Here is a 272,703-nt window from a genome sequence, read left to right as displayed (position 1 = left end):
CCAGGGATCAAACCCACATCTTCTGTGTCTCCTGCATTTCAGGTGGATTCTTTACCTGCTGAGCCATCAGGGAAGCCCCTAGAAACACTGTGTGCATGTCAAGTTGCTTCAATCGTGTCCTACTCTTTGCAACCCTATGGGCCCTGGCCCACCAGGTTTCTCTGTCCATGGGATTCTCTAGGCCAGAATACTGGAATGGGTTGCCATGCCCTTCTCCAGGGGTATCAGTATCTTAATTGCAGTGGAGGTGATAGTCTGGGCAAGGTGGGGAGGAGGAGACAGGAATCAGGGCCCCACCTCCAGACACAGAGCAGGGCGAGGTCGCCATCACCCAGAGCATGCAAGCTATGTGCCTTCTCCTATTAGATCATTCATTCCATCCCCCACATCATTCTCACACATGTTTTTACATTAAATATTCAGACTACACTACCTAAATAATGAGTGTCTAAAAGAAATCCCATGGATACAGAGGAGCCTGGCAGCCTACAGTCCATGAAAGTCATACACGACTTAGCAACTAAGCAACAATGTGAAGTATCGACCTTAGAGAGTCCCTGCACTGACTGCATTCATGGCATTAATTAGCACAGATTGATACCACTGAATGATGGGGGAAGGACGGGGGAAGCTGGGATGTGTCTTATGGGCAAAGGACTTCAGGATTTTCAAGGGAAGGAAACAGTTTCTGCTGAGGATGTCATTAGAGGATTTAGAATTGCCTTCTCTTCTGCTCCAGTCCCCTGGATGGCAGCTGAACAGCTCAGATCTACAAAGGAGGTTAACAAAAAGATTCCTCACTTAAACCATTCCAAAAGGATAAAACCGCTCTCTGGGGCTTTGATTTAAGACAAGAAAGTTGTGGGAGCCAGGGCAACCCTGATGTGTAGAGGCATCTCGCTGGTCTGACTCTGTGGCCCGCCTGTGGTGATCAGGCATGACTTAGGCTGGTCCAGCTGCTCTGACAAACATACCACGGACCGGGTGGCTTAAACAACAGACATTTATTTCTCACAGTTTTGTAGTCTGGGGAGTCCAAGATCAAGGCTCCAGGAGATGTGGTGTCTGGTGAGAGGCTGCTTCCTGGTTCACAGACAGCTGTGTTCTCACTATATCTTCTCATGGAAGGGGCGAGGGTGCTCCTCAGGGTCTCTTTGATAAGAGCATTTGTGTCATTACTGAGGGTTTCACCCTCATGACCTGTTGTTCAGTCGCCCATTCGTGTCCAACTCTGTGAGCCCATGGACTGCAGCAGGCCAGGCCTCCCTGTCCCTCACCATCTCCTGAAGTCTGTCCAAGTTCATGTCCATTGCATCTGTGATGCTATCCAGCCATCTCATCCTCTGTTTCCCTCTTCTTCTGCTCTCAAGCTTCCCCAGCATCAGGGTCTTTTCCAATGATTCAGATGACCAAAACACTGGAGCTTCAGCTTCAGCATCCATCCTTCCAATGAGTATTCAGTGTTGATTTCCCTTAGGATTGACTGGTTTTATCTCTTTGCTGTCCAAGAGACTCTCAGGAGTCTTCTCCAGCATCACAGTTCAAAGGCATCGATTCTATGGTGCTCTGCTTCTTTACGGACCCTCATGACCTAGTCAGCTCCAAAGGCCCTACTTCCTAGCACCATCACATTAAGGGTTAGGATTGCAACATATGAATCTGGAGTGGACACAAATATTCAGTTTGTAACAAAGCACAAGCAGATTAGTGCGTGTGACCGAGACAAAAGCAAGTGCAGGGCCTCTAAATTAACCCTGGGTAAAAGCACCCGGTGAGACTGAGGCTGAGACGGCCTTGTGGTGATGGTGTGACATAAAACACACACACAAAAGTCAGGAAGTCCTGGGAACCATTGGCTGTTGGCCTGTGGGGATATCTCTTCACTGGGGATCGTACTGTAAATATTGTTCGCATCAGAAGGGAAACTGCAGGACTCCCCTGGTGGCTCAGTGGATAAGAATCTGCCTGCCAATGCAGGGGATGCAGGTTTGATCCCTGGCCCGGGATGATTCCACATGCCCAAAATCCCTAGAACCTGTGCTCCACAAGAAAAGAAGCCGCCATGATGAGAAGCCAACGCATCGCAGCAAGAGAGCAGCCCCCACTCACCGCAAGTAGAGAAAACCCTGAGCAAAAGCAGCAAAGACCCAGCACAACCCAAAATAAATAATTTAAAAACTCCAAGTCAGGTGGGGCAAGAACCTTCAGTAGACACATTTGCCACTCACAGCTTGGATTACAATTTGGGGAAGGAGGACTACACACCCGTTTCTAGTAAAAAGCAAAAATCTGAACATTATGCTCCAAAAACTCACCTTTGTTTAGAAGGTTCAGGCTTTGCTTGTACCAGTCAGAGCAGCAGTGTGAGATGTGTGCCCGCGCATCCCTTTAGTCCCTTAGGCCAGCCATAAAGGGTTCTGGGTTCCTGACGGCAGATCAGTGTCAAGAAAGGAGTTTCAGAAACAGAAACATTTTTCTCTAAGGAACTGAGAGAAAAGACTTTTTCTTTTAGGAACTATTTCACTTTCACTGAGAAGCTGCTGGTATAATAACCTGGATTCCCTTAGAGGAGACAAACATCGGAAATCTCAAGGGAGGAATTAATGAGGGTTGGGTACACGGTACTTGGAGCATCACTGGTCTATCCAGTGCAACAGTGTAAGTGGAGAAATCCAGGGATGATGGGTGAGGCTGCTGGTCGTAAGAACGTGGTTGATAAGTACATGCATTAAGGATCCCTTTGCACGCACACTCCAAATGTCGTGTTCACATTCCAAATCTCCTCTTAAATAACCATGCCCATGGATCATGTGGCATTTCTATTTTTAGTTTTCAAAGGCACTTCCACAGCCATTCTCCATAGTGGCTCTACCAATTTACATTTGCACCAACAGTGTAGGAGGGTCCCCTTTTCTCCACACCGTCACCAACATTTGTTTGTAGATTATTTTTTCACATCTTTTTTTTTTTGGCTGCCGTGCTCCATGGCTTATGGGATCTCAGTTCCCTGACCAGGGATTGAACCCAGGGCCACAGCAGTGAAAGTGTCAAATCCTAACCACTAGATCACTTGTTGGTAGACTTTTTGGTCATTCTGACCAGTGAAGTGATACTTCGTTGTAGTTTTGATTTGCATTTTTCTAATAATTAGCCATGTTGAGCATCTTTTGGCATTTACACACTACTATATGCAAAATACGGCTTCCTTGGTAGCTCAGTTGGCAAAGAATCTCCCTGCAGTGCAGGAGACCTGGATTGGATCCCTGGGTTGGGAATATCTCCTGGCGAAGGAAATGGCAAACCACTCCAGCATCCTTGCCTGGAAAATCCCATGGACAGAGGACCCTGGTGAGCTGTAGTCCATGGGGTCGCAAAGAGTCGGGCATGACTGAGTGAGTAACACTACATATATAAAAATAGAGAGCTAATAAGGATCTACTGTATAGCACAGGGAACTCTGCTCAATGCTCTGTAATGACCTAAATGGGAAAAGAATCTGAAAGAGTGGAGATGTAGATATGTATAACTGATTCACTTTGCTGTACGCTTGAAACTAACACCACATTGTAGATCAACTCTATGCCAATAATTTTTTTTTAAAAAAAGGAAAGTTAAAAAAAATTTAAAACTAAAAAGTATTAACCCCACTCACAGATGCAGTCAGCCCTGTGTGATGTGACCCTTCTCAGCAGTGACCGCTTTTTCTCCTAAGCTGAGGAGGCAATCAGCCGTGGTCATTTAGGAATTCACCCACCATCTGTCTGCTCACAGAGGAAGAGTCCAGCTGGGTCTGGCCCACAGAGACAGATGGGAACCAGGGGAAGGATGTTTGCCGAACGCAGATGTACCTGATGGGCAGAAACCTGGCTGCTTACCTGCCTGCGGCTCCCATTCGGGGACAGCGCGGGTTCAGCCTCCTTCTCTTCAGGGTAAGTGCCAGATGAGAACTCTGCCTTGCGGACATGCCCTACCTTCAGGGGTCCCAGTGGCCTTTCCACTAGGAAAGAAGAGAATCCCGTGGAGGAGCTGTTCTTCTCCACAAGCCTCCCCGAGTACCAGTGGGTCCACAAGAGCAGGAAAATCTGGACCCAGGTCCATCCTGACCACTCCCTCCAGGCTCCGTGGAGGTGTGCTAGGCATTCCAACACCATCTCATCGGTTAGAGGTTAAAAACTATGCATCAGGGCTTCTCTGGTGGCTCAGTGGTAAAGAATCCTCCTGCCAATGCCAGACACACACGTTTGATCCCTGGTCCAGGGTTAGACCCCACATGCTGAGGGACTGAAGGAGGAAACAGACAGAGCTGGACTCCATTTTAGGCCAGGCTGTGAACATTAGGCTACATGCATGGTCATCCTCCCAATGGACTCTGAATTTTGTGCCCAGTGTCTACAGAAATGGCATATCAATGGAAAACCAGACCCCCCGGATAAAAGAGCCTCAGGACTTGTACTTGGACTCTCTGTCGCCTAAAAGAATATGCTAATTACCTCTGTAACAGAACAAAGTCATAAATTCCATTATGTTTATCGGGATATGACCACAGGCCTATTGATAAATGTCCACTGTTTAACCATCTAGGCTTATGACACATGAATCATGGGTTAACTTTGGTCGTATTTCTCTTTTACCTTGTCCAGACTAGTTTCAAGGAATTTGGGGAGGTGGGTTTGAGCACGTACACTTAGGGTATATAAAAGGTTTTCACAAAAACTGGTTGGGGTCCTTGGCTAAGAGGAGACTCTGCCTCGGGCCCACCGGTGTAATAAACCGCACTCCATCATCTGCATTGTCTTTCTGAGTGAGTTTGTTTCCCGGAACGTGGCTACCGCAAGACAACTAAGCCCAGCCCATGCACTACAACCACTGAGCCCACCCCTAGAGCCCTTGGCCCGCAACAAGAGGAGCACCACAGCTAGAGAGTTAGCCCTGCTCCTCTCAACTACAGAAAGCTCGCGCGCAGCATCGAAGACCCAGCACAGCCAAACATAAAAAAACAAATAAATAATTTTTGAAAAAAGAGAACATGAAGAAAGTCGTCCTCCTGCATGGCCCTGTCCTTGAGCTCTTCCCATTCATCTCACGCACACAGCAGGCTCTCTTCTCTGCAACATTTGCAGGTAGCATCCGAAAGGGAAAACTTGCCTCTTTTCAAAGCCTTTAAAGTTTCCACTTTAAAGAAGGAAATTTCACTCCGTAAAGGGCTGCTCGCGTGCATGAAATGCGTGCAACACCTCAGAAACTGGCATGTGTGACGCCCACAGAAACCTGGCTCTCACTCTCTCCAGATCCCTCCCCTCTGCAGGCTCTCCTTCCCCAGTTTCAAACCTGAATACAGAGACGCCCACCCTCTGCCCACCCTCCCCACCCCCTTCCATAGTTGCTCCCTAGATTTGTTTCTCTAAAGGCTCCTCCAAGGATATTAGGCCCCAGGTTAAACTTACTTCCTTCTCTGCCTATGATGATTCCGATAACTTTGCATTTAAAACAGCAACTAAACTGAAACCTTTACAGATGAAAGGGTTTAGGAGATGCTTCTATACTAGTGGAATTCGGATATCCCCAGAAGTCTTTCTAGGCATCCTTTCAGGCCAGACACAATTCATAATCACTTCTTCCTATGAGCACCTCCTATGTTCTGAGCATCCTGCCAGGAACTAGCTTCTGCCCTTTAGAAACCCACAGCCAAGTTAAATGGAAGTTGCTCTCAGATTCATCTCACTGACCACTCATCTCAAATCTGTTTATAGACACAGAAATGCCCATGTTGGTAACTAGAGGAAAGGACGAGGTGAAATATATGAACACATTCATGAAAAATTATCGAAAGACTCCAAATGCAGGAGTTGGCTATAAAATTAGTGATTTGCCATCAAATGAGTATTAATGATTTAGCACATGTAGAATATGCTATTAAAAGGCATTCCATGCCAAACCTTCATACCCTCCACACCGATCACTTTCAGATCATGGTCACTGTCTTCAGTTTATTCTATAAGGAACAAGTCTGAGTATTGGGATTTTTCTTGGCTTCCGCCAGGCTAACACATTGGCATGGACTGGATCCGTGCACCTCTTCTTCTGATGTTATGATTGTGAGCACAGTTTCTAGGTTGTTTTTGATTCTACAAGTGAAAACAGGAATGACAGCCTTTCCTCTACAGACCAGAAAAAGCTCTGGCCACCCTGCTCCCTGCCTTGCAGCCTCTCTCCTTCACATCCCTGAGGACGGCCAGAGGGAGGCAGTGTTTCCCAACAGGAACCTCAAGGCCACAGAGGGAGCCAGTCCTCTCACACACCCAGACTTGAGCAAACTCCACTGAGCACCCGTACCAGGCAGTGAGGACACCGTGGACCTAGCACGGCACTCAAGGCTGGAGTCTCCACACTGTGCAAGAGACACAACTTTTGTCTTCAAGGAGCTTCCATTCCAGCAGAGAGGCAGGCACTCATCCAATGAGTTCACACAAAGTGTGACTCTTTTGTCTGTCCTGTGTATATGCTGCAATCAAATAATAAAAACATATGCCAGGGGATCTTCTCTGGTTGGCAGAAGCAGCATTTGAGCTGAGATCTGAAGCATGAGAAGGACTTAATCAGGAAGAGTCAGTGAAGAAAAGCCCTCAGGGCGGGATTGCTTTGAGGAAGACTCACACTGTGAAGAGAGAAAAATGTTCTGGAAGACCTAAAGGGAAGGCGGAGGGCATTGTCTGGGGCAGAGGGAAGGTGCTGGGAGTCGGCAGCTGGAGGGTGGCAGGATCTGGGCTGAACAAGGCTCCATGGTGATGCAGATAACAGTGTTGCTGGGAAAAGCCAATTCTGACTCCAAACAGTTGGAACTGTTTCTTTGTTGCTGTTGTTAGTATAACCACACATAATCAATGCAAAGAAATAGAGGAAAACAATAGAATGGGAAAGACCAGAGATCTCTTAAAGAAAATTAGAGATACCAAGGGAACATTTCATGCAAAGATAGGCACAATAAAGGACAGAAATGGCATGGACCTAACAGAAGCAGAAGATGTTAAGAAGAGGTGGCAAGAATACATAGAAGAACTATACAAAAAAGACCTTCATGACCCAGATAACCACCATGGTGTGATCCTTTACCTAGAGCCAGACATCCTGGAATGCGAAGTCAAGTGGGCCTTAGGAAACATCACTATGAACAAAGCTAGTGGAGGTGCTGGAATTCCAGTTGAGCTATTTCAAATCCTAAAAGATGATGCTGTGAAAGTGCTGCACTCAATATGCCAGCAAATTTGGAAAACTCAGCAGTGGCCACAGGACTGGAAAAGGTGTTTTCATTCTAATCCCAAAGAAAGCCAATGCCAAAGAATGTTCAAACTACCACACACTTGTGCTTATTTCACACGTTAGCAAAGTAATGCTCAAAATTCTCCAAGCCAGGCTCCAATAGTACGTGAACTGAGAACATCCAGATGTTCAAGCTGGATTAGAAAAGGCAAAGGAAACAGAGATCAAATCACCAACATCCGTTGGATCATCGAAAAAGCAAGAGAGTTCCAGAAACATATGTACTTCTGCTTTATTGACTATGCTGAAGTCTTTGACTGTGTGGATCACAACAAACTGTGGAAAATTCTTAAAGAGATGGGAATACCAGACCGCCTGACCTGCCTCCTAAGAAATCTGTATGCAGGTCAAGAAGCAACAGTTAGAACTGGACTTGGAACAACAGACTGTCTCCAAATTGGGAAAGGAGTACGTTAAAGGCTGTATATTGTCACCCTGCTTATTTAACTTATATGCAGAGTACATCATGCAAAATGCCGGCTGGATGAAGCACAAGCTGGAATCAAGATTGCCAGGAGAAATACCAATAACCTCAGATATGTGGACAACACCACCCTCATGGCAGAAAGTGAATAAGAACTAAAGAGCCTCTTGATGAAAGTGAAAGAGGAGAGTGAAAAAGTTGGTTTAAAACTCAACATTCAGAAAGCAAAGATCATGGCATCTGGTCCCATCACTCATGGCAAATAGATGGGGAAACAATGGAAGCAGTGAAAGACTATTTTTGGGGGGTCTCCAAAATCACTGCAGATGGTGAGTGCAGCCATGAAATTAAAAGATGCTTGCTCTTTGGAAGAAAAGTTATGACCAACCTAGACAGCATATTAAAAAGCAAAGACATTACTTTGCCAACAAAGATCCGTCTAGACAAAGCTATGGTTTTTCCAGTAGTCATGTATGGATGTGAGAGTTGGACTATAAAGAAAGCTGAGTACCGAAGAATTGATGCTTTTGAACAGTGGTGTTGGAAAAGACTCTTGAGAGTCTTCTCAAGGAGCAGTTGAACTGCAAGGAGAGCCAATCAGTCAATCCTAAAGGAAATCAGTCCTGAATATTCATTGGAAGGACTGAATTTGAAGCTAAAGCTCCAATACTTTGGCCACTTGATGCGGAGAGCTGACTCATTAGAAAAGACCCTGATGCTGGGAAAGCTTGAAGAAGGGAAGAGAAGGGGATGATAGAGGATGAGATGGTTGGATGGCGTTACCGACTCGATGGACATGAATTTGAATAAGCTCTGGAAGTTGGTGATTTTCAGGTGGCCTGGCGTGCTGTAGTCCATGGGGTCATAAAGAGTTGGAGATGACTAAGCGACTGAACTGAACTGTTATAATGGCCTGCCTCATAGTACCCTGCCCCTCTGCCTGACTGCTAAACTAAAGCGCCTTTGTTCAGAACCCTGTCCACCTGTAGATGGCAGGAAGAAAGAAATGAACACATCTCCTACCCGAGGCTTGTCATTCCAGGAGATATTGTTGTTGTTCAGTTGCCAAGTTGTATCCGACTCTTTGCAGCTCCAAGGACTGTAGCATGCTAGGCCCTACCTATCTGTAAGAGATATTTGCAAGAATAATGGCCTTTTTGCTTTGTTTCCTCATCTCCTCTCATCTCTGATCTACAAAAGAACCTGGCATCGAGACCCCAATAAGATGGCTATTTTGAGACATTTGTCTGCCATCTTCTCAGTCAGCTGGCTCTGAGAATAAAGTCATATTCCTCGCCTCAACACCTCGTCTCCAATTCATTGTCATGTAGTGAGCAGAGTGAACTTAGACTCCATAACAACACTATCAAAAGATGATCAGTTTTAGAGTAATTACTCTTGATTAAGAGTGGAGAGTAGCAAGAGGATGTATTAGGAAGCCAGTGGGGTGAGAAATGGTGGTGCCTTGAACTAACAAGGCAGCAGAGGGTCTGAAACAATGTAAGTGGACTTGAGAAAACACAAGAGGAATAGTGAACAGAAGGCTGGGACCCGGGGGAGACGGAGGTTAGGAAGGAGCCCTAGGCCTCTGGCTTTCAGAGTCAACTAATCTGGGTAGTGGTGGAAAGGGACAGATGAATAGGAGTTTAGACCAAACCACTACATTTGTGCCTTTGCCTTTTTTGAGGCATATTTGTGTGTGTTATTCACTCAGCCACGTCCAACTCTTTGCAACCCCATGAACTGTAGCCTGCCAGGCTTCTCTGTCGTGGAATTCTCCAGGAAAGAATACTGGAGTGGATTGCCATTCCCTTCTCCAGAGGATCTTCCCAACCCAGGGATCGAACTCTGGTCTCCTGCATTGCAGGCACATTCTTTACTGTTTGAGCTACAGGGAAGTTCGAGGCATGTTTGAGGACACTCAAAATTAGCCATTTGAACATATACGTTTGGAGCCCAGAGAACAGTAGATTCTGTCAGCATAAAGGTGGGAGTTGGAGCTGGGTTCACAGATGAGATTGTCCTTGAAGCAAGAAGAGGTAGAAAGAAAAGCAGGTGGAAGCCTGCTCCTTGAGGCCCCTTGCGGGACTTTGCATCGTGTCGAAAATCCCCATGAGCCATTTGGTTCATACCAGAAGGTCCTTGAAATTCAGTCTTATCTAAACGTTCATGAGCACATAGGGTCCATGCCAAATGGTTTTGGATGGGACTGAGAAATGAAATATTTCCTGCCATAGCAGTAAGCACGGATACCACAGTCATCTGTGTGAGCTGGTCAACCCTGAGGAAACTCAGAATATTGGCCCCAGATAGGTGAGGTGCATATCAAACGAATGATTTCAATGAGCCCAGACTCAGATGGTCCAACCCCAGGTGGCACTAGTGGTAAAGAATCTGTCTGCCAATGCAGGAAACTCAAGTGATGTGAGTTCGATCCCTGGGTTGGGAAGATCCCCTGGAATAGGAAATGGCAACCCATTCCAGTATTCTTGCATGGAAACTCCCATGGACAGGGGAGCCGGAAGGGCTACAGTTCATGGGGTCACAAAGAGTTGGACACAGCTGAGCGTGCGTGCACACACACACACGCACAGACTCTTACATCTTCCCATACATATAAAAATGCTAAATTTCCTAACTTGACATATCCGGTTTCTTTGATTAATGGTAATCTTTTGATGTTCTTGACTACCTACGCTTTGTTCCAAAACTCCTATATTTTCCCTCTTTTTTTCAGAGGTGTGGGTATAGATGTGACACATATATACAGTGGAATATTACTCAGCTATTAAAAAGGAACAAAATTATGCCATTTGCAGATCCATCCACATGGATGGATCTAGAGACTGTCACAGGTGAAGTAAGTCAGAAAGAGAAAAACAAATATTGTATATTAACACATATATGTGGAATCTAGGAAAATTGTACAAATGATGTGTTTGCAAAGCTGATAACCTCTTCTTTTCCCTCTGAATCTGGCCTGTTATTCTTTCTTTCCTGTGTGTCACATGATGTAGATTGCTCTGAATTTCTCTCCTAATTACTTCTTCTTCACACTATAGCTTTGCAACTTCTTTTGATTTCCACTGCCCATTTAAATGCCCTATTTTCATTTTTGAAGCATCCTTTTAAGCTCCATGTCACCTCTCTGCTTTCTATTGTGATGTCTGACATGTAGCTAGCTTAAAAGAGTGAATTTCCATATTCTCCTGACAGATTTGCATTTTTCACATCAACTGGAGAAAAGATCCTTGAATTCTTTGAAATAGCTGGTGGGCAGAAAGGTGCATTGAATGAAACAATGGGCTACTCTTGCAGTCTGAGACCTCAGAGAAGAAAACCTAAGAAATTAACTAGGGGTGGAGAACTTGATCAATACATCATCTAAAATTCGATTCCTACATTACTGCCCCTCATTTTACCCCATCTCTTAATTTATAATCACTATACCTAGAATAGCCTGCTCTGGAAGGTTAAACCCGAAGAACCCTTGGTTGCAATTCAATGAACTGTCCCAAAGAGTTCCATTTTATTTGTTTTATTCAGTTAAAGATGGTCTTCTTGTGTCATGAGTCACGCTTTTCGTTTCCAGGGTGACCACCCATCATTACACTTCCATTTCCATGACATTTGTGCTTCAAATTTCTGTAGCAAAATCCTTCAGGCATATTTTAGAAAAAATCCCAATAGGTAGTGAGAAATGGAATATTTCCCGCCATATCCTGAACAAGGATGTCACAGTCACAGTGATGGCAGCCACCACAGAAGGTGAGCTGGTGAGCCCGGAGGGAACTTAGGAGGAAGAAGAATACCTGCCATCTAGTGGCCATCAGATTTCAGCCACTCCCTACGGCGAGCGCTGAGGAACTCAGGGTGTGAAAACACAGGATACTTGCCCCAGATGGATGAGGTGCATATCAAGAGAACAATTTCAGTGAGCCCAGACTCTTGCATCTTCCCATACATAGAAAAACGCTAAATTCCTTACCTTGGGTTATCCAGTTTTCTTTAATTAACAATCTTTTGTTGTTCAGATTACCTGCCTTTTGTTGCAAAACTTTTATATCAACTGGCTCCTCACCTCTCCTCGGAGTGGGTCACTTGAGATGCTGTCTCCCAGGCTTAAGGTCCTAAAAATTCCCCACCTAGTAAAATATAACTCTCAACTCTTAGGTTGTGGATATTTTTTCAAGTCCACCATGGTGACTTTTTCACTCACCATTTACAACACAGATCCGCAAAACATACACCCCTCCAAGATCTGTAGCCATAATTCTTTGGCTCACTTTTTCCTTCCTGACCTCTGAGTTGATTATAATAAGCATCGCCTTACTCACTGATTCCAGTGAGAGCTATAAATAGAAAAAAAGCCATGCACGAACGTTAATATCCTGTGGTTACATTAATACCTCACCATTATCTTTAAATGCCACACGGCCGAGGAGCAGGAGGTGCGAATGCAGGAAGCATCTCTGTCTGAACTTGGAGTGTGCACACCATCCTGGGAATAGAAAAGCCTTTTCATCCAGATTAAGCCTCCACATCTTTTTCCCTGCTGGAGAAGAGTGATAACCACCTCCTGGAATGTCACAGAATTCTATGAGATTTCCTGGGAAGAGCCTCATTCAAAGTGGCATCTCTGTAAAGACTGGCTCCTCTCCCTGGAAATCACAGGCCAGCTGCAGAGAAGGGAACCTTCTTTGTCCAACCTCCTATCCCCTCTGGTTTGCCCTTCCTTGAGCTAGCCTCCCATCCTAGCCTCCCCCACCGTTCACTCACTCCCTTCTCTTTCCTCGTCCTTTACTTCCCCATCTCGGTGTTCTCCACCCAATAACTGGCCTTCCAAGAACCTCTTGGGCCAAGGTACCTTTGGCTTCTGCACCTGAGGGCCTTGTTTCATGGCTGTCTCTCTGAGCAGGGCTGTCCCTGACTGTGAGGGCCTTCCACTTCCCCTGTCTGCTTCCTCCTTCTTTGCAACTGATCTCAGCCTTTTCTTCATTCCCTAATTCTCCTCGGATGTACGGAGCACATGCCCGGCACTGTGCAAGGTCTTTGCTCAGGGTTTGGGGTGGGGTTATGAGACACAACCCAGCCGTGCTTCATACCCATGCTCTGGCATAGGGCAGCCAGGCAGGGGCCCCTCCTGGTCCACAGGGTTCAGGTCCCTTTTGCTCCTGAGCACAGGGCAACAGGTCCAAGGGAGGGCTTAATTCAGAGGCCAGCCATGCTCAGAGCCCCATTGGGTCTGTCCGACTTCCTTGCTTGTTCAGCCACCACCATCAGTTGATCTTGGAGGGGAGGGATCCCCTACCCTACCACTTGGACAGGGCAGCCAGAGGGTGAATGCAAAAGGCGTGTGTACACACACACACACACACACACACACACACACACGCGGGGCTTCCCAGGTGGCGTGAGTGGTAAAGAATCTGCCTGTTAATGCAGGAGATGCAAGAGACACAGTTTCGATCCCTGGGTCGGGAAGATCCCCTGGAGTCGGAAGTGGCATCCCATTCCAGCACTCTTGCCTGGAAAAATCTCATGGGCAGAGGAGACTGGTGTGTCACAGTCCATGGGGCTGCAGAGTTGGACAGGACTCAGCTACTGAGCACATGCACATATATACACCTATATACAATATATTGTGAATATACTAATGCAACATACTTTGTGTGTTGTATGTATATGCGGCGGGGCTGGGTTGAAGGAAGAGGATCATATTGTCTTGCAAGACAAATGCCTCAGGGGAGGCCATCACACTTCCTCCAAGCAATGCAGGGTGACTCCCTTCAGATGGGGGTGGAAAGACTGACTCCCCGGGGATGAGGATTCTATTGCTGCTGGGGGTGGGGAGTTCTCTTTCACTGGAAAAGATGACCTGAAGTCCCAGCTTCAGGAAGACCTCCTCCACTCCAACTCCTGATCCTTTTCTTCCCCGACCAACGCCCTTACCTTGACAGCAGAGACTCCCAGGAGGCTGGGAGTTCTGCTTAGGGAGTAAGTCAGCAGGACGAGATCTGAATTGGACGCCCAGCTGTCTCTGCCCTGCAGCTCCAGGAGCTGAGGTTCTCATCAGGGCACACCCACACACTCTCAGGTTTACCTGTGGCACTGAAGCTGGGAATTCAAAGCCCTGAGCTCATCCTTTTCTTTTTCCTTTGTCTAGTGATGTTAAGAGCAGCCAGATGAGGTTATTATATTCATTTCCAGAAATGTTTTCCAAAATGTTCAAAAGTGTCATAGACACAGTGTCCTGTATCTTACTCGACTGTGCTGTGCTTATTCGCTCAGTTGTGTCTGACCCTTTGCGACCCCATGGACTATAGCCCTCTCCATGGGGACTCTCCAGGCAAGAATACTGGAGTGGGTTGTCATCCCCTTCTCCGGGAGATCTTCCCAACCCAGGGATCTTCCCAACCCAGGTCTCCCTCATTGCAGGTGGATTCTTTATGGTCTGAGCCAGTGACTAGGAGTATCCAATGCAGATGCTTCGCACATCTGTGTAAACAGTTCATATCATGAACTATCATGATGCTGTCTCTCTACTTCTGGAAATAGAGTGATTAGCATTTTAAATTCTAATCAAATTAGACAACCAATTCCAGAAACCCACAACCAATTCAGAAAACTCATCCTTCAAACTGTTTCTTTACCACCACTGTCAGAACCCACATCTGTATTAGTCAGGGTTCTCCAGAGGAATAGACCCAGCAGGGGACGTGTGTGTGTGTGTGTGTGTGTGTGTAATTGGCTCATGTGATTATGAAGGCTGAGCAGCCCCATGACCTGCCATCTGCTGGTGATATTAATATGATTCAGTCTGAGTCCACTGTTTGGGAAGCCAAGGGAGCCAGTGGCATCAACCCCAGTCCCAGAGCAGGAGAGGATGATGTGGGAGGTCCCAGGTCATCAATGAGGCAGGAAAAATGGGTAGATTCCTCCTGTCTCTGCCTTTTGCTCTATTCAAGCCCTCACTGGACTGGAGGATGTCCGTTCACACAGGGGACGGCAGTCTACTTTATGGAGTCTGGTAGTTCACATGCCTATTTCATACCCGGAAACAATGCTTACTCTGGACTTTCTGTAGCTAGTCAAGTGGACACACAAAATTAACCATCACTATAAAAAATGGACAGCTTCCGGAGATATTTAAGAGTTAAACTAGCAGGACCTGGTAAGGAATGAGAGAAGTGGACAGACTATTGAGGGATGTAAAAACTGACTCCCTCTTTTGGGGCTTGAGCTACTGGATGAAAGTGGTAACTAGGGCAGTGGGGGTCTGGAGAGAAAAGGAGTGGAGGCAGACAGTTTAAGAGTTTTGATTTGTGTGCTGCTGTTTTAAAGATAATAGAGACTCAGCATGCTTAAATGCTGATGAGAAACATCAACCAAAGAAGAGAAAGCAGAGGACGCCCACCATTGAAGGGATCGTCAGAGGACCCCAGAAAAAAAGGGGAGGGTAGGATACTTAGTCGGAGAAGGCGATGGCACCCCACTCCAGTACTCTTGCCTGGAAAATCCCATGGACAGAGGAGCCTGGAAAGCTGCAGTCCATGGGATCACTAAGAGTCAGACATGACTGAGTGACTTCACTTTCACTTTTCACTTTCATGCATTGGAGAAGGAAATGGCAACCCACTCCAGTGTTCTTGCCTGGAGAACCCCAGGGACGGGGGAGCCTGGTGGGCTGCCGTCTATGGGGTCGCACAGAATCGGACACGACTGAAGTGACTTAGCAGCAGCAGCAGCAGGATGCTTAGTCGGAAAAGGCAATGGCACCCCACTCCAGTACTCTTGCCTGGAAAATCCCATGGATGGAGGAGCCTGGTAGGCTGCAGTCCATGGGGTCACGAAGAGTCGGACACGACTGAGCGACTTCACTTTCACTTTTCACTTTCCTGCATTGGAGAAGGAAATGGCAACCCACTCCAGTGTTCTTGCCTGGAGAATCCCAGGGACGGGGGAGCCTGGTGGGCTGCCGTCTATGGGGTCGCACAGTAGCAGCAGGATGCTTAGTACAGTGGAGAAGCCCTCTTCACAGGACATTTGACTCTTTCCAGATTTTTCCCATTGCCTTCTTCTCCCTTCCCTTCACCCCTATAAAATCTGTTCATCCTTCGTTGCCCAGATGAAAGGCAATTTCCTTTTTTTCCCCCCAAACCGGACCTCCATCCTCCTCATCCCACTTAATGGGCAGGGGCTTTGTGGCACTCATCACTCACACCAAATGATGGCTTTGTTCTCTGGATGTGCTGAATATCTACCAGCTGGCCTGTCCATCAAGGCAGCATTTCCTCTCCTTTGTTGTGATTCCCTCAACACAAAACTCTGGTCTGATGTGAAAGATAAAGGGGTTTTATGGCAGAAACGAACCCATACAGAAGTCAAGGTAAGGAGAACACCTCACAGCTCCCCTATGCACAACAGGACTCCAGCCTTTAAGTGATGTTCAGAGATGGAAGTCCTGCAAACAAGGTCCTCATTTCTCAGAAGGATGGTAGAGCTGAGCTACTGGCAATTAAGAAGTGCAGAAATTCCCCTAGTGGTCCAGTGGTTAGGAATCCACGCTTTCACTGCCAAGGGCACGGGTTCAATCCCTGGTCAGGAAACTAAGATCTCACAAGCCACACAACACAGTCAAAAAAAAAAAAAAGTGCAAAACTAGAAAGCAGGATGGTGGACCTTGGAGACCCAGGGATGTTGACAGCATCCCTGGTTCCTGTCAACGTCCCCACTCCTCATTAAATGTGGCAAACTAAGATAGGAGCTAATCTCAGGAGCCATTAGAAGGTGCAAAGAAGGGACGAGGTGAGAACACCATGGAGTGGGCATGCCTGCCCTGCACAGGCATTAATCAGTTGCTCAGTGAAAATAGCAGGAAAGAAGCTTGGCAGGAGGGAGAGAGATAACTAGCCCCAGGAAGCAAAGAGCCCTCCCCTGGCCATGCCCAGGCAATGCTGACAGCAGGCATTTCTCACCTCCAGATGACTTGTTTTTCACATCCATCTTTGGAATTCTAGGAGCAGATTAGGAAATTGAGTTAATTTAGAAAGTTAATATATGTAAAGTGCTTAGAACAGTGTCTGAAACAAAGTAAGCATTGGTGTTTAATATAATAATGCAATAGCAAGCAGTAAACACTACTAGAACCCTTGACAAGCAAGAGCTAGAGTCAGAGAAACCTGGCTTGAATGAGGCAACTTCTAGTATCCCAGAGGTATCCACTAATAAGACACTTAGCCTCAGATTCTTTTTCATTTGAAAAATGAAGTTATTCCTGCCTACTGTGCAGGATTGTTGTGGAGATTACAGAAGAGACTACTGTGAAATCTCCTGAGCCCATCAGGAATTCACAAAGGAGGAGGCGTGTTCTCTCCATGGAAAGGATGGTCTTTAATAAACGCAGACCCTTCACTCTAAAAATCTTCCCCATAAGTCTCTGCAATAGTGAATTTATATATTAACTTGGTTGGGCTAAGGCACCCAGATATTGGGTCAAACATTATTCTGGATGTTTCTGTGAGGCTGTTTTTTATGAAATTGACATTTAAATCAGCAGACTTTGGTGTTTGGTTGTTGCTGTGTTTTTTCAGCTGAGCTGTGCTGCATGTGGGATCTTAATTTCCTAACCAGGGATCTAACTTGTGCCCCTTGCAGTGGCAGAGCAGAGTCTTAACCACTGGACCACCAGGGAAGTCCCATAAACCATGGCTTTTGAGCAAAGCAGATTGCCCTTTATAACGTGGGTGGGCCTCTCCAGTCAGCTGAAGCACTGAACAGAGCAAGACTGACCTTTCCCAAGCAAGGAATTCTGCAGCAAACTTGAGCTGGAATATTGTCTTCTTCCTGGGGCTCCAGCCTGCTAACCTACTCTGCAGATTTTGGATTTGCCAGCCAGGTAATCCCATGAGCAATTCTCTAAAATAAACCTACGCATACCTCCTATTGGTTCTGTTTACCTGAAGAACTCTAACACAGACAGAACTCCCTCTGGTTGTCAGATGGTGCAGACTGAGATTCCTTATCTCCCCAGCATTGCAGAACCAGCTGGAATGTCTGTCCTGAGGGCCAAGGAGTAGGAAAGGGGATGACTGCATTTCGAGTATCAGCGCTATCTGTCTGCCTGAGTTGGGCCCACACTGACGGTAACAATGGCAAACCTTTCATTACTAGGGCTCCAGGAAGAAAAGACCTCGAGAGAATTTATTTAGTCTTTGCAAAAGTATATGGTGTCCTCATTATTGACCAGACACTGTGCTAGAGATGAGATCTTAAAAAGGATTATAATAAATTTAATGGAATCTGAAACACAATCCATTATAGGTACACAATAATTTATATTCCCAGAAAACAGAAAAAAAAACCCTTCAGACTTCAGAGATATAAAAATGGGAAAAAATGCATCTCAGAATGAATAAAGTAGGATAATTATGATAATAATAAGATGGCTAAGGCTTGCCATGTACAGGTACTGTTTTGAGCATTTTGTGTGTATTAATTCTTTTAATACAGTCACTTATAAGATAGAAACCATCATCATCCCATTTAATGGATGAGGACACTGAGAATCAGACAGGGTAGGTGCCCTGCCCAGGTTCCTAAGTGGCGGAGCCAGGATTTGAACTCAGGCAGACAGGCTCCAGAATCCGTGCTCTCAACTACTCTGCAAGAACCATGGTTAGGAGATGGCTCATTTTGAATCTGTCCCATTGTCTAGGGACCTGCTGAGCAGCCCATGGCTCATTCCAGAAAGTCCAGTGCCTGTCAATCAATTTGACTGTAAGTGACCACTCTTAAACATACCACTAGCTTTTTTTGAGAATTTCAGGTAAAATGTATCTACAGCCGCTCATGACTCTGTCACGAATCACTTGGCCAGAGGGCAATTTGAGGAGAGGACAGGCCTTAAGGCATCACATGTGGTTGTCTGAATTTATTTGTGGTGCTCAGTCACTCAGTTGTGTCCCACTCTTTGTGACCCCATGGACTGTAGCCCACTAGGCTCCTCTGTCCATGGGGGTTTTGCAGGCAAGAATACTGGAGTGGGTTGCCATTTCCTTCTCCAGTGGATCTTCCTGACTCGGGGATCAAATCCACGCCTCCTGCATTGGCAGGCAGATTCTTTAACACTGTGCCACCTGGGAAGCCCTTGGATTTATTGAGAGGATATCAAATGACTTCATCTTCTCATGATCCTCACCCAGGAATTCACGGAGTAAGTGATTATCACACCAACCAGGAGCAGAACAGATGCTAAGGATCAAAGATCTGGACAAAATGCCCATTCCCGGCGGGCTCCCTGAACTTGAGGACACAAAATGAAAGACCTAACCCAGGAGATGTCGGAAGCAGAATATCAGGAAATGCCTTGCGGGGTACTTTCTGAGATGGTATATTCTTCTCTGATCGTTTTCTCCTGGGTATTCACGGCATCCTGGGGGCATCTCACCTCAGCGGAATGATGATGCTGCCATTCCGGTTCCCATGGAAACCAAACTGGGACAGAAGGAACAGAAGGCTCTTCAAGGTCATCAGAGCAAGGAGAGTGGAGACAAGGACAGCAAGGAACGGAGGTTCTTCCTCCCTCTCTTCCCTGAAACAGGTGGCTCTGTCAGCAACACGACCTTGGGGCCCCAGGCAGCAGTGCACAGTGGCCCAGGACAGGGGTGGGGGTGGGGGCTGCTCCTCCTGCCTCTGCTCCAGCCCTGCATCTGGTTTCCAGGAGACAGGAGATGTGTACTGCAAGTTTGGGGGATGAATGATCATCCTCGTGTGCCCCCCTACACCCTGACTCAGAGCCACTGAGTTTCCAGCACCATATTCATTATCAGCTTCAGGAAGAGGTCCTGGACTCCAGGACTGCCACTCTGAGGATCCCCTGGTCAGAAAACTCAGGGACCACAAGGATGCTGAACCATCTTCCTCCCGTCCGCCTTTCTCCCTAAGCTTCCCCACATGTCTGTCTGCTGCAGAACTCCCTCAGCCCTTCCTTGCTTAACATCCCCGCCCAAAACTTCTCCTTCCTTCTAAAAGCCTTAACAAAAGAACTTTCTGTCTCCCAGTCGCCCAGGCTTCAGAGCAAGGCTGGCCATTCCCCTGGAGCTGTTTATCAGGTCTGGACACCCCCAGATCTGTCCAGGCCCAGAGTTGGGGAGTGGGGGAACAGGTCACCAAATGTGAGTACCCTGTCCTCGAGTCACGTGAGGCTGGGCATCCAGGTACAGAATTCAGAGACCCAATGACTTAATGGGGACAGAGTTTTCTGGCAGTGACCGGCAAAGACAAGTCCATGCAGTCACTGCTCATTTTCACCAGGCTCCAGATTGTGCTGGGCGCCTGCGGCATCACCGTGGGGCTCTGGGTCTCCCATCAGCCCAGGCACTACCTCCAGACCCCATTGTCTGAAGCCTGAGCATCTCTGAACTTCCCTGGGAGATCCTTTCTGCTGAAATAGGCTTCTCCTCATTTGCCAGTTCTTAGGAGGTTAGAAAAAGTGCAGGATACAAACAGAAGGGGTGGTGGAAGCACAAGGGCAATAACGGTTATTATTGTTAGAGTTGGTTTATTCCCTCTACAGTTTTCCTTAGCTCACAGGGGGAAGAGGTCTATCCACTCAGAGTGAAATTGCAGGGCTGGGCTATTCTCACTCGTCTAGGAGATGCATTTACAAACTCAAAAGCTTAAAAAGGGTTTAGGAGAAGGGCTTGGGGTGGTGGGACTAGCAGTCAGCAACGAGCCGACCAGCCCTGTGACTTTAGGGACAGCAGGAGCCCGCTATTTCCACAATTGTAACTTGTGGGTTATCACAATTCTCTAAGGCTGCTTCCAGCTGTAAAATCTTATGCTTCTCTGGAAAGAAATTATATTAATGATTAACATTCACTTCTTCATCAGGGCCCAGGCTTAGAGCTGAAAGCTGCCAGCCTGAACCTAAACTCCCTGCACATCTACCCAGAGACCACGTGTCAGCTGCCCAGATGGAGAGCTGCGGAGGGAGCCTCCTGGGGGCTAAAGCAGGGGAAATTCAGGAGGAGGAGGGGACGGTGGGGAAAGAGATGTGGAAGGAGGGGGAGAGGGAGGAAGGGCAGGGGGAGGATATAAGGGAGGAGGAGGGAGAGCAGGGGGAGGGGAGAGGAGATGGCGGGGTGGTAACAATTTTGTGCCCATTTCACAGATGAGGAAAGTGAGGCCTAGAGAAGTGATGGGGGACCTAGAATCATAGCTAGGAGGATGGAGACATGATTTTGATGTCAACAGTTTGGCTTCTGAGTCCACCCTAAGAGGGCCTGCCTAGCCCTGTGGAGTCCCAGCGGGAAACAGACCACACCTTCCAACAGGGTGATTAGGGGATTTGGGTGACAGGGGAGCCCCCAGCATGGCACAGTCTCTGGAGCTGGGTGGGAGTTGGGGGGTCAGGGTGAGGGCAAGGTTACCCAACCCTGGGTGTGGGATGCAGCCGCCCGACCCTTGTGCAGGGAGGGTGCCTTCATCCCGCCATCAGGCACCCAAATAAAGAAAGAAATAAAAATGTTTTTAAAAGTTAAAAATAACAAAAATAAAAACTGGAGACAAGACAAGTGATTGCTGTAATACTCCAGGTGAGGAATGATGAGACTCTGAACTGAGCTACAAGCAGTGGGGCTACAGCTGTATAAGCAGGTGAACTCTGGAGTTTCCCACTTGAGTGATTCAGTTCATAAAGGATAATAAGGGTATTTCAAGGGAAATACAATTTGGAGAGGAAGAGTCTTAGTCACTTTAGACATGCTGAATTTGAGGAGCTTGTATGATACCCCACGGGGAACAGTCCAGCGGGAAGCTGGATGGAAGTTTGGACTCAGAAGGAAATTCTGAACAAAAGATACAGAGTAGTGGGGAAGGAAATCCTTGGCATGGATGTGATTTCTTAGGAAGAAAGTGAGGGCAAATAAAAAACCTGAGGACAAAATGTTTAGAAATATCAACATCAAAGTCGAGGCAGAAGAAAAGTTGCTTGATGAATGGGACTTTAAATTAGGGAAAGTAAAAAATAAAATTTTTTTAATGAAAAAATAAAATTAGAAATAGTAATTTTTTAATGTCCATTTTAGACCAATTTAAGGAGACCCTGGTTTGATTCCTGGCTTGGAAAGTTCCCCTAGAGAAGGGATAGGCTACCCACTCCAGTATTCTTGGGCTCCTCTGGTGGCTCAGACAGTAAAAAATCTGCCTACAATGTGAGAGACCTGGGTTTGATCCCTGGGTTGGGGAGATTCCCTGGAGGAGGGCATGGCAACTCACTCCAGTATTCTTGCCTGAGAATCCCATGGACAGAGGAGCCTGGCAGCCTAACAGTCCATAGGGTCATAGAGTTGGACATGACTGAGGGACTAAGCACAACACACATTTTAACAAGATGGAATGTTGGGGTAGATAGTGCTCAGTCACTCAGCTGCGTCAGACTTTTTGTGACCCCACAGATTGCAGCCCACCAGGTTCCTCCATTCATGGGATTTTCTGGGAGAGAAAACCGGAGTGGGTTGCTATTTCCTTCTCCAATAATTGGTACATATCAATACAATTCTATTCAAGTACTATCCCAGGCTATTTAATAAATGTAGTCAGATGAATGCAATAAGCAGAGTTAAATGTTGCAGTTAGGTGTAGGAGGAGAGGCCTGAGGATTGAGCTGTTGGGAGTACAGCGTATGACCAAGAACAGTTCAGGTGATGCGGACACAGCTGAACCCTCTTCATTAAGGCTGGACACAAAGTGAAAGGCTTTCGGTAAAACCGCCTTCAGTAAGAAATGCCACCAGCCAATTCTTTCAGCCTTGAGTGTAAGAAAAATCAAACATATTTTGTAAGGAGAAAATGGAAACTGCTTTTCTATACCTCACATGCGAGTGGGGGCTGGAAGGATATTGGTTTAAGTGTCTCTTGGCTGGGAGCAAAATGGATTTTCCCCTTTCCTTTTTTATGTGTATGTGTTAGGCACTCAGTCGTGTCCGACTCTTTGTGACCCCCATGGACTATAGACCACCAGGCTCCTCTATCCATGAAATTCTCCAGGCAAGCATAGTGGAGTGGGTTGCCATTTCCTTTTCCATTTATGTGTATGTTGTTGCTAATAATTCACAAAGTATTTTCCTGTTTATACCTCAGTTCCCCCAAGTAAATGATTAACCATGATTACACATCAAGAAAACTAAGAACTTAAGCTTGAGAGCTTTACCATGTCCCAGAATTGGTTCTTAGTGCATTATTTTTTATTTTTTCAAAGTTTTAGGCCGCTTCTCCGACCACCGCGCCGCCGCTGCTGCCGAAAGAGCCGCAGTAGCTGAAACACGGGAAAAGCTCCCTCCAACGAACGACCAAACCGCTCTGCGCCAGTGCATTATTTTTTAAAAAAATGTTTTTGTGTTTATCGATTTGGCTGCCTCGGGTCCTAGTTGCAGCATGCTGGATCTTTGTTGCGGTGCACGGACTCTCAGTTGTGGTATGAAGGTTTAGTTGCTCCGAGGCATGTGGGATCTTAGTTTTCTGACCAGGGATCAAACCCACGATTCCTGCATTGCAAGGTGGATTCTTACCCACTGGACCACCAGGGAAGTCCCCTCAGTGCTTGATCGATCTCAACTCATTTGTTCTGCACAAGCATGTTATAAACTAGGAACACTCATCCTTACTTTATAGAAGAGTGAACAGAAGGCTAGGGAGGTCCATGGACTTAACGAGAGTCATCCAATGAAGACACCAACGTAAGAACTCATGCCCAGGCAGTCTATGTCCCGTGTCTGTCCCCTTGTCTAGCATTTTATACCACTTCTAGTTCATAGGTCCCAGTGACTGTTAATAAATAGAAGCCACTTAGATTACACAGTTACTTTTGACTTTCTCAGAGGGAATCCAAGGTAATCAACAACTAGGAATTGCCATGAGGGTTTCTGATAAATAATCAGTGAAACAGAATAACTCATAAATGTTCTCTCTTGCTGTTAGGCTCTATAATATATGTACATTTCATTACATGACCCTATGCATATTTATCACTTTAGATGGTTTTCACCTCTCTGGTTTTAGCTAGATTATAAATTCTCTGAGGCTAAAAGTACAGACTCCTAATATTCAGAGCCTAGCCCAGGAAAGCAGTGAAAATCTATTGATGCATTTTAAATGAATGATTCAGGTAATGAAGGGGAGCTTGAAAGAGCTTCTTTCAGTCACATAAATATTTTTCAGTTGTTTTCCAAATAGCCCGAGTTTGGAAGTCAAAATCTAAAATATGTTTTAGGGCTTGGTATTTTTTAGAAGATATTTTAAATACATTATTTATGACTTCAAGAGAAATGTATCCATAAAGACATAATTCATTTTGAAAGGACCCCATGGAAACTATAGTATTAAGAACTTTTTTAAAAAAAGAAAAGAATAAAATTTCTTACTTGAGCTAGTTCCTAAATCAAAGAGCTACAAGTGAAGGCTGCCTGTGGTCCAAAGTTACCCCAGACTCTTGAACCAGCATACTGAATGCTCCTCTCTTTCTTTCCATCAAGGATATACTCGAGTACAACCCCTGCCTACTGGAAATATCTGATGTGAGATGTTAAAGAATAAACACTGGTGACTGGAGCCACTCTGCTGAAAGTCCTAAGAGGGCTTCTGCTCTTGGTAAAGGAGAGCCAGTAGTTTAGAAGAACAGTCCAGCTGAGAACAAACATGAAAGATAGACAAAAATCTTAAAAAAGCAAGCTTCTCTCATATCAGAAACCCGACACACTGCTGGCAAGAATGTAATGTGGTACAGCTACTTTGGAAAGGCATGACAGTTCTTCAGAAAGTTCAGCACCAGGTCACCATGTGACCCAGTGATTTCCACTCCCCAAAGAAGTGAGAAGGTGTGTCCTTAGTAACATTATTCATAATAGCCAAGAGGTGAACATGACCCAAATGTCCATCAAGAATGTATAAACAAAATGTAGTATTTCCATACCACGTACTCTCATTTGGCCACAACAAGGAATCAAAGACTGATAGATGCTCCAACATGGATGAACTTTATAAGCATGCTATGAAGCTAGAGACAAAGATCTTGTATTATGTGATCCCACTTATATGAAATGTCATAATAAGCATTTCATAGAGACATAAAGTAGATTAATGGATGCTTAGGATCAAGGGAATTGGTAGGTGAGAAAGGATACAGGGCTTCTTTCTGAGGTGGTGAAAATAGTCTAAAATTTATTGTGGTAATAGGTGCATAATTCTATGAATATAGTAAAAACCACTGAATCGTACTCTTTAAATGGGTGAATTGTATTACATGTGAATTGTATCTCAATAAAGGTATTAACAGAAAAAACAAAGAAAAAAACTGCTCTCAAAGGCACTGTTAGCTGTTGGTAGTAAGTTAACAAGATCATGATAAGTTACTGGGAGAAGACCTAGGACAGAGAGCGGAAGCCCAGAGAGGTAAGCGTGGCATTTGGGGCCACTTCCCCTTTCGGAGTATGTGTTGGTTCTACAGGAGCTGGTGAACGGCACATCGCATATTGCAGGTGGCACATTGCTGGGCTTACTGCCCCTGAGTGGGAGTGTGAGCTCATCAGAGCAGGGATGAACTGCATCTAGGAGAGTGACCTGATGAAGCCAGATCTCCTTGGGCTGGGAAAGTCTGCCCTAGGAGCAAACTTAACATACCAGGTTGTTCTCAGGGGGACTTCAGTTCAGCTTCAAGCTCTCTCCATGTCTGGAGCTGGATTCGGAAACTTCAATTGTTGGCATCCCTAGATACATAGCAGAAATGAGCATAAATCCCTTCTGGAGGAAGGTGATATCATTCAAGTCCTCAAGTTATTCTAGCAAACAATTTTTCAAAAAAGAATCAGTTCAGTTCAGTTGCTCAGTTGTGTCTGACTCTTTGCAACCCCATGGACTGTAGCATACCAGACTTCCCTGTCCATCACCAACTCCTGGAGCTTGCTTAAACTCGTATCCATCAAGTCTGTGATAACAAGAAATAACTAGCACACAATAAGAAAATAAGCTAAGAGAAAAAAAGTAGGCTGTAGAAACAGACCTAGAGGGACTACAGAAATAGGAGTTATTAGATACAGACTTTAAAATATCTATGCCTGTGACCCAGCAATCCCATGATGTGGCACACGAACAGAGAAAACCATGACTCAAAAAGACACAGGCACCGCAATGTTCGCTGCAGCACTATTTACAATACTGAGGATATGGAAGCAACCTAAATGTCCGTTGACAGATGACTGGATAAAGAAGATGTGGTACATATATATATAATGGAATATTATGCAGCCATAAAAACGAACAAAACTCATTTGTAGAGACAGGGATAGACCTAGAGACCATCATACAGAGCGAAGTAAGTCAGAAAGAGAAAAACAAATTTCATATATTAACACATATATGTGAAATCTAGAAAAATGGCACAGATCATCTTATTTGCAAAGCAAAAGTAGAGACACAGACAGAGAGAACAAATGTGTGGATACTAGGAGGCAAAGGGGTAGGTAGTGGTGGAAGGAATAGAGAGACTGGAACTGATACATATTCACTATTGATACCATGTGTAAAATATATAGGAGCTTCTCTGGTGGATCAGATAGTAAAGAATATGCCTGCAGAGAAGAGGGATCCAAGTGGTGGGACTGACGCCGTGGCCACGAGACATGAAGTCCTCCTCGCCGTGCCCCCCAACCCCCCGCCAGCCCCCGGGGTCCAGGTTCGACCTCGCTGTCCGCTCCCCCGGCCCCTATGGAGAAGACGGAGCTGATCCAGAAGGTCAAGCTGGCCGAGCAGGCCGAGCACTACGACGACATGGCCACCTGCATGAAGGCCATGACGGAGCAGGGCGCCGAGCCGTCCAACGAGGAGCGCAACCTGCTGTCGGTGGCCTACAAGGTGGTCGGGGGCCGCCGGTCCGCCTGGAGGGTCATCTCCAGCTTCGAGCAGAAGACCGACACCTCGGACAAGAAGTTACAGCTGATCAAGGACTATTGGGAAAAAGTGGAGTCCAAGCTGAGGTCCATCTGCACCACGGTCCTGGAATTGTTGGATAAGTATTTAACAGCCAATGCAACTAATCCAGAGAGTGTCTTCTATCTGAAAATGAAGGGAGATTACTTCCGGTACCTTGCTGAAGTTGCTTGTGATGATGATCAGAAGCAAACAATAGATAATTCCCAAGGAGCTTACCAAGAGGCTTTCCATATAAGCAAGAAAGAGATGCAACCCACACACCCCATCGGGCTGGGGCTGGCTCTTAACTTTTCTGTGCTCTACTATGAGATCCTCAATAACCCAGAACTGGCCTGCACACTGGCTAAAACGGCTTTTGATGAGGCTCTTGCAGAACTCGACACACTGAATGAAGACTCATGCAAAGACAGCACCCTCATCATGCAGCTGCTGAGAGACAACCTCGCATTATGGACATCAGACAGTGCAGGAGAATAACGTGATGTGGCAGAAGGGGCAGAAAACTAAGTGCATACAGGGTGTCATCTTTCTTCCCTTTGAAACCTTTTTACTAAAACATCTCCATTCTTTATTCCATTTGGATTTCCTATAGCAAAGAAACACACTCATGTGTATGGAATCAACTGTTTATAGTCTTTTCACACTGCAGCTTTGGGAAAACTCCATTCCTAGATTTGTGTTTGTCTTAGCCTTCCTGCTGTGCAGTTACTGCTGTAGAAAAGTATTAATAGCTTCATTTCACACAAACATAAGTAACTTCCAAACACTTATGTAGAAGACTAAAAATGTATCTGGTATTGAAGTAATCTGAACCAGTTCTGCAAGTGACTGTGTTTTGTACTGTGAAGGTCTGAAAATGTAGCTAGTTACAATTTAAAGAGTGTTCTACATAACTTCCGGAGAAGGCAATGACACCCCACTCCAGTACTCTTGCCTGGAAAATCCCATGGATGGAGGAGCCTGGAAGGCTGCAGTTCATGGGGTTGCTGAGGGTCGGACACAACTGAGTGACTTCACTTTCACTTTTCACTTTCATGCGTTGGAGTAGGAAATGGCAACCCACTCCAGTGTTCTTGCCTGGAGAATCCCAGGGACGGGGGAGCCTGGTGGGCTGCCATCTATGGGGTCGCAAAGAGTCGGACACGACTGAAGTGACTTAGCAGCAGCAGCTACATAACTTCTTAATTTCCCTTACTCTTCTTCAGAGATTTCCTTTCAGTAAGCAACTTTTCCATCCCCTTAATGTATTCCTTTTTAGTAGGAATCCAGAAGTATTAGATTGAATGGACAAGCATTTGACTTTTGGGGGCTGGGGGATCACAAATTAAAATGCCTCCTGTATCATATGTGATGGAGGTCTTGTGTATCTGTGACAACAGGGAGTTTCCTTATTCATTCTTCATTTGCTGCTGTTTAAGTTGACAACTTCCCTTCCCAATAAAAACTTACTTACACCTCCTGCCTTTGTAGTTCTGGTATTCACTTTACTATGTAATAGAAGTAGCATGTTGCTGCCAGAATACAACTGTTGCTTTTGGCAAATTAAAGTGCATGTCATTTCTTAATACACTAGAAAGGGGGAAAAAGGCACACAGTCCAATGTAAAACATTAGTACTTTTCCATGCAGATTTGTGCACATGTGAGAAGGTGTCCAGTTTGTCTAGTGATTGTTATTTAGAGAGTTGGACCACTGTTGTATGCTGCTAATCATTGACTGTAGTCCCAAAAAAGCCTTGTGAAAATGTTATGCCCTATGTAACAGCAGAGTAACATAAAATAAAATTACATTTTATAAACCAAAAAAAGAAAAAAAAAAGAATATGCCTGCAATGCAGGAGCCCCAGGCTGGATCCCTGGATCAGGAAGATCCCCTAGAGAAGGGAAGAGAGGGCTGTCTGCTCCAGTATTCTTGCCTGGAGAATTCTACAGATGAAGGAGCCAGTGAACTACAGTCCTTGGGGTCACAGAGTCGGACCCGGCTGACTGAACAACTAACACCCACAAAAAATAGGTAACTAATGAGAAGCAATTCAACTCAATGCTCTGTGGTGACACAAACAGGAAGGAAATTCAAAAAAGAGGGCATATATGTATATGTATAGCTGATTTTTCTCCGGTGGCTCAGTGGTTTAGAATCTGCCTGCCAATGCAGGAGATGTGCTTTCCATACCTGGGCCATGAAGATCGCCTGGAGGAGGAAATGGCAACCCACTCCAGTATGCTTGCCTGGAAAAATCCCATGGATAGAGGAGCTTGGCGGGCTACAGTCCATGGGGTCACAGAGTCAGACACAACTGAGCATGCACACAGGCTACACAGCTGATTGCTTACAGTAGAAATTAACTCAGTATTGTAAAGCAACTGTGAAAGTGAAAGTCGCTCAGTTGTGTCCGACTCTTTGCAACCCCATGGACTATACAGTCCATGGAATTCTCCAGGCCAGGATACTGGAGCGGGTAGCCATTCCCTTCTCCAAGGGATCTTCCCAACCCAGGGGTCGAACCCAGGTCTCCCAATTTGCAGGTGGGTTCTTTACCAGCTAAGCCGCTAGAGAAGACCAAGAATACCAGAGTGGGTAGCCTATCCCTTCTGTAGCTGATCTTCCTGAGCCAGGAATTGAACTGGGGTCTCCTGCATTGCAGGCAAATTCTTTACTACTACTACGAAGTCACTTCAGTCGTGGCCGACTCTGTGCAACCCCATAGATGGCAGCCCACCAGGCTCCCCCATCCCTGGGATTCTCCAGGCAAGAACACTGGAGTGGGTTGCCATTTCCTTCTCCAATGCATGAAAGTGAAAAGTGAAAGTGAAGTCACTCAGTCATGTCCGACCCTCATCGACTGCATGGACCGCAGCCTTCCAGGCTGCTCCGTCCATGGGATTTTCCAGGCAAGAGTACTGGAGTGGGGTGCCATTGCCTTCTCGGGGCAAATTCTTTACCAGCTGACTTATCAGGGAAGCCAAAAAAGTAACTATACTCCAATAAAAATTAAGAAAATAAATAAAATTTAAAAAGATCCCACGTAGAAGTTCAAAGATATAGTAATAAATGAGCAATGAAAATGATAAATGAGTGAATCTAAATGACTATCCAAACGTTTGATTTATAATAAATACAGAATTGATGAACTTTAGGAACAGGAAAATTTTCTTAATAATTGGTGTTAGACAATTATATCCATATAGAAAAAAAAAAGCTAAACTGACCCCATATCAAATTATATGGAAAAATCAATTCAGCTATATTGTGAGTTAGAGTATAAAAGGTAAAACAATAAAATTTCTAAATTTGCGACCTCATGGTACGGAATGACTTTTTAAATAGGACATAAAATTCACCAACCATAAATGAAAAATTGATAAACCTGACTACACAAAATTAAGACTTTATTCCTCAAACTGTATCATTAAGAGAGTGAAACAAGCCACAGGCATGGCTCTTGGCCCCACGGAACTGTTGGGCTTGGGAAAACTAGAACTACCTGTTCTAGATCACACTTATGTTTCCAGCCCTTTGTAAACCTAAAAGCTCAATTCAGGATGGGAAAGTCTGCAAACTTTGTTCCCCTAATCCAAACCAAAGAAGCCTGGGAATATATGGGGGGTTAAGTTAGGGGCTGCTCAGTATCTCAGTTTGGAGGCTGTCTTTTCACTCAGGCTAAGAGAAACAGTGAAGGAGGCTGCACACGTGTGGATTGTAAAGGGCCCTTGCTTTTTCCTTCCCTGTGAGGCTAGATGAGCTCCCGACAGGCCAGGAAGTGGTGGTCAGAGAGCGTTGGTTCTAGAATGAGCCTGGGGGATGACACCTAAGAACAATGGTGTCTAAATCATGGATGAAACTGATTCTTCTGGGGAGTTCCTTTTAAAAATACAGGTTCTTACGGTTGCCAGCAGAGGTGGTGGGAAGGATGAGGGAAGGGATAGGTAGGGAGTTTGGAATGGACATGTACACGCTGCTATATTTAAAATGGATAACAAACAAGGCCCTACTATATAGCACTGGGAACTCTGCTCAATGCTTTGTGGTAACCCAGATGGAAGAGGGGTTTGGAAAGAATGGATCCATGTATATATATGGCTGAGTCCCTTCACTGTTCACCTGAAACCATAACAACATTGTTAATCAGCTATTGCTGTTGTTCAGTCACTAAGTCACGTCCAACTCTGTGGCCCCATGGACAGCAACACGCCAGGCCCCTCTGTCCTCCACTATCTCCCAGAATTTACTAAAACTCATGTCCATTAAGTCGGTGATGCCATCCAACCATCTCATCCTCTATCACCCTTCTCCTCCTGCCCTCAATCTTTCCCAGCTTCAGGGGCTTTCCCATTATACCCCAGTAAAAAATAAAAAGTTTTTTTTTTAAAAAAGTTCTCTGGCCATCAAAGAGACAATTCATTTAGTGGTGCATAGAAATTTATATTAAAAAAAAAAAAAACTCGGCAGGGAATTCTGATGTGGTGTCTAGGTTTGGAAACTCTGCTGAAGCTCAGAAACCCTTCCAGGACTCAGCCTATGAAAATGGAGACGTCTGTCTCCAAGCGTTTATGCCATTTCCTAAAAATAGCAATAAACAATATCTGAGGATTGAAAACCACAAAATCATCCTTAGAAATTATCAAGTCTCCTAATGAAAGCAACCTCTCCCTAGCGTTTTTGGGACAGAGGTTTCATCCAGGTGTCACAGCTCCAGTCTCACCCTCCTATTCTCATGGCTGGCTCTTCATATCAGCTCGCCAGTCTCTGAGGCCGGGTCCGTGCCCTTGTGGAAGTGGGTGAGAAGAGCGAGAAAGCAGCCCAGGGAGCATCCAGAGGTCCCAGCCGCCCTGGCCCACACACAGGACACTTTCGAGGAATCAGCGCGTCACCAGCGCCATCTGGTGGCTTCTTTGAAATCCTGCTCTCCAGGCCGTAGGAAGATCAGGTCTCAGCGTCTAGAGATGCCTACTGATTACAAAGGCAGCTCTTCCCCGCAGGACTGTGCGTGGCCAAAACAGGAGTTTTGTAGAGTTATTGTTTCTATGACCCCTTTCTTTCTTTTTTTAAATTTGATTTTAATTGAAGGATAATTTCTTTAGAAGGTTGTGTATGTTTCTGCTGTACAATAACATGAATCAGTTGTAAGTATATGTATGTCCCCTCCCTCTTGAATCTCCCTCCCTCCCTCCATCCCACCCACCTAAGTCATCACAGAGCATTGAGCTTAGCTCCCTGGGTTATATAGCAGCTTCTTATTAGCTATTTTACACACGGTGGTGTGTATGTCTCAATGCTACTCTCTCAATTCGTCCCACCTGCTCCTTCCCCTGCTGTGCCCATGTCTGTTCTCTATGTCTGCATCTCTATTCCTGCCCTGTAAATAAGTTTATCGGTATTATTTTTCTAGATCATAATATATATGTGCGTTCATATACAATATTTATTTTTCTCTGACTTACTTCACTCTGTATAGCAGACTCTAGTTTCACCCACCTCAGTTCAACTGACTCAAATTCATTCCTTTTAAAGGCTGAATAATATTCCACCATGGCTTCCCTGATAGCTCAGTTGGTAAAGAATCTGCCTGCAATGCAAGAGACCCTGGTTTGATTCCTGGGTTGGGAAGATCTGCTGGAGCAGGGATAGGCTACCCACTCCAGTATTCTTGGGCTTCCCTTGTGGCTCAGCTGGTAAAGAATCCGCCTGCAATGCGGGAGACCTGGGTTCAATTCCTGGGTTGGGATGATCCCCTGGAGAAGGAATCGGCTACCCACTCCAGTATTCTGGCCTGGAGAATTCCATGGACTGTATAGTCCGTGGGGTCTCGAAGAGTCGGACACGACTGAGCGACTTTCACTTTTCCACCATATATCTGTACCACAACTTCTTTAACCCTTCATCTGTGGATGGACATGTAGGTTGCTGCCAAGTCCTGGCTAATGTACGTAGTGCTGCAATAAACACTGGGACACATGTGTCTTTTTGAATTGTGGTTTTCTTAGGGTACATGCCCAGTAGTGGGATTGCTGGGTCATATGGTAGTCTTTTTCTTTAACAATTTTCATTCATTCATTCAACAAGCCTATTTGCATCCATACTGTGTGTCAAGGAATCGTAGGGCTTAGAAATCAGTGAAGGGATGCAGACAATTAATAGGCAAAAACTACAAACCTTTTCTGAATAAGTGCTATTTAGAGAATTAAGAGAATGAGTGGATCAAGTGGTCTTGAACTGAGTCATCAAGGAAGGCTCTCTGCTGGAGTGAGAACCCGGTGAAGAGAAATGGCCTCCTGTGAGAAGGGCATCCTTGGCTGAGTGTACGGCTTGGTCAGGGAACCTGGGCTCGGGACAGAAAGCAAGGGCTTTCTGCACTACCCGTCTCCCTCTGAAGTTTCCTTTTAACCACCAAATAATGTCTTGCATCTATCTCTACCGGTCAAGATTCTCTTCCTGCAAGATACATGTCAATTATGTGAAACCCTCCAGTTTTATAGAAAGGTTGACCCAACTGATTAAATTCTTAGTGATATAGTTCTATAACAGAACCCTCTCTTCCTTAATTCTGCACAATCTTGCACCATCTTATAATACAAAGCCTGGACCACTTTTACTGGGTACTTGCTCTCCTGCTCTGCCCTTTAGGGATATTATCTACTTTAGTTCTCACAGCAACCCCAAGTGGTAGGTACTATTATTATTATTCCCATTTTAGAGATGAGAAAGCCATGGCTTAGTATGAATTTTAGAAAGGCTTAGTAGTTAAGGGTTTTAGAATTTGTAGCCGTTAGGATTCAATTACTCAACTCTAAAGTCTTTTATTCGAGCATAAGCTTGTCAGGAGTACCCGGGTCTGACTCTCAGCTCCCTCACTCTTCACTAGCTGTATAGTAGTGGTGACGGGTTTAACCTCGGTGCGCTTTGGCTTCATCTGTAAACTAATGGGGAACAGATGAGTTCATAGCCGCACAAGGCTTACAGCAGCGACTGGTCCTGTGCTATGTGGTAATAAGCACAGTGGCACCATGGGCTGTTCGAAACACTTCTGTATTATTGCCCGCAGTTGATAAAATACACAAAACCGAAGAGTCAAGTATGTGACTTATGTGCTGGTAGTTCTTGTACATGTTTTGATGAGAAAGGCAGGCAGATCACTTGGTTCAAAGTGTTATTTCTGTTATCCCTTAATACGGTATTTGAGTTGACTGTGTGAATAGCAATACGCATGAACTGCACTTCCTAACAGCTTGAATGTTTCACAACTGAGACCTGACTATGTAACCGTATGATAGGAGACAATGGTATAGACCCTGCCTGTGTAAGTGTATAATGGGAGGCAATGGTACAGACCTTGACCATGTAGGTGTATAATAGGAGACAGTGTTATCATCAGTCATGAGCATCTTACCAGTTTTAGAGAATGCTTTTTTTTCTGTATTGCTTGTCAGGTCAATTAGACCTAATTTTTCTATCTTTCATTGCTATAAATAATTGAACCTGGGCTTAATATTTATTCACAGGGATACAGAAATTAATGATAAACTTCTGGAATCACTAAAGAGATGGGGAACCATGGTGTGAATGAGAAAAAGTGGCAAAGCTCTAGAAACTAGAACCGGTTTCCCTCTGACAGGGGCCCATTCCATCTGCTGTCAAGTACGTCTCCACCACCTGTGCTAGAATCAGCCAATGGTGGCTAAAACTGTAGATTCCTGGATCCAACCCCAGACCCACCAGACTGTCTGGTGGTTGCCTAAGGAGTCTTACATTTAACTGCCCTCCAGCTGATTTATACGGAGTCTAAAGTTTGAGAAGTATCTGCCCAGTTTAAAGCATGAACATGTGACTGAGAACTCTCAGGATGTTTTGCAAGATGTTTTTAGGAAATGGGAAAAAGGGCATTAACTGAATGGCTGTGTGACAACTTAAGTTTTATGTGCCTGGCACTCCTTTCTCTCTTCCCCCTGAGTTCATGGAGGAGCTGGATGTCTTCTGTGGGTTAGCATTCCTCTCTGCGGAGCTGTTAGCGTGGAAAATGCCATTGTGTCTAATCATATTGCGTTCTCACAAAAGGTCAAATGTAGGGAGAACTCTTAAGTCTGTTTTATTCTCCCTTCTAAGCATCTTACACAATAATCTCATCTTCCGAAACCTGGCTACCCAAGTACCTTATTAGGAGAAAAGAATCAGAGGCTCTAGGTAATGAAATACAGATGATGCAAAGCCCCAATCTTTCAGAATTTTGCTCACCATTTTGACAAGCTTATTTATTTTGAATGGTTATTTAGAGGAAGTCTGACAGGTAGCATGTAGACAGTGGCAGGAAGTAACGTCAGAAAGGAGGATTTAGGAAATAAAAAAAAAACTACAAGACCATGATAGGACTCTTTTATGTATAGACTGGCATGACAGAACATTTGGTATGCGTAGAAGCAAACACTTTTTATCTCAGTGTGTCCTGACCACATCACTATCTTATGGGACAGTGATCCACAGGTGTAAATGATGAGTCCTTAGGCATACTAACAGCAAAAGAAGTTTGTGGCTTGAAATATACTCTGAAAATACTATAATTAAATATTTAAAATAACAAATCTCAATTTTCTTTTTAAGATACACATTCTTAATTATGCAATTATGTGAGAAACATGGCAACTAAAATGTCTTATTTCAGGTGGTTGCAGGTACTCGAAGTTTTAATGCAACAAGGAGTCAATATTACTATAGTGTGCCCTTTTCCCGTAGAACCACAAAAGAAAATTTCAAACACCACCAATGTATTTACCACTGATTTCTCAGTGATAAGTAAATATACATTTTAAGAGGAGGGTACTCTATTTTCATCAGCATGAAGGACTTTTGATAATAGTTGGTATGGAAATGAGAACTTCAGAAAATTAAGGACAGTGGAAGACCCAGTGGAGATGTCATCTATGTCTTTTATCCCCTCTGAGCAGCAGTCTCCATGGGAACATGTGTTCAGGCTGGGCGTGTTTACTGGAAGCAGATGTCACACCTTGCTTCCGGTGTGCAGTGTGGTAGCAGGTAGACAGAACATGGTGGGGACGCCAGGGTCACCTGTATGCAACAGGTGACTTTCCTTCTGTATGACTGGCAAAAAAGTGACAGGCCCTAATATTTTAGGATGAAGAGTGATTTGTAATTTATCATTCCTAGTAGGAAAACTAGAATTTCAATAGCTTGCTACTGGGTTTGTTTTTTCCTTCAAAATTTTCTGGTTGATATAGAAGCATTTGAGAACTTTGGCACAGGAATGCGTCTGGACCCCCATCTGGCAGCTGGGTGACTGACCGCATTTGACACATTGGAATGCTTCATCTTTACGCACACACCAGCTGGAAACAGGTGTAGGAGATTCTTGTCTGGTCATTTCACTCCACAAAGTACACAGGATGCTTTGTGGGAATCTTGAGAAATATGGCTGTATACAGAACCCCCTTCTGGAGAACCCTAAGAAGCTAGTTCACCCTCCTGTGCACCCTAAGCTTAGGAGCCCCAAGGCAGCCCAGTGCACAGATGCCTGCAGGCAGCCTGACCAGCAGCAGGTCTGCTCAGACCCTGCAGCGCAGGCCAAGGTCTGCAGTTCCAAAGAGACTGTCTGCCCTGGGGAAAAACTGACAGGAGATATTAAACCCCTTCCCTCAAATAAAGTACCTTTTTGGTATAAGAATTTGTGTCATACAAACACTCATCTTTTGGCCAGAATAGCCCCGATTACCCCTGATTACCATCTACTTTGTTATAACTCACATTAGGTTTAGAAAGCAAACACGTACACAGGAAGTGTGTTTTAACCTGAAATAATTTTCTTGATATTTGAATTGCTTTCAGTGGGACATTTGCTTTAAACCACAAGATATCTCCGTCTGGATTATCAGAATACAAAATCCCTTCTCTCCCCACCCCCCACCCCAACCAAAACAAACAAAGGAACAAACGAACAAAACCCCAAACCCACAACTCAGCTTCAAATAAGCTTTGAAGAAATGAGACTCTAAATATTTACATATGAGTCAAGAAATAAATCACAAACTATTTACAAAAATACACAAGCTTATATGCATTAACAATTTACACCAGTTCACAAAAATATTAAAACATAAAAAAAAACACTATATAAATTAAAGTTAAGAACTCAGAAGTATGAGCTAAGACTTCCTAGGATGCTTCTCTCATGCAGGTCATGGTTGAAAAATCAGATTTTGCTATCTTGGAATCTAAACTGTAAAACAACCATTTTTATTCTTTGAACACTAACAGCACTAATCAAAAAAGGAAAAAAAGACCCTCTGTGCACACCAACATTATCTTGCACACAGTTAAAATATACCATTCCTGACATTCCGTTAACACACAGTACTAAAAGTCACATGCCTCTAACCATTTGGAAGTAACTTTCTGACATACTTTTGCTTTCATGATTACTCCTTACACACACTGCTCAGACGATACTCTGCCAACATATTGGATGGGTGACTGACGGGGCTGGAAACAGATAAATGGACTTCGCAGGCTCCTTTTTTTTAAACTAAAGGGCGGATTTCAAATTTACACTGTATACATCTATTGCTGCTTCAGGTGTGGTAATGACCTAGTTTATCTCCGCTCACATTAATGGTCCCTCTTCTTTACAGGATCATTCCTAGCTATTTCAACCCGACCCTTTTAAAAAATGCTTTGCCATTATATAAATGTGCAGGCCTTGTCTTTGGGACCGTCCCAAGGACTTTCATGGTTTTAGAAGGGAACTGAAGATGGTGAGCTGTCGATAAGGCTCAGATGAAATCTACTGAAAGGAGGCGGCATCTCTGGGGCTGTCAGCAGAGTCCCTGACGAGACATCCAGGGAATATTTATTTCAATCAAACCAAGCTGTGGCATCAGAATTTTGCCAAAAAAGGATAAAATCTGGAGACATGGCTGTGAAAATACCAACAGAATTAAAATTCTGGGTTTCACAAGTAAGGCAGCTCCGTTTACTTGATCGTAGGCTCCATGTCAAAGAGTAAAAGTGCTGACACTTGGTTGCTCAATCTGCGACGTCATATACCAACAAGGTGGCTGTGCTGAGGTAAGCTGGCTCGCGGTGACCTGCCGTCTACCCGCGATAACCAGGAAGGGAAGGATGCACGCGAAGCCCCTCAGGAACTCTGCACCCGAAGTTAAGGCTGCATCTACACTCGTGAGACAGCGCTAGACTGCAGAGTTCACGTTTCACACTTTCACCAGGAATTTGAGTCATTTTTCTGTATTCAAAATATGTACCTGATATTTCCAATCTCATAGGACATTAATAAAGTAACCGCTTTAAAGAATTAACCTTAGTGTTTATAAAATAGACCTTAGTTTCAGGAGTAAACAGTGTGTGTGACCAATCCACAGATATGAACACTGCACAGACTTCAGCCACATCTTTCTAGGCTCTCAGCTCCTAAAGCCATCTGTGTCTCGGGGCCACACCAGCTCCTCTCTCTAATCTCTGGGCTGCCTATGAGAGCTCAGATGGCTTGTCTTCCTTCAAAGCGGCCATTGGTCGCCTACTGACAAAAAGATGGTAATGGTTGGAAAAAAAAAATTAGTGCTGTATATTCACCAAAGAGCAAATTCCTGCACGGAGCTCCTGATGTGTGTGCTAAAAGGAAGTATCCTATCAGGCTCCCTAGCACTGTGACTACAGACCAGGTGGGTCTGTACTGAGGCCTGAATTTCACAGACCTTTTCTATAATTTCAGGATTTCCTCCATGATCTTTATTGAATCTCTTCGATCAATTCCGGGGGAACAAAAGAACACCTAACAGAGTATTTCCACATATATTAATAAGTAAATGTGTTGCTCTTAAAACTTTATTTTCTTTTTCTAAATATAAACCCTTAAAATGCAAGCACATGATTTTTTAGATTTAAAAAAACTGGCATGAATCCTAATCTTTATACAATTTCACAGCAATAATAGCAGCATCAATTTAGCCTCTTAAAAGATTTTTCTTTGCTCTAAATAAACGTTAGTTCCAAGTTTTAAAAAGCCAGAGCAGCAACCATCCAGGAAATGGAATGGAATTCTCCTAGTGTCTTCTACAAACTTGAGCATTTAAAACATGTGAATGTATAAAAATCAAGTATTATTAAGAGTTATGGAATGACATGATTATCTCAACTCGTTTTATAAATACAGGACTGCCTTCTGGTCTGGCGTTCGTGGTGGGGTGGGTTGAGAGAATGGAATGCAAACTTTCAAAAGAAAGTCCTGGGTATGGAACATGTTTAACATGTCTGCAGTGTTGTGAAGACTAAACCTGAAATGCTGGTGTGGATGGCAATTACAGTTCAGACTGCAATCACCCAGGGACAGAGGGAAGACACAACACGGTAATTCCTTGGGACCTTAAGGGTTGCTGCCCAGAATTCCAGCAGGTCAAATGGGCTGTGCTAAGTGTTATTGCAGGAACACTCAGTTTACTAACGGATAATAATAACCTGTAGCTACTGTAAGAATTCCCAGGACACCTGGTTTAGAAACTAATATGCAAATTTACAATCATGTGACATTATGTGTGTTTATCCAGGCAAACCATGCTGGTTTTTCATTGTTTTTTAAATGAGGGGGAAAAAAAAACTGCTTTAGGAAAACAAATAGTATGAAATGCTTCACTAGGATCACAATTTATCAAATACTATTGAGAAAAAAAAAGAACTGAAGACAGGCAGCAGCTTAGAACCACTGATGTAGTTTTCTGGTGCTAACGAAGGTCACAGACTTCCACCTAAGAAGTTTCTTTAATTGTAACTTCGAAACCCCTCTGCAGTGGGATAAGCCTGTTCACTGAAGTGTGTGGAGCAACCAGGAGAAGAGCATGGTTCAGCCTGGATCTAATGGGTCTGACATTTTGTAATGACTATTAAATGCTTATTCCTTTTTGGGGGTTATAATTTGTTAAATATCCAATAATAGTCTTATGTGAAGGCTCAGGGAGAAGTTTCTCCCCACTCTAATTTAATACACAGCCCCTTCTAAGACAGGGGGTATGACCTGACAAAGAAAACAGGTGACCCTCTGGGCAAGGCCGTGGCTACTGGGAAAGCAAGTGGGGACAGGACAGGACAGGGCACATAAGACCTTCAAGAAGTGAGTGTCAGCTGCTCTGAAGGACGCAGCAAACGCTAGGAAGGACGAGGTCAAACTCAAATTCCATTAAAGGCAGTCCTCAGGCTCTTACAAATCAGCCCTATGTGGCAAGTACGGTCTGTAACAAATTACTAGATTTTCAACACAGTGCTTCACAATCGTTCAAATCTTTAAATGACAAAAATGACAACAGTCTGTAGGTGGAAGAGGTGGTGATGAAGCTGGGAAGAGGGAAAAAGATGGTGATTTTTCTTCTTATTTTTTTAATGTGGTGGTTGGGGGGGCGGTTTGTAGCTTTTTTTTTTTTTTTTGGTTACTGAAAAAAATAGAACAGTCCACTGTCCAGCAGAGGCTGCGTCAACTCTATTGCTCCCGGGGCTCATTCTGCATGGACCTGCGTTTCAGGAGGCTGCAAGGCCAGCTCTGTGGGCAGGAAGGCGCCCTGCCCCAGAGCTGTGGCGTATGTCCTGCTCTGGGGATGGGGGAAGCCGGGGGGCATGTACGGGCCCATTGCTGCTGCTCCGAAGCCCCCTCGCTGGTGCTGGGGCGGGGAGTGGTAGCCCTCCAGGTTATCGTACTGCGGCCCGGCAGTCCCCCGGCCCGGGCGCTTGCCGTGGGTGTGGTAGTGGTACAGCACGCCGGGGTCCCTGTCCGCGCTCTGAGGGTGGTGCAGTTTGAGGCTGTGACTCCTCTCTGGCTTAGGGGGCGGGAGCGCGGACTGCGACAGGTGCTCCTCCTCCTTGTAGCAGTCTCTGGGGTGCTTCTCTGCAGCCGGAGGCTGCCGGGCCCGGGGCCGCTCCAGCTCCTTGGGGAGCCGCACCTCTTTGTGGCTCGGTCTTAAAGACTCCGGCCCTGACGGCACGTATTTCCCTCCAGAGTTAAGGTAGCTGACAGGCTCGGCAGGGTCTGGAAGCCCTTTGGGCCCGTAGTCTAGCGGGCCAGCTCCCTGGGGGAAAGGGGGCCCGTTCTTCGGGTCACACAGCTGCCTATGGCTTGCTTCCTGATGCGGCCTATGCTCGGGGAGGCTGCAGCCCGCGTCGTGCAGCTTTCGGTTCCTGATGCTGCTCTGCTTCTGGGGGAGGCACGGCTTCTCCGGCTGCCCATTGCCGTACCCGCCCTGGTGGTGGGGTGCGCGCTCCAGCTCCGGCTCTGCGTGCTTCCGGTAGAAGCGGTCCTCCCCCTCGGGGCTCAGGGCCTTGGCTGGGTGCCGCCCCTCCTTGCCCTCGGCCACCGAGAGGAGTCCAGTTTTCCCAGGATCCGACTTGCTGCGCAAGTGGATGACATAGATGCCGCCCAGGTCGTCCGGTGCGCCGGCCGGGCTCATGTTGTCGTACTGGGACACGACGGGCCCCTTGGCCTTCTGCCGCGCACGGCTCTCCCTGCGGATGGACTGCAGGCGGTATTTCTCCAGGTCCTCCAGGTCCCACGAGGCATATGCGTGCTTCGCGTCGGCCACCGGGGGCATGTGGACCACGTTGTGGTCATTGGCCGGGAAGTAGCTGGCCACGCTGGGCCGGGGGCGCGAGGCCGCACCCCCGGCGAACGCGTACACATTCTTGCCCTGCAGCCGCGGGGCGAGGAAGGCCAGGTCGCGGCCGGGCAGGCGGTGCAGGGGCCGCAGCTGCACCGTGCCGTAGGCGTCCACGTCGCACAGAGCGCCGTCGGGGCTGTAGTAGGAACCGGCCGAGCTGGCGTAGGGGCTGTACCGGTAGTGCACCCGGCCATTCTCGAAGTAAGGCTGCAGCTGAGTGACGTGGTAGTCCGAGCGGGCCTGGGATGACTGATATGGCTTATACTGGTACAGGGGTCGTGGGCAGTAGGCGGGCTCCTCATCTGGGGGCACCTCTGTCCTAGAGATGGGGACAGAGCGGATCATGGAGGACGGAGGCACGTGCAGAGATTGCACCCGGCGGATGGTGGGGTACGGCGGCATGTCCTCGGGGTAGCAGCCACCCCTGACGGACGAGCTCAGTGAGGACACATACTCTGCCCGGCTACACAGCTTCGGGTGGTGTCCAGACACGCTTCTCCCCGGGGCCACGTACGTGTTGTACCGGGGGCCTGTGGAGGCTGGTGGCTCCGACCTGGATGCATACACTGGGTGTGGCTCTGCTTTCCCGTGATGGGGTGGCACGCTCTGGGGGCGGAACTGGCAGTTTGGGGTCATACTGAAATGCAGACAGCTTTCTGGACCGAAGGGCTCCGTGGTGAGGTCGGGCCTGGCGAACGTGGGGTAAGCAGTCTTAAGAGGGCCGTGCTTGGCTTGTGGGACAGGGAGGGGCAAAGGCAAGGCCTCTTCCGCGGAGGCAGCGGCAACGAAGGAGTGGTACCCGGCGCTGCCCGCCCCGTCGGCGCTGCCCGAGTGGAGGGCCGCGGCCAGTCTGCTCTCCATGGTCCTGGCGGGGGGCGCCGGGGTGGGGAAGCCACAGGAAGCGTGCGCGGGCACAGACTCGGCGCGCAGGTGCAGCGCGGGTGCCCTGGCGCCTTCCCGCACCTTTTCAGGAAGGACGGGCTGGGGAGCTGGAGCGGAGGCTGGGCACTGTGCAGCGGCCCCGCCATCCCCAACCAGGACAGGTGCAGGGTCACCCATGCCCCTGGGTTCAGGCGGCCTCTCCGGAGCCGGAACTGCTCCTTGAACCTGTTGAAAGATGATAGTACTGTGAGTGTTTTTTAATGCTTCTCTCTACGGAATCAAACATTACTGAATTCATAACTCACAAGCTGAGGCCATGTGGGCAGCAGCTGGAAATTTCCCAAGCTTTGCAGAGGTGCTGGACAGGGCAGAGGCCTACCTGTCCCTACAGTCAGGAAAAGAAGGCAGGCCTGTTTGGCCACCTGGTGTGGCAGCCAGCCCATCTTTGGAGAGCTGTTCTCATTTAGGATGGGTTTTCAAGAGATGGAGTGGACCATGACAGATCTGATTTGCTTAAAAGACCACTAGGCTTGAAACCACATGCCCGGTTTATCTGTGCAGCTCAGTCTCAACACCAAGAACATTCTGTTAAACAAGCAGTGCTAATTCTACCTGAAGAGTGTTTTGAAGTGACACCCACTACCCAGTGGGCAGTTTTCAGCCCCCAGGCCAGGGAGGGACAGGAAGGGACATGTCCAGGTGGCGTTCAACACAGCCTCCGCCTCTCCCTCCCACTCCAGTGTGTCTGTGGCATCAGAGGACAAACATGGTTCTCACTGCAAGGCTGCACACATACTGCCCTTGACAAACAAGTGGCTGGAAATAGCATCTTCCATAGAGGACTAGATAGTGAAGTCCTTTTAGTCCAAGGCGACGACAAAAAAACTTCACAGTCTGCATATAACATTGTCTCATCAAAATAGGTGCTTGACTATTTAACAATCTGATGGCTAATGCTGAAAAAACAAAAAGTCCTAAGACGCTGTCATTTCTGATATTTCTAGAAAGTTGGTAAGACATAAAGTCTTCCAAATGTCCTGAGACTACAGCACTTTGGTCATGCACATGTGAAAACCTGGCAGAGATGGTTGGACAACTTGCCCAGAGTCACACTGAGTCAGTGAGGGAGCTGGGAAAACCCCACAACTCTGACAGCCAATGGCCAGGTGGACTCCTGAGCTTATAATCTCTTTGTAGAGGGAGAGGGTATAGTTAAACCACAGCCATGGAGAAGCTGCTCCTTTTTCAGAGAAAAGCCAGCATCAAGATAAAGGCAGATCCCAATCTCAACCAGGAAGTGTTTCATGGAAATAGGCCATAGGACTTAAAAAGAGATGTCAGATCTCACTCATAGTAACGGCACACACTGATGGAGAGTGGCACACCTTTGGAAAAACACTGCATGCCAATGACCCGCCCCACTTCTTACCTTATGGGGATTGGTTAGTCCTATACTGGCTGTGGTCTGTACCTGCCCCAGGACTGGGGGCTGCTCTGCAGGTCTCTGGGAAGGAGGTAGGGGTAGGGGACGGCTGGCTCTTTGAGCACGCTGAAGGGTGGCGGTTACATACTCCACTGCGCTGGGCTGTTCCGCCACGTCCCAACTGGCTTCGCTGGCACTTGCTATGGCCGCTGCTGGAGCATGCGTCATGTATGCCAGGGGGGCTGTGCTGGTGTTCTCTTCAGGGGACTCGGAAGGAGGGCAGATTTTGTCCCTAGGCAAATGAGAAGGGGCAGGACTTCTGTCTGGAAGTTCTGAAGGGTGATGGGGCTTATCCATGCTTGCACCAAGGTAAGAAGGAGGCTCATCTCCACTGTAGAAATGGAGCTGACCGTGGTCCACAAAGGAGACGGTCGGCACACTGGTCTTCACAGACTGGTCTTCAGGGAAAGTGATGAGATCATCAGACTTTGAGTCTGTCAAGGGAACGGAAGTGACTCTGGCCTTCTCTGGGTCCCCAGATAAATAGATTCGATGTGGCTGATCGCCTGGTAAGTCTGCTGGGGGGGATTGCCCTGTGGAGTCAGTGGTGCTGGAATGGGTATAGTCCCCGGCAGCTGCTGTGTCTGGCACTGGCTGGTCACCATGCCCAGGGCCCTTGTTCTGGAGGTGGGGCTGCTCTGCTGGCCTGTCGGTTTGGAAATAGGCTTTCTCGAGAGTAACGCTAGAGTAGGGAGCAGGCGGTCTGTCCTCGGCTGCAGCCACCGCCGCGTCCCCACAGTGTGCACAGGCAGCCGGGGATGTGCCTGGTCTCTTCAGTGGCTGGGTGGAGGCCTGCTGTGCAGACTCTGCCAACGCCAGCGCCAGCAGGCGTGCCGCGTTTTTCGGAGGCGGTGGCGGTGGGATAAGAGAGACTGAGCTTACAGGAACGGAATCCTGAGGGGGGTCATGTGTGTCTGCTCCTGGGGGGAAATTAGGAAAAAAGAAAGTGAAAAGGTAGCTTGTGTTATCCTACATGGAAAGCCAAACATTCCCCTATTTGATCACTAAAAAAAAAAAGTGCCTTCCGTATTTCAAAATGGCCATCCGCAATCTTCTATCCCACATGCAAACACTGCAGAAAACACATCTGGTTCAGAAGGAAAACTAAACCAGAGTGTTTAAGACTGCAATCTCCTCCTGGGTTGCTACAGAGATGGGCGAGGCAGGGAGCCAGTCCCTCATCCGGCTCAGGAAAGATTGCTTAGAAAACAAGCTTCAAGTGCTTGCAGAATGTTATTAAGAATACTTTTTACATTTGATGGTGTAGGCTGGCTAGTTAATGTGTAAGGCTATAATACAGATAATTTTATCAGAAGAGAAAACAGAATCAAGAGCTATGAAGCTGTGCAAAAATTATCCAGGAATTCTGATTGGACAAGGGGACTTTATCAAGATCTGAAGTAGGACCGCTGGCCCTTTGGGGGATGTTTTGGTTGACTTTAATTTAGGGCTTTGAGCCATCAGCACCACCTAGAAAAAACATTCTCTTTGATAAAAGGCTAGCTGTGGAGTAAACTTCTCTCCTAAAAGGCACAGTTGGTGGAAGATCCCTCTTAGCTTAAAGCAAGAATGGAGGAAAACAAATGGTACCTGTCTGAGTCTGTCCAGAAGGCACAGCCTTACTCTGACTGCTTGAGGCAGGCTCCTCCTTCCCTGGTGAGCCTACGTCTGCGGCAGCCCCCTGGTCCGGGGGCTGGGCTTCACACTCACACCCTTCCTGGGCCTCTCTCTCGTTTGCTTTTCTCTTTACTACCTGGGTGGGGGATCTATTTATGACATCACTTTCTTCGCTACTTTTGTTCCAGGCTGCAGAAGGTGCGTTCTGAGCTGCCGTGGTTGCGACGGGGCTGATGACTTCTGACACCCGGGCGGGAAGGGTCACTGAAATGGGCTCGGATATGTTCAGAGAGGGTGATTTGCTTATCTTCCGTCCGATCTTTGGAGAGAAAGCATAGACAACCTTTTCGGTGAACGAGGATGGCTTCGATGCTTTCTCTTCAGTGGGGCTCAAGTCCAGGGTGAAGAATGGACTCAGCTTCTCCTGAAGAGGAGACACAGGTTCAGAACTTGCAGTGCTTCCTGGAGTCTGTGACTGGCTACCGCCTGTTTCCATATCCTTCTTATCGGTACTCTGTTTATCCTTGGAGTAGCCCAAGGAGTCTAAGAAGGAAGCCCCGCTCTCCAGACATTCTGATTCAGGCTTAGGAGGACTGCACTGAAATGACATCGGATCAAAATCCAGGCTGGCTACTCCGATGTCTGGTGGGCTCAAGTCAACGTCCTCAGCCGAGTGCGGAGACACGAGAGCCGGAATGTGCAACAGCCCGACTTCCTCCTCGCTTCCGTTGTCGTGGGGCAGGTTGTCATAGGAGTTGCAGCGGTTCCCCAGCATCTCGCCATTAAACGAGGCGCTCAGGGCATCACTGCTAGATCTGGGTCTTCTGGGTCGGAACAGCTTGGAGTCACCTGGCAAAAATGGGTAGCAGTGTCAGAATATGAATGTCCCAGGACACACAGTGCCCTATGAGTCAGCTACTTAGTACAGCAGAGATGCGCTACATACAGGAAGGAAACGCAACCGTCTCTTGGGGAGCACAGATGGAACCCCCAAAGCAAACGCTCAATAACAGATTCACTTGGTACCATTGGAGGCAGGATGCACTGGATGGTTTCCATAAGAAAGAGGACTCGGAACTCTTAGATTCTATTACTATTGCAACATGGACTCTTGTGACTTTGGGCAAGTTTTTCACTTCTTTTTGTCTTGTTTTATCACTGACTTCACACATGACTTGTGAGGTACAACTACTCACTTTAAACGGTACTTCAGATAGGCAATAGAAAGAGGGCCTTTTTTTTTTTTTGGCTTTATTCTTTTGTTTTTGTGGGGAAATATCCTCATACCCAAAACTGAACTTCTCAAAAAAAGTATTTATATTTAGTAAAGTATAATTTTATATTTAGTAATATATCCCTTTCAGATATTTAAAAATAATTTTATTTTTTTTCTTCAACAAGAACAGGCTTTAAGTTTGTCAGGCAGAAGCCTTAAGAGTGATGATAGTATTACCTTATTTTATGATATTACTAAACATCCAACTGGTAAGAGAAGTCCTCTATCTCATTCTCATTATTCTGTTACAGTGATGAGCCATAGTGACGAAGTACCATAAAGAGACATTGTCTTAACACAAATACATCCACTAATGTGTTGACCACTTATAAAATTAATCCCTACTCAAATTTTATTTTCACCTTACTATAAGCACTTAGCCAGTCCACTGCACTATTTTGAGAACCACTCTCAACTGCAGTGAAATGGAAAATCCCGGAAAATCAGGAAGATGGCAGACACCCCACTGACATGAAAGGCAGGGATTTGTTGAATCCCAAGTACAGCCATGGGTCAATGAGGACCTGGCAGTTAGAAGTTATAAATGAGGATGAGAAAGTTGACCAGGAGGAGGACACCTCCGGGAAACTTCAGAAGAGCACAATTTGAAAACCAACGGATTAAGAGAAGTCTGGAGGAAATCAATGCAGCTCTCAATCATTTCTGCAACAAAGCCTTCTTCCCTATCCCCCCCCACAATCCAGTCTTGATGTGGGGGAAGTCCTATCTGCTGCTACCTGTTTTTGTCAAAGAAGTTCTGCCTCCTTCCAGGTCAGCACCGATGTAACCTTTGTTCATTCTGGAAGTTAGTACAGAACTGCAACTGTAACCCGACTTACACTAAATGGAAGCTTAAAAAGTTATTTTCAACATTTTTAGTTTTGTCCAAGTTGCAATCTAATCTTTTTGTACTATTAACCATAACATGTTGGTCCCCATTTTAAGCAGATTCACTTTCAGTTGCCTTCTCCTGGTAGAAAATCATCCTCAGATAATGAGGGCTATCTCTAACCAGTGATATATGAGATTTAAAGTTACGTTAAATTTGCAAGACAAAAGGTCACTGATCTGAACATCAATACTGCTTAATTTCATACTCTGTGACAAGCACTGTGCTCTCATTTTGAAATTTAAAGAAACACTATTAAAACCATCTTTTTTGGGCATTAATAAATATAAATGGTTAACTTAAAACACTTCACCTACTTTTACATAAATTGAATCACAACCATGTCAAAAGTGAAGAAATTAAAGACTAGTACCATATTAAAGCATCAATGGACAATACTAAGTAGATACCAGTATTTTGAGGCTTCCCTGGTGCTCAGTGGTTAAGAACCTGTCTGCTAATACAGGACACATGAGTTCGATCCTTGGGTCAGGAAGATCCCCTGGAGAAGGAAATGAAAACCCACTCCAGTATTCTTGCCTGGGAAAGCCCATGGACAGAGGAGCCTGATGGACTACAGTCCATGGGGTTGCAAAAAGTTGGACATGACGTAGTGACTGAACAACAACAACTAGTATTTTTAGGAAATTATAATCTACAGCCTATTTATTAAGCAGTATATCTTTTAATGAAATATATTCTAGAATAAAACAACTGATGCTTTAGTCTTACCATCAGCTGCATGGAGAGAAGTAAGAGACTCTTCACTTTTAGCTGAGCGGAGGGTGCCTTCTGCCCTGCCACCTGCAGAATCAAAACCAAACAACGTGGTGTTTTATTCACTCTTACATATGCAGTGAAACAGGACAGTGTTTTTCTGTACATGTATTTAAACTTTCAAGAATGATTAGATTTTTACAACTGTATTCAATTTTGCATTTTATATAATGTGTTGTACTCATCTCAAGTGGTTTCCTATGTGAAAAATCTCTTTTCTAGAAAAATAATAAACTTCAGAATAGAGATGAATTTTAAAACTTGCTTTTATATTTCCTAAAGACTGGTATATCTTGAGATGATCTTGTACTGAATTTAGAGTGAGCCCTAAATCCAATGACTGGTATCCTTTTAACAAGAGAAGCTGCAGAGAGACAGAGGAGAAGCCATGTGAAGACAGAGCAGAGACTGGAGTGGTACCACCACCAGCCAGGAACACAGGTGTCCCCAAAGCTGGGAGAGGCCAGGAAGGATTCTCTGGATCCTTCAGAGGGAACATGGCCCTCTGACACCTGGATTTCAGTTTTTAGCCTCCAGAACTGTGAGGAAATGAATTCCTGTTGTTTTTAGCCAATCTGTCTCAGTTGGTGACAATTTGCTATGGTAGCCCTAGGAAACTAACAGAGGTCATTTAATTAATTACAAGTGTTGAATTTATTTGTGAAATATCCTCATCCTCTTTCAATCTCTTAGCAGAGCTCAATGCTGCTGACATTTCCCTATAAAGCCCTTCCTTCATGAATACTCATTGGAAGGACTGATGCTAAAGCTGAAGCTCCAGTACTTTGGCCACCTGACGTGAAGAGCCGACTCACTGGAAAAGATCCTGCTGCTGGGAAAGACTGACGGCACGAGGAAAAGGGGATCACAGAGGATGAGATGGTCGGATGGTATCACCGACTCAATGCACATGAGTTTGAACAAACTCTGGGAGATGGTGAAGGACAGGGAAGCCTGGCTTGCTGCAGTCCACGCCAACATGCAGTCCATGGGGTCGCAAAGAGTCGAATACGACTTAGTGACTGCACAACAACCACCGTGTCTTCTGTCCCTGCTGAGGGACCATTTCTTCTCACTCTCCTTCGTGATAGCTCTGCTTCCTCCACCCTCTAAACACTGCTTTTCTCCAGGATTCAGCCTCCAACCTACTTCTCTCACTCAGCAGGCTCTCCTTTGGCCATAAAAAAATATCCCTAGGGTTCTCACCCTTGGTTTGCTGACGAGTTTCAAATCTGTATTTCCAGTCAGATTAAAGTCCTTTATTGAATTCCAGGTCCCTAGTACTCATCATCTTTTGGGCAGGTCCAACTCACTACGTCCAAAATTAACACGTCATTTTTCTTCCCAAACTCACTACTCTCTTCAGTGATGATAGCCACTCCCTGACCATTTAATCAACACCTGACAATTACCTTTCGCATCTTTCTCAACCATTTTTCTGCCCACCCTGTTGATTCTGCCTCATAAATACCTCTCAAATCTATTTCCCACTCCCACAGCCACTGCTTATTGCAGATGCTCTTCGTTTCCTGCCTGCACAGCTATAACTGTCTCCTGACTTACTGTCCAGACTCCAGGCTTACCCTCTTCCTAGACATTACCCACATTGCTGCCAAAGTCATTCTTCTTAAACCCAAACCTGATCATGTTACATGCTGCAGCTATTCGGTGATACCCAAGGAATGCAGGACAAAACCACACCCCAGGCAAGCACCTTGGGCCCCTGAGAACTGAACCCCTGTGCGTACCATCCCACCCGAACATTCTTCATGCTTCCTGCTCCACACGCCAACACACACTCTGCTACCACTTCCCGAAACACCTTTCTCGGTCCCTTGTTGGTCAGGTGAATCCCTACTTATCCTTCAAAACCCGAGTCACAGGTTCTATTTCCTGACCACCCACCTCTCTCCCATAGGAATTGACCACTCCTGCCATAAATGCCTCACATAAGCCTCAATTTCAATAGCTATGATTCTGCATGAAATTTATTTTCTTACACGCGTATGTCCCAAGTAAGACATGAAGGTTGGGAGCAGTGTCTTAATTTTCTTTTCTTTCTGTAGAGGCTGCTATCAAAATATCTAGCCCATACTTAGTACATGACTGCAAAATGAAAGAATGATGAATTAAATGAATCAAACACTGTATTTCTAGCATTGCCTGAGAAGTAAGCACTAACAGATTCAGAACCTGTTAATAGCAGTAGATTTAAATGATTTTTAAAAGAGCAGTACTTTCAAAAACACAGAAATAGATTTATCTATCCAGTAAGATACTCTCACTTCAACGTATCATCTAGGAAAAAGACACCTTTCTTTGGTTATAAGATTTAAAACTCTGACAGACATGTCAAAACCTGATTTTGTCATTTTGTGAAAAATCTGTAAATATATAAGATTAATAAGTTTAAATACCACAGCAGTTACTTTTTATTACCAACCATATACAAACTATATTACAAGTATGTTATGAATTTTTAAACACACTGACCCTATATATAATCTGTATAGTTCAAAGAAACTGGGAACTTCTATGCACTTATATATACTATGTATCTGGGGATAAAGCACTGGTAGAAGACAGTTCACACAAAACAGCACAAGGACACACACTGTTGGCGCCTGTGACAACAGCGTGCTGAGTGTATGTCCTGGTAAGAGAAGAGCTGTGTGCCAGGACGGGAGGTGCAGCCCCCATGCAGCCGCTCCTGGGCGCAGAGGGAAGGGAAGGCGTGAACACTCACCTTTCAGAGCCATGGCTTTCATCTCGGAGGGCTCACTCTCATTACGCTGCAACTTCCGTTTAGAAACAGAGGACGATTTCCCCAAGTTGAAAAAGGAACGCCAGCTCCCCACGGGAGATTTTTTCATTTTATTTTGAGGCCTCCTCCTAGGAGAGAGAAAATGGTCCGCATTAAGGCATCCAAGAGGCTACCTTTACTCACTGAAGATGAACAAATGACGGAAAGAGGCAAGCAGCCTGCAGAGGCGCGGCGGACACAGGCAACACCCGCCTTCCACAGAGCGCGCGCCGCACAGTACGGCCGAGCGCCGCTGAAGCAGGAAATGGAGATTAAATGCACGCGTGTTAACAGTTGTAATTAGTCTCACAAAGATAACTTAACCAGATTTTCATATTGAGAGCTAATCTCACTATCTGTGAAAAAAGTGAGAATAAGACATATTTAGGAAGAGGAAATACTAAATCTCCAAAAATAAAATAGAGTTGAAGAAAATGATTCTAGGTGTGTGTAAAGAGAATTAAGCCCCCAAATAAGCAAAGCACTAAGAAAAGTAACTAATATATACTGAATGCCAAGCACTGTGCTAACTGGTATACACGGTATCTCATTTAAGTTACATAAAACCATTTGAGGTAGGTACTATTATTATCATTTTAAGTACTATTATCATTGTACAGCTGAGGAAGTAAGAAGAAGAAGTTTAATGTTGTAAAACTAGTAAATGATGGAGTCAAGGTTGGAACCCAGGTCCACCCAGCGTTGACACTCTTGATTACTATTCTATAAAGAGGTTTTTGAGGAAATTATAGAGTAAAAAATTCAAGAAGCTGAAGACAAACTCAGAATGACAAAGTAAAAGAGTATTTCAGTTGACGGAAATGAAAATAATTTAGAAAGGTATACTAACATATGGAAATGAATGTCTATTAGTACTACCCAGTCCAGGGAGTTGAAATCCTGACATTCTTATGGAGCAGCCAGAGGAGTGACCTGAGATCAAAATTAACTTATAGACATTAGTCTTCTCACAATCAGTTAGTAAAGAAGTTACGGAAACCATGTTATTATCATTTCTTTAGAGAAAAACAGAATCAGAGCTGGAGAGGACACCGAGAACGTGAACAGCAGTGGTTCTCAGACTTTGTCAGTGTCCTCCCAGCTCTGATTCTCTGTTTCTCCTAAGATATGATGCAATGCTTTTTGATAACCATTTGCTTCAGTTCCCATGAAGTAACATCCACAGTCGAATGAACAGGTTTTTCTGGGACTGACAGAATCAATATAATAATACTAAAATACCAGAGTGAAAGAAAAGAAAATAACAAATAGTCATGAAATGCACATTTTTAAGGAGGACTAAATGAATTTTACCTTTCAAGTGGGAACTCGATTATGGTATGAAATTTCCCCTGGAGTGCAGCAGGTCCTTCTCCTACTTCAATGTATTTATTTTCAGTCACAATTGGAGAAGTGACCTGAGCCTGTGTTCGTGCCTGGGCTTCCTCCAGTGTCAGCAGCTTGGTAGATGGAGACGAGACCAGCAGGGACTTGGGTCTTGATAGAGAAGCTTTGAAAAGAAAAAAAAAAAGCAACGACAAGACTCAAACTTTCTGACTTGGGGGAAAAATATAAATATCCGTGACTGTGTGTGTATAACAATCTGATTACCTGTCTATCTATCTATCTATCATTCTGTGTTGTTTTAAATTTTCTTTATTAAATTTTTTAAATGACAAAGGAACAGAGTCTTATACTGAGGAATAGAAAATGACATACTAGGTTATTAACAGTAATAGATACAAGTATAAAATTCCTTAAGTATTTAACTAATAATTTAACTACTATTAAATAGTTTAATAATTAATTTAACTAATACTTTAACTAATTTAACTAATAATTTAACTATTTTCCTTTCTTAAAGGATTGCAGACAAGGCCTAGAATCAGTCAAGCATTTTTAGTTCTAGGAGTTTTTCTTCTGCTGCTCTGTATTACACTTTCACACACATCAGTAATAGGCGACACGATACACTTTTTATGTTCCCTGAACTTAGATCATGGTAGGTCTAATATTTAGTATTCACTAAAAACACATAACAGAACTGTTAAATTGTGAGTTTTGGGAAGCAGATATAAATTAGCTGCTTTCTTTGGAGACAGATTTATTAAACTGAGATAAGAGATGCTGTTCACTGAAGTGGTGGGGGTTTAAAGATACGTTCCCAGTGGGGAAGAGCATCCACGTGGGCCTACCTGCCCCTTCCTGAATGACTGCGTTGATCTTCCCACTGAAGAGCACGTCGACGTGGTTGAGGATGAACTCCACGACCACGGACTGAATCCTCACTTCCATGAAAGCTGCCGTCCCGCTGAAGCAGGCAGATTCTATCTGCTTTGATCTGTGGGGTAAACGGCACTACCATCAGAGGGTCCCCAGAACAGCAGTCTTGAAGAGCATTATCTTTCGGTTTGTGCGTAGATCACAAGTGAACCAGAGGAAGAAAGCACACTTTTGACAGTGCATTGGCTAAACCTCGACCGCCTGTTTTAAGGAAAACGCTCATAAAAACAACAGATCAGCTTTACTTTTAAAAATTATCCTTGGGACTTCCCTGGTGGTCCAGCGGCTGAGACTCTGCGCTTCCAAGGCAGAGGGCCTGGGTTCAGTCCCTGGTCAGGAAACTAGGTCCCACATGCTGCTACTAAGACTCTGCAGGCCACAACTAAAGATCCCGCAGGCTGTAGGTAAGACCCAGCACAGTCAAATAAATAAACATTTTTAAAGTAAATAAATAAATTAAAATTCTCCTTAAGAGAACACTGAAGAATTAGACTGTTAGTTGATTGTTTCTACTTTAGGTCATGAGTCAAATGCAACTTACCTTAGCAGGTTTGGAGCCCAAACGATGGCTAGGTTTTTTGCATGCATATTTGTGATGGAGCAATAGTCAGCTAAAAGAGACAAGTGTCTCATTAGGAACTCCAGTGTTCTGGAAAATGAAATGCAACATATTAACACAAAGAAACATCAGGGAGTAGTATAGAGCAGAAAAGCTCCACTAATTAATCTCTAAGTTTTCAATGGAAAAATGGAAAAAGAAACCCTATAGATCCCATCGAGGTTTTCTGTTGCCTATAAGATTTAAATATTATTTCTATAGAACTCTCAGAGTAGTATGGATTTTATATATAGTAATTACATCCATGGAATATTGAGAAAAAATTGTCTAAGGCAGTAAGAAATGAAAGTTTTTGATAGGATTGGCTCAGAAAATGAAACAGCTTAGTTTTAAAGAAATCTTTAGTAACATTTGCCTGTTATACATCTAGTTACAGAGACATCAGTGAAGTAAATCCTCTAAAAGTCAGTTTCCAGACAAACGCTATCATGAAGTCATGGTATTCTATTTGCAGCAGATATGCTAACAAGAGAGAATTTAGATTTTTCTTTTATAAAAGAAAATGACAATATTTCACAAGCCTAAAAAGAGTTAAAAGAAAAATTCCAGCAGGTACCAATGGGCAGACTATTTGAGCAAATAACATGCTCTTGGAACAGAAAGCTTACTCTAAATCCTAATTCCTGGTTTATCTTATGTATTCTCAAGTATGATTCATGTAAACAATTTTTTATATATAGATTTAACAATAGGGCAGAGTATCTTGGAAAATAAAGAATGATGAGCTTAAATGTAAGTTAAGTTAGATAAACACAAGATACTACCTATACATCTCTCAAAGTGTCCTTACCTTATAGGGATTAAAACTATTAAAGACAATAAATGGAAGATAGAAGTTTAAGAGTATTATTTGAACAGCAATGAAAGTTAAATTGTGGTCAACGTACGAGTCTTCAGGATTCAGGTGAGCCTGACAGAGACTCGAGAAGAAAAGGAAGATAAGCCGCCACATTAGGAAGAAACAAATACCATGGTAAGGAGAGAACAATTTAAAACAAACCCAAATCTATGATTACTGGTAATATTTTCACAGAGAGAAGAGATTATACACATGAAACAAAAATAGAAAAGCATGCTATAAAGTAGAAACATTCAGAGAAATGAGAAAGAGAGGGAGGAAAGGCAGTTAGTTCTTAGAATTAAGTGTTCTTATCATGAGATGGTTTGGAGAAAATCCATATGTGGAAACTGACAAAGAAAAGGTAAGAAACTCAAAAGAGTTTAGTTCAGTAGATAAAAACAATTCTAGAAAGAGAATAAAGAAAAGGGATGAGGTGTAAGCTGCTCTGAGAACCATCAAGGAAATAACACAAGAAATTTCTCAGACGTTTCCAGAGGGAGAAAGCCCAATGAGTGCCCAGAGCAAAGAATGAAAAAGAGCCTGCTCCAAGATGAGTCACCATGGAGACGAACCACTAGGCAGGTTCTAAATTTAAAAGCATCCAAAAGGATTTAAACAACACAAAATAGGTCATACTAAAAAAGTGGCACTCTAACTGGTATCAGACTTTGCGGCAGCATTTTTGCTTAGATGCCAGTGGTGTAATACCATCAGAATAATGGGAAAATACTATTTACAGATTAAAATTCTATAGCCAACTGTCAGTCAAAAGTATGAGGAGAATAAGAGCATTTTCATATCAAAGTCTCCAAACATTCACCTCCCACACAACTTTTCTCAGGAAGTTACCAAAGACGGACACTAGGAAAGCAGGGAGTGGACACAGGGAAGGTGACAGGCAGAGGTCCAGAGGAGAAGGGGTCTAAGTCAGGAAAAAAGTGATGAAGGGAGGTTCCAGGAGGGTAAGAGCTGGTGATGATGGAGGAGAGCTGGACGGACAGTGCAATTTTAGGCACCACAAAGGGTGTTTTCATGGGGAAATGTTTCTTTTAAACGGTACCTTGATATGTTTAAACACAACTGAGATCTTCACGACCAAGATAATCAGGATGGTGTGATCACTGACCTAGAGCCAGACATCCTGGAATGTGAAGTCAAGTCGGCCTTGGAAAGCATCACTATGAACAAAGCTGGTGGAGGTGATGTAATTCCAGTTGAGCTATTTCAAATCCTGAAAGATGATGCTGTGAAAGTGCTGCACTCAATATGCCAGCAAGTTTGGAAAACTCAGCAGTGGCCAGAGGACTGGAAAAGGTCAGTTTTCATTCCAATCCCAAAGAAAGGCAATGCCAAAGAATGCTCAAACTACTGCACCATTGCACTCATCTCACAGGCTAGAAAAGCAGTGCTCAAAATTCTTCAAGCCAGGCTTCAGCAGTATGTGAACTGAGAACTTGCAGATGTTCAAGCTGGATTTAGAAATGGCAGAGGAACCAGAGATCAAATTGCCAACTTCCGCTGGATCATGGAAAAAAGCAAGAGAGTTCCAGAAAAACATCTATTTCTGCTTTATTGACTATGCCAAAGCCTTTGACTGTGTGGATCACAATAAACTGTGGGAAATTCTGAAAGAGATGGGAATATCACCTGATCTGCCTCTTGAGAAACCTGTATGCAGGTCAGGAAGCAACAGTTAGAACTGGACACGAACAACAGACTGGTTACAAACAGGAAACGGAGTATGTCAAGGCTGTATATTGTCACCCTGCTTATTTAACTTATATGCAGAGTACATCATGAGACACGCTGGGCTGGAGGAAGCACAAGCTGGAATCAAGATTGCCAGGAGGAATATCAATCACCTCAGATATGCAGATGACACCACCCTTATGGCAGAAAGCGAAGAACTAAAAAGCCTCTTGATGAAAGTGAAAGACGAGAGTGAAAAAGTTGGCTTAAAGCTCCACATTCAGAAAACGAAGATCATGGCATCCGGTCCCATCACTTCATGGCAAATAGATGGGGAAACAGCGGAAACAGTGGCTGACTATTTTTCGGGGCTCCAAAATCACTGCAGATGGTGACTGCAGCCATGAAATTAAAAGATGCTTCCTCCTTGGAAGGAAAGTTATGACCAACCTAGATAGCATATTCAAAAGCAGAGACATTATTTTGCCAACAAAGGTCCGTCTAGTCAAGGCTATGGTTTTTCCTGTGGTCATGTATGGATGTGAGAGCTGGACCGTGAAGAAGGCTGAGTGCCGAAGAATTGATGCTTTGGAACTGTGGTGTTGGAGAAGACTCTTGAGAGTCCCTTGGACTGCCAGGAGATCCAACCAGTCCATTCTGAAGGAGATCAGCCCTAGGATTTCTTTGGAAGGAATGATGCTAAGGCTGAAACTCCAGTACTTTGGCCACCTCATGTGAAGCGTTGACTCATTGGAAAAGACTCTGATGCTGGGAGGGATTGGGGGCAGGAGGAGAAGGGAACGACAGAGGATGAGATGGCTGGATGGCATCACTGACTCGATGGACGTGGGTCTGGGTGAACTCCAGGAGTTGGTGATGGACAGGGAGGCCTGGCGTGCTGCGATTCATGGGGTTGCAAAGAGTCGGACATGACTGAGCGACTGAACTGAACTGAACTGAGGTCAGGATGCAACAGTTAAAACTGGACATGGAACAACAGACTGGTTCCAAATAGGAAAAGGAGTGCGTCAAGGCTGTATATTGTCATCCTGCTTATTTAACTTATATGCAGAGTATATCATGAGAAACGCTGGGCTGGAGGAAGCACAAGCTTGAATCAAGATTGCCAGGAGAAATATGAATCACCTCAGATATGCAGATGACACCACCCTTATGGCAGAAAGCGAAGAAGAACTAAAGAACCTCTTGATGAAAGTGAAAGTGGAGAGTAAAAAAGCTGGCTTAAAGTTCAACATTCAGAAAACTAAGATCATGGCATCCGGTCCCATCACTTCATGGCAAATAGACAGGGAAACAGTGGAAACAGTGGCTGACTTTATTTTTCTGGGCTCCAAAATCACTGCAGATGGTGATTGCAGCCATGAAATTAAAAGACGCTTCCTCCTTGGAAGGAAAGTTATGACTAACCTAGATAGCATATTCAAAAGCAGAGACATTATTTTGCCAACAAAGGTCCGTCTAGTCAAGGCTATGGTTTTTTCACTGGTCATGTATGGATGTGAGAGTTGGACTATAAAGAAAGCTGAGTGCCAAAGAACTGATGCTTTTGAACTGTGGTGCTGGAGAAGACTCTTGCGGAAGGAGATCCAACCAGTCCATCCTAAAAGAGATCAGTCCTGGGAGTTTATTGGAAGCACTGATGTTGAAGCTGAAACTCCAATACTTTGGCCACCTGATGCGAAGAGCTGATTCACTTGAAAAGACCCTGATGCTGGGAAAGATTGAGGGCAGGAGGAGAAGGGGACCACAGAGGATGAGATGGATGGATGGCATCACCGACTTGATGGACATTGGTTTGGGTGGACTCTGGGAGTTGGTAATGGACAGGGAGGCCTGGCGTGAAAGTCAGACACGACTGAGCGACTGACCTGAACTGAGAGAATACCCATCATTCTGTGACAGAGTCAGGAGACAAGCTAGCGATAAAAAGAAACTCAGCAAACCCCAAACAGGCCATCACTCCATGAAACAAACACGGTTACCCCAGAAAGGGGGAAAAAAATTCTGGTATACTATTAGATTGGGCTTCCCTGGTGGCGCAGCAGTAAAGAATATGCATGCCAATGCAGGAGACATGGGTTCAATCCCTTGGTCGGGAAGATCCTCTGGAGGAGGAAACGACAACCCACTCCAGTATTCTTGCCTGGGAAACCCCAAGCACAGAGGAGGATAAAGGAGCCTGGCAGGCTACAGCCCATGGGGTCACAAAAGAGTTGGACATGATTGAGCATGCACGCACACATGCATACTATTAGATGTAGTTTGTAAATAACAGTTACACAGATACAGCAGTGTAGAAAATCAACACCGAGCACTCACACAACCACTCTAGGAAGATGAGAGAAGGGGCCGTGTGTGGTTGTGTGCTGGTGGGGGAGAGGAAAGTTACAACTAAATCCTCCAAACTACTTCCAAGAGTCCAAGCTAACATACAAATTAATCTGGGCTGTAAAAGTAAGCAACAGAAGAGAGGGCTCCAGGGTGCCTGCTGGATGCCAAGCACTGTGCCCAGACCCTGGGAATACAAAGACAAATGTAAATACAAATGTATGGAAAAACAGAAATTTAAACAGTCAGAACTCCAAGGAAATTTAAACAGTTAGAAACCCCAGGAGCCCATGTTCACACAATTGACTTCTGGCATTTTTGGCTGGCATTTTACAGAGCGTGGTTTACCTGTAGTGTGGAGGAGGGAGTTGCTGGATGACATCATGAATTTTTATCAGCCTTTCTTCATCTGTTGCTGCTGAAACAGCATCCTGGAACAACCATAATGCAAAATAAACTAGTAAGCTTTGTTGGTAAAAATGAAAGTTCTTCACTTACAATTCAGTTTCACTTTGAGATTCATTGACCTTACTCTTCGGTGCTGAACGATGAGGGAAAACCATGTAGTACCACGGAAGCAAACTTTGTTCACACACTATGTGGATGCCGAAATCTAATACAAGATAGTATTTTTAAAACTTTACAATAACCAACACATAACCAAGGGTTATAGTAAGATTAGTGGCTCAAAGTGAGAGACCCTGAAAAGGGGCAAACAGTGAAGACGGTGGACCAACTAGCAGTAAGTGTTCTTTATCAATATTTTCTCTTTAAAGGAGCTCTTTTACTCATATAACTATTTCTTTCATGGAGAAATCAACTTTTTCAGGTTTTGAACAAAACCACAGCAAAACTGCTAACAGAACTTGATTTAAATGTGACTGGTACTCACAGAAAATTTCTCATATAGCTGGTAGGTGAGCAGAGGGTTTGGGAGCTCTCGGAAGTACAGCTTACACAGGGAGCCCACGGAATGGATGTCTTGGACATAGGGTTCTTTTGTCAGGTCGGGAACATGTTCAGAGTCAAATTCATGGCTAAAAAGATAGAAGAGAGACAACAAAACTAATTTTTTTCAAAGAAAAGCAAATATGACTTTAAAACAGAAAGAAAAGGTCCAAAGTATTAACCTCCAGCTCAGTGAGCAAATATGTACTTCAAATGACTGTATTTCACAGAAGTTATTCAGCAGTAATTGAATGTCTGACTATGAGACAAGTGTTTTTCTAAATAGAAATTCAGGGGATAGCTTTAATATTAAAATGGACAGAAATCTCTGAAACCTGTGTGAAAGAGCAGGTCTTACCACAGATTGAAACAAAGGACTTCTACTTCCTAACTGTTTAAATGCCCAATATTTTGGCAGTTCTGAAAACTAGAGTTGAATGGCAGCTGGTCCATGAAAAACTATGTGCAGAAATTCCTCAGATGCAAGAAGTACAGTTCAAGAATATGTTATGATAGAGGGATAAGGAAGCCAGAAACAATTATAAACCAATTCTCCACCAACACAGAAAGTAAATCTGCAGCATTTAGTGAGTGAAATAAAAATCGTGCTCAGAACACAAAGGCAGATTAAGCTTATTCTCCAGGAGGTTGACTAATATTAATCTACAGACCAGAGGCCACTAGTCAACCTAGAGGATTAATCTGAATACGAGATCTGCTGCATCTGAAGTCAAAGACTGTACTGTTTTCAGTACCAGAATCAATTTAAGTATTACAAACATGTATTCTGAAAATAGAAATCAACTCTGTGGTCAATTTAGAATATTAAAATCCTTATAGAATAATGGCAATTACCATGTACCACAGTGAAAAATAAAAGATAATAACATGTTAAGAATAGACAGGAATCTAAGAGATTAAGAAAAAGTTAAAATTTCTGTTGGTGGTATAAAGGATACCACTATTTTTGTCTCTGGGGGTCTAATGGGAAAGGATGGGGAATATGTGACACACACCCACTTGAGCACATGCTACAGAACTTGGGTGAAAGAAGATTAGAAAAAGCTTCACTCTAATTAAAAAGAATAATAAACAGGTCCACTCTTGTCCATTTTAGTTAAAGAATAATTCTATTATAATGTAAATTTTCATCTATCATAGTTGTCATCGGTTCAAATTCAATTTTTAAAAATCTTCAAATATTGCAGAGAAAATAAAAGTATTGAGATTAGAGGCCGAGGTTTTCTGACACTACAAATGAAGAAATGTCGAAAACATACACACAGAACAATATAGCTAGTTTTCTACTTTATCTAAACTATCTTACAGAAAATAAAGATTATCAATACAAGTGACTTAATTCTGAAACAGTTTCATTTTAATGAATTACAGTAGGAACAAAAAAGAAAAAGCCATGTTGGGTTTTACCGTAGTCTCTGGATATTGGAGGCGACACCAGAGAGACGATATATCCCATCCACGATGCCATATCTCTCGATGAACGCTGTGCAGCTTTGAAGAACCTGGGGCACTAGAGAGCATTTTTGAAGACATGGATTACATTGAGAGTATTCAATGGAAACAAAGTCACAAAAAACAAGAACGTTTTAGCAAAATGAAAGTTGCAAATTAAAGCTGTAAGGGGTGGAGATTAATCTGCCACAAAAAATGATAACAGCATATTTACCTAATTTCACATCTAAACTAGATTCCTGAATAATCAAGACTGCCTCTATGTTGTTACACTGAGGTAAGTGGAAGAGTTCATTAATTATTGGGATACTTTCCCGAAGATCTTCTGCAACAGACTTGTTTAGATAGTTACAACAGCAAGGTGAACTGTTTAGTTCTAACATCATTCTAGATTAAAAAAAAAAAACACAGTTACTCACCTGAATTTCATACTCAGCAAATGGATATGCAAACTTCAATGTTTATTCCAACATGATAATTACCTACTCTAAGTGCTTCAATTTTTTACTTTTAAAAGTTTCTTTTATTCTTTTCATAGTTATGCTAATTCTAATTATATTCAGTAAACATCAACATAATGCAAAGGTCAAAGTAATTTCAAGTAAGTGAAATCTTTAATTTCCTGCCTATCTTTATATTAAAATTACTGACTTTCGACTCGATATTATCAGCTGGTCATGAAACGCACTTCAACAAAAAGCAGGAAGAAAAGAAAAAGAAAGGCTCTCTGGTTACGTCTCTGAACAACTAACACAACCAACCAGCCACTCTGGGCCCACGGTCTAGAACAGAACATTTGAAGTTTATGAGAAAACGGTCTTCTAACCAAATATCTACAGTAACTGAAATTTGAACTTCATTTATATTGCATTGCAGACTGATGAATTCACAGGCTTCAGTAACTACATTCATTTCATCATTTTCGGTTACGATCCATGAGAAGAATAGCTTGAAAGAACATTATTTGGTCTGCAAAAGACTACTCTATTAGGGATGAAAGAGTGGTGAATGAAACAACTAAGATACTTTAATAAGATAATTTTATCTACTGCATTTCATTTAAATGTATATATCATTCCTTTATTATTACAAAAGGTTTTTCCTTGGTTTTTCTGCCTTGTGTTGTACTTCCTTCATCCTGTCTTTTAAATTCTGTCAGATCCTGTAACTTATATTTAAAACACAAACTCCTTAGCTTTGAATAATTTTATTAGAAAGCAGGTATATTACTGAGCAAGCAAAAGATGCCAGACTAAGTGCTTTACAACAGATACTCTTATTTACTTTTCAGAGAAATTCTATCATTATCTCCCTTTTCAGAGAGGAAACTGAATCTTAAGAGTGATGAAATTTTACACATAAGGACAAGCAGCAAACAAATGGCACAAATGAGGATCAAACTCAAGCTGTCCAAGCACAGAGTCACACTTTAACTGCCGGGATTTTAAGGTCCTTCCCCATTTGCACTTATTTTAGTATTACCATATTTCTGTATTTCACAACTCTAGGCCAAGTTAAGTCTCATCTTTTACCAAACAAACCAGCCATGCTCTAAGTCCATCAATTTCCAGGTAAAGGAAGCCTGTTTCCTCTGCCTGGATTCTCCTTCTGCTACCATCTTCTTATAGAAAACTCTTGGCTGTTGTTCAAAACCCAACTGAACTCTTCTTACTCTAAGGCAAGCTTTCTTTGAATATACCCCTAAGCAGAGGTAGCTATACTAGGTTCTAGATGCCAACAGAACTATGTCATTTTGAATTAATATTTGTTTATACCATGATTACTCCTTCTTGAGTGCATGCCTGCTCAGTCACCTCCTTCTTTGTGACCCCATGGACTGTAGCCCACCAGGCTCCTCTCCCATAGGATTTCCCAGGCAAGAATACTGGAGTGGGCTGCCATTTCCCTCTCTAGGGGATCTTCATGACCCAAGGAGACATGGGTTCAATGCCTGGGAAATCCCACGGACAGAGGAGCCTGGCAGGCTACCGTCCAAGGGGTTGCCAAGTGTCAGCCGTGACTTAGTGACAAAATAGCAACAGCAACCCACAAGAAAGCATACCTACTCTTTATATACAGGCAGACCTCAGATATACTGCAGTTTCCGTTTCAGACCGCCAGAATAAAGCAAGCATCACAATAAAGGAAGTCACACAAATTTTTGGTTTCCCAGTGCATATCAATTATGTTCATACTATAGTATAGTCTAATAAGTGTGCCATAGCATCGTGTCTGAAAAACAATGTACATACATTTAATTAGAAAAATACTTTATTGCTAAAAAAATGCTAACTATGATCTGAGCCTGCAATGAGTTGTAATCTTTTTGCTGGTGGAGGGTTTAACTACCGTGTGTCACAGAGACACGACTGAGCAAACACTTGGAAAAATGGTACCAACGGACTTGCTCAATACAGGGTGGCCACATACCTTCAGTTCATTAGAAAAGCACAGTGTCTGCAAAAAGCAATAAAGCAAGAAAAACATAACACCTTTGAAATTCTATACTGTATTCAAATTTACAGTTTGAATAGCTTCTTAATTTATGCAGCAATTTCCCTAAAAGTTGAGTATTCAATTTTTTGGCTTTCATACATAATACTATAATGAACATTTTTATTTTTGTTGGATTATAGCCTTAGGATAACCCTGAGAGAGAACTGCTACAAGAAAGGAATACTGTAAGGTCTCTTGCTCTGGAGTGCCAAAATGTTTTTCAAAAAGGCAGTAATTCCCAGAGTTACCCGTAACCAACATTTTTCACCTGCGGGTAAAAATCTCTGCTGTTTTTAATGGCACTGGATATCATAATCTAGAAAAGCAGCTTTGTTATATCAGTAGTGTTTACTTATATAAAATGGTGTCTCAAAATTGCTTTGATACATTTTCCATGATTGCAAATAAGCATAGAGACTTTTTTTCTTTTTGCATTTTTTGTTTACTATTTAGTTCCTTGTCAAAATTGTATGTTTATAGCTTTTTTCTATTCTTCTACTCAGGGGCTTAATTTTCTCACAAACCTGAATGACATTTTCATTTACTATATTAGGAGCACAATTTCATCATACCCAAGAAAAAAGGACTTTCCCAGTCTATGGCACCTTCCCTTTACATTTGTAGTAAGTTCCCTACATTTGAACCTTCAAGTTGTGAACTTTCAAAGATGTGAACATGCATTCACACGTCCAAACACACGTTAGTTCACGTGTCTGGCATACCGTCAGGTGCCTGCATCCTCTGCAAGCGGCTGTGCTTTCCCGTGCTTCACTGCACAGCACTACACAGAGTGCAGGAGAACAGCAGCATCTTTCTCTCAAGCCCAGGCTGTCTGGAAGCAAACGCCAAAGCGGCGGTGATGCAGCTGGTACCGCTAGGGAGCTCCAGCTGTTGTACCACAGTATTGTACTGTTCAAGGTACTGTACTGTAAGATTAAAAATGTTCTCTTTTTTGTTTTTTAAATGCATTACTTGTGTGAAAAGTACTATACACCTACTACAGTACAGTACTACATAGCCGACTGTGTTAGTCGGATACCTAAGTAACTTTGTTGGATTAACAGACAAACTCAACTTAGGAATGTGCTCTCAGAATAGAACTTCTTCGTATGTAGGGGACTTACTCTATATGGAAGCTACTTGTTTGGAATCACCTCTTCATTCATGGTTTTTTCCCTCATTGATCTCAAAACAAAATCATTTTGTATTAACACTTTTATGAGTTAAAAATAGTTAACCCTTTCATACATTTGAAACTTTTAGGGTCATAAAGCAAGAATTAAGCTTTTCAAAATTGCTATTTCATGTTTCTGTATGTATTTATAATGAACTCCTCCCCATGAGCTGGTTTTTTAAAAACACTTTATCAGCATGGATTCGTATCTAGAACAACTACTTCTAAACATTCTGGGCTATTTCATTCATTAGTTGTATCTCATCCTCTACACCAGTAACATTCTAGTTTTGAATACTGTTTTAATATTGGTAAAGTTAGATGTCTCCTATCCCTGATTTCCCTCCCCATAATGTTCTGTGATCTTCTCATTGGCTTATTATTCCATGTGCATTTTGACTAGTTGCAAAAATAATCCTCAGGGTTTTGGTTTGTCTGTTTGTTTTTTCTTTAATTTTCAATAACTGCCATAAGTTGATATTAGTTTGGGACTAACACCTATTTAAAGTAATACTGTGTCTTCTCCCGCAAGAAACATGGTATAGTTTGTATTAAATCCATATTATAAGTATATTGGTATTCTTTAGGCAATGAGTAAGGCCTTAATTTGAACTTGATATTCATTGATATTTACACTAACTTTCACTAGTGGTCTTCTTAAAAAGCATATAATGGGTGTTTCCCATCAAGATTCAGAATTTCACAAATCACCTATTTCTGTTATCAAAATTATAGTTAAGGACTTCCTTAATATTCTAGCATCTAAAAGAGATGGTAGAGAAAAGTGCTATTTTTTAAAAAAAATCAAAGAAAAACTCCATTTTTCCTTTCTGTTTATCCATTCAGCCCCTCCATCCATTCTTCCAAGCACTGAATTCTTGAATAAGAATTTAATTTATAGAGAAAGGAATTTAGATTTTTAGCTATAAAAGTTGGGAGGCTGGTCTTGGTAATACACGATCTCAAAAGTATGACTTTTTTCCAAAAAAGAAATCAACACTTCAGAATAAACTGCGAGAAGGAAAAGTGAGGCAGTTATCTGGAGAGACATGAAAATAATGCAAACCAGCAGAGCTATTGTACCCTTGGTGAGAATGTCTTCATCTTTCTGAACAGATCACAAGCATCTCTTATGCCAAAGTGCATGCCGAGACCCCTCATGATTCTCAGTTACCCCGAAGTCAGGCGAGTACCTGAGAGCATTCGGTATGTGCTGCTGAACTCCAGTGGAACAGGTGCTGCTTGCCGTATCTAACTGATTACAGGAGATCAACAGGGAGAGGTTAGAAACTGAAATTATGAGATTATAAATTTCATGTTTACCTTCAAAACCAGAATTCAGAAGGTGCTCCCCTAGGTCACAGCCAAACACTCTTTCTTTCAAGATCCCACGCTGCTTCAATTTCTGTTTTGTTGGACGAGACTTCATGAATGTGCGTAAAAAAGTAATGAGCTTGCCGTGCTTTTTAGATACTAAAAAACAATAATAAAGAGAAAATACCTTAGTTGTAGCAAGAGGAAATGAAGTGCAGATCTCAACAGAATAACTACAAAATAATCTAAGTATACCATATATTCTGTAGGAAATTTTTAGCACAAGTTGAAGAAGGAGTTGGTTTATAAATAAAAGCATGGTTTTGCATGTTCTTCTCACCAGCCTGTGGTCTTATTTGATGAAACTGTGTGCAAACTGAAGTATTATAATTCATGACTTTTAAGTTAAGCATGGTAAACCAGCCAAGTTCCCAATGCTACCTAAGCATGCTACAGGATTATAACTCGGATTTGAGTTTTACTCTAATATATTGCTTTTAGAGATCTTCATGATAAGTAAGACTTAACATGGTAGAAATTTAAGAAACTGCATTTCTAGGTAATTTCTAAAGTATTTTATTTAGTGTTAGAAATTTTCATGGCATTTATAATCTGGAAAATAAAACTTGAAACAACTCTCTCTTTCTCATTTTATAAAGAGGACAATCCCATTATGAAATAGCACACAATTATCAAACTACAGGCTATATTAAGTACGACACACACACCCATAAAAAAGTATTAGATCTTTATTAACATTCATCTATCACATACTACATCACCTTAACGGCCTTTGTAGATCAAAGAGATAAGCAAATTGTATACAGTAAGATATTTCCACTGACTTATATATGTTAGAAAGACAACAGGGAAAGATCTGAAAACAAACAAATCCTTAGAAAAATGATTTTTGCTGAGAAGTGCATCCTGCAGGGGAAATTATTCTGGAAGTCAACATACAACAAATTACTGTAAGCTCAGAGATTAGCTGCAGGATAGAAGACTAAGCCACATGGCCCCAATCCTCCTGCTTGGTCCGCAGATGATTACAGGTCTTACTGAACCCCACTAGTTTCTTGAGCGAACCCAAATCCTAAAGCCCATGAACTGATGAATCCTCCTGTGGGAATTCTGTGCACTGAGATTAACTTGTGGCCCAAATGGACCACTAGATGGGTTACTCAGACCAAATTAAACATTTTCTTTACATTTTATGGGAAACACTACTTCCAGACTTAAGCATCTTTTCTATGAACTGTACAAATGTGATCAACTGTAAGTGGCTTGCCCATAACTGAGAGGGTTCCCTGGGACACGAAATCTTCAGTGCTAAAATCAGGAAAGTCCTGAGCGAACTGGGATGAGGTTGTCACCCTTGTACATAGATTAAAGAGGAAATTTATTTTTTCTATACCAACCCCTTAAAGTTTACCCAGAATCATCAGTATAATTTTGATGCCATCATTAACATGCTGTGTGACACTCTGGGGAAATTACAGCCTCACTTGTATCTGAGATTCTTGCTATAAAATTAAATGATATGCTCTCTTATCTGCTAATGAGACATTTGTAGCACACTGGGGTAACTTAGAAGATGTTACATGTATCATATTAGTATATTAAAAATTACTGAACTTGTATGTGTTTTATTCTCCCCAGTTTCTAGTAGACTGTTATGAATCTTTGTTCTTAAAGTGTGGCCATCAAACCATTTCTGTATAAGATTAACACATAAAAACAAGCAAATTTACATTACAGTACCATAACATTATATATTTGGGAGAATTTTAATTTCTGTTATATTCAGTATTTCTACCTGGAAATAGGGCCTGTCATAATGTTTCTAAAGTTTTAAATCTTGCAGCAAAGTTTTCTAATTCTCTTTATGAAAAGACACATTCCACATACTTCTTGTTAGGGATATTGTTCGCTGCTTCTGGAGAATAACAGTTTTCTTCATTTATCGTAGTTGCTAAAATAGTAGGTATATTAGAAAATGATTTCTTTATGTATGGCTCAAATCTGATCATTTTCTAAAATCTCTACAATTTAAGACGGATTTTAGTTGATCCTTTCGGATTTCATGGATATGTAATTGTGTCAGAGCAAATACAGTAATTCCATTCTGTTTCTGAAAGGAATAATTTCTGATTTCTTTTCCAGATTTTAATAATTGGCCAGAATATCCAAGATACATGTTAAAAAGTAGGCGTTTGTATTTTGATGGTGAATTTGGTGAAAATATCTGTTGACTCTGACAACTGCATACGATGTATATGAGAAAGAATTCTTTTAGTCTCAGACTTCCAGGAATGTTTCAAAGGGATGGGAACTGAATTTTAACTTGTATTCATTTAGCAACAAGCACGTGAATGCCTACCACATCTCAGGAACTGTTCTCAGCCCTGAGAGTACGGCGGGGAACAGGTGAGGCCAGCTCCTTGCTGTTGGAGCTCACTGAGGAGAGGAGTACAAATAAATAATAATACCGATATTATTATTTGGTTATATTATTATTAATATACTGAACAAATAATACAGATACAGCCGGCATTTATTTTATGATTAGTTACATGCCAGCAACTGCGTAAGAATTTATATTTATTAACCATTCGTTTCTCACGAGACCTTATAAGGAAAACACTATTACCCCCTCTTTTAGAGGAAGAAACTCAGGCACAGAGTGTTTAGTAACATGTCTAAGGTCATGGAATCAGGATTAAAAATCAGGTGGTCTGTGTAAGATCTAATAAATACTTGCAAATATAAATGTCTCTTCACATTAATTTTTTCTTCACTTTATATTTCCTTCCCATTTCTTAGATAATAAAATGGCTAAAAGAAGTTTCTTTTGAATACTGCACTGCCCCCACCCATTTTCTTATAACAAACTAGTAAGTGAAAGTGAAAGTGTTAGCTGCTCAGTTGGGTCTGATTTTTGCAACCCCATGGACTGCAGCCCACCAGGCTCCTCTGTCCATGGGATTCTCCAGGCAAGAATACTGCAGTGGGTAGCTGCTCCTTTCTCCAGGGCATCTTCCTGACCCAGGGATCGAACCCAGGTCTCCCACATTGCATAAACAATGACATTTCCACAGAAAAAATGCATAAAAAATAAAAAACAAAAGCAAATCATACCACCATCTGTTCAAATTCCCTGTAAATGTCAAAGTGTGAGTTGCTTAGTCGTGTCTGACTCTTTGTGATCCCACAGACTGTAGCCTGCCAGGCTCCTGTCCACGGTATTCTCCAGGCAAGAATACTGGAGTGAGTTGCCATTCCCTTCCCCAGGGATAGAACCTGGCTCTCCTGCACTGTAGGCAGATTCTTTACCATCTGAGCCACCATTCCCTAGTTAAGAGTTAAAATGCAGCATGTGCCACAGGCTATCTTCTTCCATATCATTTAGACATGATTTCACACTGCATTCTTCTTTCAAGACTTGACACAAACCCAACCCAACCAGTCCTTCCAGTAGTTAAAAGTTTTGCAGTATTTATTTTAGTATCTCCAAGGTAAAGCTTATGATACCGACAATCAGCTCATAGGGGCTCAGGAAACCTTGACACAGAGAGGCGGGGCACCAGATGTTTTAAACTACACAAGTTAAAATTTTCTCCAGCAAATCCTAAAAAATCTTCTTTTCTCATAATATTTCACTTAAATCAGAGTTCTCTGAATTGGGTCTCAGGAATCTTCTAGACCGATAGGAGAGAAGTCTGAGCTTGAAGGAATTTCTCAGGAAATTAAAGGAAGACGATTTGTGCCAGATAAGGGGCTCTGCATTAGGTTTATTTGCTTATATGCCCCAAGTTCTAAGATTTGTAATGAGTTCAGTTGGCCAAGCAGACAAAGTTAGAGGTGGGATGCATAATTCTGAGAGAATGTCTCTGGCACTCATGCTGAGGAGGATGACTGGACTGTACAGCATGTTACTTTTCAACCATGTTTCAGCTTTGCTAAAATATTCTCTAGAACAATTTACCAACATAATATTCCCATAGGACATACTTACATTTTTCACTCTTCATTTCTTTGTTCTATTCAGTTCTAGCAGATATTTTCATTTTTGTTAATCTCATCAGTATGACATGTTATATTCCACTTGAAAGTGCATTTCTGTGCTTACTAATAAGGTTAGGCACTGTTCCATGTCCACTGGTCATTCAGTCTTCCTAATCAGTGAAATAACTGTTTACATTCTTGGCCATTTTACTATCTGGCTGTCTTTCTCTTACTGATGGGCAAGAGATCATTATACAATCTGTAAATGAATCCCCTGTCGGTTACTTTTTGTCAAGAACATGTTTCCCAGTCTTTGGCTTGTACTGTATAAATTTCTAATCACGTCTTTGTGTATGGTTTCTTTAAAATCTCTTTCCTTATCCGAGATCATAAACATACAGTCCTATTTCTTTTAAACCTTTTATTTCCTAAACTTTTTCACTTTTTAAAGGTTTTTAAACTGATTTTAAACTTTTTTGTATGTTTGCTGCTGCTGCTGCTGCTAAGTCGCTTCCGTCGTGTCCGACTCTGTGCGACCCCATAGACAGCAGCCCACCAGGCTCCGCCATCCCTGAGATTCTCCAGGCAAGAATACTGGAGTGGGTTGCCATGCCCTTCTCCAGGGGATCAAACCCGCATCTCTTAAGTCTCCTGCATTGGTAGGTGGGTTCTTTACCACTAGCACCACCTGGGAAATGCAAAAAAGAAAAAAATCTAATAACTGATTACTGGACGAGATAGTTGGATGGCATCACCGACTCAGTGGACATGAGTTTGAGCACACTCCGGGAGATGGTGAAGGACAGGGAAGCCTGGCATACTGCAGTCCATGGAGTGACAAAGAGTCAGATACAACTGAGTGACTGAACAGCACTGACAAAACAGAAACACATGTATCAGGGTGTGTCAGATTACTAGGGTTCCAACCACATCTCTGCAGCTTCCAGCTGTATGACTGTGGACAAGGTACCCAATTCTCAGACCTTCATTTCCCTCTTCTATGAAAAACATTAAAAATAGTAAGGACCTAACAGGATTGTTTTGAGAATTAAATATAAAGGTTTTTTTATTTTCTGCTGAACAAAAAAAAAATTTTAATTTAGGTGCTACCGTTGTCATTGTATTAATTTATCTTTCATTCAGCAACCGTGCTCAACTCTGTTATTACTTCTAATAATTTGACAGGAGATTCTTCTGGATTTGTAGACAATCATCTGTAAGTAACGCAGATTTATTTCTTCCTTTCCACTTATTTCTTTTTGTTTAATTTTACTGAACCTTGAATAAATGATGATCTTGTTCTTGATCTAAATAGATTGCTTATATCTCACCATTAAGAATAAAATTTTCTTGGGTTTTTGGATAGAAACATTAAACAGATTTTTAAAAAACTCCCTATTTTTAATTGTCAAAATATATAAAATGAACAAGTATTGACTTTTATCAAATTATTTCTCTGTATCTATGAAGATAATAATTTAGTTTGCCTTGTTCAATTTTTAAGTTTTTTTTTATATTTTATTTTATTTTTTAACTTTACAATATTCTATTGGTTTTGCCATATATCAAAATGAATCCGCCACAGGTATACATGTGCTCAATTTTTAAGTTTTGAATGTGACAACCATCCTGTTTGTGTTACGTCGCTTCAGTCATGTCAGACTCTTTGTGACCCCTATGGACTATAGCCCACCAGTTTCCTCTGTCCATAGGATTCTCCAGGCAAGAATACTGGAGTGGGTTGCCATGCCCTTCTCCAGGGGATCTTTCCAACCTAGGGATTGAACCCGAGGTTCCTGCCACATCTCCTGCATTGAAGGCAGACTCTTTATCACCGAGCCACTGGGGACAACTGTAGGTACGTTTAAAGTTCTGCTTTTATACTCATGTGATAAACCTCCTGTGCTCCTGCTTGCCTCGCATCTGTTGCAGGGATGTAAATGAGTACATCAGACTGGAGAGGCAAGTGGCAATATCGAAAACTAAAGCCTTAAGCCGAGGCAAAATTCTCCCTTAGAAACTGTAATAAACATAGGAATCCTGTAAACACATCAGCAGTGGCTTTCAATAAAAAACTCAAACATAAAAGAATTCTACAGGGTACAAGTGTACATAAAGAATTCTAAAAATAAAAAAACTGTATTAGGTTGCTACTGTCTTAAATAGAAGCAAAGAAACATGCCATATCTTTCCTGTGACAGTCTTAAATAGCTGAGGTGAACTATGCTACTTAGTATTTTCAAATTTACTAAAAGGGATATTGGGAAGAGTTGTCAAAATCAACTTATTTTTAGCAGGCACTGTCATATGTCCTGAAAGGATCTGTGGGCAACTCAGAAACATAACTTTTGAACCAGTTAAGTCAGCACTCATGCTGGAAAAAATATGACATAATTCTTACTTAGTTTATACCTTTGAGTATATCAATTAATTTTACACTAAACCAAAAAAGTTTTTATTTGAAAATAAATGGACTTGGAAATTAAACTGATTCACTAGAGTAATAATTTGACAAGCTTTTAAAGAAAAAATTCTGGATGAGCTAGATTATATGTGACTCAAATATTAAATAAACTGAACTAAAAAAAAAAAAAACACTTTTTCCGGTACCTGAGGTATAGAACCTCTTCTAACTTTTCTTTTTTCATAATATAGAAGAGCTTTAATATAAATAAAGAGATGAATAATGATATAAAAGAACTTCTTTAATCCAATGACTGAAAATGTTGTATCTTTTTGTCTTACAAAAAACACCCTCTGAGAGTTTCTTGCAAACCAAACTCAAAGTAGGTTTTCATGTGATGGAATAAGGACGCATCTAAGAAATTCTGTCACTGACTCTATTTTTATCTCTGTACATTTTCTGGTCTTGTTAGACCTGCCATCTCACTGGCCTGTTCCCAGTCCTACAAAGGGAAGAGAAAGAAAAAGACAAACTGAACCCTAAACCTAATCTCCAATGAAACCTGAAGGAAAACTCAGAAATTAGAGTAATATCATAACATTACAGAATAGTTAACATGTACTGAGGGTCTACTATGCTTCAGTGCTTTATATGAGCTAATTTAAATTCAGTTTCAGTTAGCCTCACACTCTAAATGATTTAAATTCAAATACAAACCAGTATCTGATCATTCAAATTTTCTATCTGTCAGATGAGGCATGCTAAATAAAATCTAATTCATCTCCCATTACATTAAAAATAATAAATATAATAAGGTTATCAGAATAATGATACTTCATACCTTTTCTTTCTATACCTTTATACCTTTCCTGTATCCAGCTCTAATTATTAAGATGACCTAATCTCATAATTCAATTCCTTTTCTTTAGTTTATTTGGTGCTATTCTATAATATCTAAATATATAGCTTTTGTACGTGGTAAAAATATTCAGCAAGGATAAAATGTTAGCAATCCTATTTGAAGATTTAGAAACCATACTAAATCAACAGCTCAGAAACTGAAAGCTTTTAGGTCTTTCTAATAATAAAACAAGGACTTCCCTGGTGGCTCAGAAGGTAAGTGTCTGCCTACAATGTAGGAGACCCGGGTTCAATCCCTGAGTTGGGGAGATCCTCTGGAGAAGGAAATGGCAACCCATTCTAGTACTCTTGCCTGGAAAATCCCATGGACGGAGGAGCCTGGTAGCCTACAGTCTGTGGCATTGCAAAGAGTCGGACATGACTAAGCGACTAAACTTTCAACTTTCAATAATAAAATGGTCCAATGAAGGCTGCCCATCCAAACATGCCTATTATTGGGCAGGCAAGAGCAAGTGGAAGCATACTGGACCAGGAATGCAGAGATGTAGTTTAAGTCCTGATTTGGCCGATAAATTGCTGCAAACTTTGAGACAAGGTAAGTAGCTAGTTTAGATCTCAGTTTAATAATATTAAGCATGAGAAGTTTAACTAGGCAATTTATGAATTCTAGATTTCAATGGAAATACTTGAGGAATCAAGAAACACTCTGAGAAAGTATAAAGTTAGAAAAGCAGAGAAAGCTCTAGAGTCTGTGGGAAATGTCTTTGCTTTAGGAAAATTTATCAGGAGGAAAAAAGGACATAATTTAAAATTCCACTGGACAGCTATATAACAAAATACATTGAGCTTTCTAAATTATCTTGGAAAAGGTGCTATAAAAATTTAAAATAGGAAGACCATTGTTAAATGTTATTATTTCAAGCATAGTATATTAAGTTTAGTTTTTTAAAGTTGAATTGGTTTAATTATTTTATTTTTCTCCATGAAAATTTAGAAATAAGGAGTCCTTACATACATCATTTATACAACATACTTATAACTATTTCCAGAACTTGAAGCACAAGCATACAGTCTTTAATTGTTAAAAATATTCCCAGTTGTTGATCATGCCATATGATATACTGTTTCTCTGATCTGTTAGCAAGTCCCTGGTGAACACTACAATGGCCATTTATAATACTCTTTGTACTAGAAAAAGTGCCATATATTTTATAAAGATTAATTTTTGAACTAAGTTTCAGGAATTCACTATAGTAAGAGAAAAAAAAGTGAGTATTTTCTAAATATCCTGAATTTCTGAAAATATATTCTATCAGGTTGATATTCAAAATGTAAAATATTTGCTGTCTCTCTAGGAACTACTGAGTTTCCTGCTAGTTTTTAAAGCAAGAATAAAGCAATTTCAGCCTTGGGATTCACTGGCCTCCATCCATCCCAAAGCAGATGTCCAAGAAAATATGTAGATAAATTTGAGTATTAAATCTTAACATACTGTTGCAGTTATTATGGAATAAGAAAGTACAGAATCATAAACAATTTTGGAAATAAGAGAAAAAACACAGTTCTCAGACTGATGTGTGTGACAGCTGCTGGGGTAACATCGGGGACCAGCCCAGGCCAGGGATGAGGTTCTGGAATGTGGCCGCTGGAAGGGTTCTGGCATCTGTACATTCCAACCTCAAAGGAGGAAACCAGGTATTTGAGAAATGTCCTGTGCATGCAATACTGAATATAAAATAACTCTGACAGTAATGGCTCTTGTTTGAAAACCTGGAAAGCTACTAATGGGGCTTCCCAGGTGGCGCCATGGTAAAGAACCTGTCTGTCAATGCAGGAGACACAAGAGATCCCTGGGTCAGGAAGATCCCCTGGAGGAGGAAATGGCAGCCCACTCCAGTATTCTTGCCTGGAGAATTCTGGCGGGCTACAGTCCCTAAGGTCGCAAAGAGTCGGACACAACTAAGCAACTGAGCATGCGTGCACACACAGCGAGCAGAAGCTACTAACAGTTACCTAAGTCAAACAGGTTTCCATTTACTCATAGCAGAGAAGAGGAGGCATTTCAAAAGGCGTAACGGACAGGAGTGCAAATGGATGAAACTAACAGATCTAGAAAATAAATCTGTAGTAAATTTTAAAGAAGAGCTGTTCAGACATAGAGGAGATAAGAACAGTTCATTAGGAAAAAGAGAAGCAGAAAACTGGCAACAAACTGCTTCTTCAGAATATCCAATACAACTCTTACATGGAACAGCATGCCTGTGTTCCACTAAAATACTTGGGTGTTTGAATAAAAATATCTCTTTCTCAGAGTTAAGAATGAAACCAAAGCAACTTCATACTGCTGCTCTTCCCAGGGCAGGACATAAACAGTGATAGATAAACCACGAAGGGCATACTATGATAAGAGCTTCAAAAATCACCGTTTCCTTGGGAAAATGGGCATTAGGGTATGATTAGGACAGTCTTATTATTCACATCATACGTTTACTTTTCTGGGACTTACAAATTTTAGTAACAAACATGAAAGAAGGCTCAAATTTAGCTTATGTGATTTTAGGGTAATGTAAGTAAATTTTACATTTTTCTTGCTAAACTGGTACTGACTTTTGTTTTTAAATTTTAAATTACAAATTAAAACCATAAATGTGATTGGTTTTGTTCCTCAACTCTGTACAGAAACAAAGTAAAATTTTTTTTATCTCGGTAGCTTTACCACCTCAGTTATTATATAAAAGCCTCTTGACTAATTTCATTTCTAAATACAGAACAAAAAGATTTGCATTTTAGCAGAGGAGAGTGGGAGGAAACATGAGGTGGATATAAATTCCTGACACTAAAGGATTCTAATACTAGAATGGGTTATAATAAAAAGACTGTAGAAGCATCTCTGCTGAGGATTTTTAAATAATCTGGGCTCTCATTTTTCCCAGGTGAACTAGTACTACTTGATATGAAGCTTAAAAACTAGTACTATTTTAGGAGAACACTGATTTATATATCTGTCTTATAAATTAGGCTCAAATAAGCACAGATTCTTAGGAATTCAGTAACATCAAAAGTAAGAGAACTATAAAGAAACTAAATGGGAAGGAAATCCAAGAAAAGCGGGACATATATATAGCTGATTTACTTTGCTGTACAGTAGAAACTAACACAACACTGTAAAGCAATGATACTCCAATAAAAATTAATTTAAATTCTACTGTTGAAGTTCTAGAAATATGAATATGTTGAACCTTAATCTTAACAGTGTGAAAATTGTTTTCTTGAAATTATTTTATTAGATTAAAATGTAATCATGTTCACTTTGATGTCAAAAAACCCTGTGCACTTTATTAAGCTATGAAGTTTGGTGTGGAACACTGATATGATCGGGGTGGGTTTTGTTTGTGTAGGTTATTTCCCCCTTCCCTTCCCATCCTTTCCTTCTGCAGGAGCTGGAGCAGAAACATCCCATAACTAAAGAAGAAAGAACAGAAAAGGAGAACTCTACTTAAAGGCAGATGGCTCAGAAGCCTGCTCTATGGAAGATCTAACTTTTGGCCTGGGAAGTAAGAACTTGGACCTTGGAGTCAGATAGACCTGAGGGCTAGAATCTACTCTCTAATCACTTACCACATGCAAGGTCTTGAGCAAATGACCTATTTAAGTCCAGTTCCCTCAAACACACAGTGAGAATGGCAATAACAATATCTATCACTCAGGGTCAGAGAAGGCAATGGCAACCCACTCCAGTACTCTTGCCTGGAAAATCCATGGATGGAGGAGCCTGGTAGGCTGCAGTCCATGGGGTCGCTGTGAGTCGGACACAACTGAGCAGCTTCACTTTCACTTTTCACTTTCATATATTGGAGAAGGAAATGTCAACCCACTCCAGTGTTCTTGTCTGGAGAATCCCAGGGATGGGGAAGCCTGGTGGGCTGCCATCTATGGGCTGCACAGAGTCAGACATGACTTAGCAGCGACTTAGCAGCAGCATCACTCAGGGTTACTACAATGCTCATATGAAATTACAAATGCCAACCATTTAACTCTGCATGTGTCAATAAACAGGAAGTTGTTTCACCACTGCAATTTCTTTGAAGACTTGTAGAATCCTCCAAGGTACAGGGCTAACCAGAACCTGAGTCGGCTTTACAAACCAGGTTTGATCATATCTGGTCTTGCCTCCTGAATTCAGGGCTGAGTTCACTAAGGAAAGGGGCACATGAACACAGGGCCACGTTCTAGTTTCTGCTTATATAACTGTCTTATGTGCAAACTTAACCTAAGAGACTTTCGATTTCTGCTCTCTCATCTTGAATATCATATAGTACTACATAATACGCTAAAAAGAAGTTACAGTTGCAAACCACTATCATATGAGCAACTGGTGCTTCTTTCAAAGTTGACAGTGAAAAGGAGCTCTAAATTCTGAGCTTTCTCCATTTGTGGTTTTGAAAATCAAAATATCAATATTATTTAAACAGTAGTAGCAAAGAAAAATGTTCAATTTCTTAACAGGGCTAGTCTGTGATTCAGAGAAAACTGTGGTCTCCATGTTATCTTAATGAAAAGTATTTATAACCAAGATCTGAAGAAGCATCATATAAATATGGAGTACTACCGTGATGGTAAGAAAGTCTGTGCAAGAGGGAAAAAAGAATCAATGCAAATATATCATGGATAGAGATAACTGTCCTTACTAATGCCAATGAGGAAAAAAATATCTGAAGATAAAAGGGCAGAAGGATTACTTCCTTGTGCTAATTTGAACAGCCTATACAGACTACCAAATTCTTTACAGTAAATCAGTGCTGCCTATTTTCTATCTGTCAATAACTGAGATGTTATTTACCCAGCAGGAAAAAAATTTAAATATGACATATATTTGCTGCTTATGAAACAGATATGTTCTTTTAACATGCAAACTTTTGTACATTAACCTGAGGTCTGGAAAACATTAAGAAACAAGCTGATCTGAAATTTTAAAGTAAGTATTTCCTGAACCCAGGAAAGTAAGAGATAATACCTACAGAGTTAAATCTACTTCAAAAAATGATCACCTCTCTACAACCATGCCAAAGGTTAAAGCTCAGTCATTCCATTTGTGGCTAGTTAAATAATTAGCCAGTCACCTAAAAGCAGCCAAGGAAATACGTGCCCAAATGCAATATAAAAAATAGTCTCAGTGAAATATTTGTCAAACACTTGAATAACTGACTGAGATGTCCTTACCTCTCGCTGCGGCACAGGTTTTAGGATCAATAATTAAAATTATTCCGAATGGCTGCACCTGGCAGTAGGCTCGACAGGACGCCGTGGCTCTGCATTCCGTGCAGAATGAATGACAGTCACACCGGCTCAGACTTAACCACCACCGCGGGGTGACTCCCAGTCAGACCTTCCCAGCACGCGGAGGTTCCAGCTCTGCTCCCAGCAGTTTCCTTAGTCCCGGTTTCTGGTCTTTAGTCAAGCAGAGTGGTTTGTGTGCACGGGAGAGCTCTGCCTGCAGAAGCTTAATCCTCTCTTTGCATGTCCTGCTTTCCAACACAGCAGAGACGCCCCAGCCCAACTACACTTGCAGAACAGGCTTCGCCAGGGTAACTCCACCCACCCACTTCACACAGGTACAAATCTGCTCAGAAAACACTAGGACTAAACTGATAATACTTTAACTTTTTTAAAAGTCACTGACTATTCGGTTGTTTATATTTGCTATCCATATGGGAGACAGTGTATTCTATAAAAATGATGGTATTTACACCCAATTAAAAAAAAAAAACAAAAAAAACCCTGATCTAGCAGGAAGTACTATCTACAAAAGGCTGAATCATTAAACTGGCAGTGACAGGCTGGGAGAACATAACTCTGAATATCTTTGCTGATAATGAGTCGTGACTGTTTTCTACTCAGACAAAAAAATTATCAATGTACTGCCTTTGCATGAAAAATTCTGAGACTGGAATGCACAATTTTTTAATATGCAAGTGAAAAGTTTTAAAACCTGAAAAATTTTTTTCAGAATTAAAAAATAAGAATTGCACATGATCAACTATACTTCAATACAAAAAAAAAAATCCATAATTAAATGTTTCTGATTATGACCTCCTCCTTTATGCACTGCCAAATGTTGAAATTGTAGCTCTACTTATATAAGTATTGAAAAGATTCAGTATTTATACTAAATAGCAGTGAAAGTGAAAGTGAAGTCGCTCAGTCTTCAGTCGTGTCCAACTCTTTGCGACCCCATGGATTGTAGCCTACCAGGCTTCTCAGTCCATGGGATTTTCCAGGCAAAAGTACTGGAGTGGGTTGCCATTTCCTTCTCCAGGGGTACTGTACTGTTAACCCGACTAGATATGAAAAAATAAATGGATTGGAAGATATTAAAATATTAATATTAAATTAGTATTTTCTGTTCTAAATGACTTTTCACCAATACCAATATAAATCATGTTCAGACACTTGTTCCTAGTAAACAAAATGATGTTTCATTTGCCAGAAAGATTCTAAATAATTTATAGACAGTCTTCATTATAACACTATGAAGTTGATTAGAACACTATTCCCGTCTTAGAGATGAGGAAGCCAAGGTCACACAAGTAGGAATTGTTGAATTCAAGATGCCTGGGGAGTATTTATCATTCTTTCCTCTCTGGTCGCAGTTCTGAATAAAGGAATGTTGATAAATGGTAGGCCACAATAAGAAAAACAATGAATTGATGTGATTTCACAATATGAGAGACCACAGAGAAATCCAGAGCATGACAGGAACAAAACATGTGGATTTTTTTTCATTGGAACAGCTGTGGACTTATGGATTTTGATGAATAGGAAATGAAGCTCCCAAGAGTTCATTCACGGTGGAAAAGGCACAGCTACCCCTCCTCCCCGCTCCCTTCCTCAGCACTAAACACACAAGGGTAGGGGCCCAACAGAAAGAGGAAGGGGAAAGGGGAAAACGGGGCTGGGTGAAGGGGAGCCCATGCTGTAGAGAAGCCATCTGGGGGACACTCAGTGCAACTCAAGAGCCCCTCATGCTCCCCAACATACAAGCACAGATGGGATAAATAAATTAGACGGTAGCTCTCCTGAGTGCAGGAGAATGACAAAATAACCCTCACCTGAAACTCAGAGGCTGCACTTTCTGCCATGTAAAAATACAGGTAAGAATATGAGTGTGTGCAAACCTTGGTGAAAGTGGACTGAAGTCTGTAATCTGTTTCACTGTATGGTGACAATGTCATTTCCTGGTTTTGATGATGTACAGTATAGTTATGTGAGGTGTGACAACTGGGAGAAGTTGGGCTTTGAATATATGGGACCTCTCTGTACTATTTTGGTAACTTTGTCTGAGACTATAATTATTCTAAAATACGAAGTTTAAAATGTGGCTCACTAAAAAGCATCATGCTCTGTCTTTCAATGACTGCTGATGGCACAGGAGAGGTCACCTGTTATTTCCTTCTTGCATTTTACAAAATGGAGGTTATCCTGTGAAGATCTAAGATGGGTCTATGTGGCTAGTGGGGGCAACAAGAGAATTCCCTGAGAAGGCAAAGGCTACTTTCTAGTCATTCTATCAGGAGGGTCGCTGTCAATAGAGTGAAATGTGATCTGATTCTGGGTGTGTTTTTGGCCATGAAACTGGTAGAATTTACATACAAACTGTCAAGGGTCTGAATAATTTGGGTAATTTTTATGATAGAATTTTCTCTGCTCCAAACCTTCTCACATCTTCCCATCTAGCTTTAAACGAAAGTCCAAATGCACACAGTGGCACCCAAGCCCCAAGGAGAATCCGATGCCCTTCCACCTCCAGACCTCACCCACGTCTTCACTCACTGCTCTGGTCAAACCGGCCTTCCTGCTGAGTCTTTAACAAGCCTGGACACATGCTGCTCAGTGTCCTTACACTTGCAGTTTCCTCTCTGGAAAGCTCTTCCCACAAGTAAGTGCTTATCCCTACTCCTCATCTCCTTCAGGTCTTGGCTCCCAAAGTTACCTTCTAATGGGGCTTCCCTGATAGCTCAGTTGGTAAAGAATCCACCTGCAATGCAGGAGACCCCAGTTCAATTCCTTGGTCAAGAAGATCCCCTGGAGAAGGGGTAGGCTAACCACTCCAGTATTCTTGGGTTTCTCCTTGTGGCTCAGCTGGTAAAGAATCTGCCTGCGACGTGAGAGACCTCGTTTGATCCCTGGATTGGGAAGATCCCCCGGAGAAGGGAAAGGCTCCAGTATTCTGGCCTGGAGAATTCCAGGGACTATCCATGGAGTCACAAAGAACAACTGAGCGACTTTCACTTTCACATTACTTTCTAATAAACCCCTCCCTGACCACTCCACTCTCCTCCTCTGAAATTACAGCCCCACAGGAACCACATCCCAGGACTTTCTAACCTCACTTCTAGGCTTCATTTTTCTCCACAGCACTTACCTACCTTAGTGTATGTTTAATATATTTGCCTTTTTCTTTCCCTCTCATCAACTTGAATACAAACAGCAAAATGACAATATTTGTTTGTTGTGTCCACTATTTTAGCCCTAGTACTTGGTATGCACTCAGTAAATGTTTTATCACTGAATGAATGAATACTGGAAATGATCAGAAATGGAAAAGTTGCTTTATATATGGCAAGGATTAGATTGAACCTACCCCAAGCACTGGCTAAGGCCTAAATGGGAGTTTAGGAAACATCTTTGATACTAGTAGTAGAAATTATGCTTATTCATAATTATTGATTAGCTGTTTTAAAACAAATGCTATGTATAAAGGATGCAAATTAATATACAATAGACTATCTATCCAGAAGCAATTCTGGGTTAAGAAAAAAGACTCGCAAAAAGTGAAGTATAAAATTCAAAATAAGCTAACTTATTACCAAACTCTGTTTCCAAATGAGTGACACAAGGAACAGCTACTGTAGGCCGTAGGCCTTTGTTATTCAAAACATAGTCTTAGGACCAGTATTATGGAATTACCTGGGAGCTTCTTAAACATACAGAACATCAGGCCCCACCCTAGTGAATCACGATCTACAGTTTTTAACTCTCTCTCTCAGGCAGGTTGAATGTACATTCAAGTTTGTGAAGCAGCGGCCCAAGGAGCCTCCGTGAAGAACAGAGTAAGTCATCTCACGCAGAAGAAAGACCACAGGCATAGAAGCGGGGGAACCCAAAGGACAACCAAGCAGAGAATAAGGAAACATATTATTGATGCTGAGCAGAGATGAGAAATGGGAAAAACAGGTTACAAACATAAATGTTCTGGTATTTTATGGAGCATCTTAAATTCCAGGCTAAAGGTTCAGTATATAATTCTGGCACAAAGGGAAATCACCCGGGTTTTCTGAAGTCAGGGATTACACGTCATAAAGGTTGTATTCTGAAGTTTTATTTTAGTAGTAAACATTAAGATAGACTAATTCCACAGGCATTAATTGTGCAGCCGGTGTGCACATACCCTGTGGGGGAGACAAGGATGAATGAGACACATTCGTCACCAGCGAGGAGATGGCAACTTAGTGAGCAAGGGAAACAGCTGCTATTAGATCTGACATGGGGGCAAACAGGACGCAGGCCTGGGGATAATGGGCGGGGAGAGCTGGTCAGGGAGAGACGGGCCAGGGAGAGCTGGTCAGTGGAGCTTTCATGCACAAGAAGATTATGGCCTGAGTCTAAATACAAGGAAAATGTCAACTCGGGGGGAGTGGGAAGGAGGGCATTTTGACTGTAGGGGCAGCAGGAGCAGAGGGAAAGCTACATGATCACATGGTATGTTCTGAGGACACCAAAGCAGAGCCCAGCGAGCACATGGAGAAAGGGCAGAACCAGAGAACAGAGGAGGAGGTTGACTGAAAGTGACACAGCAGAGTCAAGTCTGGAGGTACGTCTAATGTGCAGTGAGGAGCAATTGAAAGATATTTTTTAATTAATTAGAGAGGCTTAGAAAGAATGATGGCTGAAACAAAACTAGCTAATGAAGTAGGTTCTGATAAACACTCATCTTCATTTCCCCTTTAACACATCTTTTGCCCTAATTACTGTTCTGTTCATTTCCAGAAATACATTTTTATTTTCTCTTGTTGTAATAAAACCAAAAGATATTAAATAAATAATTTGTTCTGGGAGACGAAACAATAAACTTTACCTCTATTCAGTGTTCTGTGGTGGGAAAATTCTGGCTTTTTAGTTTAATAATCGCAAATGAGTTTAATCCACCTGGTGCAGGGCCAGGGCTACTAGGTGTGGGCAGTGATTACCAGGAGAGGTCAGAAGACTTCTCCAGGCCAGCTGTGAAACCTCGGGCACATCATGGAAGTCTTTCTGAGTTGCTCTGTTAGTTAAAAAGGGGTGCGTGGGGAACAAAAATACATTCCGCATACTTAGTATCCTGCAAGGCTGTATCGGTTCAAGGTCCAATTTAATAAAAATATAATATTCGAAAAGTCTAAGGCAACTACAAACATGTGGTGTTTTGAATTCTCTGTTTTTCCCTGAGAGTGAGAAAAGTATTATCTTGATGTATCTATGTATTTGGAGAGAAAAATACCTGGGCATTCTAGCATTTTGGAACTCCTTTAAATCTTACAGCAATGCCTCCTAAGGCACTGATTTTAATATCTGATTCGTAAGACATCTGCCTCCAGAGCGATAAAGTAAGCATGTGTTCAATGGGAAGAATATTCCATACAGTGTTCCATGTGGGGTGAAGTAAAAACCGGAACCTTTTCACTTCCTATAGAGTGGCTGCCTCATGCTAAAGTGACAAGTGAGGAAGCATGGTTTCAGAAGAGCAAAGTACTGCTGCACACTCAGAGAAAGGAACAAACAGTCCAGAAGCAAGCAGATGAACATAAAGGAAAAAACTATAATTAGGCAGAATTGCAACAACAAAAACAAGATTCTGAAGGGCCAGTTTTCTAAAAGAATACAAGGACTTTTTAATTTCAAAATTACTCTACAAATTCAGGCTGTTGCTTTATAAACTACTTCTTAAATGAATATAAGGATTTCATTAGCATTACATTTGATCACTGTCTTTCCCCAAAATGAAAACCTCAGCTCCTTCTATGTCTGCTAACAAAAAAATTTATGATGCAAACTCTATTCAAGTGACCATCCAAAGAAGCTGCCTTCCACACCATGGGCCCATGAAAGTGACTGTAACTTGTTTGTTACAGGTATACTGTGAAATATTTACATATAAATTTATACCAACAAATAACACATTAAATAAGTTATCCACATAAACTAAATAGACCTAATTTTAGACACTCCTGAATTTAAATGATATAACATAGTAGATAACCATAAATTGATAAAATAATAACGGCTGATAGTGATTAAGTATCCAGGGGGCTTTAAATGCTTTACATCTAATCTTCAAATGAATCTTGGCTCACTTCCTAGATGAGGAAATTAAAAATCAGAGAAGCCAAATGACATGCACAGGGACAGTAAAACATGGCACAGGGATTAAAACCCAAGGCTGAAGCCCGTGCTCTCAGCTCTCTGTCCTGCTTTTCACATAGGTATATAAACTAAATAAAACATCTGCATTAAATCTGCTTTCACAAAATACCTATTTATGGGGTGGCTGCATTAGGACCTTAGAAATTACCTATTTGGACAGGGTGGACTGAAGGGGAGACTATAGTCTATAAAGAGTAATATATGATCAGTGCAAAGGAGTTAAATAGTACAGAAGCAAATGGAAAAAAAAGAAATGTCCATTGCTATATTTGCAATCTCATGCGCCTCTCCAGTGAGGGATGCATCCTCCTGATCCTCTATGAGTTTACAATAGGACTGTACTGCTCTGTGATTTGCTCTTTCATTTAACAACACATCACAGAAAAAAAAAAAAAAAAAAACCCTGGGTGAGCACATATGCTTCTACTTCATTCTTTTGAGGGCTGCAGAGTACTTCACAGTATGGAAGTATAACATCTATTTTGAGAATGTGATTTTCAACCTTTGTGTATTAAAGCAATACCCTAAGGAGGATTTACCTGGATGGGAGGTATATTTAAAAAACATGAAGTAACCAATTAAAAATCGACGAAGGACTTGAATAGACATTTCTCCAATAAGCACATGAAAAGATGCTCTATGTCATCACGCTTCTGTATAATCACCACCTGGGCCAACAGAGCATGACCAGCACTTCCAAATCCTCCCTCCTACCTACCTGCTCACTCTCCTCTCCAGAAGTACCACTGCCTAAAGTTTATCACCACACAACAGCCCCAAACTCTATGACTCTGAACTCTGTCCTTACATATATGGGATTATACAGTGTAAGTATGTAGGTAAATCAGGCTTCTTTCCCTCAATGTTTGTGTGGGACTCATCCATGTCGTTGCACATAGCCATGACTCATTTCATTTTCACTGGAGGAATCCACTGAATGAACACACCTTTATTTATCTATCCCACTGTGGATATACCTTTGAAATTCTTTAGTTTTCTGACACTAGGAATAAGGTTGCTATGAACATACTACATATACACCTAAGAGTGGAGCTGCTGGGCCACAAGGTATATACGTGTACAACTCAGGAGGCAGTGCCAAACGCTGCTTGGCCCACATCACGCTACCCTGCAGTACATGGGAATTCGCAGTGATTTACACCCTTGCCAACTTTGGGTATTGCTACTCTTAAATTTTAAGCATTCTGATGAATGTGTTTTCATGAGTTAATAAAGTTTTGATTTGCATGTGAAGAAAGCTGAGCGCCGAAGAATTGATGCTTTTGAATTGTGGTGTTGGAGAAGACTCTTGAGAGTCCCCTGGACTGCAAGGAGATCTAACCAGTCCATTCTGAAGGAGATCAGCCCTGGGATTTCTTTGGAAGGAATGATGCTAAAGCTGAAACTCCAGTACTTTGGCCACCTCATGTGAAGAGTTGACTCATTGGAAAAGACCCTGATGCTGGGAGGGATTGGGGGCAGGAGGAGAAGGGGACAACAGAGGATGAGATGGCTGGATGGCATCACTGACTCGACGGACTTGAGTCTGAGTGAACTCCGGGAGTTGGTGTTGGACAGGGAGGCCTGGCGTGCTGCGATTCATGGGGTCGCAAAGAGTCGGACACGACTGAGCGACTGAACTGAACTGAACTGAAAGACTCATGATGTGGAACAACTTGTGGTGTGCTTATTCAGCATTTTGATATCTGTTGTTCAAGTTTTCATGCAATTAAAAAAAATCAGTTTATCTCTCCTTTTCTGATTCTTTACATACTTTGGTTATGTGACCTTGGTCAGATAAGAGTGCTGCAAATATCTTTATCATTTTGTGATTTGCCCTTTTCACTATCTTAATAGTATATTACAATTTACTTTCTGAACTTTAAGTTTAATAATTAAGCTTTTCAGTTAGGATTACTGCTTTATGTATAACCAAGATCATGATGGAGAAGGAAATGGCAACCCACTCCAGTATTCTTGCCTGGAAAATCCCATGGATGGAGGAGCCTGAGGCTACAGTCCATGGGATTGCAAAGAGTTGGACATGACTGAGCAACTTCACTTCACTTCACTTCTTCACTTCAAGATCATGAAAATAGCCCATGAAGATATTCCACTGTATTCTCTTCTAGGAGTTTTGCTGTTTCACCTTTCACATACAGATCTATAATTTTCAAGAGCTAGCACCATTTACTGAAATGACTGTCCTTTTCACAATGCTCCTACAGTGAGTAAACCAAGGACCTATTAATATATGTACACGTTTGTTCCTGGACTCTGTTCTTTACCGCCATTCTATTTGTCTATCCTTGTATCAACCTCAGTATCTTAATCAGTGAAGCTTTAATAGTAAGTCTTGATATCTATAATATAAAGTTTCCACTAATTTTGTTCTTCCAAATTGTCTTAGGTATTTGGGGCTCTGCATTTCCATACAAATTTTAGAATCGATTTAGAATCAGTTGTCAATTTCAACACAACTCCTAACTTAAAGCTTGGGGCATTATCAACAACTCGGCCCTATTGGGCTTCATGGGTTGTTCTGAGAGCACCAGGACTTTCTCTGCTCCATCAACTGATACCCTGAGGGCTCAGGTCCCCACACACTGGGTCACTTCTCTGGATTTCCTTCTTCTGTTTCATCTTAGCTCAGTAACTGTTCAGTACCTTATTAACTCTCCAATGCTTCAAAGAGACTATATTATGTTTTTACATTTCTGTCCAGATTTTCTGTTTTCAGAGGGGAGGTTTTTCTAAATTCTCTAGTCCTCCATTTTTAGAAGTTCATGCCCGTAAAGTAAGCTTTACTTTTCTTTTCTCTTCACTCTTTCTCCACCTTCTGCCCACTCCTTCCCTCCCCAAACTCGCTCTTTCTTTCTTTCTGGAAGAAAAGGTGGATAAGGTGGGAAGATGGGGGATTCAACCATGGAAATTAATAAAGACCAAATGTTGACCCTAGAAAGAAAATACGTGCTACGAGAACTGCAGAATTCATTAGATGGGCTTAAGAGAGGCTGCACAGAGAGAAGAGGTCAGCAGAAAGCACGTGAGCTGGAGAGAGGACGGTGAGCCAACATCAGAGAGGTGAGTGACATGTGGAAGGGGTGGAGGCGGAGAGAAGTGCGCAGAAGAAACATCTGCGGAGGCAACAGCTGAGAAGACTGAAAACTTGAAGAAAGACATCAGTAAATAACTGCTCAGTAAATGCCAAGCAGGAGACACACACAGAAGTCCTCATGCGCTTCCTTCCTCTTCCTCCCACTCACCTCAGCCTCATCAGCTGTCAAAGCAGAACCTGTGGGGACGGAACAAACGCCAGTTTCTTTGGAACAAGCGTTTACCTTTCTTCCTCTTAACTCTCCGCCCCACCTCCCCACCCCACACACGCCCTTTTCCTTAAGGTACCATGGATACGTGCTAACTTGGTCAGGACATGGTGATTCATTAACTTTATTTTTACAGACACAAATAATTGGTCATACTGAGAACATTAAGAAGAGTTCCAAAGGGAAAATTTTCTTTACTGCCCTTGTTGTGCAATAATACAGGGAGCTTTAAGTTGCAGTCTCAAACTATAGCTCTATCTTTCAGACCTGGTATCTCACAGTGACAGATGGCAATGTTAAAAATAAACAGAACATTCAAGTTATTTGTACTGAAGGCAAAGACAGTTTTAAAGTGTGAAACAAGCCTGAGGCTGATAGAACTCACATTATCCTTTTCAAAATGTATTAAGAATGCACATTTCCCTATGCCAACCCTGCAATGTTGCCCATCAAAGTTAAATATTAGCTTTTGAAGGTGTGCTGTCATTATACATCACTACTAATCTAGAATTAACAATGCCATACAGGTCTATTCATAGAAACCCATTTTCCAGAACTGTCAATAACTGATTAACTTTCTCAAGTTTTAAAAGTGCTGGAGGTTATCACTATTAGAAATACACTTTCATATTCAGAACATGAGAAAATATTTGATATAATACCAATATTAAGCTAATTTTTAAAAACAGTTCACAGCATATCTGAGGTAACATGATCAAAGATAAGACTTTATAATTAATAAAAGTTACATAGTTTATATAGCAGAAATACATGAAAATAATATACAAGAAATAACAGTAAATTTTTGATATAGAATTCTGATAACTTTAAAGCAGTGACCACAAAAACTCATGATCATCTCAGATGGATAAAAAGTATCAGACAGGGCTTCCCTGGTGGGTCAGTGGTGAAGAGTCCATCTGCCAATGCCAGAGACATGGGTCCAATCCCCAGTCTGGGAAGATCCCACAGGCCATGGAGCAACTAAGCCCATGTGCCACAGCTGTTGAGCCTGTGCTCGAGAGCCTGGGAGCCGCAACTACTGAAGTCCGCACGCCCCAGAGCCCATGCTGCAAAAACCCACCGCAACAAGAAGCCCACATATCACGAGAGAAGAGCGCACGCTGCAACGAAGACCCAGCACAGCCAAAAATAAAACTTACATTAAAAAAGACATCTGAGAAAATCCAACACCTTTTTGTGATAAAATCATTCAACAAACTAGGAACTGAAGGGTACTTTGTCAACCTGACAAAGGGCATCTATGAAAACCGCACAGTTAAAAGTTTTTACATAACAACATACAATTAGATGACTTCTCTTAAAAGATCAAAAGTAAGACAAGGATGCCTAGTCTCAAAACTTCAACACTGTAACACAGCCAGGGCAACTGGGCAAGAGTAAGACATAAAAAACATCCATATTGGAAAGAAGAAGTAAACATGTCTATTCACAAATGACATGATCTTATATATAGAATATACCAACAACCTATCAGAACTCATAAATGTTTCAAGTCTCAGGATACAAGATTAACATACAAAATTAATTGTATTTCTATGCACTTGCAATGAACAATAAGAAAATGAAACTAAGAAAACAACTCCATTTACAAAAGCATCAAAAGAATAAAAATAAATTTAACAACACATATGCAGAACTTAAAAAAAAAAGTACAAAAAGTTGAATGACATGAAGGATCTAATCAAATGGGAAAAAAATCCCATGTTCAAGGACCAAAAGACTTAAATACTGGCCGGAAGGTAATACTTTCCAAATTGATTTGTAGATTCAGTAAATCCCTATCAGAATCCCAACCATCTTCTTTTAGAACTAACAAGATGATTCTAAAATTCATGTGGAATTGCAAGGCACCTGGAAAAACCAAATCAATCCTGAAAAAGAATAAAATTGGAGGACCTCCCAATTGCAAAATTTACTACTAAGCAATGGTAATCAAGACAGGGTGGTACTGGAATAAGAACAGACATATATATCAATGGAACAGAACAGAAAATGTAGAAATAAATTCATGGATCTAAGGTCAACTGACTTTCTACAGGGGAGTCAAGTCAATTAAATAGGGAAGAAATAACCTTTTCAACAAATCATGCTCAGATAATTGGATATCCAATGGACTTGGACCTCAAAAACATACACAAAAATTAACTCAAAATGGGTCAGATCAGATCAGTCGCTCAGTCGTGTCTGACTCTTTGCGACCCCATGAATTGCAGCACGCCAGGCCTCCCTGTCCAACACCAACTCCCGGAGTTCACTGAGACTCATGTCCATCGAGTCAATGATGCCATCCAGCCATTTCATCCTCTGTCGTCCCCTTCTCCTCCTGCCCCCAATCCCTCCCAGCATCAGAGTCTTTTCCAATGAGTCAACTCTCCGCATGAGGTGGCCAAAGTACTGGAGTTTCAGCTTTAGCATCATTCCTTCCAAAGAAATCCCAGGGCTGATCTCCTTCAGAATGGACTAGTTAGATCTCCTTGCAGTCCAAGGGACTCTCAAGAGTCTTCTCCAACACCACAGTTCAAAAGCATCAATTCTTTGGCGCTCAGCCTTCTTCACAGTCCAACTCTCACATCCATACATGACCACAGGAAAAACCATAGTTTTGACTAGACGGACCTTTGTTGGCAAAGTAATGTCTCTGCTTTTGAATATGCTATCTAGGTTGGTCATAACTTTCCTTCCAAGGAGTAAGCATCTTTTAATTTCATGGCTGCAGTCATCATCTGCAGTGATTTTGGAGCCCAGAAAAATAAAGTCTGACACTGTTTCCACATCTATTTCCCATGAAGTGATGGGACTGGATACCATGATCTTCGTTTTCTGAATGTTGAGCTTTAAGCCAACTTTTTCACTCTCGTCTTTCACTTTCATCAAGAGGCTTTTGAATTCCTCTTCACTTTCTGCCATAAGGGTGGTGTCATCTGCATATCTGAGGTGATTGATATTTCTCCCGGCAATCTTGATTCCAGCTTGTGTTTCTTCCAGTCCAGCGTTTCTCATGATGTACTCTGCATAGAAGTTAAATAAGCAGGGTGACAATATACAGCCTTGACGTACTCCTTTTCCTATTTGGAACCAGTCTGTTGTTCCATGTCCAGTTCTAACTGTTGCTTCCTGACCTGCATACAAATTTCTCAAGAGGCAGATCAGGTGGTCTGGTATTCCCATCTCTTTCAGAATTTCCCACAGTTTATTGTGATCCACACAGTCAAAGGCTTTGGCATAGTCAATAAAGCAGAAATAGATGTTTTTCTGGAACTCTCTTGCTTTTTCCATGATCCAGTGGATGTTGGCAATTTGATCTCTGGTTCCTCTGCCTTTTCTAAAACCTTGAACATCAGGAAGTTCACGGTTCACATACTGCTGAAGCCTGGCTTGGAGAATTTTGAGCATTACTTTACTAGCATGTGAGATGAGTGCAGTGGTGTGGTAGTTTGAGCATTCTTTGGCATTGCCTTTCTTTGGGACTGGAATGAAAACTGACCTTTTCTAGTCCTGTGGCCACTGCTGAGTTTTCCAAATTTGCTGGCATATTGAGTGCAGCACTTTCACAGCATCATCTTTCGGGATTTGGAATAGCTCAAATGGGTAGTAGGCTAAAAAGGAAGATCTAAAACTATAAACTTCTTAGAAGAAAATACAGAAGTAAATATTGACCTTGGGCTAAACAATGCCTTCTTAGATAAGACATCAAAAGCATAAGTGAGAAAAGAAAAAATTAATTGAACTTCATAAAAATTAAAAATATTTATGCTTCAACAGATGTCATCAAGAAAGTGAAAGACAAAACACAGAATTTGAGGAAACGTATGTCTGCAAATCCACAGAAGGCAATGGCACCCCACTCCAGTACTCCTGCCTGGAAAATCCCATGGACTGAGGAGCCTGGTGGGTTACAGTCCATAGGGTCTTGAAGAGTCAGACACGACTGAGCGACTTCATTTTCACTTTTCACTTTCATGCATTAGAAAAGGAAATGGCAACCCACTCCAGTGTTCTTGCCTGGAGAATTCCAGGGACGGCGGAGCCTGGTGGGCTGCTGTCTATGGAGTCACACAGAGTTGGACACGACTGACGTGACTTACCAGCAGTAGCAGCAGCATGTCTGCAAATCACATTATCTGATAAAGGACTTGTATGTGGAAGGTATAACATGACCCAGTGGTAAAAAGACAACCAAATTAAAAAATAGACAAAGGTCTGAACATTTCTCCAAAGATACAAAAATGGGTAATAAGTAAACACATGTTCAACATTATTAGCCACCAGGGAAATGTATAGCAAAACCATAAAGATGTATCACTTAATACCCACTAAGACAACAACAACCAAAAATACAGTAACAAGGAAAACAAGTTGAATTCTCATATACACTGCTGGTGGAAGTGTAAAACAGTGCAGCTGGTTTACAAAGGTAAACCAGTTTGGCGGTTCCTCCAGAGGTTGAACATAAGAGTTATCATATGACCCAGCAATTCTACTGCTACATACATACTCAAGAAATGAAAACATATATCTATACCAAAACTTGAACACTAATTATTGTATTATTCATAATAACCCAAAATGGAAACCCAAAGTGAATGGATAAAATAAATACTGTATATCCATACAATGCACTACTATTTAGCCATAAGAGAGAATAAAGCACTGATATATGGATGAACCTTGAAAACATTATGCTAAGTGAAGAAAGCCAGTTACAACAAGACTACATATTGCATGATTCATTTCATTTGTGTGAAAGGTCTAGCTCAGAGAACTCTAGAGACAGAAAGTAGATTAGCAGTTGCTTAGATCTGGGGCAAGGGAGAGGGGGAGCAGTGTCTGCTAGTGGGCACAGGATTATTTTTTCAAGTTACTGATGTGACATTTCAAAAAGAAAACTACAGCCATCACAACCACTAACAAATACGTAAGTTCTCTCTGACAAAGTTGTTTTATGCTTAACAAGCTTGTCCAAAGAAGGGGGATTTAATAGAGGATAAAAATGCCTTGAAAAGAGACTGAGAATCCCAGGATGAGGGGAGAGTAGGGCAGAAGGAGAAATCCATTTGATCACTTCCTTCTCCTTCTAAAATCTTTATTCTTTTTTTATTTTCTTTCCAAAAATTTACATCACATTAAAAAGTTCCTAATGAAGTATTCTGTAAAATTTGTCCAGATTAAGTCATCCCAATAAAAACAGAATTTCCACTGTTTTGATTTTTACTCCCTGTAACACATTGCTTTACATATCTGTACGATATTCCACACACTTATGCAGCACTGTAAATATATTATATAAGTAATAAGAAATGCTGTTTAAAATAGTTTGGATGTTCACAGGCACTGATAAGATGTACATTCCCTTTATTTATTAATTTTCAGCTAATCATATTATCTCCATGTCAGGTCCTGAATTCTTTTATCATTTTGCTCATTAATTAGCTACACTCCTACTATATAATTGCAAAAGCAAATAATGACAAAGCTTAATGGAGCAAACAGTTCTTAAAATTGCCTAAAATTTTGAATGCATGTAAGCCTTTGTGAAATCATCAACAGAGAAAAAAGAATACACTAAAAATAAAAAACCACATTAAAATTAAGAATGCATATTATGACAACGAACACAACAGCTAAACAAGCTGCGTGCCTGACTGGAAGAGAAAATCTGGATCTTTAAGCAGTGGGTAAATGACCACACTAATGAGAAAGAGTACTCACCTGGTTTTGGCACTGAGTTGGTCACTGACTGGGGAACTTTCTGATTAATTAACTCAACACAGTGTCCAGGGAAGAGTCCCACCTAAAGAAGAAAGGCAGCAAAGAGAGGATTCTAAACCAGGGAACAGACCAGTGTGTGAGCATTGCCAATTCAATTCCAGTAATGTGCTCCACAGCCCCTCCCAGCGATTCTGCTATCCCAAGACTCTAAATCACTGATGATGCCAATTATACAAACAAATAATAAAACAATCTGTTGCTATGAGTATATAGAGTCATGTGTTTTATTTGCCTGAAAGTCTAAGTCTTCTTTTCTAGTTTTAGCTTTTAATTTCCCAAACTTCTTTTACTCCAATTAAAATATTTAGTCTGATACCAAGCTAAGCATGGCAAGAGGTATAATTTATACCTGTTAATAATTTACTTTGCTGAAATTTCAATCCAGTTGTGTGAACACTTCTACTGCCCACTTTCATATTTACTAACTTCTCTATGATTTTTTTTTAAGCAATACTAAACCACATTCAACGTTTTTGTGTATTTTTTCTTCATTCTCTCATAGGTTCTGTGAAAAATGACAAGACTAAAGTAACCTGATGAAACCATTACTCACTTAAAATCCTGGTATTCATTCTTCATAGAGTCAGAAGTGTGTGGATAAGTGGGGAAGCAAGAGAGGAAAACAACTAATCTCGGCTTTGAAAAAGCACACCAAACTGACCTGGTAGCAAATTGCTTGTGGTGTGAGGAAGACCCCCAAGGAGCTGTGCTAGGAAAATACTGAGCTCCAGATCACCCAGAGATACTGCATAGCCAGCAGAACGAATACAGACACGAAGATCCGGGAAACAAAAGTAAAAAGGAAAATTTTACCAATATTTATAGATGTTTTCTTAGATAGGAATATGATTGGGCTGCCAAGCAGCAGATGTTAAAGCTGAAACAAGAAAACTACATCACTTTGTACATCCCTCTGTTGACAGACTCTGGGGAAGAAAGGAACAGCCTTCCAAGAGCCTGACTCATCGTGAAGGTCTGAGCTGTATAATTTTCATCTGTGTGGGAGTATTTCACATACTAATTTGCTGCATTCTTACTTCAATTTCTTGATCGATATTCTACGTTAGCTCTTAAAATTATGAAGATGTAACCAGTTATCATGAATTGAAAAGGGCTTATTAATAAACTATCAGCTTGTTTGAAAGATTTGAATTTGGATCTTAAAGTTCCTATATGCACACCTTCTAAAATGATGCTATAAGTATTTGTTTTATTGGTGAAATTCTATTCCATATTTTACTCAACTTCCTATTTAACTAATCAACAAGTCGAAATTCTTCCAAGATTGGTTAGAACCAGATGAGAATCAACTTGAAAAATCCTTCTCATGCTCTCTTACACAAATCACTTCTAAGAGAATCACTTATGGTTAAGTGTACCCCCAGGATTGGGGCTTCCCAGGTGGCTCAGCAGGTAAAGAGTCCACCTGCAATGCAGGAGATATGGGTTCAAATCCCTGGGTCAGGAAGATCCCCTGGAGGAGGGCATGGCAACCCACTGCAGTATTCTTGCCTGGAGAATCCCATGGACAGAGAAGTCTGGTGGGCTACAGTCCACGGGGTCACAAGGAGTTGGACATGACTTAAGCAACTGAGCATGCACCTGGCCCAGGATTAAGAGGGCCCGGGTTCTATCCTAGGCCTGCCCCTTACTAGGCTGGGTTTATAACTTAGGCTCCATGTTTCAGTTTTTTCCTCTAAACATAATGATATTGTGCCTAACTCATAAGGTTTGTTATGAGGATTAAACAGATGAATATAAGCAAAACGAATGTAGTAAGCACTTGTGCAACATTATCTATTCTTTATCATCTTAGTATGTGGGCCACTAGAAGACCTAGAGGGTTGTGGCTCCTCCAATGTATGGATGTGACATATAATACCTACAACCTTTTGCCTGAAATTAAAAGATGCTTACTCCTTGGAAGGAAAGTTATGACCAACCTAGATAGCATATTCAAAAGCAGAGACATTACTTGCCAACAAAGGTCCGTCTAGTCAAGGCTATGGTTTTTCCAGTAGTCATGTATGGATGTGAGAGTTGGACTGTGAAGAAAGCTGAGCACAGAAGAATTGATGCCTTTGAACTGTGGTGTTGGAGAAGACTCTTGAGAGTCCCTTGGACTGCAAGGAGATCTAACCAGTCCATTCTGAAGGATATCAGCCCTGGGATTTCTTTGGAAGGAATGATGCTAAAGCTGAAACTCCAGTACTTTGGCCACCTCATGCGAAGAGTTGACTCATTGGAAAAAACTCTGGTGTTGGGAGGGATTGGGGGCAAGAGGAGAAGGGGACGACAGAGGATGAGATGGTTGGATGGCATCACCGACTCGATGGGCATGAGTCTGAGTGAACTCTGGGAGTTGGTGATGGACAGGGAGGCCTGGCATGCTGCAATTCATGGGGTCGCAAAGAGTCGGACACGACTGAGCGACTGAACCGACTGACTGACCGACCTTTTGCCTGTATGTACCTAAGTTTCCTCACTATCAAATAGCATTCTTTCCATAAAATTCTAATTCATTTCCATTTATAAATATTTTCTGCAATTCGCTATAGAGAAAAGATCACTTATTTCTAGGCTCTGTGATCTATAGCAAATTGCTTAACATCTGTTTCTTAATTCATAAAAATGGGACATCATTAGCTACCTGAATAATCTGTGTAAAAGCACCTAGCCTAGTTTCTAAACTCAAATATCTGTCAGCAAATAAAAATAGCTTGCCATTATTTGTTCATAAGACTCAACAAAGCTTAATGACCTTCTTAAAGGAACTATATGAAATTGGTACATACTAGTTACACTTTCCGGAGAAGGCAATGGCACCCCACTCCAGTACTCTTGCCTGGAAAATCCCATGGACAGAAGGGCCTGGTGGGCTGCAGTCCATGGGGTCGCTGGGAGTCGGACACGACTGAGCGACTTCACTTTATTTTTTCACTTTCATGCATTGGAGAGGGAAATGGCAACCCACTCCAGTGTTCATGCCTGGAGAATCCCAGGGACGGGGGAGCCTGGTGGGCTGACGTCTATGGGGTCGCACAGAGTCGGACACGACTGAAGCGACTTAGCAGCAGCGGCAGCAGTTACACTTTCACCTTTTAAATGTCTCAAGGCATTCATTTCAGTTCAGTCGCTCAGTTGTGTCCGATTCTTTGCGACTCCATGAAACGCAGCACACCAGGCCTCCCTGTCCATTAGGTCCAGGTATATGGGGGGAGAGCTACTGTGTATTATGCAGAGGTAGGTCCATGGGAGGTTCACCCAACATCTAATTCCCATCTCTGCTCGCCTATCTCCCTTTAGTATAAAGTGCAATATTACTAAATGATAGCTGAACTAATGGAGAAGGCAATGGCACCCCACTCCAGTACTCTTGCCTGGAAAATCCCATGGACGGAGGAGCCTGGTAGGCTGCAGTCCATGGGGTCACTAGGAGTCAGACACGACTGAGCGACTTCACTTTCACTCTTCACTTTCATGCATTGGAGAAGGAAATGGCAACCCACTCCAGTGTTCTTGCCTGGAGAATCCCAGGGATGGGGGAACCTGCTGTGCTGCCGTCTCTGGGGTCGCACAGAGTCGGACACAACTGAAGCGACTTAGCAGCAGCAGCAGCTGAACTAAACACTCAGTTTTCCAGATTCCTTGCATTCAGGGTGTAGCCATGGCAGAAGGGAAAATGTGTCACATGAAAACGTGTCACTATGCTGTTCTCTTTCCTTCTGCTGTATACCCAGGTGTTGGGAATGGATCAGCAGTAGCAATCATCTGACCCCTAAAAAAAGGCCAAGAGAAGCTTAGATAATTCTGCCTAGCTTCATTAAGCTGCTGACTCAACTGCAGCAATGATACTTTTTCTGTTTGCTTTTGTTTCTTGAAGCCAAAAGCACTTCTAACTGTAGCTCTTTTAAGTAAGACAGTTATCTTAACTGCCTAATTCTGTGTACTTGTGAAAAGCAATAGATTCTATTTTCTTATAAAATTTCAACCATAAAAAAATGAAACTGTGTTCCATTGAAAATATACACATAACTAACCCTAAAATTACAGCTAATGAACATTTTAAATTTTCTGCCACTTCATGGCTCACAGTCTTGTTATGGCAAAGGGGCTTGTGTAAGTCAATGAAGCTATTAACCATGCCATGCAGGACCATCCAAGAAGGATGGGTCACAGTGAGGAGGCCTGACAAAGTGTAGTGCATACTTAAGCCGATATTTTACCAAATATAAATTAATTCTAATAAACTCAAAATGCTCAATGTTAAAAATGACTGGAATTACAACAATATGATCTATGAATTATATTGTTCTGTTTCCTGTACTATTCTTTCTGTAAAAGTAGCATTTTCTAAGGCTCTAATTTAAATGGCTGAGAAAGGTGAGAGGAATTCAGTAGACTTGGCAGGAGTCAAGATGAATTTCCACTCTAGGAAGAAGAGGGAAGGAAAAGAAAAGATGAGCATCCAGCATCCATAAGGGTAGAGGAGTAGCTAATAAAAATATACTAACAGAAAAAAAAAAGAAAAAGACAAGGCTGAGGGATGGGCTTAAAGGAGGGAAAGAGAACCTTCAGTCTGGTAGTTTTCCCCTGAGCCAGTCTGGCATGAAGAAGAAAGAAGAGTATATGGATGTAAGAGGCACAGAGGCAGAAGAGATGGAAACTGTCAGAGGATTAGACACAAGAAAAGTTAAGACAGATGCTTCTGCAGTTCTTTCCCACTTTTACTGAGGTATAACTGACAAACAAGCTGTGCACATTTAAAATGTACATTTTGATGAGTTGACACCCATAAAACTGTATCCACGCTCAAAATTATGAATATATTTATCAACCTCCAGAGTTTCCTTGTAACTCTCTGTAATTTCTCCCTCTCCTTAGCAGCCCTTACCCCTGCTCAACAGGCAACAAAGTTTCTAACACTACACATCACTTTGCAGTTCCTACACTTTTATATGAATAGAGTCATGCAGAATGTACTCTTTGTTGTTGGTTTTCTTTCATTCAGCGTTAATTATTTTGAGGATCGTCATGTTGTCGTATTTATCACTAATTCTTCCTTTCTATTGCTTAGTAATATTCTATTGTGTAAATGCCACGTGTGTTTATTCATTGATCTCTTGCTGATGAGATAACTGGGCTGCTTCCAACTTGGGGCCATTACGTATATAGTTGTTATGAACTGTCATGTGAGTTTCTGTATGAAGGCAGACCTTCTGTTCTCTTGGATAAACACCTAGGAGTGGAATGGCTGGATCTTGCCATTGGTATATGTTTAAAACACTGACAAACTGTTTTCCAATTGGTTGGAGCATCTTACATTGCCTCCAACTGTCTCAGTGTTCCAATTCCTCCACATCCTTGCCGCTCTAATAAGTACATAGCAAGGCCTCATTGTTATTTTAATTGCATTTCTCTAATGATCACTGCGGTTAAACATCTCTTGACAGGTTTATTTGTCATGTATCTTTGTTAATTGTTCCCATATTTGCTATTTTTTAAAAATTGAGTTCTGTTTTCATGTTGAATTTTGAGAGTTCTTTATATGTTGTGGATACAAGTACTTGATCAGATATAATCACTGCAAATATTTTTTCCCACTTTGTAATGTGTCTTTTTATCGTCTTAAAAATAAAGCCTTTCAAAGAGCAGCAGTGTTAAATTTTGATGAAATTTATTATTTTATGAATTGTTCTGATAATACATCTAAGAAATCTTTGCCAAATCCAAAGTCACAAAAGTTTCTCCTATGTTTTCTTTTAGAAGGTTTTTAGTTTAAGATTTACATTTTGGGTACATGACCTATTTTGTGTTAATATGTGCAGATGGCACAAGAAATAAATAAAAGGATTTATGAAGGTATATGGATAAAGCTGAGTGCCGAAGAATTGATGCTTTTGAATTGTGGTGTTGGAGGACTCTTGAGAGTCCCTTGGACTGCAAGGAGATCCAACCAGTCCATCCTAAAGGAGATCAGTCCTGGGTGTTCATTGGAAGGACTGATGCTGAAGCTGAAACTCCAATACTTTGGCCACCTCATGTGAAGAGTTGACTCATTGGAAAAGACCCTGAGGCTGGGAGGGATTGGGGGCAGGAGGAGAAGGGCACGATGGAGGATGAGATGGCTGGATGGCATCACTGACTCGATGGACATGAGTTTGAGTGAACTCTGGGAGTTGGTGATAGACAGGGAGCCCTGGCGTGCTGTGATTCATGGGGTCGCCAAGAGTCAGACATGACTGAGCAACTGAACTGAACTGATGGATACCCAACTGTTCCAACATCATTTGTAAAACAGATCATGTTTTCTTCACTGAACGGACATTGAACCTCTGTTGAAAACAAGCATCCATGAATGTGTAGGTCTACTTCTGACTCTGTCTGTCCTGTTGATCGACTTGTCCATCTCTCCCCAAATGCCATACTCTCTTGTTACTGCAGTTTTACAGTTAAGTCTTCAAATCAATTAGTGTTAGTTCTCCAACTTTGCTCTTCTTTTTCAAATTTGTTTTGGCTGTTCTTTTTTAGGTCCTTTGTATTTCCATATGAATTGTTAAATCCGTGTATTGATTTCTACAAAAAACCTGCTGGGATTTTGACTGGGATCAATTTGAGATGACATTTTAACAATATAAAGCCTTCCAACCTATATACAGGGTGTATATCTCTCGTTTTTAAAATATTCTTTATCTCAGAAATGCCTTGTAGTTTTCAGTACACAGATCGTTTGTATCTTTCTTCTGATACATCCCGAAGTAATTCATAGTTTTGATGCTATTACAAGTAAGTTTTATTCTATTTTGTGATTGAGGTTAATGCTACTGGTCTGCACACTACATTTGAAGTAACAAGACTTCCATGAAGTTGTCCCTAGTATACACAACTGTGTATTTCAAGTATGCAACTCACTTTTATTTCTTTTATATATGAAAAATTATATAGTTTTTGAAATTGTGTTTATATCTTGTTATGTCATTTGTAAATTTCATTTCTAAATTCTAAGGAAGGCTTTTAGAAATTATTTATCATAACAAATGGGTGTAGGGTTTGATGATGCTAAGAACTACTTCTGTAAGCCATTTTTTCAGTAGTTTCCATGAAACTGAATGTTTAAGAATCATTTGGTAGGACATATTCTGATGTTATAAATTAACAAAAGGCTATCTAGAAACTAGTTTCTCTTTAACATTAATGGCAGCTGCTAATGGCACTAGTAAGAAAAATAAAGACAGAAAATTTACATATGTTTTGTGATCTAAGGGGGAGAAATATAAAATTGGAACTCACCAAGCTCATGTTCTGGCTATATCACTGACTTACTGTCTTTGTGAATCAAAACCATCTTTCCAAATTCCTTTGATTTAATTACAAGGTGACAGTTTAGGACCAGGTGGTCCTCTGCCGTTTTTTTCTACTTTAGGACTCTATGATTCACACGTGTAGACAAGTAGAAGCCACTACTGGTTCACCGAAACACTACTATGATCTGTTCTTTGCCCAGAATACCTAAGTTTCTACCTAAACTCTGACACTAAACAGCGAAATAGTAACAGAGCAGTGGTTCAGTCCTCTTCCGCTTTAGTTTCTTTGTCAGTAAGAGAGGTAAAAGTACCTTCTTTGAAGTGTGAGAATTAACAGGAAGCACACAGAAGAGGACCAGGAAGTGTGACAAGGCCTTGAATTTGCAGCACCACACTCTGACCCCCCTTCCCTTGGCATCCTGTGAACACTACACATGAGAAATTATGTAATTTTCCTATTACTTAACTGGAAAGGAAATATTTTGCTCTACTTAATTTTGAGTAATGAAAAGGGTGTAGCTTTGAATTCTGCACATAAAATGATGGTCTTCATATAAATAAGTGGGTGAACTGTCTTCCTCTATTAAACTACTTACTGCAAGAGCCAAGGTTTCCAAACATCTTCCCTGTGGGATAAAGAAGGTTTTTCTGAAAGTTTCTGGAACCATGTTAAACTCCCGAGGTAAGAGGATGCTTATTGCTGAAGAGCTGCTTGTCTGCCGTTTGGGCATGGAAACCTCACAGGACAGGCTGGGATAACTAGGAAAATAAATCCAGTGACCCTTGACCATCTTGCGGAGAACCGAGAGAAGGTGACTGAATCGGATTCTGTCACCCCAGAAGTGGTATTTTATCCATTAGACTGACTGCATCCCAAATACGTCTTAGGAGGTTTTCTGGGGGAAAGGAGAACACTCACTAAGCAGTGTTTTAATTCTTTCTCTATCTGCACAGGATAAACACAGGGAGGCTGAGTCAGTGGTTCCCACATTTTATACTTAATAATCATCTGAGGAATCTGATGAAATTCAGATTTCTGTCCCCCATCTCCAGAGATCAGTTGTATACGGTTTTAACATGTTTCTCGGGTCATTCTGATACTTATGGCTCTCAGATAAAATTCTGAGGAACATGGCACTAAACAAATAATCCTCAGACATTAACACTTTACATTTGTAATATGCCTGTTATGTAAGGGAAAAAAGACCTTCCAGACACCTCACCTCACATTTCCAACCACAGTCCACAAACAGACACAAAAAGGCCATGTATTTTTAACAAGAAAGAAAAAGCAAAGAGGTTTTTTTTCCCCCCCTTTCTGAAATACACATTATATGATGAAACTCCTCAGAAAACAAAGGTAAAAGGCTCAATATACTCTTTAGAAGACAAGTAAAAGATTTCAGAATTTCAAATTACTATAGTTAATATAATTTCACACTTCCTACTCCTAGAAGTTTAAGAAAAGAAACACAGTCACAGTATAATTTAGAAACATGGATGAACTAATCCTTCTGTTCCCACAGCTAAATCATGGTCTAGGATAAAACAATATAAAGACTAGAACTTGGCAAAATGTTGATCTTTATCAACCACCAGCTGATTGGCAAACTTTACCTACAGCTCAGAGTAAGCACTGCTTCCAGCAGAGTGGTCTAAGGAACACCAGGGCCAGAATCACATGGATAAGACTGTCTCTTAATCCTATTCCACAATCACTGAGACAGAAGCTGGGGGTTTATGTCACAGGATTTTACGTTTTAACACGTTCCCTATGCAACACATCATAAGCTCACCAAGTAAAGTTTGAGAATCAGAGGTGAAGAGAGAGTAGAAGGAGTTATTAGTAACAGAGAAATGAAGACAGCAGTACAACACCCTTATCTGTATCAGTAAATGCCATTCCTTGGACTGACTTTATTTGCAAATTCAGACAACAATGCAATAAATACCATCACACACCTATTAGAATGATTGAAAAAAAAAAACCAGCTGAGAACCATCAAATGTAGATGAGAATGCAGAGCAGCATCACCACTGCAGCTGGTGGGAAGGCAAAACGGCACAACCACTTTAAAAGACAGTTTGGTGGTTTCTTACAAACCTAAGCATGATCTCACCATACAACACAGCAAGTGCACTCCATGGTATTTACCTGAAGGAGCTGGAAACATTTCCACACAAAAATACGCATGTGGATATATACAGCAATATTATTCATAAATGCCCCAAACTAGAAGCAACCAAGATGCATTTTAATAAGTGGATGGAAAAACAAAATTATGGCACATTCATAACAATGAATGATAAATGAATGATAAAAAAGGAACATCAAATCATGGAAAGATCTGGAGGAACCTTAAGTGCAGTTTGAAAGCCAGTTTGAAAAGGCTCCATATTATACCATATGATTCCAATTATATGATGCTTTGGAACAGGCAAAGCTATAGAGATAATAAATAATCAGCGCCTGTCAGAGATCAGGAGGAGAGAAGATGGATGGGTGACAGCACAGGAAATTTCAAGCACAGGGAAATCACTTTGTATGAACGATCCATGTCATTATGCATTTGTGAAAACCCAAAGAACTACAGACATCACAAAGAGTGAGTCTTAATGAAAATACGGATTATAGTTAATAATCATGTGTAAAAACTGGTTCATTAAATGTAACAAAAAGCAAACCCCAACACTGTTTTCATCACTGTGGCGGAGGATGTGACACTAGCACTTTGTACTCTTATCCATGTGATTCTGGCCCTGATGTTCCTCAGATCACTCTTAGAAACAGTGGTCACACTGCACTGTAGGTAAGCTCTGCTCATCAGCTTGTGGTTAATACAGATCAGCATTCTGCCAATTCCATTCAGTGAATTATAAAACATAAAGCAACATGTTAATAGGAGAAACTATGTGTGTGGGATAGATGGTATATGAAACTTTGTGTATTATCTGGTCAATTATTCTGTAAGTTTGTACTGAATGATAAGAATCTATTAATTATTTTGAAAATAATAATAAAAAATAAAACAAAGTCACAAGCCAGCAACTGTACAGCATCAGCTCACTAGGACTTAAGGGAAAGGGTTCCGCACGCCACCTGCACCCTGTCATGTCCCGACAGCTGGCCAGAGACAACAATACCTGTGACTAAGGAAAAAACAGGGGAGCCCACATAACACATGAGAAACACATCGAGTAGAGCAGACCTGCAGTGGAGACTCGGGGCCTACATGCTGAAAACACATCTCCAGAACACTCTCCTTCAGGGTCAGAGCAGCACACCTCAAGGCTGGCCCACAGCCTGGGAAGCAACAGCCCACATCTCTGCTCCCCTCCACCCTCTCTCCTGAGAGTGGGCAGCTCTCAATGGCCTTGATTCCCAGGAAGACCACTGTCCAAGCTACCCCAGGGCCAAGCCCAGCCCCTCATCTCCTGCTACTGTAGTCCAAAGAAAGCAAGTGACCGGTCTAAGACTGTAAGAGAGGAAGCAACAGCAAGACTGAAACACAACTGTCATTTAAAAGCCAAATTTACTTTTGGATCCTGTTTGGGCCCCTACCGTTTATAGCTCACTTCTATGAACATGAAGAATTGATCCCTTAATAAGATAAGGGATCCCTTATCCCTTAATAAAAAGCTGGTTAAGACCAGCTTTCCATTTAGTTTTATATTTAATCAGAAGCACCAACTGTTAATAGCAATTAAGAAATCAGCACAGCTAAAGTAGGACTGCAATTATTACAGGTGAGAAAATTTGTGGGGTAACAAACATACAAGGTTAATCAATTTGGTGTTAATCAAGTTAAATTGTTATGTATGCTTTTATAACAAATTGGGGTATGAATCAAATCAAATTTTATTTGAATTATTTACATTTAAAAATCAACATTTATTGAGTGAGAAATATGCATCAAGTCTGCTCTAGCTACTTTACAAATATCCTCACACATTTAATCTTCTCGAAAATCTTAAGAGATTAACAAGAATCTTACAATCCCCATTTTACAAATGGGGAAACTGAAGTACAGAGAAGTAAAGCAACTTGCTGAAAATAACACAAGATTAAGACCCAAGAGATACAGCACCAGAACCCATGTTCTTAGCTACCATGCTGTCCTGTTTTAAACTGTATGATTTTTTTTCATAAAATACGTTTTATAGAAACCTAATAGTTTTTATATGCATATAAAGCTATATTTATATAATAGCCATTAACATTTCCAAATGTACAGCATGAGCATTTAATCTACACAGCATTTTAGGAACATTTTTATAAATAGACAACTAAAACCCACGAGTTATATACTAAGGATACAATTTTAAGGCATTTTTAGATGTTCTTCTAGTGATAGTTTTAAAAGCTAAAAGGAAACTTTTCTACCCTGTGGAAATTAGTGACAGTCAATCTAAGAGATGCTGTTGTCAGATCTCAAATTACTTAGGCATATAAGGAAAAAGAAAGAGATGGCCTTAGATTCTGCTGTTATTCTGCTATTAACACACTGTTTACATTAACAGTTATAATGCATTAAAAAACACTGATCAAACTGACTTGAGTCTAGAGGGAAAACATATGTGATTCATGATTTTAAACCACTATGAAAAGTGAGCCAGAGTTACAGGCCCGATAATCTAAAAGGGGTCAGCAGGCAGGTGGCTCTGCTCACACTTCAGCTAGTCCACTGTGTGGGACAGAAGAGGAGATCTTCCACAGCAGTAACTAGAAAATGAAACCCAAGTCTAACGTCATCTACATTTTTTTTTATCACTGCAGACAAAATTTCTGATAATGAAGTCCCTTGCCAGCACACCACTGTAAACAGAAACACTATTGAAAGAGAACACATTCTTTGAATTTTCCACACCGAATTCTTTGTTGCGTACCTGAAATCCATGCTTGCCTCTCCACCATGTGCTTAACACTTTTGGGGGCATGTCAATAACAGAAACAATGTCTCCCACCTAGGATAAAACATTTTAAGTGAAATGTTTTTAATCAAATTGTAAAGCAATCATCTGCCTAAAATTTAAATCTAAACTGTAAAACTTTAAATCTGAACTGTATCTTATTCTCTGGATCATTATTTCTGGAAAAACATTAATATTTCTTTCTGTAAAGACTTTAATAATCTTAACCATTTGTAAAGGAGAGGTTTACAAGAAGTTAAGCAGCACAAAGACTGGTCCAAGTAACATGTGTAGTAACTTCAGAAAGCCTGATTGACAGTGTGAGATTTTTTAACACTAGGCATCATCACAGAGTTAAAATACTGTTACTGCTGTTACTAAAGGTGATCAGATCCACTTATAAAAGGAAATTTTAAATTACCATTTTTAGAACAAGAACAGTTTCTATTAATACACTCAGTGAGCTGCTTGCCATGTGCCAGGCACTGGGCTGAGCAATTGACGTATCTTATTTCATTATATAGGAATGCTCTAAGATGTCTACAATTACTGAGTTATTCTTAGTACATGGAAAATTGAATGACAGCTACATTTCTTTTGAAAGGCGGTTCAATATATAACATTCCCACTGAGCAGCTGACTTTGTTCACCCTAAAAGACAAACTAATGAGTTTATACAAACTTTTACAACATCCTAAGTATAAAAATAGCAAGAATAATTGCTAATAATATACTTAAAGGAAGTTGTATTCTTCATTCAAAATAAGTGATGATCTCTGTGATAAACCAGTTAGGCACTTTAGAACAATGTTGCTGATGTACACAATATTGCTTCACAAATTTTTGTGTTATATTCATGACTAATTTTTCCAGTCATGAATGTCCTCTTCACAAAACCATATTTGCTAACAGACACGGTATCTTTCAAGATCAAGGATTCTTTGTGTATAGAGCTAAAAATTTAGTTGAGAAGTGTTTGAATTCTGTACAATAAAAATGTACACTTTTTTCCTCTTAAATTGAATAACTTGCCAGCATTTTCTTTTGATCTCTCATCAGTCAGTATTAACAGAAGAAACTTAAATCCCCTCTTTTTTGCATCTGATAGCAAGAAATGTTCATTTCACTTTTCATCTGATCTTTACCTCAGTCTATGAACAATGAAAAAAAAGTATCACTGGGTATTGTTTTTAGGTGCAAAAAAAAAGGACAAAAGACAAGAGGATCTGGCTTTCAAGAAGCTCAGAGACACAAACACAGGAGAACAACTTTGATTGAATGAAATAAGTGACCTCTCAGAGATAAGCCTTGAGAATACCTCAGAATGACATTCAGTGCAGGCTCTGGGCAGGGGTTAGCGGGGCAGAGCGAGGGGTAGGGAAGAAGTGGGGTATGTATTTCTTGGAGTAGAAGGAAGAAAATCAAGGAGACTTCCTAGAAAAAATGGGGGACACTTAAGCTGAATTTTTAAGAATGAGTATAGTCCTTAAAACAAAAATAGATGGCATACCAGGCTGAAAGACAATAATGGGCAGAAACACCTGGTGCTTTTTGTTAAGTAAATGATTGACACAAAGATGAGGCTAGAAAGGCAGCACAGACTGAGCTAACACAGAGCATCTTTGGTCACTTACCTCTAAGGTCAATTCATCTGGGGCCCGAGCGGTGTACCTCTTGATAACATGGGCAGCACCAACAGCAGGAGTGTTAATCGAGGATTCTTCATGAACTAGAAGGTGATTTCCCTTGTTATCAATCTAGAACAAAGAAAATGTACTATGAGATGGTTAAAGACACGGGACTTGCAAGTTTCTGGGTGTATCTATATAACTCAACTCGATTTAGCAAAACTACAACCCAAAGAATCTTAAAAAAAACACACTACTTACTATATACCATTGTACATATTATTGTACATGTATTGTACGTATCATATCATTGTATTGTACATATATTATATATATAATTGAATCTTCACAACTTTAAAAGATACTTATCATCATTATCAATACCTAACAATGAAGATGCTAAAGCTAAAAGAGGTTATGTAAATTACAGAAGATTAAATAATTTGTCCCAGATTACACGGCCAATAATGAAAAAACAAGATCTCAATGCAAGTTGTACTGGCTCTAAGTTCTATTCTTTCTACTTTTCATCATCTTCCCAATTTTCACTTAGAGAATAAAGTAACTCTACCTATGCAAATTAAAGAAAAAAATCTAACATACTGACTGGATACTCTATCACTCAAGACATTCTTAAATCAGATCCTTTAAAAGGGTTTAATTGTCTCTTGTTTCTAAATGACTAAAAACTATTTTCATTACTAAGTCAATTAAATATATATATATATATACACACACCTTGCTAAATGTATAAACATGAATATATTGAACACCAAAACAACAGGTGTCATTCTGATTCATAAAATAATATTAAAACTAGCTTCCTGGATTATCAAAAAAGGTTTGAGATAAAAATATTTAATGTACCATATCTATCTTCCAGAAGATATGAATAAGCCCCACTTATTCAGTTCCTGAGACTCAGTAGCTACGAAAATTCACATGGGATTTCTTTCGTAGGTAATTAACTCTAATAAAGAGTGAACTAGATTAATACCTCCATCCAAGTAAGGGCAGGTCCACAGTTGATCTTGTTCCCAGCAATAGCTGAAAGGCGGGACAGGTAAGCCATAAGCATCTGAGTGACCGACTAAAGAAAAAGAGAAGATTCAGTGGTAACAGTTTCTCACTGTTAAAGAAACTGGTGTAAACTGGTTGTTTCTGGGAGAAAAAAATCTGCAGATTTTCAGGCATTTTCATAGTCACAGAGGTTCTTCACAGAAGCTTCACAGCTCCAGGAACTGACACGAAGGGCACTTACATAATTCCCTATCTGTTGCAGGACTTTCACTTTGGCCCCTCATCATCAGGGGTCATACAGCTTCTAATTTGGTTGCCTTTTTTTTCTGTTTGTGTACTGAAAATGTAAAATGATAGCACAGACATAATTACTTTCCTTGCCAGCTTCTCCCCACTACTCTGAAACTTTCTCCAAGGCCTGCTGCAGTCTTCGCCACCCAGCCATGGCAGGACTGCTCATGCGTGATCCTTCACCTCAAGTCAGCTGATGGTCCAGGCATGGGACCCAACAGTAGCCTAACAGGAGTTGCTGCAGGAATCAGGAACTCCTAATTTCAGCTCCGTTTGGCTGCTATTTTACAAAGAGACAAGAACCCGGTACCTGTTGGGAGCGGTCATGTTCTGAGACAGTCTGAGAAAGAAAAACCAACAGACAGACAGAGAAGGGAAATGGAGGCAGAGAGACATCCAGATTTTCTATCATACGACAGAATCTGTGGTTTCAGGACATTCCTGAGGCTTTGCCACAGTGGCAGTTCTTGCATGACTGGAGCCTCTACTTTGCCTCTACTATGTAATTGCCCAGGAATTAATTACAGATTTGGAAGGGTTTTCCCCTCCGGACTTGTACTGTTCTCAAGCATCCACTGTGGCTGCTAAGCAGTCTAATGCCAGTACATTCTGTGTTCCTTTGAGAAAAATCTCCTTTTTGCTCTCTGGAGGCTTTTTGGGTTTCCTCTCTGCTTTTGGCATTTTGAAATTTTACAGTGTTTCTAGATGTTATTATATTTAACACTTAATGGACTGATTTAATCTGAAAATAGGCTCTTTTTTAATTTAGGGAAACATGTTTTTGGAGAAGGAAATGGCAACCCACTCCACTATTATTGCCTGGAGAATCCCAGGCACAGAGGAGCCTGGCAGGCTACAGTCCACGAGGTGGCAAGAGTCGAACACGACTTAGTGACTAAACCAGCTACTTCCATCCACTCTCTCTTCCTATAATAACTCCTATAAAGCAGCAGGAACTTGTGGGAACTTCTGGATCTACTCTCTGGGACTCTTGACTATTCTCTCGCAACTTTTTATCCCCTTGGGGCTGTGTTCTTACAGAGTTTGCCCTTCCTGCTCACTAATTCTCTCTTCATCTAAGTCCATTTTGCATGTCGTCCGGCTATTAATGTTTGTTATTATTAAAATTAACTTAAATGACCATATGTTCATTTCTAAGATCTCTGATTATTTTATTTTTATAAACTCTATTCTTATTCCATGAGTGTGACTGCCTTGCTTTCTCTAAGGATGGTAATCACGCTTCTGAAAGCCCTCTGTTTGCTCTTCTGTTACTTCATTTATTTAGTTTTTACTGAATAAAAACTGAAGATTTCTAGTTTACCCGTCCCTCTGCATCTTCCTGTAGAAGTTGCTCAAACTGTATTTTCTTACCCCCATAAATCTTATCCCATCCACTCTTCAAGATTCCTCACAATTTTGGACTCCCTGATGGTTATTTTCATTTTCTAATGTTATAAAAGAATCTCATTCCTCTTAAATTTAAAAAAAAAAAACCCGCTCTATACTTTTACTAGAAAATTTTGACAGGCATGGAAATAAGTGCATGGACACAGCCTGCCATCATCAACTGAATAAACAGCATCGTTTGAATATGCACGTCTTTGATTACTAGTGAGGTCAACATTTTTCCATATTTTTGCTTCTATAGTTTATATTCTCTTTGAAAAATGATCTGCTCATATATATCACCTACTTGTATATTAAGATATGAGTTTCTTTTTATAAAATTATACAACAAACCTATTTTAAATATCCTAAAATATCACTAATTTTTCTACTATTTTAAGAAATAAATAATCCCATGAATCTTCCTGAGAGCTCAAAATAAGCTTTTACTTAGTATACCAGCAAAAATTTTCTGCTGATTTACATAATAGTGGTTACTTCTGCAAAGTACTGAATGCTTACCTCTGGACTGTCCTTAAGAGCATCAGAACGGGGAAGCTCTGAGAGCTGGGAGAATCGTCGGTCATAAATACACAGATGAAGATGTTTATCAAGTACCCGAAAATCTTCATAACTTCTTTTAACAATCCAACTTTTGCCCTACGAATAAGAAAAAAAAGACTACTATAATTTGTCTCTATTGGGAGTGGTCATGTATCAGGCTTTATTCCATAATGATAGGCTATTCATGAGATTTTATATTTACTAATTAATTTGACAGTAAACAGTTAAACTCCAAAACCCTCTAGCGAGTTATACATTAAAGCATTAATAATGGAAAATGAGCTAGAACTGTCCACTAAACCTCTTCTTATGACTGGTCAAGCCCACTGGTTCTCCATGGGAATAATAATTGGCAGAAGGAAGATAGCATGTAATCTTAAACCCACAGAAAGAACCATTAAATGATTCTGTGTGGAAGAATACTACCAAAAATTACAGAAAAATAAAATTGGGTTACTGATCAGTTACCATGAACATTTTCTGTGACTGACACTAGAAAAGCACTGACAATCAACACTATTAAAATCTCATCTAGAGGCATTCGGTGTGCTTATCGTATCTAGAACCCCCTGTAACTCCCCACTTTTCGGTCTTTCTTCCTTTCCTTGCCTAAGCTCTGAAGCTCATTAGATATGAAAATTTAGTCATAGAACATATTTATCACATATTGTCTTCTAATTTTCTCTCGAATCCATCACTTCATAGCCTGAGCTATGTGAGGACCCACATCACTTCTGACCTCCCTGCCTCTGATCCTCCTCCACCCCCCTCCCCTAATATGAACTACAGAGCTTGTCAGGTCACACTGACAGAAGGCCTTCAAAAGCTCCCGTGGGCAGTAGTGATGAACTGGTCTCCACTACACACCATTTGGTTTGACAGTTTAATTTTTATGTGGAGGCTTTAGTCTCATAAGAATTTGGAGAAACTGGGAGAGAAAGCAACCGTCTCAGAAATGAAGAAAAATCTCTAATGTAGCTCCTTTCCATTTGCCTCCACCAGATAGGGCAGAAGGAGAAGGTACCACTTCACGGGAGAGAGGCTGAATTCTAAACACAGGTACTGCCCATAACCAACAGGATAAATATGCCTAATCCTACTTTGGACTGCAATTCTCCATTACACAGAGAGCAATACCATCTCCGTCTTTCAGAGGGGTTGTTAGAATAAAATAAGAGAACAGATGTGGCAGAAAATTTGAAGAACAGTCCCTGGGTCCCAATTTTAAGAAATGCTAGTTCAGTAACTCTGGAATGGGATCCAGTTAATCTGATGATCAGCCTGATTTGGGAACCACTGATCAATCAAATCCAAACATAATTGCACATGTGAGGACTTGCATCATCTGGACTTATCTAAATCTGCAGTGTGATCCCACTCACTACTCCTTAATGCTCTTTCTTTGCTTCCAGTTATGCTCAATTACTTGCATTTCTTCCATTTGTAAAATGCTCCTTTTCTTGCCTACATGATTTTTAAGTGCTGTTCTTCTACTATGCAAAGTTTTTCTTTTACTCTTTGCTCAAGTAAACTCCTTTGTTTTCTCACTTCTACAGCTGCCATCTACCCAAAGCATTTCTGAGTCACAACAGTGGGTTAAATACTTGTTCCTTCGGGAAGGCAAAAATAAAAATAAATAAAAATGAACAATACGGCAGAGAAAAAGAAAAACAACCTATTGCATAGTTACAAATATTTTTTCTTTCACACATGTATTTCAAAAATTATGCAACCCTTCAAATATCAGAAAATTATCAAAATTATGTTAACATATGTATATTTCTATCAAAGAGATTAAACAGATGGTGACTTTTTATTTCAAAGCTCTGGATTTTTAAAAATTGAAATATAGTTGGATTTATAGTATTGTGTTAGTTTCAGTTGTACAGCAAAGTGATTCAGTTATACTATATGTATTATTTTTTCAGACTATTTTCCATTATAGGTTATTACAAAATAATAGATCTTTTACCTCCTAGGTTAAATTTATTCCTAGGTATTTTATTATTTTTGATGCAATTGTGGAATTGCTTTCTTAATTTCTCTTTCTAGTAGTCTGTTATTATAGTTCATAGAAACGGAACTGATTTTTGGTGAGAAGTTTGAAGCTTTCCAACTAAGATTAGGAACAAGGCAAGGATATCCTCTCTCATCACTGCTTTTAAAAACTGTATGAAATTCCTAGCTAATGCAATAAGACAAGGAAAGGAAGTAAAAGATACACAGATTGGGAAGGAAGAAATAAAACTGCCTTTATAGACACATGAGATGATCGTCTAGGTAGAAAACACAAAGCAACAACAAAAAACTTCTAGAACTAGTAACTGATTATAGCAAAATAGCACGATACAAGGCTAATAAACAAAAACCAACTGCTTTCCTATATACCAGGCAATAAACAGGTGGGGTCTGAAACTAAAAACACAGTACCATTTATATAACCACCCCCCAAATGAAATACTTAGGTATAAATCTAACAAAATATATAGAAGATCTACATGAGGTAAACTACAAAACTCTGGTGAAAGAAGTCAAAGGACTAAATGTGGAGAGATGTACCATGTTCGTGAACAGGAAGACTCAGTATTGCCAAGATGTTAATTCTTCCCAACTTGATCTATAGATTCATAATGCTTCCCCAGACAAAATCCCCACAAGTTATTTTTCCATATATTGACCAACTGATTCTAAAGTGTATGCAGAGTGGCAAAAGACTCAAAATAGCTAACACAATATTGAAGAAGAATAAAGTTGGAGGACTAATGTATGGAGGACTTCAAGACTTACCATAAAGTTACAATAATCAAAACAATATGGTACTGGCAAAGGAAGAGACATACACATAAATGAAACAGAACAGAAAGCCCAGACACGGACTCACTTAAATACAGTCAACTGATGTTTATAAAAAAGCAAAGGCAATACAATGGAGAAACGATAATTTTGTTTTGTTTTAAATTTTCAACAAATGATGCTGGAACAACTGAACATCCACACACACACAAATAAATCTAGACATGGACAAAAACTAATTCAAAAAGACCTTAATAAGATACAAAACCATGAAACTCTTAGAATAGAGCATAGGAGCAAATATAGACAACCTTGGGTTTGGTGATGCCTTTCTTTAGAAATAAGAGCAAATGTAAAATCCATGAAAAAAAAAAGAACTGATAAGCTTGACTTCACTGAAATTAAAATTTTCTGCCCTGTCAAAAGAATGAAAGGAAAAGCCACAGACGTGGGAGAATTACTGGCAAAAAACATACTATTGATAAGGGATTATTAAGCAAAATATGCAAAGAACTCTTAAAAATCAACAATAAGAAAACAAAAAACTGATTTAAAAATCGACACCTTACCAGAAAGATATATAGATGGCAAATAAGCATATGAAAAGACACTCCACATCATATGTCATCAGGGCAAGGCAAATATAAACAAGAAGATATCAGTACATACCTAATACAGTAGCAAAAATCCAGAATACTGATAACACCAAACGATGTTATATAAATTCCTATTACATAACAGGAATTTCCTTTCTTGCTGGTAGGAATTCAAAATGGTATGGCTTCTTTCATAGACTTATCACTTTCTTACAAAATTACTCATACTCTGTTTTACCAAAGGATCCAGCAATTGCACTCTGTGGTGTTTACCCAAATGAGTTGAAAAGTTATGTCCACACACAAACCTACACACAAAGGTTTACAGCAGCCTTATTAAAAATTGCCAAAGCCTGGATGCAACCGACACGTCCATTAGCTGGTGAACTGATAAATAAATTTTGGTACATCCAGACAATGGACTATGACTCAGCACTAAAACGAGGTAAGACATGGAACTTTGTCAAAGTCTCCTGCATGGCAGACAGACTGTTTACCATTGAGCCACCTGGGAAGCCCCAAAAAAGTTGCAAAATTAAGCTCTTAAATACAAAAATAAAATGATAATTCTGTGCTATGAAGAAATAAGCAAGAATCTACCATCCTGAAAAGGCAATATATTATATGATTCCAACCATAGGACACCATAAAAAATACAAAACTATGGAGACAATTAAAAAAAAAAATTGGTGGTTGCCAGGGGCTAGGGAGCAGTGAGAGATGAATAGGTAGAGCACAGAGAATTCAAAGGCTAGTGAAACTATTCTGCACACTATAATGGTGGATACATGTTTTAAATTTATCCAAACCCAGAGAATGAACAACACCATGAGTGAACCCCTATGACAATGGTGTGTCCGTGGAGGCTCATCTGTTGAAACAATGCACCACATTAGTGGGAGGATGTCCACAGTGGAGAAGGAGGTGCATGTATGAGGACAAGGGATACGTGGGTACCTTGTATTTTCCGCTCAATTTTGCTATGAACCTAAAATTAGTCCAAAAAAAAATCAAGTTTATTAAATTTATAAAAAGTAATCATGTTCTCTTCTCTCTGGAGAGTCTTGCTCAAAGAAATAAATATCAACAAGCAACCACATAAAGGCAAGAGCCTTCAGAGACTCAAAAGGTAAAGACTGGGGACTGGATTTCAAAATTGCTTTCCTCGTATATCAATAAACTGATTTCTTTCAACTTTTAAAAACTGTTCCTGTGCAAGTAAAATGTCTGCTCTTTAATACAGATTTACATGCAGGAAATGAAAAGCTTAAAACATAATTTTCAAATCCTCTCAAGTTGCTTTAAAGTCACTGAGTAAAATTCTAAAATCAGTAAAATACCTATCTTTTTAGTGGATATGGAAGAAGAACTTTAAATTTTATATGTAAAAAAACAACCTTAATCATGCAATTTCCAAATAGGCTGAATAAAGTAAATGATCATAATATTTTAGAAATTCAATTATTTATTATAAAGAACAAAACAAAAAAATTCATTATTCATGTCTAAATTTTAATTTGCAGCTAATTTCTAACCTGAATAATATATCAGTAAGTATTGCTCTCCAAGGATAACAAAAATCAACAATTCTTAACAAAGATGATAAAGAAGAATGAGAAAAAAGAAAAATCCCAGTGTATATAAGATCAAATTCCTAAGACAAAATTTTTCTTTCTCTCATTCATTCACCAGATATTTACTGAACATCTACATAGTACCAAGCCCTGCAGTAAGTATTAAATGCAACAGAGAAAGGACCATCAAACCTCTGACTTCTTAGAATGTATTTCAAATGAGAAGAAAAAAATCCTACTTTTAAGTTAATAAATTGTTATGTCGTTTAGTCGCTACATCATGTCCAACCCTTTGCTATCTCATGAACTATAGCCCTCCAGGCTCCTCTGTCCACAGGATTTTCCAGGCAAGAATACTGGAGCGGGTAGCCATTTCCTTTACCAGGGGATCTTCCCAACCCAGGGATCCAACCTGCATCTCCTGCTTGGCAGACAGATTCTTTACCATTGAGCCACCTGGGAAGCCCTTAAGTAATAAATACAAAAATAAAATAATGATAATTCTGTGCTATGAAAAAATAAGCAAGAACCTGCTCCAGTCAAGGTGGGGAGGGAAAGCCCCTCTGTGGAGCTGGCATCTAAACGGTCTCCTGAGAGCTGCGCGGGCACCAGGCACAGCACGTGCGTTGTGAATGGACTTACAGGCTGACCAAAGGTAATGCCTTGCTGAGGAAAAACTCAGGGTCTTAACTGACTGAAAACTAGCGAGACCAAAGCACAGGAGTGAGAAGACTGTCCCACGATGTAGACAGCAGGCAAGCTCCAGATCCTGCAGGGCCCTCACAGGCCTTGGTGAGTAGTTTGGGTTTAGTTTTAAATTCAGTGGAAATCTACGGCAGAGTTTTAACCAAGAGAGTAACATGCTTAAATTTGCATTTTACCTCGTCCTGGCAGTTGCTATCACAATGGCCCAACAAGGTACAGCAGCTTGACTACAGCTTGGTAATAACAGACGCAATGAGTTGTTGCTGTACAGTCATTAAGTCATGTCTGACCCTTTGTGACCCTGTGAACTGTAGCTCGCCGGGCTTCCCTGTCCTTCATTATCTCCTGGAGTTTGCTAAACTCATGTCCATTGAGTCAGTGATGTCATCCAACCATCTCATCCTCTGTCATCCCCTTCTCTTGCCCTCAGTCTTTCCCAGCATCAGGATTTTTCCCAGAGTTGGCTCTTTGCATCAGGTGGCCAAAGTATTAGAGCTTCAGCTTCAGCATCAGTCCTTCCAGTGAATACTCAGGGTTAATTTCCTTTAGGATTGATTGGTTTGATCTCCTTGCTATCCAAGAGACTCTCAAGAGTCTTCTCCAGCACCACAGTTCAATTCTTCAGGCTCAGCCTTCTTTAAGGTCCAACTCTCACATCCGTATATGACTAATGGAAAAGTCATAGCTTTAACTATACAGACCTTTAAACAAAATCTATAATATATTTTTGCAGTTCTTTCCGAGAAGAACACTCTTCACCCATGTCTTTGAAGACCCTTAATCATGGGAAAGTTTATCATGCAACAGAATTAATACTATGAATTAATTGTATGCATGATGAAGTTCAGTGAAAAGAAAGACCTGATTTAAATCTCAGCTTGACCTTATCCTTAACAGGGGACTTTACACAAGTTCCTTGACACCTACGAGTGACTGTTTATTCTTCTATACAATGGGAATGGGCTTCCCTGGTGGCTCAGATGGTAAGGAATCCACCTGTAATGCGGGAAACCTGGGTTTGATCCCTGAGTTGGGAAGATCCCCTGGAGGAGGACATGACAACCCACTCCAGTATTCCTGCCTAGAGAATCCCTGTGGACAGAAGCCTGGCAGGCTACAGTCCATGGGGTTGCAAAGAGTTGGAAACGACTGAGCGACCAAGCACACAATGGGAATAGTAACACCTAAATTTCATAGAAAAGTTTTCATACTTAAATAAGAAGTTTGCCATCTGCTTATACACTGTGTCCATATACAGGTGCTCTTCAAACATTAATAATCAACTCCATCCCCTTAGTAACAGCATATGCTAAATGGACCAAGTGGAGGAGATACTTAATACTGAGGAATGCATTGCTGATGGTGGAATTTCAAGCATCAGAGTACAGGAGATATTTTGAGGCAGAAAAGCATTCCCCTACAAGCAACTGTTTGTTCCATCAACTGGGACATTAAAAAAGGCTTCATGGTACTGTAAATATTTACAAAACACTTCAGGAAAAATGACTTATTATACATTGATGAATTCTGGTTAAAATACAAAGGTAGTTCATAAAATCCAACTTCAATAAGAACCATTCATTTCAACTACTCTAAAGCTTACTATGGGACAATAAAATATTAAGAAACATTTTTTCTTAAACTAATAAAACTATACTTAGAGGGGGAAAGATCAGACAAAATTTTCATTAGGGCAAATATCAGAATAAATTTTTACAATCGCTAGGTTTAAATGAGTCATTTCAAAGTTAACACTTAAAAACTGCTATCTGCTTATTTGCTAATGAATAAAATAATAGAATACAGAACACTTTTAAGATTCCCTACCACTGACATTACACTTATAAATGCTTTATTCTATGTAATGGGGCTTAATGTAATTAGTGTCAAGGTTTATCTAATTTTGTTATTTTTCTAATTATTGAAGTTTCAACAGTTGAGACATTAAAGGTTTTTCCATATCTACCTTGACCTGTTCTTGAAAATCTTAGGATTTTTATTAATTTTCATTGATTTCAAACTAAATACATGATATTTCCTGAAAAGCAGGGAATACATAGAGGAAAAATTAGTATGCTTTGCAGAAAAGAAAATGTTCCCACTCAAAACAATATCATGATACAGACTGGGAAGAGTATTTCTTCATCCGCACTACCTCATCTGTTTGTTCCATATAACACCTTTCCCCCCGAGTCTGTTTCCTTGGAGAAAAGAAAAGATGAAGGAAGGAACACATAAGGCACATGGCTATTCTGGTCAAGACAACTTACTCTAAATAACCATCAGTAGGAGAGGGAGAGCAACGAGTACTCAGACAGGGCATTATGTAGATCTGTCTCCAAGGCATTTGAGAAAGTCGCTTTGTCCACGTAACCATGTTCTGCTGAGACACATGGATATGGCTGAATGAGATTTGAGTGACACGTATCTGCTCCAACTGCTCTTGGCCCAGTATACCAGCTAGGAAATATTTTTATCAGTTCAGCTCAGTTGCTCAGTTGTGTCTGACTCTTTGGGACCACATGGATTACAGCATGCCAGGCTTCCCCGTCCATCACTAACTCCCGGAGCTTGCTCAAGTTCATGTCCATTGAGTCAGTGATGCCATCCAACCATCTCATCTTCTGTCGTCCCCTTTTTATTGCCCAGATTATACAGTCTATTGGGCTTCCCTGGTGGCTCAGATGGTAAAGAATCTGCCTGTGATGCAGGAGACCAGAGTTCCTGCAGGAACTCCCTAGGTCCCTAGGTTCCTTCCCTAGGTTGGGAAGATCCCTTACAGGAGGAAATGGCAACCCACTCCAGTATTCTTTCTTGGAGAATCCCCATGGACAAAGGAGCCTGGTGGGCTACAGTCCATAGGATCACAAATAGCTGGACACAACTGAGTGACTAACGTATACAGCCTATTGGCCTAGGGTTGCAGCCAGTTAACCTGGACTTTCAGAGGCTTCCACTTAGAGTTTTATAGAGGTAGGTAGACAGAAGATATATCTTTACATATATGAATGCTATCCAGGTCCTGTCTACTGAAGTCATGCAAATAAACTAGATTATTAGCTTCGGTATATTTCTATAATTCTTTAATAACATTAGAATATGCCTGCAGATTTCAGAGTGGCCAACTAAGTATAAATAAAACTAGAATTATGATGAAAAAACAGAAAAAACCCACAAGAGTGAGGTTCAAATCCTGGTCTTTAATTTCATGACCATGGGGAAGTTATTGACATTCTTTAGTCTTACATTCATCATCTGCAAGATGGAAACCAGACTCTTTGCCTCACAGAGCTGTTTTAAGAGTAAATGATACTCTGTATGCCATAATATTTGTGTACCAGACATATAAGTGATCAAAAAATGCCTAGTGAATTTGGATCTATGCAGTATGGAACACATGGTTTACATTTCTGGGTTCACAATTTAAAAAGAAATTAAAGCTTTAAGAGGCAGAGGCAAAAAAACCTTACAAGATTCAAATGTAATGTTAATACCTGAAGAATCAGTACTACAGCCTGCTGCTGCTGCTGCTGCTAAGTCGCTTCAGTCGTGTCTGACTCTGTGCGACCCCATAGATGACAGCCCACCAGGCTCCCCTGTCCCTGGGATTCTCCAGGCAAGAACACTGGAGTGGGTTGCCATTTCCTTCTCCAATGCATGAAAGTGAAAAGTGAAAGTGAAGTCGCTCAGTCATGTCCGACTCCTAGCGACCCCATGAACTGCAGCCTACCAGGCCCCTCTGTCCATGGGATTTTCCAGGCAAGAGTACTGGAGTGGGTTGCCATTGCTACAGAAAGGGAAAAGATCTCAGCTGTTTAACTGGACACTTTCTAAGAAAAAAGAACTGGGGAAGAAAGTGTGTTAAAAAGGACGGACCAAGAATTTTGGTTAAATAAAAAGAAATTTCAAGTACACATTATTAAAAATTAGAAATTAGCAAAGATATGAAATATGCAATTAGCTTCTATAATGAATAGATTACAAGGAGTAGAGGTAATCATATTTCATTTGAAGATAATGCCATTTCTAAAATCTGTTGTATATTTCCAATATACGAAATAGGAGATGTAAGAAAAGCTAGCAATCAGGAAACTGAAGTCCTTAAGAGCTCCAGCTAAGATTTCATATAGCTTAGGAAAGCAACTTTCATAATTTGGGCCTCAATTTCCTCATTTGCAAAATTAGAAGGTTTGATTTTGAGTCTATCTTGGCTATAAAAAATGACTTTGGTCTATTATGGTTTAAGGATGACATATATGGCAAGAATACAGAAGGCAAGCCATGAGAACATATCAACAATTACTTCCAGTGAGGAGGCAAAGGAGAAACACGACAGCATTATTACAATGCAGTAAATTACTACCTTGATGTAACAAAACCACAACAAGTAGTCTGAAATTTTTTAAGCAGCTTGACAAGATACTCACAACCAGGAAAAAGCCTAACTATCTAGGTCACTACTTTATGGAGGCATAATCAAGTAACGATTACACATTCTAATGTATGGTACCAAAATGCCACGCTTACCTTTTGAAGGTCATGTTTTACAGACAGCATGGGTATTTTTGACATGTTTTGCTTATGAGGAAGAATAAAAATATCTGCACTGTCAGAACAAATGGAAATCACTGCTAAGAAGAGAAGGCACTAAAAGATGTAGATTTTTGATGGGATAAGAAGTTCATGACTGACATGCCAATCATGTACTCTAGATAACAAAGAAATGCTTTCTAATCACCTGTTAATGGTTCATCATAAAAGCACTGGATATTTTCATGTAAAAATTAACTCACTCAGTAAAAGCATTTTTACGAAATATGGCATGAAACACGGATTCAGAGCTTCCCACTTCCTCAAAGGAACCAAGATGACATATAATAAAACATGTATAAACAGTATATAACTTAGAACATATATATACAAGCTAAGTTCAATTTCTAATCTCATGTTCTCTCACCTACAAATAAACTTAACTCTGAAAGGTTTGCCCTTAAAGTCACATCAAGACTAGGAACTTAGTATTTCCCATATGAAATAGCCATTTTCCAGATTATTTAATTTTTAACTTCAGGTACATGAATAACACTTTTTTGGAAAAAAACATGTAAATTCCTTATCTTACTCTCTGTCAAAGGAAACTGAAAAGTTTGTACATAAGAAAGGTTTCCTCAAAAACACTTACTTTACAATGACTAATTCAAAGACAGGCAAGAAGGCTCAATGAACAAAGAATAAATCAAGGAACTGCTTACTTGATGGAGGAAATAATCGATGATATAAGTGACATATTTGAAATCTCATTAAGAGCAAGTCACACTAATAAGCCTCAAAAAAGTTCTAACACTTAGAGTTAAGAAAGAGCACACTTCTAAAACATACACACATCCTACTGTTATACCACATTGGAACTTAAAGTCTTGGTTAGAAAAATGAGCATCTGAGGCAAACACTATTTGATCTGTTCTCTTAATTGTAATATGCAAGCAGTAGCCGAACCATTTAATCTCATCATTGATAAAGGATATGTTTCCTTTACAAGAAAATTTACAAGAATTTTCAAGTTTGTAAAATAAATATCTATTTAATGGACTCTATTGATTGTTTCAACTCTGAGCACATGCAGAAATGCCAATGTGACTGGAAGAAAGAATAAAATAAAATACCTGTGTTACCACAGTCCATGTTATTTGTTCATATTTATTCATTTATTTATTCAATGTTATTCACTTATCTTTAATTCCTATTAAATTTTATGTGAAATGGAGAACCACCCACAAAATTACCTGACAAGCAATGTGCACGAGGTAGACCAGCTCTTTAGATTCACAGCCATTTTTTGTTACTTCATTCTGTTCTTCTGAAAGTGAAAGCTAGAGGGAAAGAAAGTCACGGTTAACAAGCAAGAATATAATCAGCATTCAGTAATATTTGGGCCCTCACATCAATTTAATGTAAGATATGCCTTATATTAGAACTTTATTGCTTAAAGCAGATAGATAAAATGAAGAAGTCAGGATTTTAAAAAAAATGTTTCTACTTGAAAAAGAATAGCTACATGAATATGCAAAGCAGAATCATTTTGCTGTATGCCTAAAGCTAATGTAAGATGTAAATCAACTATACTCTAATATAAAACACAACCTAAAAAAAATAAAAATGTTCCTAACAATTGTCTTTGTGGCACATATCTACACTAGCACAACTACAGAACAGCAGTAAAAAATAAAACAGTACCTTCATTCTATAGCAGGCTTTCATGTCCTTGATGTATAGCACAAATATGAAAGGAAGTTCAAGTGGGCCCCAAAAGACAGTGTGACCAGAGGTCTCAGAGAGCAAAGGGTGCATTACAGGGACTGCACACGGGCTGCTCAGGGGACAGGCTGGGCCTGCAGACATGTTCTATTTCAGACTCACCATGTAGGTCTGCACACTGGATTTTATTTTATTTTTATTTGACCACAGCTAGCATTTAGAAACTGAATGATTTCACATGAAAAAATACAAATCTCTGGCTCCTGTTGGAAAATCTGAACCTCTGAACTACTGGACCCACATTCTCACATGGGCAACAACTGGCTGGGGCTGCGAAGTGACCGTCCCTTTGAACGAGGCCTGTATTCTCCCCGAGTCTTTGTCACAGAAGCAATTACTGATTTATTTTCCATCGACATCTAGGTGGAATGTTAATTATCATTCATCTTGCTACTTGCTTTGTTATTTTTTCACACCGTACTCACTTCACTTATTCACTCACACATCTGTTCCATCTAGAGATGTGAATTTGCAAACTCAGCTCCAGATACAGATACAGATACAAACTCTATACAGATACAGACAACCCTGAGTTCAAAAGTGCCACTAACTGGTTATATAATGTTGACCTACCTACCTAATCTCGCGTCTGGAAAATGGGAATGATATAATAACACCCATTCTCAAGTCTGTGCATATTAAATGAGATAATACATTTAAAGTGTTCACCAAGGTGCATGGCACTCAGTAAGCACTTAGCAATCATTACCTATCATTAGAGTTAATATTATAAGAAAATAAAGTTGACAAGAATATATTCTCTACTTTTGAAAGGAGTATCATTGAAAGTATTTAAAAAAAAAAAAAAAACCAACCTCCTAGTATTAAGTAGGAGAAATCTGGAAGATAACAATCATTCTCACACTAGCCCAAACTAGCCAGATTAACTACAAAATGAGTTCCTTAAAAATTGAAAAGAAACCTACCCAAGCTAAGGTGCAAACAGTGATGAAAAGACTTTCCTGAGATAGAAGAGATTCCTATGGATGTGCCTGGATGCCCGGCAAGGATGCTGGAGGATAAGGAACCTGCCTTAGACAGGGTAGGGAGAAACCCACCAAACCTCAGATGACTGCCTGTGGACTGGAGTGAGGAACTAAAATTCCAAAGAGCACTGTGCAGCACACAGTCAGACCTAGGCACTCAGCAACTGACTCCCACAGGTGTTCAGGTATCAACAAGTAGATCAACACACCAAAGGTGGGGCCAGGGGGAGAGAGCAGGAGAACTGAGAGAGATGAACCCGTGTGTGATGTGTGCAGAGCCTCCCCAAGCACAAGACAGCTGAGCACTGGAGATGAAGAGAGGGCAGGAAAGCTGAGGCCCGCGGAACATTTAACAAGTAGAGATGGGAGGGGCAGAGAAAAGCTGAGAGAAACCCCACTGGGGCAATGCTGCATGTAAGAGTATAAGGCAGCTACACACTAGAATGAGGGCAAGGGGAGCCAGAGAAAGCTGGAGAGCAAAGAGAACTAGCAACCAGAGGGGCTGCTCTCCCTCAGTTCAGAAAAACTGCTGGCTTAACAGTAGAGCACAAACAGACCTCAACAATTTTCAATTTTCCCTGCTAAAGAAAAACAAAACAAAAAAAACCTCCTGAACTCAGAATACTTAGAAGTAATGACAAACAAAAGCAAAGTAAAGTTGCCAAAGGCCAGGTCTATAGCAGGCTTCCCAGGCGGCTCAGTGGTAAAGAACCCACCTGCCAATGCAGGAGATGCAGGAGACTCAGGTTCGATCCCTGCATTGGGAAGATCCCCTGGAGGAGAAAATGCCAACCCACTCCAGTAATATTGCCCGGGAAATCCCATGGACACAGAAGCATGGCAGGCTTCAATCCGCGGGGTCACAAAGCGTTGGACACAACTGAATGACTGAACACAACATCACCACAAGGTCTATATCAACCACAGATCAGCTTGATTCTGCTCACTTCAAACATGACTAACACAATCTAATACAACAATCTAACAGAATGGAAGAAGGGATAAGCCCATTCCTGGAGGTAAAAATTATTGATTTTAGTCTCTACTGTCTCTTATATAACATATTTGGCATTAAAAAATTACAAAATATACATGGAAGCAGGGAATTGTGATCCATGGTCAACAGAGGAAATAAGCTAAGGGACAGACACAGAAATGCCCCAGATATTGAAATAATAAAAAGAATTTAAATTAATTATGGTAGAAATTCTAAAATTTAGTTTGAAAAGATACTCTGTAAGAAAGTAAGAATATACAGAATTCTAGCAGAGACTGATCTGCAAATATATTCAAAAGAAAATGCTACAAATAAAAACTATGATATCAGATATTAATAGCACACTGAATACAGTAGATGCAAGAATTATTGAACTTGGAAACAGATCAACAGAATGTATCCAAGCTGAGACAGAGAGGAAAAAAAGAATGATCACTCAATCAATAACAGTACACTTGAGATCTCAGAGACAAGCAACATGTACAACCAGTGTGCCAGAAGGAAACGGGATTTGAATGGGGGAGAGAAGTATCTGCTGAGGCAAAAGACTAGAACTTTCTAAAACTGGTAAATGATATCAACTAACAAATTCAAGAAACAGTGAACCTCAAGTAGGATCAATTTCAAAAGTCACAAAAAGGCATATCATAATCACACTTTTGAACAACGAAATAAAGACAAGAATCTTGAAAGCAGACAAAAAAAAAAACCCAAGAAAACATATAACTTTAAGGGGAAAATAAATAAATGACAGGGGAATTCTCACCAGAAGTAAGAGAGCCCAGAAAACAAACAGAAACAACTTTAAGTGCTGGAAGAAAAAGACTGCCAATTCTGTATCCCATAAAAACAAGCTTTAGCGATTTTAGGAATATAAACACATTTACAAATGACAACAGCTGAGAGACTCTGTCTCTAACAGATTAGTGCAACAATAAAAGCTAATAGAACTTCCTCAGACTGACGGGAAATAGCACCACATAAAAACCCAGAACTTCAGAAGGGGATAAGCAACACCAGAAAGGGTAAATATGTAAGTAAACATACAACACCTAAATTCTCGACAGTAACAGACAGCAGAAGTTTGACACTAACTTAACAGTTTTGAGAAAAGAAAATAAATGAACCTAAGTTTTATTCAAACCTAAATATACAAGAGGGGGAAAAAAAGCATTTTCTGATGAATAAAAGCAATTAATTCCCATCAATACATCTTCAACAGACTTCTAAAATGTATCCTTAAAGATGAAAAGGCATTCCAGGATAAAGAATAAGGTAAAAAGCAGAAATACTGAGCAAAGAATTCAGCAAATAAGTATTGCATCAAAACAAATCTTAACGTGTAACAAAAATGGTGATTAATTATAAGAGATAAAGAGATGCAACTATAAATCCTAAACAACACAACCATGGAAGACAAGAAAGAGTAATTCTGCTTAAATCATTCTATCTGGTACTGCTTGAGAGAAGAGTAAAGAGATTGATAAAACTTTAGACTAAAAATTAGGTGTTCAAGTTAAATTTTAAATGATAACCACTAAAAGGACAGAAAAACCCTCTTCAGCTTTCAAACAACAGAGAGGTAAAAAATTTTAAATGTCAATACCTGTAACAGAATTATGAATAGAAGCAAAATCAACCTTCCTAAGCAAAACAGAAGCAGGAGGAAGGAAGAAGATAGAAGGAGAGAGCAGATTTCCAGATTGAGGCAAGGAGATGGGGGAAAAGCAAAACAGGATAGTCAAATGGCAGCAACAAAACGGTGCGGTGGGCAGCTACAAACGCCAGGCCCTTCACAGAAACATGAAAAATCAAGGGAAAACTCTTGTCAGAGTGAGAACCAGCTTTCTCACCACTCTAGAAACAGCAGAAACTCATGAATCTGTTCAGGGTGAGACACACGCACACCAAAGACACACGAAGATCCTGAGCTTTAACCTCTACTTCATTTTTAGCTAAGGTGGAGGTATGAGCAGCTTGGTTAAATGCTGAATGGACACTCAACACAAAGGAAATGTGCAAAGACTGGAGAAGTAGATTTCTGTTTGTTTTACTTTTTATTTTTAGCTCCTGGCATTCAAGGAATTCCCTGACAAAACCCTTCTGGAGCCTGTGCTCCCTGCAGTGGAAGTGCAAAGTCCTAACCACTGGACTTCCAAGGAAGTCCCAATTTTGTAGATTTTAAATAAACGATATAAGACACACCCAAAGAGCTTAAAGAAACTACAAAGAACTAAAGGAAAGGCGGGAAACAATGTATGAAAAAAATGAGCATATCAATGAAAAGAAAGAAAAAAAAAGGGAGCCAAACACAGATTTGGGGGATGACAAAATCACTACCTAAAATGAAAACCTCACTAAAAGAGAGCAACAGCAGATTTGGGCAGGGAGAAGAATCAGCTTACTTAAAGAACGGGTAAATAAAAATATACAGTCCAGGGAACTCCCTTGTGGCTCCAGTGGTTAGGACTCCACACTTTCATTGTCGAGGGCCCTACTGCAATCCCTGGTTAGGGAACAAAGATTCTGCAAGTCACTCAGCGTGGTCACACACACCCACACACACACAGATATACAGTCCAAAGAAGAGAAAGAAAAAAAGGGTGAAGGAAAACGAAAAGTACCTAAGGGACCTGTAGGACATCATAAAGAATACCAAAACAATACATTATCGGAATTCCAGAAGGAAAAAGCCATAAGGAGATTCTCTGAGGAGTGATATTAGGAAGACGGACGAATAGGAGAACACTGACTTTAGACCCCTTCACAAAAATAGGTATTAGCAACTATCCGTCCAAGTTTTTATAGTTATCACAATGGGATACAACAAACCAAGTGAAAGATGAGTCAAAATGGGGGTAAAATATTTATAATACACATGGACAGATTTTTAAAAATAGAATATATAATGAAAAAAATGAAATGGGTGTTTACCTACCCTAGTATCTTGAAAAGTATCTGGAATTTAAGTGGGGATCAATAACTATCTGATGAATGGTTGAATAAGCAGACACGGTCTCACTGGAATACAACACTTATTTTCAAAACTGAATTCATTCTCTTTGCCTGTATAGTCTCTTCTTCCTCTTGAATTCCCAAAGTGAGTAACATAACTACTCCCCCAGCTGACCACCCTAATTACCCTAGAGCCCTCTATCACCTCCTCCTCTGCACACGTCCTTTCTTTTCATATTCCCAGGGTCAAGATCTAACCTACACCTGTAATTCATTATTCTCTCCTATCTCCCAAAACTTGCCTCTCAACCCTGCTCCTGCTCCCACTCTCCACTGCTGCTTCCCTAGTTCTGGGCCTCCCTGCATCTGATCCAGACAAACAGACTAGATGAATAAGCAGAGCGGTCTTCTAACTGATTTCTTTCCACTTCTTACTACACACTGCTCATGGTACCTTCTTCTCAAAATTCCTCAATACTTTGTCAGTCCCTACTAAGAAACTACTTTAAAGCCAAAATCCAAACACCTTAGATGAGCCTTGAAGGATGGCATTTCTCCAGATTACTTTCTAAACCTTGTTTTTCCACCATCATTCTAACCCGTCCATCCCCTTTCCTTCCAGAGACCTTGGTCTGTGGTATTTCTCCTGGTCTAAATGCTCTTCACTTCTATCTGTGCGTATCCAAAACCTGTTCAGTCTTCATCAAAGCCTTCCTTGAATGCCACAGGAAATAACCTCTCCTGCCTTTGAATCCCTATAAGAACTCCAACAATCTTACTACTTTTATTGGTATATTGCTTACTTCCCCTGAGGAAAGACTCTCTTATCTACTTCGTCAGTGACACTCAGAGTACCTGCCACAGACAAGGCATTCAGTAAAATCATCCTGAATGAACTGTTTGTAGTCATTAAGACTTCCGCTACACAAGTCTGAACACCAGGATGTTTTACACAGTACACGAAGCACATATACCTGGAGTATACACACCATGAAAGATGAGGCTACATTTACCTATAGAAACTTATGGCAGGAACATAATGATTTATTTTTACTTCCTTTGATTTAATCTCAATCCTTTGCCTATATCTCAATCCTTTGCCTATAAGAAAAAGAACACAGAATTTTCAAGTCCCATCTTCTGGATTTCTTACAAATCTATTTTTGGAGTTATTTTTCCTATATTCACTTTTCTATAACCATGGAAACCAAGCTGAAATTAGTGTTGTTAGGATCTTTAAAAATACAACTCTATTCAGCAAGCCTTCAAATGTTCAAAAAGTCCTTTCTCTGCATGGAGAACGGAAATCAGCGTAAAGTTGTATAAAAATATATCACCCCACCCACATAAAAACCATTCATCAAAGTTTAATCAACAGATTGCAAATTGAGCAAAGAAAGAGTTCTTTTCTTTTTATTCATCTTTTATAATGCTATTATGGCTGCAGTTTCACTACGACATACCTGTGCAGTTTGTAAACCGTTTTCCTCACCTCCATAGACTGTAGTAGACATGTAAACGTGAAAAATCATTTCTATCACATGTGGTCTGCTCACATCTATGATCAACATCCTAATATTCAACACTGAAAATACATCTTCAAAACTACTGAGTTGAGAACACCAAGTGGAAGAGTAAGTCTTTATTTGAGATGTAACTCTATATTACTTGTTAGGTGGGTAATAAGTGAAGCAAGTTCTAATTTCAGAACATAAGGCTAAAATCAATGAGACAAAATTTCAATTCAAATTTCTTAGGAGAAAGCTAGAGAACTACATGCATCTTAATAAACTTAAGAGTCAATTTTTCCTTCCAGAACGGGAAAAGGACACTGTTTCCTCAGGGGAGTATCAGAAGAAGGAACTGGTGTGCTAATCCTTAAACACCAGAACCACCCTCAGCTGAACAAGAGCTTCCCAGCATGAAGAATAAATGGAAATAAGATTAAATGACAGAACAGCAGAATCACAGTTTCATCTAGTAGGTGCTCACTCCAGAATACACACTTGTTGGGAAACAAAGCTTCATGAGTATTTTCACATTTCTATATGGTCAGAACATTTTGAACAAAGAGACTTCAGCACTGAGGTTAAAGAAAGACTGAATGGGAATCCCGAATGCCAGAGCTCTGGAGAAAGTCTCCTCTCTTCCCAAGTCCAGATGTTTGTAAAAGAGACATCTTTGCTGCTTCTCCCAGAGAGGGTGCGTTAACTTTCCAGAGCGGAGTCCCTCCTTCCACCTCCAAAAAGGCAAAGGGACAGAAGTACCAGCTTTCCTACGGAAACCCCAAGTTTCAAAATGTCAGAATCTGCCTCTCGTGATACAAAAACCCAAGTCCACATGTGGTATACATCTGGTTCCCACTGCACCACCTCATGGGGAACTGAGGCAAAAAGAACCAACACGAGTTACACTGTGAGGTTATAAAAGGTCCGATTTCTGATGCAGAGACCTCACGTTCCTGTTACAGAGAGAGAGTAACCCTGACAAGCTGGCATGTTAGCCTCTAAGCAGAGAAACATCTCAGACTCTTCACAGTTTCAGACTCAACAATATGACTTTTGTAAGCATATTCAGTCCAACTCCTGGAAGTGAACTGCATGTGTGTAATGTGACTCCAACATATCTATATATCAACCAGTTTCACATACCTAACTTCTAAACTGGACAATCTCAAATGAGATACAGTTAAAATCCAGGACTTGGTTGATGGCAGCACTGATAACTCACTATGTCAACTCTTCATTTCAAATCTTCCCCTCAAATGACAAAGATTTCCAGGCATAACAGGAGGTATTACTATGGAATATGCAGAAAAGTAGGGTTGAAATTTATGTTTTGGTTTGAGGGAGAAGACTTTCTGGTAGGGATAGAAATAGTAAAATTATCACAGCCTTTGTTTCAAATGGTTACATACAAATAATATAAACTTCTAAATAAGATAAATTTTAACTGGAAACATCTACAAGCTAATCTTGAAATTGAAAGTAGTATTAAGAAGATGGGGAAATAAGCATTTCACTGATTTACTTCATTTTTATCAATGTCTGAAAGTCTCACAGATAGGTACCAAAACTTCTTGCTGGTACATGTTTCTATAAACGTCAATGGCTAAATTTAGAAGAATTCTTAACCAGGAAGAAAACTCAATCTGTTTCCAAAATAGTCTACTGAAACTGTTAAATATTAGATCAGTATACCATAAAGAAAGCTGAGCACTGAAGAACTGATGCTTTTGAATTGTGGTGTTGGAGAAGACTCTTCAGAGTCCCTTGGGACTGCAAGGAGATCCAACCAGTCCATCCTAAAGGAAATCAGCCTTGAATGTTAACTGGAAGGACTGATGCTGAAGCTGAAGCTCCAATCTTTTGGCCACCTAATGCAAAGAACTGACTCTTTGGAAAAGACCCTGATGCTGGGAAAAACCAAAGGCAGAAGGAGAAAGGGCCGACAGAGGATGAGATGGTTGGATGGCATCACCAACTCAATGGACACGAGTTTAAGCAAGTTCCGGGAGATGGTGATGGACAGGGAAGCTTGGAGTGCTGCACTCCATGGGGTCACAAAGAGGCAGACACAAGTGAGCGACTGAGCTGATACTGAAATACTGAAACTGAAAATGTGGAATCCATATATATGATCCTCAATGTTACTATTCTATAGGGTAAAATACAATGATGTGTTTTCTCTGGTTTCCTTTATTTTTAAACCATAAACCTTATAAATACATTACAATTTCAATATTCTAACCTATAGGTTTAATTTTATCTGAAAATGGAGCTAAATTTTTAAATCAACTAAAATTATAGAAAATGCATCTGTTATTATGTAAGGCTAGTTTTTATATTAAAAGAAATATCACATCTAAATAAACTGATTACTAGATCACCAAGAATATAATCAGTACAGTCTTTCTTGTGAGGGGTAGTTTATCACAAAATTCCTTATAGTTGCAACGCTTCCTATTTGCAAAGATTTTCTTTATCCACTGCCTCAATCCTGATACCACTACCCTCAGGTCATCAGGAAAGTATTTCTTTCTACATTTCATAGATTATGGCCTGATTCACCAAAGTTCATTCCTTACAACATTTGCCATTCTCCAAAGTTCTTTAACCTTTATTAATTTCACCTCACTTAACTATCACAGTACTCTGATATTTTTGAAAATGTGTTTATCACTATTTCACAAAAAGGAAACCGGCCCAGAGAAGTTAAAGAACTTACTTAACAGCACACAGGGTACACCGCACTATTAACAATCACACTTTTTTACCTTCAAATACACTGAAGGTGTCGGCTATTTCAAAATTCTGGTTCATTCCTGCTTAAGACAGTAGTTTTGTCAGTGTATCCTTTTCTAGTATTTTCACAAAAGAATGTTCAGAATAGCTCTACAGCCTTGATTCAAACACAGACCCCCACCACTTAGCAGCTGTGACCTTAGGTAAGTTCTTACACTCCTTCTACCTCTGGTTCCTCAACTGAAACTGTTCTGAAGAGTCAATAACATTACAGTGCTACAGTGCTGTTACGGGACTGACTGCAGAAACAACATACAAAAGTACTTAGTATAACTTAGTACACTTAGTATCACATCTGGTTCACAGAAAGCATTCAATAAATACTGGCTAGTATTTTTTTATTATAATCCCAATTATTTCATTTAAAATAAAAATTCAGGGCTTTTTTGTTTATATTTTATATTTTTACTTCTCAACATTTCTACAGTTGGATCAAACTCTATGACCTTTCCCCACATTCTCAGTATCAAGGCAAGAACATGTCTGCTGATACAAATGAGTCTGCTGACAGAAAGTGTTAACTGAAAAAAAAATGCACAACCTAATTTTAAGAATGACACCACAGTAGCATTTCTGAATCCCATGCATAGCAGCTTTAGCAGAGAACCCTCAGGAGACAAGTATTAAATTCATACTTTTTCTGTGCTGTATTTCAGTCAAAATCTGAGCTCTTGCATTCGGGTTAATTTAACTTAATCCTTTATATGAAATCCAGTAAAAAGAAACATTAATTTACAGGTTCACAATTTCATGCGCAGAGGTGCCTGGCAGGTTGCAGTCTATGGGGTCACAAAGACACAAGACAGGACAGAGTGACTAACACTTTCAGATAACTGAATGCTGCTAAGTCGCTTCAGTCGTGTCTGACTCTGTGCGAGCCCATAGACGGCAGTCCACCAGGCTCCTCCGTCTATGGGATTTTCCAGGCAAGAGTGCTCGAGTGGGGTGCCATCGCCTTCTCCAGATAACTGAATAAGAGAATGAAAACCACACATATCCTGTACACTAGATGGCGCTGTCACACCAAGCACAGCAGAGCCTAATGCCTCAACAGCCTAAAGCTGAATAAACTGTATCTACACGTGGCAAGAGATGCTTTTCCTTCTTACTGAAAAACAGCTTGTGAATGTGAATAAATCTTTTTTGTTTTTTGGACAAAGGACTTGATCCACAAAGAGAAGTGCAATAAAGATAATAAATTTACAGAATTTAAAATGACATGCAGTTTTAATTAATAAATAATAAGCTCTTTCTGGGAGAAGGCAATGGCACCCCACTCCAGTACTTTTGCCTAGAAAATCCCATGGACGGAGGAGCCTGGCAGGCTGCAGTCCATGGGGTCGCTAGAGTTGGACATGACTGAGCAACGTCACTTTCACTTTTCACTTTCATGCATTGGAGAAGGAACTGGCAACCCACTCCAGTGTTCTTGCCTGGAGAATCCCAGGGACGGTGGAGCCTGGTGGGTTGCCGTCTACGGGGTCACACAGAGTTGGACACGGCTGAGGCGACTTAGCAGCAGCAGCAGTAGCAGCAAGCTCTTTCTAGTAAGTATTGTTTATCTTGTTTTTTCTGGTTTCAATTTCTCTAAACGAAATTTAAAACTTAAATGTCGAATTCTGTAGAATTTTCTCTCAGGGAGAAAAATGTCCAAACTCAAATGCACTTATTAAAAAACAGTGGCCAAAAACAAATGAAGTATCAAGAATATCTATAAAATTTTATTTATCTAAGGAAAAAAGTTTGCTTAGGATTTAAGTTAATCAATAATAGGGAGAGATAAATGAAGGGAGGGAGAAGACAAAAAGTCTCAAGTTGATGAATAAAATTCCAAGTTGGTTTCTTGATAAGACCAAGCGTTAAGAATATCTGTACACAATAACTTACACCCGCAAATATGAAGACCTACATTAAATGGACCCTTTTCTATGAAAATATAGAAGATAAAAACCGACCTAAGGAGACACTGATTAGACCTAAAAAGAAACCAATCAACAAAACCAGACCAATAATCTAGACTAGACCAATAATCAAATTATATCGATAAGCTGAAATGGTACAGATTAAGCCTCCTGGAAACCAAAGAGGAAAATTCTAAATTTTCAATGAACAGGTAATTCCCATGTCTACAAATTATCTCAAGACATTTATTTTTAAAAGGTCATGGGGCGGTGAAGTTCTCTAACTCAGGTTAGTGAACAAGTACAATATACAGACTAACATCATTAATGAACACAGATATAAAAATCATAAAATCCTGACTGAGTAAAAAAGGGAATTTATTTTTAAAATATACAGCCTGGAAGTAGGGTTGTGTTCCAGGAATACAGATGTTTCAGCAACCTATTTCTGTGACTAGAGTAATGATTCTAATTTTTAAAAACAGCTTCTTCCTGCTCCATGTGAAAGTGGACTAAACTAAGAACATGACGTGGTACAGCCTCTTCTGCCTGTGTCACTACATCCTTTTGCTTCTTCACTCTGTCACATCCCCAGCTCATTTAAGACAGAGCTCACAGTGCATCTCAGCTAGAGGGAACATTAGCTGTCATCTAGTTATTCTAGAGTATCCAGGAACCGTACTTCCTTTTCAGAATTAAGGTAAACAAGACCAAGCATAACTAATAATCTCCACTGAGGGCAAGACTGTATGGCACAATGAGTGCTACACCCATTCCACCCCACACCAGTATCCTTTTACTCCTCAACAGGACAATGCCATCTTACACCACATATTACAACTGAAGACAGTGAACTGATTCTTGAACTGGAAAGCCAGAGATAGGCTAAAGTGAAAGTCGCTCAGTTGTGTCAGACTCCTTGCGATCCCAAGGACTTCACAGTCCATGGAATTCTCCAGGCCAGAGTACTGGAGTGGGTAGCCCTTTCCCCTCTCCTGGGGATATTCCCAACCCAAGGATCGAACCCAAGTCTCCCATACTGCAGGCGGATTCTTTACCGGCTGAGCCACAAGGGTAGCCGGAGAATACTGGAGTGGGTAGCCTATCCCTTTTCCAGAGAATCATCTGACCCAGGAATCAAACCGGGGTCTCCTGCATTGCAGGCGGATTCTTTACCAACTGAGCTATGAGGTAAGCCCTAAGGTCTGCTAGAATTGAGCTGAAACAGGATTTGAGCATAGCCGTGCAATCTAAAGCATTTGTTGTTGTTCAGTCACTTAGTCATGTCCAACTCTCTGCAACCCCATGGACTGCAGCATGCCAGACTTCCCTGTCCTTCACCATCTCCCGGAGTTTGTTCAAACTCATGTCCATTGAGTCGATTATGCCATCTAAGCATCTCATCCTCTGTCGTCCCTTTCTCCTCCTGCCCTCAATCTTTCCCAGCATCAGGGCCTTTTCCAATGAGTCAGCTCCTCACATCTGGTGCCCAAAGTACTGGAGCTTAAGTTTTAGCATCAGTCCTTCCAATGAATATTCAGGACTGATTTCCTTTAGGACTGACTGGTTTGATCTCCCTGCTGTCCAAGGGACTCTCAAGAGTCTTCTCCAACACCATAGTTTGAAAGCATCAATTTTTCAGCGCTCAGCCTTGTTTATGATCCAATGATATTACTGGTCCAAATTAATCTTTACATCTAAATTATTTTATAAGCAATTGTGTCTTTCCATCTAAATAAAGTTGAGAATCAGAATTTATAACATATAGGATTAAGAATAATTATTTTCATTTTATAAATCAAAGCCTTAAAGTTAAATACTATCGGATTTTAAATATTTAGGGGACAGTGATATTTTCTAGTATACAACAGCCTATTGCAACTACAAATTCTCACTATCTGAGGAAGAAAAAGAGATACTAATATGAAAATAAGAAATCTGTAAGTTTAAAAGAAATTGAACAAATCAGAATTTTTAAAAAAAGGTATGCAACTGCAGAATGTCCTACCATTGGGACATATTAATAGACAACAACTGAGTCAGTCATCTGACAGGATGAATATTTGTTAGGATAAACCAGAGGTGCCAAGTCCAAGGTTCCTCACCTCTTCCAGACTCATTTTACTAAGTTTTCCCACTTACTTTCTCCTCAGAACATACTGTCAATCCCATGTTAAAAGTAAGTAAGGACTCTGAGAAGGAGGATTCTGGGAAGATGGTGGAGTAGGAAGCACCAGGACTTTCCCAGATTCTGGCAGAATCTGATATAATTATTCTGTAACTCTGGAGTCCACTGGAGGCTTGGGACTTCCAGGGGAAGGCTTGGAGGATAAACTGTGGTGAATCGTGGTCCATCTACCTCTCAGCACAGCAGCAGCTGCCCAGTACATGCCTCATACACTCAAGGAGCAGCCTGCATGCAGCTTGTGAGAACCAGGGTGCAGAAGGACCCCATCCCACAAAAGAGAAGGATCCATGCTCTGAAAACTGCTGCTCCAGAGAGCAGAGGTGCCAACAGGCAGATAGTCACTGTTATTATACCCCCATATTGTTGGAAAACCCTCCCCCACTGCCTGAAGCCACTTCCACAGAATTTTAAAGGCCAGTGCTCCTTTCCCTTCTTAATTTTTCTTTTCCCCTTTTGGGGAGCCAGACACAGACTAGGACATTCTAAAGCGATTGCATATGTGGGGGAAATCAGGAAGTGACCACACACAGGTCCATGGGGAAGTGAAGACTCAGGAAATACCTGAGGAGACCTTAAGTTTAAACATCAGGCTAGTCCTTGGCACACAGTGACCAACAAGTTTTAAAAAATAATAATAAACAAAAACAGAGAACCTTAGGGAAAAGGGAAAATCAGATTTCCAGAGTTGCCACGTTACTACTTGCATGTGACTCAGTTCAGTTCAGTAACTCAGTCACTTTGCAACCCCATGGACTGCAGCACGCCAGGCCTTCCTGTCCATCACCAACTCCTAGAGCTTACTCAAACTCATGTCCATTGAGTCAGTGTTGCCATCCAACCATCTCATCATCTGTCATCCCCTTCTCCTCCTGCCTTCAATCTTTCCCAGCATCAGGATCTTTTCAAATGAGTCAGTTCTTCACATCAGGTGGCCAAAATACTGGAGTTTCAGCTTCATCATCAGTCCTTCCAATGAATATTCAGGACTGACTTCCTTTAGGATAGACTGGTTGGTATGTGACTAGCTGCTTCTTTCTTGCTACTTTTAAGATTCAAATGTCCAAATCAACAAAAAACCACAAGGTACACAAAGAAACAGAAACTATGGCTAGTTCAAAGCAAAAAAATAAATCAACAGAAACAATCTGCAAAAATAAAGATAGTGGATCTATTAGGAAAAGACTTTATGCCAATCGCCTTAAAGATGCTCTCCAAAACCAAAGGACAATGTGGGAAAAGTAAAGAAAATGACATATGAACAAAATGGAAATATCAACAAAATGGAAATACCTACAAAAAGAAGTTTCTAAAAAGAAATTCTATACCTGAAAGCACAATAACCAGTGAATATTTCACAAAAGAGACTTAAGTGCAAATGTGAGTAACTAGAGAAAGAAAGAATCAGTAAACCTGAAGATAAGGTTTGCTCAATGGAAATTTCTGATTCTGAGGCACAGGGGGAAAAAAAGGGTGAAGAAAAGTGAATAGAGCCTAAGGGACTTGTGGGAGTCTCAGAATGAAACAGACAAAGGGTAGACAGAATATTTGAATACTCGCTGAATACTTACCAAACTTTACTGATGATACAAATATAAATAGCCAAGAATCCCAACAAACTCCAAGTAAGATGAACTTCAAGAAACCCATACAAGACATATTATAACCAAACTTCCAAAAGCCAAATACAATGAGAGAGTCTTAAAAGTCGCAAGCGAGAAGCAACTAGTCACATATGAGGAATCTTCAATGAGGTTACTAGATTTCTTATCAAAAACTTTGGAGGCCAGAAGGCAGTGGGCCAACAAATTCAAATTTCTGAAAGAATAAAATTGTCAACCAAGAATACTATAACCAGCAAAGCACCCATCAAAAGTGAGACATAAAATAAGACATTCCCAAATAAACAAAAGCTGAAGAAGTTCACTAACATCAGGCATATTTTGCAAGAAATTCTCAAGGGAGTCCTGCAGGTTGCAACAAAAAGACACTTGATAAGAATTAGAAAACATACAAACAAATAAAGACCCCAGTAAAGGTAAAAACTCGGGCAACCATAAAAGCTGGGATTGTGTAACAACACTTTATCATCAGTTTTTGTTTTCTACATGACTTAAGAAACTGATACTTTTTCAAAATTATAAGTCTAAAAGTGAGTACTGGAGATTTAGTCTGTAACCCTACATTTTGTTTTCTACATAATTTAAGAGACTATTCAAAAGAATTGTTAGTTTATGTTTTAGAGCATACAATATAAAAAGATGTAATTGTATGATATCAACAACTGAAAGGTGTGAGGATCAAGCTGTAAAGGAGCAGAACTTGTGTATGTCACGGAAGTTAAGCTGGTAAAATTAGTGCCATAGCTTTTGGATGTTAAATGTAATCCCCACGGTAACCACAAAGAAAACATCTATAGATAGATACAAAAGGAAATGAGAAAGGAATTTAAATATTTCACTACCAAAATATTAACTAAAAGCAAGATAGGACTAATACAGAAAATAAGGGTCAAGAAATCTATAATATATATAGAAAAAATAGCAAAATGACAAATAATTCTTTCTAATCAGTAATTACTACGGATGAAATGGATTAAACTTGACTACCAAAAGACAAAGATGGACACAATGATTAAAAAAATACATGATCCAAATATAATGCTGTCTATAAGAAGACTCACTTTAAATTAAAAGCACAATAGGCTATTATGTAAAGAATTTCTAAAACCCAACGACCAAAAAAACTAAACAACTCAATTCAAAAATGCAGAAGAAGTGAAGTCGCTCAGTCATGTCCGACTCTTTTCGACCCCATGGACTGTAACCTATCAGGCTCTTCTGTCCATGGGATTTTCCAACCAAGAGTGCTGGAGTGGATTGCCATTTCCTTCTCCAGGGGGTCTTCCCAACCCAGGAATCAAACCCAGGTCTCCCGCATTGCAGGCAGACGCTTTACCGTCTGAGCCACCAGGGAAGCCCTTGACTATTCAAAAATGCAGAAAGGATTTCTAAATATTTCTCCAAAGACGATTTGAAATCATCAAATGACAATAAGTATATGAAAAGATGATGAACATTACTAATCATTAGGGAAATGAAAGTTTTACTATATTCATTGGTTTGACAAAAATGTTCAAAGATATCATATGTGCCTTAGTCCAGAAACCTTGTCTCTTAACAGTGTTTGAGTCTAAGTATCCAAGACCCATGCTCTCTTTACTATTAGATACAAAGTCATTCGTGTCTTTAGTCAGAAGGAAGAACTAGGAATCAAGGGGGTGGAAAATGGGAGTGGCACCACTCAAGTGTTACTCTTAGTGACTCACTAGCAAAATTGGTGCTTCCTGTCATCACAACTATAATGCTCTGCTGGCCTAGAGGTCTTAGTTCCAAAGGGAGGAATGTTTCCACTAGAAGATACAGAACTGGAAGTTAAGACTGTTGTTGAGCTCCTCTGGGTTCCTTATATCTTTAAATCAACAAGCAAAGAAAGGAATTATGCTGTTGGCTGGTACAACTGATCCTCACTATGGGGGAAACTGGTCAACTGTACTGTGATGGAAGTAACGCAGAGTAGTCTGACTGTATGGGACCCCCCAGGGTATCTCTTAGTATCACCATACCCCATCATAAACTCAATGGAAAATAACAAGAACCCAATTCAGGCAGGACTATTAATGGCCAGACCCAGAATGAAGATTTGGGTCATCTTACCAGGTAAAGAACCACAATCAGCTGAAGTTCTTGCTGAGGAAAATATAGAATGAGTAGTGGATGAAGGCAACTGTAACACCACCTACAACCTGACCATTCACAGAACCAAGAACTATACTTGTCAAGAGTGCTTACCCCTTATTTTACTATGAATATATTTGTGTGCAGTGTGTTTACACGCATGCAGGCATACATGCACAAGAAGCAAATACTTGCGTTTTCTTCCCCCTCTTATTGCCTTATATGATGTAAGATGTATATCATGGTATTTAAGTATTTTTAACTTTACATCATAGTATTTTAGTTATGGGTTATCAAGAAGCGCAAACACTACCCAAGGACTTTGCATCCTTCTCTAGGAAAAGGGTTAGTGGTTTCAGTTGTATAAAAAATAGCTAATCATGCTAGACAGAAATATGACCTTATTATTGTTTTTTTTGGTGATAAGTGTGGTTTAAGGACTGCCAAGCTGAAAAGGTGTAGACTGTGATAGTTAATTTTATGTGTCAACTTTTCGCCAAACATTATACCAAATGTTACTGCTGGTTTTTAGATGACATTAACATTTAATTCAGTTGACTTTGAATAAAGTAGATTACCCTTCATAATGGAAAGGGAGAGGGGAAGGAGAAAAGATTACCCTTCAGTCAGTTGCAAGTCTTAACAGAAAAGAAGACTGACCTCCCATGAAGTAGAGGGAACTCTGACAGCAGAGCACCCTAGCTCTAACTGCAATAGCAGCTCTGCCTTTGGTCTTTAGCCTCCTCTGGAGAGTCTGGACTCATGAAGTCTCTACAACCACATGAGCCAACCCTTAAAACCTCTCTCTCTCTCCTTACACATATTCACACACACACACAATCCTTACACATATTCACACACACACACAATCCTTACACACATTCACACACACACAATCCTTGCACATATTCACACACACACAATCCTTGAACATATTCACACACACACACAATCCTTACACATATTCACACACACACAATCCTTACACATATTTACACACACACACAATCCTTACACATATTCACACACACACAATCCTTACACATATTCACACACACACAATCCTTGCACATATTCACACACACACAATCCTTACACATATTCACACACACACACAATCCTTACACATATTCACACACACACACAATCCTTACACATATTCACACACACACACAATCCTTACACATATTCACACACACACACAATCCTTACACATATTCACACACACACACAATTTTGCTGTTTCACTACAGAACTCTGACTAATACAGCTGGTCATATTTTAAAATAAGGTTGTATTCTTTTTTAAAAGGCTGGTGGGTACCACAGTGCTAAAATATTGAAATACTGTCTCACCAATGACCCATGCTACTATAAGGACAGTTCCCTGCACAGGGGAAGGGCATCAAGGCTCGGCCCCAGTGCTAGAGTTTATGTCCACTGGCTGGTTGTCACACTAGGGGTTCTAAATTATTAACACTGCTCCTTTTACACTATATATATATAACAATTACAAGTAACTTGAATGTTAAAGTCAAAACTATGAAACCTTTAAGAAAAAAAATTAGGAAAATATCTTCATCACTTCAGAGTAGGGACGATCATCTGAAATATGACAGGGAAACCACAAGTTGGAAGATTTATACAAATACACAATTACATAAAATAAAGAATAAAATAATCTACATACTAAAAGCAGAATAAAATTAAAAAAACAGGCCACAGTGTGAGAGAAAATATTTTCAGTTCACATACAAAAACAACAAAGGACTAGAGGCAACATGAAGACTACCATCCAAACTATGTGAAGCATTTCCCTGAATGAATAAGAAAAATATAAGCAAATCTGTAACAGACAACAAGCAAAAGGCTGATCTAGAGTTTAAAAAACTAGGACTCTCAAATGCACAGTAAACATTTGAAAAGATGAGCAACTGTATCAGAAACTAGGAGACAGCTAATTAAAATGCAGTGAGAACCTCAGACATGCAGATGACACCACCTTTATGGCAGAAAGTGAAGAGGAACTAAAAAGCCTCTTGATGAAAGTGAAAGTGGAGAGTGAAAAAGTTGGCTTAAAGCTCAACATTCAGAAAACGAAGATCATGGCATCCGGTCCCATCACTTCATGGGAAATAGATGAGGTAACAGTGGAAACAGTGTCCGACTTTATTTTTTTGGGCTCCAAAATCACTGCAGATGGTGACTGCGGCCATGAAATTAAAAGATGCTTACTCCTTGGAAGGAAAGTTATGACCAACCTAGACAGCATATTCAAAAGCAGAGACATTATTTTGCCAACAAAGGTCCATCTGGTCAAGGCTATGGTTTTTCCTGTGGTCATGTATGGATGTGAGAGTTGGACTGTGAAGAAGGCTGAGCGCCGAAGAATTGATGCTTTTGATCTGTGGTGTTGGAGAAGACTCTTGAGAGTCCCTTGGACTGCAAAGAGATCCAACCAGGCCATTCTGAAGATCAGCCCTGGGATTTCTTTGGAAGGAATGATGCTAAAGCTGAAACTCCAGTACTTTGGCCACCTCATGTGAAGAGCTGACTCATTGGAAAAGACTCTGATGCTGGGAGGGATTGGGAGCAAGAGGAGAAGGGGTTGACAGAGGATGAGATGGCTGGATGGCATCACTGACTCGATGGATGTGAGACTGAGTGAACTCCAGGAGTTGGTGATGGACAGGGAGGCCTGGCATGCTGCGATTCATGGGGTCGCAAAGAGTCGGACACGACTGAGCGACTGAACTGACTGACTGACTGAGAGAGAAACACGTCCTTATCAGACTGGTAAAAATTAACAAGTATCAAACAACCAAGAATGTGGGAAGAATGTGGGACAACTACTGTTTACTGCTTATGGAAGTATACATTTGTAAACCACTTTAAAAAGTAGTTTGGCATTTGTACATCAGGTTTCATGCAAAACAAAGTTCACGGAGATGCTGTTTAAGCTTAAAGCCAAAAACTGACAATGACCCAAATTTCAGACAAATGAAAGAATTAGTAAATTACTTGTGACATATGCACACTATGAATTAGTACACAGCTCTGAACAAACTGAGCAAACTATATCTATATACATCCACAGGAATAAATTTCCCAATATTAAATGAAAGAAGCAAGAAAGAATACATTCAATAATGAAGCGCACCCTGGTTTGATGGGTGGGCTACCCACCCACCCCCAGTGACCCCTGACCCTTCTTACCCTGCTCTACTCTTTTGACAATAGCGCTTATGTTCTTGGACATCTTCTGTGCTCCTTAAGAATGGGTCTTTGATTTTGGTTGCTGTTGTTCACTAGCACAGCCAAAGCACCTAAAACAGTGCCTCATACAGAGTACTTGCTCAATAAATATTTGCTGAACAAATTAGAATAATTCCAATTATATAAAGCTCAAAAGCAAGTAAAGCTAAATACCATATTGATTAGGAATGCATACAGACAGTAAAACTATTTAAAAGATGTAAGGTAATAAATACCACAAAAGTAATGATATAAGTAACCATGGGGTAGGGAAGACAAATGCAACAAGAGGGACACAAGAAATTTCTCTCTTAACCTAGACTGTAAAATGTACATAAATATGTATATAATACATATGTATAAATGTATGTGTTTTATATACATGGCTACACGTAATATACTTCACAATAAGAAAAACATTGAAAAAAAATTCCATTAGCACTTCTCTCCCTAATCCTACTCTGCCTTCACCCTGACTCTGATTTATCCATCACCACTACGACCCTATCCAGGAATCAGGTAAGAACTAAAACAGTTCATGCTGCAGAACGGTCTAGGAATCTGATAGAAATTCTGAAATGTATACTGATTGGATTATACTGTTTCTTGAAATACTACTTGAAATAGGATTCATCACATGTCAAATATTGGTCAACAGAAAAGAATAGAAATTTTCACATCAACCAACAAGACATCAATAGGAAAAACTACTTCTCGGTGTCACCTATCAGATATACAGATATAGACATAAATACGCCTCGCTTCAGTATGTAGGAAATATCTCAAATATACCTGTATGCTGCCAAACTCAACGTTCTCATAATGGAAATGTGCGCATTCAGCCATCTTCGGAAAGTGACCTTTAGTGAAGGGCAACCTGCAGTACATGAAATACATGAGAGACAAGATCCTGGAACAGTCAAAATTACTAAGCCTGAGGAGGAAATAAAACAGGTTTAAGAGCCCATGCAACAAGCAAAACGTTTAATAAGCACATGCGCATGAGCACATATATCCACTCAAACCTTTTCAGAAACACAGAGTCAAATGGAAATTACATTCAGTGCACAGGTCAAAACCAAAACAAAAAAATAAATAAATAAAAAGCATTGCTATAGTACTCTCCTGATTCTGACCCATGTCAATGGCCCTAGAAAAACTCTGCTTTCGGTAAATGTCATGGAGACTGTGAACAGCCTGCTCTAAGCAGAAGCAGCATTCCCACCACAAAACACAAAACCAGCCTTTACCTGTGAATGTTGTCACAGCCCATCAGTCCTGGATTGGTGGGTCTGGATGCAGAATGAAAATTTTATCCTTGTCTTTCCTCCACTTAGGATAAAAACATAGCTATCTAACCCTTTACCAGGTGAAAAGATGCTTTTTCTCTCTAAAACTGAAATGGACATCCTCAGATATTTCACTTCAGAGTCAAACACTGGCATCCATGTCAGGCTTTTTCAAATGCAGAGCTGAGAAACAGCAATATCCTAACTCAAAATACCAAAACTGACTTTTCTAAATGACTGAGAGCTTGTATTAAAGGTACCAACAAAGATATACTTGGATTGTTACTATTGAACAAACGCAACCTAACAGAAAATGACATGAAAGTTATTCCAAGAACAAAATTCAAGTATATTTTTAGATATGTAATCTTCAGACCTGTTCTACTAACAGCTGAGTCATAACAGTATTATTCAATGTATGGACAGTAAGAGCTCATTTAGTAAGAAATCTGGATAAAAGTTTTAGGAGAACTAAAGAACTGGTTTTCATTTATTGGAACTCACTTAAAACTCACTGTAATATTATACTTACTTTTTCACATGTTTAACCTTCATACTGGCTGTACTGCCACATGTCTTAAGACTAAGGTCTCCAGGAATTTCTGGAACATCTGCTCCTCTGGCCTTAAGAAAACAAAGACAAAAGATTTATGACCATTCCTTTATTATGAATACATTTTAAAAAGCAGATTATAGCTCATTTTAATGGTCCTAACTCCATACCAAAAGAAATGCATACTGATTTAATAATCTCTTAAAATTATAACTTACTTGACTTTTAATTGCTAAGAACAAGGAAAAATAGTCACCTAAAAATATTTAACCTTACTGTAAAAGGAATAATTTTCTGTCAAACTAAGAATTTTCATTCTCTTATAATCACATTTTGAGATCAGTTATTGCATCATGTGCCTCAGCACAAACTAAATTCTCCCCCCAAAGCTACTGGAACAAAATAACCCTGGTTATGATGATTAATAAAAATTTAAGTGACAATGTGAACATAATTAGGAGATCACAACATACATTTTTCACACTAATATTTGAAATTTCCATCTATGTAATACCTCCAAACTACCCTTAGTCTGCTAGTTTTCTTAGTGATTTTTTAATTTTAGTGATACATTCAGCTGCATCATTTTAACAACAGAAACTGGAAAATCAAAAGATTCTTCACACTCCAGAGAAAGCAAACAGCAAATCCAAATATCTATCTTAAAAAAACAAACTTATGCTATACAATCTATGACTTGTCACAGAAAAAAAACTGCTATCAGTTCAGTTCAGTCGCTCAGTTGTGTCCGACTCTTTGCGACCCCATGAATCGCAGCACTCCAGGCTTCCCTGTCCATCACCAACTCCCGGAGTTCACTCAGACTCACGTCCATTGAATCAATGATGCCATCCAGCCATCTCATCCTTTGTCGTCCCCTTCTCCTCCTGCCCCCAATCCCTCCCAGCATCAGAGTCTTTTCCAATGAGTCAACTCTTCGCATGAAGTGGCCAAAGTACTGGAGTTTCAGCCTTAGCATCATTCCTTCCAAAGAAATCCCAGGGCCGATCTCCTTCAGAATGGACTGGTTAGATCTCCTTGCAGTCCAAGGGACTCTCAAGAGTCTTCTCCAACACCACAGTTTAAAAGCATCAATTCTTCCGCGCTCAGCCTTCTTCACAGTCCAACTCTCACATCCATACATGACCACTGGAAAAACCATAGCCTGGACTAGATGGACCTTTGTTGGCAAAGTAATGTCTCTGCTTTTCAATATGCTAGGTTGGTCATAACTTTTCTTCCAAGGAGTAAGCATCTTTTAATTTCATGGCTGCAGTCACCATCTGCAGTGATTTTGGAGCCCCAAAAAACGAAGTCTGACACTGTTTCCACTGTTTCCCCATCTATTTCCCATGAAGTGATGGGACCAGATGCCATGATCTTCGTTTTCTGAATGTTGAGCTTTAAGCCAACTTTTTCACTCTCCACTTTCACTTTAATCAAGAGGCTTTTGAGTTCCTCTTCACTTTCTGCCATAAGGGTGGTGTCATCTGCGTATCTGCTATAGCCAATGTCAAATAATGCAGTAGGGAAGAATAATGTGGATTGAGTATTTTAAATGAGTTAAGAGGGGATTCCCAAAGAAGGTAAATACACACAATAGACTACTACTTAACCTTTAAAAAGAACAAAACCTTTCCATTTGCAACAACTTAGATGGACCTTGAGGGCATTATGCTAAGTCAAGTCAAGTCAGAAAAAGACAAATACTCTGGTTTCATCTACATGTGGAATCTAAAATCAAATCAATACAAAACCAAACCAAGCTCATAGATAAAGAGAACAGACTGGTGGTTGCCAGAGGTGGGAATGGGGAGAGAGAGGTGAAAAAGGTGAAGAGGTCAAAAGATATAAACTTCTGGCAATAAAACAAAAAAGTCATGGGAACTTAATGCACAGCACAGTAGCTAAAATTCATAACACTGTCTTGGACATCTGAAAATTGCTAAGAGAGTAGATCTTAACAGTATTCATCACAAGAGAAAAAAAAAGAAAAAAGATTTGTTAACTATGTATGGTTACAGAGGTGAATCAGACTTATTGTTGTGATCTTTCACAATGCATACAAATATCAAATCATCAGACTTATTGTTGTGATCTTTCAGTGTATACAAATATCAAATCATACTAGTGTCCACCTGAAACTAATATAGTGTTACACTTCAATTTTATATCTCAATAAAATAAAAAAGGGAAGAGATTCATAACATGATCTCAACTTTTAAAAATGTTTCTTATTTTAAAAAAAACTAGCCAAGACAGATTAAATGTTAAAATCCTTGACTTTTGAAAAATATGAGGTAACAACGTACGAACTTACAAGAATTAACACTGGATATAAAGACACCATCAGGAACAACGGGACCCATTTTGTCCAAGGCTTTTGTCCTTACTATGGTTAAACTTGCTATAGACAACAACAGTTAAACTTCCTTAGTTTATTTATAAGGGTTGATGTTTCATCATGAATTGTTCACAGAGTCTTCTTATTCTGTCCTACAGGTTTTCCAAAGGGAAAAAATGTCATTATATTCTTTAGTAATGAAATAGAACTCATTCCATCCTGCAATTACATTATGGATTCATTGAACCTTTTCATAAATCTAATATAGGATCTCAGTTTTATTTTTCCTCTATCTTGAGAGAGAGTTCCTTCAAACTCCTAGGTATTATTTCATCAGTGCCTCTCATCATTCTTAATCCTACCACACTAGAAAAGTCTAAAATTTTAAAAATACAGCTTTTTTAAAAAAAATGAAAATAAAGGAAACACAGAGAAAAGGAGTTGGCAAATTTTCTCTTAAAGGGTCAGATGGTAAATATTTTAAGTTTATGGACCACACTGTCTCTCCCACAACTCAACTATTTTACAACACAGAAGCAGCCATGTGTAAATGACTTAATATAGATTCATGCTAAAAAAAAATTTACTTGCAAAAACAAGCAGCCAGTAAGTTGAATTTGTCAACCACCGACCTATGACATTGACGCAGTAGTGAAATAAATCATTACCTAGTTTTTATGTTATGTTGCCCAAATTGTTGCATCATCTTTAAAGAAGGTACTTTATGTGGTATACCTGAAATTCATATAACATTATAAATCAATTATACCTCGTAGAAAAAAAAATACTTTAAAAGCTTGCTGACTTTGGCATTTTCTTTTCATTGAATATATGTAAGAATTCCATATATTCCACTTTTCATCCATAACAGAAAAGAGTAAACTGACAAAGATTTTTTACAATGATTAGACACGTTAAGTGTTGGATGTGAATAAACAGCAAGTGGCACGTGAGCTTCTAATAACGTGGGTGAAATTGACCATATGTATTAATATGACATCTCAGACTGATGATTTTATCCATCTGTGAAAAAAAATGAGACCTCTAGTCAGTCATTCAACTGAAAGGACTTCATTATATAAAATTTTGCAACAACCTGGACAACATTCTTTCGACTTCTATGATATCTGTGCATCAAAATTCACTTGACGTAAAGAGGTCTGCTATGCTTAAATTCACATTAAAATTTCTAACATAATGGATTTACAACATTTGTTCTGTAAATTATTCATAAACTGACTCAAAATTTAAATATAAAGGAGTTTAAAAAAAAAAAAAAGAATGCACTGGCCCAGGTTGGTAAATGGTGATAACTTTATTTGGCAGAATGAAAACTAAAATATTAACTGTCTTTTGCAAACAGGCTTTCTGTGCTAGATAGGCCATTGTCCCTAACACACATCCAAGGATAAACTAAAGAAGCCTGCCGGGTCTATGATCCACACAGGTAGACATACTAGGGAGCACACACCTCTGCAACCACAACCACTAGACAGGAGGTAGAAACGTGACACAGAGGTAAAGTCACGGGCCCTCTAAATGGGCCTGACAGGAGGACTCTGCCTAAAAACACAAAATGGCAATAATTAGGCAAATGAACCAATGGTCCAAGAAGCATGAGTGGATTTGAGAAAATATTTTTGAACCAACAGTTCAACAAGTTGATTCAATCAATTGTTGAATCAACAGTTCAAACATACCTATAACCATGTATGTTTTGTCCAGCAATATTTTCCCATAGTCCAGAGATGTCCCAGGCATAAAAAGTGGTATCATTAATTCTTTTAAGAATCAGTAAACAAAATTAAAAGGAAAATATAGCACTATTCCTCAATTGTCTGATAAGCTAACATTTTCACCTACATATTATTCTTTGATTAAATAAACTTTCTTATACTTCTATTGAAAGTACCTAGCTTGAACCATTTTATTCTGTCACTCTAAATCAAAAGTTAAGAAATTTCTCCTTTAGAAAATACTCATTAAGAGGTGGATGAAACTGGAGCCTATTATATAGAGTGAAATAAGCCAGAAAGAAAAACATCAATACAGTATACTAATGCATATATATGCAATTTAGAAAGATGGTAATGATAACCCTGTATGCAAGACAGCAAAAGAGACACAGATGTATAGAACAGTCTTTTGGACTCTGTGGGAGAGGGCGAGGGTGGGATGATATGGGAGAGTAGTATTGAAACATGTATAGTATCACATATGAAATCAATCGCCAGTCCAGGTTCGATGCATGATACAGGATGCTCAGGGCTGGTGCACTGGGATGACCTGGAGGGATGGTATGGGGAGGGAGATGGGAGGGGGGGGTCAGGATGGGGAACACGTGTACACCCGTGGTGGATTCATGTTGATGTATGGCAAAACTAATACAATATTGTAAAGTAATTAGCCTCCAATTAAAATAAATAAATTTAGAAAAAAAGAAAAGAAAATACTCATTAAGTACATTCATTCTTGGAAAACACAATTTTCCCAGTTTATCCATGTTATGCTATGCTATGCTATAATCATCACTTATTTATGCTTCCAAAACATAATTTATATCAACGTCACAGAAATAGTGCCACTCATCAACAGAAAATTAAAGAGACAACAGAGGCTATGGAACATACCACTTAATGAACATACCATGTTCATAAAAGCACCCACCATTTACAATTAAATTCCCTATGCATCTATCTCCGCAATAAACTGACTTCCTATAAGGCTGTAGAGTATACCACAAGTTAAACATAAGCCATAAAAGAAATCTTCACTGGTTAAAAAAAAAAAATACAATCTGGGGAAAAAAAAAAAGTGTCATCTGTAATAAGGAAAGTATTTGTTTCTCCACAGTCTGAACCAGTTAAACCACACAGATTAAAGGGCATCCATTTCAGGAAAACATAATTTGATACTGAAAACTTGAAAAAATAAGAACTGGCAATGTTTTATCCTGTCTCTTTCTATGCTCCCTAACCCAGAACACACACGAACAAACACCCACCCACACACAATCACACACATACACAGAGGAGTATTACTCATCCATAAATTTAAGAATGAAATCCTGCCATTTCAACAACAATGAAGGGACTTTGTCCTCAAAGTGCTAAGTGAAATACGTCAAAGACAAATACTCTCTTATATGTGGAATCAAAACAACAAAACAAAGAAACACAACGAAGCAGAGATAGATCACAGATAGCACATCCTGGTAGTCAGCAGAGGAGAGGAGGGCGGCAGCGTGCATGATAAAGTGGAGTGGATAAAGAGGTACCAACTTCCAGCTATAAAGTTAAGTTAGTCATGAGGACGTAATAGACAGCATGGCTGACTCAAGTTAGGGACTCTGTATGGTGACAGGTGTTAACTAGATTTATCCTGGTGTTCATTTTATAATGTATAAAGATATCAAATCACTGTGTTGAACACCTGAAACCAACAGAATACTGTAAGTCAATTATACATCAGTTAAGACAAAGTAGGCAATACAAAAGGGAAAAGCCCAAGGGTATTATTGAAAAGTCTAAGAAAAATGTACCAATGGTCTCACTTTTATTTAAAAAAAAAAGAAAAGAGAGAAATGGGAAAAAAAGAGAAAAGTGACAAAAATTCATTTTAATATTTGGGAAAGGATACAAAGAAGTAGGAAAATTCAGGATATTTTTCAAAGAGAAACAAATAGTTCAATCTGTCCAGAGAATGACAATTTCATTCATTCAAAAATTATTTACTTATAATTTACTATGCTGGTCACAGATGCTACAACAGTAAACAACAGTGATAAAGTCCTCATACTCAAGGAGCCTATACCCTAATGAAAAAGAAAGGTAATAATCATAAATACTCAGTATTTGCAAGTACCACAGAGAAAATTCAAACAGTGTAAGACAGAGAGGAGGACAGGACTGGGACTTCACTGGAGGTACACGTAAAGGCAGCCTGAAGTGTGACACGTGAAGGGGATCTGAAGGTAGAGCACGGGCAAGCTGTGCAGACCCTGCAGGAAGAACACTTCCCAGTTGCAGCAAATAGAAACGCAAGGCCCGGAAGTAGCGCCATGCTCGGCATATTTGAGAAAAAGCAAGGAGGACAGTGCGACTGGAGCAAAATGATCAAGGTCCTGCTTTTAAGAAAAATAAAATGAAACCATGTATAACAAATGCAAGGTTCTGAACTTGGGGGGACTGGAATAAAGTCAGCATTATTAACGTAACCTGTAAAGTTAAAAAGAAGCAACTCACTTCAGGGAGAGGAAAGATGGGACTTCATGAAAATCTGTAGTTTGTGGTTCCTACAGAACCTCCTAGTGGGAAATGAATTCTTACCAGGCTAGAGTTATGGACGTGGCAGTCATCTGTACAAAGATGACAGTGAACCTGCAGGAACAGTAAAGTCTGGTAAGAAATTAACACAGACAATGCACAGGCAGTGTGAACGCCAACATTCAGTGGGAGAGAGACAGGACAAGAGTCAACCCTTCAGGAGTGAGTGACGGTGACTGCAGTTTGCAAGTGTGAATTTCTGCATGTGTGTATGTATGTGTGTGTGTGAGAAAGAGAGAAAGGGGGCGGGGGCGGGGCGGAGAATCCGGGAGAGGGCTGAGAGAGGGAGAAAAGGCCAAGGAAGGGGACAGAATGTGGCTGAGCACTAGCAATGCTGACAACACTGAGCATTAACCTTTTGTCTTCCTTTTTAATTTTTTTGTATTTTGGAAGTTCAGAATTTATGACTGGTTTTAATTTTCCTGACTCTGGTTGTTAGCATGTGTGTGAACATTTTCAACCAAGACCATTGACTTTAATTTATCAGTAATAAGTTCATTTGCTACAACATGACCTGCTTTTAGCCCTGAGCCTTGAACACATTTACTTTAAAGTAGAAAAGGAAACTGAAGTGAGAAATTGTTACTAACAAAAAATTTCAAGAATTAACAGGCTCCATTTTGAGAATTTTGCAATGATCAATACTAAAAATAAAGTGAATGGAAAAACACTGAGAATTTAAGTTAAATGAATTTAACTTAAATGACAATTTAAGTTAAAATATTTAAAACTGGTGAAAGATTCTCTCTTTTCAAGTTTTTGATCTTATTTTTTTAAGATCCTAATATTTATTTACTAAATTATTTCACTGTTAAATAACTGCAAATTATTTCAATCAGTAATTTAGAAAAATTCTATAGCTTTTTAAGAGGTTTCTTTAAAAACTTTAAGTTTTAGCTACAAATTTATGAAGAATAATAAATAAATTATAAGCCATAAATCACAAAAGGACAGAGGCCTCTTTTAAGGTTTACTACTTTTGACTTAAAAATGACTATGTACTACAGATCAATCACTACTAAGGTGATTAAATCAGTAATTAAAAGGCTCCCAATCAACAAAAGTCCAGGACCAGGTGGTTTAACCAGTGAATTCTACCAAAGATTGAAAGAAGAATCAATACCAATTCTTGCCAAACTCTTCCAAAATATAAAAGAGGAGGAAACTCTTCCAAACTTGTTTTAAAAGTCCAGAGTTACACTGATACCAAAGCAAAACAAGGATGCAACAAGGAAAGAAAATTACAGGCCAGTATCTCTGGTGAACATTGATACGAAAAGCCTCAACAAAATATTAGCAAAGCAAATTTAACAATACATCAAAAGGATCACACACCCTTGATCAAATGGGATTTAATCCAGGGATACAAGCCTGGTCCAACATCTGCAAATCAATCAACATGATACATGACATTAACAAAATGAAGAATTAAAAAAAATCATCTACAAATAATAAATGCTGGAGAGGGTGTGGAGGAAAGGGAACCCTCTTACACTGTTGGTGGGAATGCAAACTAGTACAGCCACTATGGAGAACAGTGTGGAGATTCCTTAAAAAACTGGAAATAGAACTGCCTTATGATCCAGCAATCCCACTGCTGGGCATACACACTGAGGAAACCAGGAGGGAAAGAGACACGTGTACCCCAATGTTCATCGCAGCACTGTTTATAATAGCCAGGACATGGAAGCAACCTAGATGTCCATCAGCAGATGAATGGATAAGAAAGCTGTGGTACATATACACAATGGAGTATTACTCAGCCATTAAAAAGAATACATTTGAATCAGTTCTAATGAGGTGGATGAAACTGGAGCCTATTATACAGAGTGAAGTAAGCCAGAAGGAAAAACACCAATACAGTATACTAACGCATATATATGGAATTTAGAAAGATGATAACAATAACCCTGTGTACGAGACAGCAAAAGTGACGCTGATGTATGGAACAGTCTTATGGACTCTGTGGGAGAGGGAGAGGGTGGGAAGATTTGGGAGAATGGCATTGAAACATGTAAAATATCATGTATGAAGCGAGATGCCAGTCCAGGTTCAATGCACGATACTGGATGCTTGGGGCTAGTGCACTGGGACGACCCAGAGGGATGGTATGGGGAGGGAGGAGGGAGGAGGGTTCAGGATGGGGAGCACATGTATACCTGTGATGGATTCATTTTGATATTTGGCAAAACTAATACAGTTATGTAAAGTTTAAAAATAAAATAAAATTAAAAAAAAAATTAAAAAAATCATACGACATCTCAATAGATGGAGAAAAAGCATGTGACAAAATTCAACATCCATTTATGATATTAAAAAAAAAACTCTCAACAAAGCCAAGTACAGAGCAAATATATCTCAACATAATAAAAGCTATATCTGACACAGCCACAGATAACATGCTCAACAATGAAAAGATAAAAACTTTCCCCCTAGGATCAGGAAAAAGACAACAATGCTCATCTTGCCCCATCTTTTCAACACAGTTGAAAGTCCTAGCCAGAGCAATTAGGCAAGGGAAAGAAACAAAAGGCACCGAAACTGGAAAGTGATAGTTTTACAATCACTATTTACAGATGACATGATATTATTATACAAAAAAATCCTAAAGACTACACACACACACACACACACACACAACTGTTAGAATAAAGTTGGCAAAGCTTCATGATGCAAAAATCACTATACAAAAATCAGTTCCACTTCTATAAGCTAACAGTGAACTAACAGAGAAATTAAAACAATTTCATTTACAACTGAGATTCAATAAATTGAATAAAAAGAATACCCAGGAATTTACTTAACAAAGGAGGCAAAAGACATGAACACTGAAAATTGTAAGATATGGGTGAAAAAAAAGTAAAAAAGACACAAGCAAAAGAAAGACGCCCACGGATCGGGAGAATTATGCTAAAATGCTTACTCTATTCAAAGCAATCTTTAGATCTACTGCAATCCTTACCACAGGCATTTTTCACAAAAATAAAAGTTTTAAAATTTGTATGGAACCACAAAAGACATGGAAGAGTCAAAGCAACCTTGAGAAAGAAGGACAAAGCTGGAAGCATCACGCTTCCTGATTTTAAACTATATTACAAAGCTACAATAGTCAAAACAGTATGATATTGACATAAAAAGAGACACAAAGATGAATGGAAAAATATAAAAAGCCCAGAAATCAATCCATTTGTATACTGCCAATAAAATACAACAAAGAAGCCAAGAGTACAGAATGGAAAAAGGACAGTGTCTTCACAAATGGTGTCAGGAAAACTGGACAGTCACATGCAAAAGAACAAAACTGAACCACTATCTTATAAAACACACAAAAACTAACTCAAAAGGATTAAAGACTTGAACATAATATGTGAAGCCATTAAATTCCTAAGAAAAGACATAGTAACAGGCTCCTTGACATCAGTCCTGGAGAAGATTTTTTGCATTTGACAACAAAAGCAAAAGCAAGAGAAACAAAAATAAACAAGTGAGACTACATCAGACTAAAAGCTTCTGCACAGTAAAGGAAACCATCAACCAAATGGAAAGGTAACCGATAACATGGGAGAAAATTTTTACAAATCATCTATCTGTTAAGAGATTAATATTCAAAATATAAAAGAACTCACTTAACAGCAAAAAAAAAGAAATCCAATTAGAAAAATGGGCAGAGGCTCTGAATAGACATTTTTCCAGAGAAGACTTACAAACAGCTAACCTGTACATGGAAGGGCCCTTAACATCACTAACCATCAGGGAAATGCAAATCAAAACCACAACAGGTTATCACTTCCTACCTGTTAGAACAGTTACTATCAAAAAGATAAAGAAACATGCATCAGCCAGGATGTGGAGAAAAGAGAAAACAGTACCTTTGTGCCCTTGTAGTATAAATACAAACTGGTGCTGCCACTTCAGAAAACATTATGGAGGTTCCACACAAAATGAAAACTGGAACTACCATGTAATTCGGCAATTCCACTTCTGGGTATTTATCTTAAGAGAATGAACAGCCTAATTTGAAAAAGTATCTCCATATCTTTGTTCATTGCAGAATTCTTCACATTAGCCAAAAACTGGAAGCAACCTAAGTATTCACTGGTTGATGAATGGATAAAGAAAACGTGGTATATATAAAACAAAGGAATGTTATTCAGCCATAAAAAGAAAGAAATCTTACCATTTACAACAATATAAATGGACTTTGAGGGCATTATGCTAAGTGAAATAAGTGAAAAAGAGAAAGACTAATACCATATGATTTCACTTATATGTGGAGGCTTTAAAAATATATAATTAATTTAACTGAACCAAAGATACAGAGAACAGATTGGTGGCTGTAAAGGTAGGTAAGCAAAATGGATTCAGGTAGTCAAAGAGTTCAAACTTCCAGCTATTTAAATAAGTAAGTCCTGGGATATAAAGTACAGTGTGGTTACTATAGTAAAACACAAAATTTACAGTATCGTGTATTTGAAAGTTGCTAAATGAGTAAATCTTAAAAGTTCTCATCACAAGAAAAAAAATCTGCAGCTATGTATTGGTAATGGATGTTAACTAGACTCATGGTGAACATTTCACAATATACCCATATACAGAAATATTATATTGTATAGTATACCTGAAACTAATTCATAATATAGCAATTATATCTCAATTTAAAAATGATTATTTATACAATTTTTAACAATTCAGAAATCTCTGGTTTTCTTTTAGATATGTATTAAAAAACTAATATTCTGGCCATACAACACAAATCAATAAAAGTTCAATACTTACACCCTTTTATTTCTAAAGTTACTAAAACATTAAATACATGAAATTGTTTTGGAGAAACATTTATAAGGGTTTCTCTTAATAATAAACTTTATTCTCAACATAATATTTAATACAGACTATTATTGAAAGAGAAAAAGGTTCCCAACTTTCTTTACTCTTATGTCCTCATTAAAATTAGTATAACTTTCTAGATAGAGTGTAGCAAAATAGCAGTTCAAATCTCATTTATATCCTTTTCATCATTCACTGTACACTTTTTGCAACCATGCAATGTACTATTTATTGAGTATAATCATTTTTAAAGAAAACATAAAATTGTAGCACCTGCCTTCAAGAAGTTTACACATAAAAAAATTAGAGTACCAATGTAAAAATAAAAGATGCTAAAAACATATGATACAAACAGTAATTTCCATAGACAAACCAATGGGAACTCCAGGAAACAGAATTCAATCACTTTCCATGTATATAGCATATGACATTTTAATACAGAGTAAATGAACCACCACATAACAAATATCACCTTTCTTCCCATTCAATAAACTCAATGTAGATTTACTGCAGGCTATCAAAATACAGGAGAAAACTGTGAAAGAGTTTTACATGGACAAAAGAATTTATTGAATAGCCTTTCAATGGCATGCTGGCACCTCCAGGGATTACTTCATTCAATAGGGAGGTGTGTGGGGCCTGTCTGTTTTGACTAGACTATTTCACATCTCTTACAGCAGAAATTTGCAACGTAACATATCACCTGCAATGACAAATGAACATTTGCATTCAATTTGGATAAGAATCCCTAACTTTTAACTTTAATTAAATAAAATGTTATTCTCCACAAAACAAATTTCATTGTTCTTATTGATGGATATGAATTACAAAAAGTTATAAAAGATTAAATGGATAACACAAACTTCTGTGGAAAAACTACACTGCAAAGGAATTTTCCACCTATTAACAAGCAAAAACTGCTTTTCCAGTATCTCAGTGAATGTAAACTCCATTCTTCAGGTTGATCAGTCAAAAAACTTGAAGTCATCCTTGACATCTCTTTATCTCATTCTCTATGTTCATTCATTAGTTTAAAAAAAAACAACAGTTGGCTTTATCTGTGAAACTATTGGTACATCCAGAGTCTAGCCATTTTTTTACATCTACCATCCTGGTTCAAGCTACCATCATTGTCCATCTACTATAACAATCTTCCAACTGGTCTCCTATCTCCTCCTCCTGTGCCTCCTTCTTTAGCCTACTCACAGCGATGAGAGATTTCCTATAAAATTTTAAGCCAGATCATGTCACTTCTTGGCTAAAAATCCTCCAACGGTTTCCCAGCTTACTCAGCATAAAAAACCAAAGTCCTCATATAATGGACTGCAAGAAACCACTTCTCTGATCTCATCTTTTCCCAGTTCAGTTTCGGCCACATCCTACTCGTGTTTCTTCCAACTTGCTTTTTAATTCTATGCCACAGCCTTTAACTTGTTCTTCCACTGCCTAAAATGATCTATTCCCAGGTAAACACACTCCCTCACACCCCTCAGGTGTCTGCTCCAACCTTAATTCCCTAGAGGCCATCTTGCCATCCTGTATAGCGAGCAACCCTTCTTCACACTGCATTCCACCACTCTGCATTACTTCTGCAATGGCATGTACCACCACCTGACATACTGTACATTTAATTATTTGCTACCTCTCCTACCTCGTTAAAATATAAGCTCCACAAAGGCAGGAAATGTGCGTGTTTTATTCACAGCTCTGCCCGAGAGTCTAGAATAGTGCCTTGAATAGATTATTTGCTCAACAGGTATTTCCTGAATAAATGAGTAAAGCGAGAGCAAAAAATTTTGTTTCTGTGAGTAATGCTTCCCCTGTTCCTTTTCTTTATGAAGTAAGATAATTTACCATTGCACTAAGTGTTTCCTCCCAGTCAGGCCGCTCTCGAGGGTGAACGTTTCTGTGTAGTTCTGGAACAAAATCATCCTCTTCAGAATGTACTGAGGACTTCATCTTCCTAGAGACCAAAACATGAAAGACTCTGATAAGAATTCCCATTTCTAACAAAGCCTTCCAATGACTACAATCCAATGTCTAGACCTGGACATTTCCAATCCAAAGGAAAAAGAAGAGAGAACAACACTTTCTTTAAATTGTGGGAACAAGCTTTACCAACTTGCTTTTTCCCTCATTAAAAAACTATTTGATTCTGACACACACTCATTTTATATTTTTTGAGATTCTTGTTCATAACAAAAAAAACTATACTTGATAGTATAAAAGTTCCACAGAGAAGTCTAAGAGACACATTTCTTGAGAAGTGACCTTAGGGACTGCTTACTCACAAGCATATCTTTTCTTGATCTCTGTAGTAAACCCCAAGCAGCAATACAACTCTGCTTTTCTCTTTCTTTCCCCCCAGTCTTTGTTTCTGTTTATTTCTGGTTTTAGTCTATTTACGTCTGCTCGTGAAAGGATGTGTTTAAATTCTACTGAAGAGAAGAACATCTCTGAGACATACCTGAAGCAGTCAGTTTGGTGTTCTAAGTTGTAAGACTGAAGCTACAAGGTGGCTACGTGTCTGTAAGTGATAGAAGTTAGTATCTGTCATCACAGGGAGTAATATACTTTCCTACCTTCAGAGCATATTAATAAATTAGATTGTAAAGCCCCTTAAAATATTAAAGCTCTGTTCCGGCTGGTTTATATGGTCTATTAAGTGCTTACATAAATCTAATATTCCCAGAATTCCCAGAAAATAAAGAAACTGAACTTCTAACACTAACAGTGAACTAAACTGAACACTAAACTTCTAACACCAAACCGAACTCCCAACACTGAAAACAGAACAGAGGTTTATTAAAGGCAGAGTTTTGGTGATTTCCAAACGAAAATGCCTGATAAAATTCTTAGTACGTACAATTTTATCATGCAAAAATAAAAAAAAAGTATCAATAGGTATACAGTGAAAGATCTTCCTCCCTTCCCTGTCTCCAGTCTGCCCATTAAATTCCCCACTTTATATGCTCTCTTAGACTTTATATAGATATATATATATATTCATCGGAGGAGGCAATGGCACCCTACTCCAGTACTCTTGCCTGGAAAATCCCATGGACGGAGGAGCCTGGTAGGCTGCAGTCCATGGGGTCGCTAAGAGTCGGACACGACTGAGCGACTTCACTTTCACTTTTCACTTTCCTGCACTGGAGAAGGAAATGGCAACCTACTCCAGTGTTCTTGCCTGGAGAATCCCAGGGATGGGGGAGCCTGGTGGCTGCCGTCTATGGGGTCACACAGAGTCGGACACGACTGAAGTGACTTAGCAGCTTAGCAGCAGCATATATATTCATATACCTAATTTTTCATATTAAAGAATATATCCACAAAAAGCAAAGTATAAAAGCAATGTATAAATATGCTACTCTTTGTGTAAAAAATAGGAGAATAACTTTATTCCTTCATCTCCACCCTACTCTTTACACCTGGGTCTCGCGCATTGCAGGGTTCTCACATTGCAGGCAGATTCTTTACCATGTGAGCCAGCAGGGAAGTCCCCAGACTACTGGAATGGGTAGCCATTCCCTTCTCCAGGGAATCTTCCTGACCCAGGGATCAAACCATGGTCTCCCCATTGCAGGGAGAGTATTTACTGTCTGAGTCACCAGGGAAGCCCATGTTGTTCAGTAGCCAAGCTGTGCCCAACTCTTCACAACCCCATGGACTGCAATACTTTTTACATAAAAAGTATCATGTTTTACACTGTTGTGTAGTTTTCTAATATTTTCTGAAGGACTTTCCATATCAGTATATAAAGAGCTTCTTTGCTATTTTTACAACTGTGCAATCAATATTCCACTGTGGAATATCATAGATATTCCATAGTGTAACTCATCCGTTACTAGTGAATTCTTCAATTATTTCCAATCTTTCACTATTACAAACTATACTACAAGTTTATAAGATACCAAGATATGTTCAGCATATATGAAAGGCAAATACTCAACGATGAAAAAAATCCCTTTTATAAAGTAGCCCATTTTTCTGTTGGATTTTTGGTCTTTTTCTTATCTCTTTTTAAATTCTTTAAAGAGGTTAGTTCTTCATTTGTAATACGAATTCCAAGTATTTTTAACAGGCTGTCATTTGTCCTTGCTTATTTTGTTTTCTATAATGCAGATGTTTTATATTTTATGTAGCTGAATTTCACAACCCTTTCTGAGTTTTGCATTTTAAGTCATTTCAAAATGCCATCCCTGATCCAAAACCTATTTTTTTTTAATTTTCCCATGTTTTCTTTTGAATTTTTCGTGGTTTCATTTAATACATTATACCTTCTTCAATCATTTGGAAATTATCCTTGGTATGAGGCAGGTCTCCAATTTTCCTTATTTTTCACAGCTGCATATTCCGTTTTCCCCCAAAGAATTCATTGAATAGTACATAATGTTCCCGTTGGCTTTGGAGAAGCCATCTTTACCGTATCTTCCTATGTATTAGGGTGGATTCCCAGGCTTCCCATTTCACCCCCTTATGCCCTCTACTCATACCAGTACCACAAGGTTTTAATCACTGAGACTCCATACTATAACATCTGGTTGCACTAATCCTCTTCCTAGCCTTGCTTTTTTCTTCTCCCCAAAGTTTCTTGACTCAATTACTTAGTCAAGGTCAACTTATTTCAAAACCAATTTACCTAGGTTTTTAAAAAAGCATTCTTATTATCACATTAATTTTATAATAAACTAACATCTTTATGATGTTGACTATCTTGTTATGAACAAGGTATATATCTTTTCTTTTGTTCCAAACTTCTATGTTCTTCAGCAATATTTTAAATTTTCTTCACATAGGTCTTGGAGTTCCTTAGTAAGTTTATTTCTGAGCATTTCATCTTTGTTGTTGCTCTTAAAAATGGCACCTTTTCTTCCATTACGTCTTCTAACTGGTTACTGTCGGATATACTGTTAGTAGCCCTGTTTTGCAAATGGGAAAACTGAAATGTATTAACACATCTCAGGCATTCCAGATGTGATGGACCACTTTCTACTAGAAGATCCCACCTCCCGGCCTGAAGAGGACACTGAAACAAGCAATTCTCACCTCTGGAGACCCGCTGGACTGGCTGACAGACACCAAGATTCGGCCTCACTGTATGCTCCCCTCAGAAGCTTTCCCTCAAAAGCCGTGAAAAAAACTACCAGTGAACTTCCCATTCAAGACTGCACATATGTTGAGAAATAGAGCTTTCCTTCTCCAAGTCTCTGAAAAGGCAGTAAGCCAAATAAAAGGAAAATAAATCCTTAAAAGATTAACATTGGGTGGGATCAGCAGGCCAGAAATCTTCAACTTCTGGAAGGCAAAGAAGCAAATGGGATCACACTGACTGGTAAACCAGTGGAGGATAACAGAGACTCAAGGAGGCTATACTCCCACTTCTCCCCACCACAACAGAGGTACTTGCCCCCAAGGAATTAATAAAAACTGGAAAATTACTCTGTAAATAAATTTAACAATCAATTAGAGGGACTAGGGCTATTAACAAGGGTGTGTTCACCTAAGAAAAGAAAAGCAGAAGCTATAGCATCATGGGACCACTGGAGAAAATCCGAAGGGGGAAGAGACAGAGAAGGGCAATGTTGACCCGAGCAGTAAAAAGCTGCGATTCTTTCAGTCAGAACAAACAGAACATGCATACGTAGCGAACAAAGCTGCAAAGCTAAAGCAGAAAAGACAATAACCTAAATAATTATAAAATATTAAGTCCGTGATACATAAGAACAAGAACACATAAAAATTACTTCACTCAAACTGAATGTGAAAGATTAAAGAAAAAGATGAAATTAATGGCTTAAAGAACAAGTATAAGAAATACTTCAAATCACAAAATCAAAATGTGAAGATAAATCGGTCACCTGATGCAAAGAGCTGACTCATTGGAAAAGACCCTGATGCTGGGAAAGATGGAAGGCAGGAGGAGAAGGGGACAACAGGGGATGAAATGGCTGGATGGCATCACCGACTCAATGGACATGAGTTTGAGCAAACTCAGGGAGACGGTGAAGGACAGGGAAGCCTGGTGTGCTTCAGTCCACGGGGTCACAAACAGACATGACTTAGCAACTGAAAAACAACAATGACAGATACATCATGAAAGAAACACTAAGGAGATCAAATATGCAATAAATAGATTCCATGAGGAGAAAATTATTACTGATAAAAGAGGTAATAATTAAATTAATAATAAAATTCTTAAAATCTTTCCTAATATGAAGACTTAAATCTATAGACTGAAAGTCACTGAGGTCCAATTGAAGATTTGATGACAAAATACACATAACTAAGAATAAAAAGAAAATTTTACAAGCATTCAGAAAGAATAAGTTACCTACAAAGGAAAAGATGAATAAAAATAGCAGTGACTACAGACAAGAAATCAGAGTATATCACTCAAAGAACTTATCTGAACAAAAGATTCAAGAAAATATCAACTAAATAACAAATGGACCAGAACAGATACTTTAAGACGGAATATGATTAAAAAGGAGAGGAAACAATGACACATATAACTAAATCTGACTGAATGGCAAAAAATAGTAAAATCATTTCAGTAAAACACTGGGCTTGGGGGTGGGGACAGAATTTGTCGTACCGTCGCTAAGTCATGTCTGACTCTTCACGGCCCTGTGGACTATAGCCCAACAGGCTGCTCTGTCCATGGGATTTCCCAGGCAAGAATACTGGAGTGGGTTGCCATTCCCTTCTTCAGGAGATCTTCCCGACCCAGGGATTGAACCTGCGTTGCCTGCATTGAGGGAGGAAGGATTCTTTACTACTGAGCCACCAGGTAAGCAGGGGCAAAATGGTGATAAACAAAAGCCTCATGGGGGATTAGGAGGCTGAGAAGTACTCTAAAGACCTTATCTTAAAAGGAAGGGAAACAGGGAAGAAAAGAGAGAGCCAAGATAAGGGGAAACAGCACATGTGAGTTAAAGAAACTGATTTGAAAATATGAGAGCGTGGAAAGGAAGCTAATCACTAATGGAAAGTAAAAGTATAATAGGCGACTTCTAAAATTAACTATCTAGAAAGGCTTTGCTTGTTCTGATTGCAGTCTTCCCAGGTTTGTCACTTTACATATATATTTTAAAAGATATTGACTGTATTACATTTATAAACAGAGCTTTAAGTGTTTCAAGGAATTTTAATTACTGTTTGAACATGCAATTAACTGTTTAGGGGGGCTTAATGCTTAAGCTGAATCCAAAACTTAAGGAGAAATAAGATTAAAAAATTTTAACTTTGAATACACAACTTAATAACCAGGAACTCTGATATAGTTTTATAATTTTCTGTGCTCTCAGGCCCTTCTTATACATAAAAACAAACAAACAAAAAAAAAAAACACCTCATACAGACAGACGTAAGAAAGGCTCACCCTGGATTCCATCCCAAAGAGTTTAATTAGTGAAATACCAAGAAAGTCTTGTACTGGCATGCTTCATGGTTAAGACAGACTCATTTCACACATTAACAAAGACAGCCTAATGGCTAGACTCCAACACTGAACAAAATTTTCTGAGATTAAGCTATGTTCATACCTGACTCTGATTACCATTAAATTTACTATTTATGTGACACTGATGAGATGACTTTGAGTGAATGTTACATTTCATATTCAAAGAATATTTCAGGGAGTAAACTATACTCCAGATCACACACCCAAAGTTACAGAGTAATAGAAATATCTTTTTTGTTTTTTGGCAAAATACTTTTTTTTTTTTTTTTTTGGTATTGTACATAACAGATTATTAAGGGTGTGATGACTATGAAAGGTCACAGAGTTTAAAATAGGCCTGGGTGTGATACTGATATATATGTCAATGATAAGCTGTTATTGTTACCTCTCTATCCTGGGATTCCTAAGATGAGAAATTCCTACAGAAGACAAAAGAACAGTAAGCATATTAAAAGCAAAGAATTGTGAGTTTCCAGAGGAATTCAGCCATTAAAATAGCCATCCTAGATCTGAAAGAAGATCTAGATCAGAAAGATCTAGAAGAACTAACCTATTCCAAGCCCTTGTTACCTATTGGGACTGCTGCAAAATCTTTTAATTCAAAATCTTCTTTTACCTCATTTCAAATAAGGCAGAGAATGAATAAAGCAAACAACCAACCAACCAGTCAGATGCATGAACCATTTATTATTAGCTTTATGATGCTATAAACCAACACACACATTTCAAAAAAAATTAAAATATGTACGCCAAATTATCTAGCTTAACTAGAGTCAGAAGCTTCTCTTCTTAAAAACAACTTATAATGGAGATAAAAGTGAAGATCTGACTGAGATCTGTGCATCTGTAGTCTCTGATTTTTAAAGGTATATAAGTTCTAAAAATGTGGTTTAATTATACATACATATCATCTCTGTAAACGTTTCAAACTCTATGTCATTGTTTGTCATACATACTAGGCTATGTACCTACAATAACGTGATACTAGAGAACACTAATCAAGGTCATATGATAAACCTTCTGCCCTCAGATGCCAAAAAACTAGACCCTCTCACGATCGTGAGTCACTAATAATTCCCAGGTGTCCTCCAGGTCGTATCTTTAAAAGGTCACATTACTGTATGCACTGTTTCACTTTTATGTTGGCTGCATAACTGATATATCACCAGTGCTCAAAAATTCCTCAAAGAAGGAATTTCAGAACTGAGAAATAAGCTGTAGCTTCTTAAAGGTTGTTATTTACTAGAAAATAACATTTAGCAGCAGATATAAAAAAATTTTTTTATAAAACTGAAGTCTTTTACTTTCAACATTAGTTACATTTATCTACACATACTGACAATATGGTTTATGTGGCTGTTTGAGCTACAATTTCCTCATCTGAAAATGGGAAATAACAATACCTACTTGTTAATTGGCTATACCCCAAAACAAAATTTTAAAAGTTTTTTAAAAATACAAGAAAAAAAAAAAGAATGAACTTAAATCTAATTCTTAAGTTATTTGGAGAAAAAGAATAGCACACAATCTTCTGCCCTCTTTCTGAGTGTGTGCATGCATGGAAATTAATTAGACCGTAATCATAACAACAGTTTAGTTAATGCACATGAGCACAGGTTTTAAAAAAACAGGTAAAACTTTTCTATATTTTTTAACTGTTAAACTGATTTTACAAAAACAACTGTCCCAGACAACACTGAGTTGACCACAGCTTCTCTCAAGGTTACAGCTATAACTTCTACTATCCAACCCTCACCTTCGACACCCACACACATTTTTTCTGCAAGGCATCGCAGCTGGAACATCAGGGTGAACACTATGCAAGCACTCTGCTGCGCATTTCCTCATGTCTGACTGCTGAACAGGTGAGAAACACTACAGGAAACGTGGCCTTGCCTTGATCTCTGTCACCCTTATAAATAACATAAGATCAAATCTCAAAGACATACTTGTTTTGGGAGAGTCATGATGACAGATATGAAATAATATTGTCAACAGGACAAATGTCCTACGGTGTCATGGTTTCCTAAAACAATGCTCATGGTTTCCTAGAACCACCTAGCTCAGTTTCTTGGGGATGAAAATGTGGTCCCATGGTCCTAAGGAGAAGAAAAACTCAGGCCTACACAGATGAACTGTCAAAAGAAAACCCCAGACAGCCTCCTGTTGCCTCGCAAGTAAATGGAGGATCTTGGAACCAAGTCCATCATAACAAGGACCAGGCTGTCTCCTCCTCTGACAAACAGGATGAAATAACTTCCATGATTTTAACACTAGGCCAAACAGTTCTCACACAAATAAATACCTTATTCCCACTGACTGTTCATGACACACGGAGCATATTTAAAACTATGGAATATGTGATATGAAACATCAGCACACCTTGGGAGAGAAGTAGCTTAGGCCAGTAAGTGAGGCTAAAATAAAAACTATAGAGAGAATGAGAAAGTTGACGCAAAAAAGACTTTCACATGCTAATAAAATGTTCATTTTCATACTTGCATACTTTGAACACTGTGAATTATTCTTTAAAATTTAAAACATACTTCCTATTCATTTTAACCCACACTAAATTTGTTAATCAGTGGTTATCAAGAGTTCCTAACATTCAATGTGATATATGTGAAGTGTTAGTCATCTCTCAGTCATGTCCGACTTTGGCAACCTCATAGACTATAGCCCACCAGGCTCCTCAGTCCATGGAATTCTCCAGCCTATAATACTGAAGTGGGTAGCCATTCCCTTCTCCAGAGGATCTACCCAAGGTCAAAACCCAGATCTCCTGCATTAAAGGCAAATTCTTTACAGAATGAGCCACCAGGGAAGCCCCAATATTCAATCTCATCTGTCATTTAACCTAGACTTTAAAAGTAAAATCTGTGAATAAAGAAATCCTTTGAGAAAGGAAAAACTCTTTTTCGAAAACTAAAGACAAGATCTGATGAAAATAATGATCCGGTCTCCTACCCAACTACCCATAGATAAAATTGTAAAAGGTGTTTTAATCGCCCATGTGGGTGGCAGTGATAATATGTAGTATAAACTTCTTCAAGGTTTTTTTTTATTATCTCCAAAAGAATTTATCTGTTACACCTGTTGAAAAGAAAAGCCAGAATAAGGCCTCCTAAAATCTGTAACAGCACAACAAAATTAATGCACAAATGATACTGTGTGTACAAGGGGGGTGAGACCTCTTTCTTCACTAACACACTGAACTTGGAGAGCTGCTTAATCAAGTGGCCTTCCCAAACACTTCATTTATGAAGATACAATTAGAGATCAAACCAAGAGAGATTTGCTGGGGCAGGTGGGAGGAGGAGAACTATAAGGCGAGTGAAATATAAGGTCAGAGGCTTTGATCCATGAAATAATTAATCTGGACATAATTAAAATGTTTCATACACATGAATAAGGGGAAAAAAGCAACCACACACACACACACACACACACACACACACACACAGGAACATATTCCAAGAAAAAAGAGAAAGAAAAATCTCTTAGATTCAGAACTAAGTCACTTCTGTTAGGTACAAATCAGATACAGGAATGGGTAATAGTTCATTATGAGTCTCCACCTGAAATTCCTGAAATGCTACTACAAAACCTGTCTAACACCTTCTCTTCCTGGTGTTCTAACAAGTCATTTAAAATGCCTTTTACAAGCTCAGGGCAAGTTGTGGAATGAAGAATGCTATATACACAACTAGAAACCCATCCTCTTCAGCTCCAAATCTTCCCCCAGAGAAAAAGAAATCTTACTGAAAAGAGGTTAAAACAAAGAGGATGGGAGGGTTGGGGAGCACAGATGAGGGAGGTGGAGAGAGGGACAAAGGTGAGACAGAGAGAAAGAACGGACTGTGAATTCCGTATTTACCTGAAATGCTCTTCCCCTTCTCCCTCTTCACTGCCAGTCACCTGGGTTATAACTTCCGAATCCAACCAGAACACGCTGTCATCTCCCGATGTGCTACTCTCACTTTCGGTCTCCATCGTGTATTTTGGAAGTTTAAACCTCAAGGCATGGGCAAAAGCACAGCAGTGTCCAGGCTGTTCAGCGATACTGATGTACACACAGGTATGCGGCTGGGGCGCCAGTAATAACGTGATCATGCGGGGCCACAGGCTGTTACGTGCAAGGTTAATTACAGCTGAGGCAAAGACAGGAAGTCCCACGAAGCACCCTCAATGTGTCAGACTGCTACACCTGGGACTCCAGACCCCTCCCACTGCTTTAGGCTGCGTGACCTACATAACCAAACACACAACCCAAATGAAGGTGAGTTTCCCCAACTCCTATTCATTTAATAATTCTCTCTTCTCAAGCTTTCTAGCTATTAAGTTGACTTTTCTTACCTATATCCTTTTTCTACCTCAGACATTATTGTTTTTAAATTTTTATTAGATATAGTAGACCTGAAAAGGACTGTGAACCAATCCAACATAATTAAAATTTATACAATTTCACACAACAGTAGGATACAAATTCTGTTCACGTTCCCCTTAAGTTGAAGTACAGGGATTTACAATGTCATGTTAGTTTCAGGTGTATGCACAGTGATTCAGTTATATGTATGTGTGTGAGTGTGTGTGTCTGTGTATTCTTTTTCAAACTCTTTTCCCTTACAGGCTATTACAAAATTATTGAGAATAGTTCCCTGTGCTATACACTAGGTGTTTGTTGGTTATCTATTTTATATAGTAGGGTGTATATGTTAATCTCAACCTCCTAATTTATCCCTCCCCCTGTTTTTCTCCTTTGGTAACTATAAATTTGTTTTCTAAGTCTGTGAGTCTACTTCAATTTTGTAAATAAGCCCATTTGTATTTCTTTTTTTAGATATAAGCAGTATCATACGACATTTGTCTCTAACTTCCTTCACTCAGTATGATCATCTCTAGCTCCATCCATGTTGCTGCAAATGGCATGACTGCTTTTAACTTAAGCTGAGTAATATTCCATTATATATGGGCACCACATCTTCTTTATCCATTCATCAGTCAATGGACATGATTGCTTCCATGTCTTGGCTACTGTAAATAGTGCTATGAACACTGGGGTGCATGTATCTTTTTTAATTACAGTTTTCTCCAGATATATGCCCAGGAGTGGCACTACAGGATCATATGGAAACTCTACTTGTAGTCTTTTAAGGAACTTCCATACTGTTCTCCATAATAGCTGTACCAATTTACAATCCCACCAACCAGGAAGAGGATTCTTTTTTCTCCACACCCTTTCCAGCATTTATTATTTGTAGACTTTTTGATGATGGCCATTCTGACCAGAGTAAAGTGATACCTACCTCATTATACTTTTGATTTGCATTTCTCTAATAATTAATTAGTGATGTCAGGCATTTTTTCACAAGCCTGTTGGCCATCTACACGTCTTCTTTGCAGAAATGTCTAGTTAGGTCTTCTGCCCATTTTTTGATTGGGTTGTTTTTTTTTTAAATATTGAGCTGTATGAGCTACTTGTGTATTTTATAAATTAATCCTTTGTCAGTTGTATCATTTGCAAATATTTTCTCCCATTCTGTAGGTTGTCTTTTCATTTTGTTTACGATTTCCTCCACAAGAGGAGAAAACAAGAATATCAGAGACGTATAGTTTCCCTCCATAAAGGAGATAAAAACATACAATGGAGAAAAGACAGCCTCTTCAATAGGTAGTGCTGGTAAAACATTCTCTAACACAGTATACAAAAATAAGCTCAAAATGGATTAAGGACCTAAATGTAAGACTGGACACTATAAAACCTTTTAATAAAACACTTTCTGATATCTTTTAAAATTCACCTCCTAGAGTAATGGAAACAAAACAAACAAAAAAACAAATGTGACCTAATTAAACTTCTAAATTTAATTTAGATTCTAAACTAAATTAATTTAATGTATTTAATAAATTAATTATTATTTAATAATTATTAATAAATTAATTTAATTCTGAATTAAAGTTCTATCTTAAGTTCTACTTAAGAAAGGTAAACATAAAATTAGAAAGGGCTCTGGACCCAGCACAAGGAGAGGCACAGTTACAGATCTCAGAGTTCAGGAGGATCACAATATATAGAGAAGATAAGCAAGGTCTAGGGACTTGCCCATCTTCATGCCTTCTAATATTACACCCATCTTTCCTTCCCCTCAATAATAACTGCCATATACACCTTTGCTCGGGTATCCAAAGTGGGACAGAACAGCCAGGCCTATCCATGGCTTTTTAAAGGAAAAAAAAGAAAGCAAGTATCATAAATTAAAAGATGCTGACCATTACAGAAATAGAAGCATGCAACATTCTTACACATAACTTAAAATGCAGACACATAGAGAAGCAGTAAAATGACTCACTGGGACATGAGTGAAACCAGCAACAGCACAACCGCTACTTAAAAAACAGCCATCTGGTACCAACCACCCAGGTGTGGGTGTCTGCCTTTTACCTACAAGCCTGGTTTTGCACTAAATCTGACCAGATAAAACTTTAAAAGGCATCTACTGGGATACCCTGGAACTTTCATATTTGAAAATACAGGAAATGAACCATCCAGCTGACTTTGTTTATAATGTACCTTTCCTTTCCACAAAATTACAATTTATATATGTGTTACTATTTTAATTTTGTTGCTCCAAAAACTATATAGTTTTAATCTACTGACCATGTTGGTCATTCAAAAGAGACAGTGAGGAGACGGAATTAAATTTAACCCCTTCCTCATTTCATCCACTGAAATAAATTTCCAATGGATCAAAGATTTAAATGTAAAGATAAAACCATAAAAGAAAATCATGGGAAACCCTTTGATTACTTCACTGTGAGGAAGTCCTTTCTAAATATAACTTTAAGAAGCCTTGAAACCACAGAAGACTGATACATTTTACTACATACAAATTTAAAAATCTTCCCTAACCAAAAAAAAAAGTCTTTAATTATGAATAAAGTCAAATGTAATTAAGTAAAAATATGTGGAACATATCACAAAGGGTTAATTTCTTTTATATATATATATATATATATATATATATATATATATATATATATGGTGGCTATAAATCTTTAAAATCCAACAACCCAAAAGATAAACAGGCAAAAAGCATAAACAGAATAATAACAGAAAGACATGAAAGAATCATAAAAACATAATAAAACTTATTTACTTCACTCAATAAAAATGAAAAAAAAAACACAATAAGATGCTTTTTTAATCTATCAGGCAAAGATTTTTTAAAGTTTTAACAAGCTGTTTGGAAGAAGTTGTGGGAAAATGAATATACACTGTTGGTGGGAATATGTACTGGTATAACCTCTGTGCAGGGCAATTTGGCAAAATATCATGTGGTTTCATAGATCCTATTTATCTTTCCCTCTAATCATTTATTTTACTCTTTCACTCTCATGGTTCATTTACCTCCCTTCCTCAAGCGCTTTCAAACATGAAAAAGTATACTGTAAGCGGCATTTGCACACAGAATATGGTGGGCAGTCTGGCTAATGTGACAGCATCAGGAAGTCTCCTCTTCTAGTCCTGCTGTTACATCATATTCCCACCTCTCCACCCAGCATCCCCGCTGCAGGGAGAGCCTCCTCTCCTCCCAAGCTGACTTAAGCACCAAGCAGTGGTTCAAGACTTGTTTTCACAGTTCTGACTGTGCTATCAGAAGCTTTTTAAAAAAAAAAAAAATGTGCTTAAATTCAGAATCAACATGTGGTTGTTCTTCTTTGTTCTCTTCTCTGATAGCTTAGAAGTATCTAGCAAAAATCCAAGATAGAGGCAGGAAAGAAACCAAGCAGAGTGGGACCCGTGGCCACCAGAGGTTGAGAGGGCCATTCTTACAGACCATAGTGGAGATTTAACCCTTTTTCCTGATTGGTTTAAAAATCTGACCAGACTCCACTCCCATCGCAAGCTTTTCAGCGCACAAGTCCCTGACCTAAATCCCCAAAGTCGCTATCAGTACTTTAAGAACCAGCTGATTCTTCATCTTCTACCGACCAATAGGCAAAGAAGTTGCGGGAAAGAGAAGCTCCCAATTCCTGCAGGAAGGGGAAAACCATTCTTCGCAACAGTTTAAGAATCCCAAAGTAGAATGCATTTTTTTTCCAAGAGAAAAACAACTTAAAGATACAAATCCATTAAAATGTAGAATGAATACATAGAAGAATGATTGATAACAGATGACATTTGAACATTTTATATGGTACTTTTTACATTATAGGAAAATCTTCAGTCACTGAAAATATCTTAGAAGGATTCTTGTTCCATTTTTCTAATACAATTCTTTGATACACATGTATACACTACAGTCAGACACACACTTCACATTTAGATTACATAATTTTCTGAAGAGCCATGTGGTGTATCTATTGTAGAGTCATAGCTGTGAAGCATTCTGTAGACAAGCTTTGTCTAATTGGCTAGAAAATGGAACATTTCATGTTAGAGAAGATTTTGCTTAGGAGAAACATGTATTTGGAGAGAGCACTAACTCTGAACTGTTCAAAAGAACTAAATGAAATTTCCAAAAAAAAAATGGCTACCTGAATATGTCATCACAAAAATATATTCATGAAAAAAAAAGAGTTTCATTTCAAAAAGCTGATTATAAAACCTAGGGGGAAAAAACAGTTTTCAATAGAACTGGAAGTATCAATATTTTGAAGTCAGACAGAGACTCAAACTCAACCATGCTGTTTACAAATCGTGTGGTTTGGGGCAAGTAACTTAAATTGAGTCTCAGTTTGGTGATCTCTAAAAGAGTAATAACAACCCTGTAAGGTTAATGTATGTATTAGAAATAATGCATGTAATATAATTATCATATTGCGCGGTATAGATAAGACCCGGCCCAGAAATGACAGCCATCATTTTCATCATCGACACTGAAGCCATAAAATGTTTTTGTCACTGTGATTATACAAACACTGAAGAGTAAGATATCTCAATCTGCAAACGTTTGGTTTAACTCTGTAATTTTTACCATTATTTAAAAGAGAGTAGTAATTTAATAAGTAAAAGGAAACCAAACTCAACTAAATTAAGAGGTTTTTTCTAATTACCTGAATCCCTTTTCTGAATGTGAAGAATGCAAAATAAAAAATCAGAACTAAAAGCTCATATTATTCCCTTATGCATTACAAAGTAAGTGCATATAAAATTAGATCTTAAGTCAATTCAGCATGATACTTTCAATCTTCTTAATAAGTGATATTAGGTGGAAATTTCACAAGTATATGAATAAGTTCTCTCAAAACTCAAGTGCAATGGTCTATCGTTTTAAATTAAGTTCTACATCTTTATCCAAATAAGCAAAGATTAAAGGCATACTTTCTGGTATTCAAGTTTTAAATATATACATATATAAAATGTTCATTATAAATGTAGAAAATTACTTTCAATAAATATAATCTCAGGCTACACTTTCACTGAATCACTACCTACCATCAATTATTACACATTCTAGAATCATCTCATATAAATAATATTGGTTGAAGAAAAATACTTCAACGCGACAGGCTACTTTACTGGACTCCTCCAATGCAATTTTTAACCACTGTATTTGTTTGTAATCAGTAACTACAAAAAAAATTTTTAAATATGATTCCATTATAAGAAAAATCATATTTTCAATACACACACATATAGAAAAAAAGCTTGGCAATCTACACAACAAAAGACTGTGGGCAATTCTAACTTTCATCTTTAAATTTATCCACAATTTTCAGTTTTTAGTTTTAAATAAGTTAACTTCAGGAATTAAAAGATCTACTCTAGTTTCTTCTCTTGAATAGTTGAAGGCTAAGTTTCCATCTCAACATACCATATATATCAATGAATATAATGAAAAGATATAATGATAAAAATGACATTTGATGCCGTCTCAAGCAGTATTTGCAAAATAATAAAGCTGTCTTTAAGTGTCAATTCACAATCTTCAAGTTATATCACTATGCCTTTGCTGTGATAAGGAAAAACTGAACTAACTTGATGTTAGCTGAAACTCCAATACTTTGGCCACCTGATGTGAAGAGCTGACTCATTTGAAAAGACCCTGATGATGCTAAAGCTGAAACTCCAGTACTTTGGCCACCTCATGCGAAGAGTTGACTCATTGGAAAAGACTCTGATGCTGGGAGGGATTGGGGGCAGGAGGAAAAGGGGACGACAGAGGATGAGATGGCTGGATGGCATCACTGACTCGATGGACATGCATTTGAGAGAACTCCGGGAGTTCGTAATGGACAGGGAGGCCTGACGTGCTGCAGTCCATGGGGTCGCAAAGAGTTGGACACGACTGAGCAACTGAACTGAACTGAACTGATGTTTACTTGGTGAAATGATACACAATTCATTAAGCTACCATTTCACTATTACAAGTAGCACTGAAGTGAAACACACAAAGCAACTGAAAACAGTACTGATTTTGAGTCTATGGTTTCCATTTTAGAAATAATGTTGGATTTTTTTTTAATTTAATGAAGACCAGATAACTCAAATTCCTTCGGTGCCACTTATTACCTGTATGAATATGGGCAATTTACTTCAGATCTCTGAAGCTCAATTTCCTCCTCTGAACAGAATAAACATGCCCAATCATACTGCAATCAAAGTGATTAGATGAAACAGTATATAAAAGTACCCATGGAACACAACATTTGTAAATAAAAGATGCTTTTAAAATGTTTTATGAATCGAGGTTTAGGATCTAGAAGAAAATCCTAAACTCCTTAGAAGAGGAAACGAAATTTTCATAAGGGCTTGTTTAAAATTACTAAAATATCATTATCTCACTTGAAGAAATATCACAAATACCCAATCAGTGCACAAACCCGTTTTTTTAAACACGGTTTGTTTGAATCAGGAAGTTCACACATGATATTTTAGCTAATACTTTAGTTAATAATCTCGAGATTTAAGGATTTCCTCTCCTCCTTTGTGTTACATATCTGTTGAAGAAATCAGGTCCTGTATGATCTCTAGCATTCCAGGCCTTGCTGATTCTATCTCTCCCAGTAGTGTTGTTCTACCAGTTTTTTGAGCTTTTATTTCCTTTACAGGCATTAATTCCTAAAGGCTATATTGACTGCTTTAGTCTCATGTTTTCTGCCTTATCTACCAGCCTTCTAAAATAAACAGTAATCAAATAAACAGCAAAGTTGTAAAATGATAGAAAATGCTAAGACAAGAGTAAGCTAAGTGCCACAGATAATATATTCTTGCATGACTTCACCAGGCATAGTAGAGTAGCTCTCCAAGGTACAGCATATTAAAAGGCTTCAAGTGTTGTTTAACTTCTAACCTAGAAGGGCTCTTGCAATCTCTGCTATCAACTATGACATTCCACGTCCCTCCTACACAACCTGCCTAGGACAATGGCAATTACCTGCACACATCTGAACAGTCTATGACTAATACCAAGATGTCTGCCACCAATTAGTTCCTACTATTTTAGAAGGCAGCATAAAAGCTGTGTGAACTATAAAATATTCTTAGAAGGACAGAAACATTAAAATCACTCCTATCTGAGCATGAAAAAGGAACAACTGATATTCTGGAATAAATTACCAATTACGTGAAAAGAGATGAAATGCAGGACTATCACATTCTAGTATATTAAGCCTAGTTCACCAGCTCTTAAACAATTGATATTAATTGGTTAGCAGGAATCAAGAGATCAAAGAAATATATATAAGGCTGCAAAGCTGAAAAAATATGGACTCATGATAATACAGAGGAATAAACATTAATAAATCTTCATGAGCTTGGAAATCCAACATGTTAGTATCAAGTAACATAGATTTGCCAAGGAGAACTAGACAATCTCCTCTCTACCCCCTTCCCCCACAAGAAAACACTGTTAACTATTTGGCCAGTGTTTCAGAATCTCCAAGTCAAAGAACTATTACAACAGTGAAAGATTCTACAAATAGCAAGCATATCCACAAACTCACAAGGCATCCTAAGTGAACAAATGGAAAAGACAATTCAGGATGCACTGATTTTTCTGCCAGCATCCAATAACACGCCAGTGATTATTACCCATTCTGTCATGTTCAACTACAAAATACAAAGAAGATACCATACCAGCAAAACAAAAACATAACCTTAGATCACTAAAGTGATTTACTATTTTCAAAGCACTCTGACATATTTCAAAGTGAATGACACTTTAGTAAAAGAAACTAAACTAAGCGAAGGGTAGGAATTTTACATTTGAAGTAACAAGATTTTAGAAAACTATAAACGTCTAAGAAAAAGCACTGAGAACTGAATTCATTATCATCTCAGTAACTGCGTAGCCTAACATTAAATAGCTTAATAATACAAACTGGGAATAAATAAACGAGACACGATGGTCATCCACAGCATTGTTTTCCAAGGAAAAACTGAGGCTATTTCTGCAAGAGCAGCTTCAAAACAGAGATCCTCAGTCCTTTTCTCTGCCCCAAAACAGTTCACGGATCTGCACACACTCATTAGGAACAATGACTCATAACCTACTTAGAGATCTGTTTTGATGAACAACCATCCGAAAAGCAAATTATCTTTGAGAGTGTCAAGCTTGTTGAGCATTCAAACCTTAAGGTGAAAATTATTTTAATTAGAACTTAATTTACTTGAAATCAGCAGTGCAAAAAAAAAAAAAAAATTTGTAAGAGGGATGGGGCGGGAGGAAGAGCTGGATGAAATGAAGTCTCTGATCAGCTAGGGCAATATGAGGGCAAAAAGGAGGAGGGCAAAAAGTACATGTCTTAACTTCTTAAAGATTAACCTGAAATAGATGAAAATAATCAACCAGAAAAACTGGGGATATCAGTCAGGGTACTAAGACTCTTCCTCGAAATATTCAGCAAATGATGCCAAAGTGACAGAAGGCTCAACTGCGTAGACACAGGCTGTAAACTGATACGGGGGGAATTCTTATGCTGCTGTTGACGTTTTTTCTTAGGCTATCTTCTCAAAATTAAGAACATTCATTCACCTGAATGAGTATCTGCTGCAAATGTCTATAACATGATAGTAAAGAAAAATTTGGCCAGTGGCTACTTACAGCTTAAAAGAGTGAAGGGCCAGAGAAACATTTGTGACAGGAACTGAAAATAAATACTAGCAACTTACACAAACTTCAGAGATCCCAGTACTTTTGAAGTTAGAAGTAATGTGAAGGTCTACTCTGAAGTTACCTAGGAAACTTAACTTCAGAAATGCATGTTTCCTTCTTCTACCTTACAACTGGATGGTAAATTTTCACATAGCATCTCATACTAATTCTAGTCACATGCTGTGATCAAAACATTGTCTCTGAATTACACATGAGGAAACTGAGGCTTTCCCCAAAGTCACACAATTTGTAAGTGGTACTAACCTCTTAGGTTCATTGTGAAGGAAATTTTCAAATTACTTCCCAGTCCAAGCATTCTTCTTTCTGCTTTCCCATAGCACTTACAGAAACACTTTCAAAATACTTTTAAAAATACAAAAGAAACAGGCGTAAAGAGGGAGAATGATCTAACTAAGGAACACGAGGGTGGAAGGAGCCTGAACTCTTGCCCCAAAACGGGCACCAAGTATGATCTTCCTGCTCCAACAGGTTTCTGCAACATGAATTAGTTCACATGAGGCTGGTAAGTCGGGCAATGTGTCACTATGACTCAGACTGTACGTAACAATTTTTCCCACGTATCATTGTCTTCAGCCAGGCATGTCCAGTTTAACACCAAGTTTACTACCCGGGGGAGTGTGGTGGCAAAATTCGGGGGTCGGCACACTGTACGTGATGCCGACTCTGGCCACTGTGCTGCCGGGTCAATTTGGCCGCAGCCGGTGTCCCGGGCTTTTTGCATGGTGCTTCCTCCATTTGATGCACATCTCCTCTGTGTCTGTGATTCCGCACTCTCAGCCCCTCATTCTGCTACTCGCTCTATCAGGCATCCATTACTCTTCTTTAAAGGTAAAATCCTAAATTTACTGTATTACTTCTTCACTAACTCAGGATTTGACATATCTTTCAAACTGTCCTCTGTTATTAGAATCGTTATTGCTTTTATTAGTGCTCTGGGTAGAAAGCTGTAGAGATTTTGAATGATTTGTGCAATCCTATTTTTTACCTTTTATTTTCAGTACAAGGTTTGTAAAAATCACAAGGTTTTTTCAAAAATGCATATATCACATTACTGCAAAAACAACTGAATAAAAAGTAATGTTTTAAAACCAGTATCAATATTTACTACATACTCCATTTCAGCCCTTCTGAGTTTTACTATGAAAAAAAGATGCTACCATCAGAACTACTGGACACCCAACACAACAGAACAGCTCTTCATTCCCTACACATCTCAAGGCCCTTCTCAGAAGCCAAAAGCAGGTGCTCCTCAGAGAGTATGTAAGAGAATCACAAGAACATGCACCCCTGGGCATCAGAACCAGATGAGTAGCTTAAAAAAGACAGGTTTTCCCCACCCCCCGTATGACCTACTGGATTTCTAGAGACCTGATTCTAGAATCTGCACTTGAAGTTCTTCAGCTGATTCTATTTATCTGACTGCCCAGCTATGTAATGATCAGGTGGTCACATAGGAAAGCAATAAGAACAAAAATTAAGGCCCCAAAATGATTTGCTTTTACTGTCTGAAATGATCAATAATACAAGTGAATGAATCAGCATTCCTAAATGAAGAGTATAAAAACCATTTTACTCCTGTAACTCAGAATTTATCAATTTAAATATGGAAGAGCTGTTCACAAGATGTAAGTGGTTAATAAGAGGCTTGAATGAGTGAGACAGTAACATAACTATCAACTACACCCTCTAACTAGTTACCGCCTCTCAATGTGGAGAAATGGAAGGAAAAGCGTGGTGTTTGTAATATATGACAAGGAGGAAGTTGTCACTTCTTGGCTCAGAGTTCTGACAACTTGAAAGAAGAAAATGCATCATCTTCTTTGGCCTTTTTTATTTTAGATTTCTTCGATCTATTTGAGGCAATTGCTTCATGGCAAATAGGTGGGGAAACAATTGAAACAGTGACAGACTTTATTTTGGGGGGCTCAAAAATCACTGCAGATGGTGACTGCAGCCATGAAATTAAAAGACGCCTGCTCCTGGGAAGAAAAGCTATGACCAACCTTGACAGCAGATTAAAAAGCAGAGACATTACTTCGCCAACAAAGGTCCGTCGAGTCAAAGCTATGATTTTTCCAGTAGTCATGTGTGGATTGAGAGTTGGACTGTAAAGAAAGCTGAGTGCCGAAGAACTGATGCTTTGAACTGTGGTGTTAGAGAAGACTCTTGAGAGTACCTTGGGCTGTAAGGAGATCAAACCAGTCAATCCGAAAGGAAATCAGTCCTGAATATTCATTGGAAAGACTGATGCTGAAGCTGAAGCTCCAATACTTTGGCCACCTGATGCGAAGAGTTCACTCATTGGAAAAGACCCTGATGCTGGGAAAGACTGAAGGCAGGAGGAGAAGGGGACAACAGAGGATGAGATGGTTGGATAGCATCACCGACTCGATGGACATGAGTTTAAGCAAGCTCTGGGAGTTGGTGATGGACAGGGAAGCCTGGGGTGCTGCAGTCCATGGGGTCGAAAAGAATTAAGACACGACTGAACTGAACTCAATTGATTCTCTTTAAGGCTGCTGCTACTGCTGCTAAATCACTTCAGTCATGTCTGACTCTGTCTGACCCCATAGACGGCAGCCCACCAGGCTCCCCCGTCCCTGGGATTTTCCAGACAAGAACACTGGAGTGGGTTGCCATTTCCTTCTCCAATGCATGAAAGTGAAAAGTGAAAGTGAAGTCGTTCAGTCGTGTCCGACTTTTAGCGACCCCATGGACTCCAGCCTACCAGGCTCCTCTGTCCATAGGATTTTCATTAAGGCTATACCAATACTAATCATTATTAACCATGCTGCTTAATAAGCCTCAACAGAATACACACCATTTCTGGTGTGTTAAATAGTATTTCTTATTTAAATGCTTTATAAATCTACCACAGTGGTGGCACCTAACAGCTACTACTAGGCATAAGGCAGTACAACCAGAAACATTTCAGATGGCAATTAGAGCAAAGTATCTTACACCCAATGTTCTAGGAAACTTAAAGGCAGGTTATGTACTTAAGCAACTGTACTTGAATATTTGTGACTCAGGGCTTCCTCTGCGGCTCAGCAGTAAAGGATCTGCCCACCAGTGTAGGAGATTGAGGTTCGATCCCTGGATAGGGAAGATCTCCTGGAGAAGGAAATGGCAACCCACTCCAGTATTCTTGCTTGGGAAATCCCATGGACAGAGGAGACTGGCGGGCTACAGTCCATGGGGTCACCAAAGAGTTGGTCATGACTTAGCAACTGAACAACAACATTTGTGATCAAGGATACTTACAGGAAAGCCACAAAGTTTTGGTTTGGGGGCTAAAATACTGGTCACTTTACATAGAAAGAACCCTTATTTGGACTACCAAACATGATTGATTTGAATCTCAAATTATACTTTAATCTGGCCTTTACCGAGTTGTCCCCAAAATACGTGCGTGTATGTGTATCTTATTTATTCTCCAAACCACACCAAAGGCTTATATTTCATAACAGTACCTTTCAATTAAAATATAGTATAAGGAATCAATGAGTTTTCATTTGTCTAAGCCTCAAATGTTCTGACTCATTTTGGAAGTGCTGCTATTTGAAATTTAAATGATGTAAATTGAGATACAGGGTAATCAAGAGATGTCCCCAAGGCACAGCACGCTGTGAAGCTCAATGAAACTCCCATTTCATTGAAAATGGACAAAATGACTGCTTCAGTTAAACCAGGAAAATATCCCAGGAGGTATTTTTATCTGACACAAAGGATGTGGTTTAAACCTATAGCAGCTAAATTTTAATCTTCCATTTGTCAGAACTACTTGCCAAAGGCAAATGACAGAATGTAATAATGTACTGAAATTTCCTGCAATTGGCAGTAGGGAACAGTAACGGAGAAAAATGATGGATGTGAGAGTCTGAGACATCACAGCACCCAGTAACCCACATTAAGTAAGGTACTGCAGGATATGCCAAAAAGAGTGTGCCTAGCTCAGCTGCATTAAGAATTCTGCATTATGGAAATACAGGTATTAGAGCAAAACTCCTGAAAATGGGACAGGTTTCTTTATCTTGAATTAAACTTTCATGTTTCAGATAACATTTTAATAGTGCAACATTTTTATAAGCTTACATAAGCCATTTAAAAACAGATTTATTTTAAACATTGTAATAACCCGACATGACAAATCTTACATGAAGATGCTATAGAAATGATAAATGAGGCATTAAATGAGGGCAGGACAAGATAAGGAAAGAGACTACATTTTAGTTTTGCAGGAAGAAGGTAGGTAAGTTTTAAATAATTTTTTAAAAATAAAAAGTGTAAAAATCTTGCAGGGAAGAACAATAATTCATATTAATCTTCTCGTGTCCATGACTGTTGCCTGAAAAGCCATTTTTAAAAGAGAACTGTAGCAGTACTCCCCCCAAGAACCTATAACCCTGGTAAAAGCATGAGGAAAAAGTCAGACAAACTCAAACTGAGGACAGTCTACAAAATAACCTCCAGGCACTGAAAATACAAAAGTTTAAGAACTGTCCCAAGCAGGAAGAGCCCAAGGAGAAATGATGACTCAAGGTTTTTGGTATCCTGGAATAGAAAAAGGACATTAAGTAAAAACCAAAATTCAAATAAAATATGAAGCTTAGATAATAACTGTGTGTGTAAATTTTGGTTCATTACATGTGACAAAAGTGCCATTTTAATGTAAGATGTTAACCAAAGGGGAAATTGGATATGAGATAAACAGGAACTCTATACTATATGCAACATTTTGGTAAATCTAGAACTAGTCTAAAAAATCTTTTTTTTTCTAAAGATTTATAAAGAAGGAATAGAAAATGCAACTCAAACCAGATTAAACATAAAAGATCATATGGATCATAATGACTGAAAATACCCAAAGAGTGCTCTCACATAAGGTATGGAGGCTTGATTCAAGGGTTCTAACTGCTTCAGGAAGATGTCTCCCCAGACATTGGCTACAGTCAGGTTTCACGTACATTTTGACCATTAACACTTGCTTCGAAAAGGCAAATGTGTTCCAAAGTGACTGATATATTAGGGAACAATTTACGCCTAGCATGAATTTTGCATCTGCTTATACAAAATTTCATCTGTCAGAAGCACTAGGTTAGGAGTCACCAAATTCTTTCTGTAAGGGGCCAGATAATAACTATTTTAGCTTTGTGAACCATACGGTCTCTGTCACAACTACACAACTCTGCCTCTATCAGAGGAAAGGGGCCACAGACACCAGTAAATGAATGGGCACGGCCATTTTCCAACACAACACCACTGAAACAAGCAAGGCCTTAGATTGTCAGCCAGGCACTACATGAATGCAGAAGGCTGCACCCAGCTGAGCCACGCCCTGGGAACACTGGGACCACACACCACTCCCTAGGTCACGAGTGCTGTTACCGCTTCCATCTGACTTCTGACCAGCCTCTTCCCACATCACGTAACGCACAAGCTACAGGCCTAACCCACAGGGGGGCCACAGTCCCCCACCACCTTCTCCTCTGGTAGCCACCAGAGTCCATTTAATTGGGTCATCTTAGATCCCCTCACCCACTTCTAAACAAGTCACTTTGTCCGAAAGAGGGTACACTAGGCTGACTGGCCTGGGCCTGAGTCATGGACTTCATGTTCATTGTTGCAACAGGAAGGTGGAATCCTTCCTGGTCCCTAAGGAACCAAGATTAGGGGAAGAAAGGATTCCCAAAGCAAAATTAAGGGCTACTGCAAAAAGAGAATGAGAGAGAGGAAGAGGAGGAGGAGAAGGAGGAGGAGGAAGAGGGAGACAGAGAAAAGAAAACAAGCATCTACTACAACCTCCAAGTACAACAGCTAGAGAGTGGCACAGTTTCACATGGGATTAATTGATGCTAACTCAACAATATCTATTCAGAACTGGGTTTGATTCCAAGTAAACACATGCATTTTTATTGTAACAGAGCTTCTAAAAAATCTGACTTCAATATATTTCACTGTATATAAAAGCAAACTTGCTTCATTGCTGGGAAAAAACGATAATGAATTTAGTGAAAACAATATGCTTTCATTCCATTCTTTAGAGTAAATTTAAAGGGTTTTCAAGGATACTTTCAACTAGGCCTTCATTTCACCTTGTCCACTGACTTCAGAACTAAGCCATGAATTAAGTGAAGCTCACACATACTGAAGTAAGCAATCAAAGTTTCTAAAGCTTCTATTCTTAAAGCTCCTAAGAACAATGGAAACTTGCATTAGGTCCAATGAATTCCTCTTATAAACACTATATGGAGAAGGAAATGGCAACCCACTCCAGTGTTCTTGCCTGGAGAATCCCATGGACAGAGGAGCCTGGGAGGCTACAGTTCACGGGGTTGCAAAGAGTTGGACACAACTGAGCACATCAACACTATATACTGATTTTAAAAGCCACTATGAAAGGATTTTTTAAAATTAGGTAATCCCTCTGCATCCTTGAGGGACTGGTTCCAGGACCTCCCCTCAGATACCAAATTCTGAGGATGCTCAAGTCCCTAGATAAAATGGAGTAGCAACTGCAAATAACAAGTATAACTCATTGGCTTTAAATCATCTCTAGATTACTTATCATACCTAATACAATAAAATGCTATGTAAATAGCTGTAAATACAATGTAAATGCTGTGTAAATTGTTGCAGCAAATCCAACTTTGGCTTTTTGGAACTTGTGGAATTTTTATTCTTGAATATTTTCCATCTGCATTTGGTTGTATCCATAGGTGCTGAGCCTGAGGACACAGAAGGATAACTACCTCCCTTCACCAGCTCCAATCAAGTCATCTCTTCTTTTTTTCTGAAAATTCCTCCCCTGAACTCACCAATTTTTTTTCTTCCACATTGCTGTGACTATGTACTATTTAGCCCCTCTCCTTTGAACAGACTTTCACTCATCTGCTGGGTAAACAATGACTCATTCTTCAAGACTCAACTTGAGCAACTTGTCCTCCCAAAGTCCTCTGATTATCACTGTTTTATTCTGGTTAATGATAATGTTTCCAGTGTTGGTCCAATAATCATGATGCAGCTTTGGAAACAGACATACACACATTACACACACACAGACACACACATAGATGTTATCGTTTTAAAGCAAATAGCCATCAATGCCTTTTGTTGTTTTTTAGTTGCGAAGTCATATTCCATTCCTCTTGAGATAGCTTTTCAAAATCTACAGAACTGATGAAATCAGACTTTTCATTTACTTATGTGGTGATTTACAAAAGGAACTGTCTTTGCATTCATGAGGTTAGTAAATAATCACATCTGACCACGGTGTATTATTCTTTAATGAGCTTTGATTCTGCTAATTATTTATTTATGGCAATTTTATACTGATATTCATTTATGAGACTGAGCAAGCTTCCAATGTACAATCTCTGCCAAGTTTTGCCAGCATTATGTAAAACTTTTGCAACCCTGCTTTCTATTCTACCAGTTTACACTGCATTGGTATTATCCATTTCGTAAAAGTATGGTAGATTTCCCCTCCAGTATCACCTAAGTCTGTTAGATTAGTATATGAAAAGGGAGGGTTTCTCTTTAACAAGTTTTTCTATTTCTTCTATGGTAATTACTCTGCTTCCATCTTCTCTCTCTTCTAAGTTAAGCTTGGTTGTTACAACTTTGCTAGAAAAATCAATTCACTCAGTTTCTCATATTTGTTTCATCAGAGCTAAGCAAACCCAATGCTTCTTTAAATTTTTCTGTACCTGTGTTCATTTCCAAATGAAACATAACAGATGGGTTATTCCATTGTTTTCTAAAACAAAACATTTCTTTGATCTCTCTAATTAGATCTATCATGTCCTGAAAATGTTACATAACTTTTCAGTGCCTTAGTTTAGCAACAGTGGGTTCTTGTTTCATAAGGTTATGGTGTAAACTAAATGAGCTTAGATATGCAAACTGCTTAGAACACACCCAGCACGCAATGATTTCTGTATGTATTCCTTTTCGCTTTGATCTTTGAATTCATTTCCAAATGCTGTTGAAATAAATCACCCCAAACTAAGCAGCATAACACAACACAAATGTATTATCTTAAATTTCAGGAGAAAATCAGTCTTGCTGGGCTAAAGTACAAAGTGTCAGCAAGACTAGTCCCCTGGGGAGAGAAGAGAATCTGTTTCTCACCTTTTAAAGCTTCTAGAGGCTAATGCTGAAACTCCAGTACTTTGGCCACCTCATGCGAAGAGTTGACTCATTGGAAAAGACTCTGATGCTGGGAGGGGTTGGGGGCAGGAGGAGAAGGGGACGACAGAGGATGAGATGGCTGGATGGCATCACTGACTCGATGGACTTGAGTCTGAGTGAACTCCGGGAGTTGGTGATGGACAGGGAGGCCTGGCGTGCTGTGATTCATGGGGTGGCAAAGAGTGGGACATGACTGAGCGACTGAACTGAACTGAACTGAGAGGCCACTTGTATGCACACGGCCCCTTTTACACATCACTCCAACCTTTTGCTCCCATCTTCACTTCTGCTACTCACAATGATTCTCTGCTTCTCTCTTTTAAGGACCCCTGTGATTACCACGGGCCCATCCAGATAGCCAAGATAATGTCTTCTTAATTTAATAATATCTCAAAGTCCCTTCACCAATTTATGGTAATCTGATGTTGTTGTTGTTCACTCACTCAGTTGTGACCAACTCTGACAGTTCTCAAACCTGACAATATATTAGAATTATCTGAGGAGCTTTTTCATACATACCAAAGCCTGAGACCCATCAACTAAATCAAACTCTCTAAGGATAAGGTGAGGCATCCATACTTATTAAAAGTCTCCTAGGTGATTCCCATGTAAGGTCATGTTTAAAATTCACTGACACAGATGACGCTGTACATTCTATTCAGGCGTAAAGTGTAATACAGAAACTAAAAATGAAAAACTAACTTCTAGAAACTGACAACACTGATGTTTCAGACACATCCATTGGCAAGAGTCTAGTGCAATGATGACTTCCCCTATGGAAACAATGCAAGTGATGTTTATATACTAAATCTCTTAATAGCCTGGTAATAAAACTTTTTAAAACAGGTGAAATCAATTTTTCATAATATATTTTATTTACTCTATATATTTCATAATATATTTTTATTTACTTGGATGTATATCCAAGTCATTATCAGTTAAACATGTATTCAATATTTAAAAATTAATGATCTATTTTATTTCTTTTTCATACTAAGTCCTTGAAATCCCATATAAATCTTCCACTTAAGCACATGAATCAATTCAGAACAGTCATAGCCCAAGGGCTCAATAATCACAAATGGCTAACGGCTACTTTTTGAACAGAACAGACCTAACCGTATTATTGAATTTTAGCTACTCTGTACCTCTATAAGGGCTTCCCTGATAGATTAGTTGGTGAAGAATCCACCCTCAATGCAGGAGAGTCGGGAAGATCCGCTGGAGAAGGGAAAGGCTACCCACTCCAGTATTCTTGGGCTTCCCTTGTGGCTCAGCTGGTAAATAATCTGCCTGTAATGCGGGAGACCTGGGTTCGATCCCTGGAGAAGGGAAAGGCTACCCACTCCAGTATTCTGGCCTGGAGAATTCCATGGACTGTATAGTCCATGGGGTCGAAAAGAATCAGACATGACTGAGCCACTTTCACTTTTCACTTCTAACTCGCTTAGAATGTTTAAAATGCTAGAAAATTTCTCATTAGCCAACTCTTTAGCTATTAGTCTGTGGTATCAGTAGAATAGAAGAGTGTTTATTTTCAGGTTTTTTTTTTTCACATCTTTCTTCGGCCCAAGCTGACAGATGATCCATGACTAAATACCACACACAGGAAGGACATGATAATTAGTAGATATTCACATTACAGGCAGAGAAGGCAATGGCACCCCACTCCAGTGTTCTTGCCTGGAGAATCCCATGGACGGAGGAGCCTGGTGGGCTGCCATCTATGGGGTCGCACAGAGTCGGACACGACTGAAGTGACTTAGCAGCAGCAGCAGCAGCAGCACATTACAGGGAAAGAAAAGGTGGAAGGCTGAGTAACACCAGGAACAGGTAACACGAAAATCAGAAATGACGGTATTTCTAAATGTAATCTTGGCAAAATTTAGGAAACAAAAATGAAAAAGATACCTGTTTACTTTCGTGAATTCAGGCTTTTTATTGACTTTTTAAAAATCTGAAATAAAGATTTCCTTTAAATATAAACTTAAATATCAAACATTTATTTAAAAAACAGTTAAAGGAGTAAAAGTTGACAAAATGAAAGGTAAATTTAACTCTCTAAAAGCAGGTTTCTATATGCCAGGATTCCACACACACACAAAAAATTAAACAACTAAGTTTAATAATGTCTACTATGATCACCAGAAACAAAGTTTCAGGCAAAGAAAGAATCAGTTGGACATGCGCCCACATGTGCCACTTAAACCAAATCACATTTTCGTACTGTCTCGAAGTATAAAAAGGGCCAACACCAGAAATTTCTGTGTAGAAATAAAAAGACGCCAACTCCATTTGTTGTTGTTCTTTAGTCACAAAGTCATGTCTGACTCTTTTGCAACACCAAAGACTAAAGCCCATCCGGCTCCTCTGTGGGATTCTCCAGGCAAGAACACTGGAGCTGGTTGCCATTTCCCTCTCCAGGGCATCTCCCCAACCCAAGGATGGAACCTCAGTCTCTTGCATCGGCAGGCAGACTCTTTCCCACTGCACCAGCTGGGAAGCCCCAACTCCATTTACTGGCCTTCAAATGAATATGAAGAGCTCACAGGCATGGTGACAGGAAGCAACAAAATGCAAACTAAGAAACAGATGAACTGACTGCAGTACTGTATACTAACTGAAATTTTACATCTGGAAGAAAAAAAGAAGTAAAGACAACAGATGTCAAAGCCAGTGTACCAGGGACCACACCACCCCTACTCTATGATCACTGTAGGATTCTCAGAATTATACTAGAAGATGTGCCAAGAAATTCAAATTGTAGTAAGTTCTAGTCCCTGCATTCAGATTGCAAAAGCTCTACAAAGAATGGTTACGTATTAAAACCTCAGCAATTCAAACCAATGTGAGTCAAAGAAAGGAAGCCACATTTATTGAGGTTTCAAGTACCAGCCATGGAGAAGGCAGTGGCACCTCACTCCAGTACTCTAGCCTGGAGAATCCCATGGATGGAGGAGCCTGGTGGGCTGCAGTCCATGGGATCACGAAGAGTCAGACAAGACTGAGTGACTTCACTTTCACTTTTCACTTTCATGCATTGGAGAAGGAAATGGCAACCCACTCCAGTGTTCTTGCCTGGAGAATCCCAGGGATGGGGGAGCCTGGTGGGCTGCCGTTTGTGGGGTCGCACAGAGTCGGACACGACTGAAGTGACTTAGCAGCAGCAGCAGCAGCAAAGTACCAGCCAAGAGAGTTATATCAGTGAAAAATGGTGAAGAAAGAACCTCTAAAAATCCTCTTCTCAATTTTTAAAAAATTCTGAATATTAACCAAAGGCTTGCAGCAATCCAGAGCGCATTATTCCTTTTTTCAATGAAGACTGAATCTCAGTAGGAAAAGTGAGTTTTGTGGTGTTTCAACCTGACCTTTAACCTGGAAAAGGCAATGGCAACCCACTCCAGTACTCTGGCCTGGAAAATCCCATGGATAGAGGAGCCTGGTAGGCTGAAGTCCATGGGGTCGCTAAGGGTTGGACACGGCTGAGCGAGTTCACTTTCACGCATTGGAGAAGGAAATGGCAACCCACTCCAGTGCTCTTGCCTGGAGAATCCCAGGGACGGGGGAGCCTGGTAGGCTGCCGTCTATGGGGTTGCACAGAGTCGGACACGACTGAAGTGATTTAGCAGCTTAGCAGCAACCTGACCTTATTCCACCCCTGCCCCGCAGTTTCCATGGTAGCCTTGAAAACCAGCAACCTGCAATCCATGAAAACCAGCAGCTGGGCAGACACCAGAAGTTTGGAGCTATTTTCAAAGATTCATTCCCAAGGAATACTCAATATAGGGACCTATCTGGTGACCCCATGGAACACCCCTCTTGCACAGCTGTCTTTATTTGATCTGACTCAGAGACCAAACTGAGAACTATAAGTCTATAGAGACTGTTAGAGCACAAAAGGTAAGATACAGAGAAGTTTGGCAAGGTGTGGGGACACAGGAAAAGAATCGTATAAAATAACTGAATCCCTTAAAATGAGTCAATTTTTAAAACTGAGTTACTTAAGGATTTACTTATCACCTTAAATAGTACCAAAAATTATCACCTTAAATGCATAATGAGATGCATGTATATATGTAACACTAATGTGGCCAGATAGACAGTAAGCAATAAACTGATGTCTAAGCTGCTAAATGAACATACACAGTTAGCTGCTACTGAAGAACTGGAACATCAGGTGGCACTCTTGAGAAAGAAATAATTATGGTAACACAGGCTGAGGACATGAACCTCAAGTTTAACGAACGTTACACTGCCTGGCCAATCTACATTATTTTTCAAAACATACTTAAAAAGAAACTACTTAATTTTTTCCCCCCAAATATACAATATCTTTGAGGAAATGCTGCAGATGCTACTGAAAAAAGTAATTCTTTTAGGGCCTGGACAACAGTCAAGTAGCTTTCATCTTTGCTCTCCCTGATCTCTATCACTTAAGTTTACAGTAAGGACACAAGTAAAACAAATGATGAATGGTGCAAATGGATTTACTCCACAGTATATTTACTAGTCTGCTTGATTCGCTTCATTTTTTTTTAATTTGGTACAAAACATCTTAAGGTAAAGCATTTTTGTTGGGAAATGACAGAAAAGCAAAACACTGTTTAGGCACTTTTATTTTCTCCAGGCTAAATCAAAATTAAAGTAGAATATGTTTTTTAAATGAATTTTCTCATTAGTAATATTTCTCAAATTAGAGAACTGACAGTAAAACTTTTTTTTAAATAAGAAATATCTTTGGACTAATTGATTTCAACAGAAACAGTATCATAAATTGTGTATCAACTCAATTCAATGATTAGCTAACATTTAAAATATACAAATCTATCAAACAAGAGCCTAAAACTTCATATGGTATTCAATATATAAAATAATTTTTCATGGTTATATAGCACATATTTTATGGCTCCTGTGCAAATATTTACTGTTGTGTTGATGTCCTTGTTTTGTGTTAAGAAATCCTGCCTTATTTTAGAGAGCTATTACACATGTAGCAAACAACTGTATTCTCTGATTACAGATGAAAGCTCAGTCGAGAAGCATTCTTTTCGTTGTCAAATACACTAACAAGCAAGTATTTCAAATTAAATGCAAATCACCTGGAGTGTCTTCACTGCCAAACACAAGCATGATTCACTACCAGAAAACCGAAGATACATAACTTTCCATTTTAAAACCTAGGGAAACCCTGGTTTTGCTTACATTTTTCCACCAAGTTGTCTGTCTCCAACAGTTAAAAACTATCAACTATGAACAAAATGTAAGACAAGTACCTGAAAAGACAGAAGGACAGCTAATGGACAGATATAAGCCCTGAAGGACCAACCCGTTTCAGAACCCCCTTCGGAGTCAGCTGTGGCCCTTCTGGAAATGGATCATAGCTCACCTTCTCTCTCCACCCACCTATCTCTTCCCTTCTTCCTCAAATGTCAATACCAGTCATACACTAATCAACTTCCTTCACACTACTCCCTGCTTGCTTCCCATGTTAACCCAACCTGCTAAAGCAACCAAACACCAGCAAAACTATCAGAGACTCAATCACTTAAACAACCACACTCGTGGGTGAGCTCCACATCTCTAAGCTTTTCCTCAGGGGTAGTACATCCCAGTTCTCATGGTGTGGGAGTGACGAGAATTCCCGCAGTAAGCCGCAGTCTATTTGCTGGAGGTGTCAAATGACAGAGCGTGGGGTCACCAAAGGGATAGTACCTTTGAAGGTGGAAATTCCAGAAAAGAGAGGGCTACAGGAGACCTAAACTCTAAAAACAAGGTCACTTCAAATTTGTGGCTGAGTCGTTAACTCACATGTACAAGAAAGACTCTATGGAGCCCACTGGAGAGCAGTAGCTGGCAGGCTGAAAGAGGCTGAGAAGGCATCTCAGCTGCTGCCACGCTAGGGGAAACAGAATTTGAACCAAGCGTAAAAGCTGCCGGGCAAAAACCTCAGGCTTCACACTGAGGCTCTTTCCTTAAGAACAAAGGCTATGCCCCAGGATTAAAGGGGGTCCTCTTGGACTAGGCTTCCCTGGTGGCTCAGAGGTTAAAGCGTCTGCCTCCAATGCTGGAGACCTGGGTTCGATCCCTGAGTCAGGAAGATCCCTGGAGAAGGAAATGGTAACCCGCTCCAGTGTTCTTGCCTGGAGAATCCCATGGACGGAGAAGCCTGATAGGCTGCAGTCCATGGGGTGCAAAGAGTCGGACATGACTGAGCGACTTCACTTTCATTTTCACTTTCTTGGACTAGGGCAAAACCAACCCACCCTGGCACAGCAGAGAACAAAGATACCAAATGTTCAACATGATCACCCAGTAATTTCTACTGCCTACTAGAACCAAATCAATACCCAAAGAAAGACAGCAGAAAAGCTAAAGGACCCTACAACCTCTGGAGGGAGTGGGGCCCTGCTGCCACCTTGATCAGACTACTGCCCTCTAGAACCCTGAAAGAACAGATTTCTGCAGCTTTAAGACACTAGGTTTGTTGTCATTTGTGACAGCAGCCACCAGACACTATTACAACTCACTTTCTCAAACATCCCCCAAGTCAACCAGCTATCTAATATAGTTCCTGCCAGAGCTTTACTTTCTCTCGACTTTCAGGCCACATTTCCTGTGCTCCTCCCCAAGCTCCTGCCTGAGCCCCTATCCTTAGATGCTTTATGTGTAGACATGAAACTTCCATTATCTGTGGTGAAACTTCATGTGTATGATGAAACTTCCATCATCTGTGGTGAAACTAGGTCTGTCTGAATCATTCTGGCTGTTATCTGCTAGAACTCAAGGACTGGTAGGGCACCACACACACAAATGCAGGTATGCAAGTAAAAAGTACCACTGAACATGGTCTTCAGGTAGGAGAAAACCACCCCTAGGCAGTGGTAATACAAAGAAGAGAACCAGGAAAAAGTGATATTATTGGAGTACAGAGTCTCCAGTCCCAAGCAACTATCGACCTTCTGAACATAAGTAAAACATGATGTGATTTACAAAAACTAACCTGGTTAAAATGTGAAGGCTACATTAAAAGATGTGTTTAAACCTAACACCAGTTTTATCAATCTGCTGCATCTTATTGATTCTAATTTCACAGAAGAAAAAGTAACTGGATTCTGCAGAAATTCTGACAGTTAAGACTCAATTACTATTCTCAGTCCCAATCTCCAAGGCCTTGGGCTGTTCTGACCCAACCTACCATCCACCGTGTCAAGTCTGAATGGCATGGCCCAAAACCAACTGATGCAATCCCTGCACATCCCTGCAAAGGAAGAGCAACAGCAGGAATGCAGAACAAAGAACAAGAAACGGCTGGTGGAACAACGGCAGATGTCCCCAGGTGGCGGCCAGAAAAGGGGCTGCAGAGGCAGAAAGAGTACAGGAAAGACCTGGAGCTAGACCCAGGAACCAGCTTTGACATCGTGCCGCAAACATGTGCAACATCCCAGAAAACAAATTCAAGTGATGAGTGAAAATCAGTTAACTCTACTAAAAATCACTGAGCATGTTACTGAGAGCAGAGACAAAGCTTTTACATTAATAACATTTGTTGTTTAGTCGTTAAGTAATGTCTGACTCTTTGTGACCACATGGACTGCAACCCGCCAGGCTCCTCTGTCTGTGGGATTTCCCAAGCAAGAATACTGGAGTGGGTTGCCATTTCCCTCTCCAGGGGATCTTCCCAACCCAGGGACTGAATCCACGTCTCCTGCCTTGAAGACAGATTCTTTACTGATGAACCACCAGGAAAGACCCACATTAACAACACACTGGTTTTTGTTTTTTGTTTTTTTTTTAACCATTAAAGAGCATACTTTAGAAATTAAAAGCTTGTATCCTCCTAAAAATCCAAAACGAATTTATCAGCAAATACTTCCCTTGTAGCTTTTTACCTTGGTAAAGAATCCACTGCAATGCGGGAGACTTGGGTTTGATTCCTGGGTCAGGAAGATCCCCTGGAAAAGGGAAAGGCTACCAACTCCAGTATTCTGGCCTGGAGAATTCCATGGACTGCATAGTCCATGGGGTCTCAAAGAGTCAGATAAGACTAAGCAACTTTCACTGTTATTTTATCTACAAGACATATCCTGAATCTCATTATCTCTCTGCTCTGCACTGCTACCTTAGTCTAAGACATCATCATCTTTCAATTGGACTAGCCATTGCTTCTAATCCATCTCTCCCTTTTTCCATTTCCATACATCATGGTCTGGTGTGTACAGGTTAAGTCGCTTCAGTCATGTTTGACTCTCTGCGACCCGACGGATTATAGCACCAGGCTCTTCTGTTCATGGAATTCTCCAGGCAAGAGGACTGGAGTGAGTGGGTTGCCATGCCCTCCTTCAAGGGATCTTCCCAACCCAGAAACTATACCCACATCTCCTGCAGCTCCTGCAATGCAGGCAGCTTCTTGACCACTGAGCCACTGGGGAAGCACCATGGTCTGGAATTCATGACCAAATTGGTAGTGAGGGTACTATTTTCAAAATCTAAATAAGCTCGTATCACTCACCTATTTAAATTTCTAATGGCTCATCACTGCCCTGTCATGCTCGGGTACTCCTACCTCTCACTTCCCTCCTGGTCCTCTGCTGTCCAAAGAGTGGCTTTTTTGCACCTGCTACAGACTCTGTTCATTTCTTCCCAAGCACCTCTGCACTCTCTACTCATGAGGTTCCTGATTTTTGACTGAGCTGTCCCTTCATCCAAGTCTCACCTCAAATGACCGCCTCCCCAGGCCTTCCATAATGAAAACAAACCCTCCTCATCACCAGCCATCACTCTTTGCTCCTAACAATTAGAAACTGGCTAAAGACCATCCAGCACCCAGTTCCCAACACTATCTATCCTTTGCGTAACACTGCACTAATTCTGAAATTATCTTGTATTTTTTTAACTAGAACCCAACTGGTATGCACAACAGAGAAGAAAGAATTTAGTTGCTGAAAGAAGTACAAGCACTTTGGTAAACAGTCTGGCATTATTTCCTGAAGTAGAATATTCACATATGCCTAGCAACTAATTTCCTAGATATACACCTAAGAATTTCCTAATTTCCTAGGTATATACCTACCTACTTTCTAAGAGAAACTCCTGTACAAGTACAAATAAAAAACAAGAACAAAAATACTCTTAAAAGCTCTGTTTATAATAACAAAATCTGGGAAACAACCCAAAGTCCACAAGCAGAAAACTGGATCAATAAATTGTAGTCATAATCATAAAATGATATATATACATATTATAAAGTAAATACATCTTAGTGAAAATAATAATATAGATGAATTTTAGCAAGGCGATATTAAGTGGAAGAAATTAAAGAGATTAGACAAAGCATAATTTTTAATAAAATTTATAACTAGCTTTTAAAAAAATATATTTTTAGGAATATGTAGATGCAACAAGACTATATTAAAAAGAAGCAAGAGAAGGAATATAGGAACCACTGCCTAAACTGTTGACGACTTTGTTGTTGTTGTCCAGTCCCTAAGTCACGTCTGACACTTTTCAACCCCAAGGACTGCAGAATGCCAGACTTCCCTGTCCTTCAGTATTTCCCAGAGCTTCCTCAAATTCATAATCACTGAGTTGGTGATTCAATCTAACCATCTCATCCTCTGTCCCACTTTCTCCTCTGGCCTCCAATCTTCCCCTGCATCAGGGTGTTTTCCAGTGAGTCAGCTCTTCACATCAGGTGGTCAGAGTACTGGAACTTCAGCTTCAGCATCAGTCCTTGCAATGAATATTCAAGGATGATTTCCTTTAGGATTGATCGGTTTGATCTCCTTACAGTCCAAGAGACTCTCAAGAGCCTTCTCCAGAACTACAATTCAAAAGCATCAATTCTTTGGCACTCAGCCTTCTTTATGGTCCACCTCTCACATCCGTAAATACCTACTAGAAAAACCATAGCTTTGACTATAAGGGCCTTGGTCACAAAGTGATTCTCTGCTTTTTAATACACTGTCTAGGTCTGTCACAGCTTTTCTTCCAAGGGGCAACAATCTTTTAATTTCATGGCTGCATCAACTATCGTCAGTGATTTTAGAGCCCAAGAAAATAAAATCTGTCACTGTTTCCAATTTTTCCTTCTATTTGCCATGAAGTGATGGGACTAGATGCCATGATTTCAGTTTTTTGAATGTTGAGTTTCAAGCCAGCTTTTTCACTCTCCTCTTTCTCCTTCATCAAGAGGCTCTTTAGTTCCTCTTCACTTTCTGCCATTAGAGTAATATCATCTGCATATCTGAGGGTTTTGATATTTCATCCAGGAATCTTGATTCCAGCTTGTAATTCATCCAGCCTGGCATTTTGAATGATGTACTCTGCCTGTAAGTTAAATAAACAGGGTGGCAAAACACAGCCTTGTTGTACCCCTTTTCCAATTTGGAACCAGTCTGTTGTTCTATGTAAGGTTCTAACTGTTACTTCTTGACCTGCATACAGATTTCTCAAGAGACAGGTAAGGTGGTCTGGTATTCCCATCTCTTTAAGAACTTTCCACAGTTTGTTGTGATCCACACAGTCAAAGGAGCTTCCCTTGTAGCTCAGTTGGTAAAGAATCTGCCTGCAATGCAGGAGACCTGAGTTCAGTTCCTGGGTCAAGAAGATCCCCTGGAGAAGGAAATGGCAACCCATTCTAGCATTCTTGCCTGGAGAATCCCAGGCAAGAAAAAGGCGAGCCTGGTAGGCTATAGCCCATGGGGTCACAAGAGTCAGGCATGACTTAGTGACTAAACCACCAACCACCACACAGTCAAAGGCTTTAGCATAGTCAATGAAGCAAAAGGAGATGTTTTTCTGGAATTCCCTTGCCTTTTCCATGATCCAAAAATGTTGGCAATTCGATTTCTGGTTCCCGTGCCTTTTCTAAATCCAGCTTGTACATGTGGAATTTCTCAGTTCACGTACTACTGGAGCCTAGCTTGAAGGATTTTGAGCATAACCTTACTAGCATGTGAAATAAGTGCAACTGTATGGTAATTTGAACATTCTTTGGCACTCCCCTTCTTTGGGATTGGAATGAAAACTGACCTTTTCCAGTCCTGTGGCCACTGCTGAGTTCTCCAAATTTGCTGGCATATTGAGTACAGCACTTTCACAGCATCATCTCTTAGGATTTGAAATAGCTCAACTGGAATTCCATCACCTTCACTAGCTTTATTCACAGTAATGCTTCCTAAGGCCCACTTAACTTCACATTCCAGGATGTGAGTGACCACACCATCACGTTTATCCAGGTCATTAAGACTTTTTTCGTACAGTTCTTCTGTGTATTCCTGCCACCTCTTCTTAATCTCTTCTGCTTGTTAGGTCCTTACCATTTGTGCCCTTTATCATACCCATCCTTGCATGAAATGTTCCCTTGATATCTCCAATTTTCTTGAAGAGATCTCCAGTTTTCCCCACTCTATTGTTTCCCTCTACTTCTTTGCATTGTTATTTAAGAAGGCCTCCTGTCTCTCCTTGCTGTTTCCTGGAACTCTGCATTCAGTTGAGTATGTCTTTCCCTTTCTCCTTTGCTTTTTGCTTCTCTTCTTTCCTCAGCTATTTGTAAAATCTCCTCAGACAACTAGTTTCCCTTCTTACATTTCTTTTTATTTGGGATGGTTTTGGTCACTGCTTCCATACAGTGTTACAAACTTCTCTTCATAGTTCTTCAGGCATTCTGTCTACCAGATCTAATGCCTTGAATCTATTCATCACCTCCAATGTATAATCATAAGGGATTTGATTTAGGTCACACCTGAATGGCCTAGTGGTTTTCCCTACTTTCTTCAATTTAAGTCTGAACTTTGCAATAAGGAGCTGGTGATCTGAGCCACAGTCAGCTCCAGGTCTTATTTTTGCTGACTGTATAGAACTTCTCCATCTTCGACAGCAACAAATATAATCAACCTGATTTTGGTATTATTTGGTGATGTTCATGTGTATAGTCATCTCTTGAGCTGTTGACAACTAGGGGTTTATTTTTATTATTATTATTATTAAAAAACAATATAAAGGAAGTAAAGTTTAAAAGGTATAGTCAGTTCAGAATTCTGGGCTTGCCAACATTTCCAATTTAATGGGAATCAAAACCCGGTCTCGGGACCTCCCTGGTGGTCCAGTGACTAAGACTCCACACTCCCAATGCAGGAGGCCTGGGTTCAATCCCTGGTCGCAGAACTAGATCCCACATGCTGCAACATGCCACAAGGAAGATGGAAGATCTCCCTTGTTGCAACTAAGACCTGGTACAGCCAAATAAATAAGTACTTAAAACACAAACCAAATCTCTTGGCTCTATGACACAAGGTTCTCCCAGTGCATGCCTAAATATTGCCTAGGACTGTTCAAGTTTTGTGTTTTTTTTTTTAAAGCCCATTCCATAAAATGTTATCACTTATGTGCAGACATATATGAAAGTGGATTAAGAAATTGATTTTAAGTAGAAAAATCAAAAGTCCTTACATGAACTCTTCACCTCTAACAATCAAAAACTGGCTAAAGACTATCTTTCCTCACCCAGCTCCCAACATTCTTTATTCTTTTCACAACTCTGCAATATTTCTGCCTGAAAGTGTGAAACAAATAATTTCCAACACTAAAATATTTCTGGAATCAAGACAGTAAAGCAACAATTTGAAAGAAAAACAAAAGGCACTAGTTACAAGAATTGGGATACAGCCATTCAAGAAATTACCAGACAGCCCTGAAAAAAGAACCATGAGGGAGACACCACACGACGACACAGAATTGTTTTAAAAAATGGTACAGAACAATATATATAGTGGGCATACAATCTCAGCTTAAATGAAGAAGAAAAATATATACATATAAAGTAATTATATTCGTATTTGCAAATGCTTAAAATATCTCTAGGAGACACAAGGCGTGAATATTATAAACTCTTCTATTTTGAATACTGAACATCTGAATGTATTTATTATTCAAAAAGTAAATTCCAAATTTTAAAATAATAAAAGAAGACTACAATAAAAAACAAATACATTCCAAAGAGCACTGAAACTTTTTCTAAGAGAAAGCACTCCAGGGAGCTATTCTTCTCATCGTAATTGTGCACACTCACGGTCTGGAAGACAGGGCTATCGCTCACCAAGAGTGCACTATTCACTGGTTCTGACAGATCTTATTTGAAGCTTTTTTAACAACTCTTTTCATGTTTTGAATGCTAAATGTTACCTACATAAAAATAAGATTGGCTTATTTCTTCCTTTTATTTACATTTTCTTCTGCTTGAAAAAGATTTAAATTATTGATACTACCAAAATTGTACCAACAACTGGCATCAATCCATGTCCATCTTTTGAATTACTAGTAAGACAGTTTACCTTTTTAACTAGAAACTTAAAAAATTGGCCCTATTTGCTTTTGTGATAAGAATTGTGGCGGGGGATGGAAGAATTGTGGGGTTTCAATGTTAGTATTTTTATCTAAAATGACCTACAACTGCCTTTGTACACCCAACCACAGACTCCAGAAGTGAAATGTTGATTGTACTTCCTTGTGTGGGACATTTCAAACTAGTAAATTTCAAACCAGATAATTACATCAAAAACCAATCATCATCACATTACTTTTCAAAATGGAAGTACTGTAACAAAGTATCAAGGAATACAAAAAGTTAAAATGGCACATCTTCTTGGGGGAGGTTAATTTCAAACATTATTTATATAAATTTAAATGTATTATGATGTGGGCATTGTAAAAGTCATGTGGATTTTTAAGAGAAATGTGAAATTCCAAAGACATTTAGAACTACTTAATTCATATGTGACATCAGCTGTACCTTGACAGAGTGTGGTTTACTAACCTACCATCAGCTGGGTTTTTTCCAGTTTAGTAAAACTGTATACAAATAATAAAATAGGGTGCTACTTACAAGATTCCTATTTTTTTCCCCCAGAAATTTGCATTTAATTTGAAAGCAATTAAGATAACAGATGAACTAAAATGTCTAGTGTATTCCAGAATATTCCTGATTTTGGACATCAGTTCTCACTAGGTTGGAATTACCACTAAATGATGATGACATATATATTTACTCGACAGTTTTGCCTGTTGAATCAGATGGTAAAGAATATGGCTGCAATGCAGGAGACCCAGGTTCAATACCTGGGTCAGGAAGATTCCCTGGAGAAGGGAATGGCAACCCACTACAGTATTCCTGCCTAGAGAATTCCACTGACAGAGGAACCTGGTGGACTACAGTCCATGGGGGCACAAAGAGTCAGACATGGCTGAGCAACTAACACAAGTGTCTGCAATATTCAGCAGGTACTAAGGCAAATACTGAAAAAATAAAGCAACCTTTTGCTGACTTGCTATACTGGACAAGGGTTCCATGTTTACTACCTGAAGTTCCTTTAAAGATGACACATTTGGGTCTGACCTTTTTATGCCACTGTCTGGTGAATCACCTCTGACATTCACATACAGCGTGTAAGTTGCTTCGTAGCACAGATGACCACTGGTGACTGACCTCCTTTATATTTGTCTATGTAGACATCAAATGCAGGAATGATAAGTCATTTCACAGACAGAAAGCAAGCAGCTTGCAATCGGGGTTTCTTTTAGCCCCATTTTGTCAAATGACTTCCTCTAAGCAAACACTGGCTACTCCCTGCTGGACTGTCCGCCCCGCTCTGCTCTCCAGTTCTCTGTATTTCTGCACAAGACTACATTTCAAACAGTACTTCTGCTGCAGCAGCCTCCAGCAGTGTACCCCGGTGTACAGTATCTGAAAGAGCCAACTATCAGAGGGACCCAGTATTTGCATTTACATCTGCACAAATCTTAATGACAATTTTCAAAATTTCTGCCCAGCACATTTAGCTTATTCTAAGGCAACTTTCAAGATAACTGCCCTACTTCCTGAATGTCTACTGCATCTTCTCAACCACTGAGTCTACTTAACCATGTATTTTTACACCTCTCTACACAGCTAGAAAGGAGACAGAAGTAGGGTATGAAGAGTAGGAGGATGTTTCTAAGTAAAACGTATTCTATAGGCAATGACCAGAAGAGTGCCATAAGTAATATCTCAAATAAATTGTATACAACTGGATTTTTTAATCAGTCATTATTGCAGCACTGTTTTTATGAGCCCATTAGGTGCATCTTATTGCCTTCTTAATTCATATTCAGAGGACTCGGGAGAAATAATGTTTCTCTTATTGTTGCCTATTGGTTCATTAAAATCTGTATTTCATAGAATGAAGCCAGTTATCTCACCTGAGAGTTGAAACATCTAAGGAATAAAACTACACCATAAAAAAACCTACAGAAGCATAAAAAGATTAATGAAGTTAGAATCTGCTACTTGAAATATGTAATTTTTAATCTGCTACCTCCATGTGCAATTTTATTTTACTGAGCCACACCGTGAGGTGGTCCTACACTAACATCAATGAGATGACCAGGCACATCCATGGTATAATTTTAAAATGCAGTAACAGAGCTTCAAAAATATAGATCCTAAAACTGCTTTAACCTCTAAAAGCAGAAATTATGTAGCTTTCTCATATTAATAACTTCTAATACTATTTTAAATAACCCATTAATTCAAAATATGTCTTCCTTTTAAAACAAAAAACGTAAAAGAAATTGACTGGATTTCAAGATAAATGGATGGATTTAAAATATGCTGGTTAATACTATCAAATACCTTTGCAAATTAGAAATAATATATCACAACTATCATAATACAAAAATAGATGCACTCACAGCCGTCCATGTGTATACTATTAATTTGATATACAATATTATCTACCATTTGTTTTATACTAACTATATGACACAAATATCTTCTTACTTAATTAATACACTAACCCTGTACAGTAACTAGGTTATTTTATACTCATTTTACTCATTAGATAAACAGACTCAAGAAAGGTTAAAAAAAAAATGGTGCAAAAATCATAATACTGCTAAGAAAGAATTCAGATTTAAGTATGACTTACATTAGTTTTATGCACTACAGCATGCTGGTTTTCCCAATGATTCCAAAGAGCATTCTGGTGTTTGCAACATTTGTTTTTCACTTAGCCATTTAAATTCAGTATCATTCTCTGACATTTGGAACTGAGAGTTTGAACCTTTGTCAAAACTTGGTCTAGCGCTGAAATTCACTTTAAGATTGAAAACTTTTAGATACTATAAGCCCTAAAAAATTACATTTCTAAAAAGAACCATACAAGACTGAGAGCATACTGTTAACCAGAGTTACAAAATCAGTCAACTCCTAAATAACTTGTAAGAATCAATTTTTGTCAGCTCTCAAGTTTAACATAGATGATGTTATAAGAAAGATAATTTACAGCTAGAGGGAAAGAAACTTCTAAAGAATATATCCTCTATACCACCAAGTGCAACCTTAAGCAAAAGCTTCTTGGATATCGTAATATAATCCTGTGGTTCCCTAGTTGTTCCTCTTCTTAAATATTTCATATTTTCATTTTGCCTGCTCCAGTACACAGCTGTTAATAAATACTGATGAAAACAGTAAATTTCAGATTTAAAGAAATATAAATCCCCTTTGCTTATAAATCATTCATCCATTAAACAAATATTTACTGGCCATTTATTAAGTCCTAGCTGGCGGGAATACTCCAGAAAACAAAACCCCTGCTCTCTTGGAGTCCACATCCTAGTGGGGAAGACTTGAGCCTGTTAAAGGGAACAGAGAAGGTCTGCTTTACAGACGGTAACCAGAAAAGGCTCTGTGAAGAGGTGGCCTGTGAACAGACACCGGAGTAAACGGAGTGAATTATGTGGGAACCTGTGGAAAGACCGTCTGGGCAGGGGGACCTGTAAGTGCAAAGGCCCTGGGGCAAGAGCAGCCTGGTGGCTATGCAAGCAGAATGACAGGAGAAAACCTCCAGAAACAGGGCTAGACCTTGAAGGGCTTCCAAGTTGTAGTGATACTGAGAACCCTTGAAATAGAAATCTACTAGGAGATTTTGTGAAAGAGGAATATGGCCTTGCTTATATTGAAGAGGACTAATCCAGGAGCTATACAAAGACTAGTCCCGAGCAGGACAGAAATCAAACAAGGAGACCAGTTTGTGGCTGTTGCCTTGGTCTAGTTAAGGAGGTAAGGGTGATTTTGTGCTACAGTCGGAGCAACAGAGGAAGTGAGAAATGCCCCAAGTCAAGATAGATCTATCTTGTGGGTAGGGACAACTCAACTCTGTTGAGTTTGCTGATACAGTGGGCATGAGCTGGAGAAAAGGCAGAGTAACATCTGACCCCAAGGATTTTAATGATTCACAGGGTAATTTTCAATTTTTTCAATCACCGTTCTGACTACTCCGAACTTTTCCCATCAGCCTGGGTAAAGTCAATTCACCCTGAATCTCTATCTTAAAGCCAAACAATCATGGAATTTATTCATAGTCCCTTAGAGGACACAGTGCACCTAAGTTAAAGGTGTCTTCCTTCTAACTTTCGTACTGTCTCAGAAATAAGTCCTAACAACTAACCAAAGTAAATGGTGCCTTTCTCCTTTCATGTCCTTTCTTTTCTACCCTCTTCTTTCTCATGACCCAGTAGGAAAAAAAGCTGCACAGTGAAGAAGCACTAAGTGAAAAGTCCAGCGATGGTCATTCTTCAATCAATGACTTGCCAGGCAGCCGGGCTTGCTAACCATCTCCTGCTCCACCACTACCGCATTTGTACAAGTCACTAACAGGTGTGTGCATGCAGGCTTAAGGTCACTGTGATACAAAAGACAGATAAGATTTAATATAACCAGCTTCCTTTTCAGAGAACTTATGTTAAACACATGCACAGATATATCTTTACCACTGTGCCACCTGGGTTGGAGAAGATCCACTGGAGTAGGAAACAGCAACCCACTCTAATATTCTTGCCTCTAAAATTGCGTGGACAGAGGAGGCTGGAGGGCTGCAGTCCACGGAATCTCAAAAGAGTAGGACACGACTAAGCAACTGAGCACACACACACCTAACAAAATACAACTAAGGCTTTTCAGTAGTGCAACAAAATGTTATCTCCACAATTTTAAAAAGCCCCAGAATATAGTATACCTTGTTAGTACAGACTGGGTTTCCTATTTCTGGTGTGCTCTTTCTAACTCTAGTTTTTGTCCTTTTCCAAAATCGTCATTTTCTTCTGTAGCAAATATTTGCAGGGGAGCATTTACTCTATGTTAAGACCTGTAACAAGTACTCCACTGTATAATGTCATTTATTCATCACAACAGCTCTCTAAGTACTATCATTACCACCACTTTGCGGATGAATAAACTTGGGATTGATCAGATTACCACAAGTGACAGAGCTAGGAGGTGTCCCATCCCAAGGGCGCCAGAGTTCACTCTCAAAACTAGTAGTAACTATCACTTAGTCCACCTAGGAGACCTTCCTAAAACACAAACTGGATATCAGTTAATGCTCAAATAAAATACCTTCAAATGTTTTTAAAGGCCTACAAGATAAGAGTCCAAACTCCTTAGCATATTAGCCTTAAATCATCTCCAATTAATCCTCTTCATTCCCTACATTACTGCCAACACTGACTACTGGCCATTTTCCAAATACGTTCTCTACTATTCCACCTGTGTCTGTTCTCACATTAATCCATCAAACCAGCCTCAATCTGTTCAAACCAAGCTATCATTCTAAAATCCAACTCAAATGCCACTCTCTCTTCAGGAAATTTTCCCCCCAAAACTTGCAAGACACACACACACAATTATTTTTTTTTAATAGATTTTTTCCCTTCTTATAGATCCCACAGCATTTTGTAGTTTTTCAGGCAACTTTAATTCTACACTATTCATACAAATTTCTTCTCTCATCTTTCAGTACTCTTTAGGGTTAGGACCTGTGTTTGGGGGTAGTTATTGCTATTATTGTGGTTCAGTCGCTCAGTCACATCCTACTCTTTGTGACCTCATGGACTGTAGCATGCCAGGCTTCCCTGTCTTTCACCATCTCCCAGAGCATGCTCAAATTCATGCCCATTGACTCGGTGATGCCATCCAACCATCTCATCCTCTGTCATCCCCTTCTCCTCCTACCTTCAATCTTTCCCAGCATGAGAGTCTTTCCTCATGAGTCGGTTCTTTGCATCAGGTGGCCAAAATATTGGAGCTTCAGCATCAGTCCTTCCAATGAATATTCATGGTTGATTTCCTTTAGGATTGACTGGTTTGATCTCCTTACAGTCCAAGGGACTCTCAAGAGTCTTCTCCAACACCACGGTTCAAAAGCATCAATTCTTCAGTACTCACACTTCTTTGTGGTTCAACTCTCACATCCATTCATGACTACTAGAAAAACCATAGCTTTGACTTGACAGACCTTTGTTGGCGTAATGTCTCTGCTTTTTAATATACTAAGTTGGTCATAGTTTTTCTTCTAAGGAGCAGGCATCTTTAATTTCATGGCTGTAGTCACCATCTGCAGTGATTCTGGAGCCTAAGAAAATAAAGTCTGTCACCGTTTCCATTGTTTCCCCATCTATTTCCCGTGAAGTGATGGGACCAGATGCCATGATCTTCGCTTTTGAGTATTGGGTTTTAAGCCACCTTTTTCACTCTCCTCTTTCACCTTCATCAAGAACTCTTTAGTTTCTCTGCTTTTTGCCATAAGGGTGGTGTCATCTGCATACTTGAGGCTGTTGATATTTCTCCTGGGAATCTTGATTCCAGCTTGTGCTTCATCCAGTTCAACATTTCACATGATGCACTCTGCATATAAGTTAAATAAGCAGGGTGACAATATACAGCCTTGATGTACTCCTTTCCCAATTTTGAACCAGTCTGTTGTTCCAAGTCTGGTTTTAACTGTTGTTCTATGTCCGGTTCTAACTATTGCTATTATTACTGTTGTCATAAATGATTTAACCCACTTAAATAGTCATTAAACCTTTGACAATACCCCATTCATTCATTCTGGAGAAGGCAATGCCCCCCCACTCCAGTACTCTCACCTGGAAAATCCCATGGACGGAGGAGCCTGTTGGGCTGCAGTCCATGGGGTCGCTAAGAGTCGGACATGACTGAGTGACTTCACTTTCACTTTTTACTTTCATGCATTGGAGAAGGAACTGGCAACCCACTCCAGTGTTCTTGCCTGGAGAATCCCAGGGACGGGGGAGCCTGGTGGGCTGCTGTCTATGGGGTCGCACAGAGTTGGACACAACTGAAGCGACATAGCAGCAGCAGCATTCATTCATTTATTCAACAAACCTTTAATGATAGCCCACGAGGACCAGGTATGATACTAGTCCCTGGTCATAAGTCAATAAAATACAATCTCTGCCTTTGAAAGGATCACGGTTCTTTAAATGTCAAAGTCAACTTGAGCTTGGGTGAGTTGGTTCAGGAATCAGAAACTGATTTAAAGAGGGGTTGCTCTCAAGTCAGTTTGAGTACTGTTTCCCACTGGAAGTGTTTAAATTTCACACAGAAAAACACTCAAATGTGATAGAACTAATGAAAGGTCAAAGAAGCTCCACTAAGGTATAATCAAAAAAAACGAAATCCAAAAAGAATTCTTCGGTTAGAAAAAGGAATAGTTATAATAAAGCAATCTATGAAGGCATGACTAGTACAAATGTGAGATCATCAAATTTAAAACCATTAAACTGGTAGGATACTTTGATGATGACTAGGATAAATAAGAAAAAGGCAGAAGTTTTATTTCCTATAGTATGAAATAAAGTTATGAAAACCAATGCCTCAAAGTGCAATTAACAGAGGTATAAAACAAACCCAAAAGGTTCTGGGAAAAACTAAGACAAAGCTAAAAGTCATTGCACAAAGAAACAGGCAATACTTAACCTTTCAGGTCCTATCAGAGATGGAAATCACGTTGTCCCTCAGCAGCAGAATTATTTTTAACTGGAGGTCACTAGTGGCCAATTAAATACTGATATTAAACCCTTGGCCTGATCCGTTCTAGCAATTTCTAATGCCTTCCCTGGCTCTGAAGGCATTTCAAACTAATTCCCAGGGTGATCAGTCATAACACTGCAATGAGACTTAAAGGATCTTCAGCTTGCTCTCCCCCCAAACTCATCTCTACTATCTACTGTGCTATTAAAACAGGTCTTTTGAGAGAAGACGTGTCACAACATCAGTTTCAAATGGAACTTGCTGGTGGCTGACTTTGTTTTCAGCTCAAAGGGAGCATCTTCCTCTCTCGTGACCCCTTTTCTCTCCTCACTCAGGTCTGCCACACTCTACTGCAAATACCCTACTGCAAACATTCGAGGATTAATTCTTTGTGTGTGTATGTTACGTCCTCGCCCATTCTCTTTCCTTTTTAAATTGTATTATTTGTCTTTGGCTGTGCTGGGTCTTCGTTGCTGCGGGGCTTTCTCTAGCTGTGGTGCATGGGCTTCTCACTGGGTGGCTTCTCTTGTTGTAGAGCAAGGGCTCCAGGGTGCTTGGGCTTCAGCAGTTGCGGCAGGTGGGCTCAGAAGTTGCAGCTCCCAGACTCTAGAGCACAGTTTCAATAGCTATGGCGCATGGGCTTAGTTGCCCTACAGCGTGTAGTATCTTCCCGGTACAGCGATCAAACCCATGTTTCCTGCGTTGCCAAGCGGATTCTTAACCACTGAACCACCAAGGAAGCCTGGGTTAAAATCTTATCAATCATTCCCTACAGGCCCAGCAGCACTTTGAATACAACAAATGGTTAATGTACATTATAGATTAAAAATAGCAATGAAGTGCTTTCCTCACAATTCTCAGAATAGAAAATTATCACACTCCCATGTAAACAACCCATGGTTAAAGACCAAGGGTGTTTGTACACCGACAGTGTAAATGATGTGCAGACCTAGTTCTACTCATCATTCAAAGCTGGATATGAGTCAAGTTGCCAGCAGTCATTTTAAACTGATTAATTACATTCATTCATAGGTTTATCTTCTCATGCATTCAACCCTTCCTGTTTGATGACTTCAAAGTAACCTATAAGACTTTTTTTCCAGGATTTTAAAGAGTCCTCAGAAACAGCATATGTCAAAAGAGGAGAAAAATACAACTATTTGGACAACATTTCCTCCACAAGTATACCAAATTTTATTAATATGCCTTCAAAGAAGTATACCTTGAAAAAATCAATTAATTTCATCTTCTAATTCTACACTAAAGAAAGAAAAAGATTTTGTTTCACAATATATAAACAGCATGATTCAGCAATTTTCTATCCATCTTTTGAAGATCATTTTCAAAAGATGGCAACTTTTCTTGTCCACAGTACTCTCTACAGATTAAATGACTTACCTATATAAATGACAGCAGAGTGCTTGGAATGTAAGTCTTCAAAAATACTGTTATCACTAATACTCATTCCTACACTTATAAAAATCTGGCTGATTCTTCCCTTTCCACCTTTTCTTGCACTCCACACCCTCAACGATATGCTGATGACTCAGCCAGTAGTTACCTTTGACCCCAAGGTTTCTTCTGCTCCATCTGAGCTGAGACACACCCTCATGATCTCCTGTGTGTCTAATGTACCCACTGCTGTGCAAGACACAGTACACAGTAGGGAGAGGGGCCTCTGCCTTCCTGGAGACTGGGGACACTGCCTCTCACAGTCATTCAGCAAACCAAGAGAAGAGGGTAACACAGTGCCTCTCAGATTAGCTCTTCCAGCAAATGCTGTAGGGCCAGGACAACAACAACACACTAAATTAGGTAACAGGATTCCATTAACCTAAGGGACAGAGTCAAAAGAGAACCATTCAAAAATTCATTTAAAACAACACAAAATGTCCTAGAAAACCTATGAGTTAAAACAACTACAAGGTTAAAAACATCAAGACACTATTGAGACACAAAAGAACACTGACCACTGATGAAATCTACAAAGTACAGCGAATATAGGTATGAAAGGACAGTAAATTTCAAGATTTTTTTTTTTTTAGCTTTTTGGAAAAAATTTGTACAGAATAAAGGAAAATATGTGTATCAGAGTGGAAACGAACTCAGAGGACTTGATTCTAAAGGACTTCACACATTGAATTGGCGTTGATACTGACATTTTTATTACTAGTAGACACTCAAGAAAAGAGGTGCTCACGCCAAGCCATGAGTGCAGGCCCTCAGCCGAGGCCCTGTGCTGACTCAGAGTCACACAGCAGAGTGGTTTCCCAAAGCATACTCACTCTCTACCACATGAAAATCTATCCCAAACTGGTTTTCAGTATGTGGCATTCCTGAAGGGTTGCAGTGCAGGAGAAAGACCGTAAGAAGAAACATAGCCAGCTATATGGGATATCAAATTTCATCTTTTAGAGAAAAACGATTAAATAAGGAAACGAATGAAATAAAAGATACACCTGATATCTATCCAAACCTCTTGGACCTTAAAAAAAAAGTTTTTTTGCACTGAAGTGTGTGTGTGTGTGTGTGTGTGTGTGTGAGTGTGTTCAGTCTCTCAGTCGTGTTTGACTCTTTGAGACCCCATGGACTGTAGCCTGCCAGGCTCCTCTGTCCATGGGATTTTCCAGGCAGGAGTACTGAAGTGGGTTGCCATTTCCTTCTCCAGGGGATCTTCCTCTGCCAACGTGTCTCCTGCATCAGGAGGCAGAAACCCATTCTGAAGTATAGTTGATTTATAATATTATATTAGTTTCAGGTGTACAGCATCTTGATTCAATATTTTTATAGATTATACTCCATCTAAAATTATTATTAAATAATGGCTATATAACCCTGTGCTGTACAACACAGCCTTGTTACTCATCTATTTTATACACAGTAGTCTGGACCTCTTAATCCCATATCCCTATCTTGCTTCTCCTCTTTTCCCTCTGCCCACTGGTAACCACCAAAGTTTGATTCCTAAACCTGGGAGTCTGTTTTATTATATACATTTGACTGTCTCATGTTTTAGATCCCAAACATGAGTGAGTGCATACAGTATTTGTCTTTCTCTGCCTGATTTATAAATATTTCACTAAGTATAATACTCTCTAGGTCCATCAGGTTGTTGGAAATGGCAATAGTTTCATTCTTCTTTATGGCTGAGTATATACATACCAGGCTTCTTTCTCCGTTCATCTGCTGATGGACACACGGGTTGTTTCCATTATCTTGGCTATTATACATAATGCTATTAAAAACATTAGGGTGTGTATCTTTTTGAATTAGTGTTTTTTTAAATTGTTTCCTTGTATGAAAACATCACACACAGCAATACCAGAGACAGCAATGCTGGTGCTTCTTAAGTTCTATGCGTCTAGTATGACATCCTACTTTGCCCTCACTTGCTAACATCTATCTTCCTCCTTAAACTTGTGATGTGTGTGCTCAGTCACTTCAGTCGTGTCCAGCTATTTGCAACCCTATGAACTGTAGCCCGCCAGGCTCCTCTGCCTATGGGATTCTCCAGGCAAGAATACTAGAGTCGGCCACCATGCCCTCCTCCAGGGAATCTTCCCCACCCAGGGACTGAACCTGTGTCTCCTGCAGTGCAGACAGATTCTTTACTGCTGAGCTCCTGGGGAAGCCCTAAGCTTGTGATACTTCCTCTGCAAAACCGGGAAAAGCAAATGTCTGTATTTTCTATTGTTCATCTAACAAACATGCGAGAGTTGGTGATGGACAGGGAGGCCTGGCATGCTGTGATTCATGGGGTTGCAAAGAGTTGGAGACGACTGAGCGACTGAACTGAACTGAACATGCAAAAGAATACGGTTGTTAACTGCTTTGAGAATTTCATGTTGATGTCTATTTCCCCTAATTATCTTATGTCCCTGAAATTAAGGTATCTCATTTTACATATTGATTTACTAATATAAGACTGATTGTCCTGAAGCCCTCATTTCTTAATATTGATAGCTATGTTGAATAAAAACAGCAATGTCTCTATAATACAGCTATTAAACACTCTTCAGATTGAACCTGTGCTGAATCTTTTAAACCATACTTAGAAAACAAATTAGTGCTGACTAACAGATGACACCACCTTTACGGCAGAAAGTGAAGAGGAACTAAAAAGCCTCTTGATGAAAGTAAAAGAGGAGAGTGAAAAAGTTGGCTTAAAGCTCAACATTCAAAAAACGATCATGGCATCTGGTCCCATCACTTTATGGGAAATAGATGGGGAAACAGTGGAAACAGTGTCAGACTTTATTTTTTGGGGCTCCAAAATCACTGCAGATGGTGATTGAAGCCATGAAATTAAAAGACGCTTACTCCTTGGAAGGAAAGTTATGACCAACCTAGATAGCATATTGAAAAGCAGAAATATTACTTTGCCAACAAAGGTCCGTCTAGTCAAGGCTATGGTTTTTCCAGTAGTCATGTATGGATGTGACAGTTGGATTGTGAAGAAAGCTGAGCGCCGAAGAATTGATGCTTTTGAACTGTGGTGTTGGAGAAGACTCTTGAGAGTCCCTTGGCCTGCAAGGAGATCCAACCAGTACATTCTAAAGGAGATCAGTCCTGGGATTTCTTTGGAAGGAATGATGCTAAAGCTGAAACTCCAGTACTTTGGCCACCTCATGCGAAGAGTTGACTCATTGGAAAAGACTAATGCTGGGAGGGATTGGGGGCAGGAGGAGAAGGGGATGACAGAGGATGAGACAGCTGGATGGCATCACTGACTCAATGGACGTGAGTTTGAGTGAACTCTGGGAGTTGGTGATGGACAGGGAGGCCTGGCGTGCTGCAATTCATGGGGTCGCAAAGAGTTGGACACGACTGAGTGACTGAACAGTTGATTCATACAGAAAAATGAGGACTCATACCCGCCTCTCCCTGTCATCAGAAGTGAAATACCACAGCTCTTTGTTTTCCTCTAATGAATATTCTCACTTTCTATCCTGTAGCAGGATTATTTCTGAAATTATCACACCATAAGTTTATTAAGTCATGAATGAGAAAAACAAGAAGGAAGTTAACATTTATCGAGCACCAAATCCGTGCCAGATACATAAAAACTAACCTACATATGTCACACCTAATTTAATCTTCAAAAAAAAATCCTGTGAGAAAGTAAAGCGGCTCCCTCAGCCCCAGCCCCAGCCCCAGCCCCAAGGTCACGAGGCTCTAGAATGGTACAGCTGGGATCTGAATCACAGCAATCCTTAGTCCAGACCACGCTACTACCTGTAATCTCAGCTTTTTACTTTTTTATACTTTACTGCTTTTTCAGATTATAAAAGTAATTCCTGTTCATTGCCAAAATTCTGGGAAACAGAGAAAAATACAAAGAAAATTAAGAACTATCTGAGCTCCTACGTTCCAGAGAGAACCACTGCTCAGATCTCAGTGAACTTTTTTCTTCATAAAACAGAAAATTTGGGTTTTTTTTTTTTAACATTAATTACAAATTAACATATGGATACACTCTTATTATTAAAATTCAAGTAGGAGTCAAAGTAAAAGCCTTTTCTTGTCTCTAATGAAGTCAAGTCACTCAGTCGTGTCCAACTCTTTGCGACCCCATGAACTGTAGGCCACCAAGCTCCTGTGTCCATGGGATTTCCCAGGCAAGAATACTGGAGTGGGTTGCCATTTCCTTCTCCAGAGGAACTTTCCGACCCAGGGATCTAACCCGGGTCTTCCGCATTGCGGGCAGACTCTTTAACCTCCAGGCCACCAGGGAAGCCTGCTCTTGTCTCTAGTTCCAGTCATTAAAGTTTTACTAAAGAGACTTTTTTCTATGTCTGTATATGCTCATATACAAATATAAACATGATCCATTTGCTGTATTTTCATAAATACCTCATTTTTCTGTGCATGTGTATTATTCTACACCATGCTTTTCTACATTTTATGTGAGTTGATGATCTTTCCAGGTCTGTAATATACAGGTCTGACTCATGCTTTTAACTGCTAGCTTTTGTTAGATTGAGCTCAATTTCTTACAGAGTTCTTCATACCTTTTTCATTTTTATACCATAACTTTCCATTAGTCTTAATAATCTTTATAATGGCTAAGCAAAATTCTTCTATACAAATATATCATAACTATTTTTTGTTGGACATAATGATTTACCAAATTTTCACCATTAGAGAATACTCTAATGAGTATCTTTGGTTAAATCTTTAAGATCCTCAAAGTGGAATTACTAGGTCAAAGGTAACATTTCAAGGTTCTTTAATACATATTCCTAAATTGCCCCACAGAAAAATCATACCATTTAACACACCCATAGCAGTACATGAATTCTATTACATTACTTTTGCCTTTTAAAGAACTGTTTATTCAAGGAATGGATGTTTAAAAATTATACTGAATGCCAAAATTCATCTTCAAATTTGGCTTAGATGCAGAAAATACCTTATGATTTAAACCAGCAAGTCGTGATTTCTTAGATATTGGTTAAGAGGATTCTAAAACAGTAGATAAGAAAGTAAATGGATCCTATCTTGATGAGGCACCACTAAGTAACAGGTGATGGTGATAAGATAATGAAGTTAACAGACACTGTTCCTTATATCTGGTTTATAGACTCTCCTCTTCTCAGGCATCTCTCCTGTAATGGATATGATACGCTCCAATAATCCTGACTGTAGAATACAATGCTGCTGAATGAATCATTTTTCCACCAGTCTACATCACAAAATATTCAAACAGTTTCACTAAGAATAATATGTGCCTCCGGAAGTTAAAAAAAAAAAGTGGCAGAAAAGAATAAACTTTTAAAAATAAGTAGATCTATGAATACCTGTAAATGCATTCATGAAAACATATGAAACATCTAACATCTAATTTGCTTAAGCTCAATGTTTAAATACAACTATACTTTAAAATTATATTTGACAGAAACTTACCAAATGAAATATATCAACAATATATGAATTGCACGTGTAACTAAAATATGTTCAAAGAAATAGAGCAAAAATTACAGAAGGACATTTATCTCAAACATACCAGTGTATTTACATGGCTTACCCCTGTATTATCACCACCACAGAAAAGGGAGATAATTTATAGTTTAGAACCAATTCCGAACCAACATTAACTTTACAACTACAGTCTACTTTTATCTTCTCTAACTCCTTTAGCATCACTTACACTAATTGGTCTACTTCCAGTTTAACAGCTTTACTTTCAACTGAAGTCATGTCTCGTGCTCATGCCCCTGTTCAACTGCTCAGTCGTGTCCAACTCTTTGTGAACCCACAGACTGAAGACTGCCAGGCTCCTCTGTCCATGGGATTTTCCAGGCAAGAATACTGGAGTGGGTTGCCATTTCCTCCTCCAGGGGATCTTGCCAAACCTGGGATCGAACTTGTGTCTCCTGCATTAGCAGGCGGAGTCTTACCACAGAGCCATCTAGGAAACTAATCTCTGATTATCAGTGGAGGAAAACAACAAACTCCACCAGCCTATATCATCACCAAACTGGTTAAGCGGCAATGGTGGTTAGCTGTTTAGTAGATGGTACCCATGCATTGTAAGGATGCTGTCAAACTTGAGTTTTAAGGTAAGTTCTGGAGACCTACTATCCAGCATGGTGACTCCAGTCAACAGTACTGAACTGTATAGTTGCTCCTTAGAAGAAAAGCTATGACAAACCTAGACTGCATATGAAAAAGCAGAGATATCACTCTGCCAACAAAGCTCCATATAGTCAAAATTATGATTTTGCCAGCAGTCATGTACGGATGTGAGAGTTGAGCACTAAAGAATTGATGCTTTAGAACGGTGGTGCTGGAGAAGACTCTTGAGAGTCCCTTGGACAGCAAGGAGATCAAACCAGTCAATCCTAAAGAAACCAACCCTGGTCGTTGGAAGGATTGATGCTAAAGCTGAAGCTCCAATACTTTGGCCACCTGATGCAATGAACCAACTCAATGGGAAAGACCTGACAGTGGGAAAGAGTGAGGGCAGGAGGAAAAGTGGGTGACAGAGGAGGAGATGCTTGGATGGCATCACTGCCTCAATGGACATGAGTTTGAGCAAGCTCCAGGAGTTGGTGATGGACAGGGAAGCCTGGCGTGCTGCAGTCAATGGGGTCACAAAGAGTTGGACACAACTTAGCAACTGAACAACAGCAACAACAAAATAGCTGAACATTGTTAAGACAGTAGATCTTAGATACTGTCATCATAACAAAAAATAAAATGTAATTTTAAAAGGTGAAGGATGTGTTAACTACCCTTATGTAGTAAAGATATCTTGCAATATATATGTGCATAAAATCATCATATAAAACTTATACAATACTATTTGTCAATTATATCTCAATAAAGTTGGAGAAAAATAATTTCTTGTTACCAGTAGGCAAGAAACACACCAAGCTGTAACACACCAAGTTACAACCCTGGGGCATACAACTCTAGTTGGAAAGTTCTGTGATGGCAGGAAAGGCACCCCTTTTGCTCATCTTTGTACTGCCACAACTTACAAAGTATTTGAAAATCAATATGCACCCATTAAATACCTGCTCAAAAAATGCTGAGATCACTGAGATCGTTAGGCAGAAATCTGTACCAGACCCGCTAACACAGGAGAACTGCCTACTACATGGTTGTACACATGGACTGCCGCCAGGGATCAGAGCATATCTGGGTTGGTTAACTCACAGGGCATATAATTATGTGACTTTTTACTCTTAAGCTTAATTATACTATCAATGAAATGGTATGTTCCTTATTTGTAATTAAAAGCCAACAGGCGGGGTTAGACCCTTATGTACCTAGTTTCTGAATCAAACATGAACCCTTGCAACTATTAACTGAGATAAAAATTAAAAGTTCATGCAGCACACATGTATACAGGTCTCTGATCATTTGGTCCTATTTTAAAAATGAGAAAAAAGTTCCCCCAAGGTATTATAATGATTTATATATTTTCAATTTCCTAAGATAGGGACGGGGAAGCCTGGTGGGCTGCCGTCTATGGGGTTGCACAGAGTTGGACACGACTGAAGCGACTTAGCAGCAGCAGCAGCAGCAAGATGGTCTTAATTTTAAATATAGTTGATGCTTGAACAATGCAAGGGTTAATCAGCATATAATTTATACATACCCCCTACATCCATACATTCAACCAATATACAGACCACGCAGTGCTGCAGTATTTACTAATGAAAAATATCCTCACGTAAGTGAATCCACAGCTTACACCTGCACTGCTCAAGGATCAACTGTAACGTATCACACGTAATGACATGTCCTGTTGCATTCTGGAATGCACAGTCACTCTCACCAGAAGGCCTCCTACTTCCCTGACTCCTCCCTATTCCCCAGCCCCAAAGAAAATAAGTTAGGAATGATCGATGTTGAAGAAAAATAACCATTACTTTACTTTAAAAACTTGGGATTTCCCCCAACTGACTCAGCATGAAATGGAAAGGGAAAGAAGGCAGGATACTGAGGAGAAATTTTTCCCAACTGACAATATCACACTGTGACTTACAAAGATCACTGCCTTTAAATGTCATGCACAGATGATTGAGTCTTCCAGATGGAATTGTCTTATTTTTATTTTACTATTCCTACTTCATCTTTTTGCTTCAAAAATCCCAAACACAGCATTTACAGTGCTGGTCATAATAAATGAAACAGCAGATTACTTACAAATGAGAAAATTAAGTACCAGTGCAATTAAATATACACATTTGAACTAAATATTTGATTACTGCACACAGCAGTGATTTCTGCTAAAAGTGAGCACTGAGTTTAAATTTACATGTGTACCAAGAAATTCTTTTCTGTTTACTCAATAGATCTGAAAATCCATGAAGAGGTTAGAGGTCTTAACTGGATTCACTTGACAGCTAAGTGGATTAAGCCAGTATTTCACTCAGCAGGTTGAGGCATGTGTACAATAGAGGTCAGAAGGCATACAGAATGAATATAAACTCCACATACTCAGTTGACGATCACCAGTTAGCTAAGGCCATCTCAAGGAAGAACAAAGATGGTAAAGAACTTAGCACTAACAGTTAACAAAACCTATTATAAAGCTATAATAATTAAAACAGCATGCTATTTGTATAAGAGGAGAAAAACTGCCTAATGGAACAGAACAGAATCATGTCCAGAAACAAGCCATAGATATCTGGTTACCTGATTTATGAGAAACCTAACACTCAGTATAGTGGGGAATGGATAACATTTTTAATAAATGGTGCTGACTCCACTACATAACCATTTGGAAAAAATGCTTTGTTACCCCCTCCCTCACATCTAGACAAAAAGTAATCCAATTAATAGGTGGAAGGAAGATCTACATATGAGAGGTAACACAATAAAGCTTTTATAGAACAAAATACAGATCATCATCTTTGTGACACTGGAGCAGGTAGATATTTTTTAACATTACCCAAAAAGCACTAAACACAAAGAAAATCTGATAAACTGGATTATATAAAGACCTATTTCTCAAAAGACAAGTAAAGAGTGAAAGAGCAAATCACAGAACAGAAAAAGATATTCACAATACAAATATGTGACAACGACTAGTATCCAGAATATAAAAGGGACTCCCACAAACAATAAGAAAAGACATACAAAATTCAGTAGAAAAATGGGCAAAAGACAAACAGGCACTTCACAAAACACACACACCCACCAGAATGACTAGGTTGAAAACAAACACAAATCAAGTACTGGTGAGAATGCAGAGGAGCTGACGCTCTCAAGCACTGACACTCTGTGATCCAGCAGTTTTACTCAAAGAACATACCCAACAGAACACTTCCATATGTTTAACAAAAGTACGTTCTTAGCAGCAGTATTCATAAATGGAGTCAAAACTGGAAGCACTCCAAATGCCCACCAACAGTTGATGAGATAAATAAGTTGGGATAGAGTCACACAATGGAATGCTGCACTGCAATGAGAATGATCTATAATTATATACAAGATGAACTAATCTCACACAAACGCTGAGCAAAAAGAAGCCAAACGCAAAAGAGTACACCCTGTATGAGTCCATGTATAAACACAAATACAGGCAAAAACTACTCGATGCTATTAGAAGGATACTGATAATCCATAAGGGCGATAAGCAGGACTTCTTTATTTCTTGATCAAGATGCCGGTTACACAGACAAGTTTGGTTTGTGAAAAATCATAAAGCTGTACAGGTATGATCTGTGCACGTCTTCCATAAGTACATTACACCTGAATAAGTTTTTTTTTTTTAATGGAAAATAGCCTCCATAGTTAACCCTGGCATGGAGGGATATAGGTCATCAGTCAGATTCCTAACCGTGCTATAACTATCTGAAACCCTCTCCATTCAGAGGGAGCACCAGTAGTTTCAACACAGATTATGTGGTCAGATGAAGCCAGGACTTAAATGTAAGAGAGGATGAAGTGATAGTGGGAGATGCTAGACTATTTATAAATATTTCCATGCATTTCCTCAAACGTCCTTGGTAACCAATATCTACCCAGCTGGATATCCAGCCCATCCAATCAAGTCTAAAGACAGAAAGAATTCCAAAACCCTCAGGGTCTTCTGGATTTGAAGTTAGATAAAATCCTTTGTTGAATTATAATCAGAAGATTCCAAATCTCCAGAAAGTAGATCATAATGGGCATACAAATAATTGTATCAGTCAGGAATAATGTTCTGATACATGTAACAGGAAGCCCAAATTACAGTGGTTTAAGGAAGACAGGGGTTTACTCTTCTCATCAAATGGAAGTTCAGAGAGGCATGTGCTGACATTGGTTTGGCAGTTCAGGGATATATAGAGGAAGACCTCTGTAAATCTCCTGGCTTTCCTCTGAGTTCAGTTCAGTTCAGTCGCTCAGTCATGTCTGACTCTTTGCGACCCCATGAATCGCAGCATGCCAGGCCTCCCTGTCCATCACCAACTCCCGGAGTTCACTCAGACTCACGTCCATCCAGTCAGTGATGCCATCCAGCCATCTCATCCTCTGGCGTCCCCTTCTCCTCCTGCCCCCAATCCTTCCCAGCATCAGAGTCTTTTCCAATGAGTCAATGCTTCGCATGAGGTGGCCAAAGTACTGGAGTTTCAGCTTTAGCATCAGTCCTTCCAAAGAAATCCCAGGGCTGATCTCCTTCAGAATGGACTGGTTGCATCTCCTTGCAGTCCAAGGGACTCTCAAGAGTCTTCTCCAACACCACAGTTCAAAAGCATCAATTCTTCGGCGCTCAGCCTTCTTCACAGTCCAACTCTCACATCCATACATGACCACAGGAAAAACTATAGCCTTGACTAGACGGACCTTTGTTGGCAAAGTAATGTCTCTGCTTTTGAATATGCTATCTAGGTTGGTCATAACTTTCCTTCCAAGGAGTAAGCGTCTTTTAATTTCATGGCTGCAGTCACCATCTGCAGTGATTTTGGAGCCCAAAAAAATAAAGTCTCTCACTGTTTCCCCATCTATCCCATGAAGTGATGGGACTGGATGCCACGATCTTCGTTTTCTGAATGTTGAGCTTTAAGCCAACTTTTTCACTCTCCTCTTTCACTTTCATCAAGAGGCTTTTCAGTTCCTCTTCACTTTCCACCATAAGTATGGTGTCATCTGCATATCTGAGGTGATTGATATTTCTCCCGGCAATCTTGATTCCAGCTTGTGCTTCTTCCAGTCCAGCGTTTCCCATGAAGTACTCTGCATATAAGTTAAATAAGCAGGGTGACAATATGCAGCCTTGACGTACTCTTTTTTCTATTTGGAATCAGTCTGTTGTTCCATGTCCAGTTCTAACTGTTGCTTCCTGACCCGCATACAGATTTCTCAAGAGGCAGGTCAGGTGGTCTGGTATTCCCATCTCTTTCGGAATTTCCCACAGTTTATTGTGAACCACACAGTCAAAGGCTTTGGCATAGTCAATAAAGCAGAAATAGATGTTTTTCTGGAAATAGAAATAGATGTTTTTCTGGCTTGCTTCTGAAGGCCTCCAGAATACTGGTCTAGCCCTAGGCATCAGGTCTAATTTCTATGCAGGAGGAAAAAAAAAAAAAAGCAGGTGAAAGGCCTTTCAAAAGATCTTCATCCAGATATGTCTGCCTGCATCTCACTGACCAGGACTATGTTACATGGCTGCTCTGGCTGGAAAGGAGGCTAAGAAATGTATCAGGTTTTTTTAGCTAGGCACACTTTTGCTTCTAGGAAAACTTTAAGTTCTGTTAGAAAGAAGATACAGGGGAAATGGGTATCCGACAAATTAGGAACTTCTGCCATAGCTATGATGAGTACTTGATGCTTTTACTAATGCTGAATATATTTTTTTAATCTAGCAATTTACAAGTTTGTGGCTCATGGCACTAGAGACAATTTTCTGTGGTAGAACTCTGGCAGCTATTTTTCCAAAGCATTTTTCATACTACTCCTCTCAGAAAGAAATGTACAAGCTCCAGCTCTGTAACATTAAAAGGTCAGGCACAGCCACCATTTCTTCAGCTAGCAGCTAAAGATCAATGCTTAGACTGCTTTCCTTTCATACTTCAACTTTAATCTTTTAAACAGGAAATTACCAAAAAGCTGAATAAAGTTTTCTAAAATACTCAGTTCTTAGATGTAGTAAGTTAATAATGAATGCCCCTTCAAAAAAAAAAAAAAAATAGAACTTCTTAAATTCTAATGAGAGTATTTCCCAACAAACTTTTTCAGAGTGAACAATGAATTCTCAGTCTGACCTAAAGCATTATTTATCATTCTTCCAAATTAACTTAGCATCTGCCATCTCAGAAAGTCAAGTAATACGGCACTTTTCTGCTGAAATACAGTTATCAGAATATAAACTTTTCCTCTCAATACAGTGTCTTGGACTGCAAGGAGATCAAACCAGTCGATCCAAAAGGAAATCAACCCTGAATATTCACTGGAAGGACTGATGCTGAAACTTAAGCTCCAATATGTTCGCCACCTGATGCAAACAGCCGACTCAGTGGAAAAAATCCTGACGCTGGGAAAGATTGAAGGAAAAGGGAGAAAGGGGCAAAAGAGGATGAGATGGTTAGATAGCATCACCGACTCAATGAACATGAATCTGAGCAAACTCCAAGAGATGGTGAAGGACGGGGGAATTCCGGAATTGGGAGAGCTGCAGTCCATGGGGTCACAAAAATATGGACACAAATTAACGAATGAACAACCACAAGAACTATGCAACAACATAAGCCAGAGCCAGCTTTTCACCAAAATGGTAACACTGGTCTTGATCCCTCAGTCTTTGCAAGGACAGCAGATCTGAAATAAAACCTTGTTATCAGACCCCAGTCTGAACACTGGCTAGTGCAACCAAGACAGGTTAACTCAAAGGCTGAGCTACTCTATATCTGCAAAAGAGATGCTGCATTTATCATATTCTGATATTCAGAGATACTACTAGATTTTTATTGACAACCATGGGAGGAAGGGAAAAAAAAAGAGACTATATTACAAATGCCATCATTCCTACATTCTCACACAAAAAAACAAAATTTTTCCTATGGATATATTAACCCACTCCTTCATTTGACAAATATTTATGAGTTTCAGTGTCTGAAAATGCCTAACCTTTAAACAATGTGAAAAGAAAGTTTAGGTATTAGTGTGATCCAGATCCAGAAGGACTTCTCAACCAGAAGAGCTAGAGGATCACTTTTACAAAGAAGATAACAAGAACTGCAGAGGAGGAAACCAGCCCGGTCAACACACAGAACAGCAGTAATTAACATAGCAGTTTTTGTAATAAGTGAGGACAATATCCTTATAGAGACTATCGCTTTGGGAAAGGAATATGTACTTAGATTTGGCTGTGTGGACATGAGATTCCTCTGAGACTAATAAGAAGTTCTTCCAATTAAGCTTTTTGTTCTGGGAGTTTTGCTGTTTTGTTTTTCTGGAGTCGGGTCATTCAATAATTCCACAGAAAGCAAGGGAAAGGCACACCCCAAGTCTACATGCAGTTTTCCCATCCTCAAACAATTCCTTGTTCAGATGCACAGCTTCAGAGGGTCAGAGGTCACTGGCGTCTTTGTACTCAGTTCCATGGTAGTCACAAACAAACTTTTGTCCCCGTTCCTTCAATGACACGGGCTGCGACAACGAAACTGACTGAACTTTTACATCTGCAGGCTGCGTGTGCGTTACTCAACTGAGGGGCCATAGTATTTCATTTACACTGCAGCCATATATTATTAAATCTCTTTTGTGAAATAAGATAATTTATTTACCTGGGTGCAATGAATGTTGATTCTAGCCAAACACAAAGAACATCACTGATGGTAACAGTCTTATGATTTCTTGTCATAATTATCATACTTCCTGTAACAGGATTTAGTAAAGCTTTTGTTAAAGACCTTCGTTTTTCAGGATTTTTCTCATCCCTGTTGCCTTTCTCTATTTTAAATCATACCCGCATGGTAAAAAGTAAAGAAATTTATTATGGGCTTTTATATAGAGTTACAAGTCTAAAGTTCTTTCTTAAAATGTGATAATAAATATATCTAAATAAGAAATCTCAAAGTTACAAAATTTATTTTACAACAGAAGAGTCTAAACTATGTTAGGAAAAATAATATAAATATGGTATTATAATTTAGACTATAAGTAATTTTACCTTTATGCATATACCTGGACAACTTTTTAAGTATTAAAGTTAAACATTTAATTGTTAAAACTGTCCTTTTAAAAACAATGTTTAAATAAATTCTTATTACTTTTATGTGCTAACAGCAACCTCCAAAATCTATTCTTATACTATTATAGCTGAATAATCAGAAAAATAATTACCAAAAAATCAACCAATAAGTAATCAAAAAGGGAATTACATGAACAACTTTAAAGAAAAAAAAATTTCTTTTTAAGAAAAATTTTTTAGCAGCAGAGCTGAGAACTAAATGAACACATCAACTGAAGCATGATGCAGGAAGGACTTTGCCAGTACCAAGATAAGAGACAGTTTCCTCCACCAAGAAAACTTTCTGTAACTGTTTCTAATGGAGGCAAATACTCTAGAAGGCTGAACATACTTCTGAAAATTTACTGAGCCCCCAAGAGTATGCTAAACACCACAGTCCTCAGAGCAAATGAGTCCAATCTCATTTTTAAAAAAGTTTAATGAGCATACACTGGAAAGGAATACAGCTGAAAGAAGCAAAAAGAACAAATGCATATAACAGAGATCACAGGAATACAGAAATACTGTTGAAATGGAGGATGGGGTGGCTCTGAACAGGGCTACGCAAAGGTAGAGGGTCTAATGTAACAGGAAAGTTATTCCAGATCCTGTTGCATGAACTTCAGTAACTCAAATATTTCTAAACCACCAGGGCCTTTATCAGCTCATTTAACCAAATGTTTCTTTTTTTCCACTTCTGCTAAAGTCCCTAATCCTAAACACTAAGAATACCATAATATTTTTCGTATCACTAATCTAGCTAAGACTAAGCTAAAGGATTTTCTAAACCCCTTCTCCCGTTTCAGGCCTTTCCTTTCTAACTTCCAAGAGGTTAGCCTATAAACAGATCAGCTACAGTTACATGAACTCAGCTCTCCATATGCTGAAGCTTAGGCCTCTATTTTGGTTAGATAGTAATGCTAAAAGATAGAAAGCCAGTAAAAACCAAGCATTTTTTTTGTTTCCATCTCTTCATCAAAATTAAACACTGTTGCCCATCAAAGGATACTATGGACAGACTGAAAAGGCCACCCACAGAATGGAAGAAAATATCTGAAACCATGTATCTGGGAAGAGATTGATATTCAGAATATATAATGCCAAGACAACTACAAAAAACTTTATTTTAAAAAATGGGCAGTAACCTCCCCAGCAGTCCCATGGTTAAGATTCTGCACTTCCACTGCAGGGGGCATGGGTTTGATCCCTGCTGAAAAAGCTGAAGTTGAACAGTTCTATGAAGACCTACAAGACCTTTTAGAACTAACACTCAAAAAAGATGTCCTTTTCATTATAGGGGACTGGAATGCAAAAGTAGGAAGTCAAGAAACACCTGGAGTAACAGGCAAATTTGGCCTTGGAATACGGAATGAAGCAGGGCAAAGACTAATAGAGTTTTGCCAAGAAAATGCACTGGTCATAACAAACACCCTCTTCCAACAACACAAGAGAAGACTCTACACATGGACATCACCAGATGGTCAACACCAAAATCAGATTGATTATATTCTTTGCAGCCAAAGATGGAGAAGCTCTATACAGTCAGCAAAAACAAGACCAGGAGCTGACTGTGGCTCAGATCATGAACTCCTTATTGCCAAATTCAGACTGAAATTGAAGAAAGTAGGGAAAACCACTAGACCATTCAGGTATGACCTAAATCAAATCCCTTATGATTATACAGTGGAAGTGAGAAATAGATTTAAGGGCCTAGATCTGATAGACAGAGTGCCTGATGAACTATGGAATGAGGTTCGTGACATTGTACAGGAGACAGGGATCAAGACCATCCCCATGGAAAAGAAATGCAAAAAAGCAAAATGGCTGTCTGGGGAGGCCTTACAAATAGCTGTGAAAAGAAGAGAAGTGAAAAGCAAAGGAGAAAAGGAAAGATATAAATATCTGAATGCAGAGTTTCAAAGAATAGCAAGAAGAGATAAGAAAGCCTTCTTCAGCGATCAGTGCAAAGAAATAGAGGAAAACAACAGAATGGGAGAGACTAGGGATCTCTTCAAGAAAATCAGAGATACTAAAGAAACATTTCATGCAAAGATGGGCTCGATAAAGGACAGAAATGGTATGGACCTAACAGAAGCAGAAGATATTAAGAAGAGATGGCAAGAATACACGAAGAACTGTACAAAAAAGATCTTCACGACCCAGATAATCACGATGGTGTGATCACTGACCTAGAGCCAGATATCCTGGAATGTGAAGTCAAGTCGGCCTTGGAAAGCATCACTACGAACAAAGCTAGTGGAGGTGATGGAATTCCAGTCGAGCTATTTCAAATCCTGAAAGATGATGCTGTGAAAGTGCTGCACTCAATATGCCAGCAAACTTGGAAAACTCAGCAGTGGCCACAGGACTGGTGGAAAAGGTCAGTTTTCACTCCAATCCCAAAGAAAGGCAATGCCAAAGAATGCTCAAACTACCACACAATTGCACTCATCTCACATGCTAGTAAAGTAATGCTCAAAATTCTCCAAGCCAGGCTTCAGCAATATGTGAACCGTGAACTTCCTGATGTTCAAGCTGGTTTTAGAAAAGGCAGAGGAACCAGAGATCAAATTGCCAACAACCGCTGGATCATGGAAAAAGCAAGAGAGTTCCAGAAAACATCTATTTCTGCTTTATTGACTATGCCAAAGCCTTTGACTGTGTGGATCACAATAAACTGTGGAAAATTCTGAAAGAGATGGGAAGACCAGACCACCTGACCTGCCTCTTGAGAAATTCGTATGCAGGTCAGGAAGCAACAGTTAGAACTGGACATGGAACAACAGACTGGTTCCAAATAGGAAAAGGAGTACATCAAGGCTGTATATTGTCACCCTGCTTATTTAACTTATATGCAGAGTACATCATGAGAAACGCTGGACTGGAAGAAACACAAGCTGGAATCAAGATTGCTGGGAGAAATATCAATCACCTCAGATATGCAGATGACACCACCCTTATGGCAGAAAGTGAAGAGGAACTAAAAAGCCTCTTGATGAAAGTGAAAGTGGAGAGTGAAAAAGTTGGCCTAAAGCTCAACATTCAGAAAACGAAGATCGTGGCATCTGGTCCCGTCACTTCATGGGAAATAGATGGGGAAACAGTGGAAACAGTGTCAGACTTTATTTTTCTGGGCTCCAAAATCACTGCAGATGGTGACTGCAGCCATGAAATTAAAAGATGCTTACTCCTTGGAAGGAAAGTTATGACCAACCTAGATAGCATATTCAAAAGCAGAGACGTTACTTTGCCAACAAAGGTTCGTCTAGTCAAGGCTATGGTTTTTCCTGTGGTCATGTATGGATGTGAGAGTTGGACTGTGAAGAAGGCTGAGCGCCTAAGAATTGATGCTTTTCAACTGTGGTGTTGGAGAAGACTTAAGAGTCCCTTGGACTGCAAGGAGATGCAACCAGTCCATTCTGAAGGAGATCAGCCCTGGGATTTCTTTGGAAGGACTGATGCTAAAGCTGAAACTCCAGTACTTTGGCCACCTCATGCGAAGCGTTGACTCATTGGAAAAGACTCTGATGCTGGGAGGGATTGGGTGCAAGAGGAGAAGGGGACGCCAGAGAATGAGATGTCTGGATGGCATCACTGACTCGATGGACGTGAGTCTGAGTGAACTCTGGGAGTTGGTGATGGACAGGGGGGCCTGGCGTGCTGCGATACATGGGGTCGCAAAGAGTCGGACACGACTGAGCGACTGATCTGATCTGATTTGATCTGAGGAACTAAGATCCCACATGCCATGTACATGGCCAAAAAACTAAAAAGAAAAAATGGACAAAGGACTTGAATATATCTCTCCAAGATGATACAAAAACTGACAACAGGTTTCTGAAAATAATCCTCAGCATCACTACCACTAAGCAAATGCAAATCAAAACCACAGTAAGATACCACTTCACACACAGAAGATCTCCTGGAGAAGGAAATGGCAACTCACTCCAGTATTCTTGCCTGGAAAATTCCATGGACAGAGGAGCCTGGTGGGCTACAGTCCATGAGGTCACAAAGAGTCAGACATGACTCAGGGACTAAATAACAACATGATCCAGAAATCTTACTCCTGGGTATACATACAAAACAAGTGAAAACAAGATCTCAAAGCAGTATTTGCAAATCCACGTTCACAGCAGCAGCATTCACAACTGCCAAGAGACAGAAGCAACCCAAGCGCCCCTCAAAGGATGAAGGAATCAACAAAATGTGACATATACATACAATGGAATATTATTCAGCCTTAAAAAGAAAGGAGATCTTGTCACATGCTACAGCATGGTTGAACCTTGAGGACATTATGCTAAGTGAAAGAGGTCAGTGACTAAAAGACCAACAGTGTGTGATTCCACTGATATGAGGGATCCAAAGTAGTCAAGTTCATAAAAACTGAAAGGATGCTTAGAATAGTGGGGACCAGGGGCTGCAGGAGGCAGAAACGGGGCATTCTTTAATAGGCAGGGACTGTTAGTTTTGCAGGATGAAAATGTTCTGGAGATGTTTCACAACAATGTGAATATACGTAAATTGTATATCCAGTGAATGTACTGGACAGCTAAAAACAGTTAAAATGGTAAATTATTACATAAACTTTACCATAATTAAAAAAAAAAGTATGAGTAACTACTTCATGAGGCAACTGTGATGATAAAGCAGATAATGTATGTAAGGAGCTTATAACAGTCTGGCATATCAATAATAAATAAATGTTAGTAACAGTAGCTACTGATATTAATAAGACAGACATGTATAATTTAGTGACACTGAACTGTGAATTGAGGATTATTTAAAAAGAAAAAAAGACTTTCCTTGAAAATAAAGCAAGAGAGATCAGTAAATATAGGAACAAGAGCACTTAATAAGTATAGTAGGAAGACAGAACCTCTGATGGCTCTTGATCAGTTAGAGTGAATACAATGAAACATAAGTTTAAGGACATGGTTTCGGCAGTCTAGAACAAAGCAACACAAAATCAAGCCTGGTAAAAGTAATGTGAAGAAATCAGAAAGGTGATGCCTCGGAACTCAATAACAAGGGAAAAGAAACCTGGTTTTAGAATGCTAAGCAACCATCCCTCCAAATCTGTGCTTTAACCAATAAACACAACTCCTCAGAGAAGTTATGTTGGTTAGTAGGTCAATACCTAACTGCCAGGTTGGTATCATATATTTCACGTTTGGTGGCTCAGTTGCGCCTGCAATGCGGGAGACCTGGGTTCGATGCCTGGGTTGGGAAGTTTCCTTGGAGAAGGGAACAGCTACCCACTCCAGTATTCTGGCCTGGAAAATTCCATGGACTGTATAGTCCATGGGGTCGCAAAGAGTCGGACACGACTGAGCAACTTTCACTTTCTTTCACCCATCAACAGTTCTAATAAAAATAAGCATTAAATATGAAAAGCCTAACCTTTCATCACTCAGGAAGCCTTTGGCATTAAATCCCAGATTCTCTAGAAGCAGCACAATTGAATAAACATCATGCTCTAATGTCATTGAAAACCTGTCCCCAAGTGGGGAGTTTGATAAATTCTCTCTCATACATTCGAGGACCTATCACCATGATGGGGTTGGTTAAATACACAAGCACACATATTCAAAGTAAAACCCTGACTACTTAGAACCTTTAGAGCAGGGCTTCTCAACTCGGCACTATTCACATTTGGTGGGGAGAGGGGTTGGTGAGGAAGCCTGTTCTGTGCATGAGTAACGAAGAACTGATGCTTTTGAACTGCGGTGTTGGAGAAGACCCTTGAGAGTCCCTTGGACTGCAAGGGGATCCAACCAGTCCATCCTAGAGGAGATCAGTCCTGAGTGTTCACTGGAAGGACTAATATTAAAGCTGAAACTCCAAAACTTTGGCCACCTGATGCAAAGAGCTGACTCATTTGAAAAGACCCTATTGCTGGAAAGATTGAGGGCAGGAGGAGAAGGGGACGACAGAGGATGAGATGGTTGGATGGCATCACCAACTCAATGGACGTGAGTCTGAGTGAACTCCGGGAGTTGGTGATGGACAGGGAGGCCTTGGCGTGCTGTGGTCCATGGGGTCACAAAGAGTAGGACACGACTGAGCAACTGAACTGAACTGAACAGAGAATTAACTTACTCCAAATGTAAGAATATGAATCTGGGAAACATCCCTTTCTCAGGCTCAAGTTAAATGTTTAGAAATTATTTCTCATTATTCATAGACTAGTGCTAAGAAAACACACAGGTACTTTGAGGTTAAACAGACCTAGATTTGAATTCTAAATCATCCCAGCATTTGAGTAAGTGACCACAAATTCCTGAGGTTTAAATAAAATAACATTTGTAAAGATCAATGAAAAATGGTCACTAAATAAAAAGAGAAGTGAATTTACAGTTATATCCCAGAACCTTTTTTTTTAAAAATCATAACTAGTTTAGAAAAGATATATTTCTATAATGTACTGTACATTTTCCCACTTTAATGTAATCTAACCTTTTATAAACAACTCGGGGTGACCATTTCAGACAAGCATCACTGGAACAACTAAATATGACACGAATCCAGAGCAGAGAGCCATCAAAATGGATAATACACAATTAAGTGGCAAGACACTGGATGAACTGTTTGAATCTGATAAAAATGATACCACTTAATAGGGACTGTCAAGTTGAATCTTTAGGTTAATAAGTAACAATAAAGGGAGACAACAGAAGTCGGGACAGAAAAACTCTAAAAAATGCAACTGCCTGCATGCCCTACATGAATCAGAAGTGATAGGCTGTCCAAAAAAAAAATAGTACAAGAAAAGGAATTTGGGTTAGTAGAGAGAATATACCAGAATAAGAGTCAGAAGAATGGAGTTCTAGTTTCAACTGTCCTACTTGAGTGAGAATGTGTAGCTACACTAAGCCACTTAACCTGGATCTATATCCTCATTAATAAGAAGGGCACAAACCTACTTTGACACTTCCAACACTGTCAGGCGGACCAGATATTGATGCTGATAGAAATGCTCTCGAAGCCGTAGGTAAACGCTTTATGCCACGAGCCCTGCAGTCACCCGACAGCAGTCCAGAGCAGGCTTTCTCTGTCTTCGGCGCTCAGGACACACGAAGAAGACAGCGCTGATATGGGCACGCTGCGGCAAGACAGCCCGGCTGCAGGGGTCACCAGAGGTCAGGAGACGCGCTTGCCTCTGTCGCTGACAATCCTCTCCCAGGAATGAGGAAATGTTTCTGCCCTATCTGTAACATATTTAGTCTTGTCTGGCACGCCAGTTAGGGAGCTCTAATTAAAACGCAATGTCTAGTTTGGAACATTGTTAAGAGGGAATTTAACTTTTTCCACAATAAACGGCTCTGGGAAACAGAATCAAGACCAGAATCTGATAACGACACAACAGTACTACATTGGACGTGGGGTACCCGCTGACCAACTCCCTTTACCGTGGGGCCAACTGTTCTCAGGACCTAAACTAAAAGGTATGCCCAACTGCAGTTCACACACCCAGCCCTCTTCTTACCAGGACCCCAGAATTTCCTGACTACTTCTAGGGTTTGCTCAGGCTTCTTCCCTGAGTGGACCCTCCCAACAGCAGATGACCACACCATCAGTATTTACATCCCCTGGGCCCAGGGATGATCAAAGAGATGCTATCTGAAAGGGGTACAGGCATGCATGGTTTCAAGTGCCCACACATATGCACATGTAAAGTCCCTCATGCCAGGAGCCTGGAGGGAGACGGGTACCTGCCCGTTACCAAGGTGTGGAAAAGAACTCCCAGGAGTCAGAGAATTCCCTCTGTGACCCAGATGTAGGTCATTACAAAGTTGTCTTTGGTAAGGTACGCAATGGAACATCTGTATCAGTTCACCTGATTAATACTGTGCAAATGTTTAGACATACAGCATACAGACTTCCATTTGTATTCTTGCCCGAGTTCCAGAAATGCTGGGGATGGGCCTGCAAAAGGAGCTCAGTCACATGAGGAACAGTTGAAGAAAATAAGTACATTTAGCCTGGGAAGAAAAAAAGTTAGTGGGAAGATCAAAGAACCAGCCATTTTTCACATGACAACTGAAGGCCATCATGTGAAAAACAGAACAGATCTGTGTGGTGCTGGAAACGAAGCCAGGTACATTCCACTCTAATACAACGAAGAATGTTAAACAGTAAGAATTCCTTTTAAAAAGGACTGGGCGACTTCCCTAGTGGTCAAGTGGCTAAGACTCCGTATTCCCAGTGCAGAGGCCCCAGGGTTCGATCCCTGATTAGGGAACTAGATCCCACATGCTGCAACAAAGACCCGGCACAGCCCCCCAAAAAAATATTTTTTAATTAAAAAAATAAAAAGATTTGGGCAACAACAAGGTCATACTGTATAGTACAGGGAACTATATTCAGTATCGTGTGATAAACCACAATGAAAAAGAATAGAAAAAAGAATGCACACATATATGTATAACTGAGTCACTCTGCTGTACAGCAGTCATTAATACAACACTATAAAGGCAACGGCACCCCACTCCAGTACTTTTGCCTGGAAAATCCCATGGCGGAGAAGCCTGGTAGGCTGCAGTCCATGGGGTCGCTAGAGTCAGACACGACTGAGCAACTTCACTTTCACTTTTCACTTTCATGCATTGGAGAAGGAAATGGCAACCCACTCCAGTGTTCTTGCCTGGAGAATCCCAGGGACGGGGAAGCCTGGTGGGCTGTCGTCTATGGGGTCGCACAGAGTTGGACACGACTGAAGCGACTTAGCAGCAGCAGCAGCATACATTAGTAAAAATATATAAATTTTTTTCAAAAAGAACTGGGCTGTCAGGTGAGTAACAAGTCAGATACCGAAAATACAGAAGCAGAGGGTACGTGCTGCTCTTCCAACAATAATGTGGAAGGAACTCTGATCCTGAGAAAAGGCAAAGACCACATTTGCCCAAGAAGCCTATGTAACTGCAGTGTGAATGGGTAGCTCTATATACAGAGACAAGTGCTTTGAGACACAGGCAAATGGAAGCTAAACTCTGAAGCATCCTTTCTCTATTAAAAAGTCCCTGCTATCAGCTCACTCTTGTCATTCGCCTCCTCACAAAAACTGAAGTAAATTCCTCCATTCTACCATATTAATTGCTTAAAGACCAGAGCAGCCTTGTCTCGAGGGACTTCTCTATCCTCCAAGAAGTCAGAACCTTCTTCCCTGCTGCTCCTGGGGTCCTATGATTTATCATTATCACTGAAAACCTTGTCATCTGTCCCCACGATGGACGACACCTCTCTGGCACCAACAAATACATATTCTACAGAAATACTAAGGATACAACACATATCTAGACAGAGTCCAGGTCTCTCAAACAGCTTGCAGAAAATGGGGTTATAAATGTAAGATAAAAGCAAATAAATGCAAACTGAATGAAGAAAATAAAATGAGGTAATAAAGAAGACAGAGCCTGTGACACTGCCTGTACACAGGTAAGCATAAAGGCCTCACTGGGGCAGCAGAAGAGAGCCATGAGAAGATCTGAAGGAAGTACGTTCCATCCTTCTTGTAGATCGCTGAAGAGGTACATGCTTAGCTCGGTCAAGGGATAAAAAGGAGCATCATCCACTATACATCTGTTAGAATGGCCAAAATCCAGAACGCTCATACCACCAAGTGCCGGCAAGGATGTGGGGCAATAGGAACTCTCATTCAAAATCATGTTTATCATACCATCCTAGAATCACCCTCCTTGGTACTTATCCCAAAGAGCTGAAAACTCCTATCTACAAAAAACATGGATGTTTATAGCAGTTTCATTCATTACTGCCAAAACCTGGAAGCAATCAAGATGTCCTAACAAAGGAATATTACTCAGTGCTAAAAAGAAAGAGCACTGTAGAAAACTCTTAAAGAGATGGGAATACCAGACCACCTGACCTGCCGCTCTAGAAATCTGTATGCAAGTCAGGAAGCAACGGTTAGAACTGGACATGGAACAATAGACTGGTTCCAAATAGGAAAAGAAGTACATCAAGGCTGTATATTGTCACCCTGCTAATTTAACTGATATGCAGAGTACATCATGAGAAACACTGGCCTGGAGGAAGCACAAGCTGGAATCAAGATTGCTGGGACAAATATCAATAACCTCAGATATGTGGATGACACCACCCTTATGGCAGAAAGGGAAGCAGAACTAAAGAGCTTCTTGATGAAAGTGAAAGAGCAGAGTGAAGAAGTTGCCTTAAAACTCAACATTCAGAAAATGAAGATCATGGCATCTGGTACCATCACTTCATGAGAAATAGATGGGGAAACAGTGGAAACAGCAACAGACTTTATTTTGGGGGGCTCCAAAATCACTACAGATGGTGACTGCAGCCATGAAATTAAAAGACGCTTGCTCCTTAGAAGAAAAGTTATGACCAACCTAGACAGCATATTCAAAAACAGAGGCATTACTTTGCCAACAAAGGTCCATCTAGTCAAGGTTATGGTTTTTCCAGCGGTCATGTATGGATGTGAGAGTTGGACTGTAAAGAAAGCTGAGTGCTGAAGAATTGATGCTTTTGAACTGTGGTGTTGGAGAAGACTCTTGAGAGTCCCTTGGACTGCAAGGAGATCCAACCAGTCCATCCTAAAGGAAATCAGTCCTGAGTATTCATTGGAATGACTGATGCTGAAACTGAAACTCCAATACTTTGGCCACCTTATGTGAAGAACTGGCTCATTGGAAAAGACCCTGATACTGGGAAGGATTGAGGGCAGGAGGAGGAGGGGACGACAGAGGATGAGATCGCTGGATGGCATCACCGACCCAATAGGCATGAGTCTGAGTAAACTCCAGGAGTTGGTGATGGACAGAGAGGCCTGGCATGCTGCAGTCCATGGGGTCACAAAGAGTTGGACATGACTGAGTGACTGAACTGGGCTGATAAAGAAATAAGATATCAACCCATGAAAAGACATGGAAGACACTTAAGTATTTATTACGAAGTGAAAGAAGCTAATTGAAAAGCTACATACTGTAAGGTTCCAACTATAAGACACTGTGGAAATGGTAAAACTATGGAATCACTGAAAAGATCCTGAGTAACCAGGGGACAGGAGTGGGAGGAAGGTGGGGGACACGTAGGCGGAGCACAGGGGATGAAGGCAAGGACAGAGGCAGGGAAGTCTATAGATAACTTTCCAGAGGACAAAGGCAGCTAGCCTAGGTGTTAACCATGAAAAAACTGAGACACAGTCAGGTCCAGTTTGTATTCTGAAGGTGGAGTTGATGGGACTTATTAACATGAGAAGGAAAAAATGGAGGATGACCTCAGAGCCTGCACAACTGGGTAGACAGTGTGGCCACTTCAGTTCAAACAGTGAAGACGTGGGAGAAGTGGAGGGAGGAGTGGACGAAAGCAAGCGTAATTCACAGTTCTGCTTGGTTCATGAGACATCAAGGTACAGGAATGGCCTTAGATGACGAGTCTAGAGCTCCAGAAATCAGTACCAGAGATAGGAATCTGAGCCCCTTTGGCATATAAACAGTATCTGAAACCATGAAAATGGATGAAATCAGGAGAGCCCAGGGACACTCCAAATTTTAGAGGGGGAGGTAGGCAGAGATAAGCTGCAAAAAAGACAGAGAATGAGTAGCTATGAGGTCACAGAAAATAGTCGGCCAATGGGAAACGCTGATGAGAGGTCAGTAAGACACAGATGTTGCATGACCTCTGGCTTTGACAAGATACAAGTCACTGCAGCCTTGATTAAAAGCAATGCCAGTGAGTGGAGAAAGTGAAAGTGAAGTCATTCAGTCGTGTCACTCTTAGTGACCCCATGGACTGCAGCCTACTAGGCTCCTCTGTCCATGGGATTTTCCAGGCAAGAATACTGGAGTGGGTTGCCATTGCTTTCTCTGCTCCTGGGCCTTGGCCTCCTTCAATTTCCATGGGTGGACCTCCTTAGGGGTGAGTCTTTCTGAAGCTTATCCTACCCAGTACTGTTGCAACCTGAGAGCCAGGCGTCCCGAGGTCAGGGTGCAGATCCCCAGGCAGGCTGAGGCATGACAGCCTCCTAGAGATCGAATCCCTGGGCAGGTCAAGGCATGACAGCCTCCAGAGAACAAGAGCTCAAACAGATCAGGCTAAAGAGAGAATCAGTGGTAAGGAAGTGGACAAAGCAAACATAAACCTCTCCTGTTGCAAAATGGAACAAAGAAATTGGGCAATAGCTGAAGGGAATCATAAGGTAGAGGAGAGAGGATGGTTTAACAGAGGCGATTTATTCTAATACCTGTTAAGGTATTAGTGGCTCCAACAAGACAAAACTGTATTCCTTTCTCACTTAACCATCCAGAGAAAAGTGAACAGTAGTAGGTGGTTCTGCTCTATAAGATCATCCAAGGACCCATCTTACTGATCCACCTCCTCCTAAAGTATTGCTCTCAACTGCACGGTTGAATTAACACGTACCAGGACTATATTCTCCTGGCAGAAAGGGAGCAAGAGGAAAGCAGAAAGCGAGAGCAAGCAGAAAGCAACTCACTGTTCCTTTCTAAGGCCCTGACACAAAAATTGCTCACAGTACTTCTGGTCATTATCCAGTTACCCAAACTTTATCATGTGGTCACATCCACGTGTAAGAGGGAGGCTAGGAAATGCAGTCCAGCTGGGCATCCATGTGCCAGATAAAACCTGAGGGCCCTATTACTGAAATGAAGCTGAAGAGAGTGGCATCTGGTGAACAATTAATCATCACTGCTGCAAGTAATATAGGGCACGTCTGCATACTAAAAGAGATGATCCAGTAAGCAGAGAATGATAATTTAAAGGAAAAAATAATGGCAGGAGTAAAAGCCTTTAAGAAGCGGGAAATGAGATCCAGGGCTCAGAGTTATTGCCCAGAAGCAGAGACACGTTGAGTCTCCTGTCACTTCTCACATGCTTGACTTTTCAGAAGAATTGTTGCCCCTTGAATGCATTTCCAGAAAATTAGAGTAATCCCTTCCTTCTATCTAGTAAATCAAATAATCACGTAGAATGAGTATAAAAATCTGGCCTGGATTGAACAGTTCTCACTTGAGTTGTCTCCTATCTAACAGGCTGATTCTTTCTCCTAACAGGCTGATTCAAAGATGCTGCTGCTCTTTCAAGGAGAATATGACCAAATTTCAGAGCTTAAGGCAGTCTAAAAAGTTTATTTTACAAATGTCCAAGGCCACAAATCATCCTCTCCAAAAGTACACCCAAGTCCATGAATGGCCACTGCTAGATCAGGGATGATTATCCCACTGTTCCTTGTCCACTCTTTCATAATATTCTTCTTCATAATATAGTTTATCTTCCCAATGGAATGGAACACTTTCTAAGGGAAGAGACTCGATGCCAACTTCTTTCATACCTAGGCTCCACTGCATTTAGTGTGGTATGAAAAAAAACCCTCACTTGTACTCAATTGATACTTTTCAGTTCACTGAGAAAGACATTTGGTTTCCTGTACCCTACCAGAGCAGGACTGTCACTAAGTCCTGAAGACCACTGTTTGCCAGGCTCTCCTCAGGTAGAAGATCAATGGAAACTGGGGAAGTGCTAGAGGATAGTCCCTACTTTAAAAAAAAAAAAAATCGGAGAATTATGGAATTTGGGAGCAACAAAGAATCTTAGAGACCTCTAGTTTGACCCCTCATTTCATCAACAGATATAAGGAAAATGAGGTTTTTAGCAAGATAAATTACTGGTGCAAAGGCACAGCTTTATTTACAGGAGAGCCAAGACGAGAACCCAGGTCCTCTGACTTCAAGTTCAAATCTCCTTTCTCTGCTAAAGCTTCCTTATCTTTTTTGCCTGCCCTTGATAAACCGGGTAATTACTAAAGTTCACATAATGTGTTCTTCAGTCACTGAAAATCCTACTCATCTTGAGAGTCTTTCCACCATATAACTCTCCACTAAAAAGAGAACAGGAATTACTACTTCCATCCTACACACAATGGGATAAAAACAGGGCAATCACATGGCCTGCTCAGGACCACAAGGCTGAACCCCACAAAATAAAGATTTTATTAATACTATCTCAAGGGCAAAGGAATGGAATGTCTATTTCAGAGCTCCTCCCCAGAGCGCGGTGCCTATCTTTGGTAGCAGAGACAACGTACCCCTATCACACCATGTCCAGGGGGCATGGGCCACGCGTGCCTTTTCTCTCGGGGCTTTCCATCTCCACAGGCTCCGAAACTAATGTCTACTATGATCCAGGACATAAAATAAAGTAGTAAATGGATGCAATCTCCCTGAAAATCAGAATTCTACTTCCACTCTGAACATTCTGGTTCATAAATTACATATGAGAAATTAAACCAAACACCTCATTTCTCACTTCCTTTTACCTACCTAAAACACCTCCTGTAAATACCAAGGAAGCCCCCTTTTCAGGTATACTATGAACCTGCAAACATCTGTTTTACCAAATCTTTACATTTTGCTACCATGGTGAATATTCCCGCTCAGTCTTCACCTCTTCAAACAGGAATTCTCTGGTTGATTTTGTTGTTTATATGCTTTAACATCAAAAGAAAATCCTGTCTCCTTGAGATGGAAGGTCTTGTTTAGGTCTCTACTGTTTCTATGGGGCCACAAGTGTTGTTTTCCAGGGGCTGCAGCTCTGCAGTTTGATGAAAGGCCCTCTGCCCACCCCCCAAGGACAGCATGGGGACATCAGCAGCACCCTCCAGAGGTCTCCCTGGGATTATCCCTCGGCCTGTAAAGAACACCCAAGGTGTGAAATTGCACTATTTGTAGGATGGCAAGAGCCACAGTGGCCCCAGCCCTGTTCTGTTTGACTCAGTTAGAACAATAGCCTTTGTTTATTTGCTCACTCCAAGTTTGGGATTAATGTTAAATAAACCAGCATTTGAAGCTGGGAAGTACATCCAATTTATCCACAGTACGATAACTTAAACCAAATATTTCAGAAAGAAGCTTAACAACGAAGCTTCTAGAAAGTACACTAGGCCTATCTTTATGGAAAAAATATTAAGTTTTATTATTCCACCTCTGAAGAGGCTATTATAGAGATGCTAACGCAAATCCTAAATTAGACTTAAAGGGTGTCACACACATTAAAAGAAGTCACCTAACCCTGGCCTAATGTAATGTTCTTTTCCTAAATATCTTTTTCAAAAAAACAGAAAATAGGAAATACCAAAACCAAAATAGAACCAATATTTAAGTTCAGCTTGCAAACATACATTAGTACCAAGAAATTATCAAGAACCAAGATCTTTGAAAAACAGAGCAGAATTATCTTTCCACCCATTCTTAATCATCTAAATAAGCAAGGGATTAATAAAAATACAGTACAACATACGAGAGATTTCTCAAATTATTCCATTTATCAGCTGTTTACTAAACTAATGGTTTCAGTAAAGGAAAAAATTCGGTAACAAGTAACATACCACTCAGAAGAACAACTCTATAATACTGGGGCAAGGTGATGTACAACATTTTAGGCATATTGTTTACACTAGAATTCATGATCACCATCATCTATAACTTACTATGTACTTATTAAATGCCTATAACGTATATAGCATCACGATTCAATGGACATGAGTTTGAGCAGGCTCTGCGGGATGGTGAAGGACAGGGAAGCCTGGCATGCTGCAGTCTGTGGGGTTGCAAAGAGTCGGACACGACTGATCGACTGAACAACAATATCGTATCAAGCCTTCACATGTAACATTTCATTTAACCATCACTACAATCTTCTAAGACAGATTCTATATTCTCTGATTACAAAGGAGGTACCTGAAATACCAAGATGTTAATTTGTTTGTCCAGGATTAAAGTTTATATCACAGCTGACATTCAAACACAAGTCTGTCTGACTCCAAAGCAAAAATCAGTACCTTTCCAGGGGTCCTAATCCCTATAATGCTATGACAGGAAACCATGCTTGTGCTAAGCAGAGCAAAAATTTTATGTCCTAAAGCAAAAACAGGGCTTTCTGGTGGCTCTGTGGTAAAGAATCCGCTTGCCGATGCAAGAGACACAGGTTTGATCCCTGCGTCGGGAAGATCCCCTGAAGAAGGAAATGATAACCCACATCAGGATTCTTGCCTGGGAAACCCCATGGACAGAGGAGTCTGGGGGGCTACAGTCCATGGGTAGACAACGAGTAGGACATAACTTAGCGAAGGAACAACAACAATAAGGCAAAGACTGGCAAACTTTTTCTATAAAGGGCTCTGCAGGCCATACTGTCTCCGTTGCAAGGAATCAACCCTGCTGTTGTACAGCCAATACAGCCATAGACACTACATAAACAAGTGTGGCTATAATCCCAATAAAACTTTATTTATGAGCACTAGTATCTGAATTTTATGTAACTTGCACATTATGAAATACTTTTTATTTTTTTCTACCATTTGAAAATGAATCATTCTTAGTTCATAAGCCATCCAAAATACAAGCTGCAGACCAGATTTGGCCTACATACTGAATTTTGTCAATGTCTATCCTAAATAATGCAGACAAATATAAAACATATTTTAGTAAACAGCTCTTTTCACACTCCTAACTTGTAATCTCCTTTAATATTCGGAACTGATACTTTACAGAAGCTCAAAGTCTCAATAAACTAAACATCTGCACCCAAATAATCAAAAACTCTGAGTCCAAAACTGTAGATACTACATATGGATTTCCTAAGAATGAGGCAGAATCACAAAATTCTGGAACTCAAAAAGATCGAACACATTCTCATTCCTTATGTGCATTTTTAAAAACTGGTATTAAGACATTTAAAACAGTTAAACACTAAGTTTACAGGTAATGACAGTAATAGTTATGAATATAAGAAGCAATACAAAGTATTTTCAAACCCTTTTTTTCATCTGACTTCTCTGTAAGGAAGACAATGCAAGCCTCCTTGCAATGTCCCGTTTTGTTTTTGTTGTTGCTTAGTCACTAAGTCGTGTCCAATTCTTTTGCGACCCCATGGCCTGTAGCCCACCAGGCTCCTCTGTCCATGGGATTTCCAGGCAAGAATACTGGCATGGGTTGCCATTTCCTTCTCCAAGGGATCTTCCTGATCCAGGGATGGAACTTATGTCTCCTGCATTGCAGGCAGATTCTTTAACAATGAGCCACCTGGGAAACCCCATCCCAATTTTACACCTAAGAAACACAGGCTCAGAAATGCACATAACTTGCCCAAAGCAGGGACCAAGCCACACAGCTACTAAGTGGCAGAACTGCAACCACAACCTGATTTTAAGTCCCTGCTGCCTCTTAACTACTTCCATAGACATCAAATTTCACATTAATCGGTTAAACGCTAAAGATTGTCAAGAATTATTAGTCATAATTTTTAAAAGCAATGAAAACATTTAGTTCATTTCATTCAATTTTCCTATGCTATCAAAGTCTACTGAAGAAAACAGATGTTAATTCTTGACATTCGTCAGATGCATTTACAGTCAATAGTGAATCTATGTATACTGTGCAGACAACACACTAAGGCCAGCACAGAAAGGGAAAGCACTGCTGAACAAGTCAATCTAAAGACGGACTAAGACGAGACTTCCCTGGTGGTCCAGTGGTTAAGACTTTGCCTTTCAATGCAGGGGGTGTTGGTTCAACTCCTGGTCAGGGAGCTAAGATCCAACATGCCTTGTGGCCAAAAAAACAAAACACAGAACAGAAGCAGTGCTGTCACAGATTCAACAAAGACTTTAAAAATGGTCCACATCCACAAAAGTATCTTTAAAAACATAAAATAAAGAGAGACTAAGAGAAAGAGAAATAGAGATGAATGAATTCCCATTAAAGTCTGAGCCCAACTGTAGCATAGCTTCTGGTGATTGGAAAATGATGTGGGGGTTAGGAAAAGAAAATAAAAGGAACATAACTACTGGAACTCAAGCCAACATCAAAGACTCTAATGACAGTTGAGCCTGCCTGGCTGCTTCTTGGTCTCTCCCTAGAAAACAAAAAGTTACATAACCAAAGAAGATTCTTCCAACTAACACTTCCTCTGTGGCCCACTTACACCCTATCAGCCACCTCAGTGTGCATCTCCATACAGTAAACTGGGCTTCCACCCCAGCTGGGTCTGGACAGGTCTCTGTCCAAAGTGCTGCTTTATTCTACCGACTGCTATAGGGACGATGGTATGAAGACAACTGGCTAGAGCACAGTTCCAACCTCACGCCATTCTAGAGACTTATTCTATGAAGAATCATCACACACTAAATTTTAGGAATGAAGCCAACTCCAGATAATCCTGAAAATGGACATCACAGCATCATAATATCCCATCTTCACAAACAGCAGTGTTAAAAAGGAATTCACACCAATGAGTGCTGGAAAAACTCTGAGGTCATGTTGTAGCAGCAATTAAAGCTTCTATTTCTCAAGTACAAGGATCAAATGTCAATATTCTAAGAGTCCAATTTACCCAATAAAGAAAAATATATTAATGAATCACAATCATCACTACCCAAAAATATTACAACAAATTTAATTAGTGATTCAAACTAGCATATTTTCTGGATGCTAAGACCCACAATACTCTAGCACCATATGCTTTTTCTTCTTCCAATAGAAATACAAATATAGACAACGTTGACAAAAGCAACCAATGTATCAGAAGTTACTCCCATTCATATTGACTTAAAAGGTCTAAATCTGTGCCAAGTAAAACTCTGAAAGAATGGAAAATAAAAGAGATGCTGACAACAATGCAATGTGGCCCAGCTGCCAGCTATCCATGTAACATCATGCAGTGCCCCAAGCAGTTTAAAAGCAGATTGCAATTCTGCATGCAGATCAAAATTATAATTATCCAAATTCTATTTCCTAAAAGATAACTATCAAACTGGAACCCAAGCATCCTCCTGGGGTCGCCTCCTCCCGTCCACCTTCTTTAAGCTTCAGCCAGAGAATGCGGGGTTATAAAGGGTCAAGAAGTAGACCATAGCTAAGCAATCTGGTTTGACTTTCTCGCTCTACCGTTTCTGTTCATCTGTTTGAGAAATTTTTAAACATGAATATTTAATCAAGTCACCAAAATGAGAAAGGCAAGACGGAGACGGGGTGGCGGGGAAGACCAAGGGAGGAAAAAGGCACTAAAGTCACCAGCACCGTCCAATGTGCAGAGGCAACTTCAGCCAATTAGAAAGATGAGAGGGAAAACTCCACGGGCGCGACAGCGAGCACGGCGGGGAGCGGGCACGGCCAGGGCGCCCGGAGCCCCGGTGCCTCGGGCCCGGAGCGCCGCAGCAGGCCGGGAACCGCCCGGCCCGGTCCGCCGAGGCCGCGGGGAAGTGGTGGGCGCGGGCGGCTGCGGCCCGATCGCGGTCCGCCCCGGGAGGCCGAGGAGGGAGCCGGGTTGGGGGGTGGAAGGGGGAGGAAGGGGGAAACCCGAGATGGCCTTCCAAGAACATTCGATCCCGAACCTTTACTTTAAAAAGAATTTCTCCCCAAAAGGAAAGCCAGGCCCCCCAGCCCTTCCCTGCGGCGCCTGCCCACGTCACCGGCGCCCCCGGCCCTCCCGCGGCCCCCGCCTTACCGAGCCCCGCGGCCCCGCCGCGCCGCCGCGGCGTCGCTGCGCCCCGCTCGCCGCTCCGTGTCTGCCCTGCGGGGCGCCGGGCCCGACGCCCTCCCCTTCCTCCTCCTCCTCGTCCTCGTCCTCGTCCTGGTCCCGATCCTCGCCGCCGCCGAGCGCCGCCCGCGCGCCGAGCTTAGCGCCTGGCCGCCCAGGGCAGCCGCGGGGGCTCGGCCGGGCGCCCCCTGCGCCAGCGCCTCATCCCGCCGCGCCGCCCCGTCAGGCTCGGGGGCGGGGACGCCGGGCTCCCGGCCGCGGCCTCGGAGTCCTCCTTCCCTTCGACCCTCACCGCGATCGCCCTCCCCCGGCCGAGACGGCCCCGGGGATGCGGTCCTGGGCTCCGAGCCCCTAGCCCGCCGCCTCCGGGCAGCCCCCGCAGCGCCCCCGCCCCGCTCGCGGCGCGCGCCCGCTGGAGCCCGCCGCCGGGCCGGGCCTCCGCCTCCCGCGCTCCGCCTCCTCCTGCGCCCGCGACGCCCGCAGCGGGGAGAAGAGGCGCGCGGCCGCGGCCCCCGGGCACGAGCACGCGCGAGGAGGGCGGGCGGAGCGCGCGCGTGGCCGAGGGCGGCGGGGGCGCGCCCGGGCCTCGCCTGCTGTTGTCCCGGGAGCGCACGTGCGCGGCGGGGGGGCGGCGAGGGGTGGGCTGCTCGCGCTCCCCTGGGAGCTCTGGGGGTCCGCAGGGCGCCGGAAGGGTGCCGGGATGCACCCTCGGGGGTTCGGGCGAGGTCTGCCGCCTCGGCTTCTGCACCGTGCTGCGGTGCAAAACCACAAACCCTGCTGCAGCAGCAGCGACGCCGGGAAGAGCCATCCTCCGAGACTACGGCAGTGGCTCCTCTCCACTCACAGCTGACCCCGGGGTGCTGTCACCGCGCCGCGGAGCAGAGGGGGGCGTTGCCGCAAGTCGGGAAGCTCCCTGCCTCTCCATCCTTTGCGCATTTTGGTCTAAAATCAACTCGCATCGGTTATTATTTGGAATCTGGGCCTAAAAGTTCTATTGGTTGTCTTCATTCAGAGTTATGGACTGGAAGATTGGAAGTGACCTGGGAAGGGAGAGGAAGGACAAGAAAGGGTAAAAGAGCAGCTACCCCGGAAGGTCCGTGGCCAGGAGACACGTGAAGCCCTGCGTGTGTATGGCACTGCCCTTGGTTCTCCCTCCTACTCCTTTTGTTCAACCTCTAAAGGCTGTGCATTACTTCGACCTGCAACAAGCGGTCTGTGTAACAGAACAGATCTGGACATGCTACCCTTTGATGTTTTGATCTTTTTCTTTTATGTATGTACCATTCACTCCTTCTGACTCCTTTGGGATCTGAATGCTGGGGAGGGGGTTAGCCTACATAATTTAACTCAGTACTCAAATCCACCCATGCCAAATACTGCATCGTCTAATGTCACTGCAGTGATTCGGGTCCACTCAGCATATAGTCATGTCAGTGGGAGTCACTGAATATAAAACGTGGCCTTGACCACAGTTAGCAGGATTTCAAGGGCACGGATGTGAAGCAGGATTTCAGCACATCCTGGAGAGAAATTAGGGAGTGAACATGTACAATAATCTCACTCCTGCCAGCTTCAGTATAATAAAGGGTTCTTTAATGATGGAGATTCAGAATATTTTCTAGCAGAGAAGGAGGGAAGGGATGGAATAAGATTCGCAAAGAGGCACAGACTTGGATGGGAAAATTTAAAGACATGTACATAAAAGAAATGTATCCTGGTAGGCACAGTGTTAAAGAATCTGCCTGCCAATGCAGGAGACTCAGTTTCTATCCCTGAGTGGGGGAGATCCCCTGGAGGAGGGCCTGGCAACCCACTCCAGTATTCTTGTCTGGGAAATCCAATAGACAGAAGAGCCTGGCAGGGTGCAGTCTATAGAGTCAGACACATCTTAGCAACTAAACAACAACTCAAATCCTGTTTTGGTAGCCATCTACTTGAAACAGGTAGACTTAGGATCTGTAATGGTCTTAACGGGTACTTCCTAAGTGCTGGAGAAACAGCCAGGTGAGTGAAGAAAACTAGAGACCTGCAGCTTCACCCAAACTCGTAGTTTAAAAATTACTCTTTCTCCAAACTGCAGGAGTTCCATTGGTTCACCTTTTGACCACAGAGAGCTATCTCTGCTAGAAAGGGATGAGTGTGCAGAGAGGGTTTAATAGCGCGTGTTGTTCCTAGGGGATTGGTGAGCATGAAACAGAAATCTCCTTTGATGTCAAGAGGTCAGGATGGGACATTAAACCAAGCCACCACGAGAGATGAGTTTTGCCCAAGGCTCTCATCCCTTTGTTGTTGTTGTTCAGTCGCTAAGTCATGTCTGACTCTTTGATCTCATGGACTGCAGCTTGCCAGGCTTCCCTGTCCTTCACTGTCTCCCAGAGTTTGCTCAAACTCAAATCCATTGAGTTGGTGATGCCATCCCACCATTTCATCCGCTGTCGCCCCCTTCTCCTGCTCTCAATCTTTCCAGTGAGTGAACTCTTTGCATTAGGTGGCCAAAGTATTGGAGCTTCAGCATTAGTGCTTCCAATGAATATTCAGGGTTGATTTCCTTTAGGATTGAATGATTTGATCTTATGGTCCAAAGGATATCCCTGACTACTCTCAACTAAGATCATAGCATTCCAAATTCTTTTGGAAGGCCCTCACATCCCAGAGTTTGGCCATCATACCCCAGGATTCAGCTCTCTGGCCAAATATTAAATAGTATATGTTCAGCTGGTAGAGAGGGTGAGTAATACCTACAGGAACTGGGATCTATGCGTACGTTGGATGACACATATTCCCTTTTAGAGTCTCAGAACATCTTGGTAGCTTTCCCCATATTGGTATTCTATCAAGTTCAGAGAAAGAACAAATGGATTCCTCCTGTGTATTCCAGATGTCAGGGGTGTTTGAGCAAGCTCAAGGGTGCTGATGCTTCTTACTCTAGTTCTAAGTCAGCACTCCCCTTCCTTGGAAAGAAGCATCCAGAGAGCCTATGAATAAGTAGTTGCTCTTGCTATGCCTGCTGTGACTTCTGGGCAACTCTGCAGCCATCTGAACTTCGTGTTTCAGAGTTTGTAACCAATTACCTTTGTCCTAAGAACATCTTTAGTGATTCAAGACATATATTCCAATAATTGCAACATTCCCTAAAGAAGAATAAGCCTATCTGAATATAAAATGCTCAATAACTGCATCTGTTTTGGTTTGGTTCAGTATTCTCAAGGTGAGAGGCGGGGGTTGGGGAGGGAAATAGCAAATTCCTTCTGTCTCTGGAGCTGTGGGAGGCCTCCGCCTGGCCTCCTTTCTCGGCCTTGGCACTGTCGTCTTCCGGACAGTAGCATCTGGGCTCACTCCTGGCATCTAGGATCTGTTGCACTGCGGTCCCCTCCAGGCACTGAAGCAGCGTCACGGTGCAGACAAGTTGAGCCAGCACGGAGGGCGGCCACAGAGACGACTGCATTGCTTGCCTAACCTTGAGTTTTAGAAAGAGCCTGGGAATTTGAACAAGGGGGAGAGAGGGAGCTTATTCTCATCCCCAAATTGAAGGCTCAGCAGCTGGCTTGAAAAAAAATAAGTTGAGAAAAATAAGCCAACCACGCTTAGGAGAGAATTTTCCCAAAGTGACCCATGACATTGCCTTTTTAATGTATTTTCTTCCTGGCCTAAGGGGCCAGCTCCATGTTGTGTCCCTGTTAAACAGGACAACAAAATGCTGCTGCTGCTAAGTTGCTTCAGTCGTGTCCGCCTCTGTGCGACCCCACAGACGGCAGCCCACCAGGCTCCTCTGTCCGTGGGATTCTCCAGGCAAGAATACTGGAGTGGGTTGCCATTTCCTTCTCCAATGCATGCATACATGCTAAGGCGCTATAGCCGTGTCCAACTCTGCGCAACCCCATGGACAGCAGCCCAGCAGGCTCCTCTGTCCATGGGATTCTCTAGACAACGATACTGGAGTGGGTTGCCATTTCCTTCTCTGGGACAACAAAATAGATATTTGAAAAAAGGTATGTTGTCTGCATGTAGCATCCTCCCAGCTAATCTGCATGCCCATGAAGTAAACTCTCTCAACACTGAACCCTTTACAAGAATAAACTACTATTAGGCAACATTTTAGGAAGTGGTCAGTAGTGCTAAATCTTCAGGGCAATCCTTAAAATGATACACTTACCATCTTCTGTCCTCTCCTGGTCACATTTTGTTTCATTAGCCTCTATTACAATAATTTAGAACTTAAGGCTGCACTCCCACAAAGATTTTTTCAGACTCTGAACTTTAACACCAGCTGTACCTATCTACATATCTACTTTTTAATGTTTAGCCAGATAGTAGCTCTTTTTCTGTTTTTTCCAAAGGTTCCTTCTCCCTTTCCAGAATTCTAAATGTCGACTTGCCCCAGGGCTCTGACCTTGCGCCTTTCCTCTTCTTTCTGCCCCCTCCCAGGGCAGTCTCCTACAGCCCTCTCCTTTAAATAACCTCCATTCACGGTTGTGTGTCTTTAACCCTGACCTCTCACCAGCACTCCAGGCTCCTATGTCCAGCTGCCTCGGTGACACCACTCTTTGAATATCTCAAACTTCATGTGTCCAAAGCAGAACTCATTAACTTTCAGCATTAAAACCGAAGCCCAAAATTGCTTCCTTCAAGTTTTCCTTGTCCCAGGACAAAAACAATTCTCTCAAATACCACATTCATTTTAGCAGGACCTTCTACTTCTACCTTCAAAACATACACTGAATCCAGTCTCTTCCCTCCTTCCTAACTGCGGACCCCCGCATCTGCCTCCTCCAATCTCTCTCCTGGCTGACTGGTCTCCTTATTTTAGGTAGCCATGAGTGTGAGCATGCGTGCTCAGTCATGGCCGACTCTGCGACCCCATGGACTGAAGCCCCGAAGACTCCTCTGTCCGTGGATTTCTCCAGGCAAGAATACTGGAGTAGGTTGTCATTTCCTCCTCCAGGGGATCTTCCCGATCCAGGGATTGAAGGCACATGTGTTGAGTCTCCTGCATTGGCTACTTCTATTCTTAAGACGTGATTATTCTTGCTCAAACTCTTAAGTGCTCTGTGCTTCTAATCATACACACATTTCAGCCACTACTCACCTCTCCACTCACTCTGCTTCAGCTATGTGATCAGCCTCCAGCTAGTCCCTAAACCAGGGAGGGCACCCTCTCCTGGCTTTTAAATTAACCTTTTCAGTTGCTGTCTAAAATACTTCTGGGGACTTCCCTGGCAGTCCAGTGGCTAAGACTCCATGCACCCAATGCAGGGGTGTGGGTTCCATCCCTGGTCAGGGAACTAGATCCCACACGCTGCAACTAAGGGTTCGCGTGCCGCAACTAAAGATCCTGAATGCTGCAACTAAATCTGGCACAGCCAAATGAATAAATTTTTTAAAAATTAATAAATAAAAGAAATAGTTCTGCCTTCTCTGTCCCCTTCACTCCATGATTGTGTTTTGTAATTATTTTTTTTATCTCTTTCACCAAAATGAACATTCCATTAGGGCAGGAATTTGTTTATCCACCTTTGTATCCATGTTGCCAAATAAATGCATAAATTGTATTGTCAGAGTAAAGAATCTATATCCTCACTTATTTTCTGCTGTTCTTTATTGCTATAGACGTGTCTTTATTACAAGTGGGAAAAGCGCAAATTAAAAAATTATATTATTTGCAATTTACTGCAAATCAAAACAAATTATGCCAAAAATCTAAGGTTATATCAAGAATCAGCAGAGAAGGGTATGTATTAATGAATAATTTAATGACTTTAAGGAAAAAAATCATAGTCTAACCTTGCAGTTAGATTTTTAATTTATAAATGTTAAAGACACGGAAAATCAAAGGCAAATTATATGAAGTGACTTTTCACTTCCAACCAAATAACATGTTGGAAAGAAATGTGGTAAACTTAAGGAACTAGGTGTCCCTTTCCTTTTTCATCTTGTCCCACCATGCAATCTTAAATAAGTCAATTAACATCTGTTTTTTCCATCTGCAAAATGGCCCTGCTTGATTTCTTCTCTACTTTGGTATCATAAAAGTAGGAAAATTAAATTATTATGAAAAAGCTTTGGAAGAAAGGAAATCTGGAAATTACCCATGATTATTATGTTTTCCAAACTCCTTTTGTCTAATGTTTTGAAATGAAGATGAAATGAGTGGCATGTGAGATCTTAGTTCCCTGACCAGGGATGGAACCCATAAGACCCATGAAAATCACTCAGCATTTCTAAAATGACCAGAAAAGATGTCCTAAGATAGCAAAGCAAGATAGTCATACGAATATATCACCCACTGTCTAAGCTCTACAGAGTCCATTTCTAAGATGTGAACTTGGACCAGGAAGTGAAAGGAATCACATTAAAATGTAACCTTTGTAGAAGTATTAATTCCACTTCTTTGCAAGCAAAATTTTGTAGCGGCTCATGAGAGAATGAACAAAGAGACAACTCTAACACTTCTCTGTATGAGATCCTTAAGGGACAGTGAAATGTTTAGACGAGGAATCAGGTCTCAAGGAGCTTTTGAAGCTGTATCTCTCAAGCATGCTGTTTTATTTAAAATGTATGTTTAATTGAGGTGACTTGGAGAAAGCTAAATCTCCCATTGGCAGCTGTGGCAGTGGTGAGATGTCACTACTCCTTATGAGAAAACACACGCACAGATGCACACACACACACAGTCACACACACACACACACACACATGCATGCTCACTCAGGCTCACACAGTATTTCACTGTGAACACTGCGTCTCCAGCCCTCCCTCCGAGCCCTGCCTGAATCAGCACTCCAGTCAGCTGTGTGGTGATGCTCCCCAGCCCCAAGCCTTTTATGAGATCTAAAGAACTGAAACCAGTGTTGAGGAAGCGCATGGGAAAGTGACTTGGGAAAGCTCGGGTTCAAAGGAAGGTCATTCAACTCCAGGGCTGCTGCTTTCCCAGGGTGCTCCCTGCCATTCCCCTCCCACGATTTTGTCCTTTCTGGCTTCCAGTTTCCAGAATTCAATGCATTTTAGAACGTCTAAACCATCTGTGTCTCTGCTGTATTCAAAATACATGTTGGCTGAGAACACACCTATGTTTCTGAAACTTACTGCAGTCAACACTAAGTTTCCTGGGCAACTTGAGAAGAATAATCCAATATGCCATTTTATTATTTTAAAAAAAAATTGCACTTGGCTTTGGAAGTTATTTTGTGTTTAAGTATAAATGATCCCTAAATATGTTGGAGGTTAGAGGTCATAATGCATCAGACAAAACAATAAAACGACCCTATCAAAATATTATTCCCCTGTTCCCCACTCAATTTTTTCTCTTATGGGTTTCATGCTGAAAACAAACAGCACTACTCCTCAGTGATATAAAAGGCCAGTCTCAAACAAAGTTGATAACAGACTCAAACTTAACCAGTTCACTCCTTCTTTCCTGAGTCATGATCTAATTTTAAAAGTATTTCTCTTTAGTTGATGAATTTGATGAATTTTAACAAAACAGCAATGGCAACCATCTTACTCATGGCAACAAAATACTTTGTTGCAGAGTTCTACAACAGTGATAGAGAGGGTCAAGCCTCTGAGAAAGTTATTCTTAGGTAATTCAGTTTTCTGTTCTTTGTGGTTCACCTTTCAAAGTCTAAGGCTTTATCAACAGGTGTGAGGCACTAGTCACATTGAGAGAGACTGAGGCACAGACAGATTCAAATTCTGCCTAAAATTCAACCTGTACTTGATCTTTATTATCTCTCTTTTTATTTTTTCAAATATTTATTTTTACTTTATTTGGCTGCACTGGGCCTTAGTTTCAACATGCAGGACCTGTTTCCCTGACCAGGGTCCCTGGCACTGGAAGCGCTGAGTCTTAGTCACTGGACCACCAGGGAAGTCCCTTATCTTAAAAAAAAAAAAGAAAATGGGTGTTGATGGTCAGGTCACATAAAACCGGACAAAAACGTTACTGAAGGATAATGATACCTGTACATTATAGGAGAGAGCCCGTCCAAACAGAAGTCCCTGTCCACTGTTTTTTCTCCCCACTCTCCTACTGGAGGGGAAAAGACTGGGCGGAGTGGGGGTGGGGGTCCTTGCCCTTGCGTTCCCACCCCTACCCCCAGTGACCATACCTGGTGCAGCTGACCTCAGCTCTTTCCACAAGACATCAAAAACTAGTCCACATTCAGGTGCGGGCATGCAAACTGAGTTCCAAGTATATGGGTTAACCAAACCATTGCCATTACACTACCCAGTCCTTTCTTGGTTTTTTGATGGACAAGTGAACCTCAGGAAGAGCAATTTTCCATCCCAACCCACCCCATAATTACTAGCCCTGCATCCAGGCTGAATCTCATATCCTACACTTCCCCAAATAATTTGGTACAGTTTTGGGGAGAGAAAAAAACCTCCACGTCGCCTTGATACAGAGTCACGTTTTGTGTGAGCAGATCAGGAAAAATTGTTCTCTTATCAAGGGAGAAAGATACTTTCAAGGAGATGTCTCAACCTCTGGAATTCTTAATTAAGTTTTCATCTGTATGGTATCATGTTGGAGGCCGGGTAAAGTGCACTGAGAGCCCCCTCTGTTTCTCAGCACTTAGAGTTTAAGCTGGATCAAATCAGCAAAGGCTAATCTATGGGCACACAGACATCAAACAGCTGTGCAAACACTGGACAGATGCATAAATTAAATACAAAAGTAAATAAAGTATTTACATTAAGCAAAAGTCATGCAGCTGCTGTTATTATTCTCCGCGAAGGCTCAGGAGAGAAGGCGGTACATTAGGCTAAACAGATTTTATTTTTCTGTTGGGGATGGTGTCAGCAGGAAGGAGAGGAGAGGTCACAGATGGCCAGAGGAACAAAGACAAACCGTTACGTAACCGCTGTCGACTGATGCACAGCCTCGAAACCTGGTCTTCAGGCTAAAGTGACTTTGTTTCTCGTAAATTCATACTTTTATAGAGTAGACCATGCTCCTAGGAATCTATATCAGGGAATCAATTGAAAGGGTCAGAGGCCACCCTAGTAGGGGCCAAGGGAGAACCCAAGGAGGTGACCTGAAATGTCCCACCTCAAAAAATATCTTCTGGGTATGTCTGGGGTGAAATGAAAGGAACTACAGTAGCTGACTGCTGTCGGAGACTCTGTCTGCTAGCCCGGCACCATGGAAATTTCCTGCCTTCTCTTCTTCATCCCAGGAACCTGGGATGCAGCTTTATTTAGCCTGAATTCCTATACCCGACACCTGGATCGTGAATGAAGACATGAATGATTGATGAATTATGAAGCTGCCCCTGAATCTCTCCTTACTTGAGGAGATGAAAGGAAGTATGGGCCTTGGTGCTTATTTTAAATAAAAATGGCCTTTTTATTCAGGAACATTTTGAATAGTTTGAAATATTTGAATATATATATTAAAAATATATTTTGAATAGTTTGAAATATAAGAAATAGTTTTATTTATTATATTTGAAAATAAAAGATTTTTTAAAAGATAAAACAATACAAGCTCATTGTTTAAAAATTAGAAATGGCAGAAACATAGGAAAATCTGTAATTCTACACTTCAGAGATATTCCCTACTAAGATTTTGGTATATTTCTCCTACATATCTTTATAAACATGTCTCTCTATAAAAATTTTAACAGATCATATTGAAAATAATGTATGCAATCTGCTTTTCTCTTTAACAAGTTTTTTTCACTTTCCATGTCGATAAATATTTATCTACAATGTTTTTGTATGATCATCTGTCCCAGTCATACTTCCCCTCATATCCTCTTACTATTGCACCTGTGAGTTCTTCCCTCACCTGCTAGCTGATGCCTAGAATTCCATGCTTAGTGCTCCTGCCGGTAGCTTAAAAATTTTATCTAGTTAAAAAGTGAAAAAAAAAAAAAAAAAGTGAGACCACCAGGAGAGATACTCCCTAAATGCTGTCCAACTTAAACCTTTGTTTGGGAAATCCTGAGATTGTGCTTGGGCTCAGTCACTCAGTCGTGTACAATTTCTATGCGACCCCACGGACTGTAGCCCACCAGGTCCCTCTGCCCATGGAGCTTTTCAAGCAAGGATCCTGGGGGAGTTGCCATTTTCTCCTCAAGGGGATCTTCCCAACCCAGGGATTCAACCTGCATCACTTGCATCTCCTGCACTGGCAGGCATATTCTTTAATACTAGCGCCACCTGGGAAGCCCAGGAAGTCCTGAGAAGGGTCTCAAAGCTGGGTTCCAGGCTCAGGCCGTAGCCCCAAGTTTTGGCTGATCAAACCAGAAAAGCTCCAGAGTTCCCTCAGGTTGTAGAACTGAAACACTTTTTAATTGACTAAAATCCTTGAGCAGTTGGAAACACATTTACTGCTGCTGCTACTGCTAAGTCACTTCAGTCGTGTCTGACTCTGTGCGACCCCATAGACCGCAGCCCACCAGGCTCCCCCATTCCTGGGATTCCTCAGGCAAGAACACTGGAGTGGGTTGCCATTTCCTTCTCCAATGCATGAAAGTGAAAGTGAAGTTGCTCAGTCGTGTCCGACTCTTAGTGACCCCATGGACTGCAGCCTACCAGGCTCCTCCATCCATGGGATTTTCCAGGCAAGAGTACTGGAGCGGGGTGCCATTGCCTTCTCCGACATTTAGTGCTATCTGGTACTAATTATTACCTAAATTTAGTTTATTATAGGAAACATACTCAGTCATGGTTTATTCCCTCAATACTTGATCCAGATACTCATTAATTTTATTCTCATGTTTCTGATATTGTACTTTTTTTGGGGGGGGAGGTGGTTTTCTGTAAATATAAATCTATTTACCTTACAGTCTGTCTTCATTATTGCATTGTGACTGAGTTAACCTGAGACCTCACTTTTTATTTTACTTCTAAGCAGTATAACTGTGGTTGGTGGCCTCCAGAATTCTGGTCTGGTGCACTCTGATCCCCATGCAGATGGTATGTGTGTGCATGCGTGCTCACTCCTGTCTGGCTTTTTGGGACCCCCCATGGACTGAGGCCCGCCAGGCTCCTCTGTCCATGGGATTTCCCAGGCAAGAATACTGGAGTGGGTTACCATTTCCTCCACCCAGGGATTGAACCTTGTCTCCTGAGTCTCCTGCACTGCAGGCAGAATCTTGACCACTGAGCCATCAGGGTATATACCGGTTTGTCTGTAAAAGGCAGAAGCTAAGGAGAAGTGAAGTTTCTTGTTTCTATGCAACTGTATGGGTATGTATGTGTGTGTGTGTATGTGAGAGAGACATAGAGAAAAAGTTATTTCTCACGAGAAGTGGCATCTTTCTCCAGAGACTGAGGGTCAGCGATGTCAAGGGCTGACTGGTACTTAAGTGCTAATTGCTGCTGTTACTTAAGTTCTGCTTCCGCCAGAGATTCACACAGAGCAACCTTGGGGAAATGACTGAATGCGTCCATTCCTTCCATCTCACACCTGGACACCAAGGACACTAATATTTTACAACTCCATCCATCACAAAGACACAAGAATGAATCCGTTTACACTTGGTGTTTTGAGATTCAGTGAAGACATTCTTACTTCAGGTTCCTTTTATATAGCTTGCATTTTCACTCAACCATTAAGGAAGAACGACTTTGCTGGAGATGTTTCTTTTCTAGACTGCTCTTTTGGGAAGAGTACCCAGTCACTGAAGCTTTACAATTATAAGAAAAAAGAGAAAGAAATCATAACCACCCACTCACAAGTAGTTGGCATTTCAAGCTTTGAGCAGTTAAAAGCCGTCTTCTTCCGTAGGAAGCTGTCTTGCTCACAGTGCTGTTTTAATTGTTCTCACACACCCTACCGAGCACACCTTCCTTCCTGAAAAGGCACAGCACAAACCTACATTTCAGCTTTGAAAGGCAAAAGAGTGGTGATGGTTTAGCCACTCAGTCGTGTCCGACTCTTGCAACTCCATGGACTGCAGCCCACCAGGCTCCTCTATCCATGGAATTCTTCAGGCAAGAATACTGGAGTGGGTTGCCATGCCCTCCTCCAGGGGATCTTCCCGACCCAGGGATCGAACTCCAGGTCTCCTGCATTGCAGGCAGTTTCTTTACCAACTGAGCCACCAGGAAAGCCCAAAAGAGTGGGATGTAGTTTAAAAGAACACACAAAGGCTTTCATAAAATGGAGTAAGGACCAAAGGCTGTAATTCCAGGAGGCCACTATTTTTAAACAAATACTCCAGTTGTTTTCTATTGTTTGGTCTGTGTCTACTTACAGAGAATTGGAACTTAAGGTGTGGTTTGTCCAGATTCTCTTCCTCTGATAGAGAACATAGTCACACCACTGGGAGATCCACAGGAAAGAGAATGGATGAGGGAGTCTTCCTCAGAGAATTGTGAGTAATGCCAAACAGAGACAACGTGCAGATACAGAGAGACAAGAATCCAGAGCCATCCAAGGCCGCCTGAGGAAGCCACCACATTGAGCAATGCAGCAGATGCAGAAGCCAGAGACCAGACCCGTCACAGAGAAACAAGAAGACCAAGGCGGGGGAGCAGTTTCAAGAGCAAAGGAGAATCTGTCCTGATCTTGGGACCAGGGCTTCTATCTGCTGGCTCTTCTTGGCTCATGAAGGCAGAGTGTGTGGGGGAACTGGGTAATGAAGGGTAAAGGGGGACAGACATGGTAGGTTTAAACCAGTTGACCTACAGCCACTTCAGGAGGCTCTGACCTTCAAGGTTTATCCAGATAAGAGAAAATACAATCCCTGATGTAGAATGAACACTAACTCTGCCCCATGCTATCCTATGTACATTGACTTAAAATAGAGTTATTAATATTTACAACAATATCAAGTAGGTATAGTGAGTCCTGTTTTGCAGCCCAGAGAACTGAGACAGGTTAAATAAGTTGCCTAAGACCGTGTAATACCCAGTAACACTGTGGTTTAGAGTCATGTCTCTGAGCCCTCAGAGGTCCAGTTCTCAAACTTGAGATCGTCAAAGATGCACCTTCTTCCTCCCTCCCATATATTCTGATTCAATAGTTCTGGGGCAGGGCCTGGGAGTCTGCATTTTAACATGCTCCCTGGGTAGTCGTAACACAGTAATTCCCACACTTGACATACAAAAATACTACCCCACGCAATAGCAAGGACTTCCCAGGTGGCTCAGTGGTGAAGAAACTGCCTGCCAAGCAGGAGACTTGGGTTCAATCCCTGGGTTGGGAAGATCCCCTGGAGGCAGAAATGGCAACCCACTCCAATATTCTTGCCTGAGGAATCCCATGGACAGAGGACCCTGGCGGGCTACAGTCCATGGGGTGATAAAGAGTCAGACACAACTGAGAGACTAAACAACCACAACCACGCAGTAGCAAAGGCCAGGAACAAGCATACAGGCAACAAGGGCAGAAATAAATTGGAGGAAAAAAACATGGAGGAGGTCTCACCTGATGGTCTCTGATAGTCCTGATCATCTACATATTTTTTCCCCAAACACATAGTGTTCTCCGTCATGTGGAAATAGCCGAGTAACCATTCTCATAACTGGAAGGATGGAGCTTCCTCATGAGCTTAGGCCTTGCTGACTCCACTTCCTTTTGCATCCTGGGTCTGGGCTACAGACAGAGCCTCCAGATTACACCTGGGACTGTATTCTACCAAGCCCTCCAGGCAGAAACGTCAGGCACAGTCATTGCTCCCATGTAAAAAAATCCCATCTCATTGGTTCTAACCAAAATAGGAAGAGAGTAAGGACTTGCTTTCCCAGCTACTCTAAAGACAGTTCTTTTTAAACAAAGGGACTGGTTCTCATAATTACCCAACAAACAAAGCACACTGATAAAAATCAATGCCAGTTTTCCCAAGCTCTTTATCATGCATGGACCAGCATTTCTCTAATTTTAGTTAAACTTTTACATTCCTGGATCAAGCTTGGGGGGCAAAATCCTTCTTGTTCACGATGTTTCTCATCTCCCAGGTTCCCACCGTTAGGCCTGTAACCTTTGTCTTTAAAAAAAAAAAAAATTATTTATCTGGTTGTGCCAGGCATTAGTTGTGGCATGTGGGATCTAGCTCCCTGACCAGGGATCGAACTGGGGACCCCTGCACTGGGAGTGCAGAGTGTTAGCCACTGGACCACCAGGGAAGTCCCCAGTAACAACTTCTTACCTAGATTTTCTTTAAAAGATTGGGAGACTTGATTCTGGTGAACCCACAGGAGGCTGTAACTAGAATCTTTGCAGTTTTCATTTCTCCAAATGAGAGCAATGGGGCCATTTGAATAGCTCATAATCTACATTAGCTGGAAAGGTTCTTGAGGGATTGTTTATTTCTTCTCAAAACCCCCTAAGTTTCCTCTCTCCGATCTCTTAGCTGCCCTTCCACTCCTGTGTGTCTGTGCTAGCTTTTGTGGTCTCGACTGCAGGCCCCAGGCCAAGGCGAAAACAGATTCTTTTCATCTATTCAAGTGCAATCTGGGCCAGACAAGCCTGCTCCACGGGCCAGAGGCACAGAAAAGGAATCTGTATTCAGCTCTTAGCTCCGCACAGTCTATAGCAGAGCCCTACCCTTGGCAAGGCCGCAGCGGTGACCAGGGCCATTTGGCAGACACGGGAAAGCTGTTTGTTTGGCCCTGTCCCTTCACCTGGATGAGGCACCCTGGTAGAAACAGCAGCAGGCGTGGTGCGTCCTGTTCCTCCCATTTCCTCTAAGCACAGGTCCACCTTTTTCTTGAAAAAACCTTTTACCTCCCAAAGCAGCAATTTTTTTTTTTTTAGACGCCAGGTAAATTGAGAGAGCATCACAGTTGCTCACGGGATTTTTTGGTGGCTCAGAGGGTAAAGAGTCTGCCTGCAGTGTGGGAAACCTGAGTTCAATCCCTGGGTCAGGAAGATCCCCTGGAGAAGAAAATGGCAACCCATTCCAGTATTCTTGCCTGGAAAATCCCATGGACAGAGGAGCCTGGTGGCTACAGTCCATAGGGTCACAAAGAGTCAGGTACAACTGAATCAACTTCACTCACTCACTCACTCACAGTTGCTCATATGGAGTTGATTAAGCTAATAGTATTAAAGCTAGTATGTTAGCTTTCATTAGCAGAGCTCCTAAAGTGTGTTAGTTGCTCAGTCGTATCTGACTCTTTGCGACCCCATGGATTGTAGCCCGCAAGGCTCTTCTGTCCATGGGATTCTCCAGGCAAGAATACTGGAGTGGGTTATCATTTCCTCCTCCAGGGGATCTTCCCGACCCAGGGATCGAACCCAGGTGTCCTGCATTGCAGGCAGATTCTTTACTATCTGAGCCACCAGGGAAGCCAGACCTGTCTTCAATACACAGGAGGAGTCAAGATTTGAGGTACGATTAAACAGGAAATGAGGACTAAGTGAAAATAAAGATTGTACTATTGAAGGAGATCTTTTCTTTGTGTCAATTTACTAAAAATAGGCTCTTTCTCCAGTGCCTTTGAAAACTGCACCTCTGACTATGATAATGTTATGCAAAACAGGAGTGCCCACTCTGCCATTTATTATTCAATAGTGTTCTAAATATGCTTTATGCAAAGAGGAATTACAAATACTGGCAAGGGGGCAGCAGAATTATCAGGATTTGATTATATATCATTGTATATCTAGAAAAACTCCAAAAAAACCCCACAAAAAACCTATTTGTAATAATATAGGAATTCAGGGATTTCCCTGGCAATCCAGTGGTTAAGACTCCGAGCCTCTACTGCAGGAGTTATGGGTTCTATCCCTGGTCAGGGAACTTAAGACCCACCCCAACTCCTGCACGCCAAGCTGTGTGACTAAAAGAAAAAAATATATACTATAGGAGTTCAATAAGATGGGAGGCTATGGATAAACACACACACACTTTCTATTTTTCTATTCTAAAAATTAAGCTAGGAAATAAAAATGGAAAAAAAAAACTCCCATTAAAAACAGAAAATTAATTACCCTAGAATAAACTGGAAAAAAAAAAGTGTAGTATCTAAATGAAAAAAAAACTAAGGAAAATAAAAAATACCAGATGTTGGGTAGTAAATCTCAGGATTGTAAGGGTGTAAAATTCTCCCCCAAAGAATCTATAAATGACGTGAGTTCCAATCAAACTCTCAAGACATTTTAGAAAGAGTACTAGGGAAAAAATTCTATTAAAGGATAATTTTCAAAAAGCTAATATCAACTATCCAGCAAATACAAAATGAATACATGTTAAAGATCATTAATGTGGCAACATTCATAAGTAGTTATGATTGATTCAGAGAGTATCTGAAAAATGTAGTATACATAATCAATTTAACAAACATGTTAGGATAAGGTTGCTAAGTTCAATTAAAAAAACTGATTAATTCTCAACAGGCTGTAAATCTTAGAGATGATCTGTTTCACAGGACAAAAATTATTTGCATCTCTACCGGATAAAAATCTAGAATTTAGCAAGTAATTCACTAAGTCCAGGGCCTTTCATCAACAGTAAACAATGAACTAAGTACGGTTCCCTATAGTCCTAAAGTGATATGACCTTAAAATACATGCTGCTCATCTTTGTCTTACTTCCAGGATTTGAATGATTTTTCTGAAAATTCTAAAGGTCATTGAAGGGTAACCTTAAGAGTTACTAGGTAACTTTTTAAAAAAAGATTTCACATATTTATATTTTAAATTTTATTGAAGTATAGTTGATTTACAATGTGTTATTTTCAGGTGTACAGCAAAATGATTCAGTTATACGTGTGTGTGTGTGTGTGTCCTTGTGCATGGGCTTCCCTGGTGGCTCAGATGGTAAAGAATCTGTCTGCAATGCAGGAGATACAGGTTCCATCCCTGGATGGGGAATATCCCCCGGAGAAGGGAATGGCAACCCACTCCAGTATGCTTGGATGGAGAATCCCATGGACAGAGGAGCCTGGCTGGCTGCAGTCCATGGCATCACAAAGAGTTGGACACAACTGAGCAACTAAACACACACACACACATCTTCATTCTTTTTCAGATTCTTTATCCCTATAAGTTATTACAGTATATTGAGTTCAGTTCCTTGTGCTGTACAGTAGATCCTTGTTGGTTGTCTATAAGAGTTTAAGTAATTTTTAAAAAACAGAGCAAAACAAAGGAAAGGCAAATTACTGTACCTATTAAAAGAGTAAGTAATAATATATAAGATGTTATGGAAAAACCCAAATGAACTTCATTATCAACCCAACGGAGAAGGAAATGGCAACCCACTCCAGTATTCTTGCCTGGGGAATCCCACAGACAGAGGAGCCCAGTGGGCTACAGTTGATGGGGTCACAAAGAGTTGGATGCAACTGAGTGACTAACACACACACACACACCCCCAACCCAATACGTATTTGCTCTTAGCTGTCTCTCTGTCTTTTTTAGACCTGCTGCTATCAAGCAAACCCCTCCCCCTATATCCAGTCCCACCATCTCCAATCTGGCCATCCCCAAAGTCCTAATAATGATAGGCTTTGAACCCCATGCTGCCCAGTCCTTGGTTTTTACACACTGTTGGCCAGAATCCTGAAAATGGGGAGATATGAACAACTTCCTTACAGTGAGCACGATGTTTGTAGTCCATCACACCCAAGTTGAGACTATTTGGGGAATCCTTTGGCATTTTTGGTGAAGTCTTCCTAGATTTTGAGACCTGTAGCAAACTCCTTTCTATTTCCCAGTGTTCTTCAGAGTAAATTCATATACATCATTGATACCCAAACCTGGAGCATCTCATTTTTTCTGCATTACTCTCTTAATAGCCTTTTGGTCCAATAATGTACTGGAAGAACATGGAAGTATATGAATAAAGCAATCTGAGGTTTCATGTGGAAGCTGCCCAGATAACACTCCTGGATGTGCTTTCTCATTTGTGAAAATGAAGATGATTGGACTCTTCTGAATCCTTTCTGCTCTGATTCTATGGTTGTAGTGCTTCAGTCATGTGCTCTCCCATGGCCTGAGTATTGGCAAGGAAAGCATAGGACACTCAAGTCACAAAAACTCTCCTTTCTCTACCGCCTCTTGAATGGAGATTAATATTGGTAGTGTCGCTGTTGGGGGTTCAGTTAGAGACACCTGTCATCCACCACCTCCCTGGGGTTCTTGCCAGTAGAATAAAAATCAAAGAGTGGTCAAAGTCCTCTAGTAATAACTACACATAGAATTCTAAATCTTATTTAGATCAGGGCTGGTTTCTGACTGACCCAGAAACCTAGGCTAACCCATTACTTCCTTACTAAATTAGCTGTTATTGTTTGGTCTCTAAGCTGTGTCCAACTCTTTGCAATCCCATGGACTGCAGCATGCCAGACTTCCCCATCCCTCATTATTTCCTGGAGTTTGCCCAACTAAATTCGTTGCTCCCATCTAAAAGAGAATTCCCAATCTCTATCCAGCAGTCTTTCCTCTTGGAATACCACTTTGACATTCAAGAAACTGAACATTCTTTGTAACAATGTATGGTTGTAACACACAGAGATACTGAATTATTTTTCCTAGTTGTAACAGGTCAGAGCACTCCAGTGTTCTTGCCTGGAGAATCCCAGGGACTGTGGAGCCTGGTGGGCTGCCGTCTATGGTGTTGCACAGAGTCAGACACGACTGAAGCGACTTAGCAGCAGCAGCAGAGCACTCTTCTTGGTCATGTGGTATCTTCTTCAGGAAGAAAACAAAGACTGAAATACTGACTTGCCCAAATCTCTGTGAGAAGTTTTATCATTCCAGTGCTTGGTCTATGAGTCTGAGACTATTCAGATGATTGACCGAAATGCTCACTTTTCACCCAAGTGTTCTGTGCAAGTGAATAGAGCTGCACTAACTTGTTTTAGCACTGACCATCTAGACAGCCCTTCTGCCACTGTGGGAAAGCAGACCAAAGAATCTTTTAAGATTTATATGTATCTTGAGGATTTGGATGGAAATATTAAATATTCAGCCTATCTTTCCTGCAGACCCTACCTGATTTTTTAAAAAGATATATTTATTTATTTGGCTGCACCTGGTCTTCATTGCATTGTATGGGATCTTTGGTTGTGGCATGTGAACCCTTAGCTGTGGCATGTTGGATCTAGTTTCCTGACCAGGTATTGAACCTAGGGCCCCCTGCATAGAGAGCATGGAGTCTTCACTACTAGACCACCAGGGACATCCCAGTCCCTAAGCCCCAGTCTCTACCTGATTTAAAACATAAATTAATACCACCAGATTCAGTTCAGTTCAGTCGCTCAGTTGTGTCCGACTCTTTGCGACCCCATGAATCGCAGCACGCGATTCATATCCATTCATGTCCTCCCTGTCCATTACCAACTCCCGGAGTTCACTCAGACTCACGTCCATCCAGTCAGTGATGCCATCCAGCCATCTCATCCTCTGTCATCCCCTTCTCCTCCTGCCCCCAATACCTCCCAGCATCAGAGTCTTTTCCAATGAGTCAACGCTTCGCATGAGGTGGCCAAAGTACTGGAGTTTCAGCTTTAGCATCATTCCTTCCAAAGAACACCCAGGGATGATCTCCTTCAGAATGGACTGGTTGCAGTCCAAGGGACTCTCAAGAATCTTCTCCAACACCACAGTTCAAAAGCATCAATTCTTCAGGGCTCAGCCTTCTTCACAGTCCAACTCTCACATCTACACATGACCACAGGAAAAACCATAGCCTTGACTAGACGAACCTTTGTTGGCAAAGCAATGTCTCTGCTTTTGAATATGCTATCTAGGTTGGTCATAACTTTCCTTCCAAGGAGTAAGCGTCTTTTAATTTCATGGCTACAGTCACCATCTGCAGTGATTATGGAGCCCAGAAAAATAAAGTCTGACACTATTTCCACTGTTTCTCCATCTATTTCCCATGAAGTGATGGGACCAGATGCCATGATCTTCGTTTTCTGAATGTTGAGCTTTAAGCCAACTTTTTCACTCTCCTCTTTCACTTTCATCAAGAGGCTTTTTAGTTCCTCTTCACTTTCTGCCATAAGGGTGGTGTCATCTGCATATCTGAGGTGATTGATATTTCTCCCAGCAATCTTGATTCCAGTTTGTGCTTCTTCCAGCCCAGCGTTTCTCATGATGTACTCTGCATAGAAGTTAAATAAGCAGGGAGACAATATACAGCTTGTCATACTCCTTTTCCTATTTGGAACCAGTCTGTTGTTCCATGTCCAGTTCTAACTGTTGCTTCCTGACCTGCATACAGATTTCTCAAGAGGCAAGTCAGGTGGTCTGGTATTCCCATCTCTTTCAGAATTTTCCACAGTTTCTTGTGATTCACACAGTCAAAGGTTTTGGCATAGTCAATAAAGCAGAAATAGATGTTTTTCTGGAACTCTCTTGCTTTTTCCATGATCCAGCGGTTGCTGGCAATTTGATCTGGTTCCTCTGCCTTTTCTAAAACCAGCTTGAACATCAGGAAGTTCACGGTTCACATATTGCTGAAGCCTGGCTTGGAAAATTTGGAGCATTATTTTACTAGCGTGTGAGATGAATGCAATTGTGTGGTAGTTTGAGCATTCTTTGGCATTGCCTTTCTTTGGGATTGGAATGAAAACTGACCTTTTCCTGTCCTGTGGCCACTGCTGAGTTTTCCAGATTTGCTGGCATATTGAGTGCAGCACTTTCACAGCATCATCTTTCAGGATTTGGAATAGCTCAACTGGAATTCCATCACCTCCACTAGCTTTGTTCGTAGTGATGCTTTCTAAGGCCCACTTGACTTCACATTCCAGGATGTCTGGCTCTAGGTCAGTGATCACATCATCGTGATTATCTGGGTAGGAGCAAATATCTCATCTGCAAATATTAATATATTAGGATGTACCCATAGAAATAAGACAATACTTATTTGTAGCAAATAAAATATTTACTCTTTGATATTTTGCTTGAAGGTTATTCATTGTTGATTAAAAAAAACCCTGCAAAGTATTTTCAAACATTTCAATTAGGTAATAAAATTTGACTCCACATATTTTAATTCCTATTTGTGGATTTTTTCTATATAATTCTGATATTTAATAGCAATCCTGTTTCCCTTGTAAAGACGTTTTATCAAGCATCCAAATTCTTTTACTGTTTTTAAAGTAACATACCACAAGGTGGTGATTATATTAAAATATATAATATGAAAAAAGTCAAGAATTAGAATAGGAATTACATTGTAGAGTCCCAGCATAATGGGTGAACTACACTCCTTGCAGATTCAGACCTGTTTGGGCTTGTTTGATGACCAGCAACACAGGCTGTTCAGGTATCTACATGGCAAAGGAAACGAGGAATTTAAAGAAACAGGTCTAGAGCTCAGGGGAGAATGGATACATGTATATGTATGGCTGAATCTCTTTGCTGTCTACCTGAAACTATCACAACATTTTAATTGGCTATACTCCCATATAAAATAAAAAGTTTTTTAAAAAAACAAACAGACCTAGAAATTCTGAAGGTGGCAGCCAGTCCTATTCTGACACTGCTGTATCATTTAGAGTTCTTTCAAGTACCAGTAACAGAGTATACTCAAAAGTGGAATAAACAAAAGCCAGATGTTCAAAGGCAGCTGATGCCCAGAATCGGTGTCCCAGACATTGGAGGCATGTCGGACCCAAGCCTTCCCATCCAGGACTTTTGTTCTCCTCACCGTGTTGCTGAACACAAGATGACTCAGCATTTCTCAGCAATGCTTCCAGTGGAAAGGAAGGGATGTTTGTTCTTCAAGGGTCCCTTTTTATTAGAGAAGCGAGCATCCCAGTGACTTTCCCTTCTGAACCTCCCTGGACAGAAGCAGGCCGCACGTTCATACCCTCACAGCAAGAAACTTAGCAAAGCGAGAATGTGCATTTTCAGCCTTTATCCTTGGGGGAGTTCTCCACCAGCAAGGAAGAGTTACCAATATGTCTGAGCCACTGCGTGATGTCCCATATCAGCTACAGAAGGTTCATAAGGTGAGAGAGAGGCAGAGCGCACATCGTGATAAGTGGGCACTAGGAGGTCTGACCTGGAGAACTTTGGGCTCTCTGTAAGGAAAATCAGATTTGTTTTCCTACCAAGCTGCCTTGGATCCAGTGCAAGATTGTTCGTGAGAAGAGGTTTGTCAGAGACAAATGACTATCAGGATTTGAGTTTGACAGCGTGTAATAGATAACACCCGCAAACCAGTGGTTGAGCAAATTAGAGAATGTTTTGTTTTTATTTCTTATATTACAAAGTACCTAGAGGAACTGAGTCCAAGGTGGGTATGGTAACTGCGTGACATCATCAGAGACCCAGCTTCCTTTTATCTTTCTGTTCAGTCATCTTCATGATACCCAAGTGGCACCCTCTTCGCCAGGCATTATGACCACAGTCTAAAAGGAATACAGAGAAAGGACAAAGGGCCTTGGTGAGTACCTGCTGAGTTATTTCTGTTTAAAGAACATCATTGGAAATCTTAGGCAGTAACTTGGGCTTTTATTTGATTGGCAATAACTGTCACTTGGGCTTCCCTGGTGGCTCAAATGGTAAAGAATCTCCTGCAATGCAGGAGACCCTGGTTTGATACTTTGAACATTGGATGAAAAAGCCAACTCACTGGAAAAGACCCTTATGCTGGGAAAGATTGAAGGCAGGAGAAGTGGGCAACAGAGAATACGGTGGTTGGATGGCATCACCGACTCAATGGACATGAGTTTGAGCAAGCTCTGGGAGATAGTGAAGGATAGGGAAGTCTGGTGTGCTGCAGTCCATAGGGTCACAAAGAGTTGGACAGGACTTAGCCACTGAACAACAACAACTCTCATGTAAAACTCCAGCTGCCAAACTGTTTGAAAAATGTACTTTTATAAGCTAGATTCATGCCATCCTGAATAATGTCAAAATTTTGACTGTAAGAAAGAAGAAAGTCAGTTTTGGTTTAGGAACTAATAATTTTTGTTACAAACTGTTTTATGGGAAAACTAAGAATGGGAAACAGTATCATGTACCAGCGGTGGGAAAGGGTGTGTTTCCCAATTCATTTGATTTCGGTGGGTGGATGATGGGAAAGAGATAGAAAGAGATCATTTTCTGCAGGAACCGTGTTTGCTCAGGAAATGAGCAGGTGGTTGTTGAAAGATCAGTGATGACAGCACCATGGGGGCCAGGCCGAAGCTCAGCAGAGTTCCACAGATGCATCTGGAACTTACCTCACATTTTTAACTCCACAAACTCTGAGTCAATAAAGACACATGTAACCAGTGAGAGGAATTTTGCAAGACCCCGGTGTGCATGCTTTGCAGGTGTGATGTTTGTTTCAGGTGTTTTCTGCTAGTGAAATCTTTCTATAAATCCTATGGAGGACTGACTTGAGGGGGTGGGTGAGACCACTCCAGAATATCTGATTCTCCCACAGGTGCTGGGAGAGCGCAAGTCAAATGAAGTAAAGAAACCAGTGATGGGCTTGCCTGGTGTCCTAGTGGTGAAGACTCTGCATTATTACTGCAAGGGGCACGGGTTTGATCCCTGGTTGGGGAAGTTTCATGTGCTGTGCGGGGTAGCCAAATAAATAAATAAAAATTTAAAAAAGAAAGAAAGAAACTAGTGATGAGGCTGACCAGATATGACATATTTCATTTGCCTGATCTTTCTTTTTGGAACATAAAACAGTTACATTAAATATTTTAAAACTCCTCAAATGAGAGAGAGAGACAATCAAAACGAGAGGAGACACATGTAGATGAGAATCATTAGACAGGCTTCATGGTAGAACTAGGTCTTAAATTGGACCTTGCCAAAGTGGGAAGAATTTGGATTCTGAGAGCAGAAAACAGGAAAGACACTCTGTCGAGGCATGGTAAAAACTCTGAGAAAAAAGGGAAAAGCTGTTTAGGGGGAAGATTCAGAGGAAGGGCTTCCCTTCTGGCTCAGTGGGTAAAGAATCCGCCTGCAGTGTGGGAGACCTGGATTCGATCCCTGGGTTGGGAAAATCCCCTGAAGAAGGCAAAGGCTACCCACTCCAGTATTCTGGCCTGCAGAATTGTATGAACTGTATAGTCCATGGAGTTGCAAAGAGTCAGATATGACTGAGTGACTTTCACTTTCAGAGAGGAAATTTCTTCCAGCAGGTTCTAGGTTTTCGAGGAAGACAGGAGGATGGGAGAGGTAAAGCACTGGGGGAGAGGCCCAAGGGGGGCCCTAACTCATCCAGCTGCCCCTACCTTTCTTTTGTATACTTCCAAGTAATAATAATACTTCCAAGTAATTGTCCAACCATACAAAAACTTAAGAAATCAAAAAACCGATTCAAATAATACTTTGATGGATAATGCCACAGTCTGCCTTGGTGGTGGGAGGAAAAACAGGTATAGTCAGTTGGAAAGCCATCTGTCGGTACTTAGTGAAGTCGGAGTTTACATGTGTGCTGTGACACATCACTTCTACACTTATAGATATGATATATATATATATATATGGTGTGTATATATATATATATATATATATGGTTTATATATATAATCCCCCTAGTGTCTATAACAAGGGGACTGGATAACTAAAATACTAAGAATGTACCCTATGGAATAGCATGCTGTAGATTGAAGCATTGAACTAGATATACAGTTAGTGATATGGATGGATATTAAAAACATAGTTTTGATTTAAAAAATTAAGGAGGGACTTCCCTGGGGACTCAGGGGTAAAGAATCCACTTGCCTATAAAGGGGTCACAGGTTTGATCCCCAGTCTGGAATGAGGGATCATGCCACAGGGCAGGCAGCTAAGCCCATGCACCACAACTACTGAGCCTGTGCTCTAGAGCCTGGCAGCTGCAGCCACTGAGCCCACAGGCCCTAGAGCCCATGCTCCACAACAAGAGAGAAGGCACTGCAACGAGAAGCCTGAGCACACCGCAAAAAGAGTAGCCCCTGCTCATCATAACTGTAGAAAGCCTGTGTACAGCAGTGAAGAGCCACTATAGCCAAAAACTAAAATAAATACTAAAAAATAGATTTCTTTCCGTTTATACATTTTTTTGATTTAAAAGATTAAGGAGGAAAATGAGATGTCAGCACAATAAGCCATAGAAGTAAATAGAAAACACATACATACAGAACAGTATGTTACAAGAATTCAAGGAGGAAAGGAATGAAAGTAGAGATTGGAGATGAAGGGAAGAAATCCACACATGAGTCAAGAGCAGAGCCTTCCTACAATGGTGTGTGCTAGGACTCACCTCTACACCCACAGGTTGCCCCTTTCCCTCCTCCCCACAAAATAAACCTCAGGGGGAAGGACTCATTCTTAGACTTCCAACTATTTTTATATGGATGACTAGTACTAGAACATAGAATTCTCTCCTGCATAAAATTGGGATAATAGTCGAATCTCACTGGATTGTCAGGAAAATTAATGGAGACCGAATCGTAGATGCACAAGGACTTTCCTGGTGGTCCAGTGGCTAAGACCCCGTGTTCCCAGTGCAGGGGGCCCAGGTACGATCCCTGGTCAGGAACTAGATCCCACCTGCTGCATCTAAGACCCAATGCAGCCAAATAAGTGAGTTTTAAAAAATTTCTAAAAATCTTAGATGCCCAAAGAGAGCCATGACAAGATGTTAGGCGTTTGACTAACCTTCAGTTCAGTCGCTCAGTCGTGTCCGACTCTTTGAGACCCCATGAATCACAGCACGCCAGGCCTCCCTGTCCATCACCAACTCCCGGAGTTCACCCAAACTCATGTCCATAGAGTCGGTGATGCCATCCAGCCATCTCATCCTCTGTCGTCCCCTTCTCCTCCTGCCCCCAATCCCCTCCCAGCATCAGGGTCTTTTCCAATGAGTCAACTCTTTGTGTGAGGTGGCCAAAGTATTGGAGTTTCAGCTTTAGCATCAGTCCTTCCAATGAACACCCAGGACTGATCTCCTTTAGGATGGACTGGTTGGATCTCCTTGCAGTCCAAGGGACTCTCAAGAGTCTTCTCCAACACCACAGTTCAAAAGCATCAATTCTTCGGCCCTCAGCTTTCTTCACAGTCCACTCTCACATCCATACATGACCACTGGAAAAACCATAGCCTTGACTAGATGAACCTTTGTTGGCAAAGTAATGTCTCTACTTCTGAATATGCTATCTAGGTTGGTCATAACTTTCCTTCCAAGGAGTCAGCGTCTTTTAATTTCATGGCTGCAATCACCATCTGCAGGGATTTTGGAGCCCAGAAAAATAAAGTCTGACACTGTTTCCACTGTTTCCCCATCTATTTCCCATGAAGTGATGGGACCAGATGCCATGATCTTCGTTTTCTGAATGTTGAGCTTTAAGCCAACTTTTTTACTCCCCTCTTTCACTTTCATCAAGAGGCTTTTTAGTTCCTCTTCACTTTCTGCCATACGGGTGGTGTCATCTGCATATCTGAGGTGATTGATATTTCTCCCAGAAATCTTGATTCCAGCTTGTGCTTCTTCCAGCTCAGAGTTTCTCGTGATGTACTCTGCATATAAGTTAAATAAGCAGGGTGACAATATGCAGACTTGATGTACTCCTTTTCCTATTAGGAACCAGTCTGTTGTTCCATGTCCAGTTCTAACTGTTGCTTCCTGACCTGCATATAGGTTTCTCAAGAGGCAGGTCAGGTGGTCTGGTATTCCCATCTCTTTCAGAATTTTCCACAGTTTATTGTGATTATTAACTGGCAAAAGGACTTAATTGTGAACTTTTTACTTTATATCTACTGTGAACTTTTTTTAACTCATAGGGCATGTGTTCAATTCTTGCCTCAGCAAAATGATAAGTCATTACATCAGAGGCTTTCAGAATGAAGCAAATAATGAAAATACATTAGATCCTCAAGTACAAGGGCACACAGCCCTGTTCCACAGAGAAATAATACAACTGTTGATGGAGTTTTAGGGAAGTTCACGACCACTAATGCTCTCCCTTACAGTCACTTTTAGCCCAGTGCACTGCCCCTATCTGACAATTACTCACCAGAGATGGCAGTCCTGCCAATTCAGGGATTACCAGGCAGCAGGAGCTGGGTGGGGAAGGCTAACGTGAAGGCCAGCTGACGGCGGGGGGAAGAAGAACGGCCAAATTGTAGTGACCGAAGCTGGCATTTGGTCAGAGGAAGGGGATTTTGCTGGCTTTGGTCAAAGGTCTGGCAGTGTATCCTGAGTTCTTTGGGGCCCAATGTGAAATCTGAAAAAAGGTAATTTAGAGCAGTCTACTGGGGATAATACTTGCTTGTAGCCACATTTACAAAGACCAGAGGTCTTAGAAGCATTGTTCCATCTGTTATGAGTCCACAGTAGTTCAGAACATAATCCAATGCTGCTTAAAACTGAAGTGAAATGTGACCAAAATACTCTGTTATAAAACTGTCCATGCAAGAGAAAAGCACTTTACCTTTGCACCCAATGAAGGAACTTTTTAGATATCCTATTTATCCTGGAACGTGTGTGCCTGTTCAGTCATGTCTGACTCTTTGTGACCCCATGGACTGTAGCCCACCAGGATCCTCTGTCCATGGGATTTTCCAGGCAAGGATACTGGAGTGGGTTGCCATTTCCTACTCCAGGGTATCTTCCCAACCCAGGGATTGAACCTGCGTCTCCTATGTCTCCTGCATTGGAAGGCAAATTCTTTACCACTAGCACCACCTGGGAAACCCCACTTATCCTGGCACAGTACATCATTTATAGAATCTATGAATCATCTACTCATTAGATGTAAGACATCCTAAAAACTTGATCAATATAGGAGTTCCCACCTAACCTGCTACAGATGAAATTAGGCTGAACTCTAGGACTCCATTCGATGATCCCTTAAGAGTTCTTTCAGATCTGTTATCTACTACATGAATGGGGAACAAATACAGAGTTTCAAAGGATCCCAGAGATCTCCAAGTCCAGTTTCTTCTCTGTAGAAATTCTACTTCAGAAAGGATAACTTGCCTAATGTCAAGCAGCTGGCTCATTTCTATTCAGCATATGTTTATTGAATATCTACTATGTTCCAGGCATTTTATTAAATACCAGGAATTCAGGTAGCGTGACTCATAATAAAACATGGCATATTAGTGAAGCAAGCACACTGGAGCCAAACTCACAGTAAAGCACTGAATGTGTGTTTATTTTAGCTTCACTGCTTGCTGGTTCTGTGATCTTGTGAAAAGTCACTTAACCTCTCTATGTTAATGGTTTCATTATCTATTAAATAAGGTAACAGTGGCTTCCCAAGTGGTTCAGTGGTAAGGAATCCACCTGCCAATGCAGGAAAAGCAGGAGATGTTTTGACCCCTGGGTTGGGAAGATCCCCTGGAGTAAGAAGTGGAACCCACTCCAGTATCCTTGCCCAGGAAATCCTATGCACAGAGGAGCCTGACGGGCTGTAGTCTATGGGGTCACAGAAGAGCTGGACACAACTGAGCAACTAAGTACACACACACTCAAAGTATCAATGAGACTATAACTCATGGGATTGTTACAAGACTTGAAAGAATCAATAGACTTAATGTGCATAAAACAGAACAGTAACTGGCACATAGTGAGCACTCGTATTTGTTCATTAAAACTCCAGGTTTGCTCTCTCCAGAAGCTCTCTATCCTTTGTTTAGACAGATAGCCCAGCACAGTAGGGGTAATGCTACTCTAGCCATCCTAATTACTGTTGATTTGAGGGCACAGACTTGCCTAGTTCACTGGTGCGTCCCCCTACCCTATGCCAAGTACCAATCCTGGTTTGTGATAGACTTCTCAGTATTTGCTGAATGGATGAGTGAATGGACCCCAAAATTAAAGTCAGAGAAAAAGCATCATGAGAAGCAAATATTTGAATGGTACCTTAAATTATGAGAAAGAAGAGCAACATTTCTTTCTTTTTTTAACATTCCTTTATTTGGCTGTGTCTGGTCTTAGTTGTTGCCTGTGGAATCTAGTTCCCAGACCAGAGATCGAACCCGGGCCCCCTGCATTGGGAGTGGACCGCCAGAGAAGTCCCTCAGCTATTTTTCATGTAGAGAGACAAGAGAGTCTAGACGGTCAAAGCAGCAGGAGCAAAGGCTCTGGCTTTCTTCATCTCTCTGTATCGCCTACTCTTCTTCCTTTCTCTGTCTGAGGGGTTTGAGAACTGGACCTGGGTGTGCCTCAGAATCTGCAGCTCACTATGGATTGTATAGCTCCGTCTGGATGGAACCAGGTGCCAAAAAAGATGCCCAGAGCTATCAGTTGTTCTTTCTGTTAACACTTGTTCATTCAGAGGAAGCTGGCTGATTTCAGAAATCCTGCAGGGAGTAAAGTGCTGAATGTGTATTTACTTAGCCCATCCATTCAAAGTGAGAGTTTGATTACATTTGATTGTTAGTGTAATCTATATTTTCCTTGAGTTTGATCCTCCTCCATGAGGGACTAAAATAGTTTCAGAGTTACATTCAGTTAAATTATTTACTTTAGAAAAATGTGGATATTTATTAATCATCTGGTGGTTCAAATGGCAGAGATATCTGATTGTCTACCAATATCCAATATCTACTCTCTCCTTCTTCTATGGCAATAACTCTTTTTTTTTTTTTTTTGGCCAGCACCATGGGGCTTGTGGGATCTTAGTCCCCCACTGTGCCCGCTGCAGTGGAAGCATTGTCTTAACCACTGGACCACCAGGGAAGTCCATAGCATTCTTTTTTATTTTTTGGCCCTAACATTCTTGAATTTTAGCAGGGCACATGAATACTGAGGATGAAGACTATATTTCCCAGCTTCTCATGCACCCATAGGTGACCAAATGACTAAACAGACATAATATGTTCAATTTCCCAAAAAAGTGACATTTTTCTTCTCCTTTTTAAAAATATCCTCTCCTCATGATGGAATGTAGATGTAATGGCCGGAGTTAAAGCAGTCATATGAACTTTGTGAGGTGACTGGGAGTGGAAGAAAATGTTTAGGAAAGCAAGTAGAAGAAGTCCGGCTTTGATACTCCATAGAGTACGGTATCGAAGTGCCTACCTCTAAACTCTTCTATGAGAGTGAAATAAAGTTCTGCTTGTTTAAGCTACTGTTTGTTTGAGTTTGATGTGGTTTTGTTTCTTGCAGCCACACCTAATCCTAACTTAAATAGCTTCCTCCTGCTACCCATCCTGACATATCCTTTGCCCTCTCCATGTCATTTATTACTACTCAGAGAATAAAAACTAGGATTTCCCAAGCAAATAAGATTAATAATAACAATAATAATTAGAAGGATAAGTACATTGCAAAAACTTTACTTCTTCCTTCCCCATCCAAAAATATCACCTTGTGAATTTCATGGCCACTTTATTTTTGGAATGTCTCATTTGCATTCTACGAATGTAGATGATTAAGAGTCAGTCTGTGAGTGGGAGGGGAAGTAAAGGATAAAATATGTGGAAAAGGAGCAGAAACATTACTGAAAAAATTTAGGCAGAGGAATATAGACACCAACAGTGTATAAATTATGATATAGCCATAATGCAATGCTATGCAGTGATTATAGATTGTGTCATAAAGTAATATTTATTGCTTTGGGTAAATGTGCAGGATATTTTGTCAAGTAAGGAAATAGATTCCAGAATAATAAATAAATATATATTTATATAGACTTAGGAAAAAAAAACATGAAGTACAGACACCAAAATGTTAACAGTATTTATCTCTGGCTAATAAGATTATAGATTATTTTAATTTTCTTTCATTTTGTTTATTTGTATTTTATAATTTTCCGTGATCAGCACTGATAATTTATATACATTTTAAGTTATCTAAAAAGCAGTTCTTGGGTGTTGGCAGGGATAAACCTCCACACTTGCGTGAGTCAGAGTGATGTCAAGCTCTGCTGTGAAGACAGAAAAGCCCCTAAAATTTCAGTGCCTTAACACACCAGTGGTGTATTTCTTATTCATGTAAAAGCCAATGTGGGTCAGTGGGGACCCACTGTCATCAGCTGTGGCTCAGGGAGCCATCTCAGCATGCAGGTCTCAAGGTCAATGCAGGGGAACAGAGAGGTCAAAATGACATTTCCTTGTCTAGTTTCTAGTTTACTGGCCAGAGTGTGCACATA

At 40.5% G+C, this 272,703-nt stretch overlaps 1 protein-coding gene and 1 pseudogene across 6 annotated transcripts; one reads left to right on the top strand and one right to left on the bottom strand.

Moving 5' to 3' along the window:
• Positions 1 to 26,502: 26,502 nt before the first annotated feature.
• LOC113886116 lies at positions 26,503 to 27,268 on the top strand (annotated as a pseudogene).
• A 9,242-nt stretch (positions 27,269 to 36,510) lies between these two features.
• On the bottom strand, positions 36,511 to 241,759 carry ARHGAP32 (Rho GTPase activating protein 32). 6 transcript variants are annotated; one of them, XM_027532620.1, is made up of 23 exons: positions 241,723 to 241,759; positions 158,744 to 158,852; positions 145,373 to 145,464; positions 144,802 to 144,843; positions 144,344 to 144,428; positions 122,701 to 122,787; positions 111,208 to 111,345; positions 108,983 to 109,075; positions 107,992 to 108,114; positions 106,334 to 106,411; positions 94,083 to 94,164; positions 66,303 to 66,452; positions 61,265 to 61,367; positions 59,781 to 59,925; positions 59,237 to 59,319; positions 53,932 to 54,039; positions 53,303 to 53,448; positions 52,422 to 52,617; positions 51,051 to 51,196; positions 48,260 to 48,331; positions 45,336 to 46,211; positions 43,692 to 44,665; positions 36,511 to 42,487 (listed from the first exon to the last, which is right to left on the bottom strand). In XM_027532620.1, the coding sequence occupies exons 2-23, from the start codon at positions 158,846 to 158,848 to the stop codon at positions 40,229 to 40,231; spliced, it is 6,183 nt and encodes a 2,060-aa protein (XP_027388421.1). In that variant the 5' UTR covers positions 158,849 to 158,852; positions 241,723 to 241,759; the 3' UTR covers positions 36,511 to 40,228. The 6 variants fall into 6 exon arrangements, with proteins under 6 accessions (XP_027388421.1, XP_027388419.1, XP_027388424.1 ...); XM_027532618.1 differs by lacking the exon at positions 241,723 to 241,759 and adding an exon at positions 161,939 to 162,101; XM_027532623.1 differs by lacking the exons at positions 144,802 to 144,843; positions 241,723 to 241,759 and adding an exon at positions 168,232 to 168,675.
• Positions 241,760 to 272,703: the final 30,944 nt, after the last annotated feature.

This window comes from Bos indicus x Bos taurus, chromosome 29 (genome assembly GCF_003369695.1).
Source record: "Bos indicus x Bos taurus breed Angus x Brahman F1 hybrid chromosome 29, Bos_hybrid_MaternalHap_v2.0, whole genome shotgun sequence".
Lineage (NCBI taxonomy): Eukaryota > Metazoa > Chordata > Mammalia > Artiodactyla > Bovidae > Bos > Bos indicus x Bos taurus.
The sequence above is the reverse complement of the archived record's forward strand: the minus strand, read 5'-3'. Positions and strand labels throughout refer to the sequence as shown.

What these genes read in the sequence shown, in the direction of transcription:
- ARHGAP32 (XM_027532623.1), bottom strand. Translation starts at nt 168,467, where the DNA reads ATGATCACGTTATTACTGGCGCCCCAGCCGCATACCTGTGTGTACATC. An exon ending in AGCTATATGAGAAATTTTCT is followed by an intron (nt 59,320 to 59,780) that starts GTGAGTACCAGT and finishes TGGTTGTTCCAG; the next exon opens with GATGCTGTTTCAGCAGCAAC. An exon ending in CTCCCTCCTCCACACTACAG is followed by an intron (nt 54,040 to 59,236) that starts GTAAACCACGCT and finishes TTCATTTTCCAG; the next exon opens with AACACTGGAGTTCCTAATGA.